At 46.0% G+C, this 288,358-nt stretch overlaps 3 protein-coding genes across 3 annotated transcripts; all 3 read right to left on the bottom strand.

Moving 5' to 3' along the window:
* Nucleotides 1-29,309: 29,309 nt before the first annotated feature.
* LOC125631701 (disintegrin and metalloproteinase domain-containing protein 20-like) lies at nt 29,310-203,594 on the bottom strand. Its single transcript, XM_048838772.2, has 19 exons — nt 203,552-203,594; nt 201,114-201,196; nt 198,157-198,221; nt 190,041-190,119; nt 174,082-174,158; nt 173,343-173,550; nt 169,661-169,732; nt 140,007-140,078; nt 137,046-137,215; nt 113,373-113,454; nt 102,132-102,289; nt 92,304-92,478; nt 82,170-82,259; nt 77,549-77,741; nt 72,482-72,587; nt 66,662-66,845; nt 58,862-58,939; nt 51,938-52,049; nt 29,310-29,428 (listed from the first exon to the last, which is right to left on the bottom strand). Exons 1-19 carry the CDS (start codon nt 203,592-203,594, stop codon nt 29,310-29,312), a joined length of 2,166 nt encoding a protein of 721 aa, XP_048694729.2.
* Nucleotides 203,595-232,170: 28,576 nt separating this feature from the next.
* LOC125637434 (olfactory receptor 2AT4-like) lies at nt 232,171-233,208 on the bottom strand (the record flags this gene model as incomplete). The annotated part of the gene is made up of 1 exon (XM_048851844.2): nt 232,171-233,208. A coding segment is annotated over one exon (1,038 nt), but the record flags the coding sequence as incomplete, so codon positions are not given.
* A 29,994-nt stretch (nt 233,209-263,202) lies between these two features.
* LOC125645393 (olfactory receptor 2AT4-like) lies at nt 263,203-264,162 on the bottom strand. The gene has a single exon (XM_048816310.1). It carries the CDS (start codon nt 264,160-264,162, stop codon nt 263,203-263,205), a length of 960 nt encoding a protein of 319 aa, XP_048672267.1.
* Between the last annotated feature and the right edge of the window lie 24,196 nt (nt 264,163-288,358).

The raw sequence follows: 288,358 nt of genomic DNA on the forward strand, positions 1-288,358 counted from the left end.
ACAAGTAGTCTCGAAATTTCTCAGTGATGGCCCATTTCAAGGCCAAAAATTCCAGCTTGTGGGTGGGATAGCGAGTTTCACTATCAGACAATCCTCGGCTGGCAAAGGCTACAGGTTTACATTTGCCTTCCACTTCCTGGTACAGGACTGCTCCCAGACCCTCCAAACTGGCATCAGTATGCAGGATAAATGGTTTGCTTGGGTCAGCAAAAACTAGGACTGGAGCATGAGTTAGGCAAGTAATGATTTCTCGAAAAGCCCTTTCACATCTCTCATCCCGGACGAGCCCCCAAAAATGTAACCCTTCTGCCCGTCAGAGTTGGCAGCAACAAGGGCCGGGTTCAATATCTAGGGGTTCCATTCCAATAACACAATGCAAACCGGCTCGAGCCCCCACCCAGTGACCTGGGACAAATATATACCACCCCCGCTGGGCGCCTCCAAGAGGCAATACTTCCCCTCTCGCAAGCACATGGTCTGAGTGTAGCAAAAGCCTTTTAATAACAGAGAGAAACAATGTGGCATTATGTTGGGGAAACACCACCAACAGGATTCATAACACAACCCATGAGCAAAAAAAAAAGAACCCACCCCAGGCAAATTGGGGCATGCCCTTTTCCCTTTGGTTCTTGAGTCCAGCAACCCCAAATCACCCAAAGTCCCAAAAGTCCAATGCCCCAAAAGTCTCTGACCCTGGTCAGGGCAGCCCCAGAGTTCGAAAGTTTATCTGCGGAGCTTTACCTCCCAACCTGGGTGGAAATGGGACGGGGGTAAGAGGCACCTTACGTGATCTGAAGCTGACCGCCCCATAGCTCCATAGCGGCACTCCGCTCCGCCAGCCGCCCCACAAACTCCTTCGCTCAGCTGCACTCCGCTCCGCCAGCCGCCCCACAAACTCCTTCGCTCCGCTCCGCCAGCCGCCCCACGAACTCCTTCACTCAGCTGCGCTCTGCTCCGCCAGCCGCCCCACGAACTCCTTCGCTCAGCTCCACGGCCCACAAGCCGCTCCTGCCATCCACACACTGCTCCGCGTCGAACTGCTTCACCAGCCGTCCCGCAAACTGCTCCACAATATATCTTCAGGCTCCCCCACTACTTAACACAACACTCAGTGATTTCAGCTCTTAGGTGAATTCAGCTTGTAGTAGGGGAGCCCCAGTGCTGGTGCACTGTCAGCCCAAAGTGAGCTCAGCAGTCTATAACTAGACTTCTAATGAAATCAAAATTAGCTCTGATATTCCACAGTGGAGAGAGGAGGAAGTGCAATTAGCATGTAAGGCCCTCACCAAGGGGCCCATGCCACTAAGTATTAATACTTGTCCCCAGCCTCTCTCCATTCACACAGTTTTGGAACCCATGACCCTTGCCTAGCGAGTGCTACTTAGTTGATGGTGAATCCCTCCATCATAACAAAAGGCCACATACAGTTCCAAGCACAGTTCCCATAATCAGGGTAATAACAATTTATTCTTCCTGCCCCAATAACAGAGACACTGGGGATCCCACAGCAGCCAAAGTGACCATTTGGGCAGCTATGGTCTCATTCTAGGCGGGGTGGGTGTGCCTATGCAAATGAGATCGGCCCCTGAAGTTCTTTTCCACAATTTGCCACACCTCACCACCAGATGTCAGGGTGGAGCTCATCCTGACACTGCTTACATCTACATCCTTTTTCCCAGCATACTTATCCAATAGCAAGCTGCCCCAAGTATCCATGTAGCCAGCCAATCCAGTTCCCAGCTAGTTCCCTGATTCTCTGTATCATTTGTTAAACTATACATAAAGCTGCTTTATTCAGCATTGTTCTTCCATATCTGCCCTGTTTGGCCTTGCTTAGTTTCAGGCAGTCTGACTCTGCAGCATATTGTTGCAGATCCTCAGCATAACTGCTGTGTGTGCCTCCAGGCGGGGGGGCCAAGGACACTTGGGCCTAGTACGCAGAGCTGCTGCGAGTGCCTCCAGGCAGGAGGGGGGGCCAAGGACACCGGGGCCTAGTGCGAGGGGGCTTCATCGACACTCGTGGTCTTCCATCCCCTCGAGTTACCTAGTGGCCATGCCCCAGTGTCCCCAACAACGGCCTTCTCTTACTGTGACAGTTTGAGGCCCTGTTCTTAGGCTAAGGCCTTTGGCTAAGCAGCAGAGGCAGCCATAAGCTGGGAAGCGAACAGTCACATCCTCACATTCCAAACTAGTCACATTGAAATAAGGTGCTATTGGGCTGTCAGGCACTATCAGGACAGGATTGTATTCGTATCACCTCCAGAGAAAGGGAAGTGCCTAGAAAATGTAAAAGGAAACTTAGTTTGATAGCATCCTGTCTGGCAAGAACTCACTTATCAATAGCTGGGATGTGAAATCCTCATTTCTGTATTGTTTTATCATTATAGTTCCCACTTTGCTATTGTTTGTCTGTATAATCTCTGTCTGGTTCTGTGATTGTTTCTGTCTGCTGTATAATTAATTTTGCTGGGTGTAATCTAATTATTGTGGTGGGATATAATTGGTTAGCTAATCATGTTACAATATGTTAGGATTGGTTAGTTAAATTTCAGTAGAATGATTGGTTAAGGTATAGCTAAGAATATTACTATATAAATTAGGGGCAAACAGGAAGTAAGTTGGGATTCGAAAATAAGGAAAAAGGAACTTGTATTTAAGCTTGCTGGAAGTTCACCCCAATAAACATTGAATTGTTTGCACCTTTGGACTTTGGGTATTGTTGCTCTCTGTTCATGCGAGAAGGACCAGGGAAGTGGGAGAGTGAAGGAATAAGCTCTCTAACACCCATGCACTGGTATAAGAGGCCCAGCTGGCCCCACACACTCTCAGTTCCCGCTTGCTGGCTAACTCCGACAGAGGGGCAGAAGGGTGGGTAAAGGATTGAAACAGTGCTCTACCAAACTTGGCGTCATCCCTAGTCTGCTGAGTGATGATGTAGTGGGAGGAGAAAGTATGTACTGATGACCAGGTCACTTGCCCTGCAGATATCCTGTATCGGGACTGGGGCCAGAAACACCGCCGATGAAGCCTGAGCTCTCATCAAATGGGCAATCAAGGTGGCAGGAGACAGGGCGCTTGCTTTCTCATAGCACGTATGAATGCAGGAAGTGATTCAGGATGAAATTCTTTGGGCCAAAATTGGTAGGCTTTTGATCCTGTCTGCTATTGCCACAAAGAGCTGCATGGATTTATAGAACAGCTTGGCTCTCTCAATGTAAAAAGCCAGACATCCAGTGTGTAGACGTTGCTTCTCTGTACTCTTGAGCAGCTTTGGGAAGAAAATTGGCAGGAAAATAGACTCATTACTATGAAACTGCAAGATCACCTTTGGGAGGAATGCTGGATGGGGGCACAGTTGAACCTTGTCCTTAAAGAACACCACATAAAGGGGTTCAGGTGTAAGGGCCCTGATTTATGAGACCCTCCTGGCCAAGGTAATCGCTACCAGGAAAGCGACCTTCCAGGAAAGATACAACAGAGGGCACAATGCCAGCGGCTTAAATGGAGGGTCCCATAAGTCTGTCTCATTGGCCGCTGTGACCACAAGGGACCTGGGGTGGGGTGGTCGGAATATAGGTATTTGTATACCTTGGCAGGAAGATAGTACTTTTTCTCTGCTCTTTTTGACATGCGAATCAGAGAGGATGGGACCCATAATGGCCTCACTGCTGGATAGGGCCACCTTTGATGGGGCCGCCATGGCCAAAATGTCAGACTGTGGGAGGACTCTTTAAGAACCTCCACCTCTAGACCCAGGTTGGAAGTCACCATTTTCAATAGCTCCTGGTGAGCTCTAAAATCATCCTGTGGCACCAAGCTGCTCAGTCCCAAGACGGCTTCATCTGGGGAAGAGAAGGAGGAGGTCTGCACTGCGTGGGGGGAACCTTCCTCCTCTTCTTTTGCACCGACCATATCCTGCAGGCCTAAGTCCTGAGTGTTGATACTGGGCTCGGTACCAGAGTCTGGGTCGAGTGCCGCAGGTGCAATAGAGGAGCCCTTCTCTCAGACACCACTAAGTATGAATGGCTGGAAGGTGGTCCCAGTACTGGGAGAAAAACCCACAGATTCCAAAACGGTGATTGGACCTGCATCGGCCACTTTCCTCTGGGCCAGGTGCCAGGGGTGGAGGGGGAGAGACACACGCACCAAGATCTGGTGGAATGTAAGTGACGTACTGGTGATGGCTCCATGATTGGGTGAAGGTCTTCACCTCCAACTCTGAGGACAAGTCCACTTGAGGAGGCCATAGGAAGGCGGTATCCCCCACTTCCACCGCCCAGTGCCAGGGGTCTAGGAAATGGTGCCAGAGTGGGGAAATCTTCACTGATGTCAGCAGGGCTGATTTCCCTCTAGTCGGTATCGGAAAACACAGTGCTGGATATGAACTTGGGGTAAACAAGCTCCTTAGAATCATAGAATATCAGGGTGGGAAGGGACCACAGGAGGTCATCTACTCCAACCCCCTGCTCAAAGCAGGAACAATCCACAACTAAATCATCCCAGCCAGGGCTTTGTCAAGCCTGACCTTAAAAACCTCTAAGGAAGGAGATTCCATCACCTCCCAAGGTAACCCATTCCAGTGCTTCACCACCCTCCTAGTGAAAAAGTTTTTCCTAATATCCAACCTAAACTTCCCCCACTGCAACTTGAGACCCTTACTCCTCGTTCTGTCATCTGCTACCACTGAGAACAGTCTAGATCCATCCTCTTTGGAATCCCCTTTCAGGAAGTTGAAAGCAGCTATCAAATCCCCCCTCATTCTTCTCTTGTGCAGGAGACTTTAGCAAACAATCTCAGTTCCCTCAGCCTCTCCTCAGAAGTCATGTGTTCCAGTCCCCTAATCATTTTTCTTGCCCGCCGCTGGACGTTTTACAATTTTTCCACATCCTTCTTGTAGTGTGGGGCCCAAAACTGGACACAGTACTCCAGAGGAGGCCTCACCAATGTCGAATAGAGGGGAACGATCACACCCCTCAATCTGCTGGCAATGCCCCTACTTATACATCCCAAAATGCCATTGGCCTTCTTAGCAACAAGGGCACACTGTTGACTCATATCCAGCTTCTCATCCACTGTAACCCCTAGGTCCTTTTCTGCAGAACTGCTGACTAGTCACTCAGTCCCTAGTCTGTAGCGGTGCATGGGATTCTTCCGTCCTAAGTGCAGGACTCTGCACTTGTCCTTGTTGAACCTCATCAGATTTCTTTTGGCCCAATCCTCCAATTTGTCAAGGGCCCTCTGTATCCTATCCCTACCCTCCAGTGTATCAACCTCTCCTCCCACTTTAGTGTCATCTGCAAACTTGCTGAGGGTGAAATCCACACCATCCTCCAGATCATTTATGAAGATATTGAACAAAACTGGCCCAGGACTGACCCTTGGGACACTCCGCTTGATACCGGCTGCCAACTAGACAGGGAGCCATTCATTACTACCCGTTGAGCCCGACAATCTAGCCAGCTTTCTATCCACCTTATAGTCCATTCATTCAGCCCGCCTCCTCCTCTTGGAGCGGTGGTCGTGGAACCCCCATCCCTAGGACAGTGCATCTCATGCCTTCCAATCGGCTGAGTCTCCTTCTGTTCCCTTCCCTCAGATGTATCATCTGGTCCACTATCCGAATTAGTACCTGTGGAGAGATCATGAAAACAGTTCCTTACCTGTATCTGCGCTGCTGGTACGTGGACGCTCCCCCTTCTTCTTCTGGAGGTCACATGCTGCCAAATTTCCTCACCGTCCTCCTGTCTCCGCTGCGCAGCCTGCTCTGAATCTTCAGAATGTTGTGTCCGTAGAAGCATATCCTGATATCTGTCCAGGAAATCTTCAGTTTCTCTTATGCAACGCAGGGTCGATACTTGTTTCTCCAGACCTTGAACCTTCTCTTCCAATATGGAGACCAGCTTGCACAAAGTCACTTCTGTCCTGTGGAATAAAGACAGACATGGCACATCCAGTGCAGGTCACAACAGCTGAACGCTCCCCATCCATATTACCTTCCTTCTACGAGCTTCCTCAGGAGTTGTAGTAACTACTCAGAGAAGCCGGCAAGATGTAAGCCTCAGTTGTCTCTCCCCGGGGAAACTCCCAGGCAAACCCCCTCTGTTAGCCTCTCTGCTGTTTGCCGCTCAGCTGGTTTGCAGCTGACTGGCTTTTTATAACAGTCAGGCCCACACAAGGCTCACCTGGAACAAAGCATTCCCAATTCACATTTTTTCCTTCTACTCAACACTCTTGCCAGTGCCAGGAGTTGCCTTATTGGGGTGGGTGGTAACAGAAGAATCAACAGGTCCCTGGCTGCTGCGAAGGCCTCTGGGGTGGATGGCACCGCAATCCCACTGGTGCCACGATGTTGCCCTCGTGTCAGTGGATGGTCTGGCACCAGGACTCAATGGCACCTGCAAGCAGGGCAGAGTCAATGGTGCCACTTGTGAAGTGGGACAGGAGGAGTGGCCCAACGTAGGTAGTACTCTACTATACTCGCCTTGCTTGTCCTTTCTTGATTCCAGGGAGCGTCCCCTCTCAGATAGTTGTTTCTTGTGCTTCTTTCTAAGTACTGGAGAAGCGGAACAGTGCTGAGAAACTTGAGTTGCAGGAGGAGCACTCCGTACCAAAGCTGAGGTGCTTGGTGATGAGTCTGACCGGCTTGGCTCTGACACTGGTCTAAGTGTGGCTTCCATCAGGATAGCCCTTAGCCTAGCCTCCCTGTCCTTTTTTATAGAAGGCTAAAATTCACGGCAGACTTGGCAACACTTTTGTATGTGAGCTTCCCCCAGTCACTTCAGACAGTTGGACTGTGGGTCGCTCACCAGCATGGTTTTGCCACAGGAGGCACAGGGTTTGAAGTCCAGAGACTGGCCATGCCCAGCCCCAGGGGTGGAGGAAGCCCCTCTAAGCTACAAGAGAGGGGGGTCTAACTGTATACACTATTACTTTATACACTATGTACACACCTACTAGAAAATAAAACCGAAGGTAACTTGTTGCGGTTCAAATACAAGACAGCACAGAGCTTTAAGCAAGCAAACAGGCTGGTCTGCCAACGGACTTGTCCTGTCAGCTTTCCACCCTCTCCTTTATTCTTTCTCTCCCCCTGCGCATTACATTCTCCAACAGATAAAAGGAATACACTGGCTTTGTTTAACATTCTTATTTACCAATTTCTATCTACCGCATTCCTTGCTCTCGAGCCTTGAGCCCAGTCCTGGGAGGCTTCCCACGGTTCATGTCATCTGGGCGAGATTCCAAGGTTCATGCCCTTGAGAGGAGCCGTGTGTGCACTGCTCCTACACAACACTCCGGGTGTGCCCTGAATGTTGCCAAGCGCATGAACCCTGTATGAATCCTACAGTAACTACATTTGAGAATAACGGAAACGCTGATGAATGTCTTGTGGAAACAAGAGAAGTTGTTCCAGTGACCCTCATGGGTCGTAAGAAGAAACTGAGAGGGCACAGGGGTGGCCTGGACCCCTATACTTGTGCATGAGCATGCGGCTCCAGAGGGTACTAGAGCCAGCCCAACAGATACCACTGAGGGAAAAATCTCCAGCGACAGTATATGCAGCACACACACATGTAACGTGGAATGGACGTGAGCAAGCACTTGAAGAAGAAATAGCGGATGTCCTGTTCAAGCAGCCAAGTCTGTGCCTTCTAAACTGTCCTGGAGAACAGTTCTGGCAATCAGCTTGGCCTCTTCCACAATTACTGCAAACTCCTGCCTACAGTCCTCTGGTAACTCATCTTTAAATTTTTTAGCATTTTCCCAGAGAGTGAAGGCTTAGTGAATCAGGAATGCCTGTTGGTTTGCAATCCTGAGTTGCAGATTTCCTGTGGAATAAAGTTTGCATCTAAACAAGTCCAGTCTCTTTGAATCTATTCCTTTCAGCATTCATGTTTGGTGTCTTTGTCTTTCTTATTCATTAGCAGATGACGCCACCAAGGAACCTAGGAGAGGGTGAGAGTACAAATGCTCATATCCCTTAGGGGGGACGTAGTACCTCCTCTCAACTCACTTTACTGTAGGAGGCAAGGAGGAGGGTGTCCACCACAGTACTTTAACTACTTCCATAATGGCTTTATTAAATGCCAGAGTCACACTGGGAGCGACCACTGATACTAAGATGTCCACCAACTTGTGAGAGCACTCACACATCTCCTCTGTCTAAATGTCAAGAACACAGGCCACACTTCTCAATAGATCTTGATGAGCTCTGTGGTCCTCTGGCAGTGGTGAATTGCTTGCTGCCCTCAACAGCTTTGTCTGGTGACAAGGACAAGGATGCAACAGGATTCTGAGGTGGTGACTGCTCCAGGACTTGTGGTGGGGAAGCTGCCTGAGTGACTTCTGGCTGCTCAGTATTGATCTCAGTCCTGAAGAATGATGCCCTCTGTGTTGATGCCCCAGAGACCAAGATGGTTGCGTGGAGGTCCTAGGGGGAGGAAGGATGATAAACTGTGTCTGGAATGTCCACTGATATGTCCCTGGAACCCACCCTTGACCAGGCCATTGCCCCTTAGAAGGAGGTCAGTGCTGAGATTCCTGTATAACCCATGGTCTCCATGTCTCTGATGGAGTGTATGCTCTCTGTCTTGGATGGCACACAGACAAACACATTTCTGAGTCTGAAGAAGAAGAAACCAGAACAGACGACAGCAGGGGAGGCAGAACCAGTTGGGACTATGGATAGGTAGCCTGAACTTGGGGATGGTGGTGCCAGGGAGGTTTGTCATTCAATTGCACTACCCTTTACAGAAGCTTGGGAAGCAATGGTACCACAAGTTCCTCAGGCGGTGAGATAGGAGCTCAGTAAGCCTTCCTACACCGCTAGGGATACTTGTACCAAGCGGTTAAGCAGATCCCTTTTGGCTGAATATGCCTCTGGGGTGGTTGAAGGTGGCAATGACTGACGGCTGTGCCGCAGAGATCTTTCAGGGGATGCCCTTGACAGACCTGGCAGAAGCTCTAGAGATGGGGATCCCTTCTTCTTAGCTGAAGAGTGCACTAGCAAGAGACTCTCACCTGAATGTCTTCTAGAGTCTCTGCCCCTACTTGGCTTTGGTATTGACACACCCAAGCAAGGTATCTAACCTGAGGAGGGCCTATACCTTTTCTTTAGAACCAGCGAAAAAGACCAAGGAGCTGCAGATATCTCCGGTGGGCCGTTCCATACCTTAGCTCAAGGGTGGCCAGCCTGGGTCTCCGGAGCCACATGTGGCTCTTCAGAAGTTAATATGCGGCTCCTCGTCTAGGCACCGACTCTGGGGCTGGAGCTACAGGTGCCAACTTTCCAATGTGCCGGGGGGTGCTCACTGCTCAACCCCTGGCTCTGCCACAGGCCCTGCCCCCACTCCACCCCTTCCCGCCCCCTCTCCTGAGCCTGCCGTGCTCTCGCTCCTCTCTCCTCCCCACCAGAGCCTTCTGCATGCCACGAAACAGCTGATCGGGAGATGCGGGGAAGGAAGGGGGAGGTGCTGATCGGAGGGGCTGCTGGTGGGTGGAAGGTGCTGGGAGCGGGGAGGAGGAGGACTGACGGGGGGCTACTGACGTATTACTGTGGCTCATTGGCAATGTACATTGGTAAATTCTGGCTCCTTTTCAGGCTCAGGTTGGCCACCCCTGCCTTAGCTGATGTACTTGTGACGCTCTCCCCATGAGATGAGTCCAAGGGAGGGTGAAGTGCTGCCTCCCTGAGTCAACACTTGAGCCTCACCACTCTTTCTTTGAGTGGGCCTTAAAGCACACACACACATAAGGGAGGAAATCACTTACCACAAGTTTGAGATTGCTTCATCAACCATGACTGACGGTAAGAAGAAACCGAGGGAGGTTGGGGGCAGTTCCACCTCTCACACTAGTATGCAGTGGCATGTTGCAACAGAGGTTGCTCAAGCCGTCCCGATGGGTACCAGGAAGGAAAGAGTTCTCTGACAACTGTGCATGAGGCACGTACACACCTATAGTGGAATGCACATGTGTGCGCACTCCAAGAAGAACAGTTAAGTTTCTGCTTCCTAGGGATAGAGAGTTCTAGGGATAAATCCTAGAGGACATGACCAGCTTAGAAGTAGGATGAGATTCTATGAAGTTTTGAGGAGACACTTATGTGAATACAGAAAGATAAGCATAAATAAGGATAAAACCTGTTTATTCAAATTAAAAAGTGGAATAGAAGAACAAAATAAACTGACAGTTTAAAAAAAAGGAAATTCTTTATGAATCCCATGTCACTGGCAGTTTTGACACACCACTATCTCAGCAGGGTTTCACATGCTCTTTCAGTGGCTGAACGGATAAGAAAACAATTGATTTTTCAAATGTCCAGTATCCTGTGTTTTGTTAAACAAATTGCTTCCCTTCTAATTTTTAGACCGAATACTGCTTTTTTTCTTCAGGCTTTTCTAAAAAAACAAAACAGTAAAATGATTAAAGCATAGTCTATCTAACTGGCAAACTTTATGTAACCACATTTATCCTGCCTACACTCATTCAGAATCTGGCATTCAGAGTTCTAAGCAGTCATATTCCCTATTGAAGAGGCAAAAGTCACATTTCCAGTTTTACTTTCACAAAGACCCTCTCTCAGGCACTATGATTTTATGTGCTACTGACTGATATGGAAACATTATTTGCTAAGCCTACCAGTTTCCCATGTGATATGAATTATTATGCCAAAACATTTTTAAAAAGCCCTTAAGAGACCTTCATGTTGTATAGCTAAGCACGCAAGTCAGGACATTTTCTTTCTTTCATTAGATTTATAATAAAAAGTCTCACTATTCATCAATCTTCTCCCTTGGAAAATATTACAAAATTAAAATATAAATAACCACACAGTCCAGGGTATATAAGAGATATAAATAAATAAATACATAAAATGACAATAAAAAATACAGATGCCTCCAGGCCTCAGCCGGTAGCATACACAAGCTTAATTCTGCCCCTTATGTGAGTGCCTTGGGATGTTGCATTGCATGTTCACATACTTGTTTTCAAATTTCATAGATCACTACACAATTTTTCTACAAGTTTGTGTGTGTGTGTGTGTGTGTGTGTGTGTGTAGCATCTTGCAATGCATTTTTCATTCTTGAGTACTTACACTGTTGTAAAATTTCCAGTATAATTTTATGCCCCAGGCCAGCAAGTAGCTCCATTAGGGAGAATGCCATGCCCATTCAAGCAGAAACACAGGACTGGGCCCTTGGACTTTTTACATTACCTTTTACTCTTTTTTTATTTTCTCTATATTGCAATACCTTTGACAGTATCCAGATACACTGTGTTTTTATCCAACTAGCAGCACAGCCTTCCCTCTGTTTAGTTCAGGTGATGAAAAACTTAAATAAAAAGTAGGGCTGTCAACTAATTGCAGTTAACTCAAGCGATTAATGCAAAGCAAATTAACTGGTTTAAAAATAGTTGTGATTAATCACAGTTTTAAAACACACTTTTAAACAACAATAGATTTTATTATAAATATTTTTGGATGTTTTTCTACATTTTCAAATACATTGATTTCAATTACAACACAGAATACAAAGTGTACAGTGCTCACTTTATATTATTATTTTTAATTACAAATATTTGCACTGTAAAAAGATAAAAGAAATAGTATTTTTCAATTCACATCAGACAAGTACTGTAATGCAATCTCTTTATCCTGAAAGTGCAACTTACAAATGTAGAATTTTTTTTCACATAACTGTACTCAAAAGCAAAACAACGTGAAACGTTAGAGCCTAGAAATCCATTCAGTCCCACTTCTTGTTCAAGCCAATCGCTAAAACAAACATGTTTACATAATGCTGTCCACTTCTTATTTACAATGTCACCTGAAAATGAGAACAGGGGTTCGTTGGCATGGCACTGTTGTAGCCAATTTGCAAGGTATTTATGTGCCAGATATGCTAAATATTTATATATCCCTTCATGCTTTGACTGTAGATTGCACTTTTTTTTACAGTGCAAATATTTGTAATAAAAATAATAATAAAAAGTGAGTACTGTGCGTTTTGTATTGTAATTCAAATCAATATATTTGAAAATATAGAAAAACACCCAAAATACTTATAATAAATTTAAATTGCTATTCTGTTATTGTTTAACAGTGTGATTAAAACTACCATTAATCATGACTATTTTAATCTTGCGATTGTGATTATTTTTTGTAATCATTTGATCACCCTAGTAAGAAGCTAAATTGCCTGTCAATGTAGGTGGCCTTGTAACATCTTTTAACATGGTTTTCATTCTTGAATACTTATGCTAATTTTGCTTACTTAAGTGTACTGTTGACCGAACCCATATACAGTGCTAAATATTTTCTTTTTAACCAGTAGTACAGTTCCCCTATGTTCACTTCAAGGGATGAAGCAGTTATCTACATAGCTAAATTACCTGCAGACTTTATGGCCTATCTACATCACCAAGCTTTCACTGGTTCTTTAGGTTGTTACACATAATCTGTAATATGTGTTGTGCACATTTTACTTTGTCTTTTTCATCTAAATGACTCTCCTCTCTCCTGGCCCATGATTAACTTGCATACACAGTACTGCAAGCAGGGCCTTGTGTACTGTGCTGCAAGCTGTATCTCATTTCTATTGGCACCCCAGTTCAGCAGTCTAGAAATTCTGAGACAGCTTCAGGGAAATGAAGAAAATGACTGTTTCAAGTCCTTTGAAGATGTGGTGGTAAATTCTGGGTGATGCTACTGTTTCAGACTGTTTGCAGATTCAGGCATGGGCTGCACCACCTGAACCCTGTGGCCCAGGTCTGTTTATGGATTGCTTCCAGGAATGGAGGAAAGAGAAGAGGAGAAGAGAGGGTTACTCATCGTGTGCAGTAACTGAGTTTCTTTGAGATGGGTGTCTCTGTGGGTGCTCCACTTCAGATGAACGTGCATCCCTGCACCTGCAATCGGAGAATTTCAGCAGCAGTGCCCATTTGGGTTGCACATGCGCTCTCCCCATCTCGCGCCACCTCGTGGCAGCTACATAACGCTGTGCGATCAAATCATCCTCAGTTCCTTCTCCATCACAGAATGTATATCTGAATTCCAAAGTAGAAGGGAGGAGGGCGGGTAGTGGAGGACCCACAGGGACACCCATCTCAAGGAACTTCAGTTACTGCACAAAGTGAGTAACCTTCTCTTCTTCAGGGAATGTCCATGTGGGTGCTCCACTTTAGGTGACTGTAGAGAAATGCCGCTCACTGGAAGGATGGGGCTTCACAGTTGGATCTACAAATGGTGATAAGACAGTGAGTCCTAACAGAGCATCCTAGATTGAGTCTTGCTCAATTGTGTAATGCTCCATGAAGTTTTGGTTTGAGGCCCAGGTGGCTGCTTTACAAATGTCTGTTATGGTGTAGCGGGGTAGCCGCCCTGCTCCTGCCCTGAAAGGGTTAAAGCCCGCCCTGGGAGTGGGCTGGGGCTGCGAGAAAAGACTAGACAGATTGGGAACGCAGCCTCAGCTGGGGCCATGCCCCAATCAGGCCACAGCTGGCCCTATAAAAGGCCAGTGAGCCAGGAGCTGGGAGAGTCTCTCTCTAGCTGTAGAGAGAGAAGGACCTGGCTGCCTGGAAGCTGAGCAGGGTACTTAGAGTGGAGCAGGGCTGGGGGAAGGCCAGAGGAGCTGGGGAGCTCCAGCCTGGAAAACCCCCAAGCTGCAGGCCTTGCTAAAGGCCAGGAAAGGTACTTGGGTACAGAGGGAATAGGCAGAGGCAGCTGCTCCAACCCCCCTTGCCAATGATGAGTGGCTATTACAGACTGCAGTCTGCCCCAGTGAGCGGGGGCTAGATGGTGACTGGCAGTAGCCACTGAGGCAAGGTGGGGATAGAGGGTTGGGAGTTCCCCTGGGTGGGGAGACCCAGATTGTGGGTTACAGCTGGGGCAGAACCCCAGGGTAAAGGGCATTGGGGTCCGGGAGGGACACAGGGCCAGTGGCAGGCGAGACACCAGCCTGCAGAGGGTGCTCCGAAAGCTGGAAAGAGCTAATTCCTGAGATTACCAGCAGGACGCGCCACGCCGGTGAGTCCTCGCATCGCTATATATGGGTACACTGTTTACGAAGGCTATCAAAGTGGAGAGCAATCGGGCAGCGTGTGTTCGAGCCCCTGGTGGTAGCAAAGATGAATGCACCCAGAAATCCATTTAGAGAGTCTCTGCTTGGATATGGCAGAGCCATGGCTGCACCTCTTTGCTTGCTTCACATTTACCGCTTGAAGTTTGTGTTCGTATAGCTTTAGAGTAGCATTAGTTAGCTATAGCTATCCTCCTCTCTCCCCATTTATTTTCTTTCAATTCTTTTTAAATTATTATTAGTTAAGATTCCATTCACCCTTGTAGTGTAGTGTAGCTTTAACTTCCTTCACCTGGGAAAACGCTACTTCTGGGGCATGCCCGGATCACTGGGGTTTAAATGCTTTTCTTGCCAGGAGTTACGGGCACTCTCAATGTATCTGTTGTCTGGGTGAGATACACATACCTCAGAAGTGCCCCCATTGACACAATCTCAAGTCTCGCGCCAGAAAAGCAAGGAAGCTCAAGTTGAAACCTATCCTTATGGAAAAGTCACTGCTCCTGGCTTCCGACCCTGGACCACAGACCCTCCTCCAGGTACTGGTCTCTGCCAACCCCAGTAACAGCTTCCAACAGACATTCCCTGTCATCCTCACAGAGGAAATTGCTGTCGTCAAAAAAGGTGGTTAAAAATCGAGCAACAACCTCCCCTTCCAGGGAATCAGCTAAAAAGAAACAATCACTAGCTCATTTGACACTCTCGGTATGGACCATGGTGCTGCTGAGCACCTACGAGTCAGTGGGATCCTCTGGTATGACTGATACTGCAGAACCCAAAGACCCTAAGTGGATGGGCTTTGAGAGGAATGGCAAAGAGAAGCTTCCTTCCTCATCCATGGTACCCACAGAGCCGCTTAAATGTACCGCACCAGGCAGCTTAGTATCACTGCATTCCATGGCGCCACCTACTGGTCACCCTGTGCATAGCACAGCCACATTGGTACCAACAACCTCTACAATTTCAGTGGCATCACCACCAACATCCTCTGCGGCACCGATGCTCAGATTTCTTGTGATGGTGTCTGCCCCAAGCTGGCCCATAAAGGGTTAATAGAGCCCTAGGGAGGCTGCGCAGGAAGCAGCCAATCAGGGCTGGGCTTGCCCATATAAGAAGGGCTAGGGAGCAGAGCACCTAGGGAGCAGAGTCACTCCCTGGAGCTTGAGGAGAGAGGTTGACTGGCTGCCTTGGAAGCTGAAGGCAGCAAGCACAATGGACAGAGCAGCGCTGCAGGCAGAGACCTGGGGAGCTAAAGGCAGCTCCTTGCAGGTTGCAGGGATTTGCAGGCTGAGGCCCTCAGGCAAGGGCAAAGAAGGTGCTGGGGCCACAGGGAAGTGGCCCAGGAAAATCTACTGAGGAGTCAGAGGGGGCGCTGCAAGCAGCAGCCATCTATAGGGTCCCTGGGCTAGGAGCCAAAGTAGTGGGCAGGCCTGGGTTACCCCCCACCCCCACAATTTGCTACTGAGGAAGTGGCTGGACTAAGGGACTGCAACATTCCCCTGGAAGGGGGGAGCACAGAGTACGGCACAGCCAGAGGGCTGTGTCCTGAAGAGGACGCCATGGTCCTTGGTGCGACACAGGTCCAGGAGCTCAAGTGACGGCGGCGAGGCACAACCAGAAGAGGGCACGCTGGTGAACAGAGCTAATCCCTGGGACAGCCACCAGGAGGAGTCGCAGTGGTGAGTCGCACCCAGCCACAGTTCTACAATTCCTTTTCCTGTTAGCTTCCTTTAATTCCTAAAGACCTGTTAGTCTCTGCAACACAGGAATCTCCCCTTCTTGGTAGTGATGTTACTCTGGCACACTCGGTACTGTTCCAATCTACACCACCATCCAAATCGACCCCTCCTTTTTCCAGTGAGGATAATGATGAGGAGGAAGGGGACATTTACTCCTCATGCCACTCCTCACCCATTCAGACAACCACCGGATGAGGTCCAATTGAAAAAAACTTGATTTCAGATGCTCTGTTAGGACTCAGTGTCTTATCACTTGCAGATCCAACTCTGAAGTCCCATCTTTCCAATGAGGGGCAGTCCCATCTTTCCAATGAGGGGCAGTGCTCTACAGTCACTTAAAATGGAGCACCCCTAGGGATACTCCTCAAAGAAGAAGAGAAGGTTACTCAACTTGTGCAGTAACTGAGTTTCTTCAAGATGGATGTCCCTCCCTCCTCCCCTCTACTTTGGAGTTCAGATATGTACTCTGTGGTGGAGAAGGAACCTAGGGTGGTTTGGTTGCAAAGCGCCATGTAGCCACCAGGAGCAGTGCGAGATGGGGAGACCCAAGTGGTCACTGCTCCTGAAATTCTCCAATCCAAAGGCAGGAAAGCACATTCATCTAATGTGGAGCACCCACAGGGATATCCCTTGAAGGAAAGATTAAAGAGGAGGTGAAGGTGTAGAAAGACTGCTGTGGGTGGCCTATATTTCTCCCCTCCCCCTTGCAGAACAGATTGCTGAGAGGCTGTGTGTTCTGTCATAGAAGCAGCAAACTGAGTTGTGCAGCAGTTCCAAATTAATATAGAAAGCAATTTGGACAAAACAACAGTTTCAGCTATTTTGGTGGGTGTGGTTAAATCAGAAGTCAGACCCCTGACCAATGGATTTCTTTTTATGTGTGAGAACAGAATTTTAGAAACTAATCTTAGCATCTGGAGCAGGAGCTCCTTGGCAAATTCCACACCTACAGAATCATGGATTACATTGGACCTACTGTTCCCTCTAAGCTGTGTGCGTGTGCGCGTGCACACAGATCCTAAACTCCGCGCACACGGTGAAACACCATGTGCACAAAAATTTGCACTGAAGCATAACAGTTTGCACAGAAGAAATTTTTTGCGCATACGGCCTGTCAAAAATTAGAGGGAACATTGATTGGACCCTGACTAAAATATGCTACATGCATATGTAAAGTTGCAACTGTGTGATTAATATTAGATTATTAGAAAAATAATAAAAAACCACGTAATTAAGTAATGTATAATAAAAGTGTTCCCCCAACTGGGCAAAGTTAAGGTTGTGGTTGCAATTTTAACTTTGGCATCATCTGACTTTTGAGTATTTAGTCATGCAACCTTAACACTTCACTTTGAGTGACAAATGCTAGAATTATCATGCGCCCACTACTAAAACATCCTTGCAATTTCTAAATATTATAGGCGACCATTTCCTAACTCAGAGTGTTGCACTCAGCTTGGGGAAGTTTTTTATTAGACCTCATCTTGACCAATAAAGAGGAACTGATCACAGAACTCAAAATTAATGCTAAATTAAGTACAAGAGATCATGACTTGGTCACCTTTATAATGTGCAAACAGAATAAAGTACAGACCAGTGATAGATATATATTTGATGCTCTAAGAGGTCTAGTTTCACAAAGCTGAAAACAATTATAAGCCAAAGCAGTTGGGAGGAAGAATGTAACTGGGAACTGTTAAAGAACACTTTACTAAATGTCCCAAAAGCCACAAGCTCACAAACAACGAAGAAGACTGTATTGGTTAAAAAAAACAATCTTGCTTCGAGGGGAAGTGAAGGCAGCTGTGAAAAATAATATAAGAGAAGTTGAAAGTAATGAATATAAATCAGAAGCTAGAAATTGAAAATTGATAATGAAATTGAAAAGGGACACAATTAGAAATACATGGCCAGCAGAGTTAAGGACAATGAGAAGGAGTTTTTAAAGTATATTAGCAACAAAAATAATGTTAATCATCACATTGGTTCATTACTAGATGAAATGGTAGAACTATCAATAATAATGCAGAAAAAGGTAGAAGTGTTCATAAATATTTCTGTTGTATACTCGGGTAAAAATAAAACAGATGATGTAGTCATTTCAAAGGAAATACTCCTTGCACTCCACTGTATCTCAGAAGAATGTTAAACAGCAGCTACTCAACAGTTAGATATTTTTAAACAAGCAGGTCTGGATAACTTGCACCCAAGAATTTTAAAAGAGCTGGGTGAGGAGCTTGCTGGACCATTAATGTTGATTTCCAATAAGTCTTGGAACACAGAGGAAATTCCAGAAGACTGGAAGAAAGCTAATGTTATGCCAATATTTAAAAACAGTAAACATGATGGATAAATCTAATAGTGTTGATGTAATATCCAGAGACTTCTGTAAGGCATTTGATCTGGTACCACATGATATTTTTGTAACAAATATGGCAATGTCCTGCACTATCTTTGGGAGATCTTACTGTATTAAGTGTATGTACCATTGTGGAACAGGGACTATAAGTAATGCCATGGGAAAGGTAACTACAGTTCCTCCTGGAATTAAGAAAAATGGGGGGTAGAGAGGAAGATGGGTGATTAGGTAAATTCACTCAGATTGTAACACTTCCAGAGAAGTACACCTCCCTGGGCGATGCTTACATATACTAGTTCAAACTGGATTATCCAGAGGCCAACAGACAAAGAAAGGACTTTTGGATAAATAGCCTGTGTTTAAATTCACTCAGGGCCTTCTTTCTGATCCAGAAAATGCACAGGACCTTTTGTCCCCAGTGGGTGTGGGGAAGGTTTGGAAGAACTGATAGCTGCCATTGGGGTGGAGTTGGAGTGGGGTGACATCTGGTAAGCTTTTTAGCATGCGTGTAAATTCTTGTATTTTAATCTGTTTTTAATGCTTTCACCTTAAGAATAATGTGCTTGCTTAGAAAGGGCTGTGTGGTAACTTAGAACTCTGGGCAATTACAACTGTTCATAGCCTCTGAGGAGAAAAAGTGCAGACACAGGTCAGTTTAGGCCCTCTGGCTTGCTGGGAAACTCACAGTATAGGCAGGGAACAGTGCAGCTTGAGAAAACCCTGTTCAGGAGAAAGAGAGATGATGGATGAAAAGCCAGGAGCCTACAATGGGTGCTGTTGCTAGACCATGAGTGGGAAGTACAGGTGCAGGTGCCCCGAAATGTGGCTATTTTGATTTAAAATCTAGAAAGATATAAAATCAACATGACACATATTAAATGGATTAAAAGATGCCTAATTATTAGGTCTCAAAGTAATTGTAAATGGGGAATCATCAGATGGGTGTGTTCAGGCCCGCCGACGGGGGAGGGCAAGGGGCAATTGCCCAGGGGACTGGGAGATTTAAAAGGGCCCAGGGGGCCCTGGCTGCCACCACTGCAGTCCCGGGCCCTTTTAAGTTGCCCGGCTGGGCTGCAGGGCTCCTACAGGTGCGCACGACTGCTCCGAGTCCAGCGCTTTGGGGGCCCCGTGCGGGCCGGTGCAGTCGATATGGGAAGTAATGGCATCCCGGAAGTGACAAATCATCACTTCCGCCCCAGAACCCTTCCCCTCAGGGTTGGCCCTGGCCCTGGCACCCAGAATTGCTTTCAGCGGGCCTGGGTGTGTTTCTAGTGGGGTCCCACAGAGATCAGATCTTGGCTCTAATTTAACATTTTTATTAATGATCTGGAAGAAAACATAAAATCGTCACTGATAAAGTTTACAGATCAAACAAAACATTGGGGGAATAGTAAATAACAAAGAGGACAGGTCACTGATACAGAATGATCTGGGCCATTTGGTAAGATGGGCACAAGTAAACAATATGCATTTTTAATATTGCTAAATATAGATGTATATATCTAGAAACAAAGAATGTAGGCTATATTTACAGAATGGGGGACTCTATCCTGAGAAGCAGTGATTCTGAAGAAGATATGGTGGTCCTCGTGGATAATTAGCTAAACGTGTGGCCAAAATGGATAATACAGTCCTGGGATGTATAAAGAGGGCTTTTTTCCTGCCAAATATCAAGTTGCTATCCCAAAATGTTCCTGTGCTATAACTGAGAGAAAGCTTGCAGATTTTTTTTTGCATTGGGAAAATGTGTTTCCAAATCTCCTTGTTTGTAAAATAGCTCAATGACTTTTTTGCTTATAATCAAAAAAACAAAACAAAACCTAACCAACCAAAATAAAAGCAACCCATGGGGTTCAAAAAATTCACCCCCAAATGTGAATGTTTTGGAAAGCTACAAGGAGCTAAAAATAAAAGATTAAGATGGAATGGCTTTGGGAACCTTATCTGTAGCAGTTGCAATACTCATATTCTGGCTTTATTATTTTCAGCTCTCCATGATCATTTTTCAAATTGAAAAAAAGGAAGAGAAATTTTGATGATCTTCCAGACTAGAAAATGCTCATGTGCTCTTCGCATATTAAAGAGTAACTGAAGTGAGCTATGTGAAAAACACTTACTGTGTCTGCAGCATCAGATCTACCTTCTGCTGTCTGTCTTTTTCTGGAGGGCCTACAATACAAACCACATGCTGTTTAGACAATTCAGTTTGTGAACAAGCTGAAACTGTAATTATTATGCATGGTTTTGAGAAGATGCTTCTAACATCTATCAAACCAGCTGTGTTACATGAAAGAATGTTAATTAATCATGTTTCTGCATTTCAGATTAAACCAGTCTAGCTGGATGGGTTGCTCTTTCACCTTAAGTAACTGGCATCAGTGTGCAAATGTTGGCTCCTGCCAGCCTCCATCTCTCTGGAATTCCTCACTCCAGGTTTTCCATAGCACTTGGTATAACCTTTGATCCCTGAAAGTGGATTGATGCTAAATTTAGGTTTGGCCAGAGGGAAAAATGCCAATAAACCCACTTAAAGCAGCAGAGCAGCCTACCAGCTGTGGAAGACTGGAGGCAGAAGGGAAACTGCGGCAGCTGAAGCACCCAATGCTAGAGCAGGTAAGATACTCCTACACTCACACACAAGTTTCTTATTACATCTGCAGTCATGATGCTATTATAATAGGTCCTGAACAAAGTAAAATAAGTGCACTCTGATGACCAGCGAAGCTAGTCTCTCTAGAATGTACCAGAAACCCATTTGGAGTCTTCATGATGTAATATCCAGAGACTTCTGTAAGGCACATCTCCCCAACACACACACCGTTTCCTCTGTCCTCCCACAAAATATGGGAGGCTAAGACCCTCTTGGGGACTATGACTAATAAATAGAGACCATGTTTGCTTGGCATGTATACAGTCCATAACAAAACTTGTACCCATCTCATCTGGAGCCTTGGAAACAGGGTCAACATAGCTCATACCACTGCAAGCACCTAAAAGGGCCAGGCAGCATCACACTGACATTCTGAGGGTCATCCAGATTTCCTGTCTGAGTCTGACAATAGAGAGGAAGTGATCTTCTGTGTGACATATGGTAGAATTCTCATGCTGCCAGTATTAAAACATTCTTTGAATTTCTAAACATAATCAATGACAATTTCCTAACTCAAAAAGTGTTGCAGCTAACATTGGGGAATTTTATATTAGACCTTGTCCTAACAACTAAAGAGGAACTAATCACAGAACTAAAAAATAATGGCAGGTGAGGTACAAGATCATGACTTGATCCCATTTATAATATGAAAGCAGAATAAAGTCAGATCAGTAATATAGATACATGGTGCTTTAATAGAGCCAATTCACAAATCTGAAAACAATTATGAGCCAAATCAGCTGGATGGAAGAATTTAATCAGAAAAATGTGACTGATAATTGGGAACCATTTAAGAATACCTTACTAGATGCCCCAAAAGTCACAATCAAGGAAGAAGGCAGTGCTGGTTAAAAAATCCACTCTAATTTAGAGAGGAAGTGAAAACAGCTGTAATAAATAACAAAATAATATATAACAAATGGAAGAAAGGGGAAGTTGAGAGTAAAGAATATAAATCAGAAGTTAGGAATATTTGAAAATTGATAAGGGAAGCAAAGGGACACAAGCAAAAATCTATGACCAGCAGGGGCAAAGACCATAAGAAAGAGTTTTTTAAATACATTTGGAACAAAAATAATTCTGAAAATGGTATTGGTCCATTACTAGATGGAAATGGTAGATTATCAATAATAAGACAGAAAAGGCAGATATGCAAAAAATATCTCTGTTCTATATTTAGGTAAAAACATCTACAGTATCATCATATGGTGATTTTAGAAGCTTGGAGTCGTTCCTCCTTGTTTGCATCAGAGGAAGGCCCTCTGCCTCGCTACACCATCTAATGGCTAAGGGCCGATCAACAGGGGATTAGCACTCTAAATTAGTAAAGAGTCTATAGCCAGCCCGCTGGCTAGGGCAGGCAGCAAACACAGCCAGGCTCAGCCCTCTGGGCAGGGCCAAGCAATACTAAGTAGTCAGGCTCATGTCCTCTTGGTGGGGCAGAGCAAAAACAGTCTATAGCAGATGGCAGACAGTCAGGCTCCAGATGCCTGGATGGACACAGCAGAAGCAGTCTATCGCCCAGCTCTCTGACTGGGGAAGACAGCAAACAAATGCAGGCTATCTGACCTAAGGTGGGTAGGCTGCCATCCCAAGGATGGGGTTGGCAGCCTAATCCACCAGGTCCCAACCCAGGGCCCTAACAGTGGTGGGGAATCCCACCACTTGGTCAACTGGGATCCTGCTGAAAAACGCTGACTGTGGCTTCAGCAAACACAACCAGACTAGTGTCTGGCTTCCCTGGGCTACTTTCTGTCCCTACTTGGTCACAGGGCTTTATCGCTCATGGGTCCTCGAGGTACTTGGCAGCCAGCAGTTCCAGCAGCTCCTCGTGGTATTCACCGAGTGGCAGCTCCTCCAGATATTTGCCAGGTGGCAGCTCCCCTGGATATTCCTCCAGAGACAGGGGTTGACACAGCTCAGTCCCTAGTTCATGGGCAAGCAGCAAGGCAGCAGCGCCTGACTCTTTCGCTGGCTCTCCCTCAACTGAGCTGGAGGATCTGCCTCTTATACTTCCTGTTCCTCCCCTCTGCTTCTAGTGCAAGAGGTGGGCCTGGCCTCGCTCCACCAGGAGGTGGGGAGTGGTTCCTCCCTGTCTGTATCAGAAGGAGGCCACTCCACCTTGCTACAGTGATAACAACCTCTTTCCATTCCACTACTATCTATGGAAGATGTTAAACTGAAGCTACTAAAGTAAGCCATTTTAAAATTAGCAGGTCCAGCTAACTTCTGTCCAAGAGTTCTAAAAGAGCTAGCTGAGGAGCTTGCAGGATTGTTAATGTTGATTCTTAATACGTTTTGGAGCACTGGGGAAGTTGCAGAATACTGAAAGAAAGCAAATGTGCCAATTTTAAAAAAGGGTGAACAGGACAGGCTTAATTATAGGCCTGTCAACTTGATGTTGATCCCAGGCATGATAATGGAGCGGCTGATATGAAGAATTGTGAACATAGTTCCTATTTTTAAGAAAGGAAAAAAAGTGATCCAGATAACTACAGGCCTGTTAGTTTGACATCTGTAGTATGCAAGGTCTTGGAAAAAAATTTGAAGGAGAAGGTAGTTAAGGACATTGAGGTCAATGGTAAATGGGACAAAATACAACATGGTTTTACAAAAGGTAGATCATGTCAAACCAACCTGATCTCCTTCTTTGAGAAAGTAACAGATTTTTTAGACACAGGAAATGCAGTGGATCTAATTTACCTAGATTTCAGTAAGGCGTTTGATACGGTGCCACATGGGGAATTATTAGTTAAATTGGAAAAGATGGGGATCAATATGAAAATTGAAAGGTGGATAAGGAATTGGTTAAGGGGAGACTACAGCGGCTCACACTGAAAGATGGACTGTCAGGCTCGAGGGAGGTTACCAGTGGAGTTCCTCAGGGATCGGTTTTGGGACCAATCTTATTTAATCTTTTTATTACTGACCTTGGCACAAAAAGTGGGAGTGTGCTAATAAAGTTTGCGGATGATACAAAGCTGGGACGTATTGCCAATTTAGAGAAGGACCGGGATATCATACAGGAGGATCTGGATGACCTTGTAAACTGGAGTAATAGTAATAGGATGAAATTTAATAGTGAGAAGTGTAAGGTCATGCATTTAGGGATTAATAACAAGAATTTTAGTTATAAGCCGGGGATGCATCAATTAGAAGTAACGGAGAAGGAGAAGGACCTTGGAGTACTGGTTGACCACAGGATGACTATGAGCCATCAATGTGATATGGCCTTGAAAAAAGCTAATGCGGTCTTGGGATGCGTCAAGCGAGATAAGGAGGTGTTAGTACCGTTATACAAGGCACTGGTGAGACCTCATCTGGAATACTGTGTGCAGTTCTGGTCTCCCATGTTTAAGAAGGATGAATTCAAACTGGAACAGGTACAGAGAAGGGCTACTAGGATGATCCGAGGAATGGAAAACCTGCCTTATGAAAGAAGACTCAAGGAGCTTGGCTTGTTTAGCCTAACCAACAGAAGGTTGAGGGGAGATATGATAGGGATAAATACCGGAGAGGGAGAAGAATTATTTAAGCTCAGTACCAATGTGGACACAAGAACAAATGGATATAAACTGGCCATCGGGGAGTTTAGACTTGAAATTAGACGAAGGTTTCTAACCATCAGAGGAGTGAAGTTCTGGAATAGCCTTCCAAGGGAAGCAGTGGGGGCAAAAGACTATCTGGCTTCAAGATTAAACTCAACAAGTTTATGGAGGAGATGGTATGATGGGATAACATGATTTTGGCAATTAATTGATCTTTGACTATTAGTGGTAAATAGGCCCAATGGCGTGTGATTGGATGTTAGATGGGGTGGGATCTGAGTTACTACAGAGAATTCTTTCCTGGGTATCTGGCTGGTGAATCTTGCCCACATGCTCAGGGTTCAGCTGATCACCATATTTGGGGTCGGGAGGAATTTTCCTCCAGGGCAGATTGGAAGAGGCCCTGAGGGTTTTTCGCCTTCCTCTGTAACATGGGTAACGGGTCACTTCCTGGAGGATTCTCAGCATCTTGAAGTCTTTAAACTATGATTTGAGGACTTCAATAGCTCAGACATAGGTAAGAGGTTTATTGCAGGAGTGGGTGGGTGAGATTCTGTGGCCTGCGTTGTGCAGGAGGTCAGACTAGAGGATCATAATGGTCCCTTCTGACCTTAATATCTATGAGTCTGTGAATCTATGAGAAAGATTTGGGGGTCATGGTGTATAATCAGATAAACATAAGCTCCCTGTGTAATGCTGTGGCCAAAAAGTGCTAATGGGATCCTGGAATACATAAACAGGGGAATCTTGAGTAAGAGTAGAGAGATTATTTTTCTTCTTCTGCTGCTGGAATACTATGTCCAGTTCTGGTACCCACAATTTAAGAAGGCTATTGATAAATTGGAGAGGGTTCAGAGAAGAACCAAGAGAATGATTAAAGGATTAGAAAAATATTTCTCATAGTGATAGACTCGAAGTTCAAACTATTAAGTTTAACAAAGAGAAGGTAACATGGTGAGTTGATTTCAATGTATAAGTATCTACAAGGGGAACAAATATTTAATAACGAGCTCTTAAATCTAGCACAAAAAGGTGTAACAGGATCCAATGGCTGGAAGTCAGAGCTAGACAAATTTAGAGTGGAAATAAGGCATACATTTTTAACTGTGAAGGTAATTAACCATTGGAACAATTTATCAAGGGTCACAATGAATTCTCCATCACTGGCAATTTTAAAATCAAGATTGTATGTTTTTCTAAAAGATCTGCTCTAGGAATTATTTTGGGGAAGTTCTATGGCCTGTATTATGGATGAGGTCAGACTAGATGATCAAAATGGTCTCTTCTGGCTTTGGAATTTATGAATGTATAAGTATGCCCTTGTCCTCACACTGTCCACCCACATTCTGATAAATTATCTGCATGCTGCAGGTGGACTTTCCCAGGTTCATCTTGAGACTGAGCCTTCTGACCAGGTCTAGAAGCATGGTGGTTGCTTCCTGTGTTTCCTGGTAAGATTGTCTCTTTAAAAGCCAATTGTCCAAGTAAAGGTACATCACCATCCGTGTTGATTAAAATAAACTTCCACACCTACAATACCTCAATGAAAACTCTCAGTACTGCCAAGAGTCCAAAGGGAAGGACCTGATACTGGTAGTGTTGCTGGCTGGCCATGAACCTTAGGAATCTCATGTGTGCTGGTTGAGTATTCACATGGAAGTAGACGTCTCTAAGATCAAGGACCATGGATCAAAGACCATGAACCAATTTCCTGGATTTAGAGAAGGCATAATATGCAACAAGGTCACCATTCTGAACTTCAGCTTGCAGATAAATTTGTTCAGTTCCTTGCAGCCCAAGATGGGTCCCTGTCTTTTTAGGACAAGGAAGTACCTTGAATAAACCCCTTTCCCTTTCTTGCTGAAGGTGCTAGTTCTTTTGCTCCTGTTTTGAGGAGTGACTACCTCCTGCAGAAGAATAGGTTAGTCCATTTCAGGTGCGCATACGCCTCTTGAGCCCTTAATCGGAGATTTTCCATTAGCAGTGTCCATTCAGCCTGCGTGTGCATACTATGCACTCTTGTGCTGCACACTGAGGATATATAGAGCTGTACGGGAGAACTGCACTCTGTTCCTTCTCCATCCAAACATCCTACTGAGAACAGTCTGAAGTAGAGGAGAAGGGAATATAGTGGAGCACCCACAGGGGGACACATCTCGAAGAACTGCAGTTATGGCATAAGTTGAGAAACCTCTTCTTCACGTAGTGTCTCTATAGGTGCTCCACTTTGGGTGGCTCCTGAGCTGTATCCCTAGAAGGAGGAGGGAGCTTTAGAACTAAGCGCAGAACTGACAATAGTACCTCATTACTAAGTGCCGCCTTGGATCAGGTGGCATGGATCAAGGCATAGTGCTTAGAAAATGTATGTAATGGAGCCCAGATAGCAGCCCTACAATATCTCAGATACTGGAACATTTTTGAGTAATTATTCCTTCCTGTTTATGGATGTAGAATATGCAGGCCATATTGGCCATCATGATCTAACTGATTTGCCCCATTGAGAGGCGAGAAATGAAGGCAAGCATTCCTGACAGCCCTAATTTCCAAAAGGTAGATGTGGCGATTGGTTTCCTGAGGTGACCATCTACCCTGAGTTGTGAGAGTATTGAGGTGAGCTCCCTATCTCAAGAGAGATGTATCCTTTGTGAAGGTTGTTGTTGGAGGTGGGAGAATGAAAAGAATACCAGCACAGACATTGAATTGATTTTTTTACCAGTCTAGGGAGTTCTTCATGGGGAGGGAAAACATGACTTGCCTGCTCAGAAAACAGGCCATTCTGAGCCAGCTCTGGAAGCAGCGGATGCATAGTTTTGCATGATCAGTCATGAAGGTGCAGGCTTCCATATGACCCAGGAGCTGTACACAATTCCTTACTGCAGTTCATGGACTCCCCTGAATGGTCCTGACTAGATATGCTAATGTTATGAATCTGTCGGTGGGGAGGTAGACCCTGGCTGTCAGTGAATCCAAGTACGCCCCATGAATTGTATTTTCAGTACAGGGTGGTATGTTGGTACCAGGGAAAAAGACAATATAGAGGACAAGTGGGATACCAAAAGACCCTGCGTACCTATGTGCAGTGGAGAGTCAGGTTCATCTGAGACAAAGAGGTCTTTAGGAAAGCTAAACTCCTCCAGGACCAGAGGTCAGCTGAATAGAGGGGGGACTAGTTAGAGTTTAAGCCAATCGGGGTAAGTACCGGTGCTACTCTGGTCTTTGGGGGCATCTGGTGATCCGACTGCACAGTAGTTGTCTGTGATTCAGAGGCCATGGATGGTGTGGAGGGTGCAGAGGTCAGTACTGAGACTTTCGAAACATCAGAGTGTCTCTTGTATGGTTTCTTTGGTACTGGACACACGGCATGGGTCAATCGGTGGTTCCCAGCAGTATTGGGTACCAGGAGACTTAGAGCTACTGGAAGCCTTTTTTTTTAGGTGGCACTGGGCACTCAATACTGAAGGAGCTTGGAGCCTCAACAACACTTTTTTCTTGGGCATCAATTCTCTGAAGTGATCTAGGTCTCTTGGTGCTGACAACTCTCAGAGGATAATTGGAAAACAACTTATTTGAAGCCTTAGAGGAGTCTCCCATGGTCTCTTCCCAAGAAGGCCTATCAGGAGAATAGGCTGCAGTGAAAGTCAACAGGGACTTCAGTTACCGAAGACTGTTATATGTGGGGATTGTGCAGGCCTGGGTCTGATGAGGATCACAGGGAGTACCCACTCTAAGTGTCATCTACCTGTTCTTCCTAGACCTGCTCCCAAAACCAATACAGATTTGGCACCTAGAAAGGCAGTGGATATAGCTAGCATGCCCATCACTAATGGGAAGTCTGTGTATGTCTCTTGGCTTTCACTAGAGGTACCCCTGAAAAGGTAAACTGTAAACCAGAAGGCTCACACCTTCAGTGGGAATCTGGGGAATGTGCTAAAGCTGTTGGGGACACTGCACTAGTTTTAGGACCTAGACATTTAGACTGCAGAGGTCACCGCTGCCAAGAGGGGTCTCCTACTTGAGGTCTGCACCAGGAGTGTGTGGCCAGAGGCACAAAGCCAGGAACAGTGCCTAACTCAACCCTGTTCCAGCAAGCAAAGGGCACATGGGATTCAATTTGTGGATTAAAAGTGGGCAAAAAGAGGAAGTGTGTGAGGGAGTCTCTTTCTGTTAAAACTTTCATGGTTTTGAGAATATTTAATCCCAAAACTGGACAAAATGTCAAAACCACCAAAAAAAAATTGAAGTAAGGACTTGGAAGAAAAATTCCACTTTGAGACAACCAAAACATAACTTTTTAGCTTCCCAGCTACCCCCAAGGAAGGTTCAAGTCAATTTCACAATAAATTGACAAGAAGCCTCCAGCCCTGCTGCCGGAGAGGCAGAGAGCCCCTTCTCTCTGTTTCCCTGCCAATCCCCTCAAGTTCCCAGAGCAAGTAAGGTGGTGCTCTGCCTGTCTGTCCCCTAGAGCCAGTTGGGAAAGTGGGGAGGCAGAGCTTCCGATGCAGAAACTATCTGTCCCTCTGGAGCTATGGGAAAGCTATGGGAAAGCACCAGTGCTGTCCTTCCCCATCCCCTGGCACTGTGGGGAGATGGTGATTGATGAAGGGTTCATTGAATCTGTACTAGATTTGATGAAACATTTTAATCTGCCTGGCATTTTCTGACTAAACTAAGTTTTGGCAGAAAATTTCCAGCTGGCTCTAAATTAGATTACCTCACAGCAGTCTCGTGAGTGTCCAGTAGTGGGGAGCCCATCAGTCTGTGACAGCACCCTAGGCTAATAATGGACCAGTTAGGAAGTGTCACAGAGGTGCTTTTGCAGGTGACCAGCAATGCTTGGCAAGTTTACAGCCAAGTGTAACACTGGGGGAGCTGGGATTAGAAATAAGTAAGTGTCATAATCTTATCATATAGTGTAAATATGAATGGAATTTTACTTACCTGCTAAAGACCCGAGCAATTTGAGTTCTTTTATGCACAGCAAAGCTGAGAACCAGAAGAAGAAGTATGCTTCCAATTGCTATTCCCATAATGATGACAATGTCACTACTGGACACTTGGAAAGAAACAGACACAGAACATTACACTTTGTTTGCACTTAGGACTTACTCATACAACTGTAACAAACATTTCCGTGTAAACAGAAGCTTGTCCCTGTATGAAGTGTACATGCCTCACACACACATACAGCTATCTCGTATGTACATTGACAATACTAGCAAAGAGGGCCTCCACATTTGTTTGGTCTGCAGAAAAGGTGCCAGCATTGATGCTTGTTTCTGCTGTGCGTCCCCCCTAGTCATGGATGCCATGTGCTGGCAGCACGTGGGCATGCTGTGTGGTTGGCTTATTGCACATGAATTATGATGCAATATAGCTGACCAAAAAAAAGCTAATGCAGTTTCAGGTTGTGTACGCACAAGCATCAGATCATGGAGTAAGGAAAGAATACTTCTTTTCCATATGGGTTTAGAGTGACCACACCTGGAATTGAGTTCATTGTTCAGCACTACAGTTACAGAAGGATATTTACAGATTAGGGGGAGTGAAAAAAAATAACGAAACTATCAGGGATCTTGAGGGTTTGATTCACAAGGAAAAAGTAACAGAGGTACAGGCTTGGTTGAGCAACGACTAAGGGGGATCATGGCAACAGTCTACAACTATGTAAGTGTTCTCAAATGAGAATGCTCTGCTTCTCCCAGCCCTGGTAATTCAACCAGAGCACCCCAGCAAATGTTAGCTGCCGCTGTAAGAGAGGCAGTCTCTCGAAACCTGGATTCCAGGCTAGACAGAGCTTTAAATGTCATACCCAACATCCAGAACTGCAGCCACAAATGAACAGATACCTAGGACAGATCACACAACATTCCTGTGACATGCCAATAGGCGAGCCACTGCCTTCTGCACCAACTACCTTCTGGGGGGCAGACTGGGATCCACAGGAAGCATGGAAGGAGTATATAGGCCAGACAGGGTCCCTCCCTGTGACCACCCCATGGACAGAAAAACGCTTCTCTAAAGCAGTGGCACTAACAGCCAAGGCGCCACATGGGTGATACATACACTACAGAGCAACCGCCTGAACTCATGTCTCTGGCTGCCTCCAGCTAACGCCATGATGTCAGCAGCACCAGTGTGTGTGTAAAATGCGTATCTGTGCAGGAGAGAGAGGACTGAATGGAAGTGTGTTGAAGTTGCTGGAGGAGAGGCTAGGAATTGCTGTGTGGAGGGAGAAAGAACATTTATTCACCTTAAAGTAACTTTGCTAAATCAAGGGTAGTAATATACTGTGCCTCTCCCAGGTGGTCTACCTGCGGCATTGGTTATGTGTTGAATTGGGAAATTACATTGACCCTCCGGAAGTTGATACAGAACTGCCAGGTCCCGTCCGGCTTGGGGACAAGCACAATAGGGCTCTGCCACTTCTGGAGGATCGCTTGATGACCCCAAGTTCCAACATAGCTTGGATCTCCTGTTCCACCACTTCTTACTAGTCGTGCAAGAGCGGCTGGGTTGTTCCATGGATGACCTCTCTGGGGTTGGTGCAGATGGTGTGGCAGACCTGGGTGGTCTCCCCCAGCATGGCTGTGAAAGTCCTAGGCAAAGCCTCAGTGAGACACCAGGCTTGCTTCAGATGGTCCTCTAAAAGTGTATCCCTGAGCAGGGGTGTCTCCGGTTCTGTTTCCATGATGGCCTGTGGCCCCAGTTTGTGTTCCAGGGGGTAGAGGATCATCAATAGCCCTTCTCTTTCGTGCCAGGGTTTCAGAAGATGAATGTGGTAAATCTGGCACTTCTTTTTCTAGTTGGGCTGTTGGACCTCACAGTTGACAAGGCCTGTCTGGCAGATCATCTCATACAGATCCTGCCAGCAAGCTAGCAATTTTGACTCCTTGGACGGGAGCAGTACAAGGACCTGATCTCCTGGTTCGAAGGTCTGCACTTGTGTGCCCTGATTATATCCTCTCATCTGGGCTCCTTGGACAGCTCAGAGGCTCTGTTTTATGTGGAGTTCTTGGAGCTGTATTACATATTGGAGTAAACCCTTGGTCTGGGACAGTGTCTGCTCTCATGTCTCCCTCATGAGATCCAGCAATCCCCGTAGCTGGCGGCTACATAGCAGCTCAAATGGAGAAAATTTAGTGAAGGCCTGTGGCACCTCCCAAATGGCGAGTAATGGGGAGGAAGAAGCTGCTCCCACCAGTGAAGTTCTTCCAGTGGAAACTTCCAGAGAATGCTTTTTAATATTGGGTTGGACTGCTCAATCAAACCATCTGTCTGCGGACGATATATGGATGTCCGGAGTCTTTTGATTCCCACGAGGCCACAAACCTCTCCGAGGAGTCAGGACATAAAATTCGTGTTCTGGTTGGTCAGAATCTCACGGGGCAGGCCCACCTGGGCGAAGATCTTTAGGAGTTCTGCTGCAATGAAGGAGGGCTGTGGCACTCCTCAGTGGCATGGCCTCGGAGAAGCAAGTGGCATCTCCTCTATAAAAAAGGTGTATCGGAAGCTCATGGCACTCTTCGCGAGGGGCCCCACCAAGCCTATGGCCACCCTCCTGGAGTGATGAGTGTGTATTAGGTATATAAGTAAAGCATGGCTGAAACACCATGCCTATAGCAGTGGAAGGCAACCTGCGGCCCATGGGCTGCACGTGGCCCGTCAAGCTAATCCGCTGGTGGGCCACAAGACAGTTTGTTTACATTGACCATCCGCAGGCATGGCTGCCCGCAGCTCCCAGTGGCTGCGGTTTGCCATTCCCAGCCAATGGGAGCTGTGGGAAGCGGCAGCTAGCACGTCCCTGAGGCCCACCACTGGCCTATAGGCTGACACCTGTAAGATTTTATCTTAGACATAGTAGGCCAGGCTTAAGAATGCTTGACATGAGTGGGTGGCCTAGGAATAACCCCATGCCAGCAAGGTCACAAGGTTACTGCATAAGATGTGCAAACATGCGATGTTATGGAAACATGCATTGCAATGTATTTTCCAAGACCATGAGACACCTGATTGTAACATCTTTGAATGTCTCTCCTGACCACATCCCAATGCCGCACCCCAATATTCATGGGGTGTGGAAGTACCAAAAAGGAAAAGAGGATTGACATCTTCATGCATATGAATAAGATGTTAGGTGTGGTCAGAATTACAAAATAAAAGAGGGTTACCTGGTTGGGTAAAAGTGGAAAAAACCAAGGTCTGGTTTCACAGGAAACCCCATCAGGAAACATCCTGTGACACTGCACCCCATATTATTCACAGTGATATTATTATGATATGATTATGACATAATTATAATGTATTTTATGGAAGATAAGTCATGTGAGATGTCATTGAAAATGTTATTTGCTGACTATGATTATCCTGTTTGTATACATATATCATTTTTGTATCTGAATTTGTGAATATTGACTAAATATCTGTATTTCAAAATGCAGTTACATCTGGAGAATGCCCACTAGACAAGAGGCTTTCATTCTAGAAAGCTGGGTGAGGAAGGGCCTATTCAGGGCAATGAGCTATTAGGAAAAAACAATAGGCCTTAGCAGAAGCTTATCTCCCACCTGGGAAGCCTTCTTGAGAATGCTACTGACAGCCTATGAGTAATGGCTGCTATGACTCTACAAAGACATTCAATGTAACCACATGTCTCTAGACTCCATCTGTTTTTCCACAGACCGGTCTGGGAACTAAGCTTTGAAACAAAGGGTTCCCGCCATATGCAAAAGCTATATAAGGCGGGGAGTGACATCATCTGGTGTTCTTCACTCCTCACACAAGATGACTCCTGGAAACAACTGACGAACAAAGACTGAACTGAGGGGAAGTGCTGGACCCCGGCTAAAGGGATTTTTAGCCTGTGAATGGAACACATGGGGATTCCAAGCTGTAAGCAAGTGCAAACTGCCCCTTAAGAATCTGCAGCTTGCTTGTATCATCTCTTAAAATGAGGCTTTGAACTTGTGTGTCTGTGGTCATTACTCTTGGACTTCATGTGTTCCTAGAGCCTCCAAATTTCAGAAAAGCACCAGATGCAATTTCACTCTGTTGAACTTGAAACTGTAGGAGTTGGAGACGAACCCAAGGTTGTGTAGTAATCAACAATACATTTACTTTAAATACAATAGAAAGCTACCTACTCAATCCTTCAGGGACCACTCATGAATCTAAGAACTGTCCCTGTTGAGACAGTCTGCTAGCACATTGTTTTCCCAGGCTAAATGTAGGGCCACTGGATAGATCTCCTGAAGAATGCACCAATCCCATACTCTGACTGCTTTAGCACATAACTGGAAGGAATGATGTCCCCCCTGTCTGTTCACATACATAGTAGTTGTATTGTCCATTGCCACATGTACCACACTCTCTTGTACATGAGGGAGAAACGAACTGAGACCCAAATGGATGGTTCTTACTTCCAAGACACTGATGTGAAAGTTCTTTTCTTGAAAAGTCCAATGACCCTGGATTGTAAACTGAATTAAAGGGGCTCCCCATCCAGTACCGGATGTATTTGATCTTATTGTAACCAACAGTGAAGGGTGAATGAATAGGACGCCCTCTGAGAATATTTGATCTCTTTGTCCACCACATCAATGAATCCAGAACATCCCAAAGAATGGTGACAAACATATGAAGACTGTCCCGACTGGATGTGCAAACTGGAAACATCCAATGCTGCACTGGGTGCATTCTGAGATGAGCAAAGGGGATTACATAAGTGGAAGTTGCCATCAAACTCATGAGAATGAGAAAGAGGATCCAGTATTGACAGACTCAATTTCGCAGAATCACTTGTTATAGACTGTCTTCTGGAGGAAAAGCTCTTCCTTCTACTGAGTCCAGTATAGAACCTATAAAAGGGATTCTCTGAGTTGGACAGATATTTGACTTCTTGCCATTGAGAAGCAAACCCAGATCCAAAAGGACAGAGATTGTAACTTTGATGTGGAGTGACAGATCCTCATGTGTAGCACTTTTCAGTAACCGATAGTTCAAATATGAGTAAACAAAAATAGCAGCACATCTGAGAAAACAGGGTAAGACAGAAATACACTTTGAAAAGACTCTTAGTGAAGACGATAGGCTTAAAAGGAGTACCTTATACTGGAAATGGGACCTTGCCACAGCGAAATGCAGGTACTTTCAATGACTGGGTCAGATATAAAAATGAAAATAAGCATTCTTGAAATCAGGATTGGTGGTATCAATGTAAGTGAGGAAAGTATGGAGGCCAGGGTTAAAAAATGAAACCAGAATTTCCACATGTACTTGTTCAATTTTCTGAAATCTAAAATCAGACCAAGAATCCCATCTTTTTTTCTGTTTCAGGAAGAGATGTTCAGATACAGCCTCTACAGCTCCTACCTAGAGCAGCTTGTGATGTTCCATTAGTAAAATAATTTTGTGAGTTAGGTCCCACAAGAGGAAAGGGTGGAGGAATTGAAAGGGGGCAGTTTTTTTAACTGAATGGCATAGCCTGTCTCTATATTCTCTAGTATCCATACATCCAATGTAATCAGCCTCTATTTGTTAATGCATTGGGCTATCCTGTCCCCAAACAGAAGAGGGGACTGATCCTTGCTGATTGGTCAATGACTCTCGATCCTCACATCAAATCTGAGGTCTGATGTTTTCTGAAGTTGAAGAAGAGCGGCGGCGAACCAGCTGAGCAGCGGGGGACAGCAGAGCAGCTCACAGCAGGAGTTTGCCTGGGACTGGTAAGTATCCGAGTGTGTGTTTGTTTGCTTGCTGAGGAAGTATCCGAGCGTGTGTTTGCTTGGAGGGCAGTGTGAGAGCCTGAGTGAGTGTCTGATTGGCTGCTAGCCTGCAGGGGGCGGGCATTAGGGTGTCTGTTTGCGTGCATCAGGGAAGCCTGGCTGTTTAAAAATAGCCAGAGCTTCCCGAACCAGCTGAGCGGGGGCGAACCAGCTGAGCAGCGGGGGACAGCAGAGCAGCTCACAGCAGGAGTTTGCCTGGGAGTTCGCCTGGAGTGAGCCTAGTGAGGCTTACGTCTTGCAAACTGCTCTGAGGAAGCTCATAGTAGGAAGGTGATAAGGAAGGGGGGGGTTCAGCTGTTCTGACCTGCACTGGATGTGCCATGTTTGTCTTTCTTCCACAGGACAGAAGCGACTTTCTCTGTACAAAGTGCAAGCTGGTCTCCATATTGGAAGAGAAGATTGAAGGTCTGGAGCAACAGATAACGACCCTGCATTGCATACGAGAAACTGAGGATTTTCTGGACAAAACTCAGGATAGGCTTCTAAGGGCACAAAGCTCTAAAGATATAGAGCAGGTTGCACAGAGGAGCCAAGAGGCCAGTGAAGAAGCTTGGCAACATGTGACCTCCAGAAGAGGTAAGCGGAATGTCCGGGTTCCAGTAACACAGACACAGGTAACTAACCACTTTCATGTTCTCTCCACAGGTACCATTGCGGAGAGAGGACCAGATGATATGTCTGGGGCGAGAAAGCAGAAGGAGACTCCGCTGGTTGGAAGGCATGAGATGCGATGTCCTGAGGTTGGGGGTTCCACGACCACCACTCCCAAGAGGAGAAGGCGGGTGGTGGTGGTCGGGGACTCTCTCCTCCGGGGGACTGAGTCATCTATCTGCCGCCCTGACCGGGAAAACCGAGAAGTCTGTTGCTTGCCAGGGGCTAAGATTCGCGATGTGACGGAGAGACTGCCGAGACTCATCAAGCCCTCGGATCGCTACCCCTTCCTGCTTCTCCACGTGGGCACCAATGATACTGCCAAGAATGACCTTGAGCGGATCACTGCAGACTACGTGGCTCTGGGAAGAAGGATAAAGGAGTTGGAGGCACAAGTGGTGTTCTCGTCCATCCTCCCCGTGGAAGGAAAAGGCCTAAGTAGGGACCGTCGAATCGTGGAAGTCAACGAATAGCTACGCAGGTGGTGTCGGAGAGAAGGCTTTGTATTCTTTGACCATGGGATGGTGTTCCATGAAGGAGAAGTGCTGGGCAGAGACGGGCTCCATCTTACGAAGAGAGGGAAGAGCATCTTTGCCAGCAGGCTGGCTAACCTAGTGAGGAGGGCTTTAAACTAGGTTCACCGGGGGAAGGAGACCAAAGCCCTGAGGTAAGTGGGAAAGCGGGATACCAGGAGGAAGCACAGGCAGGAATGTCTGTGAGGGGAGGGCTCCTGCCTCATACTGGGAATGAGGGGCGATCAACAGGTTATCTCAAGTGCTTATATACAAATGCACAAAGCCTTGGAAACAAGCAGGGAGAACTGGAGGTCCTGGTGATGTCAAGGAACTATGACATGATTGGAATAACAGAGACTTGGTGGCATAACTCACATGACTGGAGTACTGTCATGGATGGTTATAAACTGTTCAGGAAGGACAGGCAGGGCAGAAAAGGTGGGGGAGTAGCACTGTATGTAAGGGAGCAGTATGACTGTTCAGAGCTCCGGTACGAAACTGTAGAAAAACCTGAGTGTCTCTGGATTAAGTTTAGAAGTGTGTGCAACAAGAGTGATGTAGTGGTGGGAGTCTGCTATAGACCACCGGACCAGGGGGATGAGGTAGATGAGGCTTTCTTCCGGCAGCTCACGGAAGCTACTAGATCGCATGCCCTGATTCTCATGGGTGACTTTAATTTTCCTGATATCTGCTGGGGGAGCAATACAGCGGTGCATAGACAATCGAGGAAGTTTTTGGAAAGCGTAGGGGACAATTTCCTGGCGCAAGTGCTAGAGGAGCCAACTAGGGGGGGCGCTTTTCTTGACCTGCTGCTCACAAACCGGGTAGAATTAGTGGGGGAAGCAAAAGTGGATGGGAATCTGGGAGGCAGTGACCATGAGTTGGTTGAGTTCAGGATCCTGACGTAGGGAAGAAAGGTAAGCAGCAGGATACGGACCCTGGACTTCAGGAAAGCAGACTTCAACTCCGTCAGGGAACGGATGGCCAGGATCCCCTGGGGGACTAACTTGAAGGGGAAAGGAGTCCAGGAGAGCTGGCTGTATTTCAAGGAATCCCTGTTGAGGTTACAGGGACAAACCATCCCGATGAGTCGAAAGAATAGTAAATATGGCAGGCGACCAGCTTGGCTTAATGGTGAAATCCTAGCGGATCTTAAACATAAAAAAGAAGCTTACAAGAAGTGGAAGGTTGGACATATGACCAGGGAAGAGTATAAAAATATTGCTCGGGCATGTAGGAATGATATCAGGAGGGCCAAATCGCACCTGGAGCTGCAGCTAGCAAGAGATGTTAAGAGTAACAAGAAGGGTTTTTTCAGGTATGTTGGCAACAAGAAGAAAGCCAAGGAAAGTGTGGGCCCCTTACTGAATGAGGGAGGCAACCTAGTGACAGAGGATGTGGAAAAAGCTAATGTACTCAATGCTTTTTTTGCCTCTGTTTTCACTAACAAGGTCAGCTCCCAGACTGCTGCGCTGGGCATCACAACATGGGGAATAGATGGCCAGCCCTCTGTGGAGAAAGAGGTGGTTCGGGACTATTTAGAAAAGCTGGATGTGCACAAGTCCATGGGGCCGGACGACTTGCATCCGAGAGTGCTGAAGGAATTGGCGGCTGTGATTGCAGAGCCATTGGCCATTATCTTTGAAAACTCGTGGCGAACCGGGGAAGTCCCGGATGACTGGAAAAAGGCTAATGTAGTGCCAATCTTTAAAAAAGGGAAGAAGGAGGATCCTGGGAACTACAGGCCAGTCAGCCTCACCTCAGTCCCTGGAAAAATCATGGAGCAGGTCCTCAAAGAATCAATCCTGAAGCACTTGCATGAGAGGAAAGTGATCAGGAACAGCCAGCATGGATTCACCAAGGGAAGGTCATGCCTGACTAATCTAATCGCCTTTTATGATGAGATTACTGGTTCTGTGGATGAAGGGAAAGCAGTGGATGTATTGTTTCTTGACTTTAGCAAAGCTTTTGACACGGTCTCCCACAGTATTCTTGTCAGCAAGTTAAGGAAGTATGGGCTGGATGAATGCACTACAAGGTGGGTAGAAAGCTGGCTAGATTGTCGGGCTCAACGGGTAGTGATCAATGGCTCCATGTCTAGTTGGCAGCCGGTGTCAAGTGGAGTGCCCCAGGGGTCGGTCCTGGGGCCGGTTTTGTTCAATATCTTCATAAATGATCTGGAGGATGGTGTGGATTGCACTCTCAGCAAATTTGCGGATGATACTAAACTGGGAAGAGTGGTAGATACGCTGGAGGGGAGGGATAGGATGCAGACGGACCTAGACAAATTGGAGGATTGGGCCAAAAGAAATCTGATGAGGTTCAATAAGGATAAGTGCAGGGTCCTGCACTTAGGATGGAAGAATCCAATGCACCGCTACAGACTAGGGACCGAATGGCTAGGCAGCAGTTCTGCGGAAAAGGACCTAGGGGTGACAGTGGACGAGAAGCTGGATATGAGTCAGCAGTGTGCCCTTGTTGCCAAGAAGGCCAATGGCATTTTGGGATGTATAAGCAGGGGCATAGCGAGTAGATCGAGGGAAGTGATCGTTCCCCTCTATTCGACATTGGTGAGGCCTCATCTGGAGTACTGTGTCCAGTTTTGGGCCCCACACTACAAGAAGGATGTGGATAAATTGGAGAGAGTCCAGCGAAGGGCAACAAATTGATTAGGGGTCTAGAACACATGACTTATGAGGAGAGGCTGAGGGAGCTGGGATTGTTTAGCCTGCAGAAGAGAAGAATGAGGGGGGATTTGATAGCTGCTTTCAACTACCTGAAAGGGGGTTCCAAAGAGGATGGCTCTAGACTGTTCTCAATGGTAGCACATGACAGAAGGAGGAGTAATGGTCTCAAGTTGCAGTGGGGGAGGTTTAGATTGGATATTAGGAAAAACTTTTTCACTAGGAGGGTGGTGAAACACTGGAATGCGTTACCTAGGGAGGTGGTAGAATCTCCTTCCTTAGAGGTTTTTAAGGTCAGGCTTGACAAAGCCCTGGCTGGGATGATTTAACTGGGAATTGGTCCTGCTTCAAGCAGGGGGTTGGACTAGATGACCTTCTGGGGTCCCTTCCAACCCTGATATTCTATGATTCTAAGAGGAGCTAGTTGCATCACCTTAGGTCTAGAACTGAAAGACCTCTTTTTATGCTGGCTATGAAATGAAGACAGGTTTCTGTTGCCTCTGATTAAAGGAAAAATAAGTAGAAGATTGAGGGAAATACTGCCACTGGTATAGAAAAGAACAAGTAGAAGGTCTCTTTCTGGTTGAGGGATAGAGACCCAGAGAAGCTGAACAGACTCTCAAAGTGGAGGGCTTCCATTTTAACTTTAGTGTCCTCAGCCAAAGAAGATGACAGAGCCAAGCATACCACCACAAGCAGACTGCAGATGCCAAAGCTCTGGCAGAAGAATCTGAAGCATCAAATGATGCCCTGAGATCTTTGCCTTGTTTTGTTCTTCTGTCAGAATAGCATTAGTTAGTCTTCTTTTATCCTCTGGCAACCCTAACAAAGTATGCCATTCTTTTCTTCAAATGGAAATGGTAATAGGCCATCGCTACCTGTTAATTAGCCACTCTAATTTCCACAGAAAAGGACTAGAAAACTTCTCTCCCAACTGCATCAATCTTTCTCTCCTCTCTATCCACAGAGGTAGAGTGAGCATGGCTAGATCTAAACATGTTATTGGCAACTGCCACCACCAGAAAATTTGGTATAGGATGGGTAAGAAAATAAGAGAAACCTTCCTGAGAACCTGATACAATTTGTTCACTTTCTTGGACACAAACTGACAAGAAGTAGGAGTTGACCAAATTACTTTAGCAGGTTGCAAAAGACCATCCAAAATAGGGAGTGGCCTGTTTGTGAAGGTAGCTCCAAAGATGTCAAATACTGGATGGATGTTTTCTTGCACAGCTGATTTCAAAGAGGGACTGGAGGGAAGGCATACAGCAGTGGGACCTCCCATTTCACAAGGAAGGTGTCTCCCAGAGAGCCATGCCCCAGTCTGGCCTGAGAGCAGTATTTTGGGCACTTGGCATTGTATGCCATTGCGAAGAGATCTATTGAGGGGAATCCCCATTGTCTCAATATAGTTTTTATTATTCCGGGATCCATCTCCCACTCGTGGGTTAGTGAAAAGTTCCTGCTTAAGTGGTCTGCTGTTGCATTCTGGCATCTGGGCAGATAGGATGCTATGATGTCTATGTTGTTGGAGATGCACCACTGCCAGAGGTGGACTGCTTCTGCACAGTGGGGATAAGATTGGGCCCCTTCTTGGTGATTTACATAAAACATAGTGGTCAAGTTGTCCGTAAGAATCTGGACAGTCCTGTTGCGGATCAGAGGGAGAAAGTGCTAGCAGGTGTTTCAGATTGCCCTTAGCACCAATAGATTTATGTGGAGATTAGATTCTGCTAGGGACCAGCAACCTTGGATGGTATTGTCACACAAGTGTGCCCCCCATCCCACCAGAGTGGAGTCTGTGGTGATTGTTACAGTTGGAAGTTTTTGTCGGAAAGGAACACTTGGGCAAATGTTTGTATGTTGTGTCCACCATGTGAACGAGTCTTTTAGACTGCTGGGCATTGTAAGATGTCTGTTTACTGAGTGCCTGTGTGGAGTCAGGCCTGTAGGCATCTCACATGGAGCCTGGCATGTTTCACGACAAACGTTGTAGCCGCCATGTGCACCACGAGTTGTAGGCACGTTCTGGTGTACGTTTGTGGGCTGTCTCTTACTGTTGTAATTAGATTTGTTAAAGTAAGAAAGCGTTGTTGGGGTAGCTGTGCTGTTGCTGTGAGGCAGTCGAGGTGTGCCCCTATAAAGTCTAACTGTTGGGTGGGCATCAAAGTGGATTTTTGAAGATAGATTTGTAACCCTAGGTCCGTAAACAGGGTTATAGTGGTGTGAGTGGCATCGATTGCTGCCTGATGTGTTGGTGCTTTTAGAAGGCAGTCATCTAGGTAGGGAAAGATGATCACACCCTGCCTGCGAAGGTGTGCTGGTGCGATGGCGAGAACCTTGGAAAACACCCTTGGGCAGCGGACAGGCTGAAGGGGAACACTCTGTACTGGTAATGCAGGTTCCCTAGAGTTAATTGCAGGAACCGCCTGAGTGCCAAGTGAATGGTAACATGAAAGTAAGCATCCTGTAGGTCAAGGGCCAAGAGCCAAACTCCTTTCTCCAATGCCAGAATTATAGTTGCTAGAGTCACCATCTTGAAACATTGTGTGTTCTCAAACTCGTTTAGTTTTCCCAAGTCCAGAATGGACCTCCATCCACCTGTTTTCTTCCGAGTGAGAAAGTAATCTGAATAAATCTAAATAAATAAGTAATCTGAATCTTCTGCCCCTGTGTTGAGCTGGCATAGGTTCCACCGCACCTAATTGTAGGAGATAATTTACTTCCTGCTCTAGCAGGTGCACATGAGAGGGGTCCCTGAGGAGGGATGGGGAAGCGGGGTGGATAGGTGGAATAGAGATAAAAGGGATGGAGTAGCCCTTCTGGATAATTTCCAGAACCCATTTGTTCATGGTGATGGCTTTCCAGACTGGGTAGAATGGTAACAGGCGGTCCTCAAATGGGCTGGAGATTGGCCATAATTCTGGGATTGGAGAATGTGGGGTTCTCATGTCCTCAACCAACACTTCAAAATGTTTGCCTCAAAGTGGATGGCTGAGACATAGATGACTGATCTTGTGGTTGTCGGCATCATCTGCCTTGGTTTGTGGTGCTGGTTGTAGTGTCTTTGAGGTTGGGTGTATTGGGCAGTTCGGAACCATTGATTATAGAATCTGCCTTGTTTCTTTTTGTTTGCAGGGACATAGATTCCGAGTGTCTTTAATGTTGCCTGGGAGTCCTTCAACGTGTGCAAGGAGACGTCCATGCTCTCTGCAAAAAATTTTTGGCCTTCAAAAGGTAGGTCCTCTATGGTTGCTTGAACTTCCCTGGGAAACCTGTAAAGATGGAGCCAGAAAATCCTATGCGTGACTACGGACGTAGCAATGGATCATGTTGTTGTGTCAGCAGAATCAGGAGAATCCTGCAGGGCTGTTCTAGCAATGAGGGAACCTTCTGCAATGTTGGCCTTGTATTGCTTCTTTTTGTCTTCTGGAAGATGTTCAATAAAGGTTGCCATCTGAGAAAACATGTTGTGCATGTATTTGGCTAGTAGGTAGGGTATGGGTAGGTGGGAGGCTATTGCCTGCAGCCACATCCTCACGTTCTTCAACTTGTTCCTCCAGTGTTTCTGAGGAAGCTGGGGCAGGCGACAAAGGTGATCACATTGTTCTGGACCTGGGTGGGTTGGGGAGCCTGAAGTTCTGTGCCCTGTAAAATGCCCATGGGTCTGAGTATGTCAAGTTTGGTGGGAGAGCAATGGGGGTGAAACCCATTGTGGAACCTCCCAGCCTCTTCCATCCAGAGATGTTTGGTGCTTCGAGGGTCTAGGTTTGGGTGAGGAATGGTGAGGGGTGTACATCCCGGCCTCCTCTTCCTCCTCCTCATCGTGGCAAGGGGAGGGGCTGAGCCAGTGGGGGTAATAGCCAGGCTTGGTCCCAGTCTGGCTGGGGTGCCGTCAGAGTCTGGGTTTTCTTTGGCTCCACCGGTGCTGAGCTAGGAGTCTTGACTTTGGTATGTGTACCTCCATGACACACACCAGGTCTTTAGCTCCTCGGAACGTCTCAGTATCGGATGTTCCCGGTGCCTTATGGTCCGGTGCTCTCGGTGCTGTCGGTACTGGGGCAGACTTTGTGGTCGGAGATGTCTTTTTCTGAGGCAAATCTCACTGCGGTGAAGAGTGAGACTGCTTTTTTTAGGAACAGAGTCCTCAGTAGCTGTTTTAGAAGAGGGTCCCATGTCTGAGGCATCTGTTGGAGACCATTGACCAGGTGTCCCAGACTTTGGGTCGGAAGGCTAGTCTGAGGGATTTCTCCATCATCAGGAGTTTCAACTGGAGATCCCTAGTTTTCCTTGTCCTAGCTGTCATTGTTTTGCAGTGGGGACACTTTTGAAATATATGTGTCTTCCCCCAGGCAACAGACACAGTGCACGTGGCTGTCAGAGACTGGTATAGACAGTCCGCAAGTGAGATAATGTCTGAAGAACCAGGAATCTCTGAGAGGCTATTTTGAAAGGAAGAATAGGAATAATCCTGTTCTTATGCCTCTTCTGTCACTGGAAGTTTCCCATCTGAGGCAGGAGAAAGAGGAGGACTAGGAAAACGATTTTTTTTAATTGTAAAAGAAAATTAAAGAAGAAATTAAGGGAGAGAGGTACTAGCTGGGAAAGAACTGAAATAATAGAAATATCTAAAGCTGTGAGGGTGCTGCTGTCATTCCGACTGAAGCCAAAGGCAGTAGAGAAGGAACTGGGGGATGGTTGGCTGCGCACGCGGGATAACCGCTCGGAGAGGTCCGAGATGGCTGCCACGTGTGCACGGTCATCTGGGGCATTGCTACTTCAAATCTCTGATTAGAAGCGCAGGGCGCCAAGACAACTAAAATGGAGCAGCCACACGGACGCTCCTCAAAGAAGAAGCACAAGTTAATGGAATTCCAAACATTCTCAGAAAGGGAGGATGCCCAAGTCACACCCACATGCTTGTTAGGTGACAAATCGAGATCAGAATCAGTATCCATTTCCTCCTGTTGAAAAAGAGGACCCATCTCCTCATCCTGTTCTTCAGAAAGAGTATCAGGCAATACTATCTGAACTACCAACGGATCTGGAGGAACTAGATCTGAGGACTGTTGAGCCACCAGATTATACTTAATAGATTATACTTCACAGTTCACTTCTCTATCCTCCCTCAAAAATTGTTGTGGTGAAACTCTAGGGCCATGAAGACTATGGTTGCCAGTGTCTCCAGTAGTTGGGATCTGGAAACATACCCATGAGAGGAGGAGCAAACAGATAGGGTAGCATAACCTAGGATGAAGCAGGTCTCTTGAGTCCTCCTCTATCCTGCTCTAAGGACAGATCCGACCTTGGATGTGGTATGGATGTCACTGGAGAAAACATAGCAACTGGAGGGTGAAGAGAAATAAAGTGTGAGAAAGATCTACCTAGAGATCCCATCGGAGTCTTAGGAGGAGGTATAGAAGGATCTGGAGAAAGCCTACTCTACTATGCTCCTCTTTTCAGATGATGACAAAGCAGACCTTGGAATTGAAGATGACTCCCTCTTCTCCTTTGCCAAGTTTCTGTTGGTCAGATCTGAGGACCGCTCACGTGGAGGAAAACAGACATCAGTCACTACCGTTGATATCCTCTTTGGCCTGATGATGGTCTAGGAACTGGAGCAGAAAATGGGCCTGGAAAATACTGGATCCAGGAAAACACTCAGCTACATAATACTGGGCTTTGAAATAGAACCCGGAACTGATTTGAACTTCAAAGTCAGAACCATAAAGGTTATGTTTGTATCAGACAGATCTGATAAGTCTGACTAGTGAGATCTAGCACTGCTAACAGTGCCCCTGTTCTTCCTCAGCTTCTGCTTCTTTGGAGCTGATACAGCTGGAATCAATATTTCTTTAGGTTCCCTGACAGGTCAACAACCCTTTTCTATTTCCAGTGCCTTTGAAGCCCTGGCAGCTTTAGCTGAAGAATTGGAAATGAGCATCGACAAAGATCCCAATGATGTAGAACTCAGTCTTGCTAGAGGAAGCTACTAGAACTGAGTCAGGCCTCTTATTTTTCCTTTCTGATGAATGCCTGGAACTGGATGGCTTAGCAGCCAAGGCCTCCTTGAGCAACAGTATTTACAGTCTGGTCTGCCTGTTCTTGTGTGCACTGGGAGTGGAAGTTCAGCAAATGAAACACCCAGAGGGAGAGTGCCCTTCTTCCAGGCACTTAAGACACTTTACGTGTTCTTCTGATGCTGGAAAAATAGCAGGGCATGAAGCACATCTCTTAAAGCCCATACTCTTCCTCTACGGTTTTGCCATAACACAAGGAACTGACTTTACAGAGTATATTACACTATCTCTATTATCCTATACTTAAAACCATGTTATCCTAAAAGCTACACTAAGAACAACACCTATAAACTAACAAGGCACTATAAATGGAGAAAACCCTGGATCCAAAGGACAGGAGCAGTTCACTTCTGTCTGGTGGTTGGAAGGAACTGAGGGGGTAGAGCGCACAGTGCCCTCTGACATAGTCTTACCCTCAGTTTTTAGTACAAAGTAGTTTAGGTGAGAGGGAGGAGTGGAGACACGTGTGCTATATCAGGCCCTGCTTGGAGAAGGTTCTACTGTTGAGTACAAAGAGAGACTACCAGTAAGTGGGGATGTGCAGAACACACAAACAAAAACTAATTATTTCCCCAATTAATAGCAATCTGGAAACACTTAAGAAATTTCCTTAGTAAACCCAGAAATACATGAGCCAGCTCTCCAAAGACTGTTAAGAAGAGGCAACAATGCCTTTGTAAATGGCTACATAAATTTAAAGACACTTTAAGAATTAGTTAAGTTTAAAAAGACTATTTGAAAACTGAAAAATGTTTATATAGAAAACAATGACAGGTTTCAGAGTAGCAGCCATGTTAGTCTGTATCTGCAAAAAGAAAAGGAGGACTTGTGGCACCTTAGAGACTAACAAATTTATTTGAGCATAAGCTTTTGTGAGCTTATCCAATGAAGTGAGCTGTAGCTCACGAAAGCTTACGCTCAAATAAATTTGTTAGTCTCTAAGGTGCCACAAGTACTCCTTTTCTTTTTATGTAGATGTCATAAATATAAAGGGAAGGGTAAACCCCTTTAAAATCCCTCCTGGCCAGAGTAAAACTCTTCTCACCTGTAAAGGGTTAAGAAGCTAAATGTAACCTCGCTGGCACCTGACCAAAATGACCAATGAGGAGACAATATACTTTCAAAAGCTGGGAGGAGGGAGAGAAACAAAGGGTCTTTGTCTGTCTATATGCTGTCTTTGCCGGGGATAGACCAGGAATGGAGTCTTAGAACTTTTAGTAAGTAATCTAGCTAGGTACGTGTTAGATTATGATTTCTTTAAATGGCTGAGAAAAGAATTGTGCTGAATAGAATAACTATTTCTGTTTGTGTATCTTTTTTGTAACTTAAGGTTTTGCCTAGAGGGATTCTCTATGTTTTGAATCTAATTACCCTGTAAGGTATCTACCATCCTGATTTTACAGAGGTGATTTCTTTACTTCTATTTACTTCTATTTCTATTAAAAGTCTTCTTGTAAGAAAACTGAATGCTTTTTCATTGTTCTCAGATCCAAGGGTTTGGGTCTGTGGTCACCTATGCAAATTGGTGAGGCTTTTTATTCAACATTTCCCAGGAAAGGGGGGGTGCAAGTGTTGGGAGGATTGTTCATTGTTCTTAAGATCCAAGGGTCTGGGTCTGTAGTCACCTAGGCAAATTGGTGAGGCTTTTTACCAAACCTTGTCCAGGAAGTGGGGTGCAAGGTTTTGGGAAGTATTTTGGGGGGAAAGACGTTTCCAAACAGCTCTTCCCCAGTAACCAGTATTTGTTTGGTGGTGGTAGAGGCCAATCCAAGGACAAAGGGTGGAATATTTTGTACCTTGGGGAAGTTTTGACCTAGGCTGGTAAAAGTAAGCTTAGGAGGTTTTTCATGCAGGTCCCCACATCTGTACCCTAGCGTTCAGAGTGGGGAAGGAACCTTGACAATAGAAAATAAGTGTGTTTGGACTTATTTGAAATAGAATATAAACGCCTATTATACCCTGATGAAACTCAATGTATATCTCAGAAAATGGACTGAATAAAATAGTTATAACTCTAACTTTAAATGGTGTTCAGAGAAATTCCCACCACAAAGAGAAAGGCAGTAAAACTATCAAGTTCAGGAAAAATTACAACCCTACTGCACAAGTATTAGCAGATCACCATTCACTAGCTGAAATTGTTACCAAGACCAAACAATGAAGGTGTTGAGCGAATGAAAGGATGACAACAGAAAATTTTGAATCCAGCCTAGCCTGAGAGAGTTGTTTTCCTCCTTCCATGAAGTTACGGAAAGAGAAGGGTGTAAAAACCCTCAGAATTAAGCAAATTCTCTCTGCTCCTATTCTCAACTTTACAGCATTCACTATAGCATCTCATCTCTGCTTAGCTTGTCTCTACAAGCAAGCCAGCTAAGGAGAAAACAGCCAAAGAGCAGCATCAAGAAGAAGCAACCTTCCAGTTCAGATGACATCATCATCAAGATTTCAACATGTATGGTGAAATGAAGTTGTAAAGCCCTGTCAAGGGATTAAATTTAATGTTTTTCTTGTAATGATTTTAATGGTACTGAAATGCTATTCGACAGACAAGATGGGTGAAGTAATATCTTTATTGGACCAACTTCTGTGGGTGAAAGAGACAAGCTTTTGAGCTATGCAGAGCACTTCTTCAGGTCTGGGAAAGGTAGTACTTAGAGTGTCACAGCTAAATATAAGGTGGAACAGATGTTTTGCATAAGTAGTGAACACATATTCTAAGGGACCATTCAAGGTGAAGAAGCCCACTTGTCTCTTTCACCAACAGAAATTGGTCCAATAAAAGATACTATTTTACTTCCTTGTCTCTCTAATATCCTGGGACCAACATGGCTACAACAATACTGCAGACATTGAAATTTTATTGTCATTTAAGATATAACAGCTTCTCCTGTTAAACCAAAACAAATCTTGAACAAACCATGGCATGTAAAATGTCAATGGAAAAGTTGTGATTTGCTAAGTACGATTATCCTATTTATATGCATGTATCATTTTTGTATATGAAGCTATGAATATTGGCTATGCACTGGTATCTTACCTATGTGCTGTATTCCTGGGTAACACACACCAGATAAGATGTACGTCAAGGCTAGACAGCTTTGAGTTGATGGCCCATTAAAGACACTTAGCTCTCACAATGAGCCATAGAAGAAACTCATTCCCCCCATTTAGATCTTCTGACAGATGCCTCAGCCTCCAAGGGGCCAATGGCTACCCCCTGTGAGTCATCAAGCCATGTAAGGCATGTGACCCTGGACTCCTGTGATGTTCCCCTCTGGTGTTATCCGGACCGGTGATCTGCTAGGTCACTCCAAAACTCCTTGACTCTGGGAGCCAGCCTTACCCTGCTCTGCTGTGAGAACCCCCACTCCAAGGCTGTTCACGCACAGCCTCTGGCATGTAAGAGGCTCCTTGGACTGTGCAACCAAATGACACTAGCCAATATCTCCGGTCCCAGACACAACCCTAGGAACCTCCATCTTGCAGTGTCCAGTTATGCCCGCTGGATGGTGCAAGCTTATATAATTCATCAATTTAACAAAGAAAATTGATATATACCAGGCTTGTTATCCCAAGGGGAGTCTCTGACACGCTTCAAACCAAACACACTGATTCTGGGAGAATAAATAAACAGATTTATTAACTATAAAGATAGATTTTAAGTGATTATAAGTCAAAGCATAACAAGTCAGAGTGGTTACCAAAATAAAATAAAATATAAGCACATACTCTAAACTCTCAACCCTATTAGACTGGGCAACAACTAGATTAAGCAGTTTTTCTCACCCCACTGGATATTGCAGTCCTTAACATACAGGTTTGTTCCCTAAACCTGGGCCAGTCTCCTGTGTTGGAGTCTTGTCTTCTTCTCAGTGTCTTGGTTGCTTGCAGCATAGATGGGGGCAGGAGAAGGCCCCAGTATGTGTCCACTCTATCTGTTTTATACTCTCAATCCATGTGCTTCGGGAGCACAAGTCAAGGCATGTCTGGAGGGCATTGCTGAGTCTCTCCAAGCAAGGTTGAGCAATTTCCCTGGTGTGGCCTCATGCAGGTGAGTCATTGTAGCTCCCTTGCTGGACAATGGCTGTTGATGGGTTGTTTAACACCATGCCCAGGCATTGGTTACTTTCCTTGCTGTTGCCTCTGGGGAGCTAATATCTGTCTGATTCCCCTATTTACAGCATGCTTTAGTGACCACCATACAACACAATTCTCATAACTTCATATGCATTCACGATACACATATATGGATAGAGAAATGACTCTTGGCAGATCATAACCTTTTCCCTAATACCTTAAAAGACATGCTTTATATGTAAGATCATGATTTTAGTTACTAAAGTATTGGTAGCCGAGTGATTATTGCGATATTGACCTGGCTAAGTGACTGATCTCTTGGGATTAGTAGGACCCTATATGAGATGAAATTGGTTTTCCATAACCACTCATCATACAGTCAACGGTCTGTGTGGTGAGATAAGGGCTAGAATGCCTAAGGAGACTGTATTTTGACTTCTTTTTAACTAATGTGGTGAGACAGAAGTTTACTTTGGTCACTGGGTTAGTATATCTAATAATAGAATAACTACTAGTTTAGGGTGAGTCTGCTCTATTTCTCAGCTGTTTGTCCTGAACCTGATATTCTCAGCTGTGACCCACTGAGGCACAGTGACACCTATGTATTCCTGGACAGGAGACATAAATTGACATTGGTAAACAGAGAGAAAAAGTGGGATTTAATTTGGATTTAATATTTCATCAATTTGCCTCTTTCAGTGAAGCTCCTTGAATGACTTCTTTGAGGAACTGATTTAAATAGGTTTTTTTTACTTCATAGCATGTAGTTAAGATTACTCACTTTTGCCTATTTATAACCTGTTATGTTATCCATTATAACTCAAAAAGGGCTCCTCTGCTCTTAAACAAAAGTCTTTTGCCCATCTATAAACTGTTTTATTATCTATGACACACTAAGACAAGGCTCACTCCCAATTTTGGGAAATGAGGTACTTTGGCCCCCTCCAAGGGTAGATCAAGGGTAAACTCTGAAAAAGTGTAATGTCTGTCAAAGCTCTCCACAGAGAAACATATAGACAAGATTGTAAGTGAAGTAACCGTTATTTATTGTTTGTGTTCTCTTTTGGTTTTAATTTTTTCCCTTTCTTTAATAATAGTCATAGTTAATAATTATTATTATTTTGCTTGTCTTTAGTTGTGGTATCCTTTAAGGCCTGGCAAATAACCTCATGTGACTAAAACAGTGGAAGTCATGTCCCTGAATTGGTATTAAGAGAGAACTTTATTAAGATTTGGCCTATTATTCCTTATTACTCAAGACTATACAATTTTAGTCATTTTTAAGATGAAATTACTTGGTGCTCAACAACCTGGAACAGTCCTTTTTACCCCAGATGCACCCCAGAAATGGACTATATGTGGACAGTCACTGGAAGAATTGGGGAGATATGGGAATTCAGTGAGTTTACAAAAACTGTAAAGTAATAACCAGTTAAAAGGAATGGATGACTACTAGGACTAGGGGATTTAGGGTTATGGTAAGGTGGAGAAATGCTTCATAAGGAGGAAGAAAAATTCAAAGGGTTTGGGTAGGAACCCCCTAGAAGGTAGGTAGGAAAAAAGTGCATCGCCGTCTTTACACTACTCTTTTGCCTCTGGTGTCTATTTAGGGCCAGATTCTGATCCACTCATTCATGATGAATAGTACCTTATCTACACAAGATCCCACTGATCCATTTGTGAAGTAAGATGCTACTTGTGTAGCTTTAGCATTTATTTTATTTGGCAGTAATATAAGGAACCTACAGGCCTGTAACCTGTAAGACATGGGCTTCAGCAGTTAACATAAGGCTTGCAACCTGTGAGCTGTGGCACAGATAAATGGTCTAAACGCCACTCCTAAGTTTTGGGGAACTGGAAATAGAGTGTGTAAGTGGGAATTTTGTCCATAATGACACCAGCTAACCACAGGAACATGAGCTAACACTGGTTTTTGGAGAGAACATCTGCAGATATCTGACCACAAGAGTGTCATAGCAATGAACTGATGTATACGATAATAAGTTGAGATCATTAGTATACTAACCAATAGGAGAAGGGCACCTTAACATTAGTAGGGTGAAGAAATACAGATAAGGAAGAGGGGAGAACCCCCTATTGAATATGCATTAGACATAGTGGCATTAGTGTAACATAATATAAAAGTTGCATCCAAGCCTGTGTGTGGGAGGAGAGAGAGGTGTAGCCCTTGCGAACTGCCAGGATGATGGCCACTGGAGATGATGAGGAACATGATGGTGATGAGGAAGATAATGGTTAACATTTCAGGCTGTTCTTCCAGGGATGGTGTGAGTATATGGATGTTCAGATGTACATTCTGTATTATCTCTATTCACTTTACTGGGTTCGAGTGTTTGTGACTTTGCTAAATATATTAATAAATTATTGTAGAATAGTGAGTGTTGCAACTGTGCACATCGGGGCTCTCAACTATACAGTAATTTTAATAATACTGGGCCTGATCTTGGGACAAGAACCTGTCAAATCTCAGAGTGATAACTGGGAATTCTTAAGTAATCAATATAATTAATATGTAATTTATGGATTGGGCTACACTTGATATGAGTAAGAATATCAGAATCAGGCCTTTTGAGTGTTATATAAGTAAAGACTTCCAGCTCCTTTCAAGGGCAGCTCCAACTGACCACATTGCTGTAGTATAGAGGTGTGGGTGACAGCTGCAAAGACCACATTAGAATACAAGTCACAGATCCCTGGCTTGAGACTGAAAAACAGGATAAAATATAGAGCGCTTAGTTTTTCACAGCACTTACTAGTGGTAGTCGGAGGGGGTCCACTGTCAACACTTCCTCCAAATCCTTTTAATGTACAATCTGGAGGGGCCCAACCAAAATTACAATGGCAGTTTTTCTTACTGTTGCATATCTGAAATAGAATAAGGGTATAAATAACATGAACCAAATGAGCAATTTGATGAAAATAGAGCCTTCCTGAGCTCTTGGTGCAATCTTACTGCCCTGTACAGTATGGCATCACATACTAAATAAAAGACAGAATGGTAGTTTCTTATCTGCTATTTTAGGTTTCTCCAAGTCTCTTGACAGGAGCACCAAGATAACTAGTTACCCAGAGTCTCCATCTTTGGCAGGAGGAGTTAATGTACTGCCTTTGGTTTATTAGTGTGCAATCTTGATCATCTAGTGGCTGACCAAGAGATCTAAAAATTGAACCAACTTCTCTAACCACTTAAATCAGTTCTCCTTCAGTTTAACTTCATTAGGGCTGTATTTCGCAGTTGAAAGACAAAGTTTAATGGAATCACTGCATACCCAATCTGATAGGGATCTCAAAGCCTTTGAAAACAGAGTACACGATAGAGCAAACTTCCCCTCAGATGAGAAAATCCAATGTGTAGAGTTATTAATTTCATATAAAAGACATTTTAATGTTATCGAAACCCCTAGTGAAATCATGTGGAAAGCCCCAAGAGGAAAGATAGGAAGCTAGAAAGCAACAGCAGATTGCATATGGCAGAGTTGGTTTCTTCCTTCTTTCCGGCTTGTAATATAAAAGGTAGAGATCTGGGCATGTTTATCTTGGAGGAGTATGTTTTACCTTCAGAGCCAGGGGAAGCTGGCTTTATTAACCTGTAGGTCTTGAACTCCAATTTCAGCCAAGTAAGTGCTACTGTTTGTATTTTTGCACCGCTCTATCTAGTGCTAGAAATGCAACTTGGAAATCAGGAGTTGGCTCATTGACTGATGTAAGGTAAAGAAGGAGCCATGGGATTATAAAACAGGTTTTCTACTTCTAGATGTAAATCAAGGACAGGACACAATGCTGGTTGTCATAATTTAACTTTTACGTTGCAGTAGTGCCTAAAGGGCAGAAGAAGGTTAGTAAAGGTACTACTTGAATTTTTGTTACTAGAATTTCATAAACCACATTTATTTTTCTCAGGGTTATCAATTAAAATCTCTCCCTTCCCTTTCATCAGAACAGCCAAATATTCCGGGGCCCCCTTTCTTGAAGGGATTAAAGAAGAGAGTGGTTGTCCCATTTCCAGGCTCCAATCCACACACAAAATCCTTTCCCCTCCATTTGGGCAGAAGCCGTGCTTCTTCTTCCCAGGAGCACCTGCTTCCTACTGAAATCTTTAATTTCTTATGACTTCCTCTGTCAGTACCATTCAGCTAGCTAATGTGCTACAGCCCTCACGTCTTCTCCTCAAGCCTGACACTTAAAGTGATCTTTATAGGCTGGGCTCTTCCTCTCAGCCCACTGAAGAGTTTAACTCCCTCACAGTCCAGCTAAGACTAGGACACATACATCCTGGGCTTCTTGTCTAGCTTCCCATTTGTGTGTGTGTTTGATTTAAATAATAATTGCATCTGTGGTCTGCACAGATCACCTTACAGACGGGCATCTGACTGCTAGATACCAACTCCGGAGAATGTCAGTTGCTCAGGCTGAACATTGCCTAGCCGGTAGGAGGGTAAGTTTATGGACTGACTCTCTCATGTTGCTTTTTAACGAGATTCACAGTTCCATCAGTAGCTACTGCAGGAGCTCTCCTTATCTCAAGCAGTACAGACTTGGATTTTTGGAGCCCAAGGATCAGGGCTCCAGCCCCTGCTCCCCAAGTCTTATAGCTGTGTCTAGGAGGTACCCTGTCTAGTCTGTACCATGCTGGGACTTTGGACAATTTATCAGGAACCCCAGTGACTCCACTGCCATGGAGCTGATGATATTTAAAGCTTTCCTGCAGTGTTACACATAGATATTGCATGTCACTTGGAATTTGAGGACAAGTTAAGTCTTCCTGTTTCTCAATGTCAGTCATTGCAAAAGGATTTGAAATAACGATGTAAATCTCTTCCTGATTCCTCACATTAATTTTGGTGTATAAGCTAAACTATTACCTACAGTTAATAGCCTTTTGTCCTGCCTAGCAAATTACTCCTTTAGTTAGCATGGGATAGAGTCAGTCTTACCGAGGAGAGTGTTGTCAGATGTTTGGCTGGGTGCGTGTTCTCCCATGTGTTTTACCGTGTGCTGTCCCAGCTCTGCGCAGACAGCTGGCACAGCAAACGTCAAGCGAACCACCCAATAAATCTACAGACTTGTCTCAGCGAAGGCACTTGGTTAAGTTTATTGCAGATGACGCACAGTGATAATGACGCAGCTCAATGGTTACAGGTACACTAACACATGTATGCTTGTGACAATGGACCGGCTCAGGTAGTGGCGGGACTTTCCACTATCTCCTAGGCCAGACAAAGACACTCCCTCTGAGATACATCTTTATACACCAATAAAAACAAGTTACGTATCACCCTTAATGTATCAGAGTGCCACCCATTGCCTTGTACCTGTAGGTTAGATCAAAACATCTATATTTATTTTATGCTGTCATCCTGACCTTATGTCAAGGTTCCCTCCCCACTCTGAACTCTAGGGTACAGATGTGGGGACCCGCATGAAAGACCCCCTAAGCTTATTTCTACCAGCTTAGGTTAAAAACTTCCCCAAGGCACAAATCCTTCCTTGTCCTTGGATGAGTACTGCTGCCACCACCAAGTGAGTTAGACAAAAATTCAGGAAAAGGACCACTTGGAGTTCCTGTTTCCCTAAAATATCCCCCCAAGCCCCTTCATGCCCTTTCCTGGGGAGGCTTGAGAATAATTTACCAACCAAATAGGTAAACCAGATTCTTAAAAAACAGAATTTTATTATAAAGAAAAAAAAAAGGTAACGGAAGCACCTCCATAAAATCAGGATGGAAGGTAACTTTACAGGGTAGTCAGATTCAAAACAAAGAGGATTCCCCTCTAGGTAAAACTTTAAAGTTACAAAAAAAAAAAAAAAAAAAAAAAGAACCAGGGATAAACCTCCCTCTTAGCACAGGGAAAATTTACAAGCTAAAAACAAAAGATAATCTACCATGCCTTGCCTTATTTACGTATTCTTTTTGCAATATTGAGACTCATTTTAGGATGATTTTAGGAGAAGAAGTTTTCTGACCTGATGCTTCTCTGCTTCCCCAGAGAACACACAATGCAGAGCACAAACAAAGCCTCCCCCCCAGATTTGAAAGTATCTTCTTTCCCCATTGATCCTTTTGGTCAGGTGCCAACCAGGTTATTTGAGCTTCTTAACCCCTTACAGGTAAGGAGGAATTCTAGGCTACCCTTAGCTATATGTTTATGACACCTTATCCTTAAGATGGGTCAACATGTTCCTGTTATCTTTGGGAAATGTGTTTTTCAGGGTGTTCTTGTACCACCCTTCTGGAATGTGCTTGTGTCATAAATATAAAGGGAAGGGTAAACACCTTTAAAATCCCTCCTGGCCAGAGGAAAAACCCTTTCACCTGTAAAGGGTTAAGAAGCTAGGATAACCTCGCTGGCACCTGACCACAATGACCAATGAGGAGACGAGATACTTTCGAAGCTGGAGGGGGGGAGAAAAACAAAGGGTCTGTGTCTGTCTGTGTGATGCTTTTGCTGGGAACAGAAAAGGAATGGAGTCTTAGAATTTAGTAAGTAATCTAGCTAGATATGCGTTAGATTGTGATTTCTTTAAATGGCTGAGAAAATAAGCTGTGCTGAATGGAATGGATATTCCTGTTTTTGTGTCTTTTTGTAACTTAAGGTTTTGCCTAGAGGCATTCTCTATGTTTTGAATCTAATTACTCTGTAAGGTATTTGCCATCCTGATTTTACAGAGGTGATTCTTTTTTACTTTTTCTTCTATTAAAATTCTTCTTTTAAGAAACTGAATGCTTTTTTCATTGTTCTTATGATCCAAGGGTTTGGATCTCTGGTCGCCTATGCAAATTGGTGAGGATTTTTATCAAACCTTCCCCAGGAAGGGGGGTGCAAGGTTTCAGTGAGGATTTTGGGGGGGAAAGATGTTTCCAAACGGGTTCTTTCCTAATAAAATAAACCCAGTTAGACGTTTAGTGGTGGCAGCAAAAGTCCAAGGGCAAAAGGTAAAATAGTTTGTACCTTGGAGAAGTTTTAACCTAAGCTAGTAAAAGTAAGCTTAGGAGGTTTTCATGCAGGTCCCCACATCTGTACCCTAGAGTTCAGAGTGGGGAAGGAACCTTGACAGATTGCATAAGTGTTTTGTGCCTAGCACCTCTTAGGAATATGTGTTTTTACAATAGCAACCCTATGCTTGCCACATTCTGTGAGCAGGGCCTGCCTCTTGCTCACAACTTAACTTTGCTTCTACTTGAGGCCTCAGGCCTCATATCAGGCCTCTGATGCATGGGCTTATGTTTCAGGCCCTCTTCCTACTACAGAGAGGAAGTGTTTTTCTGAGGTTTCCCATTCTGCTGACACTCTGGAGCCTTTCAGTCTCTTCACTAAGTAAGAGACAGAACAATGGCTGTTTGTCATAGGACTGCCATAAAATACAGGGTTTGTAAACATTCCTAGGAAGTTCATCTATAAATGCCTAAGTTCACAGGATTCAAGTTCTATCATTTTCTTGTTGAAGAAGGGATGAAAATTGGGGAGAAAACAAAAGACAATATAGAAGAGGAAAAATGGTTGTATGGGGATGAGAAGCCTACTCAGAAGGAATAAAATTAATCAAGTATTTTGCACCATTCATCTAAGGAGCTCAAAGGACTTTGAGTCTCACGCCCTTCTGTGAGGAATCTGGATAATACTGTATCTATCAGTAAACCAAGGAATCCCAGGTAACAATGATGGTCAAAAATGTTTTATCACCACCTTCTGCTGGCTTGGAGATGACGACCTTTGCTGTTAAATGGAGACCTCACCTCAGTTTGTGGCTGAGCAAAGTGAAGTGGCCCTACACACAGCACTTCTCTTCCTTCCTCTGTGTGTGTGTGTGTGTGTGCGCGCGCAGCCTCTCCAAAGTCTGCTCCATGGTTGTTGTTGGGGGAGGAAGAAACAAGCTGTCTGTCCATCCCTTCCATCCCAGGGGAGAAAAAGATCATTGGGAGGCCGGGGGAGAACGAGGAGACACACACCAAACCCCTGCCACAGGGGTTGGGAGCAGGGAAGGCAGAGCATAGAGGGTAATACAGAGCCCCTGGTATGAGGGAAGGGGCAGGGTGGTTGCAGGGACTTCCTGAAATAAAGGTGGAGCAAGGACCTTATAGGGAGAAACAGAAGATGTGAACTGGTGGATTCTCTCCTGTACCAGGGAGTTTGGCAGATAATCATTAATGTACTTATACTTAAAAAGGCATATATAGTATTTAGTTTCCCCCCCATCCCCATCTGTGTTTTGTCATCTTCTCCTAACCATTTCTGGAGCTGTTTTCCCCTATGTACTTGTAGGAATATAGACCCGGTAAACTATGATTTTAAACTAAGTTTGGATGTTAGTGCAAGTGATAAGCCTAAAACATGTGACCAAAAAGAATGAGAAGTAGAGACTGAAATGAGAAGAAATAGTGTTTGTGTTAAATTTATACAGATCCTTGAAATACCAGCATTATCTTATGTAAGGTTTAGGTCAGATGCAGTAAATAATTCTTTAAAAATTAAGAAAACATAGTTAATTGGGTACCAGGTGCAGTCAATAATTGATTGTATACACTTCTTTATTATAAAGAACTGCTTAATCCAGTAGCTAGGGAGAAATACAGTAAAATAAGATAAGAAGAAAACCTGGAAGAGACGGGGTCCAGCCATTAAACTTGTCTCAACCAGTCCAGAGGTCAGAGTTCAGCCATAAACTGACTCAGGCTTTAGCTAAGGTCTGATAACCAGCAATGACATCACTTGATTATAATGTTATAAAAGGCAAAACGTTAGGGGTTCCTTTGTCACAGCTTTTTCTTATTCCTCTGCAGTCATGCCAAGATAGAAAGGTTTATCCCAAGCTTGATCCTATTGTGCATATTTGCACAATGCTTATAATTTTATTGTCACTAAAATATAATATGCTGGTATTTGTATTTTGAATATAATCAACACCAAGTGGCCTTTAGACTAATAAAGGAATACTTATATGCACACTACATCATGGTGAACCTTAGTAAATGTATTAGGAAAATTATTTCCAACAGCACTGCTTCAGCATTCCAGTCTTTTAGAGTGTCACCACACCTTTCTCTCCCTCCTTGGAATGATCTGGGTCATACTTATATAGGTCCAGAACACTCCCATACCCATTAGCCTCTGAGGGGACTTCTTAATTGGAGTCTGTTACTTGTTCCCCCCACCCCACTATGTAGCAGTTCACTCTCTAACAGAGGGATGCAAGACTGTGCAAGCAATGAACTTGGCCTACAGAAACAATGAAGTGTGCAACCCTCTAAATCCTATCCTTGTTTGCTCCAAGATGCATTAGTGTAATGTGCTTCATATAGGCCTATTCTTGAAGGCCCCAGAAAACCTTTTTCTTGTGCTATGAGAATGTAACACCTGAATTTCTTGTTCTGCACTACCTCCCCAGTTGACTGTAAGTGCAACATATAGAAATAAATATTAGCAATAAAATCCAAAATGGCATGAGATCTGGCTATTTTGCAGCTCTAACTGTATCATGTGTCATATGTGGCTTTTTATCAAATGATGTATAGTTGATAAGATTCTGCCTTCAAAATAATTTAATTACTGCTTTTCAAGATCTTGTCTGACTAAAATAATCTTAAGTCTAATGTGAAGCATCACTGCTAAGAGACTAAGTTCAGTGTTCTACATATTATACTCTGAAATTCAGAGAATGTTAAAATCTTTACTACTTACCCCTCTGTTATTGCATTTTGTGTCATTACAATCGTAATCCAGAGTTTTTATATTGACACATGTCCTGTTTATACATATCTGTAAAAGTTCAGAAATAAATATACATTAGATAATAGAATGGCACTAGGAAAGCCTGTATTCTGACTGGTTATTCAATGTGGAAACCACACTATAGGTCAAAAAGAAACGTTAATGGTAAATAACTTTTCAGATTTTCTTAGCAGTGTGATCTTGGCACCACAGTCAAAACCCTCTAGAAAATAGGAAGCATTAAGGTCATGCATGTGCTCATTTGCAGAACAGAGTTACCTCCACTTCTTCAGAATCCATATCAGAGACTCTGAAGAAGTGACAAGGGTGGAACTATGTGGGCATTCTACTCAAAGAGTCAGTTTCTGGCAAATAGAACTTCTCCTTTAAGTATTTTTAGTGTAAAGCCTTGCACTACTGCTTTCTTGAAACAGGCATCAGCTGCCAAGTTAAGAGAGTAATGCTGGATGAATATATCAATTGAGTTAAGGAGCAGCCATACATGGTAACAGCTAAAAGTCATCCACAGCCTCTTGACTACTGCAACATCCTTTTTTCTAGCATGTCCCCATTGCTCCCCATCGATTCAAAAAATATCATCCTAGCTCAATTTTCTGACCATATAACCCTCCTCCTCCTTTGTATTCCTTTACTGGCTCATCCTTTATTCATTGCATTGCATTTAAAATTCCTTACCTTCACCTGTTACCCTGTCACCTGGTCAGATTTAATCATTTTTGGCCAGTATTTCCAGCATTAGAAAACTTGATAGAAAACTAGTCTGTCATTTTATATCCTATGCCTTTTGAAGAATTAAGGAAAATTCCTGCTGGGGAGATTTCCAATGAGCAGCTGCTCAAGACAGCATCTAGAGTATCAAATGGACATTTATGATTATGATTTATGCTTTATAAATAGGACCCTACCAAATTCATGATCCACTTTGGTCAATTTCAGAGTCATAAAAGTTTTAAAATAGTAAATTTCATGATTTCAGCTATTTAAATGTGAAATTTCATGTTTTTGTAATTATAGGGGTCCTGACCCATAAAGGAGTTGGCGGGGGGCAGTTTGCAAGGTTATTGTAGTGGTGGTTGTTGTACTGCTATCCTTACTTCTGCAGGCGGCTGTGCTGCCTTCAGAGCTGGATGGCCAGAGAGTAGCGGCTGCTGGCCTTGAGCCCATCCGTCAAGGCAGAGTTGCTGCCAGCAGCAGTGCAGAAGTAAGGATGGCACAGTATTGTATTGCCATCCTTACTTCTGCGCTGCTGCCTGAAGAGCTGGGCCCTCAGTCAGCAGTCACAGCTCTCTGGCCTCACAGCTCTGAAGGCAGTGCAGAAGTAAGGATCCTCCCTAAAATAACCTTGTGACCCCCCCTGCAACTTCCTTTTGGGTCAGGTCCCCCAATTTGAGAAGCTCTGGTCTCTCCCATGAAATTGGTATAGTATAGGGTAAAAGCACACAAGACCAGATTTCACGGTCCGTGACACATTTTTCATGGCTGTTAATTTGGTAGGGCCCTATTTATAAATGGATGCATAGTTGAAAATCATATAGGGAGGAGAGAGTAAAGAGCTGAGTAACAACTGGATCAGATGGGGCATCAACCTGAAATTCCTAGGATGATGGTGGTAAACTGAAATGAGAGGAAAAAGGGTGGATCCGGCATCAAAATACAGATTTTATTTGATGCTGTTGGGGAGAAAAGTTACCAGTTCAGAAGTTAAAGACACTGTGCAGAAGGAGAGGTCACTCGCTTTGTATGGTAACTGTGCCTTTGATTGGAGATATTCGGTAGCAGTACCCATTTGGCCCACTCATGCATTCCAGACTTCTTCGTGCCCTGTACTGAGGATATACAGAGCTGTGCTAGTGAACTTCCCTCAGTTCCTTTTCTACCATGAAGTCCAACAAGATGAAACTCTGAAGCAAAGGTGAAGGAAGGAGGAGAATGGAGCATCCATAGGGAAACACATCTGAAAGAACTGCAGTTACTGCACAAGGTAGTAACCACTCCTTTCAGAAGTGTGCCTGAGGATGCTTGAATTTACAGATTCCTGAGCACTATCCCTGGAAAGAGCTTTGGATTGGAGTCCAACACTGAGGACACAACTTAGTTGCCAATCGCAGCATGTGATCTGGCTGTGTGAATCAAGGCATAGTGTTGGCTGGTGCTCTACAAATTTCAGCCACTAGAACATTGTTCAAGAGTGCTAGAGAAGTAGACTGGGATCTTGTAGAATGTGCTAATACCTCAGAAGAGATCCACCTTGAGAGAGTCTTTGAACGGACACCGTGGATTCCCTGAATCTGTCTGTAAATGAAACAAAACAGTTTGGGAGTCTTTCAAAAGGGTTCAGTTTTGTCCAGACAAAAGGCTAATGCCCTTCTGACATCCAAAGTGTAGAGAACAATTTCCTCCCTGGTCTGGTGTGATTTCAGGAAAGGAGACTGGAAACTGAATAATCTGGTTAATATAGAATTCAGAAAATACATTTGGGAGAAACTTGGGATATGGTTGTCATGAACCTTTCTTCCTGAAGAATACTGTACTGGGAGGGACTGCAATTAAAGCCCCCCAGTGACAGGGTTCCCTCTCTGCTCATGGCACCTCCTGCTCGTCGCTCTGGAGATTAGCTCAGTCTCTCAGTTGCATCCTCTTCAGCGGTCTCTCCACACGTCTTCTCTCCTTATGTGGCCTTTCTCGCTCTCGGTGCTGCCGCTTCAGGTCCGTGGCTTGGTACTCCATCCAGGTTACTAAGTCCTTCCCCTTCTGGGGAAAAAATCACAATCTTTATGGATGAGCTGTCTGGCAGGCATCTTCAGTGCTCCAAACCACTACCCAGTGTCCGGTAGGGGTACCCAAGTCCACCCTCTATACCCTATAGCATGCAGCCTAGACCTGTACTGGCTGTGACCTTGCTGCTGTTTCCCTGAGCTTTTTCCTACCTAACTGGCTCCCCGCCTCTGGGTTTGCCGTCTTCCCTCCTCTCAGGAAGTCTGTGCAGCTTGCCAGCCTGCAGCCACAAACACTTCTCTTTCCAGGGGGTGACTGCCCTTCCCTAGCTGCCATGCCCCTCTCTAGCCAGCTACTTGGCTTTCTAGAAGCCCCACCTCTCCTGTCCAAGTGAGCCTGTTCCTCATCAATTAACTCTTGCTTGTAGCCTAGTTAGTAGCTTAGGCCCATCTGGTCCCACCCAGCTCTTGCTTGGCCATTGTGGGGTGCATGTCCCATAACACCCTTAGTTCCCCAACTCTTCATGCAGAAGTGATACCACCTTTCACGGCCAGGTGAAGATGGGGAGAGGTGGCCAATGTCTCATGGCCCTCAGAGACTGAGTACAAGCTCCTGAAACCAGAGTGCTTAAACTGGAGGAGTTCAGGGAGACAGTAGTACACAGATGAGACTTTCTGGGACACTGTCGAGTGATCCCAGCTCCAGTCTGACAGCCTCTGTGCTGCTGAGGAGGAAGAAAGTCTTGGGGAAGGAGAACATCAAACTGGAGCAGAGGGAAATGATCCCATAGTTGGGACCCTCCTTTCATATCATGGTATCCTCTAGCACTGAGGATACCTCTTGGGAGGGAATCTCAGTTATTAGGAAGAGACAGGTAATAATAATGGGGGATTCAATCATTAGAAACAGATAGTTGGCTTTGTGATGTCTGGGAGAACCATACGGTGAATTGCCCGCTGGGTGTGAAGACTGGATTTCTCAAGACATCTAGACAGACTTATGTATAGTGCTGGGGAGGAGCTGGTGGTCCTGGTACATTTAAGTATTAATAACATATGGAAATGAGGAAAGAGGGCCTGGAGGTCACATTTAGGATGCTAGGTATGAGACTGAAGTCCAGGATCTCCATGGTAGCATTCTCTGAAATGCTTCCAGTTCCACATGCAGGATCAGTTACACAGGCAGAATGGAAGGGTGTCAATACATGGATGACAGGTTTCAAAGTAGCAGCCGCATTAGTCTGTATCTGCAAAAAGAAAAGGAGGACTTGTGGCACCTTAGAGACGAACAAATTTATTTGAGCATAAGCTTTCGTGAGCTACAGCTCACTTCATCGGATGCATGCAGATGATGGTATAGGGAGCAGGGGTTTAGGTTTATTAGGAACTAGGGAATCTTTGGGGAAAGGGAGGCCTATCCAGAAAAGATGGGCACCATCTAAACCAAAACTGATCTGAATTACTGGCATTTAAAATTATCAAGGTGTTAGAGGAGCTTTTAAACTAGGGACTGGGGGTAAAGCCGACAGGTTCAGAGGAGCACACAGTACAGACAAAGACATCCCATAATTGAGGATCTATTAATGGGGATTCTCTACATCCTAGTGAAGAGGAGAGGATGGATGTTGATAAAGTACAGGTAGGTGTAATAGGAAGACAGCCTGAGATCATAAGCCCTGATATTAGAGGCCTGGTATGAGGCTCACAGAATCTGGCAAGAACAGGGCTGATATTGCAGAAATACACATTCCTACGAAGTGCTAGTCACAGAGTAAATACGCAAACACATCCCGATATCAAGTGGTACCAGAACATCCCTATATGAAGGATGGTACAAAAACACTCCCCAAGTAGAACAGGAACATACTGACCCCTCCTAAAAGATAAGGTCAGGATGACAGTACTGAATAGAGATGTTTTGATCAAACCAACATGTACAAGGCAATGAGTGAGAACTAGCCACATCAGGGGGCAGTAACTATGTCAGAGGGGCAGTATTAATTTGTTTGTATCGGGTATAAAGATGTATCTCAGAGTGAGTATCTTTGTCTGGCCTAGGGAGGAATGGAAAGTCCCTCAGTTCACTGAGCTGGTCCATTTTTATGGGTGTGTATATATATATATATATATATATATATATATATATATATATATATATATATAGTGGTCCAGTAGAGTCTGCAGGATACTAGTACCATGCTTTGTCAACAATAAACCTGGCTGGGTGCCTTCATTCCTTAACGGATCTTGTGATCATTGGGCAGTTTGCTTGAGTTCTGCTATGCCAGCTGTCTGCACAGGGCTGGGACAGCACACAGAGGGAACACGCACACAGCCAAACATGTATCAACATCTAACAGTAGGAACTGAAGTGAAACAGTCAGATGAAAAAAGTCCCATTCAATTACATCACATAAACAACTAAAAAATGACAAATTTTAAAAAAGTGCTTGTATACAAATGCTAGAAATCCAAATACTAAGATGGGTGAACTTGAGTGCCTAGTATTAAATGAGGATATTGATATAATAGGCATCACAGAAACTTGGTAGAATGGCAGCAATCAATGTTTGAATAATAAGAGTACAGTGGTAAAAATATACTACCAACTACCTGACCAGGATGGTGATGGTGAAATGCTCCTAGAAATTGAGGCTATAAAAAATAGAAAATTTTGTAGTAATGGAGGATTTGAACTATCCCCACACTGACTGGGAGCTTGTCACTTCAGGACATGATGCAGAGAGAAACTTTCTAGACCCCATTAATGACTGCTTCTTGGAGCAGCTAGTCCCAGAACCCATGAGGGGAGAGGCAATTCTTGATTTAGTCTTAAGTGGCGCACAGCATCTGGTCCAAGAGGTTAATACAGTTGAAATGTTTGGTAATAGTGAGCATAATGTAATTAAATTTAACATCCTGATGGGGGGAGAGGAACCAAAAGAAACCCACCACTGTGGTTCTTAACTTCAAAAAGGGGAAGTACACAAAAATGAGGAAGCTAGTTAAATGGAAATTAAAAGGAACAGTCACAAGAGTGAAATGTCTGCAAGCTTCAAGGAAACTTTCTAAAAACAATATAATAGAGGCTCCAATTAAATGCATACCCCAAATTAAAAAAAAGTAGTAAGGATAAAAAATGCCACCATGACTAAAACGAGGAGAGTAAAAAAGTTGGTTAGAGGCTAAAAGGCATCATTTAAAAATTGGAAGTCAAATCTTGCTGAGTACAATAGAGAAGAGCATAAGCTCTAGCACGACAAGTGTAAAAATATAATTAGGTAGGCCAGAAAAGAATTTGAAGAGTAACTAGCAAAAGACTCAAAAACTATATAGCAAAAAAAAAAAAAAAGGTGCATCAGAAGCAAGAAGCCTGCCAAACAGTCAGTGGAGCCACTGGATGATCGAATTGCTAAAAGAATACTCAAGGAAGATAAGGCCATTGCGGAGAAGCTAAATGAATTCTTTGCACCTGTCTTCATTGCAATATATACTCCCTTTTCCAGATCATTTATGAATATGTTGAACAGCACTGGTCCCAGTACAGCTCTCTGGGGAACATTGCAGAATGGAGACAGGTAAGTAGCAAACTGACAATTTATTCTTACCCTTGTTTCCTGTCTTTTAACTAGTTACTGATCCATGAGAGATTTTTCCCTGTTACCCCATGACTCCTTACTTTGCTTAAGTGCCTTTGGCGAGGTACCTTGTCAAAGGCTTACTGAAAGTCCCAATACAATATATCCACTGTATCCTTGTCCATATGTTTGTTGACCTCAAATAATTCTAATAGATTGGTGAGGCATGATTTCCCTTTACAAAAGGGGTGTTGACTCTTCCCCACAAAATTGTGTTCATCTCTGTGTCTGATAATTCTGTTCTTTACTATAGTTTCAACCAGTTTGCCTGGTACTGAAGTTAGGCTTACCTTATTCGGAGGGCAGGAGGGATATCAGGGCTGTGGCAGGGGATTGGATGATCATGGGGTGGGAGGGGGCTCAGGGGTGCAGGTTTCAGGCAGCACTTATGCAAGCAGCTCCCGGAAGCACATCCCCCCTCTGGCTCAGAGGCGCAGCCAGGCAGCTCTGACACCGCCCCGGCCGCAGGCACCACCTGTACAGCTCCCATTGGCCAGGAACTGTGGCAAATGGGAGCTGTGGGGGTGGTGCCTGCTGACGAGGCGGTGCGCAGAGCCACTTCGCCTTGCCTCTGTGTTCTACAGAGGAGCCGGGAGGGTGAGGGTTTGAGCCGGAGGGAGGTCATGCTGGTTGCTTCCTGGGAGCCGTGCGGAGCAGGGCAAGCCCTCGACCCCACTCCCCAGCTGGAGTGCCAAAGTGGGGCAAACTCCGACCCTGCTCACCGGTGGGAGCTGGGGGCCTGCTTAAATGGTTTGATGGGCCGGATGTGGCCCACGGGCCATAGTTTGCCTGCCCCTGAAATAGACCCCAGATGTTTTAACCACTATTTTAACACCTGAGGATTTTGTATCTAGATTTGTAGTTCAAACCCAGATGGATACCCAGGCGGAGAAGGCTTAATTCAAGTCTAACTATACTCAGACCATGTTGCAAGATCAACTTTTTTGTAAAAACATTCTTCCTGAACGGTATTGTCTTTTTAGTCATGCTCTGGTATATACTGAGCAAATGATGATGGATTTAGATAGTTTAGCAACTTCAGGAGGGAAGACGACATCTAGGGACAGATTTGTAAAGGTATTTAGGCCCTGAGGTGGAATGTTCAAAAGCGCAGAGAACCTCAGGACTGCGACACTGGCCCCTACTCACCATTTCTCCATCCACCACACAAAAGGGAATAGAACATCTCCTGATCCTTGTAAAGAGAGTTAAGCTTAAGGCTGGTCTTCTTCAGCTGCTTGTGGGTGAGAACAGGCTGCCCTTACAGGGATCGCTAAGATTTTTCAAGTAAAAGAAGGGAAGGAAATCTGGAGTGGGGAAGAGATGTTCAAGGCCTTCCTCTCCATTTAATCTCTGTTCCACCCTATTCACAAATCTAACTATACTTACTACAGTACCTTGTTATCACCACATGCTGTGCCATCTCCCACTGAGCCAACATCCACCGTGTCTCTCCCAGCATGAAATTCTGTACCCCAACACAAGATATCATCAACTGGGGTTTGAACTACGGACCCAAGACTTTTCATCTGAGGTATTTTTTTCACATTAACACACTGCAGTCTTCCACACAAGACATCACTGAAAGAAAAAAAAGAACAAAGTTGCTTAAAAATTTATACAAGATTTAAAGAACTCTGTGGGATATTTGTGGTATGTCTTACTATGGAAGAAGACAAGTCTCTCCCATAAATCTTTTCCGACACCCATTCTCTGCGTGACTTGTTAACCCCACTAATGTTCCAGCACAATTACGGATCATTCTGAACTGAACACAGCCCTTCATGGCAAACAGGAGCTCAATGTTGCAGCAGCAAGGTGGAGAGGTGACAGCACAGCAGTGTGAAAGGCTGCTTCTGCAGTACTCCTGGCCTGATGCCGAGGAATAAAGAATTGAGTTTGTGTCCTGAATTTTGATTCTATACTGTAAGTCTACTGTTCTATCACCAGCCCTACTACCCTCCTCTGTAAAGTGCTCTGGTATGTACAGGTGAAAACGAGTAGTTTTCTCATTTCTATTGGAATTCTCACTGGCTCTATCATTGTTGTCCTGTTTCAAATCTGAGGGATCAAATCACTGTGGTAGGAAACAATATAATGCAGTGTGAAAAAGGCTAATATTCTGTGGTGTATTAACAAGAGTTGTATTTAAGACATGGGGTTAATTCTTCCGCTTGACTTGGTGAGGCCTTGCCTAGAGTATGTGTCCAGTTTTGGAAGTCATACTTTAAAAAAAGAGACAAATTGAAGAGTCCTGAGGACAAAAATAAAAATGATAAAAGGTTTTTAAAAAGCTGACTTATGCTGATAGGTTAAAGTAGGGTATGAGAAGAGTGCTGAGAAGAGAAGAACAGCTCCCAAACAAGATACATACATTTGCAATAACTGCCAAAGATCATGGAAATCTATGATAGGCCTATTCAGTCACGTGAGCTGTTGCAAACCACCTATATCATAGACTGCAATTCCCACTGTCTCTCGCAAACTAAAAGATAACAAAATGAAAGAAGACTGGGGGTCGGATGGGTGGGGGACCTGAAAAAAAGTCTTCCAAAATGTTAAGGGCTGTTATAAATAGGACAGTGATCCACTGTTCTCCTTGTCCACTGAAGGCAAGACAAGTAGTAAGGGGCTTACTCTGCAGCAAGGGAGATTAAGGTTAGCTATTACAAAAAACAAACTATAAGGATAGTTAAGCACTGGAACAAGCTTCCAAGGAAGGTTGTAGATTCCCTGTCATTGAAGGCCTTTAAGAACAAGTTACACAAACACCTTTCAGGGATGGTCTAGGTTTACTTGGCCCGGCATCAACATGAGTGTGTAGACTAGCTGACCTCTCAAGGTCCGTTCCAGCCCTACGTTTCTATGATTCTATGATCTTTTTGGACTATGTGGCCAGCTGGGGAATCAGATTTGAAGTGTTTGGTCAGAGGAAGCAGAAGAAAGGAAGGAGTTTGAAGAGTCTTTCAAAAAATAAAGCCTACAGTCTTGGACAGCAGCCAACTTCTGGAATCCTGACTCTGCTTGCTACAAACCAGCACTTCAGCCCTTTCTGCTTCTCATAGTTCAGAGAAGGTGCACTATAGTAGATCACTCATCTTTACTGCTGGCAGGAAGTGGAGGAGGACAAGGTGGTGGTGGCAACAGCACCATTTGCCTGGTCATTGTATTACCCAAAGGTCATAACTCTCAAAGGAAAGACCTGCAGGAGACAAACTCAGTCAGACCTACTGAGGAATCATGGTTAAGGCTATGTTTTAGTCATAGACATGTCACGGGCAGTAAACAAAAAATTCACGGCCCGTGACCTGTGCATGACTTACTATGCGCCCTGACTAAAACTTGGGGTGGGGGTGGCTTGGGAGGGCAGCCCAGGGGGCACAGTGGGTGCTGGGGAGGGGGGTTGGCAGGGCAGGGGTAGGCTCCCTTCCCAGCTCCTGGGAAGCAATGACCCCAGCTCCTAGCTCAGGGGTGTGCAAACTTTGTGGCCCCAGGGCCACATCTGGTTACGGAAATTGCATGCAGGGCTGGGGCAGGAGATTGGGATGTGGGAGGGAGTGCAGTGTGCAGGAAGGAGCTCAGGGCAAGGGGTTGGGGTGCAGTAGAGGTGCAGAAGGGGGCTGGGATGCAGGCAGGGGGCTCAGGGCAGAGAGTTGGGGTGTGGGGTGCAGGAGGGGGTTGGGCTGCAGCCTGGCACCATTTACCTGGAGCAGCTCCGGGGTGACAGTGGCGTGCACAGGTTCCAGGGCAGGCTCCCTGCCTGTTTGCCCTGGCCCCATGCTGCTCCCAGAAGCAGACAGCACCATGTCCCTGCGGCTCCTGGGGGGGCAGAGGGCTCTGCGTGCACCTCCCCTGAAGCTCCCATTGGCTGCAGTTCCCCATTCCCAGCCAATGGGAGCTACTGGGGGTGGTGCCTGCAGGCGAGGGCAGCGCACAGAGCCCTCTGCACCACCAACCAGGGGCCACAGGGACTGGTGCTGGACATCCGGGAGCAGCACCATGGGGGTGGCAACCCTGCGGGCCAGATCCAAAGCCCTGAGGGGCTGAATCCAGCCCGTGGGCCATATTTTGCCCACCCTTGTCCTAGCTCCATGTGCTGCCTCCGCTCCGCCCCAAGCCACGGTTCTGTAGCTCCCATTAGCTGGGAACTGTGGCCAGTGGGAGCTGCGGGGGTAGTGCCTGTGGGCAGAGGCTAGGAGAAGCCTAGCTAGGAGCTAGGAGTTGAGGGAGGGGAGTTCCTGTCACCCTTCTAGGCCCTGCCCCCCAACCGCCCCTTACCCAAACTCCTGCTGCTGAGGGGTGTGGGGGCATGAGACTGCTCTAGAAGTGGCAGGTACTTGTGGCACCTTAGAGACTAACCGATTTATTTGAGCATGAGCTTTCGTGAGCTACAGCTCACTTCATCGGATGCATACCGTGGAAACTGCAGCAAACATTATATACACACAGAGATCATGAAACAATACCTCCTCCCACCCCACTGTCCTGCTGGTAATAGCTTACCTAAAGTGATCATCAAGGTGGGCCATGTCCAGCACAAATCCAGGCTCTCACCCCCCCACCCCCATACACACACACAAACTCACTCTCCTGCTGGTAATAGCTCATCCAAAGTGACCACTCTCCCTACAATGTGCATGGTAATCAAGGTGGGCCATGTCCAGCACAAATCCAGGCTCTCACCCCCCCCCCCTTTTTTTTTTTTCCTTCTTCCCCGGGGACACATGCACACACAAACTCACTCTCCTGCTGGCAATAGCTCATCCAAACTGACCACTCTCCAAGTTTAAATCCAAGTTTAACCAGAACGTCTGGGGGGGGGGGGTAGGAAAAAACAAGGGGAAATAGGCTACCTTGCATAATGACTTAGCCACTCCCAGTCTCTATTTAAGCCTAAATTAATAGTATCCAATTTGCAAATGAATTCCAATTCAGCAGTTTCTCGCTGGAGTCTGGATTTGAAGTTTTTTGTTTTAAGATAGCGACCTTCATGTCTGTGATTGCGTGACCAGAGAGATTGAAGTGTCTCCGACTGGTTTATGAATGTTATAATTCTTGACATCTGATTTGTGTCCATTTATTCTTTTACGTAGAGACTGTCCAGTTTGACCAATGTAAATGGCAGAGGGGCATTGCTGGCACATAAAAATGGTTATTCCTGATAATCAACAGAACTCACCTATCCTGAAACAAAGTTCTTTGGCCCATTGTGAGAAAGAAAAGGAGTGAGAGAGAGCGAGAGAGCTGCCCTGCAGGAGACCTGAAGAATCCAATATGAGGAGACTTGAAGCCTGGAGCAGTCTTGCTAAATGACTCAACCAGACACACCTGGCACAGGAAGGAACCCCAAGCAGCTGATTCCCTATAAGGGAGCTGAAGCAGCCCTTTGGGAGGGAGGAAGGACAGATTGCAGTTTCTCAGAGTCAAACAGATAAGAGATCCTGGGAAGGAACCTCTCTCATTTGCCAAGGCTCTGAGGTAAGAGGCATAACCTGGGATAGATTTTTGGGATTCTGTAAGTGACTGGGGAAATTCTGTTTAAGTTTGTTTTTGGATACTTACCCCAAGAAAGGAGCCCAAATGGGCTCTGTGTTGATGAAACAGACTTTCATTAAAGTTTGACTTCTTATTAAACTAAACTGCCAACACAGATCCTTGTGAGAGAGAAGGTGGTAGGTCACCCCTTCATTGCCTTTCTATACCCATTTATACTAGCAGTCTTGTTTTCTGGACTCACAGTAATTTGTGGAAATAATACCTCTTGTTAACTTAAGAGAAGAGCACCCCACGGACAGTTCAGGACTACTAATCTTGAGGTTAATGATTTTGACTGCTTGTTTTTCTCTCTTTCAGGTTACTTAAAGTTACAGGATCAGTTGAGATTGTGTGTTTGGGCACTGCTTGAGCCTTTGTTCCCTGGATCATCCTTGATTAGCCTCAATCAGCCTTATGATCATCCTCCCCTTGTTTGATTAATGAGAGGGTTAGTTTGATCTAGGAGAGAAGGCCTAAAAAGCCACAGGTTAAGTGACGAAGGGGAGCTAGGAAGCGAGGGAGTTGTAATATAATTGCATATATATAATATGCCATATATAATATATAATGGTTTGGAAGAGCACATCACCAGTACCAATGCTGCTTCTGACTCCTCCTGGCCTGCACAGAAGACGATGTATTAAAAAAAAAAATCAAGCCTCATGTCAAGGTTCCTTCCCCACTCTGAACTCTAGGGTACAGATGTGGGGACCTGCATGAAAGACCCCCTAAGCTTATTCTTACCAGTTTAGGTTAAAAACTTCCTCAAGATACAAACTTTGCCTTGTCCTTGAACAGTATGCTGCCGCCACCACCACCACCACCACGTGTTTTAAACAAAACAGGGAAAGAGACCACTTGGAGACATCTTCCCCCAAAATATCCCTCCCCTCCCCAAAGCCCTACACCCCCTTTCCTGGGGAAGGCTTGATAAAAATCCTCACCAATTTTCATAGGTGAACCCAGACCCAAACCCTTGCATCTTAAGAACAATGAAAAAGCAATCAGGTTCTTAAAAGAAGATTATTAAAGAAAAAGTAAAAAAGAATCACCTCTGTAAAATCAGGATGGTAAATACCTTACAGGGTAATCAGATTCAAAACAGAGAATCCCTTGGCAAAGCCTTAAGTTACAAAAAGACACAAACAGGAATATACATTCCATCCAGCACAGCTTATTTTACCAGCCATTAAACAAAAGAAAATAGAATTCATTTTCTAGGTAGCTTACTTACTAACTTAACAGGAGTTGGAAGGCTGCATTTCTGATCTGTTCCCGGCAAAAGCATCACACAGACAGACCAAACCCTTTGTTCCCCCCTCCCGCTTTGAAAGTATCTTGTCCCCTCATTGGTCATTTTGGGTCAGGTGCCAGCGAGGTTACCTTAGTTTCTTAACTCTTTACAGGTGAAAGGGTTTTGCCTCTGGCCAGGAGGGATTTTATAGCACTTTATTCAGAAAGGTGGTTACCCTTCTTTTTATATTTATGACACCTCATTAAGCACAGTGGGGGTGAAAATGAAAGGTTTAAATAAACTGTACTGCCCATAAAATGCTGCTGTGCATCTCCTCATTTGTCTGATTTTCTGACACTACTTAAAATAAGGGTGTGTTTTTTTATTTACAGGGGTTTCTTAGTACATTTTCCAGTGGCTCAGAGACACATATATAGAAAAAACTTACTTGTCTTGACACTTATTGTAAGTAAGTCCGTCTCCACCGCAGTTGCCACACCGGTCACCTTTAGCATTCACTGCTTTGAAACAACTCAATGGGGCCAGCTGTGCTGCTGCAAGGAGCGGGGGGGGGGGGGGGGGGGGGGGGAGAGAGAAGCACAAGGTAAATGACAAGACAGAAATAAAAAACACAACATATTCTACTAATTCCTCCAATCATTTCAAGGAGTTAAGGGGAAACTGAAGTTATTCATCTGTAACCAGAGTTCTTTGGAATGAAGTCTGCATATTCACCCTCATGGGAGGCACCCCTGGTGCAGATGTGATGGTGGAACCTTTAGGTAGCAGTGCCGGTTGGAACTCTCACATCCTCTCCTACCCCTGCCCTCGCTGTTCCTGAATTTTCTGAGGGCAAGGCTATAAAAGGGGGCATGGCTCTTCACCCACCTCAGTGACTTCAACCACTTCTCAGGTTGTACTTAGGACTCTAAAGAAAAGGAAGGGTGTGTGTGGAGAGTGAATATACAGTACATCTTGAATTCTGGCTACAGGTTGATAACTTCCATTTCTTCTTTGAGTGTCTTCTGCATATTCCACCTCATGGGACAGTCTGACAAGCAGTACTCCCTTTGGATGGAGATGGGCCCTATAATAGAGGGAGATTGAAGTACTGCCCTGACAAATTGTGCATCCAATCTGCATCCTAAATAAAAAGAATAGGGTTTTGTAAAATGTTTGCAAAGAGTTCAAAGTTGCAACACTATAGATCTGTATAAAAGGAATATGTCTAAAGCATACCATAGAAGCTGCCTTGGTACTAGTGGAATGTGACTGAATTCTATCCAGAATAGGGTCTGACGCTAAAGTGTAGGTCTTATGAAAGTACAGCTTAACCAATTCTGAATGTGTATGAGACTTAAGTACTTGTCTCTTTTTATCAGGATAGAAATGAATAGATTATGGCACTATCAGAATCATTTAGCCCTATTGAAGAAATAAGCTAAAGACTGTTGGGCACCTACAGTAAGAAGTGTGTTTTCTCCTGCACAGGTGTGGCCTTAGAAAAAAGGCTAGTGAGTTAATTGACAGATAAAGTTAAAACTCAGTCACCACATTAGCGATGGGGATGTAGCTCTCTTCTATCCTTATGAAAAAGAGTGAATGGTGGGCCGACCATGAGGGCCTGCAATTTACTCTCTTCTAGCAAAGTCCTTCACAGTATTTCCTTTTACTCTGGACAGGAGGAGAAAAGGTCCTGAACCGGGAGCGGGCTGGGCTCTGTTTGTTTAAAAAGCAGCAGCCACATGACAAACCAGGAGCTGCAAAGCAGAAATCCCAGGAACTGTATGCGGAGCCACCTGTGGAACAGGCTGAATATTACAGCTGGGAGCAAGTCTGTATGGGACTTATGAGGCAGAGACTGGAAGCCAGAGCAGAGGGCCCCAATGAGAGAAACTGAGCCTAGCTTGGAAACTGGCAAGAGCCTATTTACTTCAATAGGGACTAGATTGGAAAGGGCACCCCAGGCACTATCCTGATTTTCAATAGGACTGCCCCGGCCCAAAACAAGAACCCCTATTGAGAACTTTGAACTGTAACTCTTAAGCCTTTATACCTAGCGTATTTGCAGACTTTCCCTTCCCTGCCAGCCCTAGCACGTTACCCTTTCACTTAAGCATTGGGCTGAGTGATTATTGGGATCTACCAAGTCTAGCATCTACAAGGCTTAGCTGCTGAACCACCTACAGGACTTGCTTCAACGTTGCTGTACACCAGGCATGCTGCTAGTACCTCAGGAATTTAGAGTACTTCAACACAGAGCAGCCCGCCATGATTACACAGATGGTATGGCTCTCTCACTTCCTGCAGCAAGGGAGTTTAGATTTGATATTAGGAAAACACTTTTTAACTATAAGGTTAGTTAAGCTATGGAATAGGCTTCCAAGGGAGGCTTTGGAATCCCCATTGGAGGTTTTTTAGAACAGGTTGGACAAGCACTTGTCAGGGATGGTCTAGGTTTATTTGATCCTGACTCAGCACAAGAGGCTGGACTTCATGGCCTCTCAAGGTCCCTTCCAGCCCCACATTTCTATGATTCTATGATAAAAGCTGTTTTCACTGAGCGTTAAAAGAGACACCATTCTGCTATTGGCTCAAATGGAAGCTTCATTAGCTACTGGAGCTTCCTTGCTGGATACAGGTCCTTTTACATGTAGGAAGATTTACTGAACCCTTTCATGAAGGTCTTAACTATGTTGTGTGTGAATACAGACTAGTTATCTATGAGAGAGTGGTATACCAATACAACTGCTAGATGGACATTAACTGCTGATAAAGAAGGTCTGAAAGTTTCAGCTGTAGCAGTTATTCTAAAATATGATGAACTGGAGCCATTGGTGTAACTACATTACTACTCTTTATGCAGAGACTGAATCTCTTCCATTTGAAGCTATAACACTTATAGGTTGATTCTTTCCTACAGTAAAGTAGGACATGTGCCAGCAGACAGCAAGATTGTTCTAATTCTATCAAAGACCTGTAGTCCAGGTTGTCAGATCTGGGTGATCAACTCTTCAACAAACCTGGAGGAAGGAGAGATTGGTAAACTCCTTTTGTTAAATGGAGACCTGGCAAACACTAAATATCTTGGCCACAATGGAGCCACTAGAATTACTTTGGCTCTATCCAGTTTTATTTTTATCACTTTGTGAATGAGGGGAAATCGGAGGGTGGGGGGGGAAGCATATAGACAACCGTGACACCAGTTTACTAGGAATGTGTCTGAGATGGATTGGCTGTCTCTTCCTGCTTTTGAGCAAAATCTGGGACATTTTGGCTACTTGCAATCAGGTCTATATGCAGATGTGGAAGCAGAATTAAGAGAAAAAGGAGGATCTGGGGGAAGAAGTCTTAATCAATTTTAGGATAGAGTGAAACGTAACTCTAACCCTAACCACGCGAGAGTTGTAAGAAATACTGTCTTCGCCTTGCTTTAGTTGATAAGGATGGAATGCTGACTTAAGCAGAAACCTTGAGATAAGGCAGCATCCGGAGGGAGTTTGTATAAACAAAAGGATAACCGTTAGCTGTTGATGTATGTAACGGGAAAGTATAAATACCTGTCTTATACTGCTTGTAAGGGGAAGATCTGCCTATGGTCAGGGGCCCTCCCTGTCTGACCGCAGTCTTCCCTTGCAATTGCTCATAATAAACTGTCTCTGGCTTGTTGCTAACAAACGCAGAATGAGGACTTGTTTTCTTCCACGCAGAGGACCCCCACAGGTTGAAGATCTTGTGTATTACTGAAATCTTTAATGACCAATCCTGGAGTTCTATTGTGTGTCTACCCGGTTGGTCTGCAGTACTGTTGCATTTCTCTGCAAGGTGTAGCATTCAATACAAGAATGTACTGTACTGCACCACTCCCCCACAGCCACTGCTTCTCTGCATAGATGTGTGGATGAGTGCCTTCTTACTTGTTTATATAAAACATCACTTTACTTGATAGCAGCTGGCCTATGTTGTCCTTGCTAAGCTGCACTGTGGTCAAAACTAAGTGAGGCAGAAAAGACTTGAGAGCATAGCATATTGCTCTGAGTTCCAGCACACTGATGTCTAGTTTAGTGTCCTGGGAGTTCTAGTGGCCACAAGCTATCAATGTGAGCTCCCCGCCAAGGTTGGATGTAGTTGAAACTATTGTTGCTCATACTGCTGTATAGTTTAAAACTACTCTCTTCATCTTGAGACAGTCCACCGTAACAGAGGCGCAGGGTCACATTCTTTGACATGGTCAATATAAGAGACATATCTAAAATAGGTCTACTTGTTTGTCAGTCACTGCTGGATAGACCACATTTCCAGTTAGGTATAATGTTTCACCTGCATAGCTGAGTCTATGAGGTCCATTAATCTCCCAAGTACCTCCCCAGCTGATGGCTCTTTCAGCAGCTCTTCAGTGACTCAGCCCTTCAGTCACACGCAGTCCCCCATTCCAGATTATACAATCACCAGTTCTTTTTCACAGCCCTGGAATGTGGCCATAGCACCAAGGCTTCCTCCCCAGAGGTACTACCTTCTTTAAGAGCACAACAGGGGCCCACCTCAGTACCTTCCATTGGTGTCCTTTCAGCAGCCCTTCCTGAGCTCAGTCTTCAACCAGAACAGCAGGGCCCATCACAGCCCTCCCCACAGTCTGGCTAGATTCTGGGCTCAAGCCCCTGGGGTCAGACTGCCTGCACTGACCTGTCCATGGTTCTGCTGGCGTTCCAGGCACCCAGTCCTCCCTTTTTGACCTACCAGAAGGAACTGGCTGCTCTGCCACTGCTGCTTCCTTTTATATGGCCCTTTTGGCCCCTGATTGGTCACTCCAGCAGCTCCTCTGATTGGCTGACTGGAGGACTTCTCCTCAGCTCTTTTCTAAGGAGGGAAGAGGCAGGCCACAAGGCCTCCAGCAGGGGGCCTCCGGATCTAGTCCACCCTATCACACCAAAGTAGATACTGAGAATGATTGCATTCTTCCTGGGTGTTTCAGCACTCTTTCCTCTTTAAAATGCTTCCCCTCTCATTAGTTCTCACCAAGCACCTTCTGTAGCCAAAGAAGACACCCATACCACTTAAGAAGGTATCTACCCCAACTTTCCAAATCACCTGTTCCCAAAAGTCAGCAGTCTTGTGTGCTAGGAGCCATTCCAAACCTCTTCTATTGCTTCCTGAGCTGCGGAAGTGTGTAGAATCCAGCAGCAAGGGAAGTAGGGCACAGTGAGACTGTTTAGATATTTCAGTGATTGGTGTTATAGAATAACAATCCTTATCTTTAGGTGTGATATGCAAAATCCACTGATTAGACAGGGGAAGCTCAGGAAGAAGGACAGATTCCTTGCAGAGGTGAGGCAGGATCAACCAAGACTGCAGCCACTCTCAGCAGCGACACAAACTCTCTCTCCTTTGTGCAGAGCCCCCTGGCCAAAAAGTCTGTTTGCCATCTTGGGATTAGGTATCATTTAAGAACTGGCCAATTTCATAAGAGTTAATTGATGCGGCTATGTGTTTTTATAAATAATAATGCAGGTCTTGCCTTTGCCAAATACAGCTTTGCACTGTCTTTCATGGTTATGGCATCTCCCTTGGAAACAACAGTCTTTGGTACCACATGGAGTTCCATCTTGCTTAAATACATCCTGTGGGCACCAGGTTGAAGTCCCATTGCAGTACTCGGGAAGGTCACACTCACCAATACTTTCTCTGCATATTTTCCCTTGTCTATGAAGCTGTTAAAATAAGAATACAAGGATCTGGATGAGATTTCTCTCTGGAAGCCTATTTCATGAGCCACCATTTACCTTCTTAAAATATGTTTGTTTTAGAAGTCCCCAAACATCCAACGGATAAGAAAAAAGCCACCTGAAGTTTCTTTGCCATTTATTTTAACATAGATAAGAGGAAGATGCAACATAAATACTCCTTGTACTGTTTATTAAGTAGTGCACTCTAATTCCAATATTTAAAATATTTGTGATTCTTTTCCACTCCCAAATGATGATAAACTCTTCATGCTTTTAATCAATAACAATGAAGAAAGGAAAAATAGTTTTTGCCCATCTACTCATTTTTTTCCATGTTGAGTCTGCTGAGGCTAGAGCTGGGGACACTTCACCCACAGTGTTCAGAAGCTGGATCTGTCAGTCACTGGGGAGAGGGGGATGGGACCCACCTATCAATATCCTCTTCAGAATGAGCACTTAGTACAAGTGGTATTACTGTAGCACCTAGGAGGCGTAGTCAAGGAACCAGACCCCATTGTGCTTGGTGCTGTACAAACACAGAACAACAAGACAGTCCCTGCCCCAAAGAGCCAGAACCCAAGTATAAGACAAGAGACAAATGATGGATACAGACAGATGTGGGAGCATACAAGAAACAATCTGACAGTATTGGACAGCTTTTTAGGCAGTGGTCTCAGCTCACCAGCAACCTAACTATTGTGAATTTTTGGTAGGCATTAAGGAAAAGGAGAGTTTTGACATGGGTTTTGGAGGATAATTACTTAGTTTTAATCAGTGTTTATGGAGAGCTCCACCCAAATATGAGGGGAAGCATGGGAGAAAGAATGAAAGTCCTTGTTTGAAAATTTAACAAGTGGGTAATGGAGGCTGGCATCAAGGGTAGATTGGAGTTGAGCATCGAGTGCTCAATAGCAAACAAGATGATATGGTGGGGTTTGGCCATGAAGGGCCTTGAAGGTAAAGACAAATTAGGTGAAGACAAATGTGATAGAGAAGAGGGAGTCAGTGGAGGGAAGCAAAGAGACAGGTGACATGATCAAAGTGACACACTAGGAAAATGAAATTTGCAGCAGCACTGAAAGGATATGAATGGGCAAAGATTGCATTTGTCAAGACCCGAGAAAAGGATGTTGCAGTAATCAAGTTGAGAAGATGGAAACAGGGATGAGTTTTAGGTATGTGATTGTATAAGAAAGGCCATATCTTAGATATGTTATACAGAAAGAATTGGCAAGGTTTACAAACTGCCTGGATTTGAGGTCCTAGACAGAAGTCTAAGTCAAAGATGGCACCCAGATTACAGGCCTAAGGGACAGACATGATGGTATTGTCCAGTGATCAGGAAAGGAGGTGGTGGGGAGGGCATGGAAGGGCTGGAGAGAAACAGATGAAGAGTTCCGTTGTAGCCACGTTGAGCTTGAGCTGATGGCTGGACATCCACAAGGAGAAATCAGAGAGAGAGGCTGAAATTTCCATTTGGAGAAAGAAAGACAGGTCTGGAGTAGCAAAGTAGATCTGTAAGAATGTGTTTTGTTTTATCTGTGGCCTGAAAGTATAGTCTGGATGTATCCTCCTATGTTGATTCTAGAGGATTCCATGAATCTTTGAGTAAATGCAGCCTTGTGGCAAATATTTCTGAATAACTGGGCACTGAGGAAAAAGAAGGCCTGGCTGTGTGCCCAGTGCTAAACATCTATCAGAAAATATCCTTTGGAATGTTTGCCCAGTTTTCCTGAGCAACTGGGGTGGAAGGATCGGGTGATGTGGTGAAGCTGGATTGCTCTGAGAGCAATGAAAACAGAAGTACAGGGCTGAAACGATGGTAGAGAAAGATTTTCTCCAATCCCAGGGAGCTTCTCTGCTGAGTCCTGTATGTCCTGACTAGTAAAGATAATGATCTGGAGGGTGGGCTGAATGGAAGTACTTTCTGCTACTGTACTGGATCCCGTGGTGGTGGATGCCACATTTATTGCATCAGTGATAGCACAAGAACTCTCTGCTATTGACATAGGCTTTTCTAGAGTCCAGAGGAGGTGACTTTATCCTTTATTGCAGAACTCTTAGTTGGGAGCCTGGCTGTCAACTATGTCTTCTCCAGTTGATCTGAGGAATCTCAGAGAGATCTCCAGAGGGAGCAGAAGAATTTCTTTCCACCTAAATAAGGATGCCTTGTACTGGGAGCTGGAGAATAGGCAATCCTTTTCTTCTTCATGTGAGCCATCTTGAGAGTGCCCAGGCTCAGATGACTCTGGAAATAAAAGTGCTCCAGGCTATGTCAGGAAGCCAAGAATGATGATGAAGGAAGAGAAGAACAATTGAGAGAAATCATAAGTCTATGTAGGAAGATAATATCGGGGGAAGTATCAATTTGGGGATGTTTTGAAGTCACATAGGTTATGTCTACACAGTATTTGGGAGTGAGCCTCCCAGCCAACGGCCACAGACTTGTGTTAGCAGAGCTCATGCTAGTGCACTATTTTTAGCTGTGTAGACGGTGCTTTGACATTTTGACTCAGACTGGAACTTGTGCTCTCAAGCTCACTCCACCCACCCCGGGTTTGGAGTCCAAACTCCACCCCAAGCTGCAATATCAAAGTACTGTCTACACAGCACACTAGAGCACACACTGCGAGCACAAGTCTGATGACCTAGGCTGGGAGGCTCACTCCCGAAAGCTGAGTAGACATTCCAATAGGGCTTGGATCTATGCATTGCCAATAGAGGCAGAACATTCTGGAGAGGATGTTGATGGGCAGGTCCTTTCAACCTCTCACCAGTCTGTCATTGATAGCTTTAGCTGCCATCCTAGGTGAGTGCCATAACTACCAGGTTATAGAATCATTCTCAAGCTTCCCCTGACCTAATGACTATTCAGTCACGTATAATGATAGTGGATAGTTATTGGGATAGTTATTCCTAGGAAGGAAAGTGAGAATGATTTTTTAATCTGGTAGTTTTGGCATTTACCTAGAATGTAGGTGTCATAAATATAAAGGGAAGGGTAACCACCTTTCTGTATACAGAACTATAAAATCCCTCCTGGCCAGAGGCAAAACCCCTTCACCTGTAAAGGGTTAAGAAGCTAAGATAACCTCACTGGCATCTGACCAAAATGACCAATGAGGAAACAAGATACTTTCAAAGCTGGAGGGGGGGAAACAAATGGTCTGTCTGTCTGTGTGATGCTTTTGCCTGGAACAGATCAGGAACGCAGTCTTAGAAACTCTGTTAAGTAAGTAATCTAGCTAGAAATGCATTAGATTTCCTTTTGTTAAATGCTGGTAAAATAGGTTGTGCTGAATGGAATGTATATTCCTGTTTTTGTGTCTTTTTGTAACTGAAGGTTTTGCCTAGAGGGATTCTCTATGTTTTGAATCTGATTACCCTGTAAGGTATTTACCATCCTGATTTTACAAAGGTGATTCTTTTACTTTTTCTTTAATTAAAATTCTTCTTTTAAGATCCTGATTGCTTTTTCATTGTTCTTAAGATCCAAGGGTTTGGGTCTGTGTTCACCTATGCAAATTGGTGAGGATTTTTATCAAGCCTTCCCCAGGAAAGGGGGTAGTAGGGCTTGGGGGGATATTTTGGGGGGAAGACGTCTCCAAGTGGGCTCTTTCCCTGTTCTTTGTTTAACACGCTTGGTGGTGGCAGCATAGGGTTCAAGGACAAGGCAAAGTTTGTACCTTGAGGAAGTTTTTAACCTAAGCTGGTAAGAATAAGCTTAGGGGATCTTTCATGCAGGTCCCCACGTCTGTACCCTAGAGTTCAGAGTGGGGAAAGAACCTTGACAGTAGGGGATCCAAGTTCAAGTCCCTACTCCAATGACTACTTAATTATTTCTTAAAAATGGAACAGCTTCAACAGGTGACATTGAGAAACACTGACACCCCATACCCCAGTGGCTAGGGTACTCTCTTGTAATATAGGAAACCCAAATTTAATTCCCTTCTCCTCATCAGCCAAATTCTATATCAGGTTCCCACATCCCAGCAGAGGATTCTAGCCATTGAGCTAATAGTTATAAGGGAGCCCCGCCCCCTGAATTTTGCAAATTTCTCCTCCTTTGCATCTGTCAAAATGCCTAAAGTCAAAACAAAAACATTATTTGAGGTGAAACAAAACATTTCATTTGAACATTATTGAAACATTTTAATATTTTGGTTTAGTCAAAATCATTCAGTGAACTCTACATGAATTAGTAAATAGTTTTGGGTTGGGGTTAGGCAACTATTTGCTAAAAACAAGTTGCCAAACTGTAATCCCAACACATCTACATGGGATTAGTAGATCTAGTACTTGAGAAGGAAATTGTGAAAATGAATAGCATTGCCACTGGTATTAACTTTAAAAGAAAGTAATTAAACATTCAGTTTACCATAAAATACAAAATCTACTACAGGTTTTTCTTACCTGACAGTTTTGGCAGCAAAGTCCAGAAACACAGGCAGCACCTGGCTTTATTGTACAATTGGATAGGCAACAACCACCCCGTAGGCACACCTTCAAGTACAAAATGAATGGCACCTCACCTTAAAAATCTGTTGTGGGACTCTCCTGTAATAACACCACTCTTACCATTTATTGTTTGATTTCAAACAGTAACAAAACTCAGTGAATTTGAGAGACAAATTCCCATTTCTCACCATAGTTATGGTGACCATACGCCCTGTTTTGGCCGGTACAATCCCTTTTCTAAGCCCTGTCCCAGACGACTCAACTTTTTTGGCAAAAGTGGGCATTTTTCCCATTTGCTTTTGCCAACAAATGGGACAAATGGCCTCTTTTGTCAAAAAAGTGGGGTCCAGAGGAATGTGCAGGAGTGGGTGAGTGGTGATGCCAGCCCCACACAGGGGAGGAGGCAGGGCTTGGGTGGGGGGCAGGCAGGACTCCACTGAGCAGCAAAGCCAGCCCCAGCCATAGCCTGGGCCAGGCAGGGCCCAGATGAGCAGCTGGGGTCAGCTCAGTGTGGAGAGGGGTGGAGAGCTTAGGCTAGCCCGACATGGTGTCCCATTTTCCCTTTGGAAAATATGGTCACCCTAACCATAGTTCTAAATACATAGCATTTTTATAAAGTATTAATATTATTATTATTTGCAATTTCTGCTACACAAAGAATCCAAAGAGAATGCTACCAAGAGAGGAAGGATGATCCAGCAGCCTGGGACAAAGGACACTGGGTTCAATTCCCTGCTCTGCTGGAGCTTGGACAAGTCATTAAGTTTTTCTGTTCCTCAGTTCCCTATCTGTAAAAATGGGGAAATAGAGAAATACTATCTCACAGGTGTGTTGTGAGTATAAATACATTAAAAAGATGGAGAGGTACTAGTCCTTACAGTGACGCGGGTCACATAAGTACCACAGATATATGTAATATTTATAATGATTTTAAGATATGTGCAAACAAAATTAAATAGTTTCATTTTAATGTAAACTTTTAAATGTAGATTCACCAATACACTAGAGTGGAACAAAGAAACCAAAGTGTACTTGTGATTCTGACACGACACTGAATTTGTAATAGACTTACTGGCTTGCAGGGTTGTGTTAGTGAGACTGGTACTATGTGATATTAGGGGTGTGGATAGCATAGTCCCTGAGTCCTAATGTCTCCATGCTTTAAGGGCACCCCCTGTACTTCTGCCTTAGTTCCCTTGGCTGTGTTGCCAAAATGGGAGTGGTGTCAAGGCAACCTTTTAAGGCGGAGAGCCTTTTAAGCACTGATGTCCAAGATAGTATGCAGCCACATAATCTTTAAAAAGCTGTGAATTTGGCCAAGAAAGCTACACATGTACAGTCTCTCCTTGTACCAGAGTCATTATAACCAATAGAATTGTGGCATGCAAATTAGCTGAGACAACAGGTGGTTGAGTTAGCACTGATGTCACACTGACCGCAGTGAAGTTACCCAAGCTGTTGACCTGTCTATTTGTAGCCAGTTGTACTAATTGGGCCTACACATTTACCCTAATTATAAGCTTAATGGTAAAATGTAAGTGTGAAGGAACTGCTCAGGTTGGTGACAACACCAGTGGTGATGTTGTGGTGACATCATCAGACGGGGAGAGGTTGGTCAAGGTGACAGTTGGAAAGTGGATCTTGAGAGAGGGAGATCTGGTAATTTTGACAGGACAGTCACAGGCTAGACTTGCCTACAGAATGGGCTAAGTGAGGAAACGTTAGTAGAGCTCTGAGAAGGGAAACTGAAGAGGCTGAAGAGAGCTGAGCTTGATGTCCCTAGCCCCAGAAGCTTCCCATGTAAGTAGATCATGGTGTATGATAGTGTACCTGGTCTACACTAAAAAGTTAGGTTGACCTAGCTACGTCACTCAAGGGTGTGAAAAATCCACACTCTTGTGTGACATCATTAAGCTGAAATCATCTCTGGTGTAGACACCACGGTGTAGACAGAACTGCAGTGCTGCAGCTGTGGTACCCTTGCATTTCAACTCTAGACAAGCCCTATGTGATTTAGGCTTTGAAGTGATGCTACCTAATAATACCACAAGCAAGAGTGTATCTCTTGGTTTTCCAGTTCCTGAGGAGAAAAGACAAGCCCTTTAACTCTAAGTCTAAAAGAACCAAGGAGTGAATAGTACCAGATAGAGAGGATATATGTCAGCTTTTCACCAGGGGGGAAATAGGGCCTCAAAGAAAGTGAAGGTTTATAAATTGTCACAATGACCTGTTATATGTAATTGTTTAAGAAAGATGTAGGATGGAGACAGAGTGAATTAAATTAAACAAAGAGGGTTTTACTGATACCACTGACCAACTTAGTCCACAGAAAGGAACCCAGAAGGGCACTGCCACCTCCACCTGCTCTGGCTAAATCCTGAACCCCAGCTCGGATGGGAGACTTCATCTTTCTCAGCTCCCACCCTAATCTTCCCCAGCTTGTCCTCTTCCTTTCCCACCTTGTTCCTTCTCTTTTCTAACACTTTTTCCTTCTGTTTAATAACAGCCTGGCTTAGCTGGCCGAGACTGTATATTTTGCAATATGGCTGTAAGCCTGTGACCAGAAAGGCAGCTAAAAACAATGCCCTAAACAGCCCAATGCTGGTACAAGTTTGTCAGGTCTCAGAGTGGCTGATAAGACCGTGTGCTGTGCCTGTGTTTCTCCAATAATAAGGCTGTAAGTAAGAGTTAGCACCAGAAATAGAAGCTGCATTTTCTATCTTTGCTGTTCTTTTCTATTTCATTTTGTGTAATTGTCTTGGTTTGTCAGGATTGGACTTCAAGAAAAAAAGCCAAAACAACAGTTCCAGCCCATTTCAACTGACCTTCCTCTCTTTTCCCCAATAAGAATAGTTATTACCATCTTTGACACCATCTAAAACACTGCCAAATGAGGGTTTTTTTCCTTCTAAAATCTTTGCCCAGTTAAGGAAAAAGAATAAGGGATATTGTTAAAATAAAAGCCTTATTTAATACCTTATATTTCAAATGCTTGAACTGTTTTTCCTTTTCTTCTGCATCTTTAATAATAGGTTAAATGGATTTAGGATGCTTGCCATGATACTAAGTAGGTTGTGGTGTCTGAAAACCAAACCTTGTTTAACACTGGTTAATGTTGGATAGTGACGGGGTTATGTTAACAACTTTGATTCTTTGGACTCATATATTCCATCTAAATTAGTACAACACATCTATTATGGAGGTGCTGGCAATGACTTCATAATTTAAGTTGAGTTCCACTTTGCACTTAAAGCCAGGATTCAGCCTCTTTGCTATGGTATCCAGAGTAGCCATGGATTGTAATGTGAGTGTGTGAACAATATATCAGTCAGAAACAGAAAGATTTCTGGGTGGACAAGCATATCACAAGGCATTCCTGACGTACCATGGTTTGCTGAAATTAGGGACAGTATAGTTGGGTTTACAGAAACCAGATCAGCAGGCAGGGAAACAAGATTCAAGAGCCCATCAGGTTCACAATTGCAGAGTGGATTCCCTTTGGCTGAGTCCAGCAGCAAGTTCTACAGGCCTTACTCTTGTCAACTGCTCCTCTGGGAACCACTCCACTTTGACAATGTAACTGTACTGGTTGCTCACATTCACTGATGGAGACTCTTAGGTAAAGAGTTTCACTCATGATATAAGGGACCTTCTCAATTCAGGATTCACTTTCATTGGGAGGGCCAGTGCCCTATATTCAGAATAATAGTCCTGTTTGCAGCAGAAGAGAGGGTTACTCACCTTGTGCAGTTATTGAGGTTCTTTGAGATGTGTGTCCCTATGGGTGCTCTACTTCAGGTTTCAGTGCATCCCAGTGCCATTGATCAGAGATTTACGGTAGCAGTGTCCATGGGGGTCAGGTGCGCGTAATAGGTGTCTCACAGTGCAATTGGCGCCGCGTCTAGCGCGTGCATGACCTGAGCCCTGCAGTTCCTTCTCTACCACAGAGTCCTTATTGTGAACTCCAAAGTAGAGGGCAGGAGGATGGGTAGTGGAGCACCCACAGGGACACACACCTTGAAGAACCTCAGTTACTGCACAAGGTGAGTAACCCTCTCTTCTTTGAGTGCTGTTCCTGTGGGTGCCCCACTTCAGGTGACTGTAGAGCAGTATCCCTCAGAAGGCAGGAAGGACTTTGGGTTCATCTGAGTCACAGAGGTGAGTAAGGTTAGGCCAACTATGGCATCAGCCCTGGAGTCTTGAGTGCTCAGTGAATATGTCGACAGAAGCCTAAGTGGCCACCCTAATATCAGAACATTGCTGAGGAACGCTATTGAGGCAGAAACTGATCATATGGAATGCGCTCTGATGTGCGTAGGGGGGTCCATGTTCAGCATATGATAGCAATGTTGAATGCACACGGAGACCCATTTGGCCAGTCTCTGAGTGGATATTGCACAGTCTTTCGGACACTCAGTGGTAGAAATGAAAACTCTAGATTTCCAGAAAGATTTGGTCTTTTCCAGGTAAAATGATAACGCACGCCTAACATCCAATGAATGGAAGCCAGTCTCTGTTGGAGTCCCATGAGGCTTGTGATAGAACATAGGAAGATGGATTGGTTGGTTCACATGAAAGCATCGTGTTACCTTTGGTAAAAAGTTTGGGTGCGGACATAGCATGACCTTGTCTTTGAGAAATATTGTGTAGGGAGGATTGGTCATGAGAGCCGCTATCTCACTCACCCATCTGACAGAAGTAATAGCAACCAAAAAGGCCACTTTCATGGATAAATGTAGGAGGAAACAGATAGCTAATGGTTCAAATGGCAATCTGGTGAGGCACTTCAATACCAGATTGAGGTCCCAGGCCGAAGTATGTTGGCAAATTTCTGGGTAAATGTTCTGGAAATCTGTGAGGAAGTGTTTAGTAATGGAGTGTGCGTAGCTCGAGGTCCCATCAATCTCATGATGGAATGCTGTAATGACCACGAGATACACTTTGATCGCGCTCATTGCTAAACCCGAATGTTTCAGCTCCAGTAGGTATTGGTAGTGGTGCTGTGGAGGCCGTCACATATTTTTCTTCACACCAGGCAGAGAATCTCTTCCATGTTTAAAGGAAGTTATTATGCATGGTCACTTTCCTGCTGTTTAGAAATAAATGTGTTTAACTTTTTCCGAGCAGGCTAGTTCACCATAATCGAAACATGCAAGAGCCACGCTTGAAGGTGGAGTTTCTCCGGATTCCAGTGAAGCGTGCGACCATTGTTCTGAGACAGCTATGAGTTGATCCTCATTTACCATGGCCTGAAATTGTGATCATTTCTCTTTGGGGAGCTCTGCTGTGAATGAGCTAAGTTTGCCATAGTTATCATAATCATATTTAGCCAACAAGGCTGAATAGTTGGTGACTTGGAATTGAAATGTCGCTGAGGAGTAAACTTTTTGCCTGAAGAGGTCAAGCCTCTTGTGTTCCTTATCTTGTTTAGTCGATCTAAACTGTTGTTGTTTGCCTCATTGATTAGCTGCATTGACCATCAAGGAGTTGGGAGGTGGGTGAGAGAAGAGGAAGTCCACCCCTTTAGCAGGGATGAATACTTCTTATCCGCCCTTTTGCATGTCAGCGGAATTGAGGCTGGTGTCTGCCAGACTGTCTCTGCTGGTTTCAAAATCACATAATTGATGGGCAAAGTGCTTTTGCAAGCAGATGAAGGTTGTAGAATTTGTTCCAGCTTGTGCTGGTTTGTCTACACTTCCTCCAACAGGATGTCCTGGCTTTGGGGGACCCACTTAAACAGTTCCTGGAACTGTTTGAAGTAATCCACCAAGATAGGCGGTGGTGGAATAATTGCCTTATCTGAGGAGGAGGAAGAATTGTGAGCTGAAGATGTCACTCCCCGATCTGTGCCTGTTTGTGTCATCCCCAACATCCTGAGCCTCCGTTTGCTGCGGGATGGGTGACGTGGGATTAGACCACAGCTCACCTCTATGAGCCCTGGGTGGCCTGGAGCAGAGGCCCTGGTAAGTTGCCTAGGGTTGGGCCCATTGCATTGGGAAGGCCATTGGTGGATACATCCACAGCGATCCGTACCACAGCTATCTGGTTGTAAGGGCATTTGGACCCCATCTGGCTCCAGGGTGGTCATCACTCTTTCGGTCATGAGTGGTGTGGTGAGAGCGTGCATGGTTCCTGCACATCATCATCGTCTTCATTGGACGAGTGTACAGCATTATGAGAAGTAGGGGATCTCCTCTATAACTTACAGGAGAGCCCTCGGTACCAAATAGTAGGGACTGCAGTGCCAACACGACAGTCAAATCTCTCTATTGCAGTAGATTTTGTGGCAGTTCTGATGTCGGTACCATCGGTGCCAATGGGGAGAGATCGCCTATGTTTCTGCGGTGCTCTCTGAGGAGACATCTGTGCCCTCTTCCTCGGTCTTTTAGAGGAAGGCATGTCTCCTGTCCCTGCCAAGAGGGTGCCCAGAGAGGAGGTTAGTTGGTCTGGCTCTGGTTGGAGAGATTTCTCGATCAGTATAATTTTCAAGCAGAGATCCTGGTTATGCTGGGCTCTTGCTTTAAGATTACTGCAGTGGGTGCATTTTTGCAGGATATGCGTCTCCCCAAGACATTGGACACAGAAAGAGTGCCTGTCCGAAATGGGCATTGCTACAGGGAAAGAGCCGCAACGCTTAAAGCCTGGGAAGCCAGGCATGTCTAATGGTTAACCAACCCCGCTGTGGCAAAACTATGGGGAGGGTAAAACTGGGGAAAGTTAATGTGTTTTTTTTTAATGAAAACTATCACTAGCACTAACTATAACTTTTAAAATGACTGACTAACTACTGAAACTTATTTTTCTAAAAGTTTGGCAAGAGTGATGAACACTGCCCCAGAGCTCCATGTTCAGCAGAGGTAGGTCTAGTGTGCGGACATTGCTACCATAAATCTTTGATTGATGGTGTCGGGATGCATCAAAACCTGAAGTGGAGCACCCACAGGGACAGCACTTGAAGAAGAAGTAAGGGGACAGTACTTCTGAGCACTCCTGCTGGGGTCCAGGTTTGGTGCCACTAGTGGGGTAGAGAGGAAGAAGCAGAAGAAAAAACTCACAGTTCCCTCTGTGTGAATGGCTAATCCATCAGTCTTTCTCCAGACTGGACTACTGTGTACAAGACTTGAGCATTGACATTAACACAAGTGTTAGGAAATCCAATTTTAAACACTAGGACCAAGTAAGTCTGGCATGCACTCTGAAGATACATAAAAAAGGAAAGATCCAGCCTACCAGGACAATGAACTGGCCATAAACGAAATCAGGCTGGAAATTAGAAGTAACTATCAGAGGCGTGGAACAGCTTTCCAGTAGGAGTAGTAGGGGGCAAACTAACTAGTTTTAAGATGGAGCTTGATGGGATTATATGAAGGGGTTGCTTGTGATAGCAGGGGACTGGACTCAATGACTTCCAGTTCTTTCTTCCAAAAAAGCTACATCCCAATAGCAGAATCAAAAAATTGCAGGGGGCTTGTGCGTTGCACACCCTTTGCACAATCCCCCACATCTGTTGCACCCTCCCTTTACCAGTGGAAGCATACAGGCCTGTTGCAAAAGGGCTCTCTGTGGTCATGGAAGATGGGGCTAGGTTTGTACACAAAGGGCTTCATCCTGTTTGTAGGCAAGTAGTACATATAGTAGAATTCATATAAGAAATGCATTCAAAGTGGTGCCTCATTATACATGACTTCTGTTGATTTGAATGGAAGTTGTAGGCCTTATGATCAGTATTGGGCTCAAACTGATACACTTTAAGGCCAAAAAAGGCCATCATGATCATCTACGCCTATGCCACAGAACCTTGCAGGCCACAGAACCTTGCCCACCCACTCTTGCAATAGACCCATAACCTCTGGTTCAGTCACTGAAGTCCTCAAATCATGATTTAAACACTTGAAGTTACAGAGAATCCACCATTTCCTCTAGTTTAAACCTGCAAGTGCCCCATGCCCCATGCTGCAGAGGAAGGCGAACTCCTCTCGCTCTGAGTCTCCGCCAATCTGACTTGGGGGAAAATTCCTTCCTGACCACAAATATGGCAGTCATTTGGACCTTTAGCATTGCAGAAAACCAAACAGCCAGTCACCAGGGAAAGTATTCTCTGTAGTAACTCAGGTCATTCCCCATCTTTGTCTCACCATGGGCTGTTAGAGATATTTGCTACTTGCAGTCACAGATTGGGTACATTCCATTATAGACAGTCTCATTATACCATCCCCCTCCATAAACATATCAAGCTCAATCTTGAAACCAGTTAGGTTTTTTGCCCCCACTGTTCCCTTTGAAAGGATGTTCCAGAACTTCACTCCACTGATGGTAAGAAACCACCATCTCATTTCAAGCCTAAACTTGTTGATGGACAGTTATATCCGTTTGTTCTTGTGTCCACATTGGCACTTAAATTAAATGACTCCTCTCCCTGGTATTTACCCTCTTATGCATTTATAGAGAGCAATGAAATCTCCTCTCAGGCTTCTCTTGGTTAGGCTAAGCCTTCTCTTGGTTAGGCCTTGGTTAGTCCTTCTCTTGGTTAGGCTAAGCTCCTTCAGTCTCTTCTCATAAGGTAGGTTTTCCATTCTTCTGATCATCCTCGTAGTCCTTCTCTGCACCTGTCCCAGTTTGATTCATCTTTCTTTAACACAGGGGACCAGAATTGCACACAATATTTCAGATGAGGTCTCACCAGTGCCTTGTATAATGGTACTAACACTTCCCTATCTCTACAGGAAACCCTTCACCTGATATATCCTAGAAGCGCATTAGCCTTTTTCACTGATGAATCACATTGGCAGTTCATAGTCATCCTGTGATCAACCGATACACACAAGACTTTCTCCTCCTTTGTTGCTTTCAACTGATAAGTCCCCAGCTTTTAACAAAAATTCTTATTCTTAGTCCTCAAGTGCAAGACCTTGCACTTTGCACTATTAAATTTCATCCTATTTCTATTGCTCCATTTTCAAGGTGATTAAGATCTTCTTTTATGATATTCTGGTCCTCCTCCATATTGGCCTCCTGAATTTGTGCCAGCTGCGAATTTTATTAGTACATGCCCACTTTTTGTGCCAATAAGTTAAATCAAATTGGCCCCAAGACCAATCCCTGAGGAACTCCACCAGTAACCTCCCTCTAGCCTGACAGTTAACATTTCAATATGATGTTTTTGCAGTCTCCCCTTTCACCATCCTTATCCACCCTTGAATGCTCATATTAATCCCATTCTTCTGCAATTTAACTAATAATTTCCCATGTGTAAGTGTATAAAATGCATTACTGAAATCCAGGTTTCAGAGTAACAGCCATGTTAGTCTGTATTCGCAAAAAGAAAAGGAATACTTGTGGCACCTTAGAGATTAACCAATTTATTTGAGCATGAGCTGAGCTGTAGCTCACAAAAGCTCATGCTCAAATAAATTGGTTAGTCTCTAAGGTGCCACAAGTACTCCTTTTCTTTTTGTGAAATCCAGGTAGATTTGATCTACTGCACTTCCTTTGTCTTAAAAAATCAGTCATCTTCACAAAGAAAGAGATCAGGTTGCTCTGGCATGATCTACCTTTTGTAAAACCATGTTGTATTTTACCCCAATTACTGGTTACCTCTATGCACTTAACTACTTTCACTATCAAAATTTGTTACAAGACCTTGCATACATCAATTGAGGTCATACTAACAGGCCTGTAATTTCCTGGATCACTTTTTCCCCTTTCTTAAAAATAAGTACTATATGAAGCAATTCTCCAGTCATACGGTGTGATCCCTGAGTTTATGGATTAATTAAACAGAAGGGGGAAATGTATTCCTGCTTTTTTAAAAATATCCTCATAAAATGTATTGTATACTCAAAGAGTAATTTGCTTTGTACTCAAAACTGTAATTTTGATGTGCATAAGATGTGTTCTTCATATGTAATAACAAAATAGTTGAATCCTGCTTTAAATGCAAAACTCAACTCTGAGTCTTAACTTTGGAACCATGAACAGCACTTCCATCATAAAACCATATGTCTCATGGAGTAGTTTTGAAGTTGGATAAACCAAACTTAACAATGCTTCTGTAAAATGTGCATGAAACTAAAGTATTTAATTACTAACCTCATCCATACCACAGTCACATTCCTCCTCATCTTCTATTATACCATTACCACACATCTGTGTTCCAAATATTTTTTTTTCTGGTATGTTAAGAAGGCATGTTTTTCCTGGTTTTCTTATCGTGTTGAAATAGAATCCTCTGGAGCAATTACTGAACTCTGTGCACATTATCCGCCTGCACAGGGAGAAAATATCTAATGCTAGAGATCACTTTAATCTGTCAATATATCAAAATCCAATGGTTGGAAATTGAAGCTAGACAAATTCAAACAATAGAAAATGGAACAAATAGCTTCATTCAGCACACAAGATGGATGCACAAAAGTATAATGGTGTCAAGTATCAGAGAGGTAGCTGTGTTAGTCTGGATCTGTGAAAGCAGCAGAGTCCTGTGGCACCTTATAGACTAACAGACGTACTGGAGCATAAGCTTCCGTGGGTGAATACCCACTTCTTCAGATGCATGTAGTGGACATTTCCAGAGGCAGGTATAAATATGCAAGCAAGAATACAAGCTTATGCTATAATACGTCTATTAGTCTATAACATGTCACAGAAAGAAAAGGAGTACTTGTGGCACCTAAGAGACTAACCAATTTATTTGAGCATGAGCTTTCGTGAGCTACAGCTCACTTCATCGGATGCTTTCAAAAGTATTTCAAAGGTATAATGGGAATCTTAAATGTGGCACTTTCCTAGTTTTTAAGTGCTTGACTTTGCAACCCAAACAATATTCTTCTTGAAGCAGAAACATTATTACCTTCAGGCTGTTCACCCAGATAAAATTTGAAGATTTAATTTAAAATTAAATGAACTTCTCTAACACACAACATAGAACGGAGACCAACTGACTATGCACTTAGATATAAAAATCAGACTAACTATGCTTGATTCAGGAATAACACTGGATCATTAAAAATGTATATACTGTAGTACCAAACCAACCCTGTATTACATTTTTAATGGAATATTCTCTGGTCAACAAGTTAAAATTTAAATGAATTAAAATACTTTTGATTTTGTAATGAATCCCATTTTAAAAAAAGAATTCCATACCTGGGTCATTCTTTCCTGCAGACTGATTCCATTAGTACAGACCAGATCGGTAGTCTTCCTGTATATGTAAATCAACTTAGAGCCTACCAGTAGTAGTTGAGAGTTTTCCAACTTTGTCCACTGACTCCTCTCCGTTATTCTCCAGTCAAAGTTTAGCAAAATTATAACTTCAGCTTAGGTTAGCCAGTAACTGAAGTGAGGGGGATATGTAGTTTTGGACTTCGTTCACAGAAAAAATTCCCAGGTGAGAAATTCTTTCTTCTGCATCCTGTTTGTAACATGATGATAGACAAAGCTGTTTTGAAAGGAATATCCTCTTTCCCAGCAGGGGCTAGGAGGGAGAAGAATGGTCAGAAAGAACCAGACATTGTGGCTTTGGAGAACTAGGCGGGGGTGATGTCCTAGCAAGGGCCTATGAAAGGTAATCTTTGAAAAATGAAGGTTACTTACCTGTAATCAGAGTTCCTCGAGATAGACTCTGCATATTCACACTCATGGGATGCTCTGATCAGTGGAACCCAAGCTAGCAATGCCCACTGGAGAATTCACACACCTCTTTAGTAGACACTTAATGTTCCATGGTAAGGGTATAAAAGGGTGTGGCTCTCCAGCCACCTCAGTTCCTTCCCCCACATCCCAGGTCCCTTGGTAAGTAGGATTCCAAGGAAGTGGGGAAAGATGGGCGAGGAGTGTCCATAGGCAGAGTCCATATCAAAGAACCCCAGTTACACAAAAGTAATCTTAATTATTTCTTTGCAGGGCCTCTGCATACTCCCACTCATGGGATAGACGAACAAGCAGCAACTGTAATCCAAGATGGTGGGATACGGAATCCTAACTGAACAATGATTGCAGAACAGCCATACTACACTTTGCATCTGATATAGACTCTAAGTCTAATGAGTAGTACTTAGTGAAAGTATGCATTGAAGTCCAGGTTGTTGCTCTACAAATTTCCACAAGAGGAACATGTTTGGAAAAAGCCATAGAAGCTGCCTTAGCCCTGGTAGAAAGTCCAACAGACCTTGTACTTTTGTCCCATTGATCTATACAGGGACCATTATTTTAATGGGTCCTTGTTCTGCTCTCCATACCTGGGCATACCCACACTCCATAAGGGGGTATTCTGTTTGGACATGTCTTGGTAGGGGGCAGGGCATGTCAGGGAAAGGACCAGATTAGAGGAGGAGTAGAGTGGGTCAATTTGGGGCATGGCTGGGGAAGCCTGGCTGAAGCCAAGGCAGGAGTCACAGCTGGAGGTGAGTAGAAGGCAGAAAGGGCCCTACTTAGCGTGTACCTTGGGCTACACAAGCAAAGTAACATGTGATAAGCTGTTGCCTACAACATATGTATGCAGCAGCACAGGGCAGGAGACAGCAAGGAGCAACTTCTTATATGTTCATGGCTTCTACACCAGGACATTCTGAGTTAACATAAAAGCCCATGCAACCTCAACTCTGCCTTCTTTGACTGATACCCCAATATGCCCATAACACATACTCCCATTCTACCTTTTCCCTGTAATGGAGAGGCAGTACTTGCACTTCCCCTACACTCAAAATACTGATCCTGTTCCCCCAACCAATACTATACTTGCAAAATTTAACAACCACTTCATACTGTTTTACATCCTCTTCACACCTGCACGCTGGATACCACCCAAACCTATATTTTTCCCTAACACTATTTAAATCCACAGACTGATCTCATAACCCACCTCACAATGAAATCTCCATATATCACAATCACAACTCTTCCAAGCTGCTCCAGTTTATTTCTCCACCATTCAATATAGCTACACCTAACACAATGAATGCCACTGGAGTGAATGCAGAGAAATCTCAGAGGCTATGGCAAGGTCCAGAGGAGCACAGTTAAGCTTGTGTGGGCTATGACCTTAACTCTGTATTTCCTGGTTTTCAGAATTTTGAGTTTTGCTGAACTCAATATTCTGGAAGGGCAGGAGTTAAGACCTGGCAACCTTATCTCTACATTAACACATTTTTTTGCCATTTAATAATTCCTTCTTTGGCACATGTAGAAGAAGCTGAAGAAGAAGGTGGGTATCATCTCTGATACCTAAACAATGGACAGATGATGATCTTTTGTTTTTTTTTTTTATAAACAAACACCTAAAGAACTAGCTGTATGTCATAACTCATGGGTCTTGAATTTGAGCCCACAGGGTTAAGCCGAACTCCATCCTCCACCCAACAGCCTGCTGCCAACTGTTTACCTAGGGTCCATGAAGCCCAGTCCCAGTTTGAAGCTCTGCCCCTGAGGTCCTATTGGCAGAGTCCTAAAACAGCTGATGGGCCTGTTGGTCTTACTGAAGCCAGCAGCAAGAAGAGGAAGGTATCTGAACAACTGGGCCCCTCCCTGTTCTGGACTGTGCGCCTTGCGCTTCCTGCTCCCCCAGCTTGATTTCCTGGCATCTGATTTATGGTTCTGATCTTTAGTTTAACTCCTACCTCCGAGCCTCAGGTATCCTTACATGACCTGACTCATGGTTCTGATTTCAAGTTTGTCTCCTGCTTCTGACCTTCCAGTATCCTGACCTAGCTGACTTTTGACTCCTGTCTCCTGAGCGTGGACTCTGTCTCTGACCAGTAGGTCTGGCTGCGCATGACCTGGCCATGATACTGGGCTAGATGGACCTTTGGTCAACCCAGTATTGCCATTCTTATGTTCTTTTGTCCCCTCTGATGGAAGGCCATAGCCCGGTACTCTCAAACTGGGAAGATTTTCTGCAGTCAATATCAGCCATCTTTGATGACCCGCACTGAGTTTGAACAGATGAGGCCACTCTGAGGAGACTCCAGCAGGGGCAAGGCACAGTGGCATCCTGTGCAGCACACTTCCACCGCCTCACAGTAGATACAGAGTAGAATGAAGCAGCACACCTGTACTAATTGCAGTGGGGCTTGCAGGAACAAATTAAAGATGAACTGGTCCATGTAGAGATACATAGGCCCATAGGGACTAGATGTGTTCATCTGTCCTCTGGAAGGTCATTCATGAACTTGGTAAGCTTCCCATAGTTGTAGTAGTCATACTTTGCCAAGAAGGTGCTGTAGTTCACTACCTTCCTTCCGAGGAGGTCCAGTCTTGTGTGGTCCTTACCCTGAGGTTTGGATTTGAAGTGAGGTTGTTTGGAGCAATGGTTTGCCGCCTCAACCACTAGTGAGTTTGGTGATGGGTGGGAAAAGAGGAAGTCCATTCCCTTGGCTGGCACATATTATTTTCTGTCAGCCCGTTTGCATGTGGGTAGGATGGTGTCTGGTGTCTGCCACATGTTTTGGCAGGTTCCAGAATGGCATGCTTTATTAGTTGTACAATTTTTGAGGAAGATGAGTGTTGTAAGATTTTGAGCATCTTATGCTGGTTTTCTTGGACTTCCTCCAACAGTATGTCCTGGCTCAGCACAATTCTCTTAAAGAGTTCTTGAAACTGTTTGAAGTCATCTGCCATTGTAGGTGGAGGTGGCATGATGGCCTCGTCAGGGGAAGAAGAAGAGTTGTGTGTTCGTGACATTTTCTGGACCAATTTCTTCTCCTCTGTATAGGGACAATGGAGGAGACCTAAGTTTGACTCTGGGTGGCAATGAGGTTCTGGCATAGTGGACTTTGTAGGCAGCTCATGAAGACCAGGGCGGTCACTGCATGGGAAACTCAATGGGGACACACATCCGTAGTTGTCCGTACAATAGGTATGATGGTTGCTTTTGGCCCTCAGCGTGCCTCCAACAGGTCTGTGGTGAGGAGGCGAGGAGTGTTGTGAGGAGAAGATCCTGTCACCCTGGCCCTCATCCTCACTGTCTCTTGGTACCGATGGTGCCATGGGAGAAGTGAACTGCATGATGCTGCTTCTGGTGGGAGATCCATCGGTGCTGAGAAGTGGCAACTGCAGCACCAAAGATATTGATATATTCCTCTGTTTTAGGAATTGCTCCGGTGCCGATGAATGCAGTGCCGAGGGTTTCGGTGCGGTCGAATAGTGTGGAGTCATCTTGTGGCTTGCCTTTGTAGGTGCTGGTGGACCCACAAGGCGACAGTGCTGACAGTGGTGGTGGCGGTCCCGATGTCAGTAGTGCTGATGTTGTTCTCAGTGCCGGAGGTGGCAGCATGCTCGGCGCTGGGTCCACCTCATGTGCCGGTGTAGGCGGTGCCTTGGAGGAGGCATGGCTGTGCCTGTGTCTCAACTCTGTGGTCTTTGCTTTGGGCTCCACAGTAAGGCCCGTGCTGGAGGTGCCAGGTCAGTCATAAGTGTGACTCTAGACATGGTCGGCACCGATGGTAATGACTTACAGGGTACCATTTCCTTTTGTGTGGTTCCCTCTGCAGAGAAGTCGATGCTAGCTTCCTCTTATCTTTAGAGGATGGAGTTGAGCTCTTCGTTGGTTCCAACCTTGTCTGAGAGCTCTTACGGAGAGGCTGTTGGTGGCCCGTTTCTGGGCTTGGTTGAAGCGATATCTTCATTAGGATCATCTTAAGGGGGGAGGTCCCAGATGTGCCAGGCCCTCGCCTTCAGGTTGTTACAGTGAACACACTTTTTGGGTATATGTGATTCACTGAGACATCTTACACATAGAGTTTCCATCATAACTCAGCATTGCTTCCCAGCAGTAGCTACAGCTTTTAAAGCCAGGGGAACCCAGCATGTTTCAGAGAGCTCCGAAGGCATCAGGGAACAGGAGAAAAAACTTTTCTTTTTTTGAACAGGTTAACTATCTACTAAACTAACTATGAACTATAACTAACTTATTTAATTTATCTAACTATTATGTCTCTTATTCTATCTACAGGGGAAGAAGCTGTTACACTGTCCCAAGCTCCGTCTTTAGCCAAGGATGGCTGAGAAGGAACTGAGGGGGTCGGGATGAGCATGCTAGATGAGACTCCAATGGCACCAGGGGATGTCTACTGCATACATGTGTCCTGACCAAGCACTGCTACCAAAAAACTCCAAACAACAGTGCTGGGACACACCAACACCTGAAGTTGAGCATTCACAGGCTCAACACCTGAAGAAGAACAGCAAGCTCTCCAAACAATTGCACTATTTCCTGTTCTGGACTCTGTGCCTTGTGCTTCCTACTCCTGCTCCTCCATTTTGATTTCCTGGTATCTAATTTGTGGTTCTGAGCTCCATTTTGTCTGCAGACTTTGACCCTCTGGTATCCTGACCCAGCCTGACTCTGGTTCCTGACTTGTGGTTCTGATTTAAAGTTTATCTCCTGCTTCTGATGTCCCAGTATCCTGACCCAGTTGACTCTCAACTCCTGTCTCATGAGTGTGGACTCTGGCTCTGACTAGTAGCGATGACCCAGCTGTGACATTATAGATTTCACATTTTCTCCAGAATCTCATCTGTCTTTACATTAAATAGACAATCTCCCTCAAAAATAATATCTTCAATTCTCATTCCTGTCTCAGAGGAAAGCCCACTGATCTCAACCAGGCATGACACCTTAAAGAAATGGCTGAGGCTATAGCCTTGGCTGAAGCAATTGAAGATTGCTTGCCCTTAATTCATCCCTGGACACCAAAAGAGCATTTGCTAATTGAGTATACAATCTGTAAATGGGGGAAAGCCCCACGGATTCCAAAGACCCCACGGGACAGGTGTAGGCCCCCAGTGAATTCCTGGCCAACCACTCAATGGTACTCCTATGAGTGGATCCATGGAAGAGTGGAAATGTCTGGAGGAGGAGCAGTGACAGTGGCTCAGAGGACGGAAAACATAGGATTGAACCTCTGATTCAGAAGACGACTCCTCTCCTTCTGTTCACCATGGAGGTGCAGTTTCAGATGATGCCAGCGACTGGTGCTTGAGGTGGAGAGGCCCACAGAGAAGCGAGCATTGCAGGTTCCCTCTTCAACAGTACTGAAGGGTGAGCTGTCAGGGGTACATGAGGCTGGTACAATACCAAGTGTAGTAGCGATCCTGCCCATTGTCCCATGTCTGCCAGCACCGATAGCGTTGACTCTTGTATTGCTGGCAATACCAGCACCAACAGGGTCAGGATGTTCCGGGCAGCCACAAATGGCTCTGGCGGTTCACTATTAAGATAGTGTCATTGTGGTGCCGCAGATGAGGAAGGAGCTCCTTCTGTCTCTGGACTAGATGAAAACTGCCTAGGCATTGAAGTCAACAGTGTATTATTCTGCAGTCTCAGAAGAGTGCTTGGGCTTGGACCGCAGTCTACTCTTATCCCCATGCCTAGCAGACTTCAGTGCCAGAGATCTCTCCCTTTCGGCCATCTGCTTCTTATGCCTCCTCTTAGTCGCTGGGGAATGCGAGCAGTGTCAGTACTCAGGTATGGCAGGAGATGCACTCCTTACTGACATCGAGGCACTCGGTGCTGAGTCTGACTAAGCTGGTTCAGATGGAGATCTCGAGAACTCTTCCATGAGTACAAACTTGAGCCTGGCTTCATGATCTTTCTTCATGTGTGGCTTAAAATCTACACATTTGGCAACACTCTATGATATAAGCTTCCTCAAGGCACTTCAAGCAAGTTCAGTGCAGGTCGCTCATGGGCATAGCCTTATTGCAGGAAACACAGGGCTTGAAGCTGGGTGATCAAGGCATCCCTGGGTACTGGGAGTTGACTGAAATCCTGAGATGGTAAAAAAAAAAATCTAACTAACTAAACACTAATAACCTTAACACTAATTATTTACAAAACAAGAGAACATAGTTCACTGGGAGAACTTTCAAATGCAAAAAGAGCAGTTCCAGTGACTGTCACAGGGGGTGAGATGGAACTGAGGAGGGTTGGGTGAGTCTTTTGTACCCGTGACACCGTTGCACAGCAACAGAGGGCACTCAAGCCACCCTGATGGGTACCACCAAGGGAAAAAATTTCTGGCAACTGTGCACGGGGATATGCACACACCAAGAGTGCAATGCACATGTGCAATCACTCAAAGAAGAACTAACATTTAACGAATACTTAATCTATTTACGTTAGTGACTGTCTAACAGTGGTAAAAGTAACTTAAAGGACTTACCGGTACTCCGGAGTCCTGAACAGGGGGCGTGGCCTCGACCGGAAGAGGCAGGCCCTTTAAATCAAGATTTAAAGGCCCCAGGGCGCTGGCTGAGGCTGGGAGTCCTGGGGCCTTTACATCACCCCCAGAGCTACCAGCTGCAGAGGCAGCTGGGAGCCCCAGGACTTAGGGGTGATTTAAAGGGCCCTGGGATCTGGCCACTGCTACCGCAGTGGAGCTCCGGGTCCTTTAAATCACTGCAGAAGCCCTGACGCTACTACCCCAGGGCTCTGGCAGCGGGGCTCAGGTGGCACTTTAAAGGGCCCGGGGGCTCTGGCCACTGCAGGGAGCCCCAGGGGTGCTTTAAAGCACCAGCCTGGAGAAGCCAGTCCGGTCCCGCAAGGCGTAGTGGCTCTTGCCGATACGCCGTACCAGCTTACTTTCACCTCTGCTGCTTAACTATTTGCAAGTAACAATAGATGAGAAAGAGAGCTGAAAGAACCAGGGCTTGAAGGAACACAGGGCGCTCCAAATCCATCACAACCAGAGAGAAGGAACTGAGAGGGAGTTGGAGAAGCATTGTCCTTTATACCCTTCAGGTATGAGTACAAGGACACAGCACACATTTGCAATCCGAGTGGTAATGATTGCAACAATCTTCAACTCTTGTTCACTGGTCACACATAAACCTACAATGGAATGTATACATCTGCAATAACTTGAAGGAGAACCACTGCTGCAAAGTGCTACAGGCCAGTAAAAGGAGAGTAGGGCCCATAATCCCTTAGTATTCTTGGTTTCAACCTGAACTCCAAACTAATCCACAAAGCAATTGATATCAGGTCAAATGTGGAATAAGGAGCCAAGAGAGAGAGAGAGAGACACAAAAAAAACCAAAGGAAAAATATCACATATACAAGTCAGAAAAGACTTCTGAATTTAATTGATTCTTCAAAGGCAGGAAGCCTAATATCCATGTCAAAAGGAAGGGAAAAAGAGTTAGTGACTGAACATGAGAACATTTTCAACTGGTATTCTGTGCCTCCTATATAATATGCAATGTAGATGAAGGACCATCCTGTCTTATGTGCACCAGGGGCAACCAGTTCATACAGATAAAACCACAATCTCCTAATTTTCCAGTGACTGTGATAGGGTGTACACTGATGAGGAAGGTGCCAGAGATGCCATGGGGGAAGGGCTAGCCCCACACTGCTGGTCTTGTCAATCATATATGGTAGGGAGGAGGTCTTTGAAATGGAGGAAACTGCAGTCAGTTGGAGGGGGAGGAGGAAGATTACACTAAGCAGGAGGCTGCTGGAGTGACTCCTGGAGTCACAAGGGGAACTCTCATCCAGGACACCTTATCCCCAACCTGTGGGCAATATAGCAAACACCCATGGTAAGCTGGACAGAGTAAGCTTGACTCAGCAGCCCAGCCCAAGAGATTTCTTAAAACCCACTACACAGGTCCTGTATTGTTGGCAGCACTGTGGACCTTCTTTCCCCCCAGGAGGGGCCCCGGGAAGGGGAAACTCTCGAGTCCATTGGGGTACTTAATTTTCCTTTTGATTCCACCATCCAGAAAGACTCAAGGAACCCCACAAAGGGCAGGGCCTCCTTGCAAAACTGAAGGAACTGGGGCCTGTGCTGGAGCCACCCAGTGTAAATAACCATCCCACCATCTGGGAGAAAAAATGTAGGTGACTTCTTTACAATGAGCTAATCAAAAGACATAATTATTGTATTATAAACTTTAAAATCAAGCATTACTCACGAGGCATATGACCACATCACGCATTTTCCTCCTCCAGGGCATTTGCAAACACAGCCTCTAGCTGTATTTCTCTTAGTATTATCATGAGGGAAGCCAAGAGAATGGCCCATCTCATGTGCAACACTGATTGCATCATAAAGCACTGATCTAGATCTTGCCTGTACACAGTTAGACAAAATACCAAGACAAGGCGTTATGACTTACATATGAACATAAAAAAGCCAAATTTTAAGTGTTGTGACACTGCATGAACACATTGGATAATATCATTTGCAAACATGTATCTAGAACACTGCAGAATCCCACAAGAGAACTTTCAGGGTGAAGGAATAATTTCTTTACACTGCCCTCTGAGATCATTTTAAGAGGTGGGAAAAAATGAACCACTCACAAGTGATATGTCTAGTTCTGCCAAGGTTCCCAAGCCATAGAATTTTACCCAATAATTCCTACATCAAATCCAGAACTTCTGACTGTGCTAAAGCATTTCTTTTATAGGGACATCAATTCCTGATTTAAAGATTCCATGTGATGAAGAATCCACCATAACACTTAGCAAGCTTTTGTAAAGGTTAATTAACTTCACTGTGCCTTATCTCCCATCCAAATTCATCCAGTTTCAGATTCTTCTCTTTCATAAGACAAATAGTTGAACTTTTTAAGTCTCTCACCTTAAAGCAGGTTTTTCAGACTGAATCATTCTTATACCTCATCTAAACCACTTCCAATTTTTCACCATTCATGTGAAAGTAAAAAGTAGGTAATGGGGGAGAGGGAAAATGGAGACCCTATGTTTGAAAGATTAGCAGAAAGAACTTAGTCATAATGGATCACCGATATCAATTTCAGATAAGATAAGAGTAGGTAAATAACTTTCACCTATTGCTTCCATATCTTGGTTGTAGGGAGTCCACATTTTTTAATATTTCTAAATAACTGCACAGGATACAGACCAATTGCATTCTTGACTTCATACTGGTGAGACTAAGGACTAAGGCAGAAAATATGGTTTAAATTCCCCTCACTTTGGAGAGTGCCTGGATATTTACTTGTAAAAATGATCAAGTGGCACAATGTTCCCTACAAAGCTATTATAACAAAACCACTAAGCTGTGGGTGTATCAACTGGGAAAATAGGTCTCCCGCTGAGTCACTTTCAATTCAGTTCATTTGATCCCCTTCCAGGTTGTATCACATTTTCATAATTACTGACCCTCTTCGGGGGGGGGGGGAGACCTGGGCCTGCCCGCTACTCTGGGTCCCAACTCAGGGACCCTAGAAGTAGCAGCCACCTGTTGCGTCCCGGTACTAATTGCTGCATTTCCCTGGGCCACTTCTCCATGGACTCCCAGTACCTTTCCTTCACCCTTAGCTCAGGCTGAAGTCTTTCTTGAGTCCCAGCAGCCAGCCAGGTGCTGCTTCTTGCTCCCCCAGTCCCTGCCAGTAACTGCTCTGTCCCTGGTATTGCAGTTCCTTTAACCAGCCAGAAGCACTGTTCTCCCTCCTCTGGCTCCAGGCAGCAACTGACTAACTCTGTTACTGCAGCTCCTTTTACATGGGCTGTCTAGGTCCAGGTTGGCTGCTTCCCTGCAGCCTCTCTAGGCCACTTGGAGGTTTCAACTTCCCTGCTCCTTTCTGGGATGTGGGGTAGCAGGACCACAAGGTCTCCAGCAGGGGGCCTCAGGGCCTGTACACCCCATCACAATGATGATACAATACCTTGGCTGATAAAGTTTGCAGATGAGATATTGTTGGGGAAGTAAATAATGAGGGAGACAGACTACTGTTACAAATAGATCTGAACCACATGATTAAATGATTGTAGTCCAACAAAATGAGTTTTAATACAGGCAAATGTAAGATAGCGCATCTGAGAAAGATGAACAAAATGCATGCTATACATACAGGATGGAAGACACCATCTTGGAAAGCAGTGATTATAAGGACTTGGGGATCATCAAAGCTAATTGCCTCAATGTGAACGGTCAGTGCATGCTCTGGCAAAAAGGGCTAACACAATCCTTGAACATAGGAAAAGAGGAATATCAAATACAAGTAGGAAAGTGGTCTTGCCTCTGTACATAACACTGGTAAGACTGCTGCTAGAATATTGTCTCCAGTTCTGGTTCCACACTTCAAGAAAGCTGTGGAAACACTGGAGAGAGTTTTGTGGACTTTTGTGGGGGGCCACAAAAATGATCCAGGAGCTGGAAAAAAAACAGATACTAACCTTTCTGCAACTGTTGTTCTTCGAGATGTGATGCTCATGTCCATTCCACCACGTGCACAGTCGATGGAGATTTTTCCCTCAGGGGTATCTGTTGGGCCAGCTCTAATGCCTTCTGGTATCATGCGCTCATGTGTATATATGAGGGGCCTGGCCGGCTCTGTACCTTCTCAGTTCCTTCTTGCTGGCTAACTCTGAGCAAGGGGCAGGGTAGTGCGTTGTGGAATGGACATGAGTGAAATATCTTGAAGAACAACAGTTACAGAAAGATTAATAACCGTTTTTTCTTTCTTGAGTGCTTGCTCATTCCCATGCCATACTAGGTGACTCACAAGTGGTACCTTAGGATGTGGGCTCAGAGTTGATAGATATGCGGATTGCAAGACTGCTCTACCAAACCCAGCATCATCTCTAGCCTGCTGGGTGATGGCATAATGGGATGAAAAACTATGCACCGATGACCAAGCTGCCACTCTAGAAATATCCAGAAATGCCACTGAGGAAGCTTGAGCTCTGGTTGAGTGGGCAGTCATGATGGCAGGAGTTGGGGCATCCACCTGCTCATATTACATGTAAATGCAGGACATGATCCAGGATGAAATTCTTTGGGCCGAAATTGGCAGGCCTTTCATTCCATTTGCTATTGCCACAAAGGGCTGCGTGGACTTACAGAACCATTTGGTCCTTTTGATATAGAGGGCCAGGGCACCTCTAACATCCTGCATGTGGAGCTGCTGCTCCTCCCTATTCCTATGTGATTTCAGGAAGAATACTGACATGAAGATAGTCTGATTACTATCCACCTTAAGGAGGAACATGGGGAAAAGGTGAACTTGCACCTTGTCCTTAAAGAACACCGCATATGGGGGTTCTGACATTAGAGCTCTGGATCAACCAGACCCTCCTTACCGAAGTAATTGGTACCAGGAAGTCAACCTTCCAGGAGAGGTATTACAAAGGGCATTGTGCCAGTGACTCAAAGGGAGGGCCTGTGAGTCTGGACAGGACAAGATTTAGGTTCCACGGTGGAAAGGATTCGCAAATCTGTGGTACAGTCTCTCTGAGTCCTTGAGGAAGCGAATGGACATTTTGTGAAGCAAAACCCGACATACCATCCACTGGAGGGTGGAAAGTATAAATGGATGCTAGGTGTTCCTAAATGGACAAAATGTCTAGGCCCTGCTGTTTCAGATGAAGCAGATACTCCAGCATGGACTGGAGAAGTGACCTAGCAGGTGAGAGGCCTCACTGGAATTACCACATGGAGAAACGCTTTCACTTGGCAAGATAATTTGCTCCAATAGATGGTTTTCTACTATCTTGCAATACCTGGTGAACTTGCACCAAACAGGCCACCTCCACTGGGTTTAACCACGAAGTTTCCCTGCAGTCAGGTGGAGGGCCTTGAGGTTTGGGTGGAGCAATCAGCTGTGATATTGTGAGATCAAGTCTGGGAGAGGAGGAAGCATCATCAGGGTTGCTACTGACAGGTGCAATAACGTGGTGAACCAGTGCTGGCATGGGGCTTTAAAAATAACCTATAGTCTACCCTGCTTGACTTTGAGTAAGACTTTGTTCATGAGATAAATGGGAGGAAATGCATAGAACAGGTGCTTTTCCAAGGGAGCATGAAGGCATTTGAGAACAAGCCCAGGCTCTGCCCACACAGACAGCAAAACAGCTGACACTTCCTGTTCTGCTTGGTTGAGAACAGGTCTATGAAGGGAGTCCCCCACGACTAGAAGATGGTCATGGCTATATTGGGACAAAGGAACCACTCATGGTGAGAGAAGTAAGGTCTGCTGAGGGGACCTGCCACATTGATCCAGGATCCCAGAAGGTGAGAAGCTACAAGGTGGATTGAATGCTTCCCTCAGAATTCCCACAAGTGAATAGCCTCTTTTCACAGGGGGGAAGAGTGTGCCCCTCCATGCATGTCGATGTAAAACATGGCTTCTGTGTTGTTCTTGGGGACTTTCACTGCCTTGCCTGCGATATGGAGTAAAAACACCTGGCATGCTAGATGGACTGCTCTGAGCTCTCTGACATTTATATGCAAGGAGAACATCTCCTGGGACCACAGATGTTGAGTCCTGAGGTGCTCAAGGTGAGTCCCCCAACCTAGCTTATATGTATCCAAGATTGGGGATACTGAGGGTTGGGGACTGATGAAGGGAATACCAAAGCCAACCTCCAGGGGTCCCTCCACCAATCTAGAGAGGTGAGAACCTTGGTGGGAATTGTAAGCACTGAATCTAAATCATGATGGTTTGGTGAGTATGCTAAGGCCAGCCATGCTTAAAGAGATCTAAGATGCAGTTTTGTGTATTGTACCATGTATGTGCACGCAGCCATATGACCCAATTGTATGAGGCAGAAATGGGCTGTCATGACGGGGTGGGCCTTGACCTGCTATATTAGGGATGACATTGCCTGGAAGCAAGCCTCTGGGAGGAAGGCTCAGATCCAGGTGCAATCAAGCACCACACCTATAAACTCTGTCCCCTGAATGGGGATGAGTGTTGACTTCTGCTCATTTGTCAGCAGGCCCCGTGCTTGGAACATAGATTGGACCAGATGGATGCTGGCTCTCATCTGGGCCTCGGATAAGCCCATGATCCGCCAGTTGTCAAGGTAAGGGTAGACTCACACCCCTTGCCTTCTGAGGAAGGCCACCACTATTGCCATGCATTTCGTGAATACCTGAAGGGCTGCCAACAGGCCGAAGAGGATGACAGGGAACTGGTATTGGGTTTGGTTCACAATGAACCTGACAAATCTTCTGTGGTCCTGAAATACGGAGATGTGAAAATAGGTGGCTTTTAAGTTGAGGGCAATGTACCAGTTCTCTGGACTCAGGGAGGGAATAATAGAGGCCAGGGAGACTATGCAGAACTTCCATTTCTTGAGATAACTGCTGAGGAAATGCAGGTCTAGGATGGGTCTGAGACCCCTGTGGCCTTTGGGATTAGGAAATAATGGCAGTAAAATTCGTTCCCTCTCAAGCTCTGAGGTACGTCCTCCACGGTCCCTATCCAGAAAAGGGGTTGCACCTCCTGGGCTCAAACTGCTTATGAGAAGGGTTCCTGAAGAGGGGTGGGGAAGGGGGGTGTTAGGGAGGGGTGGAAATAAACTAAAGAGTGCAACCTTCTTCCACCATACTCAGTACCCAGTGGTCCGAGGTGATGAGGGACTACACTAGGCTGAAGCGGGAGAGACGGTTTGAAAACAAAAAGGTGGACAGATATGGTACAGGAACTGGTATAACGTCCTCAGGTGCCACATCAAAAGTTCTGCTTGGGGCCTCCCAAGTATCTGTGATGGCCCAGCAGTGAGGCTGAAGTGGACAGGGGCAAATGTCTGCATTTATAACCCCTGTTTCGCGTCTTAAACAGGTCCTGGCATGGTAGCAGAGCTGAAAAGTGGACTGGTTGTTGAGGCCTGTAATGTGTCCTCGAAGGCACTGGGGCATATAGACCTAGGGACTTGAGGGTGGCTCTAGAAACTTTCAGGCTGTAAAACTTCACATCCATTTGTTTGGAGAAGAGCAAAGTGCATTCAAATGGAAGGTTCAGGATGGACTGTTAGACCTCCAGATCCAAAGCCTGGAGCCCAGAATATATATTGTGATAAAGTTCCTCCTCTACCTTGGTGGGTCCTTCGCTTATTGGCGGATTTGCTCACCTCAGAGATTCGCGGCAGCCCTCAGTTTGGCTACTTTCGTGGCTCAAATCTGCCGTTCACTCAGATAACCTCATCACTGGCCAGCATGGGGAAAAAAAGAACAACCCCCGCAGTCTCTGCTGATCCACCATGTAGGTCGGGGAACAGCCCAGAGACCTTCCACTCTGGTGGAACCCACAGTCCAGGTCAACTCCTCCTGTGTCTGACCAGGAGTTGGGAGGTTTGGGGGGAACCTGGGCCTGCCCTCTACTCTGGGTTCCAGCCCAGGGCCCTGTGGAATGCAGCTGTCTAGAGTGCCTCCTGGAACAGCTGTGTGACAGCTACAACTCCCTGGGCTACTCCCCCATGGTCTCCTCCCAACACCTTCTTTATCCTCACCACAGGACCTTCCTCCTGGTGTCTGATAATGCTTGTACTCCTCAGCCATCCAGCAGCACGTCCTCTCACTCCAGCTCCTTACGTGTCTCTCCCTAACTGAAGTGAGGTCCTTTTAAAACCCAGGTGCCCTGATTAGCCAGCCTGTCCTATGAAGTGATGATGAAGTGAGCTGTAGCTCACGAAAGCTTATGCTCAAATAAATTGGTTAGTCTCTGAGGTGCCACAAGTACTCCTTTTCTTTTTGCGAATACAGACTAACATGGCTGTTACTCTGAAACCTGTCCTAACTGATTCTAGCAGCTTCTTCTTAATTGGCTCCAGGTGTCCTGATTAGCCTGCCTGCCTTAAATGGTTCCAGCAAGTTCGTGCTTGTTTTGGAACTGCCCGTTACCTTACCTAGGGAAAAGGGATCTACTTAATCTGGGACTAATATATCTGCCTTCTATCACTCTTCTGTAGCCATCTGGGCTGACCCTGTCACAATATGCATGAGCACTGCAGAAGCCAGGGATCCAGCCTCCAAAAACAGTGGCCTGTGGGGAGGCACTGGCCACAGACTTCCCTTCCTCCACCAAATCAGAGAACTCCTATCTGGACTTGTAGGGAAGACAGTCTTTCAATCTCATCATCAACTTCCAAACATTAAACCTGTATCTCCCCAGCAACGCCTGCTGGTTGGAGCTGTGGAGCTGTAGACCTCCTGTAGAATAAACCTTTCTTGCAAACAGGTCTAGTCTCTTTATGTCCTTTGCTTTGGGAGTCACTCCTTGCTGTCCCTGTCTGTCCTTCTCATTGGCTGCCAAGACCACCAGGAATCCTGGAGGGGGCTGAGAGTACAAGTACTCATAGACTTGGGTGGGAAGAAAGTACTTCTTTTCAGCACTTTTTGCAGTGGGAGGTAGGGAGGACATGGTTTGCCACAAGGCTTTAACTGGTACCATAATGGCCTCATTGAGAGGGAAGGTCACTTTCAATGGGCCCGGAGTGGACAAAATATCAACCAGGCTATGGGAGGATTCTTTGACTACCTCCACTTTCAGCTCCTGGTCAGCTGCAAAGTCGTCATGAGGGGAGGATACAGGCATCCCAGACACTGCCTTATCCAGGGAAGAGAAAGAAGAGGCCTATATTGGAAGGGGGTCCTGCTCCTCTTTTTCTGCACTGACTGGGTCCCAGAAATCTAGGTCCTAAGGCTTGGTACTGGAGTCCGGGTCACGTGCTGGTTGTAGGATGGGGGCATTCTTCCTTCCGAGACTACAGAGTAAGAGTGTCTGAAAGAGGGCCCTTGCATAGGGGGAAAACCCCAGAGGTTCCAAAATGGCTGTTGTATCTGCATAAGCCAGTGCTCATTGTGCCAAGTACTCAGCAACACCCCTGCGCCCAGGTCCATCAACTGGTCGGGCTGCCCAGCGGGGAACTGACAGCAGTTCCTTGAGTGGGAAAACAATTCTACCTCCAAGTATGATGGGGAACATGGAAGGGAGGTATCAATCGGTGCTGGGGAATGGTGCTGAGGTGGGAATACCTGGGTTGACACAAGCAAGGACAGTTTTCGCCTAGATGGTACTGAGGTGGCTGTACCGAATGGGAGCCCAGGGCCACAGGCTCCTTTCTGCTGCTTGATACCAACACCACCAACTCTTGTACCACTGGCAATGGTGGTACCAAAAGTGCCAGCAGGTCCCTGGCTACAACAAATGCCTCCAGAATAGATGGTACCACAATCTTGCTGGTGTCGCATTGCTCCTCCGGTGCCAAGGGATGTGTGACGGTGCACCCCATAAGGCTTTATGGGAATATGCTCATGAATGTATATATGACATAACTGGAATATGTTTTATGCTACATATACCATGTAACATATCTCTGTAAAGGTTATGACCTGCTGAATCTATTAATCCTATTTGTATGCATGTATCATTTTTGTATTCAAAGTTATGAACATTGGCTGTGTACTGGCTTGATTTTTAAGTAGCCTTTGTAAAGCATTTGGTCAGCTTCTTGAGAAAGGATTGTGCAAATTAAGTGCCCAGACAAGAAGCACTTAAGGAACAATGGATCTTGGAATGCTCCAATCCAAATAAGAAGTTTACCTGAGAACGTTCAAGATAGCATGTGACCCATGGCTGCTACATGTAAGTTCTGAGTCATGCATGGATATGTGACTTGCCCATGTGACTCCAAAACTCCATATTGTAGCTGGGATTCTACACAGGGGGAGTGAGGGGGTGTCTACCCACCAGAGAAAGTCTATGTAAACCCTGGGGAGACCCCTCCATTTTGTCTTCAGCTTGCTCAAGAGATAGCCTCTCCACCCCCAAGGGTACCTGAAAGAAACTGGAACAAAGGACAGTAACTACAGGGGGTGTGAGTGATTGTTGGACCCACAATAGAAGGAGACTAGTCTGTAAAAGGAAGCTTACTGGGTGAGGTTTTTATCTGTATTCAGTTTTCTTAGACATAGATTTGCATGTTCTATTTTATTTTGCTTGGTAATTCGCTTTGTTCTGTCTGTTACTACTTGGAACCACTTAAATCCTGCTTTCTGTATCTAATAAAATCACTTTTTACTTATTAATTAACCCAGAGTATGTATTAATATCTGGTGGGGAGGGGGGGAACAACGGTGCATCTCTCTCTATCAGTGTTATAGAGGGTGAACAATTTATGAGTTTACCCGGTATAAGCATTATATATGGTAAAATGGATTTCTTTGGGGTTTGGACCCCTTTGGGAGTTGGGCATCCGAGTGTTAAAGATAGGAACATTTTTTAAGCTGCTTTCAGTTAAGTCTGCAGATTTGGGGCACGTGGTTCAGACTCTGGGTCTGTGTTGGAGCAGACTGGCATGTCTGGCTCAACAAAACAGGGCTCTGGAGTCCCAAGCTGGCAGGGAAAGCAGGGGCAGAAGTAGCCGTGGCACATCAGTTGGAAGCCCCAAGGGGGTTTCTGTGATCCAACCCATCACAGGACGGTCCAGGACTGGACTCAGTGGAACTTGCCTATGAGGTGGAGTTGATGGTGCCGCCCTCAGAGTGGGGGGCAGAGGACTTGCCAGACTCAGGTCATACTCCATGGCACTCTACATGCTTGGATTTCTCCAGAGTCTGAGAATGTCCCTTCTCTGCCAGCTGCTTCTTACGTTTTTTCTTTGGTACCAGCAAAGAACAGTGCAGAGATTCTCTCATGTCAGAAGGAGCACTCCGCACCGATGCTGAGATACTGGGTGCCAAGTCAGACTGGCTCAGCTCTGATAGGGATGGAGTGCCGCCTCCATCAGGAGGAACTTCAACCTGGCCTCCATGTCCTTCTTCATACAGAGCTTGAAGTCCTGACAGATCTGGTAGCGGTCCCTGATATGAGTCTCCCAGGCACTTCAGACAAATGGAGTGTGGGTCACTCACAAGCATGGGCTTGCTATAGGAGGCACAGAGCTTGACACCCGGGGACCGAGGCATGCCCCAGTACTGGGAGCAGACAAAAATCTGCTAACAGAGCAAGAAGTGTTCACTAACTATATATAAAATTAATCTACAACAGTCCAGACTGAGAAAATAAAGAACCGGGATAGCGAAACCAGTAAGCAAGAGGAGCTGTTCCAGCAACCGTCATAGGAGGTAAGAAGGAACTGAGAGGATGCAGAACCAACTGGGTCCCTATCGGCACATGAGTGCTCAGTGCCAAAGGGCATTAGAGCCAGCCTGATGGATACCACTGAGGAAAAAATCTCCAGTGATTGTGCAGATGGCACGCATACACCTAACGTGGAGGAATGAATATGAGCAAGCATTTAAAGAAGAACAAGTTTTATGACACAGGCTTAAGGAGCTCAATTTATTCATCTTATTAAAGAGCTGGTTGAGAGGCAACTTGATTGCTGTGTATAGCTTTTTACACATGGACCAGATATCTGATAAAGAGGGGGGAGTTTCAGTCTTGCTGACAAAGCAATAACAAGATCCAATGGCTGGAAGTTAAATTTAGACAAATTGAACCTTGAAATAAGATGCAAATTCATAGCGATTAGGTATCTTTCTAAAAGATATGCTTTAATCAAGATTCTGGGAGAAATTCTATGGCCTTTGTGTGTGGGTGGTTGGCTGGACAGTCATAGTGGTCCCTCCTGAGTGACTTCTGGGAATCTATGAATCCCCTGTTCATTACCTCTCTTCATGAGCCATGGAGAACAGAAAGCTTTGCATTGCCCTCAACATGCTCATAATACTTGCAGCTCTGCATTAGTACAAGGAATATAATCAAATTGAATGCTTCAGGATTTCAGGTGTTTGCAGGGGTCAGGAAGGATTTCCCCTGCCCCCAAAATGCACAATTTATCAAATGTACTCTGGGGTTTTTTCCCCACCTTCCTCTGACTCATCAGAGTGTATTCAATTACCCACAGCTGGAGATGAGACAGTGGATGGGTGGACTAGGACTTTGAGGAGGTGCAGGGAGTCCTCCTTCTTAGATGACTGGCTGGTATGCCTTGTTCATATCCTCAGGGCTCAACTGATCACCAGATTTTAAAGAAGGGATTTCCCCCAGATCTGTTTGGCTGGGACGTTGGGGTTTTCCCTCCTTCTTCTGCAGTATGGGACATGGATCACATGCTGGAATCATCTAGGCATAGCTCACCTAGTCAATTCCCTGCCATTGCAGGAGCCCTGGTGGCACCTTGGTCTCTTCTGTTCTCTGCTGTGGCACACAACAGTTTAGTCATCTAAGGACTGAAAGGCTTTGGTCTGACTAAAGTCATTGGGCTTTATCTAGGGATAACTGGGCGAAATTTAATACCCTGTGATATACAGGATGTCAGTCTAGATGATCTAATAGTTCTAGACTTAAATGCTATGAAACAATCAATAATTAGGGTAATGTTACTGGAGAAAATATTTATATTAATTAAAATATCAATTTTTGAAGTGTACATACTGTAGACTATATTTCACATACTTTGACAGTAGCTACTGAGGGAGTACTAGTGCACAGATAGTCTCCATATGAATACCCATCAATCCCTGGATATTTTCCACCCCTAAAATACAAAATAAAGTAAATGTAAATACAGTAAATACAGAATTGCATTTGATATTAAACTGTTCTTTATAGCTGTAAATAAATTCAGTATAAATAAAAGAGTGAAATATAAGATCCGTATTTAGATCTATAAGAAAACATTATGCTCTTACTTGTAAATACGTCTTCTCATAACATGAATGTCCACCTATCCAGAATTACTTACAAGCTAAAGTCTGCCCCATCAGAACCAACTGGAAACATCTTTGCTGAAGTGTCTTCTGCTGAGATCAGTGACTGTATTAAAAGATAAGTCACTTCTTCTTCTTCCATATGGCTTGGTAGCAACAATTACAAATCTATATCTACGTTTGATAGCCAGCACGATGTTGCATACCGGTGTTTGTCTTATTTTACATTTAGAGGGTTTGTCCACATCTCCCATGAGATGTCCTGATGTGATTCAATCTGCACCAGGTTTTCCAACATTAGTCAAAACCCAGTGGTTCCTTGGCGGGGTCGACAATGAGCTGTTTGTTTTGAGCCATCGAAACACTCCACGTGGCTCTCCATTGAGCCTCAGTGTTGAAGTTAAGTGTAAGGGACTGTCAAGGTTCCTCCCCCACTCTGAACTCTAGGGTACAGATGTGGGGACCTGCATGAAAAACCTCCTAAGCTTATCTTTACCAGCTTAGGTAAAACTTCCCCAAGGTACAAAATATTCCACCCTTTGTCCTTGGATTGGCCGCTACCACCACCAAACAGATACTGGTTACTGGGGAAGAGCTGTTTGGAAACTTCTTTCCCCCCAAAATACTTCCCAAAACCTTGCACCCCACTTTCTGGACAAGGTTTGGTAAAAAGCCTCACCAATTTGCCTAGGTGACTACAGACCCAAACCCTTGGATCTTAAAAACAATGAACAATCCTCTCAACACTTGCACCCCCCCTTTCCAGGGAAATGTTGGATAAAAAGCCTCACCAATTTGCATAGGTGACCACAGACCCAAACCCTTGGATCTGAGAACAATGAAAAAGCATTCAGTTTTCTTACAAGAAGATTTTTAATAGAAATAGAAGTAAACAGAAATAAAGAAATTCCCCTTGTAAAATCAGGATGGTAGATACCTTACAGGGTAATTAGATTTAAAACATAGAGAACCCCTCTAGGCAAAACCTTAAGTTACAAAAAAGATACACAGACAGAAATAGTTATTCTATTCAGCACAGTTCTTTTCTCAGCCATTTAAAGAAATCATAATCTAACACGTACCTAGCTAGATTACTTACTAAAAGTTCTAAGACTCCATTCCTGGTCTATCCCCGGCAGAAACAACATATAGACAGACACACAGACCCTTTGTTTCTCTCCCTCCTCCCAGCTTTTGAAAGTATCTTGTCTCCTCATTGGTCATTTTGGTCAGGTGCCAGTGAGGTTACCTTTAGCTTCCTAACCCTTTACAGGTGAGAGGAGCTTTTCCCTGGCCAGGAGGGATTTTAAAGGGGTTTACCCTTCCCTTTATATTTATGACAGGGACTTGAAGCAGTTCCATAGAGGGTTGAGAGATTTTAATCTTGTCTTTGGTGGGTTGTGCAGATCATCGTGCAAAGGGATCCTGTTTGCATTGACATGGTTGAGAAAGCGAGATGTCTGGGCAGCTCTTCTAATCTGTGGAGGCTGGATATGTGATATGAATGGGAGCCAATCAACTGGAGTTGATTTGAGCATCCCTAACACTATGCACATGGCATTACTGAATTGGGTATTAAGGAGTTTAGTGTGAATGCTGTGAGACCATACTGGTGCACACTATTCAGCAGCAGAATATACAAAGGCAATTGTTGCAGTTCACAGGATCTATAGATTGGAGCCCCAGGATGTTCTGGCCATTTTCCTGATAAGGGTGACATGAGACCTGACCTTAACGTGGGTGTTCTCAAAATCTTGTTGGAAGGTCAAACTCTGGTCCAGTGTAATGCTGAGATACTTTGGGTTAGCCTCATGGCTGACAATCTCACCTCAGAACTGCACATCAAGTTTGGTATTAGCCATTTTATTGTTCAGATGGAAAGTAATCATCATGTTTTTTTTCGGGTTAGGCCTAAGTTTCCAGGGTTGGAAATAATTAGCCATTGTGCTAAGATCTTGGATTAGGGTGCAGCTGATGGCATGGAGGCTTGTGTGCTAAGCAGGTAGGACAATGTCATCCACATGTACACATTTCCTCAACTCTCTGGTTGGTATATCCATGGCACATAGATTAAAAAGTATTGGGGCCATGATGGAGCCCTGAAGGATGCCTGCGTTAAGAGCTCTTCGTCTGCTGATGTGGCCATTAAGGTGTACCTCAAAGCGACAGTCCCTAGTTATTGCCACCAAGAGATGGATTGTTTGCTAGCAGTGAATTACATGGGGGATCTTGAGGAGGAGGCCCTGTCTCAAGATGGTGTCGTATACCAAGTACAAATCAACAAGGGCAATCCCCATCTTCAATTTATGTTGGAATCCTGTCAATGTGGCTGGTAAGTGATGCCACTTGGTCACGGTGGTTCCTCTTCAGGCAAAATCCTGCCTGCTCCACTGGGAGGATGTCTTCGAGAATGGCAGACTGATGGCGGAGCAGCACCCATTCCATGAGCTTGCTGATGGTTGAAAGGAGAGAGATGAGGTGGTAGCTGGCTCCATCCTCTGGGAGTTTCCCAGGCTTCAGTAGGCAAACGCTGTTGCCAGCTTGTTGGCACTTCTCTGGTTCTATGCACAGCAATAAAAAGCGCTGCCAGCCATTCCCATCAATGTCTCCCCATGTTCTTGAGAAACTCTGGAGGAATGCCATCAATCTCATTAGCTTTCCAGCTTTTGGTTTCTGATAGCACAACGTTGATCTCTGCAACAGAGTATGCAGAGGAGAGTGGAGATTCCTCCGGGCATTGGTGAAGGTTTCTGTGGAATTGCCGCTGGACCTCCTGGCGTGTAATCTAGCCCCAGCACTGTTGGCATCTTGCTGTTAGAAAGAAGATGAGAGGTGACAGCATTTTCAGTTACCTTTGCCAGGTGTAGCATTACTGGATGGGATCCTCCAAGTTGCCACAAAAGAGCCCATGCCTTGTAGCTCAAATGGGTGAAATCAAGATTCAACAATCTCTTCCCACATTTCCAGGAGCACCAAATTCAAGGACTGAAGCAGCGCAGTGGCTTTATCTGGGTTGCTGCTGTAATAGGTTATGCTCACCACCCTGGCACCTCCTGCTGGTTGCTCTGGGAATTAGCTCTGTCCATCAGCAGAGTGCCCTCCTCTTGTGCTGTCTCACTCTCTGTCACTGCTTCTCCACTGTCTCCACTGTCTGTGGGGACCCACGTCACTCCCTGACCATGTGCTCCAACTCTGTTGTCTCCCCGCTTAGTGGGAACCAGCAGTCCTTCGCCTGGCCTCTCGCTGCAGTGGTGAACTGCAGACCCTAGTCCAGCCCCTTGCTCAGGGGCAAACTGGAGTCCTTTGGCTTGCCACTTCACTCGGCGGCCAGTGGGGCAAAGTGGGGGGGACAGGCCTGCCCAGTACTCTGGGCCCCCATCTGGTAGCCACTCACTGCCTCTCCTTCACCTCTGCTGCTACCTGCTTTCCCTGGGCCACTTCCCTGTAGCCCCAGCACTTACTCGGTCTCTGTATCAAGGCCACAGTCTGCGAGTCAGCCAGGCCGGAGCTCCACTTGCTCTCCTGACCCTGCCCAGCACTGCTCTGCCCCAAGTACTTCTCTCTACATGTAGCCAGTCAGAGCTCCTCTCTGCCCTGCAGCCCTTGTTATAGGGCCCAGCCTAGCTCTGATTGGCTGCTTCTAAGCCTTCCTCTGATTGGCTGGGTTCTGCGCAGACGCTCCAAGGGCTGCTATTAACCCTTTGCCAGCCAGTGAGGGGCAGCTTCCGTCACATGCTCCTTTCCTGTTTCCTCAGTAGAGACTCAGATTTTGTCCAGCAGGGGGTGAAAGCCTTGTGGTGGCCGCATGGGATGTACTTCTTTGTGGTCAATTTTAGGATGTTTGTAAAATGGCCATAGATTTTAGGTATCAGTTCGAGCCGTGGGATCCAATGTTCTGTTTCTGAAGTGTAGGTGGGCCAGTCAGCCTTATGGAAATTCCAACACAGCTTTGGCACCAACTGGAGGATAACTGGGTGATGTTGGCTATGCAGGAAGTGACTCAAGATGGTTCTTGTGGCCAGTGGGACGCCTGTGCTATTATGGGTCACAAAACACAGTTCAGGGTTGTGATCCATTATCTAACTTGCAGACAGAAAAGATATGGATTGCTTCGGATCATAGAGCAGGTGGAGGTCTTTGAGGGAGGCCCATTCTGTGCTCTGTTCTCTGGCTATGTTATTTGAACAGTATCCTCAGTCTTTGTGATGGCTGTTAAAATTGCCTATGTAGATGGCCGGATGAGGAAGGGAAGAGAAGATGAGATCAGGCCACATTATGTTACGTGGCTTGTATATGTTTACTATAATGATGTCCCGGACTCTAACCATGCTGATCTCTCTTCTGCTAGTCGATGATTCTTCCAAAACTTCTACATCCTCTAATCCATTCCATGTGTACACTCCTAGCCCATATTTTGGATGGTTGACAGCAGTGATTTTGGTATAGCCATAGATTTTTATGTCTGGCAGCTTTGTCGTCTTCTTTCATATGTGTTTCTTGAAGGGCCACAATGTCAATATGATGGTCTTTGAGAGTCCTCGAGAGGTAATCCACTTTTTTCCTGGAAATCCCTTCTACATTAAGTTGGTATATTTGGAGGACTGGTCCAATTGTTCTTTTTTAGTTCTGAAAAGTGCAAGTTAAGGAAATCTAAACATTGCTACTTTCAGTAGGAGGTTGGTAATGCGAACTCCAGTGGATTTGTATGATAGTGAATTTGCACAAAACGCAAAAAAACCCCAACACTTAACAGAAGCACCACGTGAAAGTTGTCTTCTTGCTCTCAATAAGTCACTTATGTTATGTGAGGACAAATATACATGTAAGAATGTAGTTGTCCCATTCTCACATACATAGGGCCAGATCCTCACCTGGTGTAAATTGGCTTTAATGGAGCTATACCAATCTATATCATCTGATGCTTTGGCCCAAATTATCTTCACTACTGGTTAACTGGTTTATGGTAGTACAGAAAAAGTTGCAATGAAAGTATTTATATAAACATGGCAGCTTAGAAAGGCCCATCATCACGCAATGAGTTGAAGTTTATTTTACAGTATTTGGTAAAAGTATATAGATACACCCAGGTTGTGAACTTTTATATGACGTTATAAAGTATCTATTTGTTTCCAGCTGCTGATTTCACTTTGCTGCAGGATATCTGACAAGTGATTTAATTCTAGAAATTGCCTTCAAGAATTCTGGTACCTGATCTTGAGATGATAGGGCTGTTGGTGGGCTCTGAATACTCCTACTATTGCTGTCTGCACTTTCAGGTTCCAATTTAGCAAAGTCCCAATGATTTCAATGGGATTTAACCACATGCTAAAAGGTTAGTTGAATATGGGCCTCGGAGAGCTGGAATGAAGGGCGCTAAGAAAGAGCAAGTAAAAACAATCGAGGAAATTAAATCCAAAATTTCATCAGCTTAATTTATTTTCTCTGTCTTCAAACACAGACTCCTAACTTCTGGATCATGATGCCCAAGCATCCTTGTTAATAAACAACAACTTGTCTAATCAGAAATATGAAAACTTTTGGACCTTCTCCTAGTTTCTCACCCATGCAGCAACTCCAATTCTGAATCTATAACTTACAGCACTTATAAAATTCCTTTCAGGTGGTTGGTTATAACTAGACAACAAAACTAACTAGAAATTTTTTTAAAAATAAATAATCTCAATTTTCTTACTTGTAAACTGGAAGTTCTTCAAGATGTGTAGTCTTTATCAGTATGCCACACACAGAGTATTGCATGCACACCATGCGCCCAAGCCTGGAAATTCTAACAAGCAGTGTCTGTTGGCCTATACATGCATAGAAGACCGCCTAGTGCTCCCAACCAAGGGCATAAGAAGCAGCACAGGCTGATGCCTCTCCAGTTCCTCTTCTTACTGCGAACCCAACAGAATCCAAAACAGAGGGTACGGAGGGCAGGTAATAGAATTCATATAGGGACCACACATCTTGAAGAACCTCCAGTTACAGATGAGTAACCTCACTTTCTTCTTCAAGTGCTGGTCCCTAAGTGTATTCCACATGTGGATGATGGACTAGCAATGCTCAAACTGGAGGGGAGTGCAAGGAAGCCAGCAGCCAAGATGCTTGCAGTCCTTCAGTTCCCACTGTCCCACCTGCAGCAGTGGCCTCACCCAGCATTTCATATCTAGCAAACATGTGGATGGAGCTCCAGGTGGCTGCCCTGCTTATGTCTAGTATTGGAACTTCCTGCAGGGATGCTGTAGAGGCAGTTTTGTGCTCTTGTGGAGTATGCCCTGACTCCATACTAACCAAGACACGTCTGACATTGAGAGAAAGAAGTCTTTTCTCTTCGACAGAATCAAGGGGCTTCAGAGAAAAGACAGGTCAAAGGATACTTTGGTTGACATGGAATTCACAAATAATCTTGGGGAGGAACTTAGACTAGAGGTGATGGGAGAGGTTTTCCCTGTGAAAATCCATAAAAGAGGGGTCTGCCATGAGGCCTCCCAACTCACTTACTCTCCTGGCCACAGTGATAACTACTAAAAATGCAACTTTTGTGGACAGATAGGATATGGAACACGTCACCAGGGCTTCAAATAGTGGTCTGCTGAGTGTTCACAGGACAAGACTGAGGTCCCATTGTGGTGAAGGTTTGACCCCTGGAGGAATGGTACTTGGATGAGTGAAAACAAAATGTCTGTCTGCTGGAGAGAGAAAGGCACTAATTGCTGTGAGATGGACACATAGCGAGCTAATGGAAAAGCCTAAGCTTTTAGAGACCAGAGATAATCCAAAATGACCAGAATACTTGCAGTGTCTGGAGAAGGATGATTATGCTACACCCATGCAGAGAAACATCTCCATTTAGCTAGGTAGCAGGTCCTACTTGAATCATTCCTATTTTAGGTATGAATAGCCTGAAAAGGTGAAGAAGAGGAGTATTCTATTTCCAATGCCCATCCAAACACCAGGTCATGAGACAGAGCAAATCCGGATTAGGGTGTCTGATTCTTCCGCCCTCCTGAGTTAGGAGGTCTGAAAAGGAGTGGATCCTGATTGGTGACGGGCTTATATTTTGAAGAGCTCTGGGAATCAAAATTGCCTGGACCAACTGGGTGCTAGGAAAATGACTCTAGCCCTGTCATGATGGATCTTTCTCAGGACGTATGGTACCAGGGGAATGGGAGGAAAGGCATATCTCAGATTGTTTTTCCATGACAACAGGAGAGTGTTGCCCTGGCAGCTGTGACCCATAGCTCCTTTGGAGCAAAACAGAGAAGTATTCTGTTCATTTGGGAACAGGTGTACCCCACTGAGTGAATATTTTTCTCAGGGCAGAGTCGTGAACCTCTCACTCGTCGCCCACAGAGAAATGCCTACTCAGGTTATCTGCAGGTAGGTATACAGTTTGGACAGTGATGCGGTTTCTGAAGCAACACTTACAAAGCCTGACTGCTTCCAGGCAAACAGAAAGAAATTTTGCTCTGAACTGTTTGTTCACGTAAAAGACGATGGTAATATTGTCTGACATCACTTAGATATGAATTTAATGTGTAAGTGGGAGAAAGGTTGTGAAGGCCAGATGGACAGCTCTCAGTTCTAGTATATTGATGTGCAGTCTGGTCTTCCATGGGGTTGAGGTATCTTGAGCAGTACGGCTTTTCAGGTGGGCACCCCAGAAGAGAAGTGTCTGCTATGATGGTGACAGGGATGGGAGAGTTGAAAGGAACACCCATTCTCACTCTCTTTTGATTCAGCCACCAGATGAGGGACGTGACAACTCTGGTGAGAACAGTCGCTCTGGAATTGATGTGATCTATCTGGTGAGTAGACCAACCAGAGACAGGCCTGCAGATATTGTGGAGGAAGACTTGCAAAACACCATCACAAAAGTACACAAGGCCATATAGGGCTTGTCTACACTGCCACTTTACAGCGCTGCAACTGTCTTGCTCAGGGGTGTGAAAAAACACCCCAGAGTTCAGCAAGTTTCAGTGCTGTAAAGCACCAGTGTAGACAGTGCACCCCTACACCCCTCACGGATGTGGTTTTTTTAGAGTGCTGGGAGAGCTCTTTCCCAGCACTCTGCCATGACTACACAAGCCACAGCAGCGCTTTAACATTGCCGGTGTAGACTAGTCCGTAGTCTAGCACCAAGAGGCACATTCTCACCGTAGTTCTTGGTCTGCAAGTATCCTTGTTATCTGGTTGCTCATTAATGGAAATCTTTCTGTGGGAAATCTTTCTGCTGTCACGGAAACAGACCCTGATGTCGTTTATCATCTCTGTGGGTGATAAATAACTTTTCTATGTTTATGCAGATACCCAGGGCTGCTAGAAGATGGAGCAGAAACTCCATCAGTGATCTGACCTCTTGGCAGGAGCAACCTACCAAGAGCCAATCGCCCAGAGATGAGAAAACTGGATGACTCTGACATCTCATTTGGGCTGTCACCACAAAGAAAATCTTGTGTAAGCATTCTGGTTGCTGTTACTAGCCCAAAGGAAAGAACTCTGAAATGCAAATGTTCTCGGCCAACAATAAACCACAGGAATTTTCTCTGGTCGGGATGAATGTCTAAATGAAAGCCTGTGTCCTTCCTGTTGAGAACCACAAACCACATCCTCTTCTGAAGGGAGTGGATTATTGTTGCTAACTTAACCATCCTGAATTTCAACTTTCAGAAAAAAGATGTTGAGTTGCCAAAGGTCCAGAATGGGTCTTCATTCTCTGTGCTTTTGGGAACTAGTAAATACAGTCAACAGAAACATCTACCTTGAGACTCAGATGAGATGCACTGCAGGAGGGAGTCTGCAACCTGATGTGAAAGTGGTCCCTGAAGGGGGACCAGGAAGGGGGTTTGTGAAGGGAGACAGTGATGAACTCGATAGATTGACCTTGATCGATAATTTCAAAGAGTCAACTGTCTGTCATGATCAATGGATGCTGGTGGTAGAACGCTTGAGGAGGGGGTGGCCTTGGCCAATAGGCTTGTCTCTGGTGTTTTCTCCTTGGGACCAGACTGTAAATCCCCAGGCAGTGAAAAGTCAATCTTGAGCTCTTTCAAAAGTGCAGGAACTCATCCATTTCTCATTGAAGAGATTCCACTTATCACAGGGAAGGTCCTGTATGGTATTCTGGACCTCCCTGGGGAAACACAAAGACTGTAGCTAAGAATTCCTCCTCATGATTATACCAGTGACCAGGTCTCTGGATGCATCCACTGCAGCATGAAGGGATGTTCTAGCCACTAACTTGCCCTCCTCAATGAAGGACCAAAATTGGACTCTGTCCTCAGGGTTGTCCTTAAAGTCCGCTAGCCTGAAACAGCTGTTACAATCAAATATTTTGCTAACAAGATCTGATTGTTAACAATATGGAATTCCAGTCCCGTAGAAGAAAAGACATATTTCCCCAAAAAATCCAACCTCTTTTAACCCTTGTTAATCAGGTTGTTCCTTTGCTGTTGTAGTTGGGGACTGGATGGGAGAAAAGAAATTCAGCTCCCTTATGGGGGACAAAAGAGCACCTCTCGACTCTTACATGTGTGGGCACAGAATGCTGAAATGTGTCAGGCCAATCTAATCAGCTCCATAATGGCCTCATTACCTGGAAGCGCCACCTTACTTGGGCCTGCAGGTTACAAAATATCCAGGAGTTGACTGTTGTGGGTCCTGGACCTCCTCCATCAGTATCAGAAAGTCATTGGCAATCCTCTGCAGTAGCTCCTGGTACTGCCTATAATTGTCCAGAAGAGATGGAGAGGAAGGAGGGACTGCTTCATCTGGAGACAAGGATGAGAGTCCCGTTGCTACTATCAGTACCTGTAGATATGGGTCAATATGCTCCTCTTCATACTCTAATGGATCCAGTGGGAGCTGAGAAGAAAAATGTGGTAGGATTCCTACTTGGGTCCTGGGCTATGTCATAGAGATCCCATGGGTCTCAATAAGGCCAGAAAAAGGGTTCTGCTGATTGTGGATGACCTGTTTGCATTGGGTACCGGTGGTCCCTGGGGAAGTCATATCTGGAGGGGTAGCACCTTGATCTCAACTGACCATCAGAACTTGTCTCTCTCTAAGGAGGTGGATAAGTGGCCAAAAGGTCAGACAAGTCTGAGTCCAAAAACTGCTCTCCTTCCAATGGTGGAGAAATCAGTACTGGGGCACTCATGCCTGATGGCTGGAGTGGAGATGGCTTCTGAGAAACTGAAGTGGTATCCTCCTCCGGTGTAGCAATGTCCCTGAGGAGGCCTGGGCCAGAGAGGATGGGAGACTGTGGATAAGGGAGGAAGGTATCCTCCAGTGTCATATATGTCTCTGTATATCCCGGTGTCCAGGGGGTTCTGACTGTCAGGACCGATTGTTCTGGTACCCCTTGGGAGGTAGTGCAGTCCTTGGGTGAGCAAGCGGATATGAATGACTGGTCCAGACCTGCATTCCTGCACTGCAGATGACTGTCTTTGTGTTTCACAGAGAGAATCACTGATGGAACAAGATCTTTCTTTCATGCTTGCCCTGGGGGCTTCCAGATGGTCTCTTAGGATCCATGCATGAAGGCTCACCCTACTTCGATGGGCTCGGGGAAGGATCACACCTCATATGGACAGTCCTGGATGGGGATCTGTCCTTGTTCTCAAGAGTTTGCACCCTACTCTCATGGGAAGCCATGGAGAAAGAGTCCTTGGGCTCAGGACCCGCAGACTCCGCTCCTAAGCATGTGCTTGGAGGGGCACTGCTTACCTGTTGGGGCTGATATACAGGGGGGTTTCCCTGGCTTGGGTCAGAGTAGGGCCTCATATCTTCTCCATTAGGTGTTTCCTTGATGAAGGTCATGAGCTTTGCCCAAATCTTGGTGGAAACAAGACACAAATTCTGCACTTTGCAGAGATATGCATCTCATCCAAGCAGTAGAGTCACAGAATGTGATTGTCACTGACAGTGAAGGAGCAAGGGCAGGAAACACAATTATTGAGCCCTTGGACTCTTAAGTATAATCTCAGACTATGAGGAGGGAGTCTCCAATAAGGTATAAAACCCAAGCTATACTAAAAAACAATGAGGAGTCCTTGTGGCACCTTAGAGATTAACAAATCTATTTGTGCATAAGCTTTTGTGGGTTAAAACCCACTTCATCAGATGCATGGAGTGAAAAATGCAGTAGGCAGGATATATATTACAGCACCTGAAAAGATGGGAGTTTCCTTATCAAAATGGGGGGGGGGGGTTGTCAGTGCTAACGAGGTCAATTCAGACAGGGTGGATGTAGCCTATTCCCAACAGTTGACAAGAAGGGGTGCATATCAACAGAGGGGAAAATTACTTTTTGTAGTGCTAACGAGGGTGGATGTGGCCCATTCCCAACAGTTGACAAGAAGGTGTGAGTATCAACAGAGGGAAAATTACTTTTTGTAGTTCCCAGCCCCTCCCAGTCTTTATTCAGGCCTAATCTGATGGTGTCAAGTTTGCAAATTAATTCCAGCTCTGCAGTTAATCGTTGAAGTCTGTTTTTGAAGGGTTTTTTTGTTGAAGAATGGACACTTTAAAGTCTGTTACTGAGTGTCCAGGGAGATTGAAGCACTCTCCTACTGGTGTTTAAATGTTACAATTCTTGATGTCTGATTTGTGTCCATTTATTCTTTTTTTCTTCTTTTTTTTCCTCTACACAAAAGAATAAATGGACACCAAGTGCTGACATCAAGTGCTGTAACATATATATATACACCCTACTGCATTTTTTATTCCATGCATCTGATGAAGTGGGTTTTAGCCCACAAAAGCTTATGCACAAATAAATTTGTTAGACTAAGGTGCCACAAGGACTCCTCGTTGTTTTTGCTGATACAGACTAACACGGCTACCCCTCTGAAGCTATACTAAGAAGAATATAAAACTCTAACTATACTCATATAAAAGCTACAAAGAATAAAAACTTTAGAAATCTATTTACAAGTTCTATCTAAAAAAAATCTCGAGAAATCTGTGAACATAGGAATTCTGACTCAGGCCACAAAGTGATAAGAAGAAACTGGTGAGGCACACTCCCTCTTATGCCCTTGGTCAGGAGCATGAGGAGGTCTACTGGGCATGTGAGGAAAAAGGAAACTGCTTGTTAGAATTTCCAGACTTGGGCACGTGGCATGCATGTGTACACCATGTGGTACAACTGGGAATCAGCATGCAAACAACTAGAACATAAAAGAGAGAAGGCAAAACACCTTACATTTAGCCATATAGGTGACAGGAATCTACATACAGGAAACTCTCTACTTTCTTTTGTCTACTGAATGGGTGGGGGGCATGTTGTGGGGCACCGGGACGGTGTGACTGGGCTGCATGGTGTGTGTGGGGGGCCCATGGCAGAGTGAAGGGACAGGTGGGGCGGGGGCGCGCCCGGGCTGGTGCATCAGGGTGGCTGGCTGGGTGCCTCGCAGGGCAGATGGGATAGGATGCCGAGGAAGGGAGGCTGCACGCAACTGAGTTGCGGGTAGGTAAATGGTGTGAGGCAAGCGTCGGGGAAGGGGACATGGTGTGGTATGCCTGGCTTGCCGCAACCAGGGGGCAGCCAGTCCGATATGGGGTGCATTTGGGTGAAGAGAGGGAAGCTGGAATGGGGAGAGTTGTGACCATGGGACCTTCTGGGATATAGACATTGCAGGTGGCAGCTGGGGTTGGCATGGCTCTGATGGAGTTTGGTGGATGAGTTTGGGAGGTGGAGGTGTGCAGCATGGTCACTGGCTAGAAGCTGGTTTTAGGGGTTGGTATGGCAACACCCATTTTTTCATGTTCTCTGTGTATATATATCTTCCTACTGTATTTTCCACTGCATGCATTCAATGAAGTGGGTTTTAGCCAATGAAAGCTTATGCCCAAAAAAATTTGTTAGTCTCTAAGGTGCCACAAGTCCTCCTCATTTTTTTGGTTTTTTTTTTTTTTGCTGATACAGATTAACACAGCTACCACTCTGAAACCTGTGGGGAAGAGGATAACCCTTAGTGGTAGTGTCACACATCTGTTGAGAGAGTGTTTGCTGGGTGCATAGACCATGCTCAACCAGTGCTGCAGACAGCACATAGGGAGTCTGGCATACTTTACTATGAAAGTCGTAGCTGCCATATGTCCCAGAATCTGAAGGCATGTCCTCACTGAAGTTTGTGGGCTGACAGACACCGTGGAAATAAGATCAGTGGAAATAAGGTCAGTGTAGTGAATCTGTGGTTTTGCAATATTGCCTTGGCTTGTATGGAGTCTAGGTCGGCTCCGATAAACTCCAATTGCTGGGTTAGTTCCAGGGTGGATTTCTTTTCGTGCTGCTACTACCACAAGCATTTTTGAGAATATGCAGGGAGCAGTGAACAGTCAGAAGGGAAGGACTCTGTATTGGTAATGGTTGGGTCCTACTGTGAACCTCAGGAACCGTATGTGGGCAGGACGTATTATAATACGGAAGTATGTAGCTTGGGGGTCGAGGGCTGCAAACCAGTCCCCCCCGCCTAGCGCTGGGATTACTGTGGCCAGAGTGACCATTTTGAACCTGTGGTTGCTTACAAACCTGTTGAGTTTTCGGAGATCTAAGATTGGTCTCCATCCCACTCCTTTCTTCTCTGTCAGGAAATATTTTGAATAAAAACTCCTCCCTCAGTATTGATGTGATATTGGTTTTACTGCACCCAGCAGTAGGAGGTGGTCTACTTCCTGTTGCAGAAGTGCTCATGAGAGGGGTCCTGGAGAGGGATGGGGGAAGGGAGTGGTATAGCTGTGAAAGGAATGGTGTAGCCGGATTGTATGATCTCCAAAACCCATTGATCTGTGGTTATCACAGCCCAGGCATGGTAAAATGGGCGTAGGCAGTGACCAAAATTGTGGGATTGGGTATCTATTGGCAGTAGAGGTGTGGGGACATCATGCATACCTTTGACCAAGACTTCAAAATTGTGCCTTAGATGTAGATGGACGAGTGGACGAGGCCTGGTTCTGTGGAGCTCCTCATCTCTGAACCCATTGTTTGAGTGAAGTATCTTGGTTGAAGTATCTGTTCTGAGTGAAGTATCTTGGTTGTTGATGGTTAAATGAGGTGTCTCATGACCTCAGGTATGGTGTAAAGCGAGGGGTTTTGTCAGGTGGTGGGTGTATGCCTACTGTACACAGCATTGCTTGGGAGGCCTTCATGGTATGGAGGACATCGTCTGTTTGAGACGAGAATAGTTTATCTCTATCGAAAGGAAGGTCCTCCACTTTTAGCTGTAGTTCTTTTGGAATTCCTGAAGCCTGCAACCATGATGTTCTTCTCATAACCACAGCTGTTGCAATTGTTCGGGCAGCTGTGTCTGCTACATCCATTGAGGCTTGCAGCACTGTGCAGGCTATTAACTGACCCTCATTGATAATGGTGTTGAATTGAGGACGTTTATGCTCGGGGATGTCCTCCACAAGCTCTTGTATTCTGTCTATGTAAAATTCCAGCACCATGCAGACATCTAAGGTATGGAGTGTTGACTCCTGTCTGCTCTCATGGGATTTTGGGTAGAATGTTGCTAGGTGGATGGGTTAGTTGAGGTGTAACGATGAGGAAAACTTAGGTTAAAAACTTAGGATATGGTCAAGTTTTGGGGGTTGGAGATAAAAGTGATAGAGTACCCAGTCTCGATAATTTCCAGTACCCATATGTCTGTTAAAGTGGCAAAGAGTTCTGTGGCACCTTATAAACTAAGAGACATATTGAAGCATAAGCTTTCGTGGGTGAATACCCACTTCGTCGAACGCATGTAGTAGAAATTTCCATCTCTTGTAATAGTTTACCAGATTGGGTAAAAGGGAATGAGGTGATCTCCGAATAGTTGGGAGATCGTTCCAGCGCTGCAAGATGTGGGAATCTCAGGCCCTGGACCAAGGTTTCAAATTTGCTGCATTGATGTCAATGGTTAGAATGTAGTAGTCAGAGGAGTAGGCTGTCATCTCCTTGTGGGTCTCTGTTTCCATCCCAGTTGCTCATATTGTCTGTGCTGTTGTGCATAGGGAGTGGGTCAGAATCTCTCTAGGGCATAATAATTTCTCTGTCTTTTCTTGGTCCTAGGTGTATAAATGCCCAGGGACCTCAATGTTGCCCTCGAGTCCTTGAGCATATGGAGGGACTCATGTTTTGGCTGCGAAGAGTTTGGGCCCTACAAATGGGAGATCTTTGACGACTGACTGCACCTCTCTGGGGAACCCAGAGAGATCATAGAATCATAGAATATCAGGGCTGGAAGGGACCTCAGGAGGTCATCTAGTCCAACTCCCTGCTCAAAGCAGGACCAATCCAGAACTAAATCATCCCAGCCAGGGCTTTGTCAAGCCTGACCTTAAAAACCTCTGAAGAAGGAGATTCCACCACCTCCCTCGGTAACGCATTCCAGTGCTTCACCACCCTCCTAGTGAAAAAGTTTTTCCTAATATCCAAGCTAAATCTCCCCCACTGCAACTTGAGACCATAACTCCTCATTCTGTCATTTGCTACCACTGAGAACAGTCTAGATTCATCCTCTTTGGAACCCCCTTTCAGGTAGTTGAAAGCAGCTATCAAATCCCCCCTCATTCTTCTCTTCTGCAGACTAAACAATCCCAGTTCCCTCAACCTTTCCTCAGAAAACGTGCTCCAGCCCCCTAATCATTTTTGTTGCCCTCCACTAGACTCCCCATTTTTTCCACATCCTTCTTGTAGTGTGGGGCCCAAAACTGGACACAGTACTCCAGATGAGGCCTCACCAATGCTGAATAGAGGGGAATGATCACATCCCTCGATCTGCTGGCAATGCTCCTACTTATACAGCCCAAAATGCCATTAGTCTTCTTGGCAACAAGGGCACACTATTGACTCATATCCAGCTTCTCGTCCACTGTAACCCCTAGATCATTTGCTGCAGAAATACTGCCTAGCCACGCAGTCCATAGTCTGTAGCAGTGCATGGGATTCTTCCATCCTAAATACAGGACTTGCACCTGTCCTTGTTGAACCTCATCAGATTTCTTTTGGCCCAATCCTCTAATTTGCCTAGGTCCCTCTGTATCCTATCCCTACCCTCCAGCTTTTCTACCACTACTCCCAGTTTAGTGTCCTCTGCAAACTTGCTGAGGGTGCAATCCATGCCATCCTCCGGATCATTATGAAGATATTAAACAAAACCGGGCCCAGGACCGACCCTTGGGGCACTCCACATGATACCAGCTGCAAACTAGACATGGAGTCACTGATCACTACCCGTTGAGCCCGATGATCTAGCCAGTTTTCTATCCACCTTAGAGTCCATTCGTCTAGTCCATACTTCCTTAAGTTGCTGGCAAGAATACTGTGGGAGACCATATCAAAAGCTTTCCTAACTTCAAGGAATAACATATCCACAGCTTTCCCCTCATCCACAAAGCCAGTTATCTCATCATAGAAGGCAATTTTGTTAGTCAGGCATGACATGCCCTTGGTGAATCCTTGCTGACTGTTTCTGATCACTTTCCTCTCCACTAAGTGCTTCAAAATTGATTCCTTGAGGACCTGCTCCATGACTTTTCCAGGGTCTGAGGTGACCCTGACTGGCCTGTAGTTCCCTGGATTCTCCTTCTTCCCTTTTTTAAAGATGGGCACTACATTAGCCTTTTTCCAGTCATCTGGGACCTCCCCCGATCGCCATGAGTTTTGAAAGATAATGGCCAATGGCTCTGCAATCATATCCGCCAAATCCTTTAGCACCGTTGGATGCAGTGCATCCGGCCCCATGGACTTGTGCACATCCAGATTTTCTAAATAGTCCTGGACCACTTCTTTCTCCACAGAGGGCTGGTCACGTCCTCCCCATGCTGCGCTGTCCAGTGTAGTAGTCTGGGAGCTGACCTTGTTTGTGAAGACAGAGGCAAAAAAAGCATTGAGTACATTAGCTTTTTCCACATCCTCTGTCACTAGGTTGCCTCCCCACACTTTCCCTGACCACCTTTTTGTAGCTAACATACCTGTAGAAACCCTTCTTGTTACTCTTAACATCCCTTGCTGGCTGCAACTCCAAGTGTAATTTGGCCTTCCTGATTTCACTCCTGCATGCCCAAGCAATATTTTTATACAGCTCCCTGGTCATTTGTCCAAACTTCCACTTCTTGTAAGCTTCTTTTTTGTGTTTAAGATCAGCAAGGATTTCACTGTTAAGCCAACCTGGTCATCTGCCATATTTACTATTCTTTCTACACATCGGGATGGTCTGTTCCTGCAACCTCAATACGGATTCTTTAAAAATTCAGCCAGATCTCCTGGACTCCTTTCCTCTCATGTTATTCTCCCAGGTGATCCTGCCCATAGAATCATAGAATATCAGGGTTGGAAGGGACCTCAGGAGGTCATCTAGTCCAACCCCCTGCTCAAACCAGGACCAATCCCCAATTAAATCATCCCAGCCATGGCTTTGTCAAGCCTGACCTTAAAAGCGTCTAAGGAAGGAGATTCTACCACCTCCCTAGGTAACGCATTCCAGTGTTTCACCACCCTCCTAGTGAAAAAGTTTTTCCTAATTTCCAACCTAAATCTCCCCCACTGCAACTTGAGACCATTACTCCTTGTCCTGTCCTCTTCTACCACTGAGAATAGTCTAGAACCATCCTCTCTGGAATCACCTCTCAGGTAGTTGAAAGCAGCTATCAAATCCCCCCTCATTCTTCTCTTCTGCAGACTAAACAATCCCAGTTCCCTCAGCCTCTCCTCATAAGTCATGTGTTCCAGACCCCTAATCATTTTTGTTGCCCTTAGCTGGACTCTCTCCAATTTATCCACATCCTCCTTGTAGTGTGGGGCCCAAAACTGGACACTGTACTCCAGATGAGGCCTCACCAATGTCGAATAGAGGGGGACGATCACGTCCCTCGATCTGCTCGCTATGCCCCTACTTATACATCCCAAAATGCCATTGGCCTTCTTGGCAACAAGGGCACACTGCTGACTCATATCCAGCTTCTCGTCCACTGTCACCCCTAGGTCCTTTTCCGAAGAACTGCTGCCTAGCCATTCGGTCCCTAGTCTGTAGCTGTGCATTGGGTTCTTCCGTCCTAAGTGCAGGACCCTGCACTTATCCTTATTGAACCTCATCAGATTTCTTTTGGCCCAATCCTCCAATTTGTCTAGGTCCCTCTGTATCCTATCCCTGCCCTCCAGTGTATCTACCACTCCTCCTAGTTTAGCATCATCCGCAAATTTGCTGAGAGTGCAATCCACACCATCCTCCAGATCATTTATGAAGATATTGAGGGAGGATGAGGGAGTCAAAGTTTGCTTTTCTGAAGTCCAGGGTCTGTATTCTGCTGCTCTCCTTTCTTCCTTGTGTCAGGATCCTGAACTCAACCAGCTCATGGTCACTGCCTCCCAGGTTCCCATCCACTTTTGCTTCCCCTACTAATTCTTCCCGGTTTGTGAGCAGCAGGGCAAGAAGAGCTCTGCCCCTACTTGGTTCCTCCAGCACTTGCACCAGGAAATTGTCCCCTACATTTTCCAAAAACTTCCTGGATTGCCTGTGCACCGCTGTATTGCTCTCCCAGCAGATATTGGGGAGATTGAAGTCTCCCATGAGAACCAGGGCCTGCGATCTCGTATCTTCCGTTAGTTGCCGGAAGATATCCTTGTCCACCTCACCCCCTGGTATGGTGCTCTATAGCAGACTCCCACCATGACATCACCCTTGTTGCTCATGCTTCTAAACTTAATCCAGAGACACTCAGGTTTTTCTGCAGTTTCATACCAGAGTTCTGAGCAGGCATACTGCTCTCTTACATACAATGCAACTCTCCCACCTTTTCTGCCCTGCCTGTCCTTCCTGAACAGTTTATATCCATCCATGACAGTACTCCAGTCATGTGAGTTGTGCCATCAAGTCTCTGTTGTTCCAATTACATCATAATTCCTTGACTGTGCCAGGACTTCTAGTTCTCCCTGCTTGTTTCCAAGGCTTCTTGCATTTGTGCACAGGCACTTGAGATAACTTGCTGTTTGTCCTGCTTTCTTAGTATGAGGCAGGAGCCCTCCCCTTTCGCGCTCTCCTGCTCATGCTTCCTCCCGGTATCCCATGTCCCCACTTACCTCAGGGCTTTGGTCTCCTTTCCCCGGTCAACCTAGTTTAAAGCCCTCCTCACTAGGTTAGCCAGCCTGCTTGCGAAGATGCTCTTCCCTCTCTTCGTTAGGTGGAGCCTGTCTCTGCCTAGCACTCCTCCTTCTTGGAACACCATCCCATGGTCAAAGAATCCAAAGCCTTCTCTCTGACACCACCTGCATAGCCATTCATTGACTTCCTTGATTCAACGGTCTCTACCCAGGCCTTTTCCTTCCACGGGGAGGATGGATGAGAACACCACTTGCGCCTCAAACTCCTTTATCCTTCTTCCCAGAGAGTCATGTAGTCTGCAGTGATCCGCTCAAGGTCATTCTTGCCAGTATCATTGGTGCCCATGTGGAGAAGCAGGAAGGGGTAGTGATCCGAGGGCTTGATAAGTCTTCGCAGTCTCTCTGTCACATCGTGAATCTGAGCTCCTGACAAGCAGCACACTTCTCGGTTTTCCCAGTCGGGACAGCAGATAGATGACTCAGTCACCCTTAGGAGGGAGTCCCCGACCATCACCACCCACCTCCTTCTCTTGGGAGTAATGGTCGTGGAACCCCCATCCCTAGGACGGTGCATCTCATACCTTTCCAATCAGTGGAGTCTCCTTCTGCTCCCTTCCCTCAGATGTATCATCTAGTCCACTCTCCACATTAGTACCTGTGGAGAGAACATGAAAACAGTTGCTCACCTGTATCTGCATTGCTGGTCCATGGATGCTCCTCTTTCTTCTTCTGGAGGTCACATGCTGCCAAGTTTCTTTATTGTCCTTCTGTCCCCTCTGCGCAGCCTGCTTTGATTCTTCAGAATGTTGTGCCCGAAGAAGCATATCCTGATGTCTGTCCAGCAAATCTTCATTTTCTCTTATGCAATGCATGGTTGATACAGCGGGTTGGACTAGATGACCTCCTGAGGTCCCTTCCAACCCTGATATACTATGATTCTCCAGACCTTGAACCTTCTCTTCCAATATGGAGACCAGCTTGCACTTTGTACAGACAAGGTCGCTTCTGTCCTGTGGAAGAAAGACAAACATGGCACATCCTGTGCAGGTCACAACAGCTGATTGCTCACCATCCATATTACCTTCCTTCTAAGAGCTTCCTCAGCTGTTGCAGTAACTACTCAGAGAAACCTGCAAGACGAAAGCCTCAGTAGGCTCTCCCCAGGCAAACTCCCAGTCAAACTCCCTCTGTTAGCCTCTCCGCTGTTCACCGCTCAGCTGGGTCGCAACTGGCTGCCTTTTTATAACAATCAGGCCCATCTGGAACAAAGCATTCCCAATTCACTTTTCAAACAATCAAGCACATGGTCAAACTGATGGAACCGAGACGCCGTTCTCATCACCACCTCAGTGGCTACAGACCTCGTTGCTGTGTCCACTGAGTCCAGAGCAGACTGCAGTACTGTCCTGGTTATTAGTTGTCCCTCCAATATTATGGACCTGAATTGCTCTTTTTTCTATTCTGGAATAAATTCAATAATTTCTGAGAGTTTGGCATAATTATTATGATTGTACTTGGCCAGTAACGCTTCATAGTTGGCTATCCTCAGGTGTAGAATTGCAGTCAAGTATGCCTTATGGCTGAAGAGGTTGAGCCTCTTCCAGTTCTTGTCATAGGGCATGTTTTTGGGGTGCTGTTGTCTGCCCCGTTCATGAACTGCATCCATCACCAATGAATTGGGAGCAGGGTGCAAGAAGAGGAATTCTGTTTCCTTTGCTGGTACATATTTTTTTATCCAACCTCTTGCATGTAGATGGGATCGCTGCTGGAGTCTGCCAGATTAACCTATTTGGCTCCATAATCGCATCATTCATAGGAAGTGTGATTTTGGAAGAGGCCAATGTATGTAAAATCTCCAGGAGTTTGTGCTGTGCCTCCTTAACTTCTTCCAGTGAGATGTCTAGTGAGCTCGCAACTCTTTTGTAGAGATCTTGAAATTGTTTGAAATCATCTCCTGTGTTGGGAGTTGGTGTCATTATGGTGTCCTCAGAGGAAGATGAAGAAAAGTGGGTTGCTGGCACCATCTCCTGGTCAGAGGGTTCTTCCTCCTCTTCAGCCCCCTCTTCTATAGGTTCCAATGGTCCTGGTACCAAAGGTATGGGTGAATGATGTAGGCTCACCCTGGGTGGGCTGGAAGGTTTGTGTTGTGGGGGGTATGTTGCCCATAGGTTCCAATATGCCCACGGTGGGGGAAATGGCATTGGTGGCAACCATGGGTAACCGTACCAGTGTGTGTCTTTGGGGTCAATGTAATATCCCCTGTGCGGAGGGTCTGGTCTTCGTGGATCGTGGCCCAGAGAAGAACATTGAGGAGAATATATTTCCCCTTTGTCCTCATAATTCTTATTGCTCGAAAATGGTGGAGCAGAACATGATGGAGTTGTGAGGTGGCTCAATACTGACCATGCGGGGGCAGTGTCAGTGCTGAGAATAGGGGATCCAGGTGTCAAATTGACCATGAGGTCTTTGTGGTGCAGGAATTGTTGTGTTGTTGGTGGCATTGGTACCGTAGAAGACATATCTATTGGTACCAATTTTTGCAGCATGATTGTGGGTGCCGGCGTGCGTACCAAATTCATGGTGCTTGCAGAAGATGGTGCCGTTGGATGCAGATGTGCTGAGCCACTCAGTGCTGAGTGTTTAGTTGGCTCTGCCAATGCCAATGCATGGGGTTTCAATTTAGGAGGAGGAGTTTAAGTTGTAAGTCTCTCACCTTTCTGGTCTGGGTTTTAAGGTTGTGGCAGTACAAGCACTTCTGAGGTATGTGTTTCTTGCCGAGTTAGTGGACACACTGTGAGTGCCCATCTGAGACAAGTATTGAAACCTGCAAGTGAGGCAGCATTTAAAACCCGGGGAACCTGGAGGAGTGCTTTTCCCCCAACAAGATCCAATGGCTGGAAGTTGAGGCTAGACAAATGCAGACATAAATAAGGCAAATATTTTAAAAGTTAGGGTAGTTAACCATGAGAACATTTTATCAAAGATTGTGGTAGATTCTCCATCACTGGCAATTTTAAAATCAGATAGGATGTTTTTCTAAAAGATATGTTTGTTGTTAGATGTTGATAGCTGTTTGGCTGAGTGTATGTGTTCCCTTTGTATGCTGCCCCAGCCATGCGCAGACAGCTGGCATGGCAGACTTTGAGCAAAATTACCCAATCACCACAAGCTCTGTTAAAGGATGAAGGCACCCAGCCAGGTTTACTGTCGACAAAGCACAGTACTAGTATCCCGCAGACTCTACCGGACCACTAATACATGTATGCCCGTAACAATAGACGAGCTCGGGGAACGGCGGGACTTTCTGTTCCTCCTTAGGCTAGACAAAGATACTCCCTCTGAGATACATCTTTATACCCCAATACAAACAAGTTAGTACTCCCCCTCTGACATAGTTACTGACCCCTGACATGGCTAGTTATTATCCATTACCTTGTACATGTTGGTTCAATCAAAACACCTTTATTATGTACTGTTATCCTGACCTTATCTTTTAGGAGGGGTCAGTGTGTTCCTGTTACCCTTGGGGAATGTTTTTATACCATCCTTGATATTGAGATGTTCTGGTACCACTTGATATCGGGATGTGTTTGCGTGAGTACTCTGTGACCAGCACTTCCTAGGAATGTGTATTTCTGCAATATCAGCTCTGTTCTTGCCAGATTCTGTGAGCAGGTCCTGCCTCATACCAGGCCTCTGATACAAGGGCTTATGTCTCAGGATCTCTTCCTACCACAATGCACTAGTTCAAACAGGAATTAATTCAAGCAAGTCCTATGACCTGTGTTATGCAGGTTAGACAAGACATCAAACGGTCGCATCTGGATTTATAATCTATGAACGTTTGCATACTGGGACTCTGGTTCATGAACAGTGAATAAAGCAGAATGATGTAGAACTGAAGTCTGAGCAAATCTGCCCCAAAAAATCAATTACAAGAAACAAACTAAATAAGAAACTATAGGACTGGCCAAACATTTAGAATTTGAGCAGGGTTTCACATTTGCTTTGTACAATGAGGGTCTGGAGGTCTGGTAGCCATCTGTGCTGTTGCATAGGAGGTAGAATGAACTGAGGATTTTCCCAAGTAGGTGGAGACTATCAAGCTGCGCATGCCTCTTAGGCTACAGAACCCAAGGGAAAACCTAATGTTGCAATGGCTGGCTGGGCTATGCAGGAGAATAATGGATATATTTGGGGGTGGGGGTACTTTGTCTAGTTTCCAAACAAAATCTTGCAGAATATCTTCAAGGTCTGAATTTAATATTGACAGTTATAAATATAAAGAACAGTATTACCATATTTTTAAAGTTTAAAATAAAAGAATCTTACACAATTAATTGTGTGTGGTCGAAATGTACACGGCCCATCAGGAATTTTCCAACATAGGTTGAATAAAATACAATAACCTGTTCCAAAAGGTGAGTAATTGTAATGAGATCCCTTTCTGTCCAAAGCTCTAATGCAATCAGAACAACATGAAGGCCAAATGGACGGTACATCTAAAAACATAAATATTAAAAAAAAATCATCTACATGTAACGCTTTGAAGCTATATATAACCATACAATCCTTCATATAATCCACACTGCTGGTGTCACTCTCCAGTCTGTGTTCCAGTTTACCTTTTCAGCCACAGAAGCTGCATTGGAGCTCAAAACAAAATCATAATATTAAAGGGACACTGTTGTTGATCTGAAAAATCTCATTTCTGTCTGGAAAAATGTTTACATGTTATAGTTACAAACAACACTCATGATTACTAAAGCTGAAAGAATTTATCAGAAAAATATCTATTTCTTTCTTTTGTTTACTTTTGCGTTTGGCAGTACTTTGTATACAGCCAGTTTCTCTGTTCTGTTTTTGTGATGGTCACTTGTACTTTCTCATGCATTAACATGACATCACCACTCTCGTGCACAGCTCTGGGGACCTCATGGATGGTGCTTCCTGTAACCGAGTCGGGGGATTACCATTAATGACTTAAAATTATATTGCAGAGAACAATCCAACAGTATGTTAGCAGAACGCTGAACTAAATGAGGCTTGATAGAAGACCTATGTATTAACTGCACTAATACTAAGTAAAACTTTTTAAAGGGACACTCAACTTTTTATTTAAAAAAAAAAGAAAAACCCTTACAGATTTCCAAAGTTCAAGTTTCTGGTAAAGCATCTTTTAAATAAGTATGTCCTGACATTTTGAAAAATACAATTATTTTAAAAGCTATTTATAATGGCTCTTATGATCCCATTGATATTTATAGGGTCTTTTCAGCAAGGGAGACGGACAGACCTGAAAACAACAGCCCTAGACCAGGTAAGGCCTGTTTCTCCCACTCACACCTCCCCCCAAAAATCCAAGGTTTCCTTTCCTTCTGCATGTAGTTAAAGGGCAAAGGAGCCGAGGGGGCAGCTGAGAAAAATCTCCTCCTCCTCATCCAGATCCCTTAACATGGCAGGGAATCAGTGGAAACTTAGTGACAGGGCGGGGGAGCTCCCATCTTCCCAGACACGTAGCACAGTGCTCGATAGCAAGGGGAGCCCACAGGAAGGTGGGGGTGCAGTGAGGGCTGTTTCTTTACTCCGTTGATTTTTAAATGGACGTTTTAAATTCAGAAGCCTTTTCAGGTACCTGATGACTGGAAGTTGGCGAGCTCCAGACCAGGCGCAGATTGCTATATCCCCTCATGGCTAGACATGGCATAGCAGCTCCTTTGTCTGTTGCCTCCCGCCAGCAGCAGCTCTGGCCACTAGATGCTCTGTCCCTTCTTTCGACCCAGCTGCTGGACCAAGTCACTTAGAGCCTCATCCCTCCCAGGGAAACAAAAAGTCCAAATAAATCTAAAGTCTAATGACCTTTGACCAGGCCTTCAGACCTAATTTAGGCTCAGTTTTCCTTGCCCATTTACTCCCGAGGCTCACACCTCTCTTCTGTGGAGAGTGGGAGGGGAACCCAGGCTAATCCTCTCTTCCTTCTGGATTCCAGCCCAGGGTCCCTGTGTTAATCAGCTAAAGTCTGCTTCATACAATCCCCTGCTGCTTCCCTGGGTTGCTTCCATCTATGCCTGTTTACAAGCATCTTTCACAGAGCTACTCTCTAATCCTCTCCCCACAGAGATCTGTCTCCTTGGGCCGCTTCTTCCCAGTCTGCTGCTGCCCATTTCCTCAAGCTCTCAGCCTCTCTGGCAGCCATGTATTCTGCCTAATTTGGGGACTTTTATCCGAGCTGATGCTAATTGGACACAGTTGTGGCTGGAGACATAACTGATCCACTTATCAACTCTTTCATGGCTTCTACAGTGTGGGGACTGCACCACCATCGCAGATAGACTATGTTTTGTTGAACAGTGGTTCTACTCCATGCCTGCAGGAAACAGGAAAGATAATCTCTAAAGGGAAAGTGGCACAACAAGAACCTTCCCTTGGATGGAAGGCTACTAAACACAGTTTGTACAATTGGTCCACCTACTATTGCATCAGAAACAGGAATCCTAAGCATGAATTTGAGATCATTAAATGTGAGGTCAACTTCATTTCATCATACATGGGATCACCCTCAGGTGAAAGAAGTGAAAACTAGACAACCCTATAAGGGTGAACAGAATTTTACCGGTAACTAATAATTGATTTTTTAAAAAGAAATAAATGGGGGAGAGGAGGGTAGCTATAGCTAACTCTACTGTATAACTATACTAATACTAACTCTAAAAGGTAAACATGAAGAAACTAAGGAGGTGCTGCCAAGGGCTCCATCTCAGGCCAAAGGCGGTGGAGAAGGAACTGAGGGCGGTTTGGCCGCACAGTGCCATATAGCCGCCGGGGGCAACACAAAATGGGGGGGGGGGGGATACGTATGGCCCAAATGGGCACTACTACTAAGAAGCTCTGATCACAGGTGCAGGGATGCAGACTCACCTAAAGTGGAGCAACAACAGGAATGCGATAAAACATATTTAAATTTCCCCTTACCATCAGTTTCCAATGACCTAGTAGATAAAACACTTAGAACTTTTAAACAGGGTATGAAGATGATAATTAGTGGGAGCATGGAGACAAAGCTAGCTTGATTTCTTCCAAAATACAGAATTCCTCCTCAAATTATGACAGGCCCTGCTTTCAATGGGAAAGAAGGTGATACATCATTTGGACTTAATCTACACCAGAGATGCAACAGTCTATACAGGTAACCTGTATAGGGGCTAAGAGGGCCTCTTATGTCCCAATTCCCCAGTGCAGATGTACAATGTCAGTCACATTTGTGCCCATAATAAATAAGAGTAAATAACTCACCTCGTCTGTTAAATGTACATACTGGAGCATCTTCAATGTCAACAAAGTTTCATTGGAATCTTCGTGGCGAAACTAGGAGTAAAAAGACCAAAACATCTTAGAATCTCCATTCTGAACAGAGAATTAATTCTATGTGAGATCTTTAAACAGCAACAGATGTTTCATGAAAAAATCTTTTCAAATTAACTTTAATTCACACAAATATGCCTACATATCATTTCACTTCTCATTTTTTGTTATTCATTTACTTTTTCCATTTTCATGACAATTATATTTGTGATTTTGCTCCTCTGAATATATTCTGTCAGGATTTTCACCCTTTGATCTAGATTGAAGTGTCCATTGTCAAATATTTGTTCTCCATGTAGATACTTATAGTTTGTGATGAAGTCACTCCTTTAACTTTCTCTTTGTTAAGGCTCAATAGATTGAGCTCCATGACTCTATTGCTACAAGGCATGTTTTTAATCCTTTAATCATTCTCATGGTGGCATTTTGAACCCTCTCCAGTTTATCAAACATCCTCCTGGAATTGTGGACACCAGAACTGGACTCAGTATTCCAGTAGTGGTTGCACCAGTACCCAATACAGAGGCAAAATAACCTCTCTGCTCCTACTGAAGATTCCTGTTTAAGCATCCAAAGATCACATTAGCCTTTTTGGCCACAGTATCACATTGGAAGCTCATGTTCAGTTTGGAGTGACCATATCATTTAGGAACTCATCCAATCTTGATTAAAAAACTTCACCATGTCCCCTCATAAGTTGTTCCAATGGTTAATTAACTTCCTTGTTAAAATTTACCAGCCTGAATTTATTTAGCTTCAATTTCCAGACATTAAGTCTTGTTATGTCTGTGTCTGGTAGACTAGAGAATCTTCTACTATCAGAAGTCATCTCCCAATGTTACAGGCTGATCAAATCACCACTTAAGCTGATTGCTACTCATTGCAGCCTTATTTGAGCTTCTAGCTCTGCAAGAGTGGGAATAATGGTTGGTATTATTTTTAGAGAAGAGAAGATTACATTATGTTTGGATTCTCACTCATGCATTCACCTCCATTCAGAGTGTGGAGATTTTCTTTCTTCATGTTGTTTCTCTACTTGAAACATTTCTAGTTTTGTTCATTTTGGGTCTCCCCCCTCCCAGTAGGCATATTTGATCTTGAATAATTTTAAATTGGTTTCTCATCACTAGTAAAGTTTATAATAAAGACAGTTCCGTTACACAGAACTATCTGGATTGCTTAGTTAACTAAGCCCATTTTAATACAGACAAATGCAGGGACACCTATTAAGGGTCTATCTACACTACAGAGTTTACAGGTGTCTGAGCTCCCATACATGCAAATATGTGCTTTACAAACCCTCCTTTGAGTATCCGCACTGCAGAGTCATATATTGCCCATAGCAATGTAACTACATCCACACTGGTATTACAGCGACACGTTTGGCACAAACATTTCTGGAGGTGTATCAAGGGTTTTTTAGTACCACTCTAGCTGGAGTCACTCTAGGGATTGTTTTACGTTATAAATGTCTGTTCATCGAGCCTCTGTGCAGGAGCATTTTTACCCTGTCAGTGCATTTAGCTGAAGTAAATCCAGTTCTGCATTTATGGCTATGTCTACAATATGAGCTACAGCTGTGATTCCCCTCCACTGCATGTATATACATACATCACCTAAACTTGTAGTAATATCAGAGTACAGGCTTGGCTAGTTTCTTCTTCTTAGGTATTCATATCTCTCTATGTAATTAGAGATAGAAGTAGTTAAGTAAATACAATATGAAAAGCAGAAGATGATCTTATTATTTCTCTCCTGTAGCTCAATATGTGCCCCATAACAATTTTTCTCATAGTTTTCAAATCACCCAAATTATATTGAAGAGTGACATGGCTAATGATTTCTAAGCAAGGATTTGGTATAGTAACTGCTGCTGCACAGAAATATTTTTGAAGCAGTCACAACAATGAAATTCCATAGCCTATTTTAAAAATAGCTAATAATTTCTAGTAAATTAAGAACTCACAAATTAGCTACTATAATTCCCTATTTTAGCTTCAAGCCTTTTATTATCTATTATTTATTATTACGGCTGCGAGTCTGTCACAGAGGTCATGGAAGTCACAGATTCCATGACTTTCTGGGACCTCCATAACTTCTACAGCCAGCAAGAGCAATTGACCCCATGGTCGCCCGAGCAGCTCTGGTGGATCTGGGGCCAGCCACACCGCCCCCCCACCAGCAACAGTGGCGGTTCTGGGCTATCTCCCACCAGCAGTGTCTGCCGTGGTCCTGGGCTGGCGGGGCTGCTTCCCACCAGCTGCAGCTGCCGTGGTCTGGGAATGGCAGGGCCACTCCCAGCCAGCAGTGGCTGCTGCTGTCGCAGGCTGCCCCTCTCCCCCCAAGCACCAGCAGGTACCATGGAGCCTCCACTCTGAGCACCAGCAGGTGTCCCAGAGCCCCTTGCCTGAGCACCAATGGGCACCCCAGAGGCCCCCCCCCAACACTAGCGGGTGCCCCAGAGACCCCCCCAGCACCAGTGGGTGCCCCAGAAAAACCCCTCCAGAGCAGCAGCTGCACCCCCAGAGCCCCCCAAAACACCAAAGATTTAGGGGTATTTATAGTACAAATGATGGACAGGTCACGGGGCCATGAATTTTTGTTTATTGCCCATGACCTGTGTATGACTTTTACTAAAAATCCCCATGACTAAATCTTAGCCTTATTTATTATATAATAACAACAACTTATAAATTTGAGCAAAATATGTATTAGAACATAAGAACATCTATACTAGATCAGACCAATAGTCCATCTAGCCACTATCCTGTCTTCCAACAGTGGCCAATGCCAGGTGCTCCAAGAGGGAATGAACAGAACAGGTAATCATCAAGTGATCCATCCACTGTCATCCATTCCCATCTTCTGGCAAACAGAGGTTAGGAAAACCATCCCTGCCCATCCTGGTTAACAGCCATTGATAGACCTATCCTCCTTGATCTTATCTAGTTCCTTTTTAAACCTGGTTATAGTCTTGGCCTTCATAACATCCTCTGGCAAAGAGTTCCACAGATTGACTGTGCAGTTTGTGAAGAAATACTTCCTTTTGTTTGTTTTAAACCTGCTGCCTGTTAATATAATTTGGTGACCCCTAGTTCTTGTGTTAAGAGAAGGAATAAATAACACTTCCTTATTTACAATCTACATACCAGTCATGATTTTATAGACCTCTATCATATCCCCCATGAGTCATCTCTTTTCAAAGCTGAAAAGTCTCATTCTCATTAAATCTGTTCTCATATGGAAGCTGTTCCATACCCCTAATGATTTTTGTTGTCCTTTTCTGTGTCTTTTTCAATTCCAATATATCTTTTTTGAGACATAACAACTACATCAGTGTGCAGTCTTCAAGATGTGGGTGTACCATGGATTTATACAGAGGCAATATGATATTTTCTGTCTTATTATCTATTCCTTTCCTAACTCCCAACATTCTGTTAGCTTTTGTGACTGTTGCTGCATATTGAGTGGGTGTTTTTGGAAAACAATCCACAACGTATTGGTGCAGAACCGATGCCAACAGGAGGCAGTCTGTGGATTTTATTTCAGAACATATTCTTCTAGATATAATTTAAGACCCCTTCCTCAATCTTGAGTGGATTCATCCAGCCTTAATCAATATAATTTTCACAGAGGCTGAACAACTACAACCACAGCTAGTGACAAATGACAATTATATTTCATGGTCAGGCACATTGTATAAGTGAACTTTTTCCTTCATTCATAAATTTCAAGCCCAAAAGGGACCATTGTGGTCATCTAGTCTCACCTATTCTATCACTTAGGCTATAAAACCTGCCCAAAATAATTCCTAGAGCACATCCGAGCGTGTGTTTGCTGGGGGGGCAGTGTGAGAGCCTGAGTGAGTGTCTGATTGGCTGCTAGCCTGCAGGGGGCGGGCAGTAGGGTGTCTGTTTGTTTGCGTCAGGGAAGCCTGGCTGTTTAAAAATAGACAGAGCTTCGCGAACAAGCTGAGCGGCGGCGAACCAGCTGAGCAGCAGGGGACAGCAGAGCAGCTCACAGCAGGAGTTTGCCTGGGAGTTCGCCTGGAGTGAGCCCAGTGAGGCTTACGTCTTGCAAACTGCTCTGAGGAAGCTCATAGTAGGAAGGTGATATGGAAGGGGGGGGTTCAGCTGTTGTGACCTGCACTGGATGTGCCATGTTTGTCTTTCTTCCACAGGACAGAAGCGACTTTCTCTGTACAAAGTGCAAGCTGGTCTCCATATTGGAAGAGAAAATTGAAGGTCTGGAGCAACAGATAACAACCCTGCGTTGCATACGAGAAACTGAGGATTTTCTGGACAAAACTCAGGATAGGCTTCTAGGGGCACAAAGCTCTACAGATATAGAGCAGGTTGCACAGAGGAGCCAAGAGGCCAGTGAAGAAGCTTGGCAACATGTGACCTCCAGAAGAGGTAAGCGGAATGTCCGGGTTCCAGTAACACAGACACAGGTAACTAACCGCTTTCATGTTCTCTCCACAGGTATCGTTGCGGAGAGTGGACCAGATGATATGTCTGGGGCGAGAAAGCAGAAGGAGACTCCGCTGGTTGGAAGGCATGAGATGCTATGTCCTGAGGTTGGGGGTTCCACGACCACCACTCCCAAGAGGAGAAGGCGGGTGGTGGTGGTCGGGGACTCTCTCCTCCGGGGGACTGAGTCATCTATCTGCCGCCCTGACCAGGAAAACCGAGAAGTCGGCTGCTTGCCGGGGGCCAAGATTCGCAATGTGACGGAGAGACTGCCGAGACTCATCAAGCCCTCGGATCGCTACCCCTTCCTGCTTCTCCACGTGGGCACCAATGATACTGCCAAGAATGACCTTGAGCGGATCACTGCGGACTACGTGGCTCTAGGAAGAAGGATAAAGGAGTTGGAGGCGCAAGTGGTGTTCTCGTCCATCCTCCCCGTGGAAGGAAAAGGCCTAGGTAGGGACCGTCGAATCGTGGAAGTCAACGAATAGCTACGCAGGTGGTGTCGGAGAGAAGGCTTTGGATTCTTTGACCATGGGATGGTGTTCCATGAAGGAGGAGTGCTGGGCAGAGACGGGCTCCATCTTACGAAGAGAGGGAAGAGCATCTTTGCCAGCAGGCTGGCTAACCTAGTGAGGAGGGCTTTAAACTAGGTTCACCGGGGGAAGGAGACCAAAGCCCTGAGGTAAGTGGGAAAGCGGGATACCGGGAGGAAGCACAGGCAGGAATGTCTGTGAGGGGAGGGCTCCTGCCTCATACTGGGAATGAGGGGCGATCAACAGGTTATCTCAAGTGCTTATATACAAATGCACAAAGCCTTGGAAACAAGCAGGGAGAACTGGAGGTCCTGGTGATGTCAAGGAACTATGACGTGATCGGAATAACAGAGACTTGGTGGGATAACTCACATGACTGGAGTACTGTCATGGATGGTTATAAACTGTTCAGGAAGGACAGGCAGGGCAGAAAAGGTGGGGGAGTAGCACTGTATGTAAGGGAGCAGTATGACTGCTCAGAGCTCCGGTACGAAACTGCAGAAAAACCTGAGTGTCTCTGGATTAAGTTTAGAAGTGTGTGCAACAAGAGTGATGTAGTGGTGGGAGTCTGCTATAGACCACCGGACCAGGGGGATGAGGTAGATGAGGCTTTCTTCCGGCAGCTCACGGAAGCTACTAGATCGCATGCCCAGATTCTCATGGGTGACTTTAATTTTCCTGATATCTGCTGGGAGAACAATACAGCGGTGCATAGACAATCCAGGAAGTTTTTGGAAAGCGTAGGGGACAATTTCCTGGCGCAAGTGCTAGAGGAGCCAACTAGGGGGGGCGCTTTTCTTGACCTGCTGCTCACAAACCGGGTAGAATTAGTGGGGGAAGCAAAAGTGGATGGGAATCTGGGAGGCAGTGACCATGAGTTGGTTGAGTTCAGGATCCTGACGCAGGGAAGAAAGGTAAGCAGCAGGATACGGACCCTGGACTTCAGGAAAGCAGACTTTGACTCCCTCAGGGAACGGATGGCCAGGATCCCCTGGGGGACTAACTTGAAGGGGAAAGGAGTCCAGGAGAGCTGGCTGTATTTCAAGGAATCCCTGTTGAGGTTACAGGGACAAACCATCCCGATGAGTCGAAAGAATAGTAAATATGGCAGGCGACCAGCTTGTCTTAATGGTGAAATCCTAGCGGATCTTAAACATAAAAAAGAAGCTTACAAGAAGTGGAAGGTTGGACATATGACCAGGGAAGAGTATAAAAATATTGCTCGGGCATGTAGGAATGTTATCAGGAGGGCCAAATCGCACCTGGAGCTGCAGCTAGCCAGAGATGTCAAGAGTAACAAGAAGGGTTTCTTCAGGTATGTTGGCAACAAGAAGAAAGCCAAGGAAAGTGTGGGCCCCTTACTGAATGAGGGAGGCAACCTAGTGACAGAGGATGTGGAAAAAGCTAATGTACTCAATGCTTTTTTTGCCTCTGTTTTCACTAACAAGGTCAGCTCCCAGACTGCTGCGCTGGGCATCGCAAAATGGGGAAGAGATGGACAGCCCTCTGTGGAGATAGAGGTGGTTAGGGACTATTTAGAAAAGCTGGACGTGCACAAGTCCATGGGGCCGGACGAGTTGCATCCGAGAGTGCTGAAGGAATTGGCGGCTGTGATTGCAGAGCCATTGGCCATTATCTTTGAAAACTCGTGGCGAACGGGGGAAGTCCCGGATGACTGGAAAAAGGCTAATGTAGTGCCCATCTTTAAAAAAGGGAAGAAGGAGGATCCTGGGAACTACAGGCCAGTCAGCCTCACCTCAGTCCCTGGAAAAATCATGGAGCAGGTCATCAAAGAATCAATCCTGAAGCACTTGCATGAGAGGAAAGTGATCAGGAACAGCCAGCATGGATTCACCAAGGGAAGGTCATGCCTGACTAATCTAATCGCCTTTTATGGTGAGATTACTGGTTCTGTGGATGAAGGGAAAGCAGTGGATGTATTGTTTCTTGACTTTAGCAAAGCTTTTGACACGGTCTCCCACAGTATTCTTGTCAGCAAGTTAAGGAAATATGGGCTGGATGAATGCACTATAAGGTGGGTAGAAAGCTGGCTAGATTGTCGGGCTCAACGGGTAGTTATCAATGGCTCCATGTCTAGTTGGCAGCCGGTATCAAGTGGAGTGCCCCAAGGGTCGGTCCTGGGGCCGGTTTTGTTCAATATCTTCATAAATGATCTGGAGGATGGTGTGGATTGCACTCTCAGCAAATTTGCGGATGATACCAAACTGGGAGGAGTGGTAGATACGCTGGAGGGGAGGGATAGGATACAGAAGGACCTAGACAAATTGGAGGATTGGGCCAAAAGAAATCTGATGAGGTTCAATAAGGATAAGTGCAGGGTCCTGCACTTAGGACGGAAGAACCCAATGCACAGCTACAGACTAGGGACCGAATGGCTAGGCAGCAGTTCTGCGGAAAAGGACCTAGGGGTGACAGTGGACGAGAAGCTGGATATGAGTCAGCAGTGTGCCCTTGTTGCTAAGAAGGCCAATGGCATTTTGGGATGTATAAGTAGGGGCATAGCGAGCAGATCGAGGGACGTGATCGTTCCCCTCTATTCGACATTGGTGAGGCCTCATCTGGAGTACTGTGTCCAGTTTTGGGCCCCACACTTCAAGAAGCATGTGGATAAATTGGAGAGAGTCCAGCGAAGGGCAACAAAAATGATTAGGGGTCTAGAACACATGACTTATGAGGAGAGGCTGAGGGAGCTGGGATTGTTTAGCCTGCAGAAGAGAAGAATGAGGGGGGATTTGATAGCTGCTTTCAACTACCTGAAAGGGGGTTCCAAAGAGGATGGCTCTAGACTGTTCTCAATGGTAGCAGATGACAGAACGAGGAGTAATGGTCTCAAGTTGCAGTGGGGGAGGTTTAGGTTGGATATTAGGAAAAACTTTTTCACTAAGAGGGTGGTGAAACACTGGAATGCGTTACCTAGGGAGGTGGTAGAATCTCCTTCCTTAGAGGTTTTTAAGGTCAGGCTTGACAAAGCCCTGGCTGGGATGATTTAACTGGGAATTGGTCCTGTTTCGAGCAGGGGGTTGGACTAGATGCCCTTCTGGGGTCCCTTCCAACCCTTATATTCTATGATTCTATGATTCTTTTAAAAAAATTACAATCTTAATTTTAAAATTGTCAGTGAGGGAGAATGCACTATGACCCTTGTGTAAGTCATTGCAATGGTTGATTACCTTCCCTTGTTAAAAATTTACACTTTATTTTGACCCTGAATTTGTCTAGCTTCAATTTCCAGCCAATGGATCACGTTATACCTTTCCCTGGAAGGGACCTAAGGAGGTCATCTAGTCCAACCCCCTGCTCAAAGCAGGACCAATCCACAACTAAATCATCCCAGCCAGGGCTTTGTCAAGCCTGACCTTAAAAACCTCTGAAGAAGGAGATTCCACCACCTCCCTAGGGAACCCATTCCAATGCTTCACCACCCTCCTAGTGAAAAAGTTTTTCCTAATATCCAACCTAAACCTCCCCCACTGCAACTTGAGACCATTACTCCTCATTCTGTCATCTGCTACCACTGAGAAAGTCTAGATCCATCCTCTTTGGAAACCCCTTTCAGGTAGTTGAAAGCAGCTATCAAATCCCCCCTCATTCTCCTCTTCTGCAGACTAAATCATCCCAGTTCCCTCAGCCTCTCCTTATAAAACATGTGCTCCAGACCCCTAATCATTTTTGTTGCCCTCCGCTAGACTTTCCAATTTTTCCACATCCTTCTCGTAGTGTGGGGCCCAAAACTGGACACAGTACTCCAGATGAGGCCTCACCAATGCCGAATAGAGGGGAATGATCACATCTCTCAATCTGCTGGCAATGCCCCTACTTATACAACCCAAAATGCCATTAGCCTTCTTGGCAACAAGGGCACACTGTTGATTCATATCCAGCTTCTTGTTCCTTTTCTGCAGAACTGCTGCCTAGCCATTCGGTCCCTAGTCTGTAGCAGCGCATGGGATTCTTCCATCCTAAGTGCAGGACTCTGCACTTGTCCTCGTTGAACCTCATCAGATTTCTTTTGGCCTAATCCTCTAATTTGTCTAGGTCCCTCTGTATCCTATCCCTACTCTCCGGCATATCTACCTCTCCTCCCAGTTTAGTGTCATCTGCAAACTTGCTGAGGGTGCAATCCACCCCATCCTCCAGATCGTTTATGAAGATACTGCACAAAACCTGCCCCAGGACTGACCCTTGGGGCACTCTGTTTGATACCAGCTGCCAACTAGACATGGAGCCATTGATCGCTACCTGTTGAGCCCGACAATCTAGCCAGCTTTGTATCCACTTTATCGTCCATTCGTCCAGTCCATACTTCCTTAACTTGCTGGCAAGAATACTGTGGGAGACCATACGAAAAGATTTGCTAAAGTCAAGGAATAACACATCCACTGCTTTCCCCACATCCACAGAGCCAGTTATCTCATCATAGAAGGCAATTATGTGAGTCGGGCATGACCTGCCCTGGGTGAATCCATGCTGACTGTTCCTGATCACTTTCCTCTCCTCTAAGTGCTTCAGAATTGATTCCTTGAGGACCTGCTCCATGATTTTTCCAGGGACTGAGGTGAGGCTGACTGGCCTGTAGTTCCCTGGATTCTCCTTCTTCCCTTTTTTAAAGATGGGCACTACATTAGCCTTTTTCCACTCCTCCGGGACCTCCCCCGATTGCCATGAGTTTTCAAAGATAATGGCCAATGGCTCTGCAGTCACATCCGCCAACTCCTTTAGCACCCTTGGGTGCAGTGCATTCAGCCCCATGGACTTGTGCACATCCAGCTTTTCTAAATAGTCCTGAACCACTTCTTTCTCCACAGGGGGCTGGTCACGTCCTCCCCATACTGTGCTGTCCAGTGCAGTAGTCTGGAAGCTGACCTTGTTTGTGAAGACAGAGGCAAAAAAAGCATTGAGTACCTCAGCTCTTTCCATATCCTCTGTCACTAGGTTGCCTCCCTACACTTTCCCTGACCACCTTCTTGTTGTTAACATACCTGTAGAAACCCTTCTTGTTACTCTTAACATCCCTTGCTGGCTGCAACTCCAAGTGTTATTTGGCCTTCCTGATTTCACTCCTGCATGCCTGTGGTTGCAGCAGTGCCAAATACTGAGGTAAAATAACCTCTCTACTCATACATGAGACTCCCTTATTTATGCATCCAAGGATCACATTAGCCCTTTTGGCCAGAGCATCACACTGGGAGGTCAGCTGATTATCTGCCATGATGGCTGTCATAAATATAAAGGGAAGGGTAACCACCTTACTGTATACAGTACTATTAAATCCCTCCTGGCCAGAGGCAAAACCCATTCACCTGTAAAAGGTTAAGAAGCTAAGATAACCTCGCTGGCACCTGACCAAAATGACCAATGAGGAAACAAGATACTTTCAAAGCTGAAGTGGGGCAGGGAACAAAGGGCCTGTCTGTCTGTGTGATGCTTTTCTTGGGACCAGGTCAGGAATGCTCTTCAGAACTTCTGTTAAGTTAGTAGTAATCTAGCTAAAAATGCGTTAGATTTCCTTTTGTTAAATAGCTGGTAAAATAGGTTGTGTTGAATGGAATGTATATTCCTGTTTTTGTGTCTTTTTGTAACTGAAGGTTTTGCCTAGAGGGATTCTCTATGTTTTGAATCTGATTACCCTGTAAGGTATTTACCATCCTGATTTTACAGCGGTGATTCTTTTTTACTTTTTCTTTAATTAAAATTCTTCTTTTAAGATCCTGATTGCTTTTTCATTGTTCTTAAGATCCAAGGGTTTGGGTCTGTGTGCACCTATGGAAATTGGTGAGGATTTTTATCAAGCCTTCCCCAGGAAAGGGGTGTAGGGCTTGGGGGGATATTTTGGGGGAAGATGTTCCAAGTGGGCTCTTTCCCTGTTCTTTGTTTAACACGCTTGGTGGTGGCAGCATAGGGTTCAAGGACAAGGCAAAGTTTGTACCTTGAGGAAGTTTTTAACCTAAGCTGGTAAGAATAAGCTTAGGGGATCTTTCATGCAGGTCCCCACGTCTGTACCCTAGAGTTCAGAGTGGGGAAGGAACCTTGACTATGGTCAAATCTTTTTCAGTCACCACTTTCTGGGATAGAGTCCCCCATCCCGTAAGTATGGCCTACATTCTTTGTTTCTAGAGTTATACGTTTACATTTAACAATATTAAAACATACATTGTTTGCTTGTACCCAGCTTACCAAGCAATCTAGACTGCTCTGTATCAGTGACCTGTCCTCAACATTTACCACTCCTCCAATTGGTGTCATTGGCAAACTTTATCAATGCTGATTTTATGTTCTCTTCTATATTACTGATTTAAAAAAACAGTTACCTTTTTTTGTAAATGGTGTTCTTCGAGATGTGTTGCTCATGTCCATTCCATTGTAGATGTGTGTGCTTGACACATGCACCGGTGCTGGAAGTTTTTCCCTCATTGGTAACGTAGGGGACTGGCTCTGGTGCCCTCTGGAGTGGTGCATGTATGCCGTGGTATTAGGGGTGCTACAGGTTCTCCCCACCCTTAGTTCCTTCTTGTCAGAAACTGACAGTTCAGAAGGAGGGCGGGTCATGGAATGGACATGAGCAACACAACTCGAAGAACACCAGTTACAAAAAAAGATAACTGTCTTTTCTTCTTTGAGTGCTTGCTCATGTCTGTTCCATTGTAGGTGACTCCCAAGCAGTACCACCAGAGGCAGGTAGGAGTTCATGGACATATTGATTGCAACACAGCTCTGCCAAATCCAGTGTCATCTCTTGCTTGCTGGATGATGGTGTAGTGCATCATGAACATGTGTACCAAAGACCATGTTGCAGCCCTGCAGAGGTCATGGATAGTAACATGCACCAGGAAGGCCACTGAGGAGTGGGCCTTCACTATAGGCAGTGGCTTGGCCTAAGCCAGCTCACAACAGGTCTGGAAGCAGGTGGTAATCCAATTAGAGATCCTCTGCAAGGACACCGGGAGACCCTTCATCCTGTCCGCTGTTGTGATAAAGAGCTGGGTCGGTCTGTGGAAGGGCTTGGGGCTCTCCAGGTAGAATGCTATGGCACGCCGGACATCCAATGTATGTAGCTGCCTCTCCTCATTGGTTGACTGCAGCTTCAGACAGAACACTGGGAGGAAGATAACCTGGTTGACATGAAAAGGGGACACCACCTTAGGCAGGAAAGCCAGATGAGGTTGCAGCTGGACCTTGTCCTTGTAGAACACTGTATACTGAGGCTCTGAAGTCAGGGCCTTAATCTCAGATACACTCCTTGCCGAGGTAATGGCTACAAGGAAAGCAACTTTCCATGAAACAAGAAGCCATAGGCTCAAAGGGCAGGCCTGTGAGCCTAGAGAGGACCTGGTTGAGATCCCATGGGGAACCGAGTCCTGGACCAGCAGGAAGAGCTTTTCAAGGCTGTCATAAATATAAAGGGAAGGGTAAACCCCTTTGAAATCCCTCCTGGCCAGGGGAAAGCTCCTCTCACCTGTAAAGGGTTAAGAAGCTAAAGGTAACCTCGCTGGCACCTGACCAAAATGACCAATGAGGAGACAAGATACTTTCAAAAGCTGGGAGGAGGGAGAGGGACAAAGGGTCTGTGTGCTGCTCTTGCCAGGGACAGAACAGGAATGGAGTCTTAGAACTTTTAGTAAGTAATCTAGCTAGGTATGTGTTAGATTATGATTTCTTTAAATGGCTGAGAAAAGCATTGTGCTGAATAGAATAACTATTTCTGTCTGTGTACTTTTTTTGTAACTTAAGGTTTTGCCTAGAGGGGTTCTCTATGTTTTGAATCTAATTACCCTGTAAGATATCTACCATCCTGATTTTACAGGGGGGATTTCTTTATTTCTATTTACTGCTATTTTTTATTAAAAGTCTTCTTTTAAAAAACTGAATGCTTTTTCATTGTTCTCAGATCCAAGGGTTTGGGTCTGTGGTCACCTATGCAAATTGGTGAGGCTTTTTATCCAACATTCCCAGGAGAGGGGGGGGTGCAAGTGTTGGGAGGATTGTTCATTGTTCTTAAGATCCAAGGGTCTGGGTCTGTAGTCACCTAGGCAAATTGGTGAGGCTTTTTACCAAACCTTGTCCAGGAAGTGGGGTGCAAGGTTTTGGGGAAGTATTTTGGGGGGAAAGACGCGTCCAAACAGCTCTTCCCCAGTAACCAGTATTAGTTTGGTGGTGGTAGCGGCCATTCCAAGGATAACGGGTGTAATATTTTGTACCTTGGGGAAGTTTTGACCTAAGCTGGTAAAGATAAGCTTAGGGGGTTTTTTCATGCAGGTCCCCACATCTGTACCCTAGAGTTCAGAGTGGGGGAGGAACCTTGACAAAGGCCCTTTAAGAACCGGATCGACATCTCATGCGAGAACACCAATTTGCCCTGGACACGTGGGTGGAAGGCTGATATGGCTGCCAAGTGCACCTTGATGGAAAAAAGCATGAGGACTTCGTGCTTTAGGTGGAGCAGATAATCCAGGAAGAACTGAAGAGATGACCGGGTCGGGGAGATGCTTCACTCCAACCCTCAGCAGGAAAACTGCTTCCACTTTGCCAGGTAAGTCGCTCAGGTGGAGGGCTTTCTGATTTCCAAGAGAACCTGTTGTACCTGACTAGAGCAGGCCTGTTCCTCTGGGTTGATCCACACAGCAGCCAAGCCATGAGGTGAAGAGAGGGAAGGTTTGGGTGCAGGAGCCAACCGTGGTTGTGTGAGATTAGGTCCGGGAAACTGGACAGTGGCCATGGAGCAGCCATGGCCAGATCCATGAGCGTGCCAAACCAGTGCTGGCAATGCCACACCGGGGCGATCATAATGACTCGCGCCTTGTCACTTTTGATAAGACCCTGATGATCAGCAGAATTGGTGGGAATGTGTACATCAGATCCCCCACCCATGACAGGAGAAAGGCATCTGAGAGGGCACCCCTGCCGAGGCCTTAGGCCTGGTCTACATTACAAGTTTAGGTTGAATTTAGCAGCATTATCTCGATTTAACCCTGCACCCATCCACATGATGAAGCCCTATTTTTTGACTTAAAGAGCTCTTAAAATCAATTTCTTTACTCCACCCCTGACGAGGGGATTAGCGTGGAAATCGGCCTTGCCGGGTCGAATTTGGGGTACTGTGGATGCAATTCGGTGGTATTGGCCTCCGGGAGCTATCCGCTCTGGACAGCGCTCTCAACTCAGATGCACTGGCCAGGTATACAGGAAAAGGCCTGCAAACTTTTGAATCTCATTTCCTGTTTGGCCAGCGTGGCGAGCTCACCCACACAGGTCACCATGCAGAGCTCATCATCACAGAAGACCATGCAGTCCCAGAATCACCGAAGAGCTCCAGCATGGACCAAACGGGAGGTACGGGATCTGATCGCTGTATGGGGAGTCGAATCCGTGCTGGCACAACGCCATTCGAAAAGACAAAATGCCAAAATATTTGAAAAAATCTTCAATGGCATGAAGGACAGAGGCTATAACAGGGACCTGCAGCAGTGCCGCTTGAAAATTAATAGGCGCTCAGGCAAGCCTACCAAAAAACCAGAGAGGTAAACGACCACTCCGGTTGAGAGCCCCAGACATGCCGCTTCTATGATGAGCTGCATGCCATTCTAGGGGGTGCAGCCACCACTACCCCAACCCTGTGCTTTGACTCCACTGAAGGAGTGGGAAGCAACATGGAAGCGGGTTTTGGGGGCGAGGAAGATGATGATGAGGAGGTTATAGATAGCTTGCAGCAAGGAAGCAGAGAAACCGGTTTCCCCAAGAGCCAGGATCTGTTTATCACTCTGGACCTGTACCCAGTACCCCCCCGAACCCACCCAAGGCAGGCTCCAGGACCCTGAAGGCAAAGAAGGGACCTCTGGTGAGTGTACCTTTGTAAATATTGTACATGGTTTAAAAGCAAGCGTGTTTAATGATTAATTTGCCCTGGCATTTGCGGCCAGCACAGCTACTGGAAAAGTCTGTTAATGTGTCTGGGGATGGAGCGGAAATCCTCCAGGGACATCTCCATAAAGCTCTCCTGGATGTACTCCCAAAGCTTTTGCAAAAGGTTTCTGGGGAGGGCAGCCTTATTCCGTCCTCCATGGTAGGACACTTTACCATGCCAGACCAGTAGCACGTAGTCGGGAATCATTGCAGAACAAAGCATTGCAGGGTACGGTCCGGGTGTTTATGACATTCAAACAACATCCGTTCTTTATCTCTCTGTGTTACCCTCAGGAGAGTGATATCATTCATGGTCACCTGGTTGAAATAGGGTGGTTTTAGTAAGCGGACATTCAGAGGTGCCCATTCCTGCTGGGCTGTTTGCCTGTAGCTGAACAGAAATCTTCCCTGCAGTTAGCCATGCGGTGGGGGGAGGGGTGAAGACATCATCCCAGAGAAATGGGTGTGTGTGTGGGGAGGGGATGGATGGGTTTCTGCTGCACATGAACCTAGAAACCGCAGCCCCTCCTTTTAAATGGCCAACCCAACGGCTACTTCGTATGGGAAATGAGGGCGCTGTGTTTGAAACCATTCCCACATAACTCACATGACTGGAGTACTGTCATGGATGGTTATAAACTGTTCAGGAAGGACAGGCAGGGCAGAAAAGGTTGGGGAGTAGCACTGTATGTAAGTGAGCAGTATGACTGCTCAGAGCTCCGGTACAAAACTGCAGAAAAACCTGAGTGTCTCTGGATTAAGTTTAGAAGTGTGAGCAACAAGAGTGATGTAGTGGTGGGAGTCTGCTATAGACCACCGGACCAGGGGGATGAGGTGGATGAGGCTTTCTTCCGGCAACTCGCAGAAGCTACTAGATCGCAGGCCTGGTTCTCATGGGTGACTTTAATTTTCCTGATATCTGCTGGGAGAGCAATACAGCGGTGCATAGACAATCCAGGAAGTTTTTGGAAAGCGTAGGGGACAATTTCCTGGTACAAGTGCTGGAGGAGCCAACTGGGCGGGGGGGGGGGCTTTTCTTGACCTGCTGCTCACAAACCGGGAAGAATTAGCGGGGGAAGAAAAATGGATGGGAATCTGGGAGGCAGTGACCATGAGTTGGTTGAGTTCAGGATCCTGACACAGGGAAGAAAGGTAAGCAGCAGGATACGGAACCTGGACTTCAGGAAAGCAGACTTCGATTCCCTCAGGGAACGGATGGGTAGGATCCCCTGGGGGACTAACATGAAGGGGAAAGGAGTCCAGGAGAGCTGGCTGTATTTCAAGGAATCCCTGTTGAGGTTAAAGGGACAAACCATCCCGATGAGTCAAAAGAATAGTAAATATGGCAGGCGACCAGCTTGGCTTAACGGTGAAGTCCTAGAGGATCTTAAGCATAAAAAAGAAGCTTACAAGAAGTGGAAGGTTGGACATATGACCAGGGAAGAGTATAAAAATATTGCTCGGGCATGTAGGAATGAAATCAGGAGGGCCAAATCGTACTTGGAGCTGCAGCTAGCAAGAGATGTCAAGAGTAACAAGAAGGGTTTCTTCAGGTATGTTGGCAACAAGAAGAAGCCAAGGAAAGTGTGGGCCCCTTAATGAATGAGGGAGGCAACCTAGTGACAGAGGATGTGGAAAAAGCTAATGTACTCAATGCTTTTTTTGTCTCTGTCTTCACGAACAAGGTCAGCTCCCAGACTGCTGCGCTGGGCATCACAACATGGGGAGTAGATGGCCAGCCCTTTGTGGAGAAAGAGGTGGTTAGGGACTATTTAGAAAAGCTGGACGTGCACAAGTCCATGGGGCCGGATGAGTTGCATCCGAGAGTGCTAAAGGAATTGGCGGCTGTGATTGCAGAGCCATTGGCCATTATCTTTGAAAACTCGTGGCGAACGGGGAAAGTCCCAAATGACTGGAAAAAGGCTAATGTAGTGCCAATCTTTAAAAAAGGGAAGGAGGATGATCCTGGGAACTACAGGCCAGTCAGCCTCACCTCAGTCCCCAGAAAAATCATGGAGCAGATCCTCAAAGAATCAATCCTGAAGCACTTACATGAGAGGAAAGTGATCAGGAACAGTCAGCATGGATTCACCAAGGGAAGGTCATGCCTGACTAATCTAATCGCCTTCTATGATGAGATTACTGGTTCAAAGGATGAAGCGAAAGCAGTGGATGTATTGTTTCTTGACTTTAGCAAAGCTTTTGACACGGTCTCCCACAGTATTCTTGTCAGCAAGTTAAAGAAGTATGGGCTGGATGAATGCACTATAAGGTGGGTAGAAAGTTGCCTAGATTGTCGGGCTCAACGGGTAGTGATCAATGGCTCCATGTCTAGTTGGCAGCTGGTGTCAAGTGGAGTGTCCCAGGGGTCGGTCCTGGGGCCGGTTTTGTTCAATATCTTCATAAATGATCTGGAGGATGGTGTGGATTGAACTCTCAGCAAATTTGCGGATGATACTAAACTGGGAGGAGTGGTAGATACGCTGGAGGGCAGGGATAGGATACAGAGGGACCTAGACAAATTGGAGGATTGGGCCAAAAGAAATCTGATGAGGTTCAATAAGGATAAGTGCAGGGTCCTGCACTTAGGACGGAAGAACCCAATGCACAGCTACAGACTAGGGACCAAATGGCTAGGCAGCAGTTCTGCGGAGAAGGACCTAGGGGTGACAGTGGACGAGAAGTTGGATATGAGTCAGCAGTGTGCCCTTGTTGCCAAGAAGGCCAATGGCATTTTGGGATGTATAAGTAGGGGCATGGCGAGCAGATCGAGGGACGTGATCGTTCCCCTCTATTCGACATTGGTGAGGCCTCATCTGGAGTACTGTGTCCAGTTTTGGGCCCCACACTACAAGAAGGATGTGGATAAATTGGAGAGAGTCCAGCTAAGGGCAACAAAAATGATTAGGGGTCTGGAACACATGACTTATGAGGAGAGGCTGAGGGAACTGGGATTGTTTAGTCTGCAGAAGAGAAGAATGAGGGGGGATTTGATAGCTGCTTTCAACTACCTGAGAGGTGGTTCCAGAGAGGATGGTTCTAGACTATTCTCAGTGGTAGAAGAGGACAGGACAAGGAGTATTGGTCTCAAGTTGCAGTGGGGGAGGTTTAGGTTGGATATTAGGAAAAAAACTTTTTCACTAGGAGGGTGGTGAAACACTGGAGTGCGTTACCTAGGGAGGTGGTAGAATCTCCTTCCTTAGAAGTTTTTAAGGTCAGGCTTGACAAAGCCCTGGCTGGGATGATTTAATTGGGGATTGGTCCTGCTTTGAACAGGGGATTGGACTAGATGACCTCCTGAGGTCCCTTCCAACCCTGATATTCTATGATTCTATGTTATGAAGGTTGAAAAAGCCAAAAGACTGTGGCTTAAAATGTCTGCGTGCAAGCTGAATTCTGTTGCCCGGCCTTGCGTGAGTGATCTCTCACACCAAACCGGCATACCCTCAATAAGAGGCAAAATGCGACCTTGTAATGAAAGCACATGTGCTATGTAATGTTAACAGCAAGGTTTACTGTGAAAGAGTGTACCCACTGTTCTATAAAATGTGTCCCTTTAACAACCACTCTCCCTTTTTTTCCTCCACCAGCTGCATATGTTTCTCCTTCCCAGAGCCTAGTGAAGATTAGAAGGCGAAAAAAACGCACTCATGATTAAATGTTCTCTGACCTCATGCTGTCCTCCCACACTGACAGAGCACAGCAAAATATGTGGAGGCAGACAATCTCAGAGTGCAGGAAAACACAATATGACTACAAGGAGAGGTGGCGGGCTGAAGATGGTAGATGGCATCAGCTTGCTGAAAGACGGCAGGAGTCAATGCTCAGGCTGCTGGAGGATCAAACTCATATGCTCCAGCGTATGGGTGAGCTGCAGGAAAGGCAGCAGGAGCACAGACCACCACTACAGCCCCTGTGTAACCAACCACCCTCCTCCCCAAGTTCCATAGCCTCCTCAAGCAGATGCCCAAGAACGCGGTCGGGGGGGCCTCCGGCCACCCAGCCACTCCATCCCAGAGGATTGCCCAAGCAACCGAAGGCTGGCATTCAATAAGTTTTAAAGTGCTGTGTGGCCTTGTCCTTCCCTCCTCCACCACCCCTCCCGGGCTACCTTGGCAGTTATCCCCCTACTTGTGTGATGAATATATAAAGAATGCATGAATGTGAAGCAACAATGACTTTATTGCCCCTGCAAGCAGTGATCGAATGGGGGAGGGGAGGGTGCTTAGCTTACAGGAAAGTAGAGTGAACCCGGGGCGGGGTGGGTTCCATCAAGGAGAAACAAACAGAACTTTCACATCATAGCCTGGCCAGTCATGAAACTGGTTTTCAAAGCTTCTCTGATGTGCACCGCGCCCTCCTGTACTCTTCTAACCGCCCTGGTGTCTGGCTGCGCATAATCAGCAGCCAGGCAATTTGCCTCAACCTCCCACCCCACTATAAACATCTCCCCCTTACTCTCACAGATAGTGTAGAGCCCACAGCAAGCAGTAATAACAATGGGAATATTGGTTTCGCTGAGGTCGAACCAAGTCAGCAAACTGCGCCAGCGCACTTTTAAATGCCCAAATGCACATTCTACCACCATTCTGCACTTGCTCAGCCTGTAGTTGAACAGCTCCTGACTACTGTCCAGGCTGCCTGTGTATGGCTTCATGAGCCATGGCATTAAGGGGTAGGCTGGGTCCCCAAGGACAACTATAGGCATTTCAACATCCCCAATGGTTATTTTCTGGTCCGGAAAGTAAGTCCCTTCCTGCAGCTGTTGAAACAGACCAGAGTTCCTGAAGATGCGAGCGTCATGTACCTTTCCTGGCCATCCCACGTTGATGTTGGTGAAACGTCCCTTGTGATCCACCAGTGCTTGCAGCACCATTGGAAAGTACCCCTTTCAGTTTATGTACTTGCTGCCTTGGGGCTCCAGTACCAAGACAGGGATATAGGTTCTGTCTATGGCCCCACCACAGTTAGGGAATCCCATTGCAGCAAAGCCATCTACTATGACCTGCACATTTCCGAGGGTCACTACGCTTGATATCAGCAGATCTTTGATTGCATTGGCTACTTGCATCACAGCAGCCCCCACAGTAGATTTGCCCATTCCAAATTGATTCCTGACTGACCAGTAGCTGTTTGGCGTTGCAAGCTTCCACAGGGCTATCGCCACTCACTTCTCAACTGTGAGGGCTGCTCTCATCTTGGTATTCTTGTGCTTCAGGGCAGGGGAAAGCAAGTCACAAAGTTCCATGAAAGTGCCCTTATACATGCGAAAGTTTTGCAGCCACTGGGAATCGTCCCAGACCTGCAACACTATCCGGTCCCACCACTCTGTGCTTGTTTCCCAGGCCCAGAATCGGCGTTCCATGACATGAACTTGTCCAATTGACACCATGATGTGCAAATTGCAGGGGCCCGTACTTTGTGAGACGTCTATGTCCATGTCCTCATCACTCTCGTCACCGCACTGCAGTCACCGCCTCCTCGCCTGGTTTCGCTTTTCTTGCAGGTTATGGTTCTGCATATCCTGCTGGATAATGTGTGCAGTGTTTATAGTGCTCATAATTGCCGCAATGATCTGAGCGGGCTCCATGTTCCCAGTGCTATGGCGTCTGCACTGAAAAAAGGCACAAAACGATTGTCTGCCATTGCTCTGATGGAGGGAGGGGCGACTGACAACATGGCTTACAGGGTTGGCTTACAGGGAATTAAAATCAACAAAGGGGGTGGCTTTGCATCAAGGAGAAACAGAATGGCCCCCTCAAGGATAGAACTCAAAACCCTGGGTTTAGCAGGCCATTGATTTCACAGAGGGAGGGAGGAGAAAATGAATACAAAACAAATCTGGTCTATTTCTTGTTTTGATCCACTTCATCTATCTTTATACATCTTGCTGGCAGCAGACGGTGCAGTATGACTGCCGGCAGGACTGAATCGCCATGAGACAAAACTTAAAAGGGAAATGACCTAGCTGAGTCACTCCCATGTTTGCCCAGGCACCCCTGACCGACCTCACTGAGGTTGGCTAAAAGAGCACCCTGGAGTACGGAGACGATAGCTACCAGTCATACTGCACTGTCTGCTGCCAAAGGCAATGAGCTGCTGGTGTGTAGCAATGCAGTACCACGTCTGCCAGCACCCAGGAGACATATGGTGATGGTGAGCTGAGCGGGCTCAATCCTTGCCGTGGTATGGCATCTGCATGGGTAACCCAGGAAGAAAGTTGCGAAACGATTGTCTGCCGTTGCTTTCACGGAGGGAGGGAGGGAAGGGGGAGCCTGACGATACGTACCCAGAACCACCCGCAACAATGTTTTTGCCCCATCAGGCATTGGGATTTCTACCCAGAATTCAAATGGGCGGTGGAAACTGCGGGAACTGTGGGATAGCTACCCACAGTGCAACACTCCGGAAGTTGATGGTTGTCTTGGTAATGTGGATGCACTCCGCCAACTAAATGCCGATTAAATGCACTTAGAGCATTTGTGTGGGGACACACACAATCGACTGTATGAAAATGCTTTCTACAAAACCGACTTCTATAAATTTGACCTAATTTCATAGAGTAGACATAGCCTTAGAGAGAGCAGAACTGATGACACTTCCTGTTCTGTCTGGTGGCGAACAGGTCTAGTCAGGGAGCCCCCCCACTTCTGGAAGAGCATACGGATGACCTCCAAGTGGAGCGACCACTCATGCTGAGAGAAAAAGGACCTGCTAAGGTGATCTGCCTGCGTGTTTTGGACGCCAGGGAGATGTGAAGCTTCCAGGTGGATCGCGTCCTGGATGCAAAGGTCACACAGGCGGAGTGCTTCCTGACAGAGAGCCGGCAAACGCACACACCCCTTGCCTGTTGACATAGAGCATCGAGGCCATGTTGTCCATCAACACCTGCACTACTCGACTGGACAACTGTGGCAGGAAGACACCACAGGCTAGGCGGATGGCTCTGAGCTCCCTGACGTTTATATGTAATGCCAGCTCCTCTAGAGACCATGGTCCCTGGGTCTGCAGCATACTGAGATGTGCTCCCCAACTGAGGTCAGAGGCATCCAACAACAGGGAGACTGTGGGCCATGGACTCTTGAACAGCACTCCTTCCAGCACCAATCTTGTGTCGGTCCATCACTGCAGAGAGGTAAGTACCTTCGGTAGGATTGTGATGATCTTGTCCAGGTAATCCATGGACAGGGAATAGACTGTCGCTAGCCACAACTGAAGGGGCCGCAGTCTGAGCCTCGCATGGCGGATGACGTAAGTGCATGCTGCCATGTGACCTGATCGTCCAAGGCAGACCCGGACCGTGGTGAGCGGATGTATGGAGACGCTGGCAATGAGATCTGTCATTGTCCGGAATCTGTTCTGCAGCAGAAATGCCCTGTCTTGCATAGAGTTGAGTACCGCTCCAATAAATTCTATCCTTTGGACTGGGATTAATGTTCATTTTTGCCCGTTTATCAACAGGCCTAGGGTGTGGCACGTGGCTTGCAGCACTGTGACACTGCGCTGGACCTGGGTCCTGGAGTGGCCCTTGATGAGGCAGTCATCGAGGTACAGGTAAATCTGGATACCCCGACGTCTGAGGTAAGCCACTAACACCAACCTGCACTTGGTAAACAGGCTCAGGGCTGTTGCTAGGCTGGAAGGGAGCACTGCAAACTGTTAGTGGGTGGTTCCCACCATGAGGCGCAGGAAACATCTGTGTCCGTGGAATATCGATACATGGAAATAAGCATCCTTCAAATCGAGGGCGGTGTACCAGTCTCCCAGATCCAGGGAAGGGATGATGGAGGCCAGGGAGACATGCTTGTTGAGGTCTTGCAGGTCTTAGACCCCCCCACCCTTTGCCTTTGGGATTAAAAATTACAGGAGTAAAACCCCTTGCCCCTGAAATTTAGGGCAACTTCCTCCACAGCTCCCACCTGCAGAAGGCCCTGCACCTCCTGAGCAAGCAGTCTCTCATGAGAAGGGTCCCCAAAGAGGGAAGGGGAGAGGGAGTTAGAGGTAGGGTATTCGTAACTCTTAGCAGGCACAGAGTATTTACGTTCTGCCCACTTGTACATGGGGGACAGTGACAAAGGCATCTGCCACAAAGTCTTCGTAATTTTTGCCACTCACTTGTGCACCGGCAATGCCACCCTGGCAGAGGCTGCTAAACTTAGCACATTGAAGAGGGAGTCTGAGGGTTTCACCAACACCTCAAAAAGAAAAGAAGTACTTGTGGCACCTTAGAGACTAACCAATTTATTTGAGCATGAGCTTTCGTGAGCTACAGCTCACTTCATCGGATGCAGTAGCTCACAAAAGCTCATGCTCAAATAAATTGGTTAGTCTCTAAGGTGCCACAAGTCCTCCTTTTCTTTTTGCGAATACAGACTAACACGGCTGTTACTCTGAAACCAACACCTCAGATTCAAGCCCCAGGTTTGAGGCAACACTCTTTAAAAGCTCTTGATGAGCCCTGGCATCATCCTTCGGGACTGGGTGAGAGGGTCCTGTAATCACCTCATCAGGTGAGGATAAAGAGGAGGCGGGTACCGGCAGGTCTGCCACCTCTGTCGCCTCCTCCATGGGCACCTCTGCTGCGGCCGGGTGACCCTGAGGGGTCCGCTCTAGGGTCACATCTAGGGTGGTAGACCATTGCCGACTGCTTGTCCAATGCCCCCGAAGCCAACCTATGCCCCTATGAGGGTTGTGGAAACCCCCAGGGATTCCAGAGGGGCCGGGAGCAGGCCACTAGCCCTGAGGCCATGCTGCACTGGGAGGTGCTGTGGCAAAAGCCAGTGCTCCCGATGGGTGGCCCTGACCCACTGGCAGGGAATCCTCCTTGCTGTCAGAGCCCAAGGAGGAAGGTCCACATCTGGGGGACCAGGACGGTGCCAAGGCTGTCTGCTACCCCAGTCCCGTTAGTGCCGAACCCGAAGCTCTGCTGAGGATCTGCACTTGGGCGATGACCCTCGGTGCCGCGATCCCAGTGATTGGTGGTGCTTTTCAGTGGGTTGGCGATGGTAACCCGGCGATCTACACCTGATGCTTAGCAAACGGTCCATCAAGCGGAAGAGGGAATGGTAGGACTTAGGCCGTTGCACCAGGGATCGTGGGCGCACCCGCAGAGAACCATACTGATGTTCCGGCAACTTGTAATGGCTCCTGAACCAGCGGCTCGAATCGCCAGAGCAGTGCTGTACACTGGGAGAGCAGCTCGGGCATCATTGGAACCGGGGCCACGAGGACAGGTGCTGCACCTCTGTTGGTCTGCGCTGTTCCCTTGGCGATCGCCTCCTCAAGACAGAGGAGCACTGCCTGGAGTCTGAGGACTGACGCCAGGGGCAACAAGGGTGATGTCGTGGTGGGAGTCTGCTATAGACCATCGGATCAGGGGGTGAGGTGGATGAGGATTTCTTCCGGCAACTCGCGGAAAACTAGATCGCAGGCCCTGGTTCTCATGGGAGACTTCAATCATCCTGATATCTGCTGGGAGAGCAATAGACACAGACAATCCAGGAAGTTTTTGGAAAGTGTAGGGGACAATTTCCTGGTGCAAGTGCTGGAGGAACCAACTAGGGGCAGAGCTCTTCTTGACCTGCTGCTCACAAACTGGGAAGAATTAGTAGGGGAAGCAAAAGTGGATGGGAACCTGGGAGGCAGTGACCATGAGATGGTCGAGTTTAGGATCCTGACACAGCGAAGAAAGGAAAGCAGCATAATACAGACCCTGGACTTCAGAAAAGCAGACTTTGACAACCTCAGGGATCTGATGGGCAGGATCCCCTGGAGAATAACATGAGGGGGAAAGGAGTCCAGGAGAGCTGGCTGTATTTTAAAGAATCCTTATTGGGCTTACAGGGACAAACCATCCCAATGTGTAGAAAGAATAGTAACTATGGCAGGCGACCAGCTTGGCTTAACACTGAAATCCTTGCTGATCTTAAACACAAAAAAGAAGCTTACAAGAAGTGGAAGATTGGACAAATGACCAGGGAAGAGTATAAAAATATTGCTCGGGCATGCAGGAGTGAAATCAGGAAGGCCAAATCACACCTGGAGGTGCAGCTAGCAAGAGATGTTAAGAGTAACAAAAAGGGTTTCTTCAGGTATGTTAGCAACAAGAAGAAAGTCAAGGAAAGTGTGGCCCCCTTTCTGAATGAGGGAGGTAACCTAGTGACAGAGGATGGGGAAAAAGCTAATGTACTCAATGCTTTTTTTGCCTCTGTCTTTAGAAACAAGGTCACCTCCCAGCCTGCTGCACTGGGCAGCACTGCATTAGGAGGAGGTGACCAGCCCTCTGTGAAGAAAGAAGTGGTTCAGGACTATTTAGAAAAGCTGGACGAGCACAAGTCCATGGGGCCGGATGCGCTGCATCCGAGAGAGCTAAAGGAGTTGGCGGATGTGATCGAAGAGCCATGGCCATTATCTTTGAAAACTCATGACTATCTGGGGAGGTCCCGGAGGGCTGGAAAAAGGCTAATGTAGTGCCAATCTTTAAAAAAGGGAAGAAGGAGGATCCTGGGAACTACAGGCCAGTCAGCCTCACCTCAGTCCCTGGAAAAATCATGGAGCAGGTCCTCAAGGAATCAATTCTGAAGCACTTAGAGGAAAGTGATCAGGAACAGTCAGCATAGATTCACCAAGGGCAAGTCATGCCTGACTAATTTAATTGCCTTCTATGATGAGATAACTGGCTTTATGGATGAGGGGAAAGCAGTGGACATATTGTTCCTTGACTTTAGCAGAGCTTTTGACACGGTCTCCCACAGTATTCTTGCCAGCAAGTTAAAGAAGTATGGGATGGACAAATGGACGATAAGGTGGATAGAAACTTGGCTAGATTGTCGGGCTCAACAGGTAGCTATCAATGGCTCCATGTCTAGTTGGCAGCTGGTATAAAACGGAGTGCCCCAAGGGTCAGTCCTGGGGCTGGTTTTGTTCAATATCTTCATTAAATGATCTGGAGGATGGTGTGGATTGCACCCTCAGCAAGTTTGCAGATGACACTAAACTGGGAGGAGAGGTTATACGCTGGAGGGTAGGGATAGGATACAGAGGGACCTAGAGAAATTAGAGGATTGGGCCAAAAGAAATCTGATGAGGTTCAACAAGGACAATTGCAGAGTCCTGCACTTAGGACAGAAGAATCCCATGCACCGCTACAGACTAGGGACCAAATGGCTAGGCAGCAGTTCTGCAGAAAAAGACCCAGGGGTTACAGTGGACGAGAAGCTGGATATGAGTCAACAGTGTGCCCTTGTTGCCAAAAAGGCCAATGGCATTTTGGGATGTATAAGAAGGAGCATTGCCAGCAGATGGAAGGACATGATCGTTCCCCTCTATTCGACATTGGTGAGGCCTCATCTGGAGTACTGTGTCCAGTTTTGGGCCCCACACTACAAGAAGGATGTGGAAAAATTGGAAAACATCCAGCGGAGGGCAACAAAAATGATTAGGGGACTGGAACACATGACTTATGAAGAGAGGCTGAGGGAACTGGGATTGTTTAGTCTGCGGAAGAGAAGAATAAGGGGGGATTTGATAGTAGCCTTCAACTACCTGAAGGGAGGGTTCCAAAGAGGATGGATCTAAACTGTTCTCAGTGGTAGCATATGACAGAACAAGGAGTAATGGTCTCAAGTTGCAGTGGGGGAGGTTTAGTTTTGATATTAGGAAAAACTTTTTCACTAGGAGGGTGGTGAAGCACTGGAATGGGTTCCCTAGGGAGGTGGTGGAATCTCCTTCTTCAGAGGTTTTTAAGGTCAGGCTTGACAAAGCCCTGGCTGGGATGATTTAGTTGTGGATTGGTCCTGCTTTGAGCAGGGGGTTGGACTAGATGACCTCCTGAGGTCCCTTCCAACGCTGATATTCTATGATTCTATGACTCTGATGAGTGGACTGACCCATAACTGGGACGTGGTGGTTCTGTGCAGGCGAGCACTGGGGGGACACTCCCTCTAGTGAGGAGCAGTGCTGCACTGATGGGGACCGTTGGAAGGGTCCCAAGCAGGTTTTCCCCTGGAACGGGAAACTTCTGTGGCCAGCATGGGTGACACTGGTAGGGACAGAACGTCCTTTGAGACCTGAAAGGCCTCCGGTGTGGACGACACTGCCAGATGCCAAATGCTCTGCTGCTTCCCGGGGTGGTGGGCAAGTCCTGGAGTGGGCTAGTTCACTTAGCAGGAGCTGGGGACCGACCTCCATCCGGAGGTGAAGAGCTGCCCCTCACAGGTCTGTGCTCTCTTCCGGCCCTCTCCTTCCCTTTACGGAACACAGGAGAATGTCCCCTCCTGGCCTTTCTTTGCTTTCTAGCTGGTACTAGGGAGGGGAATCAACACCGGTCCAAAGTTGTCGCCGGTGGCGTGCTCCACACAGAGACCATGGGGCTAGGAGCACAGTCTGATCTGGATGGCTCTGGTGCCGGTGTAAGTGCCAACTCCATAATGTCCCACTCCTTTTTGGTCCAAGGTTTAAAGCTTTTACAAATACAATACTTGTTGCTAACTTGGGTTTCCCCTAAGCACTTCAAACAAATACTGTGGGGGTCACTGACTGGCATAGGTTTTCTGCAAGTCACAGGGTTTGAAGCCCAAGGACCGGGGCATGCCATATCTCAAGGCTAAGTTCCAACAGGGGACTACAAACTAACACTAAACTACACTAAGGGAACTAAAAACTCTCAACTTTTCAACAACTATATACAGCAAAGTTCACAATGAGCAGTTGAGGGGAGTAAGTTTGCCAAGGCAAGTAGACATTCCAGCACTGACAATGGCAGTAACAAGGAACTGAGAGTGGGTGGAGCTGGCAGTGTCCCTTATGCCTCGGCATACACACGCCATTCCGGAGGGTGCCAGAGCCGGTCCCCTACAGATACCACTGAGGGAAAAACTTCCAGCACCGGTGCATATGGCAAGCACACACACCTACAATGGAATAGACATGAACAAGCACTCAAAGAAGAATGTTAAATAGCATAGGGACAAGAACTGATCCCTGCAGGACCCCACTATAAACACACCCACTCAATAATGATTTCCAGTTACAATTACATTTTAAGAACTACAAGGAGTCCGGTGGCACCTTAAAGACTAACAGATTTATTTGGGCATAAGCTTTCGTGGGTAAAAATGCATCTGAAGAGGTTTTTTTTACCCACGAAAACTTAGGCCCAAATAAATCTGTTAGTTGGCTAAATGGTTTGTTCTCAAAATATCAGGGTGTAGCCGTGTTAGTCTGTATCCACAAAAACAAGAAGGGGTCTGGTGGCACCTTAAAGACTAACAGATTTATTTGGGCATAAGCTTTCGTGGGTAAAAATGCATCTGAAGAGGTTTTTTTTACCCACGAAAACTTAGGCCCAAATAAATCTGTTAGTCTTTAAGGTGCCACCAGACCCCTTCTTGTTTTTGTGGATACAGACTAACACGGCTACACCCTGATATTTTGAGAACAAACCATTTAGCCAACTTTTAATCTTTTTAATGTGTGCCATGTTAAGTTTATATCGTTCTAGTTTTTTAACTGAAATGTTGTGCAGTATCAAGACAAGTGCCTTAAATAAGTCTATTTCATGAACACTTACTTTATCAGCCCAACTTATCTCATGAAAAAAGAGAACAGCTTAGTTTAACAGAATCTATTCTCCATAAACCTATGTTAATTGGCATTAATTATATTACTCTCCTCTAACTCTTTATTAATCTAGTCCTGTATCAGTCAGTCCACTATGTTCCCCGGGATCGATGTCAGTCTGACAGGCCTATAATTAAAGATGAGATTTTCTCAGATATTTTTAGTAAAAGTCACGGACAGGTCATGGGCAAAAAAGAAAAAATCACAGAAGCTGTGACCTGTCTGTGACTTTTACGAAAAATATCTGTAACAAAATGGAGATCTGTTGGTCTCCACACTGCCTGAAGTGGGGCAGCTGGGAGCTGGGGGGTGCCCCTCCGCCTGGCCATGGCGGCGGCAGGGAGCTTGGGGGTTCTCCCACTGTCCCCGGAAACTGGGAGCTCTGGGGTTTCCCCTCGCGACTTGGAGTTCCGGGGGCCACCAGAGGTGGCAGGGGTACCTTGAAGGTCCTTGCCCCTGTAGGTGGCGGGGAACCCTGCACTCCCGGCCTCCACTGGCGGCGAGGAATGCTGCAGCTCCCAGCCTCTGCAGGTGTTGGGGGACCCTGCAGCTCCTGACCACCGAAGCGTGAAGTCATGGAGGTCACTGGAAGTCACAAATTTGTGACTTCTGTGACCTCCGTCACTAAATCAAAGCCTTACCTATAATTAACTGGATCATCCCACTTACCCTTTATAGTATTGGCACAACATAAATTTCTTCCATTCTTCTGGAACTTCCCCAGTGTTCTCAGACTTATTGAAAATCAGCATCAGTGTTTCAGCAAATTCATCAGCCAGCTCTCTTAAAACTGTTTGACGCAAGTCATTTGGACCTGCTCATTTTACAATGCCCAACTTTCATCAACTAAAGGGCATATCTATATTTCTAACCAATGACTAAGGAGAATAATTCACATCCTAATCTATACATCAAACTTCAGTGTTTATATATATATATATATATTACTGGGAGATTTAAGAGCAGAAGGATCACTACTAAAATAGTTTGTAAGTCTGACATTAGAATTAGAACAAAACACTATCATTTGAATACTTACCTTTGCTTTGTCTGCAACAAAATAACACTCTAAATATCTGGTAGATGTGTACAAAGTGTTTAGTTCACTTTTCTGGAAGTAAAGACACATAAAGCATGGTTATGTAGAGTAAATTGAGGCGTTTAAATGCATGTAGAATCATAGAAATACAACCCTGAATCGTACTCTCCTGTATTATGTCACTCTCCCAAGGGGAAAATCTTACAGTATTATAATTCTTTGACAGGATAACAAGCCTTTAGGATGGGGGAAGTGGTAGATGTTGTATAGCTTGACTTTAGTAAGGCTTTTGATACTGCTTCACATGGCCTTCTCTTAAACAAACTAGGGAAATGCAACCTAAATGGAGCTACTATAAGATACTGCATAACTGGTGGGAAAACCATTTTCAGAGAGTAGTTATCAGTGATTCACAGTTTAGATAATGGCATAGAGAGTACACTTATAAAATTTGTGGACGATACCAAGCTGCAATGGGTTGCAAGTTCTTTCGAGGCTAGGATTAAAATTCAGAATGATCTGGAGAAATGGTCTGCAGGAAACAGCATGAAATTCAATAAGGACAAATGCAAAGTACTCCATTTAGGAAAGCACCATCAGTTGTACACATACAAAATGGGAAATAAGTGCCTAGAAAGGAATACTACAGAAGGGACCTGGAAGTTGTGACAGGATCTCCAGGGTGCAGCCTGGGACCATGGGACCGCTGTGCTCCCTGAACTCTCTCCAGCCTGGGCTGTCTCTCACAATGTCTTGCTAGTGATCAGCAGCAAACCCCTCCAGGTGCTGTTATCACTCAGCACAACCGCATGTGGAGCCCAACATCCAGCTAGATTGTATGAATACTCCCAGAGCCACTCATGAATCACACAGAGAAAGGCACCAGCCCAATTCCGCCCCACAGCTCCCAGCACTGTACCTCAGGAATATACCGTCTTGCACTGGTCAAGATGAGCAACACAGATTTATTAATTGGTTCACTACTTCTTCCATGCAAAGTGGATATACACCAGCCTTTGCAAAACCTAAGCAGATTTCCCACACACTTCATACAAAGTCACTGGTAAAGATAAACACTAAAACAAATGTATTGACTACAAAAGATAGATTTTAAGTGATAGGCAAAAAGTCAGAGTTAGTTACCAAAATAAAATAAAATCTAAGCACGCAGTCTAAACTCTCAACCCTATTAGACTGGGCAACATCTAGATTAAGCAGTTTTTCTCACCCCACTGGATATTTCAGTCCATAGTACACAGATTTCACCTTGAAATCTGGGTCAGTCCCCTCAGTTGGAGTCTTCGGAGTGTCCTTGTTGCTTTCAGCATAGGTAGGTGCAGGAGAAAGGCCAACCATGGACCCACTGTGTTCAGTTTTATACCCTCAGTCCATGTGCTTGGAAAACAGAAATCCAGGCATGTCTGGGTGGGCATTGCTGAGTCTCCAGGCAAAGTTGAGCAATTCCCCTGGTGTGGGCCCATGCAGGTGAGTCATTGCATTGTAGCTCCCCTGCTGGACAGTGGTTGTTGATGGGTTGTTTGACACCCCACTCGGATTTTGATTACTTTCCTTGCTGTTGCCTCTGGGGAGCTACTATCTGGCTGATTCCCCAACTTACAGCATGTTTTGGTGACCACCATACAACACAATTCTCATAACTCCATATGCATTAATGATATATGTATATGGATAGAGAAATGACTTTCAGCAGGTCACATGGCATGCTTTATATGCAATATCACAATTATATACAAATGAAGAATATGGGGGTTACAAGATGCTCCCCCAAGGTATAGAATGTCACAGGGTTCATAGTGGATCACAAGCTAAATGTCAATATGAGTGTAACACTGTTGCAAAAAAAGAAAACATCATTCTGGGATTTATTAGCAGGAGTATTGTAAGCAAGATGTTAGAAGTAATTCTTCCACTCTACTCCAAGCTGATAAGGCCTCAACTGGAGTATTGTGTCCAGCTTTGGGTGCCACACTTCAGGAAAGATGTGGACTGTCACAGGGAAAGTGCGTCCCATCCCATCTTGTGGTGGGGTGAGGGTAATTATTTCACCACGGCTGCGTCTACCCAATCGCCCCAGTCTTGTTCTTGCTGTTGGTAGTTCTCCAAAATCCATTTCAGCAGCTTTCCTATATCCATGGCCTCTTCAAGGTCATTCAATCAGTGCTCCCGTGGTCCTTTTAACAGGACTTGGGTGTTGCCAATGTTCTCCACCACATATAGGAGGGGGTGGGTTTGGGTCCAATTCCAGCAACATCCCCTGGTGGCAGTACTCTGAGTTATGTCACCCCGCAGCAAGCATCAATGGCTGGGAGTAAAGGAACCCAGGCCCTCTCTGCTTCACCAGGTTCCAACTCAGATCCCAATTAAGCAGTAATCTGAAAATGTGCAGCCTATGGGATGGATGCTTCTATGTCTCCTCCCTGGGCCACTTCCTACTCTGGATTCTGTTCCTCTGTTGGTGTCACTGGTTTGCCTCTGAGTCCCTTCTGGAATTCTCTCTGTCCATACTCCAAAGGGTCTTCCTCTCGCACTCACAGCTCATTGTTGCTGATCTCCGCGATCAAAAGGCCTGTGGCAGCTTGACATTGAGGACTGGGCCCAGGTGCGTGGGGCTTCTCGGCTGTAGCCTGCAACACACAGCTGCTTTCCTGCTCCATCCACCCAGACTGAGCTAAACAGCACCCTTTTGAGCTCAGCCTCCACTGTAAGCATGCCCACCAAGGGTGGCTTCACAGGGCTTTCTGGGCCCAGAGCTGCTCCTTAATCCTTACTTATCCAGTGTGGGGTTCACATACCCCATCACAGTACCCCACTGAGACCAAGACTGTGGTCTTCCAGGGAAGGAGACTTAGTTGTGGGTAGCAAAAGGGACAGCAGAGAATTTTAGCTATTAGTAAGGGGTTTACCCCAAAAGCTTGCATATGCCAGAGGGAATTCTTTCAGCCAGTGTCTAAACACATGTCCCACAGACCACAACCTTATCCTTGGTTTCAAACCTTCTGTCTTTCCCAGAGACTTTTTACTGGATATTTGAGGGTCTGGGTCCTAACAGAGTCGAGTGTAGACCCAGTACCCTCTCTTTCCCCACATGGGGGGAAGGAGATATCCTTCTTTTGCCAGATGGAAGTGGAATACTGGACTTTATCTGACCTGAAAAAATTCCTTGAAAGAAATCAGCAAAGGGAAATAGAGCTGGGACTACCAACTGGGGCATTTAGGCACATGTTGAATAGATTCCATGAGGCTGACAAACTACTTACTTCACAATCAATAGATAGGAATACTTTTAGCTACCAGATTTATGGATGGATAAACTCAGGAGGAACAGAATTAATTTGTTCTCCTGACTACAAAGTGAATTTCCAGCACAACTGAGGTCACTTCCGACAATGAGTTTGAAAAATGGGCCTAACATGAATAGCTTAGTATGTTCCACCTGCGGGTGGTCAATTATTTTTTTATCAATGTCCAGATTTCTTGGTCAAGCTACAGTCAAGATCCAGACTCCAGAGAAAATAATAAAAAATCCAATAATAATAAATAAAAAGATTTTGGCATCCATTCAAAAGCACCTGGCAGTCTGGATTTGGCCCTCGGTCTGCCTATTGACTACCCCTGCACATAATATCCATTTACTTTATGTGAACCCATATAAAACACTTACATCTACTACAAGCTGTCTCTCCATCTGAACCTTAGATATTTGATGGTCTCTGCCTTTAGCTGTTTGATCTTCGATATCTTCATCAGTTACTCCACATCGACCAGGTGAGTCTTCATCAGCTGCTATTCGATAAATAATGTGTTGAAATGCAGAGGAAGATTTAATAGGTTCAATTTCATAGTTTAAATCGTAAATCTTCAAATGTCCCCTGAGAATTGCAAAATTGAAGTGTGATTTAGAGATTTGGAAAAATTGAAAAATTCTATAAAAATATTAGAGCTGGTCCAGAATTTTCCATCTGAATTATTTTTGATATATAATGCAGTTTTTGTAGAACTTTAATAGAAACTTCCTCCCTTCCCTTCTAAAAGGAAAGTGCTATCGAGGGAAAAACATTTCCAATTTACAATTGAGTATCAGTGTTCTTGGTAACACTGCCACCTTTGGGAGGCACAATTAGAAGCCAGAAGGCCCCCAAATGGCCACAGATCAGTCATCACTGCACTACATACTGTTTTACAATCTATAAAATAGAATAAAAAATAAGATTATAAATTTCTGATTCGAGCCCTATGCAGTGGCAGCAAATGACCCTTAACATGGTCATTAGCATGAAATCTGCATTAGGAAAAAGTAAAAGGGCACTAAACTAGTTATTCTGTTATGTATCTACTTTCCCATTTCAGAAGAAGAAAATTCATAATGTTTGCAATCTAGCAGACTGAGGAGTTTACATTACCAGAGACCAGAGCAGGTGCTGAGAACTGCAACAGATTCTGGGACATCCTCCACATATCCAGAGTAGTAGCAATTGTCCTGCATGGTCCAAAAAAAATGTTTTTCTTTTCTATCATTAATTTTAGTCAAATAGAATAGCAAATTCTAGTTACACTAAATTAAATATAGACAATGCAATGGCTAACTTTTTTGTATCTGATTTCAAAATGCGGTTCTAATATGAAAAATGACTGTATAAATGCTACCTTTTCACTCAGCAGATCTGTTCTCCTGTGTACTCAGATCTGCTGACTTTGGTGTCAAAACCAAGTTTTGTTGCTTTACACTCATGTTAACAGTGCAGAGATAATGCAGCTGAAACTGAGTGAGCTTCAAAGAGAGGTTCTCAAATATTAAATCTTTCACACAATGAATTCCTAATACCTTACTATTCACGCTTCTGCTACCTTATTACATCTTCAACGAGCTGTTGATAGCAACAGAAAAGGAGGCCTATTGGAAATGACATGAATGTTTCCAAAGGAATCATGTCCAAGGAAGGTGAAGGAAGAGGGATAAATCAGATTCAATTTAACTCCCAAACTCCGTAACTTTGCTTCACCTGCTCCGTCAAAAGGTTTAGGAAAGACTACTGATTTATATGAAAACATGACACCATCTGTAACAAGCTTCTGAAAAATAGAGGCGTGTTGTCAAGAAACTGAAGTGAAAATGCAATCTTATCTGTGTATTTTCTTCCTAGGAACCACCATGTCCAGACAAGGGACTGTTCCCTTTCTGCCCACCAACAATATTATTTTTCCACTTTAGAAGACAACTACATAAAAGTTAAGTACTATTTGATTCCAGTCATTTCCAACAGAGCCTTCATAAGAGATTAGGGGATACTTCTTTAGAAAATTAACCAATCTTCTCCTTCAAATTACTTAATAAATGAGTGGATCCTCAAAGGGAGAGTCAGACTGTCAGATGTGGGGGATACTAAAAAGGATACTCATAAGCCTGAATGAAGTTTCCTATTAATTATTTATTTATACTATAGGAGGGCCTAAATAACAAAAGGATAATCAGGGCCCCATTGTGCAGACTCCATTGTAATACCTGGACACAACAGACCTACTTAAGTACGTGATGCACAGGAGAGCATGGATCATACAAAACAGTAAACATTATATGCAGTGTACCTGTCTCAGTTTCCTTACCACACCAGGATATTCTTTGGGATTAAGTCAGTCTCTTGGGTTGCCCAGAGTTTGTAGGGCCATCTGGGCTCAGAAAAGCAGGCAGGGCTCCCCTGCATCATAGGGTTCCTACATGTTGGGTGATTTTGCTCCCTCCTGCTCTCAAGGCCTCCTTCTTGTCTGGCTCTCCCTGTTTCTGTGTGGCTTGCTATTTTAAATCCATCCTGGCTTCCTTTAGTCTGTCTTTTGGGTAACTTTCCACTGCTCTTTCTTTTCCTCTTCCCTTTACGGGAGTCAGCTAAACCAATGTGCTAAGAATGCAGCTCACCCATTGTTCAGAGGGTTTGCTCCTGAATAGAATCATGGAGTCCTAAGCATCCTCCTATTGTATTTCTGCCTGATGTGTACCTGCTACAGGATCTGTCAGCAATAATAGATCCACATGCATATAGGCACAGCAGATTTTCATAGTACAACTTCCCAAGATGAACCAGAATTCATAAATTGTACAGACATACTCCCAATCCCCATCACATTTCTCCCTTATCGAAAGCACTCTTGCTTGATTACTTGACCAGTACTCCAGGGATGTTTTGGCACCCCACCTTCAGACAGTGCATCTTGTGTGACTACTTATTAATTCAAACTAATACATGCATTCAGTCATTAAACAGTTCCAATCATCATGAAAACATCATAGTTAGGCTCCTACCTACATTATATAAATTCCCTCCCTCATTATCCCAGGGAAGGGGGAACTAGCTGCAGAGTTAGCAGGCCCCCGTATGCTAGTCACCCCAGTATTTCTGATTGGTTGGGATGGTCCCAAGATCCTTGGGTCTCCTTCTGTGAAAAGAGTGGTCCTGGTGCTGGGTCGAGGTGGAATCTATTCACTTTCCCCCAAGCCCAGTCCCCATCTTCACACCTCCTGCAAGAGGTTACGTGTTTTTCTCCCTCCATCTCCCTCAAGTTTAATTACATCATGACCAAATAACTGGAAGCCAGAGATTAAGGGGAACTTTTCCACCTCCTTTTCATTTACACTCTCCCAGTGATTGTTTCACACCCCTCTGGAGCATTTCCCACCTTTTAGTGACTATCATGAATTTGGCAGCTCTTTTTACCACTCTTAGCCTCACTCGTTCCAGGGGAGTTTTGACACATTGCACCTTTTGTCTGTGCCTTTTCCAGAGGAATTTTGAATCACAGCATCTGTCAGCTGTGCCATAGTCTTCCCTGCCCCCAGAGGAGGTCTGGTTCAGAGCATCTCTTAGCTGTACCAGTTTCTCACTGCTCCCAGCTGAAATCTGCGCCACAGACACATTCAGCATTTGACTTAGTTTCCCAGGTGAGGGTAGACAGAGATCTCACGCCCCAGCCACTGATTCTGGCCTTGACAGCTTGCACCTAAGCCTTCAGAAGTTAACCATATTACATCATTACACAGATTAACACATCAAGTGAAATAACGTCCCATGCTCCCACAGTCAGAGTCCCAGAACATCCTTTGGTGTCCATATTGACTCAGGCTAAAGGCAGAGTGATGGGATTCATTCTATGCCCACCTGATTGCCTATTAGCCCCTGTTTAGGCATGTTGTATATCCTTCTTCCTTGGTCCCAGGGGCATGACTTGACTCCGTTCTCTTTGAGCCAGTAGTGTTTGACCTGGTCAACAAGCTTCTGTTGATCCAATTCAATCTGCTCTTTCTGATACTTGGCCACCAGCTCCAACCATCTCTCCTCCAAGAACTTTCATTTCCACTCCAGCCTCCACAGCTCTGGACCTCTTGCCCTTTCTGCTACATCTGCAGAATCATCAGTGGAACAGTCTCTGGCACCATCTCTTCGGTCAACTGCCTGCCTTGCAGAAGAAAAAGGGAGCCCTCCAGACCTTCTGACCTAATGGTCTGGAGGCAGTGCCAATCCTGCCTCAAGACATGAGCACAGCATGGTCACCAACTTAGATTTCTTCTGATCTGCAGCAATGCACACATGCTCAGAAGCTGCTCTTTCATGAAGTGTTCATAATTCATGCTTGCTAATTAACTTATACCTGAGACAAACTAACAGACCTGTTCCCGACTTTCAGTGTAGAGCAAAAGTATAATCCCCCACCAAAAGTGTCTTAAAAAAAAACTTCATAGACTAACATGTAGATCCCATCTCTGCTACCATTCTGTCATAAACCCTAGCAAGCACCATCTCTTGGCCACCTATTAGGACTGTTAGGGGAATCCAGAGCAGCAGAGGCTTAAATGTTCCAATCACCTGTAACAAATGTTAATGGGGAAAGATACAAAAGGGAAACAAAAGGGCCAAATTAGTCCAAACAAAAAGGCCTACTGATGTCATTCAAGGACTCTGCTGAAATCATGTCTGGTAAACAAAAGTAGCATGGGGCTACTAAACTGGTCCTAAACTGGTGTGTCGCAAATTAAGCCTAATTAGTGAACAAAATGAAAGCATGGGCTATCCTGGTTATCACTCCCTTTTAGGATTCTTAAACATAAAGAAACTGTGGGGAGAAATCATGATTTTGGAGATGTATCTGCTGGCTGGAAGACAGGCGGACTGGGAGGAACAAACTTCGCCACCGTGGCTGCCACCCCCACAGTCTCCTGGGGCCCCAGGATCCACCCTAACACTGTGCAACATTCACCATTCTCATCGTGAGAGATAGCCTGACCAAACTGGATGACAGACAAAGAAGAAAAGGAGTACTTGTGGCACCTTAGAGACTAACAAATTTATTTGAGCATAAGCTTTCATGAGCTAGAGCTCACTTCATCGGATGCATTCAGTGGAAAATACAGTGGGGAGATTTATATACACAGAGAACATGAAACAATGGGTGTTACCATACACACTGTAAGGAGAGTGATCCGGTAAGGTGAGCTATTACCAGCAGGAGAGTGGGGTGGGGGGAGCTTTTTGTAGTGATAATCAAGGTGGGCCATTTCCAGCAGTTGACAGGAACATGTGAGGAACAATGGTGGGGTGGGGGATAAACATGGGGAAATAGTTTTACTTTGTGTAATGACCCATCCACTCCCAGTCTCTATTCAAGCCTAAGTTAATTGTATCCAGTTTGCAAATTAATTCCAATTCAGCAGTCTCTCGTTGGAGTCTGTTTTTGAAGTTTTTTTGTTGCTGTATTTCCACTTTTAGGTCTGTAATCGAGTGACCAGAGAGATTGAAGTGTTCTCCAACTGGTTTTTGAATGTTATAATTCTTGACATCTGATTTGTGTCCATTTATTCTTTTACGTAGAGATTATCCAGTTTGACCAATGTACATGGCAGAGGGGCATTGCTGGCACATGATGGCATATATCACATTGGTAGATGTGCAGGTGAACGAGCCTCTGATAGTGTGGCTGATGTGATTAGGCCCTATGATGATGTCCCCTGAATAGATATGTGGACACAGTTGGCAACGGGCTTTGTTGCAAGGATAGGTTCCTGGGTTAGTAGTTCTGTTGTGTGGTGTGTGGTTGCTGGTGAGTATTTGCTTCAGGTTGGGGGGCTGTCTGTAAGCAAGGACTGGCCTGTCTCCCAAGATCTGAGAGAGTGATGGGTCATCCTTCAGGATAGGTTGTAGATCCTTGATGATGCGTAGTAGGTCACCTGTAGTAGGTGACTTCTGGGTACTCTTCTGGCTCTGTCAATCTGTTTCTTCACTTCAGCAGGTGGGTATTGTAGTTGTAAGAATGCTTGATAGAGATCTTGTAGGTGTTTGTCTCTGTCTGGGGGGTTGGAGCAAATGTGGTTGTATTGTAGAGCTTGGCTGTAGACAATGGATCGTGTGGTGTGGTCTGGATGAAAGCTGGAGGCATGTAGGTAGGCATAGCGGTCAGTAGGTTTCCGGTATAGGGTGGTGTTTATGTGACCATCACTTATTAGCACCGTAGTGTCCAGGAAGTGGATCTCTTGTGTGGTCTGGTCCAGGCTGAGGTTGATGGTGGGATGGAAATTGTTGAAGTCATGGTGGAATTCCTCAAGGGCTTCTTTTCCATGGGTCCAGATGATGAAGATGTCATCAATATAGCGCAAGTAGAGTAGGGGCATTAGGGGACGAGAGCTGAGGAAGCGTTGTTCTAAGTCAGCCATAAAAATGTTGGCATACTGTGAGGCCATGCGGGTACCCATAGCAGTGCCTCTGATTTGAAGGTATACATTGTCCCCAAATGTGAAATAGTTATGGGTGAGGACAAAGTCACAAAGTTCAGCCACCAGGTTTGCCATGACATTATCGGGGATACTGTTCCTGAAGGCTTGTAGTCCATCTTTGTGTGGAATGTTGGTGTAGAGGGCTTCTACATCCATAGTGGCGAGGATGGTGTTTTCAGGAAGATCACCGATGGATTGTAGTTTCCTCAGGAAGTCAGTGGTGTCTCAAAGATAGCTGGGAGTGCTGGTAGCGTAGGGCCTGAGGAGGGAGTCTACATAGCCAGACAATCCTGCTGTGAGGGTGCCAATGCCTGAGATGATGGGGCGTCCAGGATTTCCAGGTTTATGGATCTTGGGTAGCAGATAGAATACCCCAGGTCGGGGTTCCAGGGGTGTGTCTGTGAGGATTTGTTCTTGTGCTTTTTCAGGGAGTTTCTTGAGCAAATGCTGTAGTTTCTTTTGGTAACCCCCAGTGGGATCAGAGGGTCATGGCTTGTAGAAAGTGGTGTTGGAGAGCTGCCTAGCAGCCTCTTGTTCATATTCCAACTTATTCATGATGACAACAGCACCTCCTTTGTCAGTCTTTTTGATTATGATGTCAGAGTTGTTTCTGAGGCTGTGGATGGCATTGTGTTCTGCATGGCTGAGGTTATGGGGCAAGTGATGCTGCTTTTCCACAATTTCAGCCCGTGCAAGTCGGTGGAAGCACTCTGTGTAGAAGTCCAGTCTGTTGTTTCAACCTTCAGGAGGAGTCCACCCAGAATCCTTCTTTTTGTAGTCTTGGTAGGAAGGTCTCTGTGGGTTAGTATGTTGTTCAGAGGTGTGTTGGAAATATTCCTTGAGTCGGAGGCGTCGAAAATAGGATTCTAGGTCACCACAGAACTGTATCATGTTCGTGGGGGTGGAGGGACAGAAGGAGAGGCCCCAAGATAGGACAGATTCTTCTGCTGGGCTAAGACTATTGTTGGATAGATTAACAATATTGCTGGGTGGGTTAAGGGAACCACTGTTGTGGCCCCTTGTGGAATTTAGTAATTTAGATAGTTTAGTGTCCTTTTTCTTTTGTAGAGAAGCAAAGTGTGTGTTGTAAATGGCTTGTCTAGCTTTTGTAAAGTCCAGCCACGAGGAAGTTTGTGTGGAAGGTTGGTTTTTTATGAGAGTATCCAGTTTTGAGAGCTTATTCTTAATCTTTCCCTGTTTGCTGGACTTCAGTAACACTACCTCCACTGAATGTGGCTAATCCTGACCACCACCTGGACTGTGAGACTGTCATCTCCCTTCCCCCAACATGTATCCTTTTCCTTCCCCACCTCATTTCTTCTCTTTCTTATCTCTCTCCTTTTGTCCTTTTTTCCCCCAAACAACAGTCTGGCTTAGCTGGCCAAGATCGCATTCTGCAACAAAGTTGTAAGCCTGAGACCAGATACGTAGTGAAAAACAATGCCCTAAACCTCCTGCCAGATATAGGAGTGCCTGATAAGAATATGTGCTGTGCCCGTGTTTCTCCAGCAATGAGGGTGCAAGTAAGAGTCAGCACCAGAGACAGAAGCTGCATTTCTACCTTAGCTGTTGTTTTCTCTCCTCTTTGGGTGTGTTTCTCATTTTTTGTCTTAAAAGAAGCAGGATTAGATTTTAAACAACAGCAGCTCCATCCCATCTCAACTGTTTCTCTTTCCCCTGACAAAAAAGGACATATATCACTATCTTTAATACCATTGAACAAACTGTCAGATGGGGCAGGATGGGGGGGGTCCTTTTAAAAAAAGCTCTATAGCTAAAGGGAAAGGGAATAAGGGATATTGTTAACACAAAAGCTTTAATTAATACTTTACATTTCAAATGCTTCAACTTTTTTTTTTGCTTCTTTTTCTGTATCTTTAATAAAAAGTGGAAATAATTTTAATGGCGTGTTTGCTATGGCACTCAGCAGGCCAAGGTCTCTGTATTTTTTCCAAAAATCAAGCCCTGTAAACAATGTACAGGGACAGTGTCACAGTAACACCTTGGACTTTCTGGGCACATTTATTCCATCAAAATTAAACACAACAGCACTGTGAAAATATATAGGCCTGGTCTACACTAAAAAATTAGGTCAACGCTGCTCAGGGCTGTAAAAAAAAAGCCACCTCCCTGAGCAGCATGTAAGCCAACCTGGCCCCTGGTGCAGACAGTGCTAGATCAATGGACAGATTCTTCCATCAACCTAGCTGTCACTTCTTGGGGAGGTGGATTATCTATGCAGATGGGAGAACCCCTCCCGTCAGCGTAGCTAGTGACTACATTGAAGTGCTACAGTAACAAAGTGCAGCACTGCAGTTGTACCACTGCAGTGTTTCAAGTATAGACAAGCGCATAGTAAGAAAAGTCCCTGCCCCGAAAAGCTTACATTCTAAATAGACAAGACAGACAAATCGGTGGGACAAGATGTAAAGTGACTTTCCCAGTGCCACACAACTGGTCAGAGATAAAGTTGGGAATTAAACCCAGGCCTCAGTTCCACTCTGGTGAATTAGCCACTGAAGTGCATTGCCTCCTTTGCTGTGTCCCCTCCACATTTGACAGTATTTATATTGGTATGTAAAAAGCCTCCCTAGAGACGCAAGAAGGGTCAGCTTAACTATGTATGCATTGGAAAGGAAATTAAGGGTTACTGGGGCACCATGGTCTGCAATGCTCATCCACCAACAATGCATGTGCAAGGGAGAGGTAAGAATGTCAACCATATCTTTCTAGTGTGCCTGGCAACTGTGATCTCTCTTCTGAGTGGCTCCGGAATGGTGAATTTAAGATGATGGCTTGCAACAATTATGGCCACCTCCACTGCTCACTCCCCTCAGTTGAAGTTAAAGGGCACCAAAGCTTACATGAAAGAAGGAAAAACTATCAATAACCCAAAGAAAATGAGGCTTGCAAACTGCTAAAAGTGAGTGGTTTTTTAATATCTCTGATTTCCTTCCTTCAGGCACAAACTTTTTCCTTGTGAAATCAATGGGAGTTTGGCAAATTTGTAGTCTACGGGGCTAGCCTGCTAGCTTGCTATATTATATGATGTTTTTCTTTATTAATTTGATTGATTATATTATTTTGACTTATTTTTGTACTGAAAAATTTCAGTAGACATTACTGTGACAGGTCGGATCACATAAACCCCCCGGGGGCTGCCACCTGATGTGCCAACACTACTTCTGCCCCTGCTTTCCCTGCCCTGCCAGCTTGGGACTTCAGTGCCTTGCCTGGTTTCAGACAGATCTGCTCACCTGCTGCAAACCCAGAGCCAGGTGTGAACCACATCCCCTAACAGCTGTAGGCTTAAACTGAAAGTAGCTTACGAAGTGTTGCTGTCTTTAACACTCAGATGCCCAACTCCCAATGGGGTCTAAACCTCAAATAAATCCATTTTACCCTGTATAAAGCGTATACAGGGTAAACTCATAAATTGTTTGCCCTCTATAACTCTGATAGAGAGTATGCACAGCTGTTTGCCCCTCCCGTCATTAATACATACTCTGGGTTAATTAATAAGTAAAAAGTGATTTTATTAAAAGTAGGATTTAAGTGGTTCCAAGTAGTAACAGAGAGAACAAAGTGAATTACCAAACAAAATAAAATAGAACATGCAAATCTACGTCTACTACAGTGATAAAACTGAATACAGATAAAAACCTCACCCTCACAGGAATCCCAGTAAGCTTCCTTTTACAGACTAGTCTCCTTCTAGTGTGGGTCCAGCAATCACTCACATCCCCTGTAGTTACTGTCCTTTGTTCCAGTTTCTTTCAGGTATCCTTGGGGGTGGAGAGGCTCTCTCTTGAGCCAGCTCAAGAAAAAATGGAGGGATCTCCCAGGGGTTTACATAGACTTTCTCTTGGGGGTGGAGATTCCGCTCCTCTCTCCTATGCAAAGTCCAGCTCCAAGATGGAGTTTTGGAGTCACATGGGCAAGTCACATGTCCATACATGACTCAGTTTTTACAGGCAGCAGCCATTGCTTACATGCTACGTTGAACGTCCTCAAGTAGACTTCTTATGTGGATTGGAGCCTTTCAAGATTCATTGTCGTTTAAGTGTTTCTTGATTGGGCACTTAATTTGAACATTCCTTTCTCAAGAAGCCAACCAAATGCTTTACTAAGGCTACTTAGAAATCAAGTAAGTACACAGCCAATATTCATAGCTTCAAATACAACAATGACACATGCATGCAAATAGGATGAATAGATTCAGTAGATCATAACCTTTACAGAGATATGTTATAGGGCATATGCAGCCTAAAACATATTCCAGTTATGTCATATATACATTCATAAGCATATTTCCATAAAGCCTTATCATAGAATCATAAAATCATAGAATATCAGGCTTGGAAGGGACCCCTGAAGGTCATCTAGTCCAACCCCCTGCTCGAAGCAGGACCAATTCCCAGTTAAATCATCCCAGCCAGGGCTTTGTCAAGCCTGACCTTAAAAACCTCTAAGGAAGGAGATTCTACCACCTCCCTAGGGAACCCATTCCAGTGTTTCACCACCCTATTAGTGAAAAAGTTTTTCCTAATATCCAATCTAAACCTCCTCCACTGCAACTTGAGACCATTACTCCTCGTTCTGTCATCTGCTACCATTGAGAACAGTCTAGAGCCATCCTCTTTGGAACCCACTTTCAGGTAGTTGAAAGCAGCTATCAAATCCCCCCTCATTCTTCTCTTCTGCAGGCTAAACAATCCCAGCTCCCTCAGCCTCTCCTCATAAGTCATGTGTTCTAGACCCCTAATCAATTTGTTGCCCTTCGCTGGACTCTCTCCAATTTATCCACATCTTTCTTGTAGTGTGGGGCCCAAAACTGGACACAGTACTCCAGATGAGGCCTCACCAATGTCGAATAGAGGGGAACAATCACGTCCCTCGATCTGCTCGCTATGCCCCTGCTTATACATCCCAAAATGCCATTGGCCTTCTTGGCAACAAGGGCACACTGCTGACTCATATCCAGCTTCTCATCCACTGTCACCCCAGGTCCTTTTCCGCAGAACTGCTGCCTAGCCATTCGGTCCCTAGTCTGTAGCGGTGCATTGGATTCTTCCATCCTAAGTGCAGGACCCTGCATTTATCCTTATTGAACCTCATCAGATTTCTTTTGGCCCAATCCTCCAATTTGTCTAGGTCCTTCTGTATCCTAGCCCTCCCCTCCAGCGTATCTACCACTCCTCCCAGTTTAGTATCATCCGCAAATTTGCTGAGAGTGCAATCCACACCATCCTCCAGATCATTTATGAAGATATTGAACAAAACCGGCCCCAGGACCGACCCCTGGGGCACTCCACTTGATACCGGCTGCCAACTAGACATGGAGCCATTGATCACTACCCGTTGAGCCCGACAATCTAGCCAGCTTTCTACCCACCTTATAGTGCATTCATCCAGCCCATATTTCCTTAACTTGCTGACAAGAATACTGTGGGAGACCGTGTCAAAAGCTTTGCTAAAGTCAAGAAACAATACATCCACTGCTTTCCCTTCATCCACAGAACCAGTAATCTCATCATAAAAGGCAATTAGATTAGTCAGGCATGACCTTCCCTTGGTGAATCCATGCTGGCTGTTCCTGATCACTTTCCTCTCATGCAAGTGCTTCAGGATTGATTCTTTGAGGACCTGCTCCATGATTTTTCCAGGGACTGAGGTGAGGCTGACTGGCCTGTAGTTCCCAGGATCCTCCTTCTTCCCTTTTTTAAAGATGGGCACTACATTAGCCTTTTTCCAGTCATCCGGGACTTCCCCCGTTCACCACGAGTTTTCAAAGATAATGGCCAATGGCTCTGCAATCACAGGCGCCAATTCCTTCAGCACTCTCGGATGCAACTCGTCCGGCCCCATGGACTTGTGCACGTCCAGCTTTTCTAAATAGTCCCTAACCACCTCTATCTCCACAGAGGGCTGTCCATCTCTTCCCCATTTTGTGATGCCCAGCGCAGCAGTCTGGGAGCTGACCTTGTTAGTGAAGACAGAGGCAAAAAAAGCATTGAGTACATTAGCTTTCTCCACATCCTCTGTCACTAGGTTGCCTCCCTCATTCAGTAAGGGGCCCACACTTTCCTTGGCTTTCTTCTTGTTGCCAACATACCTGAAGAAACCCTTCTTGTTACTCTTGACATCTCTCGCTAGCTGCAGCTCCAGGTGCGATTTGGCCCTCCTGATATCATTCCTACATGCCCGAGCAATATTTTTATACTCTTCCCTGGTCATATGTCCAACCTTCCACTTCTTGTAAGCTTCTTTTTTATGTTTAAGATCCGCTAGGATTTCACCATTAAGCCAAGCTGGTCGCCTGCCATATTTACTATTCTTTCGACTCATCGGGATGGTTTGTCCCTGTAACCTCAACAGGGATTCCTTGAAATACAGCCAGCTCTCCTGGACTCCTTTCCCCTTCAAGTTAGTCCCCCAGGGGATCCTGGCCATCCGTTCCCTGAGGGAGTCAAAGTCTGCTTTCCTGAAGTCCAGGGTCCGTATCCTGCTGCTTACCTTTCTTCCCTGCGTCAGGATCCTGAACTCAACCAACTCATGGTCACTGCCTCCCAGATTCCCATCCACTTTTGCTTCCCCCACTAATTCTACCCGGTTTGTGAGCAGCAGGTCAAGAAAAGCGCCCCCCCTAGTTGGCTCCTCTAGCACTTGCGCCAGGAAATTGTCCCCTACGCTTTCCAAAAACTTCCTGGATTGTCTATGCACCGCTGTATTGCTCTCCCAGCAGATATCAGGAAAATTAAAGTCACCCATGAGAATCAGGGCATGCGATCTAGTAGCTTCCGTGAGCTGCCGTAAGAAAGCTTCATCCACCTCATCCCCCTGGTCCGGTGGTCTATAGCAGACTCCCACCACTACATCACTCTTGTTGCTCACACTTCTAAACTTAATCCAGAGACACTCAGGTTTTTCTACAGTTTCGTACCGGAGCTCTGAGCAGTCATACTGCTCCCTTACATACAGTGCTACTCCCCCACCTTTTCTGCCCTGCCTGTCCTTCCTGAACAGTTTATAACCATCCATGACAGTACTCCAGTCATGTGAGTTATCCCACCAAGTCTCTGTTATTCCAATCACGTCATAGTTCCTTGACATCACCAGGACCTCCAGTTCTCCCTGCTTGTTACCAAGGCTTTGTGCATTTGTATATAAGCACTTGAGATAACCTGTTGATCGCCCCTCATTCCCAGTATGAGGCAGGAGCCCTCCCCTCACAGACATTCCTGCCTGTGCTTCCTCCCGGTATCCCGCTTTCCCACTTACCTCAGGGCTTTGGTCTCCTTCCCCTGGTGAACCTAGTTTAAAGCCCTCCTCACTAGGTTAGCCAGCCTGCTGGCAAAGATGCTCTTCCCTCTCTTCGTAAGATGGAGCCCGTCTCTGCCCAGCACTCCTCCTTCATGGAACACCATCCCATGGTCAAAGAATCCAAAGCCTTCTCTCCGACACCACCTGCGTAGCCATTCGTTGACTTCCACGATTCGACGGTCCCTACCCAGGCCTTTTCCTTCCACGGGGAGGATGGACGAGAACACCACTTGCGCCTCCAACTCCTTTATCCTTCTTCCCAGAGCCACGTAGTCCGCAGTGATCCGCTCAAGGTCATTCTTGGCAGTATCATTGGTGCCCACGTGGAGAAGCAGGAAGGGGTAGCGATCCGAGGGCTTGATGAGTCTCGGCAGTCTCTCCGTCACATCGCGAATCTTAGCCCCTGGCAAGCAGCAGACTTCTCGGTTTTCCCGGTCAGGGTGGCAGATAGATGACTCAGTCCCCCGGAGGAGAGAGTCCCCGACCACCACCACCCGCCTTCTCCTCTTGGGAGTGGTGGTCGTGGAACCCCCAACCTCAGGACATCGCATCTCATGCCTTCCAACCAGCGGAGTCTCCTTCTGCTTTCTCGCCCCAGACATATCATCTGGTCCACTTTATGGGGTGCACCATCACAATTACTTCGTTATATTTAGCTGTAATGCAAGGAACACTGCAGGCCTGTATCCTGTATGATTAACCAGAACAAGTTAGCATAAGTACTTGTAAACTTTGGCATAGATAAATGGCCTGCCAGTTACCCTTTTTGACTTTGTGGAACTGAATGTTTACCAAAATTCTGGGACATACCTGTAATCACAAAGTACACCACAAGAACAAGGAATAAATGGTTTGGGCCAAAGGAAACAGTTCAACGAATGAAATAATCAGCATTAATATGTATGGATAAGTTATGGATATATAATGCTATGATTTAGTCATGGAAGTCACCAAATCCATGACTTCCAGCGACCTCCGTGACTTCAGCCTGTGGTGCTCAGGAGCTGCAGGGTCCCCTGCTGCTCACGGGGGCCAGGAGCTGTGGGATACACCTGCTGCCTCTGGCAAACCCTGAAGCTCCAAGCTGCCATAGGGGGGTACACCCTGCGGGCGAGCCCCTGAGCTCCTAGCAGTTGTGGACAGCGGGGGAACCCCCAAGCTCCCAGCAGTGGCAGGCAGTGAGGGCCCCCAGAGCTGTGGGAGCGGGGGATCCCCCAAGCTCCCAGCCATCGGGGGAACCCTCAAGCTTCTGGCTGCTAGGCCCCAAGCTCTCAGTCACTATGGGTAGTGGAGGGCCCTGGAGCTGTGGGCAGTGGGGGAACCCTGCAGTTCCCGACCGCTGTGGGCGAACCCCAAGGCTTCTGGCCACCACAGGCAGTGGGGGCCCCCAGAGCTGCTGGCAGCAGGGGAACCTTGCAGCTCCGGGCCTCCACGGGTTGTGGGAGTACCCCACATCTCCCGGTCCAGTTTAAATAGCTTTTGTAAAGGGATGATACCACAAGTGTCTCTAGAACTACTTTACAGGCAGCAGAGGTACCCCCCAGCCCCCAGCTGTTGCAGGCAGCAGGAGGACTCACAGCTCCCAGCAGTCGGCTGTGGGGGACCCTGGAGCTCCAACTCCCAACCCTTGGTGGGGTCCCCCGGAGCTCCTAGCCGCTGTGCAGCTGCCCCTCTGCAGGCGGTGTGGGGACTCACAGATCCCCACTTTGTCACAGATATTTTTGATCAAAGTCACGGACAGGTCACGGCTTCTGTAAATTTTTCTTTATTGCCCGTGACCTGTCCATGACTGATTAAAAATATCCATGACAAAATCTTAGCCTTATTGATACTCTGTAGTCTAGCATATTCTTATGTAAGTGTACCCTAAGATTTATCCATGTGAGGAAATAAGATTTGGGCATGGAAGGTTGAGCACAGATGAATATTCAGGATATTTCCAAGATCCTATAGGAGGGCAAACCATCATGTGGAGGCATCCTTCTTTTAGCTTCAAGTCCTCTTTTGTTTAGCTACCAGCTCAGCTTTTGCAATATAGCTGAGCTACTCAGCACTCGACCCTGATCTCCATCATCTTGAGACTGAAGAACCTGGACTATCAAACTCATTTGGCATGCCAGACAAGAGGCTGGAACTTTGTCTCCCATCACCAGGTCCCTGAGGAAGGGTGTGAACAATCTAGTTTAAATAGCTTTTGTAAAGGGATGATACCACAAGTGTCTATAGAACTACTTTACTACCACTACTTTTTTTTTTGGCTCTGTGGTTTGGAGCTTTGATAACTCTTTCCTTTATTTTAATAAACATTTCTTAAAGCCTGACTTTGTCCTCAGTGTGAATGTCCTTGCCACACACCCTGAGGGTCTGTGCAAAGTATTGAACTCTCTACATTGTGTAGTTTTGTAGCCTGATTTTGGGATAAGAACCTAATTATCTTCTGGTCAGATAATTGGTGAGCCTATAATAAATCAGCCCTATAAAAATCAGGTTAACAAATTACTTCAGTGGGAAAAGGATGGGGCTCTTCCCATCATCATACTTTCCCAATCTACTTTCTTCTGCAGCTCAGCAAGGCTGTTGGCCCTCCAGTAACTATTCATTTGCCTCTACATTCATTGTATACTTGGCAGAATACAACCACTGCTCCCTAACAATTTGATTAGTGGCAAAATATTTTTGCTTTAAATTCAGGGAAGATGAGCCCTGCTCACTTGTAACAAGGGAAGGGGGAAATGGAAACAGAGAGTGGGAATGGCCAACAAATGTTTTAAACTTTTATTTTAAATCTTTGCAACTTTCAGCAGTTTGACAACCCATTTTCTTCATGTCATCCCCTCTTTCAGCTAGAATTTATCTAATGAATTTTAAAAATTCAGTATTTTACCTCAGGATTATTATCCATGAAATGTGTAAGTGAGGAAGGCCAAGGAAGAACTGGCAGAAGACAGCGACAGAGAATACTGAATGCTCTGGCATCACCTCGGAACTAGCAAGTGACCTTAAATGAAGGAACTCAACTGCCCAATGTGTCAGCTACTCAGAAGGAACTAAAGTCTAAGGTAAGGTAATTAACTAGGAGTTTATTAATCATACCTAGGGTTAAATTAATCATCTTTCAGCCCAGGAAATGTCTTACTCCTCAGAAAAGTCCCTCAAATTAGAACCAATTTGAAAACCCAGGAATTTGTTACCAAAACTGACAAACTTCATCCATCTAGTCTTTAGAGTATGGCAGTTTAATTTTATTCAGAATTGTACCTTAGAGAGTACCTATCTCATGCTTACCTGTATATATGGATAATCTGTTATTAATTCTTCCTTCTCATTGTAAGTAAAAACTGGGAAATTTGGGGCTATGAACATTCTGAAAATAAAAGGTTTTAAAAAAAATTAGAAATCCAAAAGCAGGGGACCCTGCTGAAGAAATATAGATCAGGATAGTCAGTCATTAGGTAATATTGGTTATAATTAGTTTTGCTGTTGTTGGGCAAATTAAAGTTGTTCTTCTAAGAAGAAAGGGTGTTGTTTTGCTGTCAGCTAAAACCGCAAAACTAGTTCAAGCTAGTTAAAACTGCATTGAGAGGCAACTAGCAACTGTTGCAGGAGGATGTATCCGAGACAAGCAGAACACCAGCTGACACAAATATGTGCACTTGACATTTAGGTATAGAATACAAAAAGGGGGTTTGAGCATCAAGCTTTAGCTCAGCAGGCCTGTTGGACAGCCAAGACCACGGGACTCCTGGATGATGTGATGGGTCCTCCTCCTTGCTCTACCATACATAACAAGCCATTGTTTAGTCTTACTGTCATAAACATACAGTTAAGGGTAGCATAAAATCCCTCCTTTACCTGTAAGGGGTTAAGAAGCTCAAATAACCTGGTTGGCACCTGACCAGAAGGACCAATGGGGAAAGAAGATAGTTTCAAATCTGGTGGCGGGGGGGGGGGGCGTGGGGGGAGTTTTTGTTTGTGCTCTCTTTGTTCTCTCGGGACAGAGAGGGACCAGGGCAGGAAAAAAGCATCTCCTAAAATGTGATAGATGCATGTGATCTGTTGGCTACAGAAGGTCTAAGGCCCAGCTCCTCAAAGGTATTTAGGTGTCTCTCACTAAATTCAATGGAATTTAGATGGCTAAATACCTTTATTTAGCCACCTAAATGGTCTTATGTGAATCTACAGTCAAGACCCAGTGCATTCTGCAGATGTGAATTTGCTGCATAATTCTCTTCTTGCCACAAAGCTGTGCTCCAGCATCTATGCGTTAATTATAAAAATATTCCTAGTTCTCATGGTTGTAAAGAAAAACTTGAATTGAATGTACCTGATGCAGAGATACCATTATACTAATGCACGAGATGATGAAATGCACAAGATGATGAAATGAAATATCCAGTGTTGCTCAATGAACCAGTGGTACTGGGAATAGAATCCCAATCCAGTGCTTTATCTCCTGGGCATCACTCACACATTTCCTAAGTAAACCCAAGAACACCTCATTCGACAGTTCTGTATTATTATATACATTGCAGACATGGCAACACAGAGACAGAGCAAGAGAGAGAGAGAGTTTTGTATGAATTTGTTTATAAATGCTGGATCTGAGAGAAATGTGGCACTGAAAGAAGCATGTTTACTTGGAGCTTTTCCAGTGCTGACAAGGTCCCCAGCACTGAAGGACCATCACCATCTGCATTCATCAGCTCCTGCCTTACAGTTGGCAAATTTGAAGCCCTTGGCACTGACAAATGCTCAAGACAAATCCAGCTTCTTCAGTTCTAGTGTGGCTCCAAAGCTGGACATAAGCTGTTCCACCAACTTGGAGCTAGATAAATACGTCAAAGGCTTCTGTTTCTCCCCTGCAAGGAGAGACAGAGGCTTAATTATTCAGTTTGTCTGTCCAGCCGTCTGTCCAACCAATGTTTCTGAGATCAGATAAAATAGAGACACAAAATTTTCAGAATAGATTTGTACATGACAGCTAGATGATATTTCAGTTCAATTTTTAAAAAATGCATTAAAATTTTACAAAAAGAAAAGGAGTACTTGTGGCACCTTAGAGACTAACCAATTTATTTGAGCATGAGCTTTCGTGAGCTACAGCTCACTTCATCAGATGTTTACCGTGGAAACTGCAGCAGACTTTATATACACACAGAAATCTGCTGCAGTTTCCACGGTAAACATCTGATGAAGTGAGCTGTAGCTCACGAAAGCTCATGCTCAAATAAATTGGTTAGTCTCTAAGGTGCCACAAGTACTCCTTTTCTTTTTGCGAATACAGACTAACACGGCTGTTCCTCTGAAACCTGTCATTATGCAAGGCACTGCATTTAGCCGTATGGAGTGGAAATCTATCAACTGCATGAAAAAACTTGTACAGATACAGACAGACATCATCTTCCTTTCCATCTGATGAAGTGAGCTGTAGCTCACGAAAGCTCATGCTCAAATAAATTGGTTAGTCTCTAAGGTGCCACAAGTACTCCTTTTCTTTTTGCGAATACAGATTAACACGGCTGTTCCTCTGAAACCTGTCATTAAAATTTTAATTATACTTATTATTACAAATCCCATCTTCATCTGCAGACTTTTCCATATCCAGAAAATGAATGATCATCATTTGTTCAACATGACTCACATCTGGTGTACAGTCCAGTATTATTGAAAAGTATTTTGCAGAATGGGCAGCTTCTACAATCTTCTTTTTAATGACATTTGCTAGGATTTGAATCAGTTCATTCTGAATATTTTTTCCTAAATAATGAACCCTGTGTTTCATGATAAGTTATTTTATGTAGATGCTCCTTCATGACTGGATCAAACAAAGCTAGGTATTCAACACATTTTAAAAAGTTTCTATTACCTGGAGTGTATAATTTTTCATTTCTACCACAGCCATGGAGTACTAAATTTTGCCCACCAAGAACTCACTAAAGCAATCAGATGCTCTAATATTTGTTGCCAATATTCTTCTTTCCTTGATCACACGTAAATTTTCTTCAATAGTTTTTCCTTTTTTCCCCAATCATAATTAAAGTTCTTTCCAATTTTGAAAACATTCCAAATGTTTGGTACTTCTTTCATGTGAAGAGAGAATTGAAGATATGTTTTTCCAGTCCTTTGAACCATTTTCAATAAGTGATGTACCAATTGCTCAATTTCTAAACAATTTGCAGCAAAAGCAAAACAGAGTCTTTCGACACTGCATATTGTAACCAGTTTCAATGAATTTCTTCCCCATTAATGAGTTTCCTCTTGTAATGCTGAGCAGCGAATTTTCTTTTATTTCCATCCTTAGGGAAGGGAAATTCATGAACGTGTTCGGGTCCACGTTCCACGAGAATTTGCCGCACACTGTCATCACATCTGGGCCACAAAGCTGGGCCCCATACTGTAACTTGTTTGTAACTTCCTCATCCTTTCTTCCAGAATTCTACTTCATTTACTTCAATTTCTGCATATGTCCCTGAAGGTAAATAATATTTTTCCACTTCCATATCAGTCTGATGCTGTGAGCTGCCTTCATCTAGAAGTAAGTTTCCATCATCTTGAGTTTCTAAACTGCTTTTTTGTGGATGTGAGCTACCCTTATCTCAAAGTAATATACCTTCATCTTGATGTTCCAAAATACTTCCATGCGGATGTGAGCTAACCTCCTTTCCAAGTAAATTCCTTCTTCTGGATGCTGTGAACTTCTTCCATCTTTATTTGGATTAAAGAGAAAATATTTCAAGAAGGATCCCTGCTGTTTTGCTTGGTCCTTTTCCTTCTCAACATTTCATTTATGATACTCAGCTCCTGAGGGTTTTCTTTTTCCTCTTTCTGCAATGGGGCCTTTGAATATTGTTATGTACTAACTGTGCTCCCGACAGCAAGCATTATAGCGTTCAGGATGGCTGACACACAACATGATTGGCAATTTAAACCACATTGCAGCCATTCCAACATGTCCTTTCACTGCTTAAATGATTTCAATGATTAGTAACATACACTCACCTACCTATTAAAACAGTTAGTTACAGCATTTACATGGAAACAAAATGACCTTTTTCAACGTTATAACCTGACACCGGTTGTTTGGAAAGTAATCCCCTTCCTCACAGTTACCCGCTTGGAGTGTGACATCACTTTCATAGTCTATTAAGTGTTAACGCTGTTACTTTTGTTTTATGGACCTTATTTATTAAATGTGAACAAGTTATAACAAAGTTAATAATTATACAGTCCGATAATAACTCTAAGATTTAATAATGGTTAAAGATACTCATTTTGGATTTATGATGCTGAAAGATGTTATTCTTTGGCACCAAGAAACAATTTTTCACAGTATTCGATCAATTCTTAACCATCTACCTGCGACGTGTGTTAAAATGACCGTTTGACATGTATCAACTCGTGATATCTTCGCTCTACATGAATTTCCGGCTATGCGACCTTGATGTATATTTGAGTTAGGTGTCACTAGCATTGCAGCTCTTGCCTCTGTTGGATGTGTTTCACTATGGCTGAGTTATTGCTTATCAAAATTGCAGAGTGGATCATCTTGACCCTGCGTTGCAAACTGAATTTTTTTTTTGCTAAAATATGACTTATTTTTGCAGTAAATGAAAGATTTGACATATTAATAAATTCTTGGAAACGTAGATAAATGAATTAGAATTCATATTCCCTCTGTACACACACAGGAATTGAAATAATGACATTTCATTTTTTTTTCCAAATTGATTTTTTTCCTCGAATTTGGTGCCCCATTTAACTTGGCACCCTAGTTCGCCTACATGGATGGGCCGCCCCTGCAGATGAGAATCAACACCAGAGACAGAAGCTGCATTTTTCATCTTTGCCGATTTATTTTCCTTTCCCGTTTTGTGTGTTTTTGTCTTGTTTTCTAGGCAATGGGATCAAACTTCAACAACAAAAGCAACAACAGCTCCAGCATGTCAACTACCTTTTTTTTTTTTTTTTTAAGAAAAGAAAAAAGACAGTCATTACCATTTAAGAAACGGTCAAAAAGGGGTTTTTCCCCTTCTAAAGGCTTTTTACAGCCAAATGGAATGAGGTGTAGTCAGAGTTAAAAGATATCAGATAAATTTAGGATGTAGAAGTCAATAATTAGGCCTTAGGATATATTAGCACAAGTAACTTAATAAAAAAGCCTGCTGAACTTGTGCCTATGTTTGTGATATCCTGATGTTTTGAAATTAATAGCTGAGTAGATTCCACAAAGTGACAGTTGGTAGCCAGGAAGAAATGTTAGAGACTTCCTTAGCGTAACCACGTTTTACTGTTGTCATAAAGTAACGTAAAGGTTTATGATTACAAGAGAACTAATGAGTTAGCCTATGAAAAACAGGGTACCGCAAAAGTAGTGCAGTGTGAGGAGAGATTAAAGAGGCTAGGACTTTTCAGCTTGGAAAAGAGGAGAGTAAGGGGGGATATGATAGAGGTATATAAAATCATGAGTGGTGTGGAGAAAGTGAATAAGGAAAAGTTATTTACTTGTTCCCGTAATATAAGAACAAAGGGCCACCAAATGAAATTAATGGGCAGCAGGTTTAAAACAAATAAAAGGAAGTTCTTCTTCGCACAGCGCACAGTCAACCTGTGGAACTCCTTGCCTGAGAAGGTTGTGAAGTCTAGGACTATAACAGGGTTTAACAGAGAACTGGATAAATTCATGGTGGTTAAGTCCATTAATGGCTATTAGCCTGGATGGGTAAGGAATGGTGTCCCTATTTGTCAGAGGGAGGAGATGGATGGCAGGAGAGAGATCACTAGATCATTACCTGTTAAGTTCACTCTCTGTGGGGCACCGGGCATTGGAGACTGTCGGTAGACAGGATACTGGGGTGGATGGACCTTTGGTCTGACTCATTATGGCCTTTCTTATGTTCAAGTTCAAATAAGAAAAAAGTTAAAACCTTCATAAATGAACCACAGTGGGCATCAGAACAACATATAATAAAAGCTGTATCCCAGCCTGTGTGCCTTGGGGGAGATGCCAGAATAACAGCAACTGGTGATTATGATGGTGAGGATAATTTAAAAAAAATTTAGAACTTCTCTCCAGGCACAGAAAGATGGTCTCCAATACCTGCAGCTACATGCCGAAAAGAAGAAGCCAATGCAATAAGGGATTGTATGACTGCGACAGGTTGGATCACAGAAACCCCCTGGGGGCTGCCAACTGATGTGCCAAGACTACTTCTTCCTCTGCTTTCCCTGCCCTCCCAGCTTGGGACTTCAGTGCCCTGCCCGGTTTGAGTCAGACCTGCTCACCTGCTGCAAACCCAGAGCCAGGTGTGAACCACGTCCCTTAACAGCTGTAGGCTTAATTGAAAGCAGCTTAAGAAGTGTTCCTGTCTTTAACACTCAGATGCCCAACTCACAATGGGGTCAAAACCCCAAATAAATCTGTTTTACCTTGTATAAACCTTATACAGGGTAAACTCATAAATTGTTCGCCCTCTATAACTGATAGAGAGTATGCACAGCTATTTGCCCCTCCCATCATTAATACATAATTTAAGTGGTTCCAAGTAATAGCAGACAGAACAAAGTGAATCAACAAGCAAAATAAAACAAAACACGCATGTCTAATACAGTAAGAAAACTGAATACAGATAAAACCTCACCCTCAGAGGTGTTCCAGTAAGCTTCCTTTTACAGACTAGTCTCTTTCTAGTCTGGGTCCAGCAATCACTCATATTCCCTGTAGTTACTGTCCTTTGTTCCAGTTTCTTTCAGGTATCCTTGGGGGTGGAGAGGCTATCTCTTGAGCAAGCTGAAGACAAAATGGAGGGGTCTCCCAGGGTTTACATAGACTCTCTTGTGGGTGGAGACACCCCCCACATGCAAAGTCCAGCTCCAAGATGGAGTTTTGGAGTCACATGGGCAAGTCACATGTCCATGCATGACTCAGAACTTATAGGTCGCAGCCATGGGTCATATGCTACCTTGAACGTCCTCAAGTAGACTTCTTATGTGGATTGGAGCCTTCCAAGATCCATTGTTTGTTAAGTGTTTCTTGATTGGACACTTAATTTGAACATTCCTTTCTCAAGAAGCCAACCAAATGCTTTACTAAGGCTACTTAAAAATCAAGCAAGTACACAGACAATATTCATAACTTCAAATATAAAAATGATACATGCATACAAATGGGATGAATAGATTCAGTAGATCATAACCTTTACAGAGATATGTTACATAGCATATGTAGCATAACACATATTCCAGTTATGTCATATATATTCATAAGCATATTTCCATAAAGCCTTATGGGGTACACCATCACAATGACATTTCCTAACATTGGCTCTGAACATTAGCTCTGGGAGGGACTGTTCATGTGGTCTCCATGGACACCTCTTTAAGAGAAGATTGCCAAAGCTCAGCAGCACAGGGAAGCACAAATCTTATTTGTACCAATATGCAGTGTGGCAAATTGCCAGCACAATTATGATGGGTCCTGCTCTTCCTCTTCTTGTGGGCGGCAGGGGTTCAGGGCACAGTTTCCTGCCCCTGAACTAGGGTATCTACTGTCCCACTAGTAACCCAGAGAAGGGTAGTGGAGAGGGAGGGACCCAGGCCCACCCTCTACTCCGGGTCCCAGCCCAGGGGCCCTAGGTATAGTGGCAAACCACATGAACTAGTGCTTCCTTCCCCTGGGCTACTTCCCTCTACTACTTCTGCTCTTCAGCTTGTGGGGCTTTCTGCCCTCTCTCTGCACAGGCTGGGTATCTCTTTACCTAGGATCTTGGTCTTCTAGCCAGCCGTGGCACTTCTCCAAACTCTACTCTGCTCCAACTCCTTCAAACTGCTCCAACTCCTTTTTCTAGCTGATTGAAGCAGTGGGTTTTTATCAGGTGACTGGCTTCAGGTTCTCTAATTGGCTTCAGGTACTTTTAATTAATCTATAGCAACCTTTCTTCCCTCTACAGGGAATAAGGCTTCTCCTCATCCTGGGGCTTACATCTCTCTCCCATATCACTCTCCTGCTGCCTTCTGGCCATGCTGTATCACAGCAGAGACCACCTCCAAGAAGAGCCTCCTGGTCTGAGTTCTCACCTAGCATATATTGTCCAGTGTATCTCTTGGCAAAGTTAGAAAACATGTAAAAAATAAAGTTTATAATGGACAGGTAGCTTTAATTTTAAAGTATGGAAACACTTGTCCCTCCCTAATTATTACTGCTCTAACTAATACCCCCTATAAAAGCAGTTTTCCTTGCATCCCATCTTTTACTTTTTTACCACTTCTGTTATTTCTCCATATCTAGACTGACAGCTTCTGGGGCCAGGAGCTTTTGTCTTCATACTTGATTGTAAAGCCCCATGTACACCTATTTCTGTATAAAAAGAGCAGATGAAAGATTTGGAAGACAGCAGTCACTTACTTCTTCTGTAGTAGATGAACAATATGGAACTTTCCTTCTACTTTAATTAGATAAGACACCTCCTCCTAGAGCATTCAAATAAATAGTATAATTCAATAGTATTACTAATCAATACCTATACTGTATTCCATTTTATAAAAAATGTATTCATACATTTCCTCAGACTGTGTTCAGAGAAGATTTTTTTTTCCTTTCATCAAAGGACTCTCTAAAGTAGTGAGGTTTGCTAATATTTTCCAAAGTTGCCAATACTGGTCCAGCTGGATCACCATGAGCAGTATTAGGATCCACAATATAAACCAACCTCCCACAGTCCCAATAGTATTTAACACCATATCAATTAAATGTGCTCAGAACAAGTCTAGTTCACGGTGTGAAAAATGCCTGTGGCTGTGGGAACGTTGTTTTCATTCGGCTTCCCAGTATTGCTAAAACTGGTGTTGCTCAAATCAGTGTCAGCAAAAATGGGAAACATGTAGAGAATTCCCCTAACATAGACAGAGCTTCACAGTTGACACTAAACACCATTGCCACAGCACTACTATGCAGTCTCAAATTGAGGCTAAACAACAATTTTGGAATAATGGGTAGAGTCAAATAGAACAGAGTTTGATGCTCTTATTGTCTTAACTTGGCAGCAGCCTCTTCTGTACAGCTGCTCAGAACTGCACATTGCCCTGTAGGATAACACCTTTTCAGTAGATATTGTGATTTATTCTTGCATAGCATGCGTGCTCCACAAAAAAGGTGTCTCAACCTCATAGTTTGTATGTTAACTGTAGAGCATGAATCCCACACATGCCAGTCCATTGTCAGGACTGGCTGTCAGGGAAACCTTCTGACTTTTAGAAAGAAAACACCGTACTTCCTTATAGTGTTCTATGATGCAGGCATTCTTTAGATGAGTTGTGTTTAAAAAAGTCAGGCCCTTAGCCCAAAGTCTTTTGAAAGGTATTTAGATGACTATCTGAATATTAAGGCACCTAAATACCTTCAAAACTCTGGTCCTAAGTCACTATCTTAATCACAGACTACTGGTTGCAGTTTTATCATAAGGGCTATATTGTGATATTTAGCCAGAGCACAAAGCTGCAGGAGCCAGAGAGACATACAATTCCAGGTGGAAACTCAGGGCTGAAATGAAGATGCACTATGCCGATGGGAGAGAGCTCTCCTGTCTGCATAAATATTCCACTTCTGTGAGAGGCAGAAGCTATGTCAGCGGAAAAGCCTCTCTTGATGTGGACACCGCTTTAAGTTTATGAAACTTAACGTCGCTGAGGGGGATGTCATTTTCACACCCCTGAGTGACGTAATTACATCGACTTAAGCAGTAGTGTACACCAGCCCTCAAGAGGGAGTTGTTCCCCAGGAGTCAAACATGGATACAGACAGCTGAAATTCAGTTTAAAGTGCTGAGTTCGTTTTTGGCTTTTTATCTGTTTTACTTTACAGGGAGAATGTTTCATCCGGTACTTGCCTCACTTAGTTAAGATTTGAGTCATAAAACTTGCATTCTTCTAGACTCTTATACCACTTGGTGCTCATAAAAGTCTTGTAGAATATTTCCAATAGGAAAAGATGTATTAAGAATCCTTAAACTATGTGAAATTGTAAACTATGACAACTTAGGTCAAATTCTATACCTCATACCAAGCAAAATTACCTTTTTAAAGGATGTACAGCATAAACATCTAATCCTAGTACACTAAGGGGCAGTTCAAGACTATCAATACAGTCAGAATGCCAGAACTATTTCTCAGGGCAAGGGTGGCCAACCTGTGGCTTCGGAGCCACATGCGGCTCTTCTAAAGTTTATATGCGGCTCCTTGTACAGGCACCGACTCTGGGGCTGAAGCTACAGGTACCACCTTTCCAATGTGATGGGGGGTGCTCACTGCTCAAGCCCTGGCTCTGCCAAAGGCCCTGCCCCCACTCCACCCCTTCCCGCCCCCTCCTCTGAGCCTGCCGTGCCCTCACTCTTGTCTCCTGTCCCGCAGAGCCTCCTGCAAGCCACAAAACAGCTGATCGGGAGGTGTGGGGAGGGAGGGGGAGGCGCTGATCGGTGGGACTGCCGGTGGGTGGGAGGCGCTGGGAGCGGGGGGGGAGCTGATCGGGGGCTGCTGAAGTATTATTTTGGCTCTTTGGCAATGTACACTGGTAAATTCTGGCTCCTTCTCAGGCTCAGGTTGGCCACCCCTGTCTCAGGGGATCTAAAGAAGCCCAGACAAATGGGCTATTTCCCCCTACCAGAAGTTACAGACAAGAAGAGCCTTATGATGGCATGACTATTCTTTAAATTGGATTTTCCCAGCTCACAGAGGTACTTCCCTACTTTACAGGAATGTTGTGAGGATAAATATTTTAAACATTGTGTAATGCTTCTATCCCTTGTTAATGGGGACCATATAAGTACCTTCTGAATTCCTTAGATTCTTGCAATGAACAACATACACTTCTACCCCGATATAACGCAACTCGATATAACACGAATTCAGATATAACGCTGTGAAGCAACGCTCCGGGGCAGGGCGGGGCTGTGCGCTCCGATGGATCAAACCAAGTTTGATATAACGCGGTTTCACCTATAAAACAGTAAGATTTTTGGCTCCTGAGGATAGCGTTATAGCAAGGTAGAGGTGTACTATATGTTTTAACTATGGTCAAATGATAACTGTTATTAATGCACACTGAGTTACACTCATAAAAATGTCAAGTGCAGTTACACAGGCAAGCACAGACTATATTAAAGATTATCAAACCTTGTGCTTCAGAGGAGAACCAAACCACTAATTGCTCAGGATTAGGAAGAAACTTTCAGCCCTACATACTTTATTATAGAGGTGGTTATACCTCCCAGTGAAGCATCTGGTACTGGTGGTTACCAAAGACAGGATTCATGGATCATTAGTCTGATTCAGCATAGCAATTCCAAGTTTCTTAGAAAGTAGTACTACCTTGGTATCTATGCCATCCCTTGGTTCAAGCTTTCTTGGCACTATTACTTCAGAGTAAGAGAATTTCAAAGTTTCAGAAAAGCCTAGAAAGAGAAATAGTTTCAAATAAGTTAAATAGAATATGCATTTACAATTTATTAGGATATGTGCTTCTAGATTCTGACACTGCAAACCATTTTATACAGAAGCCACTCTGTACAATGTGCAAGGAGGAACAATTCCAGGAACATGGATGAAGTCTGCATCTTAATTCAATAATGTTCGTAAACCATTTGAGAAGCTTAAATACAGAAAGAACACTACTACTCCTTTGGTTCTCTTTCCCAACCCCAACACAAGCCAATTTCTCCATCAGGCCCCTTCGATCCTTTTTCCATAACCCTGATTTTCCAGCCACCCCTACTGTATTCCCCTCTCAATAGGCTCTCTTCCAAGCAAACACCTACCCTCTCTACCTGACTCCACACTCTCTGGTCCACCTTCCCCATCATACCCAGTTTCATTCTTCTAATACACCCCATGTTAAGCCCTGCTCCTCTATCCGTGCTCTGCATCACACAACCCTCAACCATGGCAAGCCCCATATTCCCATTGCTGCACTGTTGTCTTCAATGAGCCCTATGCTCCAGATACCTCCTTTCACTGTCCCTGCTCTGTCTTCCTCGCACGCCACAACTATTCCCTCGGTGTCAACAACTCTGCCCCTGCAACCAGTGAGGACCCCATTTCATCATCTACTATTGCAAACCACACTCAGTAAGCCACACTCCCCATTCCCTGTTCCTGGCCACTGCAAACCTCTTCTCAAAACAACATTTGCCCCCCCTTACTCAGTCAAAATCCCCTCTTATTGAGCTATATTCCCCTCATCTATATTCTGCATTCCCAACTATACCCCCATTGCGGAGATCTGTCTTTCTCTCTTTGCTCAGGCCCTCCAAAATTTCACTGGGCAAGACCCATTTCCTTCTCCCTGCTCCCTGCAGTCCCCCCAACTTCCCCATTCAGCAAGCTGTACTCCTTTCTCTTTCCTTTATACCCTAAATCACCCTGCAGAGGAACTCACTCTGCCCTCCCTGCCCCACACACCAAATAAAGCCTTCAGCAAATCCCACACTCCTTCCCTTTTCTTTCCTCCCAAATTCACTTTGCCAAGCCTCACTCTCTGCCCCTGATTCAGTCGCCCACAAACTCCACCTCAGCTGGCACTGCTCCTCACTCACAACAGCTCCTGGAAACATCCTTTAGGGCGCCGAGCTCCATGTTCAGCTCCCCGAGCCCCCCTTGCACTGCTCCCAAAAGTCCTCAGCATGCCTATTTCCCTCACAACCACCACACTTTGGCTCTCCCCCCACCTCCCAGAACACTCACCCTGTGTGGGGTCCACACCACCTTCCCTGTAAAAGCACCCTTCAAGTCTTCTGTGGACCCTGCTTCCCACTACCTCTGACTTCAGCCATGACCCCTCAATTCCTTACTCCATACCTTTCCCCTGCTCCCCAACATTGTTCTGCTCCTGCCCCCACAAAAATCCTTCTCAACCTCCTAAAAACTCAATGGGCCTGGCTCCTCATTCCCTGCTCTGCCTCCCTCTGAATCCCACCTGGCGGGCCCCTCTCCCATCCCTCCTCCAACCTCACTGAATAGGTCCCTCTTCCATTCCCCCTCATTGCCACCCCAACCGCCTCCCGTGACAGGCACCACTCCCCTCTCCCCATCTAAACTGAGCTGAGCAAAGTCCCAGCACCAGCCCAGTCCTGCAACCCTCGGGAGGCAGTCCCACCCCAGAGGCTCCTCACACACAGCCAAGCTCTGTCTTTGAGAGAAATCACCTCAGCCGCATCCCGCCAGCCCCCTCCCTGATCCAACTCGCCCCTTTCCAGCTGGTGCTCAGGGCCACCCTGCTCCAGGATCCAAACACCTCAAAGCCCATCACCTCCGGCTCTAACCCCTCCCTGCCCCATACTTTGGACCTCCACCTTGGTCATCTGTGCTCACTCTTCCCTGCCCCCGAAAGAGTCCCTTTGCCCCCCTTCCCAGTTTGCCTCCATGAACCCTCAGGCCCACATCCCCTTTCTGCCTCTTACCCGGTTCCAGCCCCTGACCTGCTATCAGGAAATCCTGCTCCTAGTCCCAATCTGGCACCTCCTGAATCTCCCGTCCGTGCACCCTGCTCTGGATTCACAAATCCCCCACCCTTTGATTTACCCCCCAGTGCTCCCTGCTGCCCCCAAGACCCCATATTCCCCCTCCACTCAAGCCCCTGTTCCCCTCCTTGTGCCCCAGTCCTGCTCCTCCTCCTGTTCTGGCCCCGTTTTCCCTCACAACCCTGCTCTGACTCCTGGCTCCCCCCTTCCCTGCATGGCCTCCACCTTGCAAGCATGACCTCAAATATCTACCCGCTCTGGCATCTCCACCAGACTCACTGCCCCCCTCACCTGGGCTGAGGAGCAGGAGCAGGACCCAGACCTGCAGCCCCATCCCTGCGGCTCCTCACAGACACCGGCCAACCACGTGCAGCAAGAACAGAGACAGCGTCTCCCACCCCCTCTGCTCAACTGCCCTAGTGTCAGCTCCGCTCCAGTCCCACTGCCCCAGGCCCAGCCCCCGCCCCCTCCTCCTCCTCCTCCTCTCCTCTCCCACTGCCCCAGGCCCAGCTCCGCCCCCTCTGCTCCTATTGCCTCAGGGCCAGCCCCACCCCCGCTCCAACTGCCTCAGGGCCAGCCCCGCCCCCTCTGCTCCTATTGCCTCAGGCCCCGCCCCTGCTCCAACTGCCTCAGGGCCAGCCCCGCCCCCTCTGCTCCTATTGCCTCAGGGCCAGCCCCCGCCCCCTCCTCCTCCTCCTCCTCCTCCTCTCCTCTCCCACTGCCTCAGGCCCAGCTCTGCCCCCTCTGCTCCTATTGCCTCAGGGCCCGCCCCGCCCCCGCTCCAACTGCCTCAGGGCCAGCCCCGCCCCCTCTGCTCCTATTGCCTCAGGGCCAGCCCCGCCCCCTCTGCTCCTATTGCCTCAGGGCCAGCCCCGCCCCCGCTCCAACTGCCTCAGGGCCAGCCCCCGCCCCCTCTGCTCCTATTGCCTCAGGCCCCGCCCCCGCTCCAACTGCCTCAGGGCTAGCCCCGCCCCCTCCTCTCCTCTCCCCTCCCACTGCCTCAGGCCCAGCCCCCGCCCCCTCCTCTCCCCTCCCACTGCCTCAGGCCCAGCTCCTCCCCCTCCGCTCCTATTGCCTAAGTGCCCGCTCCGCCCCCGCTCCAACTGCCTCAGGGCCAGCCCCGCCCCTCCTCTCCCCTCCCACTGCCTCAGGCCCAGCTCCTCCCCCTCCGCTCCTATTGCCTCAGGGCCAGCCCCGCCCCCGCTCCAACTGCCTCAGGGCCAGCCCCGCCCCTCCTCTCCCCTCCCACTGCCTCAGGCCCAGCTCCTCCCCCTCCGCTCCTATTGCCTCAGGGCCAGCCCCGCCCCCTCCTCTCCTCTCCCCTCCCACTGCCTCAGGCCCAGCTCCGCCCCCTCCGCTCCTATTGCCTCAGTGCCCGCCCCGCCCCCTCCTCTCCCCTCCCACTGCCTCAGGCCCAGCCCCCGCCCCCTCCGCTCCTATTGCCTCAGTGCCCGCCCCGCCCCCGGTCCAACTGCCCCAGGCCCAGCTCCGCCCCCTCTGCTCCTATTGCCTCAGTGCCTGCCCCACGCCCGCTCCAACTGCTTCAGTGCCAGCCCCGCCCCCTCCTCTCCCCTCCCACTGCCCCAGGCCCAGCTCCGCCCCCTCCGCTCCTATTGCCTCAGTGGCAGCCCCGCCCCCGCTCCAACTGCCTCAGGGCCAGCCCCGCCCCCTCCTCTCCTCTCCAACAGACTTAGTCAGGTAATTGCCCCTAGATGAGAGTTTTCAACTATTCAGATGCACTTTCTGAAGATCTTTAGAAGAGGACTTCTCCAAAGGTGTTAACTATGAGTCCTCCATGCTGTTAGGTAGAGAGCTCACAGGTTGGGATGGAGTAGGCAACCATGGTCCTGAGAAGTCACACCTGGATCCAGCAGGAGAGGCAGTGGAGGCTTGATTGACAAGGCCAGTAGGTTTGAGAACAAGGGCTGGCGAGGTCATGCCAGTGCTATAAGGATGAAATGAGCATGGTCTTCTTTGACTCCGAACAAGACTGTTAGTATATAGGCCTGTTAGTTAGCCTGAGATAGAATTTTGGGTTTGCTTTTTGATACTCTTATATCCTCACAAATATGTGTGAACAAAGACACTGTGTTACATCTGCCCACAAGCAGATGGGGTGATAAGAGATGGAGTTAAAAGTGTTACAGGGTCTAGGGGGGGTTTAATATATGAGCATACACTGGAAGCCTGCCTGGCTCCTTTCTCAAGCCAAGGTCAAGCAACCAATTAGGAGCAGTAAGGGGGTCGGAGAGAGGCATAAGAAACACGAGAAAAGCCAAAGAAAGCTTGTCCCTGACCAGAACAGAATCTCACTCATTACCCCTCCCATAGGATGCAAAAGAGGTGGGAGAATGCCCCCAGACTGATGTGATATGAGCATAAATTGTAAGGAGTGGGACCAGGGGCGTTCACTGCAGGTATATTTGGGCCTGCTATGAAGGAGAAGGGGGCAATAGAAACAGTGACATGGGGAAAGGCTCTGTGGCATCAGAAATGGGAACAGAACACTGGGAAAGAGACTCTGCTGGCATGTAGGGCTATGAATATGCCTGCTTGAAACTAACCCCAATAAACATCACATTGCCTGCACTTTGGACTTCTGGTCTTCTGCTTTCTGTCTGAGTAACAAGAACCAGGGGCAAGGGTGAAGGGAAAGCCCCCTAACAAAGACCCTGGATTGAAAGGCAATTGGAGGGAAGGCATACAGGTTGGGGGTGGGGGGGTCCATACAGAGAAGCAGAAAAACATCTGTCGACCTGCCTGAGAGCAAAGCTGATGGCATTTTTTGTTGATCATTGTTCCACTTTGGGAGGCCCACAGAGCTGGAAGATGAAGATGGATCTCGCTCTGTTTGCTGCCCTGGAAAGTGAGCAACTCTGAGATTAATCAAATTAGTTATGCTCTTTTGCTTATAGTCTGTATGGTTTCCTGTTGTGCTGCTACAAAACCACAAGTAACAACGGAAGGTCCTTAAAGCTGCAATGTCCTATATCACCAATTGTATTCATGCTTATGAATAGGTAATCAATCAATGTAAGGAATGAGTGAGATAGTGTGAGTGACAGCCAATGGCAAAGCAAAGAAGCAAATACCATCTTTTATAGAACCATGGTATTGTCTGGGTGAAGATATATATCTTGAGATGGGCGGCCAGGACGGTTACCAACAAGGAGATGTAACCTACAACAGCAAGAACTTGGGACCGGACCTGAAGGAGTAGAGCCCTCCCGCAGATCCGAAGGGATTCCGGGGACTCTCGTCACCTAGTGGTTTGATCTCTGGGCAGCTGGAACCTGGCCAGTCTCAGTCACCTAAGATCGAAAGCAACATCCGCACCTGCAGCATGTCATCAGTATGAATGGGATGTATGTGTGAATATAATTGCACAAATAAGGGAAGCAAGTAATAAATCAACCCTGGTACTGCTTTAGTTCGACCTTTGTTTGTGGTTATTTCTTGGCTGGTTCCAAGAATGGGAACATGAATTGGTGCATTGGCCAGGAAACAAAGGGTTAAATTGAACTGAAGCAGTATCTGATTAACAGGTTTGGTGTGTTTTCCAGGACCCGACACGGGTAGGCTAGCAGTCCCAGATAGCGTTGAGTATTCTCCTCCCCCTCTGTTTCCTGAGTATCACCGTGGGTGGGTTGACGTCCCTGGGGTAGTCTCGGTGTGAGGGGAAAATGGGGCCACCATACTGATGTTCGGAAAGGGCAAGAGTGAGGAGGAAAAGAAAGAGGAAATAGACAAAAGAGAATGGGGTGCTGTAAACAGGCCCTCCCCCTTTGTGGCATGGCTGCAGAATTTAGGCACAGATCCCTGGAGTCCCGGGGTGATCTCGGGAGGGGACACGATCTGGTCCTGGAGAATAATTATGGGACGTATTTAGCATTGTATAAACCTGATAAAAGGGGACAGACCACTGCAGGAGCATGGTTTCTGTGGCAAACATGTTGGGCTTGGCAAACCACCAAAGCAGAGCTCACCAGGGAATTGGAGGCGTTTTGCCAGGACTTAATGGAGGCTCGGAGGGAGTGTGATCTGTAGAAGGTTCAGGCTCAGACAGCCTCAGCGCCTGCCTCCTCTGCTGCCATATCAGCAGTCAAGTTGGAAAATAGTCATACTAGGTCACAGAATTACAGGAAGAAAACAGGGATCTAAAGGCGCATGTTATCCTCCTTAAGGATTTACTGGGGGGACCTGGCCCAGGTGCCCCAATGACCCCAATTAGCCTTCCCCGAGTCAAACAAGGGCCCCATGGCAAGTGGGTCCACAGGAGCCAGCCAGCTTAAAGTTATAGGAACACCTCTGGGAATGTGGGGGAGAACTAAAATGTCGCTTTTCTGTCTTCCCTTCATAGGTAATAAATTGACAGCCGCTCTTGGGAGAAGAACCCCACTGACCTGAGAGAAGGTAAGGGGGGAAATGAGGAACGTGTATGAACGGCCAACTGTGTTTTTAAAGAGCAAATTTTCTGGAGTTTTTCCCCCATTCACCTTAGGTATTTATAACCTCCCCCATTAATGTACTATGTGATTATCTCACAATCTATAATGCATTTCTCCTCATAACAGCTCTATAAGGTAGGAAAACTAACTGGGGAAACCGAGGCACAGGGAGGCTAAATGATTTGCCCAAGATCACATGGGAAGTCCATGGTGGAGCAGGGACATAAACCAGATTCTCAAGTTCTAGCATAGCACCCTAAAAACTGGACCATCCTTGTCCTCCTTTAATTTAGAATTTAGCTATTTTAATTTAAAGGTCCAGCTTTTTACCTCAGGGTTATTAACTAGGGGATTGTTAACAATATCCAGGGCTAAATTCTCAGCTTTCAATCCAGTAAATGTTTTTCCTCATTACATAGAAAAACACCCTCATCTTGTAGTCCAATAAACCTGCGAGGAATTTGCAACCAAGAATGTAAACCTTTATTCAGCCAACCTTTTTAGAAATAGTTTAATTTTACCCAATATTGTATTCTCCAAGGTACATGCCAAAAAACCCACTTACCTGAATATATAGATAATCTGCTATCAGTTGTCTTTTCTCATTCTAAGTAAAAAATGGAAAGTTTTTGGATATTGCGCCTCTGAAACCCAAGATAAAAAAATAGAAATTCAAATGCTAACTTTTATTTGCACTCTTGATTCATGTTAAGGGATAGTCCGATACATTATCTAGATGTAAAAAATTTGACATCATAAGCATTTGTGGCTTTGGTAGATGTGTCTATGATGAATTCAATGTATGTCTCACAGGAAATATTACTAGAAATCTTAATTCTAACATTCCAAATATAAATATGGTGTAACAGACTGACAATATCCTATAATACCCTGGACAAACCTATGGAATTAAGATTAACTTTCTTGACTCAAATTAAATCTTGTTGAATTAGGGTTAATACATTTGTGGGTCCATTGTATTAAAAATGCAATTCAGTATATGTTATTTTGGAATTACATGTGCTTTTTCTAGTAAGAGGGAGATGCTAATGCACTTCTTTTGTTATCAGCTCTTTGAATCCACTCCATGGAGAGGTGTGCATTTATCAATTCACACTGGATTTTCCAGGGACCAACAGTCAAAGAAAGGATTGCTGGATAAATAGCCTAGTTTTAAACAAAAAGAAAAGGAGTACTTGTGGCACCTTAGAGACTAACAAATTTATTTGAGCATAAGCTTTTGCACGCTACAGCTCACTTCATCGGATGCATTCAGTGGAAAATACAGTGGGGAGATTTATATACATAGAGAACATGAAACAATAGGTGTTACCATACACGCTATAACGAGAGTGATCACTTAAGGTGAGCTATTACCAGCAGGAGAGCGGGGGAGAACGGGGGGAACTTTTGTAATGATAATCAAGGTAGGCCATTTCAGGCAGTTGACAAGAACATCTGAGGAACAGTGGGGGGAGGGAATAAACATGGGGAAATAGTTTTACTTTGTGTAATGACCCATCCACTCTCAGTCTTTATTCAAGCCTAAATTAATCGTATCCAGTTTGCAAATTAATTCCAATTCAGCAGTCTGTCGTTGGAGTCTGTTTTCGAAGTTTTTTTGTTGAAGAATTGCAACTTTTAGGTCTGTAATCGAGTGACCAAAGAGACTGAAGTGTTCTCCGACTGGTTTTTGAATGTTACAATTCTTGACGTCTGATTTGTGTCCATTTATTCTTTTATGTAGAGACTGTCCAGTTTGACCAATGTACATGGCAGAGGGGCATTGCTGGCACATGATGGCATATATCACATTGGTAGTTGTGCAGGTGAACGAGCCTCTGATAGTGTGGCTGATGTTATTAGGCCCTGTGATGGTGTCCCCTGAAAGATATGTGGGCACAGTTGGCAACGGGCTTTGTTGCAAGGATAGGTTCCTGGGTTAGTGGTTCTGTTGTGTGGTGCGTGGTTGCTGGTGAGTATTTGCTTCAGGTTGGGGGGCTGTCTGTAAGCAAGGACTGGCCTGTCTCCCAAGATCTGTGAGAGTGATGGGTCACCCTTCAGGATAGGTTGTAGATCTTTGATGATGCGTTGGAGAGGTTTTAGTTGGGGGCTGAAGATGATGGCTAGTGGCGTTCTGTTATTTTCTTGTTGGGCCTGTTCTGTAGTAGGTAACTTCTGAGTACTCTTCTGGCTCTGTCAATCTGTTTCTTCACTTTAGCAGGTGGGTACTGTAGTTGTAAGAATGCTTGCTAGAGATCTTGTAGGTGTTTGTCTCTGTCTGAGAGGTTGGAGCAAATGCGGTTGTATGGAAGTGCTTGGCTGTGGACAATGGATCGTGTGGTGTGGTCTAGATGAAAGATGGAGGCATGTAGGTAGGAATAGCGGTCAGTAGGTTTCCGGTATAGGGTGGTATTTATGTGACCATCGCTTATTAGCACCATAGTGTCCAGAAAGTGAATCATCTTGAGTGGACTGGTCCAGGCTGAGGTTGATGGTGGGATGGAAATTGTTGAAATCCCCCCCACTCTCCTGCTGATAATAGCTCACCTTACCTGATCACTCTCGTTACAGTGTGTATGGTAACACCCACTGTTTCATGTTCTCAGTGTATATAAATCTCCCCACTGTATTTTCCACTGAATGCATCCGATGAAGTGAGCTGTAGCTCACGAAAGCTTATGCTCAAATAAATTTGTTAGTCTCTAAGGTGCCACAAGTACTCCTTTTCTTTTTGTGGATACAGGCTAACACAGCTGCTACTCTGAAACCTGTCATTATGCAAGGTTTTAAACACTCTCAGGGCCTTCTTCCTGATCCAGCAAATGAACAGCACCCTGGTCCAACTCTTAGTGTAGATAGCAAAGACTGGGCCTTCTGAGGCCCCATAAGAGGGGATGTTTCTTCTCAGCTGAAGCTGTGATCCTAACCCCACCCTTCTCAGAAGCTCCCCCACCCCTCTTCACTCTGGGTTCCAGAATTACACTGTACTTGCTTCCCCTTAACTAGGCTGAAGAACGGTAGGCTTACATGCTGCATCTGGAGGGGAGCCAAGGACTGATAAAGTGCAGATGAAGCCCAGCTGGAAGAGGATTATAAAGCCAGAAAGTAAGAGTAGGAAAGGGGCTGAAGGGATGAGGTCTGCAGTCCCTGCCTCAACAGAAAGGGAGTTTTCCAGGGTCAAGGAGGAATTCCCAAGAGAAGGAGGCGGGTGGTGGTGGTCGGGGACTCTCTCCTCAGGGGGACTGAGTCATCTGTCTGCTGCCCTGACCAGGAAAATAAAGAAGTCTGCTGCTTGCCAGGGGCTAAGATTCGCGATGTGACGGAGAGTCTGCCGAGACTCATCAAGCCCTCGGACCACTACCCCTTCCTGCTTTTCCACGTGGGCACCAATGATACTGCCAAGAATGACCTTGAGCGGATCACTGAAGACTACGTGGCTCTGGGAAGGAGGATAAAGGAGTTGGAGGCGCAAGTGGTGTTCTCGTCCATCCTCCCCGTGGAAGGAAAAGGCCGGGGTAGGGATCGTCGAATCGTGGAAGTCAATGAATGGCTACGCAGGTGGTGTCGGAGAGAAGGCTTTGGATTCTTCGACCATGGGATGGTGTTCCAAGAAGGAGGAGTGCTAGGCAGAGATGGGCTCCACTTAACGAAGAGAGGGAAGAGCATCTTCGCGAGCAGGCTGGCTAACCTAGCGAGGAGGGCTTTAAACTAGGTTCACCGGGGGAAGGAGACCAAAGCCCTGAGGTAAGTGGGGAAGTGGGATACCGGGAGGAAGCATGAGCAGTAGCGTGTGAGAGGGCAGGGCTCCTGCCTCACACTGAGAACGAGGGGCGATCAGCGGGTTATCTCAAGTGCCTATATACAAATGCAAGAAGCCTGGGAAACAAGCAGGGAGAACTGGAGGTCCTGGCAAAGTCAGGGAATTATGATGTGATTGGAATAACAGACTTGGTGGGATAACTCGCATGACTGAGTACTGTCATGGATGGGTACAAACTGTTCAGGAAGGACAGGGAGGCCAGAAAAGGTGGGGGAGTGGCACTGTATGTAAGGGAGCAGTATGACTGCTCAGAGCTCAAGTATGAAACTGCAGAAAAACCTGAGAGTCTCTGGATTAAGTTTAGAAGCGTGAACAACAAGGGTGATGTCGTGGTGGGAGTCTGCTATAGACCACCGGACCAGTGGGGATGAGGTGGATGAGACTTTCTTCTGGCAACTCGCAGAAGCTACTAGATCGCACGCCCTGGTTCTCATGGGAGACTTCAATCATCCTGATATCTGCTGGGAGAGCAATACAGCGGTGCACAGACAATCCAAGAAGTTTTTGGAAACTGTAGGGGACAATTTCTTGGTGCAAGTGCTGGAGGAACCAACTAGGGGTGGAGTTCTTCTTGACCTGCTGCTCACAAACAGGGAAGAATTAGTAGGGGAAGAAAAAGTGAATGGGAACCAGAGAGGCAGTGACCATGAGATGGTCGAATTCAGGATCCTGACACAAGGAAGAAAGGAAAGCAGCAGAATACGGACCCTGGACTTCAGAAAAGCAGACTTTGACTCCCTCAGGAAACTGATGGGCAAGATCCCCTGGGAGAATAACATGAGGGGGAAAGGAGTCCAGGAGAGCTGGCTGTATTTTAAAGAATCCTTATTGAGGTTACAGGGACAAACCATCCCGATGTGTAGAAAGAATAGTAAATATGGCAGGCAACCAGCTTGGCTTAACAGTGAAATCCTTGCTGATCTTAAACACAAAAAGGAGGCTTACAAGAAGTGGAAGGTTGGACAAATGACCAGGGATGAGTATATAAATATTGCTCGGGCATGTAGGAATGGAATCAGGAAGGCTAAATCACACCTGGAATTGCAGCTAGCGAGGGATGTTAAAAGTAACAAGAAGGGTTTCTTCAGGTATGTTAGCAACAAGAAGAAAGTCAAGGAAAGTGTGGGTCCCTTACTGAATGAGGGAGGCAACCTAGTGACAGAGGATGTGGAAAAAGCTAAAGTACTCAATACTTTAAATCTTTAAAAAAGGGAAGAAGGAGGATCCTGGGAACTACAGGCCGGTCAGCCCCACCTCAGTCCCCAGAAAAATCATGGAGCATGTCCTCAAGGAATCAATTCTGAAGCACTTAGATGAGAGGAAAGTGATCAGGAACAGTCAGCATGGATTCACCAAGGGCAAGTCATGCCTGACTAATCTAATTGCCTTCTATGATGAGATAACTGGTTCTGTGGATGAAGGGAAAGCAGTGGACGTGTTATTCCTCGACTTTAGCAAGTTAGACTTTAGACACGGTCTCCCACAGTATTCTTGTCAGCAAGTTAAAGAAGTATGGGCTGGATGGATGCACTACAAGGTGGGTAGAAAGTTGGCTAGATTGTCGGGCTCAATGGGTAGTGATCAATGGCTCCATGTCTAGTTGGCAGCCGGTATACAGCGGAGTGCCCCAAGGGTCAGTCCTGGGGCTGGTTTTGTTCAATATCTTCATTAATGATCTGGAGAATGGTGTGGATTGCACCCTCAGCAAGTTTGCGGATGACACTAAACTGGAAGGAGCGGTAGATACGCTGGAGGGTAGGGATAGGATACAGAGAGACCTAGACAAATTGGAGGATTGGACCAAAAGAAATCTGATGAGGTTCAACAAGGACAAGTGCAGAGTCCTGCACTTAGAACGGAAGAATCCCATGCACCGCTACAGACTAGGGACCGAATGGCTAGGCAGCAGTTCTGCAGAGAAGGACCTAGGGGTGACAGTGGACGAGAAGCTGGATATGAGTCAACAGTGTGCCCTTGTTGCCAAGAAGGCCAATGGCATTTTGGGGTGTATAAGTAGAGGCATTGCCAGCAGATAGTTCCCCTCTATTCGACACTGGTGAGGCCTCATCTGGAGTACTGTGTCCAGTTTTGGGCCCCACACCACAAGAAGGATGTGGAGAAATTGGAGAGGGTCCAGCGAAGGACAACAGAAATGATTAGGGGTCTGGAACACATGTCTTATGAGGAGAAGCTGAGGGAACTGGGATTGTTTAGTCTATGGAAGAGAAGAATGAGGGGGGATTTGATAGCTGCTTTTAACTACCTGAAAGGTGGATCCAAAGAGGATGGATCTAGACTATTCTCAGTGATAGCAGATGACAGGACAAGGAGTAATGGTCTCAAGTTGCAGTGCGGGAGATTTAGTTTGGAAATTAGGAAAAACTTTTTCACTAGGAGGGTGGTGAAACACTGGAATGTGTTACCTAGGGTGGTGGTGGAATCCCCTTCCTTAGAAGTTTTTAAGATCAGGCTTGACAAAGCCCTGGCTGGGATGATTTAGTTGGGATTGGTCCTGCTCTGGGCAGGGGTTGGACTAGATGGCCTCCAGAGGTCCCTTCCAACTCTGTTATTCTATGATTCTATGATTCCAGGGGAGAGTCCTTGGGTTCCTGCCCTGGAGTAGGAAATTTGACAAGATGCTGAGAGGTGTCAAGTAGCCATGGAGAGTAAAGTAAGCTCTGGTGGTAAACCCAGGAGATAGAGAGGTGGCGTAGGAAGGAGCCCAGGGAAACAGTAACTGGGACTGAGACTGAGCTGATCTAGATTACTAGTCATAGTGTCCCTGTGCTGGAACCTGGAGTAGTTGACAGGCCGTGTCCCCCTACCAGCCATTGGGAAAGTGGTCCAGGACCTGCAGTTGAAATGGAAGACTGCCTGAAACAGCATACAGACAGCATGTCTGGTGGACTTTGTTACTCCGGAAGAGAGGACAATATCGGGATGTGTCTGGAAGGCCAAGTACACCGAGTCATGGAAAGAGAGAGGGGCCATAGTGTGAACAACTGATGGATTGGAATTCCAGATGAGCTGAGAGCTAATTCTCCGACCTAGGCACAAGGAGGAGTTCCTGTCCTGAGTAGGACTCCTTCATATGCAGAAATCTTGCAACTGTACAATATGATAAAATAAGAGAGTTGATGGTACTTCCTGTTGCATACAGATGACACTTCATCATGCTCTATGTACTGCATTTCAAGTTCCTCACATTCTTTTTTTCCTGTGACAAAGTTCCTCCTCTACCTTGGTGGGTCTTGTGCTTATTGGCAGATTTGCTCACCTTGGAACTTCACGGCAGCCCTCAGCTTGGCCGTTTTTCTGAACCCACAGTCGAGGTCGACTCCTCCTGTGTCTGACCAGGAGTTGGGAGGTTTGGGGGGAACCCGGGCCTGCCCTGTACTCCGGGTTCCAGCCCAGGGCTCTGTGGAATGCACCTGTCTAGAGTGCCTCCTGGAACAGCTGTGTGACAGCTACAACTCCCTGGGCTACTTCCCCATTGCCTCCTAGCAACACCTTCTTTATTCTCAACATAGGACCTTCCTCCTGGTGTCTGATAATGCTTGTACTCCTCAGTCCTCCAACAGTCCGCGTTCTCACTCTCAGCTCCTAGTGCCTCTTGCTCCCAGCTCCTCACACGCACACCACAAACTGAAGTGAGCTCCTTTTTAAACCCAGGTGCCCTGATTAGCTTGCCTTAATTGATTCTAGCAGCTTCTTGATTGGCTGCAGGTGTTCTAATCAGCCTGTTTTAATTATCTCCAGAAGGTTCCTGATTGTTCTGGAACCTTCCCTGTTGGGAAACGGGACGTCCCTCGCTTGCTCCTTAGCTATCTGCTTTGTATTGTTTCCTAAAGCCCCCCGCCCTGGATTTTTCTTACTTTTTGAGCCTGCCTTAGTTCTCCCCCCCGACCGGGTCAGACGCTTTTTTGTTTTGTTTTGTCTTTCTGCCGTTTTCTGCTGCCGTTGAGTGCTGGTCAGCTGCCAACTTGCCGCCAGCACCCCCCCCCACGCCTGCTCCCGGGCGCAGCTATTTGCCTCAGTTGAAACCCCCGGAGGAGGGGGGGAAGATTGCCGACCCACTATCCGGAGGGGGGAGTGGAAGCCCCCAGACCCAGCCGTTTTGCTGTCAGCTTATTTCTGCAATTTTTCTCGGCCTGCCGAAAGCCTTGGAACACAGCCAACACAGCTGGAGAAGAAAAAGATAGCAGACAGAAGAAATCACCCAGGGAAGCTACAAATCATCATGGAGGGGGCCGTAAGACTGAGTAACTTTTTGAATTATACTCTCGTGGGGGGGAGTTTGACTGTGGCTTAATTGCGTTTGTAGCGGCACAGGGGTTGTGGCATGGAGCTGCCCCCTGATCCACCGGTGCCGCCCCCCAACATTATTACAACTGTCACGGCCCCCCCGCCGTCCGTCTCTGCTGGCAACCTGCCATCTGCCTTGGATCCAGCTGTTTGCTTTGAACTTTGCCTTTTGAACCAGACATAACAGCCGACCAAACGAGACTCTTTGGACAAACGTGCGTGGGTCCACACCCCCCCCTCCGGACTGTTTATCCCACAGCTTGCCCCTATCACCAGACCCCGATTCCTGTTTTTCCCCCCCTTCCAGTCCAACCCATTTGGTACCACCCCCCCCCCGCCTGCAGCCCAGCAGGGAGGAGCAGTTAATCTGCTTCCCCCTTCCCCCTCCTCCTTCCGGTGTCTCCCCATCTCTCCCTGCTCACAATGGCGGGGAATGAGAGGTGCGAGGCCCCTTTACCAATATCAGTTGTTCCTCTCCCACCTCCACCCCTACCCAACCCCCGACCCCCCCACCACCACCACTGTCAAAATACCTAGCACCGCCCCCACTGGGGCACCGGCAGCAGGAGGCACCGGGGTGATTACTGCCACTGCTACGTCCACCGCCCCCCCAGATTCTAGGAACCCCCCCCAGCTGGCCGAAAAGGCCAGGGTGGGAAGAAAGGAAAGGGCCCTGCTAAAACCACCAGGCCCTCCATGGCAGGGGCTGCCCCCACCGTTGTGGCCCTGTCATCGACCGTGGCGCCACCCCCTGCTGTTCCCTCCACCAGCTCTGCGAACGTCCCTCCCCCGGCCCCCAGGACGTATGCCCGGGCGATGGCAGGCTCCCCCCTGCCTGCCGCCTCATCATCTCGCCCACCCACTGCCCCCGCTACCATCACCAGCGGCTGGGGCCCCTTCCCCACCTTGACCAGGAGTCACGGTGTCCGTTGCCTCCTGGTGCCCGCCTCACCCCACGTGGAGACATACGTGCAGGCGTTGGCGAAGGTGGTAGGACCCACGGCTATTGTGGCGGCCTCCAAAATGTATGGGAAGGTCGTTTTTTTCTTAGCTTCAGAGGCTGTGGCCCAGGAGGTGGTGGAGAGGGGCCTGGCGGTGGGGGGGGTGTTTGTCCCCCTAGAGCCACTAGAAGACCTGGGCGTTCGCCTCGTCCTCACCTCCGTTCCTCCCTTTTTACCCAATGCTGCCCTGTTACCCGCTCTCTCCACCCTGCGGAAACTTGTCTCTGTCATCACCCCTCTCCCGTTGGGCTACAAGGACCCCACACTCCGTCACGTCCTTTCGTTCCGCCGGCAAGTGCAGCTTCTACCACCAGCGGCGGCGCGTGACGGAGAGGCGCTCGAGGGGTCCTTCCTAGTCCCTTACCAGAGAGCCCGCTATCGGGTCTTTTACTCCACCGGAGAGGCCCGGTGCTACCTCTGCCGCTCAGCGGGGCATGTCCGCAGAGACTGCCCTTTGGCCCAGGGGGGAGGGGGACCCAAGACCCCCGAGACCCGGCAAGACATCGGCCCCGTCGTTGCCGACGCCCCTGGCCATCCGGCACCTGAAACTAACCCTCCTCCTACTCGATCCACCACTGCTCCCATCCGGGCCCAAGAAACACCCTCCCTACAACGCCCAGGCAAGCAATGGAGTCCCACCCTTGCTATTACCAATCTGGTAGAGCCTATGGAGGAGGGTGTGGCAAAGATATTACCGGGTATAGGAGAGGGCCCGCCCCAAGGAGAACCCCCCGCCCCTCATGCTGCCTTACCGTTACCCCCCCCGAACCCCTGAACCATCGCCTCCGCCCCCCGACACGACCCCTGCTAACCAACCCCCAGACGACGCTATGGAGGGCTGGACCCTAGTCCAGAGGAAGCGAGGCAAGCGGAAGGCTCGAGTTCCGCCGCACCCATCCGATGCGGAAGCCCCCCGGAAGACCAGGAAGGGAGGCACTGATATCGAGCCTTCTGCTACGGCCATGAGTGAGATCCATCCGCTGGTGTCGGGAGGGGAAGATAGACTGGCATTGGAGGGCAGAATCCTCCCTCCACGAGAGACCCTCCCCTCTGAGACCCCTGAGGAAGCTCCTTTTGCCCGGATACCACCTGAACCCCCCGCGAACCCCGAGGCGACCGTTGAGGCGGGCCCCAGAGGAGAGGCCCCCGGGGTAGCAGGAGTTGGCCTCTCCTCCATGTATGCGGAGATTGAGGCCCTAGATTTGACCCCTGTCACCCAGGGAGAAGATGATCTCCTGCCGGCTGGCCTTGATCTGGGTAGCCTCACCCCGGCCCCCCTTTCCCCATGCTCCCTCCCGCTAATTGCCTTCCCGGGTGAGTGCACCACAGAAGGTGGTCCACCACCTGATGCCATGGCCGCCAAGACCACCACGGAGCCAGCACCTAGCATCACTGGGAGCCCCCTCCCTTACCCCTTAACCCTCGACTCTGCTCAGGAGTCTCGGTTGGACAGTATTTACTTATCCCGTTTCCAACACTCTCGGTTGGACAGTATTTACTTATCCCGTTTCCATCTTTCACAGGCCCACTCCTCAGCTTTTTTTAGCTGCTCGCCTCATGAAGTCCAGAGCCTTACCTCTGCCCCCGCCCCCACCTCTGTCCCTCCCCAATTCCCCTCCTTCTGCAATGCTAATGCCGCCCCTGGGGTTATTTCTTTCCCGCCTTTTGCAGATTCCCCCCAGGGAGCAGTCTTTGCACTTTCTAGTCACGACCCATTCAGAGTTGCAATTTTTTCCCTGCCATCCCCTTCCACCCCAAGGCGTGAAATGGATTTAATAACCCCAGCCTGTCAGATGCCCCGTCGGTGGTCCGCACCCTGTCTACCCGCCTTAGCGGACCACGAGGCTGCATTAAGAGCCCCACCAGGAAATACCCCGGAAATCGTAACCCCACCCCCCCATGAGCTGCGGCATGCACTACAGAAGTTCCTAGAGCACACCCATGGCATCAGCAATAGGGTACAGCTGGCTCTTCAGCTATGGGGGGACTTTGACCAAATCCTCCAGGCCACAAGGGCCCTTATACAGGAGGGCAGGGGGCAAGGAAAGCGCGGTGCTGCGGCCTACGAGCGGGCCCGTGGCTTCCAAAACGATCTACTCATCCACGGGATGGGTCACGGATTGCTGCGCAACACGCCGGGGGCCACGAACACCCCCACCAACAAGAAACCCCCACCCCCCCAGCCCTCTGCATGACGCCTCTTTTATTGCAACCCTGAATACCAGGGGCTGTAGGATGACTCTCCGCAGGTCCCGGGTGCTCTCTTACCTTCGGGAAGGGGGGTACTCTGTAGTTTTCCTGCAGGAGACCCATACAGACCCAACCACCGAGGACAGGTGGCGGCTGGAGTGGGGGGACGGGGTATACTTTAGCCACTTCATGACTTGGCAAGCTGGAGTGGCGACCCTGTTCTCCCCCACCCTACGGCCCGAGGTGCTAGGGGTCACTGAGGCCGAGCCAGGCCACCTGCTGCACCTTCGAGTCCATATGGAGGGGATCGTGGTCAATCTTGTTAACATCTATGCCCCGCAAACGAGCTCAAAGCGGCCACAATTCTATCAGCGGGTGTCCAACTTTCTCGGCACCCTAGATTCACACGAGTGCCTGGTCCTGGGAGGGGACTTTAACACCACCCTTGAGGAACGGGACCGCTCAGGGGCCGAGCTGAGCCGAGCCCAGCCGCCGCGAATATTCTCCGAGGAACAGTTGAACATCACTCCCTAGTGGACGTCTGGCGTGACCATCACCCAGATGACACTTTCACATTCACTTTTGTCCAGGAGGAGGCCCATCGGTCACACCACTCTCGGTTGGACAGTATTTACTTATCCCGTTTCCATCTTTCACAGGCCCACTCCTCCGCCATTCGGCCGGCCCCATTCTCTGACCATCATTTAGCCACCATAACGCTCTCCCTCCGTGCAGAGAGACGGGGGCCGGCCTATTGGCACTTTAACAACGGCTAGGGTCCGTGATGGCGGACGTGATCCACCCAGACCAGACCTATACTGTCCCGGGTTGCAGCATTTTTGACAACCTATTTCTAGTCCGAGACCTTTTGGAACTCGGGCGGAGAGATGGTCTGTTGTTCGCCCTCCTGTCTCTTGATCAGGAGAAGGCGTTCACTAGAGTAGACCATGGGTACCTCTTGAGCATTCTGCAGGCGTTTGGATTCGGACCTCAGTTTGTGAGTTTTCTCCGGGTGCTGTATGCCTCCGCGGAGTGTTTGGTTAGGCTCAACTGGACCCTGACCGAACCGGTCAGCTTCGGGCGAGGAGTGCGGCAGGGGTGCCCCCTCTCGGGCCAGTTGTACACTCTGGTGATCGAGCCTTTCCTCTGTCTCCTCCACAGGAGGATGACAGGGTTGGTGCTGCGGGAGCCGGAGCTGCGGCTGGTCCTGTCGGCGTACACCGATGACGTACTCCTCGTGGTCCAGGACCCGGGCGACTTGGCGCGAGTGGAGGCTTGCCAGACCATCTACTCGGCAGCCTCCTCCACCCGAGTCAACTGGGTCAAGAGCTGTGGCTTGGCGGTGGGGGACTGGCGGCAGGTAAGCTCCCTCCCACCCGCGCTTCAGACCATCCGGTGGAGTGCGGGTCCACTGCTCTATCTCAGCGTTTACCTTTCTGCCACGCACCCTTCCCCGCCGGAGAACTGGGAAAATTTAGAGGGTGGGGTGATAGAGCGGATCCGGAAATGTACGAGGCTGCTCTGATGTCTCTCCCTCCGAGGGAGAGCACTGGTGCTTAACCAACTAGTCCTGTCCACGCTCTGGTACCGGCTCAACACCCTGGCCCCGGCCCCGGGTTTCCTGACCCACCTCTGGAGATTGATTCTAGAGTTCTTTTGGTCAGGAATGCACTGGGCCCCTGTTGGAGTTCTTCATTTACCCCTGAAGGAAGGACGGCAGGGCCTGAAGTGTCTGTACACTCAGGTCCGCGTTTTCCGCCTCCAGGCCCTGCAGAGGCTCTTTTATAGTGCAAGTAGTTCGGCGTGGAGCATACTGGCGCACACCTTCCTGCGCCGCTTCCAAGGGCTCCGATACGACCGGCAGCTCTTTTATCTTAGTTCGAGAGGTTTTCCACGAGACCTCTCCGGGCTGCCAGTCTTCTACCAGGACCTCCTCCGGACCTGGAAACTGTTTCTAACGACCAGGTCTGTGGCGGCCACCGTGGAAGCAGATCTCCTCACAGAGCTCCTGCTACACAATCCCCAACTCTGTGTGCAGGTGGCGGAGTCCCATTCGGTGGGCCAGAGGTTGGTTCTGGCGGAAGTCACGAGGGTCGGAGACCTCCTGGACTACGACCGGAGAGACTGGCTGGATCCCCTGACGCTCGCTCGGCGCATGGGGCTCTCCAGCCCTCGTACCCCCCGGCGCGTACTTCAGGAGGTGAAGGCCGCCTTGACCCCCGCTGCTTGGGCTTATGTCAACTGAGCCTTGCGCGTGGGCGCACCCCGCCCATCCTCTACCACAGGCCTGCCGGACCTTTCCATTGGGCCCCTACCATGCCGATCCCAACAAACCCCTCACCCTTTCACTGCAAGCCGGCTGCATGAACTGCAGCCGGTCAGTTTTCAAATTGCACCACGGAATTATTTATACACACTCACGCTTCACACCCTTCATGCCCACACCCTGGTGTCCCGCCCCGATACAAAGTGGCGGGACCTCCTGCCACCCTTGTAGGGTGAGCAACCTCGGTGGGCCAGCCTGTATTCCACCTTGGTCCCGAGGCCTGTCGGGGACATCAGTTGGCGGCTCCTTCACAGAGCTGTGAGCACGGGCGTGTTTCTGACACGGTTTATCCCCATCCCGGATACTTGCCCTTTTTGTAATGTGAGGGTAACCCTGGCGCACGTATATTTAGAGTGTGCCAGATTGCAGCCCCTTTTCCGGCTTCTCACAAATATTCTATTGCGCTTTTGGCTTCATTTCTCCCCTCACCTTTTTATCTATACACTCCCCATCCATGGCCCCACAAAATCGCGAGACCTCCTGGTTAACCTCCTCCTAGCCTTGGCTAAAACAGCCATTTATAAAACCAGAGAGGGGAGGTTGGCCCATGAAGCGTCCTGCGATTGTAGAGCCTTTTTCCGATCCTCAGTACATTCACGTATCTGGGCGGAGTTCCTCTGGGCGGCGTCCACCGACTCCCTTGATGCCTTCGAGGAGCGGTGGGCACTGTCCGGGGTTCTCTGCTCGGTGACCCCGTCTGGTTCCCTCCGTCTGACACTTTGATTGAGGGGAAGAGCGAGAGACCCCAGCCCCAGCCGTTGCCGCTGTGGATACCATCATTACTGTCATCTAGGAGGGGTCCTATAATACATGGGTGTCTACCCTCCCACCCCTAAACCGCCCACCCCGCAGCTGTGCCCATCTTGCCGGGCACTATCAGGAGAGGGATAATCGGTGACACTGGGCGCGGCACTAGGTAACTCGAGGGGGTGGAAGACCACGAGTGTCGAGGAAGCCCCCCCCCGCTCTAGGCCACCAGGTAACTCAGGAGGGTGGAAGACCACGAGTGTCGAGGAAGCCCCCCTGCTCTGGGCCCAGGCTAGCCTGAATACTTCTCCCTCCTGAAAGCTGCTGTGTTATACCTTCTGTTTGCGTTGTTTTGTTGCAGTTTGTTTTGTTTTCCTTGGTAATTCTTTGTAAGTGTTACAAATAAAATTATTTTTTGTTTCAAAAAAACCAAACAAACAAAAAAAACCTTCCCTGTTACCTTACCCAGGGAAAAGGGACCTACCTGGCCTGCTCTCCTGCTGCTGCCCTCTAGCCTGGGCTTTCCTTGCTTTTTGCCCCTGCTTTCAGCTTCCCCCCCAACCAGGCCAGACGCTCCCCCCCTTCTCCTCCCTTTCTTTTTTTTGTTGTTGTTTTTTTTTCTTTCCTGCTGTTGCTAGAGTGCTGGCCGGCTGCCGGCTGTTAGCCCGCCCTCGGACGCTGCTGCCACTTCAGCTGAAACTCCCCCGAGAGGGGGGGGCCTGCCAGCCCACTTCCCAGAGGGGGGGAGTGGAAGGACCCAACCCCCAGACCCAGCCGCTTGCTGTTTGTCTGCGGACCCGTTTTCGGTCGAGAGGATTCTGATCACTTACTCTGGCATTTCTGGAATGCTGTTGCTGAAAAAAAGAAAACCCGGAATAGACAGAAAAAAAGCCGTCCACCAGAGGAACACCGCCCGGGGAATCTACAAATCGCCATGGAGGGGTCCTAAGACTGAGTAACTTTTGAACTGTGCTCTCGTGTGGGGGGAGGCCTTGACTGTGTCTTAATTGTGTTTGTAGGGACATGGGGGGTGTGGCACGGAGCTGCCCCTTGATCCATCTGTGTCCTCCCAACCCCCACACTACGATCTTCCTCACTGCCCCCCCCGCCATCTTTGCTGGCTATCTAACATCTGCCTCTGGACTCAGCTGCTCACCCTGATTCCACTCGTGGACCAGAAGCAGCAGCCAACCAAACAGGACTCTCTGGACAAGCGTACGGTGGTTTATGCGCCCCCCCCCCGAATTGTCCACCCCAGAGCTTGTCCCTTTCTATCTGACCCCAACTCCTGTTAACCACCCTGCCATTGCCCCCGCTGGGGCATCTGCAATGGAGGGCACCTGGGTGACCTCCACCGCTGCCATGCCCATCACCTCCCCAGACTCTAGGGAAGCCCCTCCAGCCGGCGGGAAAGGCCAGGGCAAAAAGAAGGGGAAGAGCCCTGCTAAAACCACCAGGCCCTCCATGGCAGGGGCCACCCCCACTTCTGCGACCCTGCCACCGACCACGGTGTCCTCCCCTGCTGCCCCCTCCACCAGTTCTGCGGATGTCCCTCCCTCAGCCCCCAGGATGTATGGCTGGGCGGCAGCAGCTCCCCTGCCTGCCACCTCGTCATCTCTCCCGCCCACCGCCTCCGCCACCATCAATAGTGGCCAGGGCCCCTTTCCCACCATGACAAGGAAGCACGGTGTCCGATGCCTCCTGGTCCCCGCCTCGCCCCATGTGGAGACCTACGTGCGGGCATTGGTGAGGGTAGTGGGGCCCTCTGCCATTGTGGTGGCCTCCAAAATGTATGGGAAGGTCGTCTTCTTCTTAGTATCGGAGGCTGCCGCCCAGGAAGCAGTGGAGAGGGGCCTGGCGGTGGGGGAGGGGGGAGGTGTTTGTCTCCCTAGAGCCGCTGGAGGACCTGGGCATCTGCCTGGTCCTGACCTCTGTCCCTCCTTTTCTCCCCAATGCTGTCCTGCTACCCGCCCTTTCCACCCTGGGGAAACCTGTTTCTGTTATCAGCCCTCTCCCGTTGGGCTGCAAAGACCCCACCCTCCATCACATTTTTTCCTTCCGCCGGCAAGTGCAACTTTTATTGCCGTCGGCAGCGCGTGACGGAGTGGCGTTTGAAGGGTCCTTCCTAGTCCCCCACCAGGGGACCCGTTACCGGGTGTACTTTTCTACGGGGGAAGCCCGGTGCTACCTCTGCTGGGCGTCGGGGCATGTTCGGAGGGACTGCCCCTTACCCCTGCAAGGAGGGGCACCTGGGATCCCCGAGACCCGGCAGGACATCGGCCCCGTCATTGCCGACGCCCGTGGCTGCCCGGTACCTGAATCCGCCCCCCTCATCTTCGGACCACCTCTACTCCCGCTCTGGCGCAAAGGGCACCTCCCCTACAACGCCCAGAGGAGCGGGAGAGGCCCGCCCTCGTTGCTGACAAGCTAGCGGGGCCTATGGAGGAGGGTGTGGCAGAGATACCACCAGGCATGGGAGAGAGCCTGCCCCAGGGAGAATCCTCCCTCCCTTATGCTGCCCCACCATTCCCCCCCCCCAAGTCCCTGAGCCATCGCCTTTAGCCCCCGACACGACCCCTGCTAACCAGCCCCCAGATGATGCCGTGCAAGGCTGGGCCCTAGTCCAAGGGAAGCGAGGCAAGTGGAAGGCTCGAGCTCCGCTTCATCTACCCGAGGCGGAGGCCCCCGGAAGACCAGGAAGGGGGGCACTGATGCCGAACCTTCCGCTTTGCCCACGAGTGCGTCCCATCCAGCGGTGTCAGCTGGGAAAGACGTGGCAGCATCGGAGGGTAGTGTCTCTCCTGCACGGGAGACCCTCCCCTCCGAGACCCTCAAGGAAGCCCCTTCTGTCCTGACGCTACCCGAAGCCCACGTGAACCCTGAGACAACCGTCGTGGGGGGTGCCGGCGGGGAGAACCCTGGGGTGGCGGAAAGTGTCCTCTCCTCCATGTTCGAGGAGATCGAGGCCTTAGATCTGACCCCGGTTGCCCAGGGGGAGGATGACCTTTTGCCAGCAAATCTCGATCTGGGCAACTCACTCCACCCCTCTTTTCCCCATGCTCCTTCCCCTTAACTGTTGCTTCCGCTCCCACCTCCGAGGAGCCCCTGGACTCCTCCACCGACCCAGCCTCTGATGGCACCCCGCTGACGACCACCGAGCCTGCTCAGGTGACAGCCGGCGCCACGTGGCCGGGGCACGAGTCACCAGGGGCACCCCCCGTTGGTGCGGAGCAATTGACTTCCTTCCCAGGAGGGAGCCCTGCAGAAGATAATCCACCTCCTGATGCTATGGCTGCTAAATCCACCACAGAGCGCGTGCCCAGTGTGACTGAGAGCTCCTCCCCACCTCCTTAACCCTTGAGACTGATCGGGAGGCGCCACCATCCAGCTGCTTGCCTCCCGAAACCCAGAACCTCACTTCTGCCCCTGCCCCTATCCAATTTACCTCCTGCAATATCATTGCCGCCCCAGGGGCTATCTCCTTCCCTTTCCCAACTGATGACCCCCAGGCAGCGGCCTTTGTGTTCTACTGCCCCGACCCATTAGGAGCAGCTATTTTCCCTCCACCACCCCCTATCGTCCCAGAGCTTGAGGCGGGCCTAGAAGCTCCAGCCCATCAGGCACCCCGTTGGGGGTCTGCACCCTGCTTGTCCGTTTTAGTGGACCACAGGGCTGCACCAAGGGCCCCACAGGGAAACAACCGGGAAACCGTAACCCCCCCCCCCCCATGGGCTGTGAGGAGAGCTGTGGAAGTTTTTAGAGGATGTCCGTGGCTGCCACAACAAGGTACAGCTTGCTGTCCAGCGATAGGGGGATATTTTTCAAATCCTCCAGGCCACAAGGGCCCTCATGGGGGAAGGTAAAGGGACGGAGAAGCAGGATGCCGCGGCCTACTGGTGGGTCCGTGTCTTCCGTGACCAATTACTCACCTACGGGATGGGTCAAGGACTGTTGCGCGGCCCGCTGGGGGATGCGAGCGTCCCTGCCAGTGAGAATCCCCCCCGGCTCCCCCCGTGACACCTCTCACCATCGCAACGTTGAACACCCGGGGTTGTAGGATGGCTCTCCACAGGTCCCAGGTGCTCTCCTTCCTTCGGGAGGGAGAGTACACTGTGATTTTCCTGCAGGAGACCCACACTGATCCAACTGCCGAAGACAGTTGGCGGCTGGAGTGTGGGGACAGGGTCTACTTTAGGCATTCCACGATTCGATAGGCTGGAGTGGCAACCCTGTTCTCCCCCAACCTACGGCCCGAGGTGCTAGGGGTCGCCGAGGCCATACCGGGTCACCTGCTGCGTCTCCGGGTCTGTATAGAGGGGCTCGTGGTTAACCTCGTTAATGTCTATGCCCCGACATCGGGCCCGGAGCGGCTGCAATTCTATCAGCAGGCGTCCGCTTTCCTTGGCACCTTAGATTCTCACGAGTGCCTGGTCCTAGGAGGGCATTTTAATACCACCCTCGAGGAGCGAGACCGCTTGGGGACCAAGCAGAGCCTAGCCGCCGTGGACACCCTCCGGGAGATAGTGAAACATCACTCCCTAGTGAACATCTGGCGTGAACACCACCCGGATGACACTTCCATGTTCACCTTTGTCTGGGTGGAGGCCCATCGGTCGAGCCATTCCCGGTTGGACCACATTTATTTATCACGCTTCCATCTCTCACAAGCCCACTCCTCCAGCATTCAGCTGGCCCCATTTTCTGACCATCACCTAGCCACCGTGACAGCCTCCCTCTGTGCAGAGAGGCCGGGGCTGGCCTACTGGTATTTTAACAACAGCCTGTTGGAGGATGAGGGCTTCGTGACGTCATTCCGGGAATTCTGGCTGGCCTGGCGAGGGCAGCGGCGCGCCTCTCCCTTGGCGCGGTGATGGTGGGACCTGGGGAAGGTGCACGCCAGGCTCTTCTGCTGCGACTACACCCGGGGCACCAGCCGACAGAGAAATGCAGCGATAGAGCGGTTGGAACGGGAGGTCTTAGAGCTGGAGAGGCGGCTCGCCGCCAGCCCCGAAGACCCGCTCCTCTGTGGAGCGTGCTGGGAGAAGTGGGCGGAGCTCCGGGCCCTCGAGGACCATCAGGCCCCGGGCGCCTTTGTTCGATCCCTCATCCGCCTCCTTCTGGAGATGGATCGCGGCTCCTGCTTCTTCTATGCCCTGGAGAAAATGAGGGGGGCCAAGAAACACGTCACCTGCCTCCTGGCACAAGACGGCACCCCCCTCACGGAACTGGCGGAGATGTGTGGGAGGGCCCGAGCCTTCTACGCAAGTCTTTTCTCCCCGGATCCAACCGACCCTAGCACTTACAGAGTGCTTTGGGAGGAGCTCCCTACGGTCAGCACGAGCGACCGAGACCGGCTAGAGTTGCCTCTCACTCTGGCCGAGTTCTCGGAAGCCCTCCATCGTATGCCCACTAATAAGTCTCCAGGCATGGACGGGCTGACCGTGGAGCTCTACCGCGTATTTTGGGACGTCCTCAGCCAAGACCTAGTCACCGTCTGGGCCAAGTCTCTGCAGAGCAGGGTCCTCCCTCTTTCGTGCAGGCGAGCTGTGCTCGCCTTATTGCCGAAGAAGGGGGACCTCTGCGATTTACGAAATTGGCATCCCGTCTCGCTCCTCAGCACGGACTACAAAATTGTAGCGAAAGCAATCTCGCTGCGGCTAGGGTCTGTGCTGGCGGACATGATCCACCCAGACCAGATCTACACCGTCCCGGACCGCAGTATCTTTGATAACCTATTTATGGTTTGGGACCTTTTGGAACTCAGGTGTAGAGGCGGTCTGTCATTCGCCCTCCTGTCCCTAGATCAGGAGAAGGCGTTCAACAGGGTGGACCACGGGTACCTCCTGAGCACTCTGCAGGCGTTTGGCTTCGGACCCCAGTTTGTGGGTTTTCTCCGGGTGCTGTACACTTCCTCAGAGTATCTGGTTAAGCTCAACTGGACCCTGACTGAACCAGTCAGCTTCGGGCGAGGAGTACGGCAGGGGTGCCCCCTCTCGGGCCAGCTGTATGCTCTGGCAATCGAGCCCTTCCTCTGTCTGATCCGCAGGAGGTTGACAGGGTTGGTGCTGCGGGAGCCAGAGCTGCGGCTGGTCCTGTCGGCATACGCTGATGACGTGCTCCTCGTGATCCAGGACCCCAGCGACTTGGTGCAGGTGGAGGCTTGCCAGGCCATCTATTCGGCAGCCTCCTCTGCCCGAGTCAACTGGGTCAAGAGCTCTGGCTTGGCGGTAGGAGACTGGCGGCAGGCGAACTCCCTCCAACCCGCACTTCAGACCATCTGGTGGAGCGTGGGTCCGCTGCTCTACCTTGGCGTTTACCTTTCTGCCACGTATCCCTCTCTGCCGGAAAACTGGGAAAATTTAGAGGGTGGGGTGATAGAGCGGATCCAGAAATGGACGGGACTACTCCGATGTCTCTCCCTCCGAGGGAGAGCACCGGTGCTTAATCAACTAGTCCTGTCCATGCTCTGGTACCAGCTCAACACCCTGGTCCCGGCCCCAGGTTTCCTGACCAACCTCCGGACATCGATTCTGGGGTTCTTTTGGTCAGGAACGCACTGGGCCCCTGTAGGGGTTCTTCATCTACCCCTGAAGGAAGGAGGACAGGGCCTGAAGTGTCTACACACTCAGGTCCATGTCTTCCACCTCCAGACCCTACAGAGGCTCCTCTATGGTGCAGGCAGTTCAGCGTAACTGACACTGGTGCACACCATCCTGCACCACATCCGAGGGCCCCGATTTGACCGGCAGCTCTTTTATCTCCATCCGGGAGGTCTTCTGCGAGACCTCTTGGGGCTGCCGGTCTTCTACCAGGACCTCCTCCAGACTTGGAAACTGTTTTTAATGACCAGGTCCGTGGTGGCCACTGAGGCGGTAGATCTCCTCTTGGAGCCCCTGCTACACAACCCCCAGCTCCGTGTGCAGGTAGCGGAGTCCCACTCGATGCGCCAGAGCTTGATCCTGGCAGAAGTCATGAGAATCGGAGACCACCTGGACTATGACCGGAGAGACTGGCTGGATCCCCTGCCGCTCACCTGGCGCATGGGGCTCTCCAGACCTCGCACCCCCCGGCGCGTACTTTAGGAGGCGAAGGCCGCTTTGCCGCCCGCTGCTCTAGCTTACCTCGACCGGGTCCTGCTCGAGGGCACGCCCCGCCCACCCTCTACCCCAGGCCCGCCAGAACTTTTAGTTGGACCCCTGCCCCGCAGACCCAATCGACCCCCTCATCCCTTCACTGCGAGCCGGCTGCATGAACTGCAGCCGGTATGCTTCCAAACCGCGCCAAGGAAACATCTATACACGCTTGTGCTCCACACCCTCCATGCCCTCACCCTAGTGTCCCACCCCGACATAAAGTGGTGAGACCTTCTGCCACCTTTGGAGGGTGAGCAGCCCCCGTGGTCCAGCCTATATTCCACCTTGGTTCTGAGGCCCATCAGGGACATCAGTTGGTGGCTCCTTCATGGAGCTGTGAGCATGGGCGCGTACTTGGCGTGGTTCACCCCCGTCCCAGATACTTGTCCCTTTTGTGAAGTGAGGGAAACCCTGGCGCACGTATATTTGGAGTGCGCCAGGCTGCAGCCCCTGTTTCAGCTCCTCACAAATCTCCTATTACGTTTTTGGTTGCATTTTTCCCCTCACCATTTTATTTATGCACTCCCCATCCATGGCCTCACAAAGTCGCGGGATCTCCTAGTTAACCTCCTCCTGGCCCTGGCTAAAATGGCCATCTATAAAACCAGAGAGAGGAGGTTGGCCGATGGAGTTTCCTGTGACTGTGGGGCCATTTTCCGATCCTTGGTCCGTTCACGTATCCGGGCGCAGTTCCTCTGGGCAGCATCCACCAACTCCCTTGATGCTTTTGAGGAGCGGTGGGTGCTGTCCGACGTTCTCTGCTCGGTGTCCCCGTCCGGGTCCCTTTGTTTGTCCCTTTGATTGGGGGAGAGAGTAAGGGACCCCAGCCCCAGCCATTGCTGCTGCGGACACCACCACCTTAGAGGGGTCCTTTCACATGTGGGTGCACGTGCCCCTCCCCCCCCGGATTCGCCACCCCACAGCCTGCCCCTCTTGTTGGGTGCTTTCAGAGGAGGGAATTGTTGGTGACACTCGGGCATGGCGCCAGGTAACTTGAGGGGGTGGAAGACCACGAGAGTCGATGAAGCCCCCTCACTCTGGGCCACCAGGTAACTCAGAAGGGTGGAAGACCATGAGAGTGGAGGAAGCACCCCCGCTCTGGGCCCAGGCAAGCTTGAACACTTCCCTCCCCTGAAGCTAATGAGAAAACAATTGTGATTGGTTGCTGTGTTACACATTGCATATGCTGCTGTTTTTACTTTGTAAGTGTGTTATGCAAATAAAAAATACATCTTTTGCTTCAAAAAAAAATTACTCTCCTGTAGCCATCTGGCCCGACCCTGTCACATTCTCCTAATTCTGAAATCTACAATATAATGTAATTTACAGACTCTACACTAGGAAATTACACTCCAGACTCTGCTGGGATTATTTGTCAAGAAAATAACTTCTGCTATGTATAAATCTCTTAAATGGAGACAATACAAGAATGCTCAATTTAACCTTGTGGAACGTAGAGAGGAAAGGATTAAGAATCTTGTTTTAGTTTTACCTTTATTTGGTCTATTTACTGGAAGTTTTAGTGCTGGGAATGCTTTCATTACTAAGCAAGATGTTAGTGAATAGGAGTTCTTATGAGCAGCTGAAGATACAAGTTAATTACTGTTATGCATAGCATGAGTCAATATTTCAGTCTGATAAAATGCTTTTATGATTTAGGATCAACCTTTTCATTTCTTTCCATCTGCATCACGGGTAAAAAAAAAACACATCAATGTAATTTTAAACTCTATTTACTATTAAAATAGTTAAGTCTATCGCACATTACATAACAACCCTAGCCCAGCTAAACCTAAATTACACCTTTAATACACTTTAGTTGGGTCAGGTTCCCAGGTATCTTTACACAAGAAGGGAAGAATAATTTCACTTAATCTCCCAGGTTGATTTCCAAGGGCTGTCATTTCGAAAAAGAAAAAACTCTTCCCACTTGTAAATGGAACAAATTTAATCCAGAATCACTGAATGATAAGAAACACAGTGAATCATGATACCTTTTTACAAAGTCATTGTTCACAGTACAGATATTTTCACTGTAGCAAATTTTGCAATACAGGTGCAGTAGTGCCCCCAGTTCAAATTCTGACTGCATTCAGATCTCTAGGTACAGGAAAACTGTAAACTAAATTGCAAAATTTTAAACACAAGTTACTTTTTGTCCCTTTCAACATATAGAGAGAAAGTTAGTATGTTCAAAAATACTTGATATCAGTAGGATGAAAATCACCCCAATACAGAGGAACTCAATACAAGATAAACCATTTAAGCCAATGGATTTCAAACATTTTTTCGGGCAACCCAGTTGAAGAAAATTGTTGATTCCCGTGACCCAGCAGAGCTGGGGATGAGGGGTTCAGGGTGTAGGAGGGGGCACTGGGCTGGGGGTTGGGGTGCAGGAGGTGGTCAGGGCTGGGGCTGCAGGCTCTGGGCTGGGGCCAGGGATGAAGGGCTTGGGGTGCAGGAAAGGGCTCCAGGTTGGGGGGGGCTCAGGGCTGGAGCAGCAGGTTGGGGCGCAGGGTTACCTCAGGCTGCTCCCGATAAGCGGAGCACACGGGTGCTAAGGCAGGCTTCCTGCCTGTCCTGGCACCGCAGACCACACTGCGCCCCGGAAGCAGCCAGCAGCAGATCCGGCTCCTAGGTGGAGGTGTGCAAGCGGCTCCATGTGTCTCTCGCCCACAGGCACTGCCCCCCACAGCGGCCAAGGGGAGTGCAGAGCCAGTGCTCGGGGCAGGGGCAGCGTGCGGAGCTCCATGGCCACCCTGCCTAGGAACCGGATCTGCTTCTAGCCGCTTCCAGGGCACAGCGCAGTGTCAGAACAGGTAGGAACTAGCCAGCCTTAGCCGGGCAGCACTGCCGACAGGACTTTTTGGCCCGGTTGGCGGTGCTGACCAGAGCCACCATGACCCAGTGCCTTACATTTTGCGATCCAGTACTGGGTCACGTCCTGCAGTTTGAAAACCAAGTCCTACTTAACCCCTTTACAGAGGGTTGATGTGATGTATAGGTTCTGTGTGAGAGTTTATTTTTCCCCATGAGATTACAATTTTTAGAAGGAGGAAAGATCTTCAAAAAAATAATCTTTTTTACTGCACATTTTACTTCCTTGTTTCGCAAAGTATAAATGAGTGGATTTAACAAAGGAGTTAAAATAGCAAAAATAACATTGCTCATTACATGGATATCAATGGGCATGTCGGTTCTGTGGGAAATATATGCCAGAGCAATGGATGAATAGTAAGCACCAACCACAATCAAATGGGAAGTGCAAGTAGAAAATGCCTTACTGCAATCTCCTTTAGAGTTGATCTTTAATATGGAAATAATGATGTGAACATATGAGAGGGTGACAAGCATAAGCGGCACGACTGAAACAGTCATGGCAATGGAAAACCCCAAGAAAGTCTGAAAAGAGGCACTGAAATCTGAACTAGCTGCTTGCACAACTGCCAAGTGATCACAAAAGCAATGGTAAATGGTTTCACCAAATGTTAACTGAGAGGTCTGGAATACAACAGGTATTGGTATTAACAATGCAGTTACCCAGGCACATGCTGCCAGTTGAATGTTTACTCTTTTTGTCATTTTAACTGGGTAATGCAAAAGATTACAAATTGCTTCATAACGATCATAAGACATGACTACGAGAAGCAGCGATTCAGTCACCGCAAGACCATGAAAACAATACATCTGTAGAAAGCAACCATGAAAAGAAATAGTTTTGGCATTGACCAGAAACATTGCCAACATTTTGGGAATGGTAGTAGTTGTAAGCAGTATATCTAAGGCAGAGAGATTAGCTAGGAAAAAGTACATGGGTTTGTGAAATGTTTGATCGACCACAACTACAGCTATAATAACGATATTACCAATTAGTATTAGCAGGTAGAATAACAAAAATACAAGGAAAAGAGGGATCTGGAAATCTTGAAGTGCAGTAAATCCAATGAGATAAAAGTCTTTAGTAGAAGACAGGTTTCAGAGTAACAGTCGTGTTAGTCTGTATTCGCAAAAAGAAAAGAAGTACTTGTGGAACATAGAGAATAACCAATTTATTTGAGCATAAGCTTTCGTGAGCTACAGCTCACTTCATCGGATGCATACTGTGGAAAGTATAGAAGATCTTTTTATACACACAAAGCATGAAAAAATGGGTGTTTACCACTACAAAAGGTTTTCTCTCCCCCCACCCCACTCTCCTGCTGGTAATAGCTTATCTAAAGTGATCACTCTCCTTACAATGTGTATGATAATCAAGTTGGGCCATTTCCAGCACAAATCCAGGGTTTAACAAGAAAGCTTGCAGGCACTTCACTTTTGGGACTGTACCTTTTAATTGCTTTTTAACTAGCTTCCTAATTTTGGTGTAGTTCCCCTTTCTGAAATTAAATACTTATTTGGTGGGCTTTCATGTCCCGTCCCCCCACACACAAGCAGGTTACATTTAATTATATTGTAGTTGCTATTATCAAACAGTTCAGCTATATTCACCTCTTGCACCAGATCCAGTGTGCCATTAAGAACTAAGTCAAGAATTGCCTCTTCCCTTGTGTGTTGCAGGACTAGCTGCTCCACGAAGCTGTCATTTATGGTGTCAAGAAACTTTATCTCTGCATCTTGTCCTGAGGTGACATGTATCCAGGCAGTATGGGGATAGTTGAAATCATTTCACAGTCACCATCACCATCCTGGTCAGGTGGTCAGTAATATATTCCTTCAGGTATACTCTTCTTATTCAAGCATGGAATTTCTATCCATAGAGAGTCTATGGTACAGTTTGAGTCATTTAAGATTTTTACTGTTTGACACTGCTTTCTTTCACATATAGTGCCACTCCCCTACCAGCACGGTCAACTCTGCCTTTCCTATATATTTTGTACCCTGCCATTACCGTGTCCCATTGATTATCATCATTCCACCAAGTTTCTGTGATGCTCATTATATTAATATCCTCATTTAATACCAGGCATTCAAGTTCACGCAGTGGTATTTAGACTTCTAACACTTAAATACAAGCATTTATAAAACTTGTCACTTTTTAGCTGCCTGCCTTCATGTGATGTAATTGAATGGGACTCTTTTTTCATTTGATTGTTTCTCTTCAGTTCCTACCTGTACATTATCAACTTCCATACTCCTTACTAGGTTATGGAGAATTTCCACTAAGAGATGTCTCTGTCCAAACTGTGTGCTCTTCTGCACCTGTCAGCTTTCCCCCAGTCCTTAATTTAAAAACTTCTCTACAACCTTTATAATTGTACATGCCTCTACAACCTTTATAATTGTACGTGCCAAAAATCTGGTTCCATTTTGGTTTAGATGAAGCCCATCCTTCCTGTATAGGCGTCTCCTTTCCCAAAAGACTCCTTTCCCATTTTGGAGATTGCTACCATGGAAATCCTGGACTTCAATCTCTTACCTAGCAGCCTGAATTTGCCCTCCAGGAGCTTTATCCTACTTTTCCCTATGTCATTGGTACCACAACCACTGGCTCCTCCTCAGCACTGCACATAAGTCTGTTTAGATGTCTTGAGAGCATCACACCTGTGAGGCAATTCATTATGTGGTTCTTCCAGTCATCACAAACCCAACTATTTATATTTCTAATGACCAAATCCACCATTACTATGTAAGCAGGGTCTGCATGAGTTCTCCCCAACAGCTAAGTGGGGGGGGAGAGACTTCAGAAGCAAACTGTATTTACATGAACACACCTACTCTTCCAAGATATCCAGCAGATAGAGTGATGTTGCTCAAAGTGATCAACTTTGGCTGGTGTTGGGTTACAAATCACTTTAGTACTGAATACAGGGGTAGTGAAATGTTGTTATCAATGTTTTTATCTTTATTGTATGAATAAAGGGGAGCAGAACTGTCCTTAACCTGTCCCAAATGAGGCGGTCACCCTCAGCTGAAAGGACCTCGTTAAGCCAGGAACTCAAATGCCAGACCCCTGTGAAAGTAAGAGGGGTGGGGACAGGTGTCCCAGCCAGAAGCTGTGGACTCTCCCTAAGGGGGTCCCTGGTCTGGTTAAATCTGTTCCTCCCACCTGTTCAAAGATAGAGCTAAATAGGCTCCATTAGGAACCGTTGTTATTTTAACTGCTTAATGAGACCTGAAATCACTTGCAGTGGGACAGCATTTCTGCCCAGCTGGCTAAAAGCTGAAAATCACAAAGAGCTGACAATAACTAAGAGACAGACCTGCAGAGGTCACAGCAGAGAGGCAGGTGGAAGCAGAAGATAAATAACCATCAGTCAGTGGGAGCAGCAAGCAGGCGGGAAGAGAATGAGCAGCTGGCGGGGCAGCCAGCCAGAGCATGTGCTCATATGCTCATGGGTGAGAGGTGAACTCATGCAGATGTACCTCTGACCTCTGGGTCCTCACTGACCAAGGACAAACACTATGAGTGGGGTACAGTGAGGGAGCAGAAAGGTGTGACTGAAAAGGTTTCAGAGTAACAGCCGTGTTAGTCTGTATTCGCAAAAAGAAAAGGAGTACTTGTGGCACCTTAGAAACTAACCAATTTATTTGAGCATGAGCTTTCGTGAGCTACAGCTCACTTCATCAACCTGGATTTGTGCTGGAAATGGCCCACCTGTTGATCACTTTAGATAAGCTATTACCAGCAGGACAGTGGGGTGGGAGGAGGTATTGTTTCATATTCTCTGTGTATATATAAAGTCTGCTGCAGTTTCCACGGTATGCATCTGATGAAGTGAGCTGTAGCTCACGAAAGCTCATGCTCAAATAAATTGGTTAGTCTCTAAGGTGCCACAAGTACTCATATTCATTTCTATAATCCCTGATTATAGCCAGCAGCAGAAATAGCAATACCAGAATTCTGTGCAAAAACAGCCTGGTTTTCATTAGATTGGCAACTTGATTTCCACACTGTAAAGATTCATATAAACATCTACATTTTTTGAAGGTCATGCACTTAAGTACTAATAAGAATTTCAACTATATGCAGTGTTGTGGTCGTGTTAGTCTGAGGATTTTAGAGGGACAAGGTGGGTGAAGTAATATCTTCTATTGGCAATGGAGAATCGATCTTATGAGAGAAGACTAAAAGAGCTTGGTTTGTTTAGCCTAGCAAAACAAAGGGTGAGAAAGGGCATGATTGAGCTCTATAAAATACATCAGGAGAAGAAACACTAGGGAGGGAGAAGGGCTATTTAAGCTAAAGGACAATGTTGGTACAAAAACAAATGGCTATAAACTGGCCATGAATAAATGGCTGGAAATTGGAAAAAGCTTTCTAACCATCGGAGGTGTGAGGTTCTAAAACAGTCTCCTTCTAGGAGAATAGTGGAGAAAGCAACCTATAATAGTTCAAGATGGAGCTTGACAAGTTTATGGATGGGACGATAGGATGTGGTTGCCTGTGATAGCAAGAGACTCGATTTGATGAGCCATTAAGTTCCTTCCAGTCCTACGTTAATCTGAATTAATCTTTTAAACCTTTTTTTGTTTCTCTATCCTTAATACAGAAAGTAACTATTGGACGTTTACTGCTATAATCTCAAGGATTTGTCATATCTATGCCTCTTCATTTTTCTCTTCCCAGTATTATTATTTTTTCAACTCTGTAAAGATTTGACGATACAATTTGAATGTAAAATTGTTGTACTGTACTGAATGAAAACATTCAACAATTAATAGTCTTAAAATTAGCATTGATTTGAAACTCAGACATTGTAAATCAAATGAAAAAAAATCACATCCTTTGGTGCCTGTTAACATAAATTATGTTAAAAATGTTTTTCTCCATGCGGGATACCATGAGAAAAAAATTAAATCAAAAGGAAGCATTAGTCTGAAATTTATGTACATTAATGTGATAATGTAAACTGTAACTCACTTTGAATTCCAAAGATTACAAGAGCTTTGTTTTCACTGGTGTTACACTTGGTTATAGATGCAAAACTTCTGCAATAAAGCCTCTGGCAAAGACACTGACTGAGGCTTTGCGTTTCTTTTGAACAAACTGTGTCATCCTTTTCTCCACCTTCAGTCCCCAAAGATGAAATTAACATTGTTTTCTTATCTACAATTAAGAGATTCGTGCACACATAGTTATTTTTATGATAAACAATCCCAGCAGAATTTGGAATCTCAAATGCACTGCAGAGATCATATTTTTTGTAAATTACATTGAAGATTTGTGCAATCAAGGAAATGAACGCCAGGTATTTGAAAAACAGAGCATGATAAACCTTCATCAGGATGTGCCATTGTAGCCGTTATTTTATATTTGATTCAGTCCTGCTCCCATTGACGTTGGCTTCAATGGGCAATTGGTCACTCCAATACTTGACTCTGGGAGCCAGTCTTACCCCGCTCTACTGTGAGAACCGCCACTCATGGGCTGTTCACACTCAGCCTCTAGCACGTAAGCTGCTCCTTGGGTTGTGCAATCGAATGACACTAGCCAATATCATAGAATCATAGAATATCAGGGTTGGAAGGGACCCCAGAAGGTCATCTAGTCCAACCCCCTGCTCAAAGCAGGACCAATTCCCAGTTAAATCATCCCAGCCAGGGCTTTGTCAAGCCTGACCTTAAAAACCTCTAAGGAAGGAGATTCTACCACCTCCCTAGGTAACGCATTCCAGTGTTTCACCACCCTCTTAGTGAAAAAGTTTTTCCTAATATCCAATCTAAACCTCCCCCACTGCAACTTGAGATCATTACTCCTCGTTCTGTCATCTGCTACCATTGAGAACAGTCTAGAGCCATCCTCTTTGGAACCCCCTTTCAGGTAGTTGAAAGCAGCTATCAAATCCCCCCTCATTCTTCTCTTCTGCAGGCTAAACAATCCCAGCTCCCTCAGCCTCTCCTCATAACTCATGTGTTCCAGACCCCTAATCATTTTGGTTGCCCTTCGCTGGACTCTCTCCAATTTATCCACATCCTTCTTGAAGTGTGGGGCCCAAAACTGGACACAGTACTCCAGATGAGGCCTCACCAATGTCGAATAGAGGGGAACGATCACTTCCCTCGATCTGCTCGCTATGCCCCTACTTATACATCCCAAAATGCCATTGGCCTTCTTGGCAACAAGGGCACACTGCTGACTCATATCCAGCTTCTCGTCCACTGTCACCCCTAGGTCCTTTTCCGCAGAACTGCTGCCTAGCCATTCGGTCCCTAGTCTGTAGCTGTGCATTGGGTTCTTCCGTCCTAAGTGCAGGACCCTGAACTTATCCTTATTGAACCTCATCAGATTTCTTTTTGCCCAATCCTCCAATTTGTCTAGGTCCTTCTGTATCCTATCCCTCCCCTCCAGCGTATCTACCACTCCTCCCAGTTTAGTATCATCTGCAAATTTGCTGAGAGTGCAATCCACACCATCCTCCAGATCATTTTTGAAGATATTGAACAAAACCGGCCCCAGGACCGACCCTTGGGGCACTCCACTTGATACCGGCTGCCAACTAGACATGGAGCCATTGATCACTACCCGTTGAGCCCGACAATCTAGCCAGCTTTCTACCCACCTTATAGTGCATTCATCCAGCCCATACTTCCTTAACTTGCTGACAAGAATACTGTGGGAGACCGTGTCAAAAGCTTTGCTAAAGTCAAGAAACAATACATCCACTGCTTTCCCTTCATCCACAGAACCAGTAATCTCATCATAAAAGGCAATTAGATTAGTCAGGCATGACCTTCCCTTGGTGAATCCATGCTGGCTGTTCCTGATCACTTTCCTCTCATGCAAGTGCTTCAGGATTGATTCTTTGAGGACCTGCTCCATGATTTTTCCAGGGACTGAGGTGAGGCTGACTGGCCTGTAGTTCCCAGGATCCTCCTTCTTCCCTTTTTTAAAGATTGGCACTACATTAGCCTTTTTCCAGTCATCCGGGACTTCCCCCGTTCACCACGAGTTTTCAAAGATAATGGCCAATGGCTCTGCAATCACAGCCGCCAATTCCTTCAGCACTCTCGGATGCAACTCGTCCGGCCCCATGGACTTGTGCACGTCCAGCTTTTCTAAATAGTCCCTAACCACCTCTATCTCCACAGAGGGCTGGCCATCTCTTCCCCATTTTGTGATGCCCAGCGCAGCAGTCTGGGAGCTGACCTTGTTAGTGAAAACAGAGGCAAAAAAATCTCCGGTCCCAGATGCAACCCTAGGAACCTCCATCTTGCAGTGTCCAATTATGCCTGCAGGATGCTGCAAGCTTATATGAGTTCATCAATTTAACAAAGAAATTGATATCTCCAGGCTTGTTATCCCGAGGGGAGTCTCTGACATGCTTCAAACCAAATGCTCTGCTTTTGGTAGAATAAACAAACAGATTTATTAACTACAAAGATAAATTTTAAGTGATTATAAGTTATAAGTCAAAGCATAACAAGTTGGATTTGGTCAAATGAAATAAAAGCAAAACACATTGTAAGCTGATCTTAACACTTTCAATGCCCTTACAAGCTTAGATACTTCTCACCACAGGCTGGCTGGTTGCCCTTCAGCCAGGCTCTCCCCTTTGATCAGCGCTTCAGTTGCTTGGTGGTGATGGCTGTAGATGAAGGTGGAAGAGAGAGGAAGAGCATGGCAAACGTCTCTTCCTTTTATCATGTTCTTTCTTCCCTTTTGGCTTTGTCCCCCCTTCAGAGTCAGGTGAGCATTACCTCATTACAGTCCCAGACTGACCAAAGAAAGGGGTGTGTCCTCGGGAGTCCAACAGATCCTTTTGTTGCTGCCTAGGCCAGCGTCCTTTGTTCCTGTGAGGCTGGGCTGCATTTGTCCTATACATGCCCTAGTGAAGTGTGAACTGCCTCTCTGCTCTTGGAAAGTTTTTGCCTGGACTTATTTTAAGCTATGAAGACACATTTTCAGCCTCACAACTATATACATGAAATTATAGCCTATAACAATTACTATAACATCACTAAGACAATACTCAGTGCATCATGAGCCTTCCAAAGACACCCAATATGACAAACTTTGCATTAGATACCACACAATTATATTATAAGGATGAACATGGAGGTGCAGGGTATTCCCACAAGGTACAGGATGTCCTTAGTTTACTGCAAGAGGGTTAGTCGCTGACTAGCTTGAAGGCAGTTTGTGTTATAGTTCTCTTGGCATCCAGCCATTAAGGCCATGAGGCAGTGTGCCTCAGTTTCCCCTTTCACACACAACAAACCAGGTTTATTATGGTTTCTCTGCTGTGATAGCTTTGAATCTGTTTACATGTATTAACTGAGAACTAGTGTTACCATCAGGTTTAACATCCGTGTCAAAATTCTTATTCCCAAAACTAAACATAAATATCAAAAATGTTTATCACAGATGGGTGTTTACAAGTATCTTTATGATAGCATGCCCTCTGTTCAGATAATCTGGTTTGAGGTTAGTTTGTTCATTATCCATGGTGTCCTTTGACTCTCTCCCTTGTAATCAGTCACTGGCTTTTCTTTCCCTCCAGTGTTCCCTTCTGTCTGGGCTCTTAATTTAATCATGTTTCTGGCATTTTGATATGTCAGGGTCTGGCAAGATTAGGGTTCAGGGGGATCCTGCACATTGGCTTCCCCTTTGGGAGCAGTCTCCCAACCCCAGGACTGTACATATGCAGAAAATCGAGCTCCCTTTTTGGGGTTACCCTGTGTTTCCCCCTCTCAGCACTGAGTTCTTCCTTGCCCCCTAGAGGGCTGTGATCTGTGCTCTCTGGGCTAGGGTTTGTTTACCCTTTGATCAGATGCACCTTTCCCCAGCAGCTTTTCCATAACTGCTTCCTGTTTCTCACCAGCCCAGGGAAAAGCACCGCACCCTCTGCAAGTTGGGTCATCTTTATTCTGGCAAAAAGAACAGGAGTACTTGTGGCACCTTAGACATTAACAAATTTATTAGAGCATAAGCTTTCGTGAGCTACAGCTCACTTCATCAGATGCATAGAATGGAACATATAGTAAGATATATATATATATATACACACAGATAAGTTGGAAGTTACTATACAAACTGTGAGAGGCTAAATTAGTTAAGATGAGCTATTATCAGCAGGAGAAAAAAAACTTTTGTAGTGATAATCAGGATGGCCCATTTAGACAGTTGACAAGAAGGTGTGAGGATATTTAGCTTAAGGAAATAGATTTAATATGTGTAATGACCCAGCCACTCCCAGTCTCTATTCAAACCCAAGTTAATGGTATCTAGTTTGCATATTAATTCAAGCTCAGCAGTTTCTCATTGGAGTCTGTTTTTGAAGCTTTTCTGTTGCAAAATTGCCACCCTTAAATCTTTTAGTGAGTGGCCAGAGAGGTTGAAGTGTTCTCCTGCCGGTTTTTGAATGTTATGATTCCTGATGTCAGATTTGTGTCCATTTATTCTTTTGCGTAGAGACTGTCCGGTTTGGCCAATGTACATGGCAGAGGGGCATTGCTGGTACAGGATGGCATATATCACATTGGTAGATGTGCAGGTGAACGAGCCCCTGATGGTGTGGCTAATGTAATTAGGTCCTATGATGGTGTCACTTGACTAAACATGTGGACAGAGTTGGCATTGGGCTTTGTTGCAAGGACAGGTTCCTGGGTTAGTGTTTTTGTTGTGTGGTGTGTGGTTGCTGGTGAGTATTTGCTTCAGGTCAGGGCCGGTGCAACCACTAGGCAAACTAGGCTGTCACCTAGGGCTCCAAGTGGTTGGAGGCAGTAGTGGAGCCGAGGTGAGCTGGGGCAGCGGGGTGTGGGGAGGGCCGCCTGCAGCAAGTAAAGTGGGGGGTGAGCACAGGGGAACCGCTCTCTGCCCCAGCTCACCTCTGCTCTGCCTCCTCCCCTGAGCACCGCCCCGCTCTGCTTCTCTCCCTCCCAGGCTTGGGTCCCAAACAGCTGATTGGCACTGCAAGCCTGGGAGGCGGGAGAAGCGGAGGCGCACTCGGGGAGGAAGCGTAGCAGAGGTGAGTTGGGTGGGGAGCTGCCGCATGCAGCTCCCTGGGCTGAGGGGAGGGAGGGGGCGGTGGGGAGCTGCGGCGGGGCGGGGGGGGCTCCCTGGGCTGAGGGGAGGGGGGCGGTGGCAGGGAGCTGCCATGGGAGGGAGCTCCCCAGGCCTGGGGGGGCAGCGGAGGGGAGCTGCCGCAGGGTTCCTGGGGTGGGGGCGGGCACAAGGTGGAAGTTTTGCCTAAGGCGTGAAATGTCCTTGCACTGGCCCTGCTTCAGGTTGGGGGGCTGTCTGTAGGCAAGGACTGGCCTGTCTCCCAAGATCTGTGAGAGTGAGGGATCATTTTTCAGAATTGGTTGTAAATCTTTGATGATGCACTGGAGAGGTTTTAGTTGGGGGCTGAAGATGATGGCTAGTGGTGTTCTGTTATTTTCTTTGTTGGGCCTGTCCTGTAGTAGGTAACTTCTGGGTACTCTTCTGGCTCTGTCAGTCTGTTTCTTCACTTCAGCAGGTGGGTATTGTAGTTGTAAGAATGCTTGATAGAGATCTTGTAGGTGTTTTTCTCTGTCTGAGGGGTTGGAGCAAATGCGGTTGTATCTTAGAGCTTGGCTGTAGACAATGGATCGTGTGGTGTGTCCTGGATGGAAGCTGGAGGCATGTAGGTAAGTATAGCGGTCAGTAGGTTTCCAGTATAGCGTGGTGTTTATGTGACCATCACTTATTAGCACAGTAGTGTCCAGAAAATGGACCACTTGTGTGAATTGGTCTAGGCCGAGGTTGATGGTGGGATGGAAATTGTTGAAATAATGGTGGAATTCCTCAAGGGCTTCTTTGCCATGGGTCCAGATGATGAAGATGTCATCAATGTAGCGCAAGTAGAGTAGGGGTGTTAGGGGACGAGAGCTAAGGAAGCGTTGTTCTAAGTCAGCCATAAAATGTTAGCATACTGTAAGGCCATGCGGGTACCCACAGCAGTTGAAGGTATATATTGTCCCCAAATGTGAAATTTGACAGACTACCACCTAGCAATTTCCTGGTCCCAACTCCTCTGTTATCACAGGCATTGGAACTGCATCTTGATTTAAAGAGACACAGTTATGTTCCAAAAATTTATCAAAAATAGCATCCTGACAAACTGGGACCTGGATTGGGGTACCTCCCCCATCCCTTTCTCTGTCCCTGAGAAGTCAGCTGTGTGACTGCACCCCTCAAGGAGGTCAGTTACACAGTTCCTTCTCAAAACCTGGGTCACATGCTGAGTGCCTGGGTGCACAGATGCTGACCCAGCCATCCTCCTACTGTCCTGGGCATCCTGTTCCAAGTGACTAGTGAGGAGACATTCCTGTACCCCAACTATTCCTTCCAGTTTCCTCCTCTAGGCCCCCTCCTAAGGCACATTTCTCTGTGCTCCCTAGGAAGGGTTCTATCAACTGCAAAACTCTGCCAGCTAGCAACTGGGACAGTTTTCTTAATCACTGACAACACCTCTCCTGCCCCTGCGCCTGAAGGCATGTTGCCTTCTGCTGGAAAGGCATTAGTATCAGCCCCTCCCATACTTGGAAGAACACCGCTTCCCCGTGTTACAGAGTCACAGAAATCCTCACCCACCTTAGTGGTTTCTGAGATCCTCTGCCCCTTCTCTGGGCTCTCCTCTGGGGCACATTGCTCTATGCTCCCTAGAGCCAGTTTTGCCTCTGGTTCAGCTACGACCGGCTGGCAGCTAACAACCGGGACAGTTCTCTCCCTGGGAGGCATTACACCCCCATCTCTTCCTGATGTGGTGTTGCCTCCAGCTGCAGTGCAGGAGTTGGTCTCAACCACCCTCCCATCTGGAAGCATGTGCCTTCCCCCTGCTGTAGAAGAATCAAGGAAACTCTCTCCCATTCTCTCAGCAGTTCCTGAGACCTTACACTTTCCCTCAGGGGTCCCAGCATAAAACTCCCTCCTGATGCAAGCAAATACTTTAACCCGAGTTACATGGAAAAAATCATTACCAAGAAGCAGGTTGACTAGGAGGTGTTCTATTACTCCCACAGTCAAAACACTTTCCAAACCTTCCCAAACCACATGGATTTTAGCTAGTGGTACAAGTAATCTGCTTTCGCCCACCCTCACAATCTCTGCCGTTTGGCCAGGTAGCATACTGGCCTTTGGGACCACATTCTGCTTAACCAGAGAGATCTGAGCCCCTGTATCCCTCTTCCCCAAGTATTCCATGCCATCAATTTGGACAGCCTTAACATGCTCCATATCTGGTTCTGCAGAGGCTAATCTCACAAAACCAATATGATAAGTTTCAATTGCCTGGAGGGTCTCTGTGTTGACGACAGCTATTGGTTGCCTACTTCCTCCTAGCACAGGGCATTTATTCCTCAGGTGATCAGTGGAATTACACTGATGGCACCTTTTCGGCTCTTCTGCTTTTACAGGAGATTTGGGATGAAGGTTAGCAGTAGAGGGATGGTTTTGGGTAAGAGAATGTTTAGTCTCCCAACCCCCTTCTCTCTTTTCAGAGGCAAAATGGGACCCTCCCTTCCCACCAGTTTTAAACCCCTCTTTCTGTGACCTGCCCTCAATAGATGCCTGATTCTGTTCGAAGGCATCAGCTAAAAAAGCCATCTCCACAGACTTTACATCTTTGTCCCATAGACGCTGCTTTACATCAGGAAATGCTCTTGAGCAAGAAGATCTAACATCCCCTTAAAACTTGCCACCTCTTTACCCCTTACCCATTTTCCCAGCAAATCTTTAATTTTGTTTACATATTCGCCATTACTCATACCAATATCCCTCTTAAGATTCCTAAATTTAACTCTATATCTTTCAGGGATAACCTGAAAACTTCGCAAAACGGTATCTTCAAATTTACAATCGTCTAAAGCATCTTCAATAGGCATTCCATTGAATAAATTTCAACCTTTACCAGTTAATTTCACAATCAGGGTAGGAACTGTCTTATCATCAGGGATTTCATGTATTACACATGGCCTTTTGAAGGTAGTCAGATATTCAGAAATATCACCCTCTTCACTGTATGCAGGACATAAGTGTTCCCATTTGTGGATTTTTGAAGTGATGGGAGTCGTTGAGGTTGAGGGTCTCTGGTTCTGCTTCTCTAGAAGGTCCAACTGGTGTTTTCTCTCTCTCTCTCTCTCTCTCTCTTTTTCTTCTTTCTCTCTCTCTTACCAGCTGGACCTTCAGTGGTATTTTCTGCACTTTCAAGGCTGAGAACCTGATAATGGATCTTTGAGGGGGTCAACAAGCATGTGGACAAGGGGGATCCAGTGGATATAGTGTACTTAGATTTTCAGAAAGCCCTTGACAAGGTCCCTCAACAAAGGCTCTAAAGCAAAGTAAGCTGTCATGGGATAAGGGAGAAGATCTCATGGATCTTTAGATTATACTCAGGCTTTAACCTTTTCAGGGTTTTTTTCCCCCAAGAGGAAGGGAAGGCTTTTAGCTTGCATGAAAGATTTTATTTGGAATTGGGGTAGCCTTTTAATGTCATTTTGAAATTATAAAAATCTGTCACCCATTAACTACCTATATGGGGAACAAAAAATAGATAATAGAGTGCTCTCCAGTCTAATGGAGAAAGGTTTAACAAGATCCAATGGCTGGAAGTTGAAGCTAAACAAAATCAGACTAGAAATAAGGCACACATTTTAAACAATGAGGCTAATTAGCCAGTAGACTAGCTTAGTATGGTGGTGGGGAGTTTTGGGGGGGAGGGGGATAAAATCAAGATTGACTATTTTAATTAAAGAAATGATCTAATTAATCCACAGCTACTAGACTAGATGCAGGAATTAATTCAGGGACGTCCTATGGTATGCAGAAGGTCAGACTGGGTGATCACAATGGGAGGCTTCTGCGGGAGGCTTCTGCCCATCCCCACATGCTCCTTTGCGACACTGGCTAAGTACCTGCACTGAGAGACGTTGCCTCAGATGCTTCCCACCAAGTCTTAGATTCATCCCTTCCTTATTCCAACCTCTGCATGCCCCTCTACCAGAACCCTGCCATAACTTAACTCCAACACTTCTCAGCTTCACCCTCTAAATGTCAACCCGGCACACAACATAGGCAAGCCCCTCCTCCCGTCCTGCCCTGCCATTCCTGATACCATTCGTACCTCCACACTGCCAATCCCCCACCACAGTTAGGCCCTAATCCTCCCTCTGTTCTCTGCTACCCAACTCTCCCCTCATCAGGCCCCACTCCTTCCCTTCCCTGCTCCCTCCCACCACACAAACCTTCTTGAGTGGGGTCCCACTTGCCATTCACAGCTTCTCCCTTTCCTAGCCCTTATTCCCTGCTCCACTGCCTCAGGGACCCTACAACTCCTCTGTGCCATCCCCACTGAACCCCCAGCTGTCCCTTATCTACTCTGACTGCCCCAAGCTACCCTATCTCAATGGGCCTTTCCTCTTTCTCTGTCACCACTAGACCCCCTCTTCCCCTGGGCTGAGGAGTAGACACATAAACCCCTGCAGCCGTGCTGAGCCCCAGTCCCAGGTGGGGCAGCCCTATTCCCACCAGCTACTCACAGACACCAGGCTTGCACCAGCCTAGAGAAGATATCAACTTCCCTCTAAGCAACATCTTTACCCCCAGAACCCGACCCAATTTTGATTCCGGAACCTCCCAGCTCCAGCCCCTGCTCTCCCCCCATCCCTGAATCATCCCCTCACAGCTCCACCCAGTCAGTCCCCCCTCACAGTTAGATGCCCCCACCCAATTCCTCTCCATTCTCTTCCTCCCAACCAGCTCTCAGCAGGCCACATACCCTCCCTCTCACCTAACAAATCACTTCAAGGGGCACCCATTTGCCATTCACAACCCCTCCCTCTTATGCAGGGGCACATTAAGGAAGAGATCAGGTGCCCCCCCTCATCCTCTGACTGGAGCTGGGTGGCACAATGGCAGAGTCCCTTCCCTGCTGGCATGACAGGAGGTGGCTGAACCAAATTCGGGTGAGTGGCATTGCATCCCAATGTGGCAGGTTGCAACACCACACAGATTTGGCCCAGCTGCCTCCATCACAATGCACAAGGTCAGAATACCACACAAATCTGGGGCAGCTGCACAGGTAACCTAGACCCCCTCCTTAGCAAAATTCTGGTTGTTTCCATGCTTCCCTGCTCCACCCTCAGACGCCCCGCACCTCCTCTGTGCTCTGTTTCACCAACGCTCCCCTGCCCTTTATCTGTCCTGCTCCCCCAGAGCTCCTCTCCCTCTCACGGGCCTTGCTCCCCACTCCGGCATCACCAGACCTGCTCCCCATCTCCACCCAGGCTGAGGAGCGGAAGCAGAGCCCTCTGCAGCGGTGCTGAGCCCAGCAGCCTCCTCCGCTCCCAGGCTTCACACGGACACTGGCCATGCACCTGCCTTGAGACAAATGACCTCAGCTGCTTCCTGCCCAGCACCAGCCCCTCGCCCCCAGGCTCCAACGGCCACCTAGCCGCTCCCCCCCAGGCTCCAACTGCCACCTAGCTCCAGCCTCTTTCCCAGCTAGTGCCCTGAGCCCCACCCCCTCCTCGTTCTAGCCGTGCCCCCTACCCCTAGTCCCACCTGCATGGGACTTGAGCCCTGGGCCCATCTCTGTCTGGTTGTATCCATTGGGACCCATCCCCCAGAGGCCACTGTGTGGGAGAAGAAAGTGACCACGCTGACCACCTGGGCTGGTAAGTCCGACTCACAGCGGTTGGCTTCCAGTTCCTGCCTCCAGTCTTTGCATTGGGTTTGTGCGCTGAAGACCTTCTCCTGAGCTGAAGGCCAAGGTAACAGTAGGTGCTGCAGAGCAGGGTCTGACTGGGAGAACTCACTGAACAGCTAAGTCTGGCTCCTACTGGTTTAAATTGGATTAATGGTTGGTTACACATACACACACACCCCTTTCCATGCCCCTGTCTTTTCTCTCCACCACGCCACCGAATCCCTCATTTTTCCATCCCTCTTTTCTCCCAGTTTGAATTCATTGTCCCTATACTGAGGCTCCAACATATTAATGGAGTTCCCCTGAATTCTTTGTATCCTTTTTCTCTCTATACTTCCTGTCCACGTCTGCTTTCTGCCAATGGTACCCCCTTGCAGCAGAACATGGTGTTAGCACAATTCTGCCTCAGTTTCCCCTTTGTTCAGCCAATCACCATTTAGTCCCATGTTTTGCAGTTCTTCACTGTGACTCCAGCCCTTGAGCTGGATTGTTAATAGTCTCTCCCTACATAGTAAAGAGTCTGGTCAGTCAGGAGACTGGTAACACTCTGGCAGGTTCAACAGCCTCCAGCTTCCTGAGATTGAATCCCCTTCTTTTTTCAGGTTTTACTAACCCCTTTGCTGGGGATGGTAGGGCCAGCCACATGGATGGCTTCCCACCAATCTGTTGCTGAAGGCTCCTGCTCTCAGAGGTACCTCAGCCTTTCCAACAACCACCCCTCTCAGTTGATCTGCATACTTTTTATCTCCCAGATCGTTGCAGGGTTACCAGTCATCCACAACTGAAAAGGCAGCTCAGCTCCTTGTTAATCCTTTAGTGGCTGGGACAGCATAGGGACTCTGCAGCCCATGACGCTTCCACACCAGGCCTTTCTGCTCCTCTCTCCCATTTCCATCACAGTGCCTTCTGCCCTGCCCCTAGCAACAAGCTCTTGGTCAGAGCCTGCCCACTTCCTGCCTGCCTTCCACTGTGAGAGTTCAGGTGAATTGAATGAAGGAGGTTGGTGCTGAATCTCCCTTATATCACCTTAGGACCTGCACGTGTGGTGCCACAAGGGGGCCTTTGTGTGGCTCCCAACAGGCACAGATATCTAATTCTGGGACCCTGCTGTGCTGTTGTGCCTCATCCTATGTGAGGGAATGTACAGCAGCCACACCACTGAAAAGCTACAGTTACAGATAAGTAACCTGTCCCTTGCCACTTGTGAAAGGAGATGGGGAGGAATAAGGGTCTAATAAGTTAAAACTGAGAGCAAATTGATTTATCTGGGCATAAGCTTTCGTGGGTAAAAAACCCACTTCTTCAGATGCATGGAGTGAAAATTACAGATGCAGACATAAGTATACTGACACATGAAAAGAAGGGAGTTACCTCACAAGTGGAGAACCAGTGCTGACAGCGCCAATCGATCAGGGTGGATGTAGTTCACTCAATAATTGATGAGGAGGTGTCAATTCCAGGAGAGGAAAAGTTGCTTTTGTAGTGAGCCAGCCACTCCCAGTCCCTATTCAAGCCCAAATTAATGGTGTTAAACTTGCAAATGAATTTTAGTGCTGCAGTTTCTCTTTGAAGTGTGTTTCTGAAGTTCTGTTGTTCAAGTATGGCTACTTTTAAATCGGTTATAGAATGTCCAGGAAGATTGAAGTGTTCTCCTACTAACTGGCTTTTGTATGTTATCATTCCTGATGTCCGATTTGTGTCCATTTATTCTTTTACGTAGAGACTGTCCGGTTTGACCAATGTACATGGCAGAGGGGCATTGCTGGCACACGATGGCATATATCACATTCGTAGATGTGCAGGTGAACGAGTCCCTGATGGTGTGGTTCATGTGGCTGGGTCCTCTGATGGTGTCGCTAGAGTACATATGGGGACAGAGTAGGCAACGAGGTTTGTTACAGGGGTTGGTTCCTGGGTGAGTGTTCCTATGGTGTGGTGTGTAGTTGCTGGTGAACATTTGCTTCAGGGTGGGTGGCTGTCTGTTAGCGAGGACTGGCCTGACTCCCAAGGTCTGTGAGAGTGAGGGATTGTTTTCCAGGATAAGTTGTAGATCATTGATGATGTGCTGGAGAGGTTTTAGCTGGGGGCTGTATGTGATGGCCAGTGGTGTTCTGTTATTTTCTTTGTTGGGCCTGTCCTGTAGTAGGTGACTTCTGGGTACTCTTCTGGCTCTGTCAATCTGTTTCCTCACTTCCCCAGGTGGTGGGTATTGTAGTTTCCTGGATGGAAGCTGGAGGCATGTAGGTAAGTACAGTGGTCAGTAGGTTTCCGGTATAGGGTGGTGTTTTTGTGACCATCACTTATTTGCACTGTAGTGTCCAGGAAGTGGATCTCTTGTGTGGACTGGTTCAGGCTGAGGTTGATGGTTGGGTGGAAACTGTTGAAATCCAGGTGGCCTCCTTCCTGTGGGTCCATATGATGGAGATGTCATCAGTGTAGCTCAAGTAGAGGAGGGGCGCTAGGGGACGAGAGCTGAGGAAGGGTTGTTCTAAGTCAGTCATAAGAATGTTGGCATACTGTGGGGCCATGTGGGTACCCATAGCAGTGCCGCTGATTTGAAGGTATAAGTTGTCCCCAAATCTGAAATGGTTGTGGGTGAGGACAAAGTCACAAAGCTCAGACACCAGGTGTGCCATGGCCTCATCAGGGATACTGTTCTTGACAGCTTGTAGTCCATCCTCATGTGGAATATTGGTGTAAAGAGCTTCCAAACTGGGAGGATAGGTAGATATGCTGGAGGGTAGGGATAGGATACAGAGGGACCTAGACAAATTAGAGGATTGGGCCAAAAGAAATCTGATGAGGTTCAACAAGGACATGTGCAGAGTCCTGCACTTAGGACGGAAGAATCCCATGCACTGCTACAGACTAGGGACCGAATGGCTAGGCAGCAGTTCTGCAGAAAAGGACCTAGAGGTTACAGTGGATGAGAAGCTGGATATGAGTCAACAATGTGCCCTTGTTGCCAAGAAGGCTAACAGCATTTTGGGATGTATAAGTAGGGGCATTGCCAGCAGATCGAGGGACGTGATCATTCCCCTCTATTCAACATTGGTGAGGTCTCATCTGGAGTACTGTGTCCAGTTTTGGGCCCCACACTACAAGAAGGATGTGAAAAAATTGGAAAGCATCCAGCGGAGGGCAAAAAAATGATTAGGGAGCTGGAACACATGACTTCTGAGGAGAGGCTGAGGGAACTGGGATTGTTTAGTCTGAGGAAGAGAAGAATGAGGGGGGATTTGATAGCTGCTTTCAACTACCTGAAAGGGGATTCCAAAGAGGATGGATCGAGACTGTTCTCAGTGGTAGCAGATGACAGAACGAGGAGTAATGGTCTGAAGTTGCAGTGGGGGAGGTTTAGATTGGATATTAGGAAAAACTTTTTCACTAGGAGGGTGGTGAAGCACTGGAATGTGTTACCTAGGGAGGTGGTGGAATCTCCTTCCTTAGAAGTTTTTAAGGTCAGGCTTCACCAAGCCCCGGCTGGGATGATTTAGTTGCAGATTGGTCCTGCTTTGAGCAGGGGATTGGACTAGATACCTCCTGAGGTCCCTTCCAACCCTGATATTGTATGATTCTATGATTCTACATCCCCATGGTGGTCAGGATGGTGTTTTCAGGAAGATCACCAATGCATTGTAGTTTCCTTAGGAAGTCAGTGGTGTCTCGAAGATAGTTAGGAGTGCTTGTAGCGAAGGGTCTGAGGAGAGAGTCCAGATAGCCAGATAATCCTGCTGTAAGAGTGCCAGCATCCAGGGTTTCCAGGTTTATGGATCTTGGGTAGCAGATAGAATACCCCTGGTCGGGGCTCTGGGGGTGAGTCAGTGTAGATTTGTTCCTGTGCTATAGCAGGGAGTTTCTTGAGCAGATGGTGTAGTGTCTTTTGGTACTCCTCAGTAGGGTCCAAGGACAGTGGCCTGTAGAATGTGGTGCTGGAGAGTTGCCTGGCAGCCTCCTGTTCATAATCCAACCTGTTCATTTTGACTATAGCACCTCCTTTGTCAGCCCCTTTGATTATAATGTCAGAGTTGTTTCTGAGGCTGTGGATGGTGTTGCGTTCTGTACAGCTGAGGTTATGGGACAAGTGATGCAGTTTGTTCACAGTTTCAGCCTGTGCACATCTGCAGAAGCACTCTGTGTAGAAATCCAGTCTGTCATTTCGACCGTCAGGAGGAGTCCACGCAGAATTCTTCTTCTTGTAGTGTTGGTAGGAGGTTTCCTGTGGATCAGTGCACTGTTCAGTGGCGCGTTGAAAATATTCCTTGAGTCAGAGATGACAAAAGTAGGCTTCCAGATCACCGCAGAACTGTATCATGTTCGTGGGGGTGGTGGGGCAGAAAGAGAGTCCCCGAGATAGGACAGACTCTACTGCTGGGCTAAGTGTGTCGTTGGATAGATTAACAATATTGTTGGGTGAGTTAAGGGTACCACTGTTGTAGCCCCCTGTGGCACGTAGGAGTTTAGATAAGTTACTGTCCTTTTTCCTCTGTGGAGAAACGAAGTGTGTGTTGTAAATGACTTGTCTCGTTTTTGTAAAGTCCAGCCATGTGGAAGTTTGTGTGGAATTTTGGTTTTGTATGAGAGTCTCCAGTTTTGAGAGTTCATTCTTGATCTTCTCCTGTCTTCTGTACAAGATGCTGATCAGGTTGTTCCTCAGTTTCTTTGAAAGTGTGTGGCACAGTCTTTCACCATAGTCAGTGTAGTATGTTGATAGCAATGGATTTTTTACCTTTTGTCCCTTTGGTATGATGTCCATCTGTTTGCACTTGGAGAGGAAGATTATGTCTGCCTGTATCTGTGCTAGTTTTTTGACGAGGTTGATGGATTTCCACTCCATATGGCTAAATTCAGTGCCTTGCATGGTGTCAAGTATCAGGGGGTTGCCGGGTTAGTCTGTGTCTACAAAAACAACAAGGAGTCCGGTGGCACCTTAAAGACTAACAGATTTAGGGACTCATTCACCTGCACATCTGCTAATGTGATATATGCCATTGTGTGCCAGCAATGCCCCTCTGCCATGTACATTGGTCAAACTGGACAGTCTCTACATAAAAGAATAAATGGACACAAATCGGACATCAGGAATGATAACATACAAAAGCCAGTTAGTAGGAGAACACTTCAATCTTCCTGGACATTCTATAACCGATTTAAAAGTAGCCATACTTGAACAACAGAACTTCAGAAACACACTTCAAAGAGAAACTGCAGCACTAAAATTCATTTGCAAGTTTAACACCATTAATTTGGGCTTGAATAGGGACTGGGAGTGGCTGGCTCACTACAAAAGCAACTTTTCCTCTCCTGGAATTGACACCTCCTCATCAATTATTGAGAGTGAACATCCACCCTGATCGATTGGCGCTGTCAGCAGTGGCTCTCCACTTGTGAGGTAACTCCCTTCTTTTCATGTGTCAGTATATTTACGTCTGCATCTGTAATTTTCACCCCATGCATCTGAAGTAGTGGTTTTTTTACCAATGAAAGATTATGCCCAAATAAATCTGTTAGTCTTTAAGGTGCCACTGGACTCCTTGTTGTTTTTGTAGATATAGACTAATGCGGCTACTCCCTAATACTGAACAAATTATTTTTCATCCATCCATGCTGATAGTTACGTTGAGTATACAAGCTGTCTGAAAAGGCCTAAGACACAAGCCAGATCAAGATTTCTCAGATGCTTATGATTTTTTACTTTTATGTGTATCTTCCTCAAAGAAAAGCTTACTAAAAACACATAGGATATCAGCATTGTCCTTTATATTGTTTTCTTTGCTGTATGGTTTTTGCCTTGTAAATAGCATAAATAAATGCTTTAACACATAACTTTGAACACTGACTGCTTTTAAGAGTTTAGCCACTTGTGACCTTTTGCTTCTTTCATCCCCTTAACTCCCATTAAAGGGCAATCCTACTCTCAAACCCTCTATTCAGTGCTTGAGGAGCAGCAGTAGACAAAGTATCTCACTGCACCTATATTCCTGGTTGCACAGATGTACAGTAAGTGATACGTCTTCTCTGAGCATTTGTCAACATGAATTCTGCTGTTGGTATGTGTGTCCTACACATGTGAGGCTGGAAACATTTAGCTAGCAGTGTCTGTTAGGGCTGTGAATGTGCCCTGCATGCCCCCACCTGTCAGGCATGAAGGTCGGACCAGCTCCAGTTGCCACTCAGTTCCTTCTTACCACCCATGGCAGCGAGATGGATCTACAGAGTCCACGACGCTGCTTCACAGTATCTGAGATAGTGTTAGGAGAGTTTTTCTACTCTGTTAGTGTTTCTCTTGTTTTTTTAGTAGTTGTTATAAATTTTATTCATGCTCAGTGCCAAAAACAAAACAACAATACTATTTTTTCCTCTGACTCTCCTCAGGGTACTGCCTCAGTCTCCAGAGTCTCATGGCAGAGACTCGGTTTTTAGGCTTTAAAATCTGTCCCACTTGCAAATCACCTATACCTGTGAGCAACAGACATGCTAAATGTCTTTTTTTAGGAGTGTCACATATTCTGGACAAACGTCCAATTTGCCATTTCTTCTATTAGTGTTCACAGAGAGCTTATGACACCTGCTTAGCAATGTTTCTAATGAATAAGTCAATGAGGAGTGTTTCTGTCTCTGAGTCCCTCTGTGGAAACAATCTACTGTTCTGATACCTGTTTCTATCAGAGCTCCAGCTAACACAGATTCTGCTCCAGGAGCTGGCAGGTCTTCTGGCTCTAAGAGATCTCATGCTTCTCAAACTTGCTGATCCTTCCCTTCTATAATTCTTGGCTAAGTCAGTGGCCATTCTTCTGAGATGACGACATTGATAGTGTCAAACTTGGTACCAAATACATTGGTACCCTTTCCTACTCCAGTTCAAACTGCTTTTACAACTTCTGTGGACATAATCATTACTCTAGAACTGGAGTCTACTCTCTTATATATTTCTCCCATTTTTATTGGCTCTGAGTCCATTCCAGTATTGGAACCAAGGGTACTGATTTTAAAAATCTCCCTAGAACCATGATCTTTGGCGCCAATATATGTTTATCAGAGACTGGAGTCTGCTCTTCCTTGTTCTGTTGTAACACCACAGAAGTGTGCACCACCCATGCAGTTCTACTCATCTTCATCGTCTCACAACAGTGAAAGCCCTTCTCCTAGTGCGACAAAGCTCTGTCCTTGCCTCTGTGGGTCCCACGTTTCCTGGCGGATTTCGCTAGCCTCAGAGGCTCACTGTGACCCTGCATGTAACCCTTCTCTCTCTAGAGACAAGGGTCACAGTCTACTGAGCCATTTTCATCATAAGCCAGCAAGGGAGGTGAGGAGAAGTTATCCTTCCTTGCACAGTCTCTGTTGTCTCCCAGTCTCAGTGATTAATCAGGGGGCAAAGGTGGCGGGGGGAGCCCGGGCCCATCGTCTACTCCGGGCTCCAGCCCAGGGACCCTAATAGTATCAGTTATGGTAGCTGACCTTTTAGAAACATAACATGTACAATTCCCTGGGCTACTTCCCCCACAGCAGCTCTCAATTCCTCAAGCTCCACTTCACCCTTACCTCAGGGCCTCCTTCCTTATGCCTGATATGGTGTGTACTACTCAGCCTCTCCAACAGCACAATTTCCTCCCACAGCTCCTGACATGCACCCCCACCTGACTAACTGGGAGGCTTTTAACTAGTTTCAGCCAGCCCCTGATTGGCTTCAGCTGTCCCAATCAACCTAGCCTTCTCCCTGCCTTCTGGAAAGTTCTTAATTGGCCCTAGGTGTCTTAATTGACCTGGAGCAGCTGCCATTTCACTTATCCTGGTACCAGGGATTTGTTTAGCCTGGAGCTAATATATCTATCTCCCACTACTTTTCTATAGCCTTCTGGCCTTGCCCTGTCACACTAGATTTTTCTCCTCATTCTCCCAGTATGGTTTCTGAAAGGGTTAAAAGGAGTCCACCTTGCCATAGATACCAAACATCTGAGAGGTCTGCAGCATTTTGATTTCCACCTTTGTGGGATCATATGCCCTTCCCATATGGGATGTTATCTTGGCCTTACAGATCAGTGTGGAACCCTCAGCATTTTCTGGCTCACTATTTATCTGGATCCAAATCGAAGAATCATCTAGGGGATTGTCTAAGAGGTGGAGCAGGAACCTCATTCTGAGTAGGAGGATCTTGTGGAAGAATATGAAGATCAACCCATACCCTTGACTATATCATCTTTATCTCCACATAAAGTAGTAACTACATCTGTTCCTTCCACAGCTGATGATTTTAAGGCCTTACGGGTCACAGAGATCTTGCATGCCCCTTGAGGTTGTTACTGTGCCTCTGTGGGTGACAGCTGAGAAGACCAGATTTAGAACAAACTGCTGAGAAACAGGGCAGACTTACACAAACTGGTGGTTATTCTATCATTACATATACCAAGCCAGTAACAAAAGTAAATTTCTCTCTCACCACATTAGTTAACAAGAAGTCAAAAATGCTGTCTCCTTGGGCATTCCAGCCCTTATTTCACCATGCAGACACTAGACTTTATGATGAGTGGTTACTGAACATGAATTTCATCAAACAAAGAGTTCTTCTGATTTCAAGAGATTAGCCACATAGCCAGGTCTACATATAACTCATATCTTGCCCAGTAATCACACTGCTGCCAGTCCTTTAGTAACTAAAATCTAAAGGTTTATCAATAAAAGAAAAGAAGAGAGTTAAAATGTTTAATAGATCAATCATATACATACAATAATGGCAATGTTCTTATATCAGGTTTGTAGCAGTGTTGTTACACACTGTTGGCTTGTAAAGTCTCTGGTAACTTTCAAAAGATTGGAACGTCCTCAGTCCATAGTCCAATATGCTCTTTTAAGTTGTAAATCCATAGTCCAGAGAATCAGAGCAGAAAAGAGGGAACGTGGAGATATTCCAGAGTTTTTTATATCCTCTGCCATGTGTTTGGAATTTTACTGTCCCAAACAAAGCTCACAGCCCATGTCTGTGGAAAGTTACTTAAACAAGCCATTGGCCTTGTCATAAATATAAAGGGAAGGGTAACCACCTTTCTGTATACAGTGCTATAAACTCTCTCCTGGCCAGAGGCAAAATCCTTTCACCTGTAAAGGGTTAAGAAGCTAAGGTAACCTGGCTGGCACCTGACCCAAAATAACCAATGAGGAGACAAGATACTTTCAAATCTGGAGGGGGGGGGAAAAGGCTTTTGTCTGTCTGTGTGATACCTTTGCTGGGAACAGATCAAGGATACAAGCCCTTCAACTCCTGTAAAGTTAGTAAGTAATCTAGTTAGAAAATGTGTTAGATTTTCTTTTGTTTTTTGGCTTGTGAAATTCACTGTGCTGGAGGGAATGTGTATTCCTGTTTTTGTGTCTTTTTGTAACTTAAGATTTTGCCTAGAGGGATTCTCTATGTTTTGGATTTGATTACCCTGTAAAGTATTTACCATCCTGATTTTACAGAGGTGATTTTTTCCCTTTTCTTTAAATAAAATTCTTCTTTTAAGAACCTGATTGATTTTCCATTGTTCTTAAGATCTAAGGGCTTGGGTCTGTGTTCACCTGTACCAATTGGTGAGGATATTATTATCAAGACTTCCCCAGGAAAGGGGGTGTAGGGCTTGGGGGAATATTTTGGGGGACTAGCACTCCAAGTGGTCCTTTCCCTGTTCTTTGTCTAAAACACTTGGTGGTGACAGCATTTTACCTAATCCAAGGGCAAAGATTTTGTGCCTTGGGGAAGTTTTAACCTACGCTGGTAGAAATAAGCTTAGGGGTCTTTCATGCTGATCCCCACATCTGTACCCTAGAGTTCAAAGTGGGGAAGGAACCCTGACAGGCCTCTTGGACGCTGAGGCATTTACAGAAAGAGCCATCTGGGTGGAATGAGTTTCTTCTATGGACTATTGTGAGAGCTAAGTGGCCATTAAACTTGAGTAGTCCATTCACAATGTGCTGCGTAGATTGTATGTAAACTACCTTGTTGGGTGTTACCCCAGGAACAAACACAATTGTGATACAGTTATATAGCCAATATTCATAATTTCACATACAGTGACGATACATGGATTTAGACAAGAGCATCTTATTTAGCAGATCAGCACTTTTCCTTTGACACCTTACATGACATACTTTGTAAAAGATCTGTTGTAGTTGTCTAACATTGGCAATATCAATGATATTCATGGTTGTATTTCAATCATTTAGCATCACAGAGGTCATTCAAGAAAGGTCTCAAATTATGCACCATTTTACATCTGGTTTCACAATGCAAATTGGCCATGCCAATCAATGAGATTATCCTCAAACCCATTAAAGATTTGTGGCCAAACCCTGTGTTGATTTAGGCAACATCAAAGAGAGCACACTGCAAATACCAATCTCTGCCTGAGGGCTTGAGCTATTTCTTTTTAAACCTAGCCCCTGAGTCTTTAGTAGTAGCAACTGCTCATGAGAAATAAATGCAGCTTGGTCCTCCTAAATTGATGCCTAGGGATAAGGACCCTCTGTTCCAAATATGGACTTTCTAGGGAAAAGGGTATATTCTTTGGCTAGTCTTCAGCTATGGATAACAAATTATCAGGCTTCATTGGCCAAATACAGCTCTCTTTAGTGGGACAGAGTCTTACAGCTGGTGAATAATAGCTCAGTCAGTATATTAAAGATGAGTTGAAGGCTGTAGTCTCAGAAGGCCAATTGATGGCAAAGACTGCATTGTGGGGCAATACTGGACGCTACTTACACTGCAGCCAGGACAAGGGCTATAGCAGTAACTATGCACTGAAATTGTGGCTGCAATAGCCTGGAATTCCAAAAGAAGTCCAGACCATGGTTGAGGACTTACCTTTTGAGAGTCAAAATAATTTCAGCTTAAAGACAGATGAAACATTTTATTGTTTTGTTGGAGACCCCAGGGCATGGCCACTAGTTAAGTCAAGGGGATGGAAGGCCATAAGGGTTGAGGAAGTCCCCCTGCTGTAGGCCTAAGGGCTTCTTTTCAACCCCCCTTAATAGAACTCAGGCCTGACTGGTTTGAGTAAGCTCTTTTGCTCTTAAAACAATGTTGCAGTTGTAGATAATGCCTCATAGTGTAAGGTTCGCTGACGCCAAGTTAAAGATAACAGCAGAGACAGCTACAAGGCCAGACAGGATGTGCTGGTTGTTTAAGTTGCTAGGAATGCTTGTTAGAGGTTGCAGGAAATAAACATTGTTGTAACCCATATAAGGAAGGCAGAGTATTTGTGCAAATCTTTGATTGGCTGATGTGTAGTGCAGTAGCATTAAGGAATATAAAAGTGTGTGTAATGATCTGCTCTGGTGTACAGGATTTGAGATTTCTCTCCCTGTACCTTTCTTTGGAATTCCAAATAAACTTTTATGCTTCTCCACCCCGTTGTGTTTATTGGGTGATGCACACCGGGCAACGAACCCCTGCTGTTGTTTTGCCTCTGGGCACTGGGTGCCGGCAACAGTTTGAAGGGCTCGACAGCAACCATTTAATATTTTGGCCTCTGTACTCCATACCAGAAGCAGTCTAATCTGCCATCCTTCTTAAGGTAGAGACCTCCTGTGTCTTCATACGAGTACCATCAAAGGGCTGATATATAAGAAGAGGCCTCACTTCCAAAAAAAAAGAGAGAGGGCCTTCTTCATCTACTGGCACTACATACTCTCCATCAGGAGAAAAGCTGCAGGTTTGAAGCTGTGGCCAAGAGTCGAGGACCAGCTTGAGAAAATCTATAAACGTACTTCTCTCCTTTTAATAATTGCCTTTCTTTTTTGGGGGGCTGGGGGAAGGCTGTTATTTCAACTAATTAGTATATGTTAGAATTTACCTGGCAAGGATATTCAGTTCAATTCCAGCCTATACCAACTCTGCATTCCACCTCCCTGTCCCTCAGGTAACATCTATAGCAAGGGTGGGGAACCTTTTTTTCTATCATGGGCCATTTAGCCAGAGAAAAAATAAGTCACACAAGTAAAAAGCAAGGATTTGATCCAAAGCCCCCAGCCCTGCCCCTTCCATCCTGCACCGGAGCTCTGAGTCCCCCACAACACTGTGGCCACCGGCTCCGAGCCCCACCCCAGGCTAGCCTCCCAGCACCAGAGGAGCACTGGGAGGGTGGGCGGTGCAAGGGCCCATCCCTGTAGTGCCGGGAAGGCGAGTGGCACGTGGCTGCAGCCTCCCCAGCCCTGGAGCACCGGGAAGGCGGGTGGCACACAGCCACAGTCTCCCCAGCCCCGAGCGTGAGTGGGCAGCACTCCCACAGACCCCCAGCCCAGTCTGGAGCACAGGGTGACTGGAGGAGCCACAGACTGCATGGCAGTAAACAGGGTGCAGCGGAGGGGGTGCTGGGCAGGACGGGGCGTGTGCGGGTCCACGCCTGATTATTTGGGGAGGCACAGCCACCCCCAGCCTATGGGACCTGCCACCCATGTGCAGGCCGGATGAAATTAAGCAACGGGCTGGATCCGGCCCATGGGCCATAGGTTCCCCACCCCTGATCTATAGCATGTCTTAGAGGGGTGCCTATCTCAGACATTTGTAAGGCAGCTACTTGGAGCTCTGTTCATACATTTACCAGTCACTACTCCATTGTGGCAACTTCTAGATCAGGTGCCCAATATGGCAGGGTTGTCTCCCAGTCATTATTTAAAGAGAAGTCCTATAACCCTCCTTATTGAGAAATAACTGCTAGTCAGTCAACCTTCAGTAGGATCTCTGTGGACAAATGTTCAACGATGACAGAGAGGTTACTTACCTTATGATAACTGGAGGTCCTCAAGATACTTTTGTCCACATGGATCCCATGACCTGCTGTCCATTCTGACTGACACAGAGTCCTACTCTTGGATATCTGTCTCAGTGAAGGAGCTAAGTGATGGTGAGGAGTGTTCTGTCCTTCATGGCCTTGGGAGGAGGGTATAAGGCTTACAAGGTGCATGCACAGCTCCAACGGACACTGCTGGCTGAATTTATTTAAACCATGGATGGGAGATTCAGTAAAAATAAAGAGAGTGGACCAAAGCTTTGTGTCCACAACTCAAACTCAACTGACCCTAAAATCTTGAATGAGCTTTGAAACAGTACATTTTTAACAAAGTGTACTTTTTATTTCTGTTCTGAGAAGATAGTAAAATACCATAAAAAAGGATCTTGTTTCACTATTTCCAGCCTGGAAGAAACCAGAAATTACCAGTAATCTTAGAGTCGCCTGATTGCACCAGATGGTTAGTCTGAGATGGATAAGCTAGCCTATATAAACTCCAGCTAAGCATCCAAACTTGTTCATGCTTAATTGAATGTAAGAACCTTTTGAGTTTTATCCACCAAAATATTTTACTGAATATGACTTTATGTAAACATGTGTGATGGGGTGTCCATCTGCACAAGCCCTGAGCTAGTAATGTAGGCCTACAGAAGTCAGTAACTTTACCTACTGCATCTGGAGAAGAGCCAAGGATTGATAAGAACTAATTGCAGATGAAGCCCAGTTGGGAGAGGTTTATAAAGCCAGGAAGTAAGAGCAGGAAAGGAGCTGCAGGGATGAGGTCTGCAGTCACTCTCTGGACAGAAAGGGAATTGGCGAGGGTCAAAAAGGAAATCCAGAGGAAAGAAAGACTTTGGGGTCTGTGACAAGATGCTGAGAGGGGTGAAGGAGCCATGGAGAGCAGAGGAAACCCTGGTGGTAAACCCAGAGTTAGGCAAGGAGATAGAGAGGTGGGGTAGGAAGAAGCCCAGAGAAGCAGCAACCAGTATTGACACTGAGCATACCTAGGTTGCTAGGCATAGGTTCCCTGGAATAGTGGGCAGACCCAGGTTCCCCTACCAGCCACTAGGAAAGTGGAGACTACAGAGTGATGTGGCTGGAAGACCAAGTCATGAAGAGGGAATAACCCGAGTCACAGAAAGAAAGAAGGGCCACAGTGCAAGCAACTGATGGAAGGGGGTGCCAGATGGGGCAAGAACTAATTCCCTGACCTAGCCACGAGGCGGAGTACCTGCGCTGAATAGGACTCCTTCACATGCAGAAATGTTAGAATTGCACAATATGATAAAATAAGAGAGCTGATGGCACTTCCTATTGCCTAGAGGTGAAAAAGCATTATGCTCTACATACTGCATTTCAAGCTCCTCTCATTCTTTCCCCCTCATTCTGAAGTATGCAGTATAATGTAATTTATAGACTCTACACTAGGAAAATAACTTCTGACATGTATGAATCTCTTAAACGGAGACAATAAAACAATGGTCAATTCAACCTGGTGAAATGTATACAGGAAAGGATTAAGAATCACATTTCAGTTTTACCTTTATTTGGTATATTTACTGGAAGTTTTAGTGCTGGAAATGCTTCCATGACTAAGCAAAATGTTAGTCAATAGGCCGCTCTTATGAGCAGCTGGATATACAAGTTAATTACTGTTATGCATATTATGAGTTGATATTTCAAAATGATCAAAAGTTTTATAACGATTTCAGAGCAACCTTTTAACTTCTTTCCGTTGCACCATGGATAAAACCCCATCATTAGACTTTTAAAATATTTTAATTGTAAACAGAGTTTAAAATTACATTGCATATTATGGGGAAAGCCTAGCCCAGCTATACCACAATTACACCTCTAATACACTTTAGTTGGGTCAGGTTCACAGGTAATTGTCCAAAAGAAGGAAAGAACAATCTCACTTCATCTCCCAGGTCCAAGAGCTGCAATTTAGAAAAAGAAAAAGCTCTTTCCACTTCTAAACTGGACAAATTTGATCCAGAATCACTGGGAGATAATAAACACAATGCACTATGGCAGCCTTTTTATAAAGTCACGGTTCACAGTACACACGTTGTAAGGCACCAGTACACACCACACTTTCCCTGTAGCAGATTTTGCAATGCATGTGCAGTACTGCCCCCAGTTCAGCCTGAAACTAAAAAATGATAAAACAAATTATTTTGTCCCTTTCAGCATATAGAGGAAAGTTAGTATGTTCAAAAATACTTGATATAAATAGGATGAAAATCACCCCAGTGCAGATGAAGCCATATCAAGCCATTTAAACCCTACTTATCCATTCTATAGGAAGCGGATGTGGCCCCCCCTGCCACTTCAGGGGTGCACCGCAGTGTCAGAACTACCCTGCCTTAGCCAGGTAGCACTGCCAGACCAGAGCCACCATGACCCAGTGCCTTACCTTCCATGACCCATGACCCATGACCCACAGTTTGAAAACCATTGATTTAAGCCCTACTTAACCCCTTTACAGGGGGTTGATATGATGTTGATATGATGTATATGGTATGGTATATGTATATGATATGATGTATAGGTTCCCAGTGAAACTTCTGTGTTGGAGCTAATTTTTTCCCATGAGATTACAGTTTTTCAGAAGGAGGAAAGATCTTCAGAAAAACAATCTTTTTTACTGCACAATTTACTTCCTTGTTTCGCAAAGTATAAATGAGTGGATTTAACAAAGGAGTTAAAATAGCAAAAATAACATTGCTCATTACATGGATATCAATAGGCATGTCAGTTCTGTAGGAAATATATGCCACGGCAATGGACGAATAGTAAGTGCCAACCACAATCAAATGAGAAGTGCAAGTAGAAAATGCCTTACTGCGACCTCCTTTAGAGTTAATCTTGAATATGGAGACAATGATGTGAACATATGAGAGGGTGACAAGCATAAGCGGCACGACTGAAACAGTCATGGCAATGGAAAACCCCAAGAAAGTCTGAAAAGAGGCACTGAAATCTGAACAAGCTGCTTGCACAACTGCCAAGTGATCACAAAAGCAATGGTAAACTACGGTTGTGTCTCCAAATGTTAACTGAGAGGTCTGGAATACGACAGGTATTGGTATTAACAATGCAGTTACCCAGGCACATGCTGCCAGTTGAATGTTTACTCTTTTTGTCATTTTAACTGGATAATGCAAAGGATTACAAATTGCTTCATAACGATCGTAAGACATGACTACAAGAAGCAGCGATTCAGTCACCGCAAGACCATGAAAACAATACATCTGTAGAAAGCAACCATGAAAAGAAATAGTTTTGGCATTGACCAGAAACACTGCCAACATTTTGGGAATGGTAGTAGTTGTAAGCAGTATATCCAAGGCAGAAAGATTAGCTAGGAAAAAGTACATGGGTCTGTGAAGTGTTTGATCGACCACAACTACAGCTATAATAATGACATTACCAATTAGTATTAGCAGGTAGAATAACAAAAATACAAGGAAAAGAGGGATCTGGAAATCTTGAAGTGCAGGAAATCCAATGAGATAAAAATCTTTAGCGGAAGAATTGCTGTTGCAGTTATTCATAGTCTGATTGTTGAAAACATCTAGAATGAAAAACACAGTTAGGAAACCATCCTAATTATTACAAGAAAGATTGTAGGGTAATGAATGATGTGTGTTTTGCTGAAGATCTTTGTAGGTAAAATAACATTGGCTATATTCTTGTAGCTAAGTCCCCCTCACACAATTTCAGTTAACTTAGAGTGCCTTCCATCCCATAGAATGTGTATATAAAGCCACTGGGGAGGGAGTGAGATGGTTTAAGTACTATGTTGATGGCAATGAACAATACATCTGTTTCATTGGATCTCGATGATGTAGTTACTCAACTCTACATCTGGCCAAGTGTACTAGCTCAGGCTCTCTTTATGCAATTAAGACTTAGGTGAAGGTGGTGGAGAGAGGAATCGGTCGCAGGATGTGATGGAGATGTTATTTGATTTGTTTGCCGGATCATCGATTTAGTAGTCCTGACGGACATACAGATATAAGCACTTGTCCAGCCTGCTTTTTTCCAATCTTTGTTGCAACAGGAGATTGGTTTATGGAAAATAGACCCTGTCAAACTAATTTTTTTTAATAAGATTACAAGTTTGGTTGATAAACACAGTAGTGTTGACATTAGATACTTAGACTTCTGTAAGGCGTATGACTTGGCACTACACAACATTTTTGATTCACAATCTAGAATGCTAGGATATTAATTTGGCACACATTAAATGGATGTAAAACTAACTAACTTAGGTCTCAAAATGTAACTGTAAATGAGAAATTGCCATTGAGCGGCTCTGTTTCCAGTGAGGTCTCACAGGGGTCGGTTCTTGGCCCTATGCTATTTAACATCTTTATCAATAACCTGGAAGAAAATATATAATCACTGATAATGTTTGCAGATGGTGCAAAAATTGGGGGAGTGGTAAATAACGAAGTGGACAGGTCACTGATTCAGAGTGATCTGGATTGCTCGGTAAACTGGGCACAAACATACAATATCCTTTAAAAAACAGGTAAATGTAAAGATATACATCTAGGAACGAAGAATGCAGGCCACACTTAGAGAATGGGGGGCTCTATCCTGGGAAGCAGTGACTCTGAAAATCATGTTGAATGATCATCTGAACATGAGCTCGCAGCGTAATGCTGTGGCCAGAAGAGCTAATATGATCCTTGGATGCATAATCCGGGAAATCTTGACTAGGAGTAAAGAGGTGATTTTCCTTCTGTATTTGGCACGGGTGCAATTGCTGCTGGAATCCTGTGTCCAGTTCTGGTGCCCACAGTTCAAGAAGGATGTTGATAAATTGGAGAGGGTTCAGAGAAGAGCCATGAGAATCATCACAGTGTTAGAAAACCTGCCTTGTAGTGATTGATATCCTTTTAATCTATCTAAAAAGAACAGGAGGACTTGTGGCACCTTAGAGACTAACAAATTTATTTGAGCATAAGCTTTCGTGAGCTACAGAGCAACCTTATACAGAGCATAACCATGAAAGCTTATGCTCAAATGAATTTGTTAGTCTCTAAGGTGCCACAAGTACTCCTTTTCTTTTTGCGAATACAGACTAACACAGCTGCTACTCTGAAACCTTTAATCTATCTATTTAGCTTAACAAAGAGAACAAAATAAGATAACATTAGAATGACCGTACTGGGTCAGACCAATGGTCTGCCTTGCCCAGTATCCTGTCTTCCAACAAAGGCTAATGCCAGGTGCTTCAGAGGGAATGAACAGAACAAACAATTATCGAGTAATCCAACCCCTGTCATCTAATGCCTGCTTCTAGCAGTCAGAGGCTAGCAACACCCAAAGCATGTGGTTGCATCCCTGACCATCTTGGCTAATAGTCAGTGATGGACATTGTTAGGATATAGATATTCAGGCCTGTCTGTAAAGGCCTATACTCTAAGAATTTAGGTGTATTCTTATCACTTAGCTAGTTAGAGAGGTATAAAAGAAAGAATCAAAATCACTGCTGGTGTAAGGGCCTTCTCTTACTGTGACAGTCTGAGGCCCTGTTCTTAGGCTGAGATCTCTGGCTAAGCAACAGAGGCAGCCATAAGCTGGGAAGCGAATGGTCACATCCTCACATTCCAAACTAGTCACATTGAAAGAAGGTGCTATTGGGCTGTTAGGAATACAATCCTGTCCTGATAAAGGCTATCACCTCCAGAGAAAGGGAAGAGCCAAGAAGATGTAAAAGGAAACTTAGTTTAATAGCATCTTGTCTGGCAAGAACTCACTTATCAATAGCTGAGATGTAAAATCCTCATTTCTTTGTTGTTCTATCACTATAGTCCCCATTTCCCTATTGTTTGTCTGTACAATCTCTGTCTGGTTCTGTGATTGTATCTGTCTGATGTATAATTAATTTTGCTGGGTGTAAACTAATTAAGGTGGTGGGATATAATTGATTACACAATCATGTTACAATATGTTAGGATTGGTTAGTTAAATTTCAGTAAAATGATTGGTTAAGGTATAGCTAAGCAGAACTCAAGTTTTACTATATAGTCTGCAGTCAATCAGGAAGTAAGGGGGGGGAAATGGGAACAGGGAATGGGGGGGAAATTGGAATAATGTTTTTCTAAGGGGGGAACAGGAACAGGGACACAGACAAGGCTCTGTGGTGTCAGAGCTGGGAAGGGGGATACTAAGGAAGGAAACTGGAATCCTGCTTGCTGGAAGTTCACCCCAATAAACATCGAATTGTTTGCACCTTTGGACTTCGGGTTTTGTTGCTCTCTGTTCATGCGAGAAGGACCAGGGAAGTGGGTGGGTGAAGGAATAAGCCCCCTAACAGACATATCCTCCATGAACTTACTCTGTCATATCCCCTCTTAGTCATCTCTTTTTCAAGATGTAAAGTTCCAGTCTTTTTAATCTCTCCTCATGCAGGAGTTGTTCCATATCCTTAATCAGGGGTGCTGGAACAACTTGTATAGTGGGGGTGCTGAGAGCCATTGAACCAAACTGTAAGCCCTGAAAAGATGGAAACCACTTCAAGCCAGAGGGTGCTGTTACACCCCTAGTTCCAACACCTGTGCCCTCAATCAGTTTTGTTGCCCTTTTCTGTACTTTTTCCAATTGTAATATAAATATATATTGAGATGGGGTGACCAGAACTGCACACAATATTCAAGGTGTGGGCATACCAGGGATTTTTATACCGGCATTGTGAAATTTTTGTCTTATTTTCTATGCCTTTCCTTATGTTGCCTAATATTCTGTTAGTGTTTTTGACTGCTGCTGCACATTGAGCACATGTTTTCGGAAACTGCAAGTTCTCTTTCTTGAGCAGTAGTAGCTAATTTAGATCCCATCATTTTGTATATATATTTGGGATTATGTTTTCCAATGTGCATTACTTTGAATTTATCAACAATGCATTATATCTGCCTTTTTATTGCACAGTCAACCAGTTCTGTGAGATCCATTTGTAATTCTTCACAGTCTGCTTTGGACTTAACTATCTTGAGTAGTTTCATATTGTCTGCAAATTTTGCTACTTCACTGTTTATTTCTTTCTCCAGATCATTTATGAATATGTTGAACAGCACTATTCCCAGTACAGATCAGCAGGGGACACCACTATTTACCTCTCTCCATTCTGAAAATGTACCATTTATTCCTACTCTTTGTTTCCTATCTTTTAACTAGTAACTTATCCAGGAGAGGACCTTCCCTCTTATCCTGTGACTGTTTATTTTGCTTAAGAGCTTTTGGTGAGAGATTTTGTCCAATTACAGTATATCTAGAGGATCACCCTCATGCGCAGGCGTTCTTTGTCCACGTATTTGTTGACCCCCTCAGAGCATTCTAATAGATTGGTGAGGCATGATTTCCCTTTATAAAAGCTGTGTTGACTCTTCCACAACAAATCATGTTCACGTATGTGTCTGATAATTCTGTTATTTACTATCGTTTCAACCAATTAGTCTCACGCTGAAGTTAGGCTTACTGTTTCATTTATGGGTTTCAGAGTAGCAGCCGTGTTAGTCTGTATTCGCAAAAAGAACAGGAGGACTTGTGGCACCTTAGAGACTAACCAATTTATTTGAGCATAAGCTTTTGTGAGCATCCGATGAAGTGAGCTGTAGCTCACGAAAGCTTATGCTCAAATAAATTGGTTAGTCTCTAAGGTGCCACAAGTACTCCTTTTCTTTTTATTTAATTTATCAATTTATTCCAAAACCCCCTCCATTCACATCTCAATCTGGGACAGTTCTTCAGATTTGTCACCTAAAAAGAATGGCTTAGGTATGGGTATCTCCCTTACCTCCTCCGCAGTGAAGACCAATGCAAAGAATTCATTTAGCTTCTCTGCAGTGGCCATGTCTTTCTTGAGTGTTCCTTTAGCACTTTGATTGTCCTGTGGCCCCTTTCATTATTTGGCATGCTTCCTGCTTCTGATGTACTTAAAAAATGTTTTGCTATTAATTTTCGTGTCTTTAGCTAGCTGTTCTTCAAATTCTTTTTTTGGCCTGCCTAATTATACTTTTACACTTGACTTGCCAGGATTAATGCTGTTTTCTATTTTCTTCAGTAGGCTATAACTTCTAATTTTCAAGGGATGCCTTTTTGCGTCTAACCACTTCTTTTACTTTGTTGTTTAGCCCTGGTGGCACTTTTCTGGTCCTCTTACTATGTGTTTTAATTTGGGGTATACATTTAAGTTGAGCCTCTATTATTATGTTTTTTAAAAGTTTCCATGCAGCTTACAGGCATTTCATTTTTCGGACTGTACCTTTTAATTTCTGTTTAACTAGCTTCCTCATTTTTGTGTATTTCCCCTTTCTGAAGTTAAATGCTACTGTGGTGGGCTGCTTTGCTATCATCCCCCTAGAAAGATGTTAAATTTAATTATACTATGGTCAGTATTACCAGGTGGTTTAGCTATATTCAGTTCTTGGACCAGATCCTGTGCGCCACTTAGGACTAAGTCAAGAATTGCCTGTCCCCTTGTGGGTTCCAGGATTAGCTGGTCCAAGAAGCAGTCATTTATAGTATCAAGAAACCTAATCTCTGCATCCTGTTGTGAAGTGACGTACCCAGTCATTACTGAAATAGTTGAAATCCCCCATTATTATTGAGTTTTCTATTTTTATAGCCTTTCTAATCTATCTGAGCATTTCACAGTCACCATCACCATCCTGATCAGGCAGTCACTAGTATATTTTTACTGCTCTATTCTTATTATTCAAGCATGGAATTTCTATCCATAGAGATTTTATAGTATAGTTTGAATCATTTAAGATTTTTACTCTGTTTGACTCTGTGCTTTCTTTCACATGTAATGTCACTCCCCCATCATCATGACCTACTCTGTCATTCCTATATATTTTCTACCCTGCTATTACCATGTCCTATTGATTATCCTTGTTCCACCAAGTTTTCTGTGATGCTCAGTTCTGCTATCCCTAGTACAGAAAACAAATATTGGAAGTTTACTGTTATAATCTCTTGAAACTGTTCTCAGACATGGTAAATCAAATGAAAAAATCACATCCTTTGGTGCCTGTTAACATAACATAAATTATATTAAAAAAGGTTTTTTTTCCATGCTGGATACTATGAGAAAAAAATAAATAAAAATGAAGCATTAATATGAAATTTATTGACATTTTAATATAATAATATAAACTGAAACTCACTTGTGATTCCAGAGATTACAAGAGCTTTGCTTTTACTGGTGTTACTTTTAGTGATAGATGCAAGACTTCTGCAATAATATCTCTGGCAAATACATTGATTGAGGCTTTGCGTTTCTTTTGAACAAACTGTGTCATCCTTTTCTTCACCTTCATGTCCCCAAAGATTAAATTAACATTGTTTTCTTATCTAAAATTAAGAGACTCCTGCGCATGTAGTTATTTTCATGATAAACAATCCCAGCAGAGATTGGAACATCAATGCACTGCAGAGCTCATAATTTGTGTAAATGACATTGAAGATTTGCACAGTCAAGAAAATGAAAGGAAGGTGTTTGAAATACAGGGTGCGCAGCATGATACAACTTCATCAGTATGTGTCATGGTAGCCATTATTTTATATGTGACTCAGTCCTGCTCCCATTGAAAATTGGAATTTTGCCATTGGCTTCAATGGGAGATTGTTCGATCCAATTGTGTAATTCCAAACTTTCTGCATTACGTGAAACAATTTAAGGCCACATTCATTAAAACTTGCCAGACATCCAGGGAGTCAACTAATCATCAAAAAATGCTTATGTCCTAAGTTTCCTGGCAGTAGTGAGGATCTGAGGGAGGTCAGCAGGGACATGGGATTTATTTTGTGTCCTGCTTATGCAGGAGGTCAGACTATATGATCAGTGGTCCCTTCTGGCCTTAGAATCTATGAATCTGTTAGAGAAGTGACAAGAACCCTGGGCTTTGAGGAACATGTGTGCTCACTGTAAAATTTAGTACTGCTCAAATGGTTTCATGCCTGGGAGGCCAGGGAAGTGACTACTGATAAATAACCCTTTTCTCCTCAATTCTCCAGAAAGGTTTTGGGTAGAGAAGAGTCTGAGCTGCAAGGGGAAGCAGCAGTCTGTTCACCCTGGGAAGGGCCTGAAGATTTCCCCTTTCCCAAACTATTAGCTTCAACATTGGCATCTCCTTTTCACTTTTTTCTACCAAATGATTTACTGTAGCAAGGATAAGTGCTCCACAGAACAGTTCTTAAGGGCATGACTGAAAAATACAGGGATCCTTGTACAAGGTGATCTCCATTCTAATGCATTCATATAAACATTCCACATCTTCCTTGTGTTACACACTGTGGAGTAATCTGAAGATCTGGTGCAAGAAGTCCAGGAATCTGGTGCAACTGAGCTCTTCAGATAGTCTGCCTTGTCTTTCGATAGCTTGGAGAAAGGGTTTAACAAGGTACAGATCAGTATTATGCCATATCCAGAAAATATATCTTGTAATTATAATGTGTAAAGTACCAGAGATCCAGGGCCAAAGTCTGATGTTACTACCTTTGTTTAAATCCAGCGACACTTCACATATACATGGAGTTAGTCCAGATTTACATGGGAATGCCTAGGACTAGAATCTGTCTCTAGATATGTATTTACTGCATCCTCTTTTACCTCGGTACCCTTTATCCAGGATTTTTCTCATTTCAGGACAGTTTAAAGAGGGGTAGTTGGCTTGTTTTAAAGTACCTAAAGAAGTCTATCTCAGAAGACAATTTATCATCATTTGCCCATTTTTGCGGTTTTGGGGCTAGCTGCACCCCTATCACCTTTTGAGTCTCTTTGGATTCAACCCATTCAGATGCTAGGCTTCTTGCCCTTATCAGGGTTAAGCCTTGCAATTGTTCTACTCCTTGACTGGGACCCAAGTACACTACTTCATGTACACCCACCAAATATGCATGTCTGTCTTAAAGTACTCCATTGGTGACCTACAGAGGCTTAGCTTCTTCAGACATCCTGTGGGTTCCTGTCTTTGTGTGTCTCTCCATCTTGTTCTCCTTTTGCCCCTCCAAGAGAGTGTCCTTTCCCTACAATGCTGCTTTGTTCTCAGGGAGACTGAGACAGTTTCTCGGGGTGTCTAGAAATGCAAATTATGCTGTTACCCTCTGCCATGGCATAAAAGGGATTTGCTGGTGCTAAACTGAGTCACATCTCTCTGCCACCCCAGATTGTTAGCCAGCCCCACAGATTCCTCAAGACTCCACTGGACTCTAACCTGGCCTTGCATAAACCCTTGGTGCACTTCAGTTTCCAAACTGTTTTCTCTGTGCCGGAGCCAGCCACTGTCACTGGACACATACCAAAATTATCAAGTCCACTGTATCTGAAGAGACAGCATACTCACCAACTTGCTCGATTTAACCAGGAATTCATACTCTGCATAGTATAACAGCACTGAGATATACTTATGATAAAACAGTGTAGTTTATTAAAAGAACGAGATTAAGTGATACTGGGCAAGAAAAATGGAGATAGAAATGATTGCAAACAAAAGTATAACACACTTAACCAGCTGCAATCCTTGACTAAGACTGTCTTAAAGGAATCTTACCTAAGGCAACCTTTCAGCATCACCCACTCGCATGGCAGGAGATCCTCAATTCAAAAAGCGTTGGCCGCTTTGTACTCTAAGTAATGGCTAACCAACACGTCTTTTTGTTTCTTCTTATGTTCCCAAAAGTTTGTCTTTGTCACTAGAGTCAGGATGAACCCCTAGGATTCAGCTTTCAGTTCTTCCCCTGCTGATTTCACATCCTCATTTTAATTTGTTCCTTCTGTTAACCTCTGATTCAAATGAACTGCCCACTGCCTCTGGCATCACCATGCTCAATTCAATTTACATTAGAGACAGGGAAATAACTATCCTCCCTTTTGTCTGGAACAAAATCTCTTTTTTCCCATTGTTTGATCACAGACTTTAAAGCATAATATCAGTAAGTATCCATAATCCTTCATATAGCATTAATACACACATTTCACAGTTATATTAATGACCAGTGTGTCACTGACTTTCGTTGAATATCTCACACGACATTCTTTACAGCTAAATATCATGAGAGCAATGTGTTAGGTGTAGTGAGTTTGTCAGGCTTCATAGGAGTTGCGGACACATAGTAAACCACTAATGCGCATCTGTGTCAAAGAATTTGTCAAGTGTTGGTTAGTGTAGCAGATTGCGGACCCACCGGTGTGGTGCCTCCTGCTGGTCATCTGGGAATTAGCTCTTTTCCAGCCTCGGAGTATCTTCTGCTGGCTGGTGTCTTGCCTTCCTCAGGGCCCGTGTCCTTCCCGGACCCCGCTGCCCCTTTACTTTGGAGTTCTGCTCCAGAAGTACCCCCAGTCTCTGGATCTCCCCTCCCAGGGGAACCCCCACCCCTCTATCCCCACCTTGCCTCAGTGGCTACTGCCAGTCATCATCAAATGGATATAAACTGGCCACCAGGAAGTTTAGACTTGAAATTAGATGAAGGTTTCTAACCATCAGAGGAGTGAAGTTTTGGAATAGCCTTCCAAGGGAAGCAGTGGGGGCAAAAGATCTATCTGGCTTTAAGATTAAACTCAATAAGTTTATGGAGGAGATGGTATGATGGGATAACATGGTTTTGGTAATTAAATATTCATGGTAAATAGGCCTAATGGCCTGTGGTGGGATGTTAGATGGGGTGGGATCTGAGTTACCCAGGAAAGAATTTTCTGTAGTATCTGGCTGGTGAATCTTGCCCATATGCTCAGGGTTTAGCTGATCGCCATATTTGGGATCGGGAAGGAATTTTCCTCCAGGGCAGATTGGAAGAGGCCCTGGAGGTTTTTCGCCTTCCTCTGTAGCATGGGGCATGGATCACTTGCTGGAGGATTCTCTGCTCCTTGAAGTCTTTAAACCACGATTTGAGGACTTCAATAGCTCAGACATAGGTGAGAGGTTTATCGCAGGAGTGGCTGGGTGAGATTCTGTGGCCTGCGTTGTGCAGGAGGTCAGACTAGATGATCATAATGGTCCCTTCTGACCTTAGTATCTATGAATCTAGCCCCCTTTCACTGGGGCAGACTGCAGTCTATAATGGCCACTCATCATTGGCAAGGGGGGTTGGACCAGCTGCCTTTGCCTATTCCCAGGCTGCACCTCTATAGCCCCAGTACCTTTGTAGGCCTTCACCAAGACCTGCAGCCTGGGGGGTTACCAGGCTGGAGCTCCGCAGCTCCTCTTGCCCTTCCCCAGCACTGCTCTACTTCAGGTACCTTCCTCTCAGGCAGCTAGCCCTTCCCACTCCAGGGCTAGAGTGAGACTCCTTCAGCTCCTGGCCCCACAGCCCTTTTATCCAGGCCAGCTGTGGCCTGATTAAGCAGCCACACCTGGGGCACACTACCTTGCCAGCCTCCCTCAGTTGCTCTTAGTCCCTTTTACCTTGGAATGGGGCAGCCGCCCCATTACCCTTGGCTTTGTCATATGCCAGCCAAAGCAGTTTGATAGGCTGTTCGGCAAACAAGCCAGAGTCACTACAGCAAATTGTTCAGGCATTGCCCTGAACCGCCCTTAAATGGAATCTGTTAGGTGACTATTAGAAAGGGCCTCCTTCTTGCTGCCCTTCCTGATACCCAGACAGACTTTTATGTAAAATATGCATTACCCATGTACAGTGTAAAACCACTGCGTTACTGCCAGATCCAGCATGAACAATTATTAAAGAGTACCCCCATATTTGTCACACAGATATATAAAGAAATAAAAGAATTGCATATAAATAATACTTACATCCATGCCAGCGCATCTGTTCTTAGACCTATATTAATTGTCCTATAGTATGAGATGTAAGAATGATCAATGTAGTCTAATCTAGCTACATTTTTATAATATGCCCTGCTCAGTGCTCTGTTGCATGTCAGTGTAGGAGCCTATGTTCTTACCTTCTGGCATAGAAGAAGTCCTTTCCAACACTTAAAAGATTTCCCCATTTGTTGTTTCGTAGCTTCTGATGAAGGTCCTGCTGCTGTTTTTAGGTAAGTGGCACAGTGGGATGAGCCTGAGATCTGTCTCTCATTATGCTCCATTATATAGAGATAAAATCAAAATGTATATCTTGCATTTATAATACTCTCTTCATTTGCCAAAAACGTGACTGGATTCCGTTCCAGTAATTTTTTCTTTTAGATAAAATATTGATCTTAAAGCTAATGGAAAAACATACCATTTATTATGGTAGCGTGTAGGAACCCCAGTCAAGGGTCATTGCATTAGATACTGCACAGTCCCTGCCCCAGAGGCCATCCAGTCTAGGTGTCAGAATGTAACCGGTTGAGAAGATAGATGAATGTGGTGGGGATGGGAGGATGAGGTAACATAAAATGAACAGAGTTTACCAGAAAAATAGACCTTTCAGCTAGCCAAACCACATCCAGACAGCAGCAATTTATAGATCACAGCAATGTTAGATTTTAATAGATTTTAGGGAAGATAAGTGGTCAGCTTTACAGTCAGGATCCTGACAAGGGCAGTCAGGACCAAGGGTCAAAGCAGGGTCAAACCTGAGGCTGAGTGTACCAGAGGAGTTTGTAGTCAAGTTCCAGGCCAGGGTCAATACCAAGCATCAGAGTCTGTCTCAGGTTTCAGGGTCCAGGTGAGACGGAGAGGTCCAAATCAAGACAAGGTCAGAGCCAGGAGTTCAAGAGAAGGGAGAAGGACTGGTCATGGCCACTACAGGAGATGCATGCTGCTGCCTGAACACTTTCTGGACACCCATTGGTTTATACTGGGTGGGAAGCTAATCAGGAGCCATGAGGTTGCTTCCTGTTGGACTCCTTGAGGTGGGACTTCCTGTTGTCTGTGTCCACAGTGGGTCGTGTGTAGTAGAGCACAAGCTGGTTGTAGCTGCCACTGAGTTCTTCTGCCTGGCAGCTCTGCAGGCTCATGTTCCAGACCTGTTGGGCTTTACACTAGTCCCCCCTCTAGAAGTGCCCTCCACTGGCTCAAGTTTGTCTGGACGGGCCATCTGGAAGGCAGCCATAAGGTCAAGGACATAGATTTGGGATGCTGGCTCCCAAGATTGCTCTCCTGGGTCATAGCCCTTCCTGTCTACATAGTACCAGTGGGAGCTGCATTTGATTTTTGAGTCCAGTATCTTATGGACTTTTTACTGTTCATGTCCTTGGACCCACACTGGACAGGGTAGTGGTTGGGTCTGGTGAGCGAAGGAGTTGTTGGTGTAGTGTTTTAGCAAGGATATGTGGATCATTGGGTGGATTTTGAGGGATCTGGGTAATTGAAACCTAATGGTCACTGGGTTGATTACCTGGCTGATGGAATATGACCTGAGGTATCAGTAATCCAGTTTACAACATGTCCAGTCAGCACAGAGCTGTTGGGCTGAGAGCCACATTTTTTGCTCGACGGTGAATGCTGGGCTTCCCGGCTCTGTGCTTGTAATCATCCCTGGCCTTGTACAGATGTGCCTTGAGTTCTTCTTGGCTCTCATAGATCTGGCACACCCAGTTGGCGCCTGCTGGATTGGTAGACATGATAGGTAGAGTTGGGGATGGAAGTCACAGTTTGCTTAGAATGGACTCTGTTCAGTGGAGACTTAATCAGCATCGTTATAAGCAAGCTTTGCTTGGGGCAGGAGGCTCCTGCAGTTGTCCTGGTGGAAATTCATGAAGCAGCCCAGATATTGTTCCAACCCTTGATTCACTTGTTCAGACTGACAGTCAGTTTGTGGGTGATAGGTGGTGGATGTATAAGCACAGACCCCAAGCAATCATAGGTTTTCACGCCAAAATCATGATACAAATCATGGAAACCGATCTATTGTGACTTGCTCTGGCAGTCCATGGAGATAGATGATGTGACTCACCAGGAGCTGGGCCATTTCTTCTGTGGAGGCCAGGTGCATAATGGGGATGAAGTGGGTCATTTTTTGTCAATTGGTTGACCACCATGAGGACTACGGTGTGCCTCTTAGACATGGAGAGCTCGACTATAAGGTCCAGGGTAATGGCTACCCAATGTCTGGATGGGGTCTCAGAAAGCATAAGGGTGCTGAGGGTTTTTGAGCACAGCATCTTTATGTGGGCATATGTCTCGCAGGATTCAACATACGAGTGGATTATTGTGTGCATTCAGGGCCACAAGGAAGCTAGGCTAAAGACTATCTATTGCTCTCTCCCCACCACCCCCAAGGGTTAGAGCCCCAGACTGTGTTTGCTGTCTGCCCTAGCCAGGAGGCTTGGGCTAAAGACTGCCTATTGCTCTGCCCTGCCCCAAAGGTCACAGCCCCAGGCTGTTTTCTGTCTGCCCCAGCCTGGAGGCTTGGGCTAAAGACCACTTGTTCCTCAGCCTCACCCAAAGGGCCAGGGCCTAGGCTACTAACTAACCATGGGTTTCTTGCCTGACACAGAGAGGCAGAGTGGCCTTCCTCTGAGCCTGACTAGGAGGGACCACTACCAATCACTACAATATAGCAATTAGTTAAAAATACAAACAAAGTCTACCTAGCACAAGGGGATACATTAAGAGTATCATTAAGAGGATACATTAAGAGTAGTCAAATTACTCACAACGTGAACTTCCGTCCTTTAAGCCAAAGAGTCGTTATGCAATTTTTATTCAGGCAACACTCCTATTGATTTTGGTGCTTTGGATTTGGCCCTTTAAGAGGTTTGCTAAGTTGTTATATGTTCATTGCCCAACCCATTACTTTAAAAATATATATTGTTGTTTTCATGCAAAAGTGGATTCCCTGAGATTTGAAATGTGTGGATTTCTGCAGACCAGAGAGAGATCTGTGTGTGCTTGAGTTAACTACTGCATTTCTCTGTCTAATTAAATATGTAAAACAAAGTTTGCGTATCAATTTATTTATTTGGGTTGTCAGAAACTTTTTGAAAGATAAAGGATATGCAATAGCTTTATAGGTTTGGGGGGAAAAAATGCTAGTGAATTTAATGCTTGTGAAGAGTACGAGATTGACAGGACTGGAGACTGAAGTCTTCTGTCCATGGTACCAGTGCAGCAGGACTGCAAGATTCTTTCCCAGAGTCCCACCAATATTGTCTCAGTCCAGTCCTGGAGAGAGTACTAAGGTAATGTGTTACCTTGGAAGTTCCTTTTATGCATCCCTATACTAATGGCACTGTTACAGTCACAGCCAAGCAAACTTCCTTGAACAAGGCTGTTTGCCTTAGGCCGCCTCAAAGTGGTCACGGAGCTTGTTGTGGTGGCAGATTCACATGGGTTCTTCCACTGTGCACCCAATTCTTCCAGCCTTATGTTGATCAGTATCTTGTTCCAAGTAATTACGTTGGAGGGTGGTAAAACTCGACCCTTACATTTTGCTGTGTCACAATAGGAATTTCAAAACATAATTGAATAGAGACCCTTGTTTGAGGCCACTTAGTAATAAACTGGCAGCACCCAGAAGCTATGGAATATAGTTTTCCTGTGCTTAGAATCTACCTGCATTGCACAAATAAAGGCATCTGAAATTTTGGAAAGCACATTAATTCATTACCAAATTCAGAGAATAAAACACTTGCTGGAAATCTCTTTTCATGGCCACTGGATGTTGCTGTTGCACTCCGGAAATATCAGCTTGCTCTGAATTTCTTCCATGGAAACAAGCAAGAAAATGTCATTGTGGGGTTGTAATGTGGCATTTACTGCTGATTATAAACCATTTGATCTGTGCTCGTGTCTTGTTTTGTCAGCTAGATTCTACACTTTAATTAAAAACAGATTTATTACAGCTACTGTACATGATCCTGGGATTATCTGGGCTCAATTCATTCTCAACAAATGATCATGAAAACGTGCTAAAAAGTGACAATCACTTCCTCAGACCAGCAAATTTCTTAACCTCTTGTGTTCTGGGATGTATTGCACACTCTGGGCCCAATCCTGCTTCTAGTTAAGGTATTTAGAGTTTTGCTATTGACATCCATGGGAACAGGATCAAGTCTTTAAGGACTACACTGTTTCAAGCAGATTGCTACACTTGGAAGTTACATTGTATGCCCTTGGTCATGTATGTCCTTAAGGCCACACTAGTGGTGTTTACATGTATAATCAGTTAGTGAACTTCATAAAGCTGTTTGAAGGGTGCACGTATTTGCTGGTTGATGTTATGGATTAGAATGTGGTGGCCCCAGGCAGAGGCTCAAAGATGGGAGAGTGCAAGGAGCCTTTGGGCCAAAAGAAATCTGATGAGGTTCAACAAGATCAAGTGCAGAGTCCTGCCCTTAGGACGGAAGAATCCCAGGCACTGCTACAGACTAGGGACCGAATAGCTAAGCAGCAGTTCTGCAGAAAAGGACCTAGGGGTTACAGTGGATGAGAAGCTGGATATGAGTCAACCGTGTGCCCTTGTTGCCAAGAAGGCCAATGGCATTTTGGGCTGTATAAGTAGGGGCATTGCCAGCAGATTGAGGGACGTGATCGTTCCCCTCTATTTGACATTGGTGAGGCCTCATCAGGAGTACTGTGTCCAGTTTTGGGCCCCACACTACAAGAAGGATGTGAAAAAATTGGAAAGAGTCCAGCGGAGGGCAACAAAAATGATTAGGGGACTGGAACACATGACTTCTGAGGAGAGGCTGAGGGAACTGGGATTGTTTAGTCTGTGGAAGAGAAGAATGAGGGGGGATTTGAGAGCTGCTTTCAACTACCTGAAAGGGGGTTCCAAAGAGGATGGATCTGGGCTGTTCTCAGTGGTAGCAGATGACAGAATGATGAATAATGGTCTCAAGTTGCAGTGGGGGAGGTCTAGGTTGGATATTAGGAAAAACTTTTTCACTAGGAGGGTGGTGAAACACTGGAATGCGTTACCTAGGGAGGTGGGGGAATCTCCTTCCTTTGAAGTTTTTAAGGTCAGGCTTGACAAAGCCCTGGCTGGGAGGATTTAGTTGGGGATTGGTCCTGCTTTGAGCAGGGGGTGGGACTAGATGGCCTCCTGAGGTCCCTTCCAACCCTGATAGTCTAGGAGTCTATGATTTACCTCTCTCCCAAACCCTGCACAGGGACCAAAATGTCTCTGCCTGCAATCGACTTTGAGCTCTATCCCACTGTCGCACAGCCAACCGTGCACCTCCACTAGTGGCAATAACTGGAGGCTCTCTAGCATAGGCAGGGTCACTGGCATTGACTGCTCTTGTGGCCACCATCTTCTCTAGAATAGTCCTGAGTAGCGTAGCCTCTATCAGTGGGGCTGGGGAGCAAAGCCACTGTTCATGCTACCCATGATTCTAACCTCCTCAAAGAATGTGAGGAGGAGGTCCCCCTCCCTTCCCTCATGCACACACAGCAGGCATGGAGAGAAATGCGCACTGAACCTCTTTAAAAGCTGTCAGAGCTGTCACTGCAGTGTGTTCCCAGGGAGTCTCTGTTTGAATCAGCCAGAATTCCTCCTAAGGGTCCTGCAGCAGCAACTTTGCTCTGCACCCTCTCTTGGTGCCGACTCCTGTGCCATTGAAGTCAGTGAGAGCTAGCAAACAGGAGTGGCTAACGGGGGAGTTTTGCGAGGGAGTTCTCCAGGCGAAGGAGGAGCAATTATGTGATCCTTGGGGTAAATTTGTTGTCTGTAGTGTGTGTGTGTGTGTGTGTGTGTGTGTGTGTGTGTGTGTGTGTGTGTTTGTGGTGTGTTTGCTGTTTCACTGAAATATACCGTGTGATCTATTTGTTTGGGGGACTGTGTGCTGAGCCTAGCAGCCTGCTAGGCAAGGCTGAGAGCTTCTTAACAAGGCTTTGATCCCTAAGCCCTTTAGCACCCATCAACCCTTAACCAGGGGGCCAAAAATACCCCCAAATGATTATCATACACATTGTAAGGAGAGTGATCACTTTAGATAAGATATTACCAGCAGGAGAATAGGGTGGGGGGAGAGAAAACCTTTTGTAGTGGTAAACACCCATTTTTTCATGGTTTGTGTGTATAATAACATCTTCTGTATTTTCCACAGTATGCATCCGATGAAGTGAGCTGTAGCTCACGAAAGCTTATACTCAAATAAATTGGTTAGTCTCTAAGGTGCCACAAGTACTCCTTTTCTTTTTTTATCAGACAAGCTATCTTCCTCCATTATCTCAAGTTCCTCTCCTCCAGCTCCTTCCTGGGTCACCTCCAATCTGATTCCTGTCCCCTACGCTCCATTAAAACTACTCTCACTGAGGTTTAAAATAACCTCTTCCTCCTGACCACATCTCAAGGCCTGTACTCCATCTTCATCCTCCTAGATCTTTCAGCTGCTTATGAGACAGTTCATCACTCCCTCCTGCTTGATATCTTGTCCTCCCTTGGCTTTTGTGACACAGTTCTCCCGTGATTCTCCTCTTATTTCTGTGGTCACTTCTTCAGTGTCTTTTTTGGCACCACAGGGAAATCCACAGCAGGAAAAATATTAGGGCTTTCTGCTCCCTTTCTGTGCCTATGGCACAGAGACAACAGGTTCAGGCCAGAAAATCTGGCCGAAGACTGGGAGAGGTATGTTGGGAGAATAACGTACCTGAGCTATAGCACTTATTGCTAATGGTCATTAAATGTATACAGTTGAAACAGGGACAGTATAGACACATCGCTAACCTACACAGATATTTTAAATCAGGATTTGCTGAAGCAATTTGATGTTCAAGTTCTTTATTTTGTTTAAATGGATGTGGCCTATTTGTCAGCAGAGCTCCTGTCTTTTATGTGGAAAAAAAAGCTTACTGTAAACATTTCATAATTGGAATGTTTCATTTCAAAACATGTTTATTTTGATAGATTAATTTTTACACTTGGGTGGTTCACCAGTAAAAAACACCACAAATTGGTCTCTGAGGTTGCCAGTCTTCTGTGTTATATAAAATGTTTCTCCACGGTAATTAATACCCAGGGACTGTGATCAGTGTTTTTACTATTACTACTGGATTGTGTTATTGGATTATCACTGTGATACACAACAACCCTCAAGGAGGCCTGAGCCACAATTTAAACTGATGATCAGTTAATTGTATTTTGGCCATTGGGGGACACAGGGAGGAATACGTTGTGGGTTTTAAACCACTCAGGCTCTGCCACAGCGGGCATGGCTGGAGGCATTCAGACTGCATAGGATACTGGCAGGCAGATAATCTCTGAGGGAAATAGGGAAAGCACATGGACAAGTAGTAACTGGTAAACCCTTGAGAAAGATACTTCATGTGCTTCTCTCTGCAACAGTCCTCATGGGTCTGGGCCCGGGCTATGCCCTACCCTTTATGGCTAGCACAGATGGTGACACTAATATTCCTGCCACTTGCTTCTTCAGTAAAATCCTCAGCACGAGTTAAGATTCACCTTTTATAAATGCCTTATTAAACAGCAAACATCCACACTCTTTCCATTGACTATAAGGGACTTCTGGTCAGGTCTTTGCTTCCAAAATGGCTGGTGATCTCATGTTGTGTATTGTGGACCAATAATTAATAATTGTATTAATTATTAAGAATTAAACTGAGACCACCAACCTCACTTTCCTTGTGACCCAGAGTACAATTTGAATGCAGATATGCAGAGGTGAAGGACTAGAGAAGTAGTAATGAATAGTTCTAATAGGTAAACCTGTATTCTGGTCCTTCCTTTGATCTTAGCCAAAATCCCAGGAAGCTATGGGTTCTCTTCCTAGCTTTGCCAATCACTTGCTGTGTAATTTTTGGTAAATAAATAACATTCATATTTTGCAAAACATTCAGTGCTCACACACAAATCAGAGATTTACACTTATGGTGTGTCTTCACTGCAATTAAAAACCCACAGCTGGCCTGTGATAGCGGACTCAGGCTTGTGGGGTGGGGGGTAAGGTGCTGTTTAATTGTAGCATAGACTTGCAGGCTCAGGCTACAGCCCAAGATCTGGGACCCTCCCACTTCACAGGGTCCTGGAGCCCAGGCTCCAGCCCCAGCCTGAACATCTATGCTGCAATTAAACAGCCCCTTAGCATAAGCTCTGTGAGCCCAAGTCAGCTGGTATGAGCTTATACCCTTGCATATACTTACCATATCTATATGCAAAATCCCCATTTAGCTTGACACATACATCAATCAGGAATGTGGAAAAGTGCACACATGTCTGTACCTAGATGTTTGAAAGTCTGGGGTGTAATCTCTGTGCTCTTTCTCCATTTGCAAATCATGACCCACTTCTTAAAAGGGTTTTGAAAACCGTGGATGAAAGGTACAATAGTAGGTACAAAGTATTAAGGCATTACATTTTCTAAAAATTCAGAATTTGCCACTGTGATCTGAAAGAGGGTGGGGCTGGCTGAGGGGGAGACAGCATCTGGCAGCCTGCTGGAGCGCTCCTACTAGCCGGGGGCTGGTGAGTGCTGCAGGGGGCAGGGTGTGGGACAGTGGGTCTCTGGGCAGGTTTGTGGGGAGGGGGGAACGCTCTGGGCAGTGATGGGGTGGGGGCCACTGGGAAATAGGGGTTTGTGGGGATGCTGCAGCAGGTTTTAGGCTGCCTGGCCCTGCTGCTTGGCCCTGCGCAGGGAGACTCGGAGTCCAGGTCCCGGCTGCCTGGCCCCGTGCGGCAAGGTCTGGGTCCTGGCTGCTAAACTCCACACAGAAGGGTGCAGGGTCCAGCCCCACACTGCGGAGTCTGGCTACCTGGCCAACAAAAGTAAACTGTCTCACCACACTGGCTAATAAGAAAGCAGAAATGCAGCGTCCTTAGGTATCCCAGCTCTTGTTTCAACACCCAGACACTAGACTTAATGATGAGTGGTTATTTAAAACCAATGTAATCAACCAAAGGGTTCTTCTGTTCCTCAGAAGGGAGAGAGGTAAACAGTGGTGTCCCCCAGGGGTCTGTACTGGGCCCAGTCCTATTCAACATATTCATAAATGATTTGGAAAAAGGTGGCAAAATCTGCAGTCGATACAAAATTACTCAAGATAGTTAAGTCCCAGGCAGACTGTGAAGAGCTATGAAAGGATCTCTCAAAACGGGTGACCGGGCAACAAAATGGCAGATGATATTCAATGTTGATAAGGGCAAAGTAATGCACATTGGGAAACATAATCCTAACTATACATATAAAATGATGGGGTCTAAATTAGCTGTTACCACACAAGAAAGAGATCTTGGAGTCATTGCGGATAGTTCTCTGAAAACATCCACTCAATGTGCAGCAACAGTGAAAAAAGCTAACAGAATGCTGGGAATCATTAAGAAAGGGATAGATAATAAGACACAAAATATCATATTGCCTCTGTATAAATCCGTGGTATGCCCACATCTTGAATACTGCATGCAGATGTGGTTGCCCCATCTCAAAAAAGAATTGGAAAAGGTTCAGAAAAGGGCAACAAAAATGATTAGGTGTATGGAACAGTTTCCGTATGAGAAGACATTAATAAGACTGGTTTCAGAGGAACAGCCGTGTTAGTCTGTATTCGCAAAAAGAAAAGGAGTACTTGTGGCACCTTAGAGACTAACCAATTTATTTGAGCATGAGCTTAATAATAATAAGACTGGAAGTTTTCAGTTTGGAAAAGAGACGACTAAGGGGCGATATGATAGAGGTGTATAAAATCATGACTGATATGGAGAAAGTAAATAAGGAAGTGTTATTTACTTCTTCTCATAACACAAAACTAGGGGTCACCAAATGAAATGAATACGCAGCAGGTTTAAAACTAATAAAAGGAAGTATTTTTTCACACAACGCAAAGTCAACCTTTGGAACTCCTTGTCAGAGGATGTTGTGAAGGTCAAGACTATAACAGGGTTCAAAAAAGAACTAGATAAATTAATGGAGGATAGGTCCGTCAATGGCTATAGCCAAGATGGACAGGGATAGTGTCCCTAGCCTCTTATTTCCCAGAAGCTGGGAATGGGCGACAGGGAATGGATCACTTGATGATTATCTGTTCTGTTCATTCCCCCTGGAGCACTTGGCATTGGCCACTGTCAGAAGGCAGGATACTGGGCTAGATGCAACATGGAGATGTTTCCAGGGCCATTTATTCTTTCTGCCCTAAGGTGGGTCTGCTCTCAGTACAGTCAGTGGAAAAGTACAGGCACAACATGGAGTCCAGTGTTGCATGAGCTGATCACATGCCCTTGCATGCTTCGATGAGTCATAGCAAGGGCCATTACCCATATTCTGGCTGGAACGTCCACAGGAAAGTCTATCAGGTTGGGATAAGCTTCTTCCATGGCTCATTGTGTTCATGGATGGGCCATCAATTTGAATAGTCCATTCACAGTGTGTTGGCTAGACTGGATTCAAACTACCTTGTGGGTGTTACCTCTGGAGCAAACACATTTGAAATACAGGTACATAGTCAATATTAATAACTTCAGATACAAAATGATACATGTATACAAATATGATAATCATATTCAGCAAACCATAATTTTTCAATTGGCACTTTAATTTGTACAAGTTGCAATTATATAACAGTGGTAGCAACAATGATCTACATGGTATAGTTTAATAGTATAACGTCACAACATCCCAGAATTATGTTTGCTTTTTTGGCAACAGTGTTACACTGTTGACTCATATTTAGCTTGTGATCTACTATGACCCCCAGATCCCTTTCCGCAGTACTCCTTCAATAAGGATAAGTGCAGGGTCCTGCACTTAGGACGGAAGAACCCAATGCACAGCTACAGACTAGGGACCGAATGGCTAGGCAGCAGTTCTGCGGAAAAGGACCTAGGGGTGACAGTGGACGAGAAGCTGGATATGAGTCAGCAGTGTGCCCTTGTTGCCAAGAAGGCCAATGGCATTTTGGGATGTATAAGTAGGGGCATAGCGAGCAGATCGAGGGACGTGATCGTTCCCCTCTATTCGACATTGGTGAGGCCTCATCTGGAGTACTGTGTCCAGTTTTGGGCCCCACACTTCAAGAAGGATGTGGATAAATTGGAGAGAGTCCAGCGAAGGGCAACAAAAATGATTAGGGGTCTGGAACACATGAGTTATGAGGAGAGGCTGAGGGAGCTGGGATTGTTTAGCCTGCAGAAGAGAAGAATGAGGGGGGATTTGATAGCTGCTTTCAACTACCTGAAAGGGGGTTCCAAAGAGGATGGCTCTAGACTGTTCTCAATGGTATCAGATGACAGAACGAGGAGTAATGGTCTCAAGCTGCAGTGGGGGAGGTTTAGATTGGATATTAGGAAAAACTTTTTCACTAAGAGGGTGGTGAAACACTGGAATGCGTTACCTAGGGAGGTGGTAGAATCTCCTTCCTTAGAGGTTTTTAAGGTCAGGCTTGACAAAGCCCTGGCTGGGATGATTTAACTGGGAATTGGTCCTGCTTCGAGCAGGGGGTTGGACTAGATGACCTTCTGGGGTCCCTTCCAACCCTTATATTCTATGATTCTATGATTCTATGATTCCTTCCTAGGCAGTCATTTCCCATTTTGTATGTGCACAACTGATTGTTCCTTCCTAAGTGGAGTACTTTGCATTTGTGCTTGCTGAATTTCACCCTATTTTCTTCAGACCATTTCTCCAGTTTGTCCAGATCATTTTGAATTTTAATCCTATCCTCTAAAGCACTTGCAAACCCCTCCTCCTCACCCCCAGCTTGGAATTGTCTGCAAACTTTATAAGTGTATTCTCTATGTCATTATCTAAATCACCGATGAAGATATTGAACAGAAACGGATCCAGAACTGATCCCTGCAGGACCCCACTCAGTATGCCCTTCCAGTTTGATTGTGAACTGCACTCTGGGGATGGTTTTCCAACCAGTTATGTGCCCACTTATAGTAGCTCCATCTTGGCCAGTGGTGGCCCGTCAGGGTAATCTGCTGGCAGGCCACGAGACAGTGTTTACATGGGAAGCTCACGCCGCTTCCCACAGCTTCCATTGGCCGGGAACAGTGAATCGTGGCCACTAGGAGCTGTGGGCGGCTGTGCCTGCAGACGGTCAATGTAAACACTGTCTCTTGGCCTGCCAGCGGATTACCCTGATGGGCCGCATGCGGCCTGTGCGTCGCAGGTTGCCCATCACTGATTTAGACTGTATTTCCGTAGTTTGTTTATGAGAAGGTCATGCGAGACAGTATCAAAAGCCTTACTAAAGTCAAGATATACCACATCTACCACTTCCCCCTAGCCAGAAGGCTTGTTACCCTATCAAAGAAAGCTATTAGGTGGTTTGACATGATTTGTTTTTGACAAGTCCATGCTGACTGTTACTTACCCCTTATTATCTTCTAGGTGTTTTCAAATTGATTGCTTAATTATTTCCTCCATTATTTTTCTGGGTCGTGAAGTTAAGTTGATTGGTCTGTAATTCCCTGGGTTGCCCTTATTTCCCTTTTTATAGATGGGCACTCCTGTTTCCATCTTAACCTCGGTCCAAGTGTATACATTTTTAATATATAAAGCAACACCACCTCCCTATTTTCCCTGCCTGTCCTTCCTGAGCAAGTTGTACCCTTCTATACCAATATTCCAGTCATGTGTATTAGCCCACCAAAACTGGGATGCCAGCTATGTCAAAGTTGTGTTTTTTAACAAGAATTTCAAGTTCCTTTTGCTTATTCCCCGTACTTTTCACATTAGTATACAGACATCTAAGATACTGATTTGATTTCTGCCCTATGTTCTCTCTTGTCTCTCCCTTATCCCTGCCTGCTATAACAATCCTTGCTCCCCACAGATTCCAACCCTTCTTCCAAGTCTCCATGTTTTGGACTTACCTGTGGGATTTTGTCACCTGCCCTCATTGAATCTGGTTTAAAGCCCTGCTCACTAGGTTAGCTAGTCTGTATCTAAATATACTCTTCACCTTCCTTGATAGGTACACCCCATCTCTGTTTAGCAGTCCTTCCCAGAACAGCATCCTGTAGTCAAGAAAACCGGAGCATTCCTGTCAACACCATCTGCTGCCAGGTTTCTTCTCCAGAATGCATCTGTCTCTGCCTGGGCCCCTACCCTTGACTGGAAAGATCAAAGAGAACACCAACTGTGCTCCCAACTCCTTCACCCTTACTTGCAGAGCCTTGCAGTCACTTCTGATCTGCTCAGGGTCATACCTCACAGTATCATTAGTGCCCATATGGACAAGTACCATGGGGTAGTAGTCAGAGGCCCAGACAATCCTTGAAAATCCCTCTGTAACATCTTGGATTCGGGCCCCTGGCAGGCAGCATACTTCCCAGGATGCCATGTCAGGGTGACAGATGGGTGCCTCTATCCCCCTGAGAAGAGAGTCACCAGCCAACACTACCCTATGTTTCCTCCTGGGAGTGGTGACTGTGATCCTCCCAGCCTTGGGGGTATTTGGCTTCTCCTCTAGTGACCAAAATATATATCAAAATTGTGACGCAAACATACCTCTGAATTAGAATTGCTTTCCAGCTTCCCTCTTGCTCTGCAGGGGTAGTAACTTGTTGCTTGCTTATACAACAGCAAATTATACAACCCATCCACATCCAATCAGCTGGCTAGCAAGAAGGTGGTAACAGAACCAGTGCTTGGCATACTTCCCACCTGCGCCTTGGCATGGGAGTAATCAGGCACCCAGCCCATGTTCTTATTCATACTGGACACAAAGTCCAGGGAGCTGGCATACAGGTGTAAGGGAAGTTTTCACTTTTTCCTTGCTTTTATAGGTATATACGCCATGTCCCAATCTAGCCCATTGTTCTCATGTGTATTTTTCATATTTGACCAAAGATTTTGGTTTCCTACATACACATCATAATCTGAGTAGGTCTTGGTTACAAATGCAAAGTTGAGTGTCTTGTCCAAGGTCAGATTGCAGATCT

Source organism: Caretta caretta, chromosome 1 (genome assembly GCF_965140235.1).
Source record: "Caretta caretta isolate rCarCar2 chromosome 1, rCarCar1.hap1, whole genome shotgun sequence".
Taxonomy (NCBI): Eukaryota; Metazoa; Chordata; order Testudines; family Cheloniidae; genus Caretta; species Caretta caretta.

What these genes read in the sequence shown, in the direction of transcription:
- LOC125631701 (XM_048838772.2), bottom strand. Translation starts at nt 203,594, where the DNA reads ATGGGGCTGCAGGTCTGGGTCCTGCTCCTGCTCCTCAGCCCAG. An exon ending in TTTGCTGCCAAAACTGTCAG is followed by an intron (nt 77,742 to 82,169) that starts GTAAGAAAAACC and finishes TTATTTTAACAG; the next exon opens with CTTCATAGACAAGGGAAAAT. An exon ending in TACAATAAGTGTCAAGACAA is followed by an intron (nt 66,846 to 72,481) that starts GTAAGTTTTTTC and finishes TTTTTCTTTCAG; the next exon opens with TGATGTCTTGTGTGGAAGAC.
- LOC125645393 (XM_048816310.1), bottom strand. Translation starts at nt 264,162, where the DNA reads ATGAATAACTGCAACAGCAATTCTTCCGCTAAAGATTTTTATCTCATT.